The 288358-nt window shown below is 37.4% G+C and overlaps 2 protein-coding genes and 2 long non-coding RNA genes across 6 annotated transcripts; all 4 read right to left on the bottom strand.

The window, feature by feature from the left end:
* Window positions 1-14252: 14252 nt before the first annotated feature.
* ccm2 (CCM2 scaffold protein) lies at window positions 14253-49328 on the bottom strand. Of its 3 annotated transcripts, none has more exons than XM_088624957.1 (10): window positions 48939-49328; window positions 29196-29372; window positions 25126-25209; window positions 24314-24497; window positions 23549-23685; window positions 23307-23442; window positions 22888-22945; window positions 22192-22330; window positions 21201-21339; window positions 14253-20924 (listed from the first exon to the last, which is right to left on the bottom strand). In XM_088624957.1, the coding sequence occupies exons 1-10, from the start codon at window positions 48966-48968 to the stop codon at window positions 20644-20646; spliced, it is 1365 nt and encodes a 454-aa protein (XP_088481083.1). In that variant the 5' UTR covers window positions 48969-49328; the 3' UTR covers window positions 14253-20643. The 3 variants fall into 3 exon arrangements, with proteins under 3 accessions (XP_088481083.1, XP_088481084.1, XP_088481085.1); XM_088624958.1 differs by lacking the exon at window positions 48939-49328 and adding an exon at window positions 30353-30558; XM_088624959.1 differs by lacking the exons at window positions 29196-29372; window positions 48939-49328 and adding an exon at window positions 26629-27287 and having other exon boundaries at window positions 25126-25244.
* A 33586-nt stretch (window positions 49329-82914) lies between these two features.
* Window positions 82915-246424, bottom strand: xkr6a (XK related 6a). The gene is made up of 3 exons (XM_088624956.1): window positions 245462-246424; window positions 94676-94872; window positions 82915-84546 (listed from the first exon to the last, which is right to left on the bottom strand). The coding sequence occupies exons 1-3, from the start codon at window positions 246034-246036 to the stop codon at window positions 83573-83575; spliced, it is 1746 nt and encodes a 581-aa protein (XP_088481082.1). The 5' UTR covers window positions 246037-246424; the 3' UTR covers window positions 82915-83572.
* LOC148674642 (uncharacterized) lies at window positions 199497-210471 on the bottom strand. The gene is made up of 2 exons (XR_015935359.1): window positions 208316-210471; window positions 199497-200037 (listed from the first exon to the last, which is right to left on the bottom strand). It is a non-coding gene; the product is annotated as an uncharacterized LOC148674642 (long non-coding RNA).
* LOC148674641 (uncharacterized) lies at window positions 210795-245455 on the bottom strand. The gene is made up of 2 exons (XR_015935360.1): window positions 244536-245455; window positions 210795-213036 (listed from the first exon to the last, which is right to left on the bottom strand). It is a non-coding gene; the product is annotated as an uncharacterized LOC148674641 (long non-coding RNA).
* Window positions 246425-288358: the final 41934 nt, after the last annotated feature.

Raw genomic sequence — 288358 nt, 5'->3', positions numbered from 1 at the left:
TGTGATGGGTTCAGTTTGGAATGAGATTGTGAAACAGTGGGTTTGGGAATGTAATGGCGTTTGCAAAGGAGAGTGCAGGGCGTGACAATACCTGAAGTATCTAATTCTCACCTTGACATATCAAAGAAACTCTGAACCTCTACCAAGGGTGAACGTGTCCTTCGTCTAAAAGGTTAAAAATTATTGAAGCAAAATGCAGCAACCTAAATGCTTAGGAGGTCTTTTCCACAGTTATTTCATATGACAGTGCTGGGAGTGAAACTACATGACCATGGTGAAGAAGTAAAAACACATTACCTTGTTCCTCCTGACTGATGTCCGTGTGCTTGTTTTGCACAGTAGCGCATTTTGTGTCTTCTCATCTGTGTACACAACAGCCCTCTTCCCTGGTATAGAACTAAATGATATATAGACGCATGTTAATTTTACTTCTCCATTGCTCACATTGACATGGATACATAGTGCTGTTATTATTGCACTTTAATGTTTGTTACACTTTTGCTTAGGAAAAAGATTGTAGTAGACGTGGCTTCTTTTACCTCTATTCCAAACAATTGGACTACCTTCAGAATACACTGACAATGACCTGTGTAACACTTCCTAGGAAAATTATGTTATTTCCTTGAATAATGCGCATTTGAACTCTCAACTGCTATGCATCTCATTTAAACATCTCATTTCTATCTGTAATTGCAAAAGGTTTGTCTGCTGAGAGCAACATTTCAAGTACTGTACGTTCTTACACACACCTAAACTATTTGCCGAGAAACTTCTCACATTTACTTTACTTAACTGGTTCTTTTCTTTATCCCTTTGCTCCTACTGTATTTAGTACCACCATCTACAGTACTGTCTCCCATAACTGTGTATTGTCATCATGCATATGTTGTGTATTATTTATTGTTGTTGTTTTTGTAATTCTGTAAAGTTCAGGTGGGTAGCTGCATCAGCATGCATAGGCTGCAAAGGAACAAGTAATAGGTTTATTACAGAGAAGAAAGAATACACAACGTTTCAGCCATGGAGCCTTCTTCAGGTGTTCTTCACCTTTAAAGGTGCTATATAAAATAAAGTTTATTATTATTATTTACATTTTTAAGTTGTCTTTCTCAACAAACAGTGACAATGTCCTTGAAAGGTTCTGCAAAACTTTAGCTGTGTCTTTAAAGCCATCCTCATCTTTATCAGGCACAAAGTAAATAAGGTAGGCCGGCTTCTGTTTGGAATGTTCTATACTACATACAGTAGCTGAAACTGCAGTGAGGCTGCAATAATATTTTCAAAGTTATGGCTGCGACGCTTTGAACCAAGGTCCTCTTAATACAATATCACTTCATCGTTAAATCTGGCGAAGATTCTTAAGGGAACATCAAAGAACACGTTGCTCTTACCTTGCCATTCCAAGAAATGCCCTCAGCTCGGATTGCAGAGATTCACCTGTCTCAAATTCTGAGAAACAAAGACACTATTGAATAATTACCATTTACTAAGATTCACATGACATCAGCAGTCAACATTTGCCACTTTGCATCAATAGAATCCATCGGCTACAATGAAATTTCCAATCATTTTTCTTTCAAGGTACAATACCAATCACCTTGCCAGAAAAGTTATACTGCGGAAGATATCTATTACAATAATAGACGAGGTTGTTAACCTGTGTTGTAGCCAGTGTAGGGGAAAGTATGTTGAAATAATTGTTTATTAGTGTCTTCTACGTCAGTAAACTATGCAATCTGTGTACTTTTAACTGTTAGTATTATCATTCTCATAATATTATTCTTGCATTCTCGTAACAGTATACAGGTACTGTATGGCTTTCATTGCTATTATTTCTTTCCTGAGTAGAAAATCCGTGTGCTTACTTTGTTACTTCCCTGATCAATAACGTTTGAAAAACAAAATTGTAATACAAACCCTATGCTTATTACATCCATTATAGCATTGTATTGAGCTGGAAGCTGGAAGGGGATGAATAGAGATAGCAATGTACTGAGTGATGCGCATTATCATTGAACTGCCCTGCCTCTGTGTGGAGGTCATCACAAAGTGGGAAGGAGCATCTTCTCCTAGACAATAAGTGCTGCTGTGCTTACAACACATCCATCAGGGAGAAAAAGGCTCATTTGCTTTGGTGAGGGAGGCTGAGTAATGAATAGAATCCACCACTACGAAGCCTCTCATACCCCTTCACGTAGCACTGAGAGTGGTGAGAAATACCTTTGTCTGTGGTGTGACATGTCTCATGTCTCTGCCAATACCCAGTCCTGACACAATGCAGTACTTTGAAAATGAGTAAAATCCTCTACCCTGGATACAGCATGATTAAGGAGCTCACAGAGCAGGTTCACCCTTTTTCTACACTCTGCACTCCAGAGTGAGGAATCGGTCTTGGGTTATGTTTGAGAAGAGTTCAGTGGCCTCATCATTAGCAGTTTGTGTCCAGTATATAGGAATGCCATGGATAAAAATAATACTATTCAGCATGCTTATTCATTCTAATGTAACTCATCTGGGCTTAACATGAAATGACAAGAGAGGGAGAGAAACAGAATATATACATGACATATAGTACAAGGAAAACATAGATTTTGTCATGTGGACTTGAAAGGTATTTTTAGACTAGAGGGTTAGGTTTAAGGGTTATCCACCTTCCAAAGGCACTTGGAATATTTAAACCGTGATCTTCCAGTTACAGATGCAGCCATTCAAAGTGCGCGGTACAGACACGTACCGGAGGTAATTGGCTACGGCGTCCTGCATCGTGACGCGCGATGACGCAAAATACCGCGGTGCGTGATTGGTTGACCGACAGGGGCACTCGTGGTCCGTTGGTCTGTCGTAGAAAGACTTACTGTAAACGTCTTTACTGTGCCCGTTGTAGATATTGAATTTTACCACTGAAGGGAAATCTTAGTAGCTGAGCATAAAAAGAATAGGAGCATACTGTAACGCGTGTGAAGGCCATAAATGATATTAATTTTGGAACATAAACATACAGTATATAGCTGGTCTTGGTACTTTAAAGAAAAAAATACACACCAGTATTCCATTTCTCCCTAAACATTGTAAGCTTCGAAGTCTTTAACTAACGTGATACCGGAGTCAACAAGCATACTTTTAGAATTTGATTAAAAGGGAATATAATATGGAATCGCGTATCTCAAGAATTTAATAACGGAATGATTATATCCGTGTACTGCGACAGGGCTGTGTAGGGCTGTTTCGCCTGCCTGTTCATGCAAGCTGTCTTGTAGCCTACTGGTCTAGGTGCGTGACTACCAACTGGCAGGTTGTGTGTTCGAATCCAGCTGGTGCTGGACTTTTCTTTTAACAAACATTTCTTCGAAAAAATAGGTAAGCGATATTATGGACAATCAATTGACTTTTATATTTCAAAATATCGCAACATGATCGATATTTGCGATATTTTGAAAATATCTTCCCTTCTGACAGCGGTTCCTGCTTCTATTGTGTGTGTGTGCAACAGAGTAAATTTTTATAGAGAAATGGAGGCTGGACAGTATCCGTTACAATATAAACATTTATATTGATTTAAATCGTGTTCTGATTTAAATCGCAAACGCGTGTTTAATTATGTGTTTTTTAATCATAATCAGGCTAATGCATTTCTACATTTTCTGTATGAACCAGCTTAGAGGTTCATACAGAAAGACAGCTTGTGTATAAATTGAGTGTAAGGTAATTTATGCTTCTAAAGTCATGATCAGCATTTATTATTGTACTGTGCTGTAAACTTTTTCTGTGCCTAGTCACATTATTTTATAGCGTTTTTATTGCGTTATTAAATCCGGTGGCGCTGTGTGTTAGTTTCCTGTCTCCCATTATTTAAACTGCGACACTGATCATTCATCTCTAAATAAACTTTATTTTATATAGCGTTTTAAGCGAATAGGTAATTAGATTGCTCATAAACCTAATCGCTTTTTCTACATAAACACAGCGTGATTGCTCTCTGAAAATGCTTTTCCTTTATTTTTAAAGTAGGCTCAGATTTCAACTATAGATCGTATTATTATAAACTTTCTTGGAAAAATGTATTTTATGTAAACCATGTTTGCTATTAATTCATTTAGGGCTAAAATACGTTCATTGTCTTCCAATCGAGTCGAGCTGACATTGGAAGCCTGCCACACCCGGACTGTTAAACCAACGCATTAGCACGTCAAAGCCCATTGAGCCAGTATTGGCTTTAGTATTCCCCCCCTCTCCCCTCAATTCGATTCAATTCAAGGTGTTTTATTTGCATGACAGATGGGTACAAGCAGTGTTGGGTATGTATATTGTAACGCTTACGGCAGACAGGCACTGTGTAAGAGCCGGCGCACCAGAGCAGCGCACCGAGGGAGCGTCTGCATTTATAACTTAGTTTTTAAAATTAGTCAAGCAATATGAAGCATCTCCTTTTACTTAGTGCCTGAGCATAAAAAGAATAGGACCATACTGCAACGCGTGTGATTAATTTTGGAACTTAAACATACAGTATATGGCTGGTCTCGGTACTTTAAAGAAAACATACACACCAGTATTCCATTTCTCCCTAAACATTTTAAGCATCGAAGTCTTTAACTAACGCGATACCGGAGTCAACAAGCATACTTTTAGAATTTGATTAAAAGGGAATATAATATGGAATCGCGTATCTCAAGAAATTAATAACGCTATAATAATATTCATGTTGCAAAAGAACTGCAACGGACATAAAAACTCCCTTGCTTTTAACAGAGCGTTCCATAATTTCTAACTACGAAAATGCCAGGTGAAAGGATTTGTAAACATATTTTGTTAAAGCAAGTCAGTTTTTTCCGCAACACATAAAATACATTTTTCCAAGAAAGTTTAGCCTTTGTCACTAATGAAACCACTAAATAAAGACATAAATATAGAAATCTTAAGATTTGTTTTATTTAATGTTGGTAGCAGGATGAACTGTCAGAGTGTATATTTTGTCGCAGAGTTGCTGCAAGATGTTAACAGTGAAAAAGGTATTTAGAAATGAGTTATTTCAAGATGAAAATTTTCAGAATAATTGCAAATCTAGCAGGATAGAGAAAGCACAGAAAACTGGCAGTTAGATTGATCAAATTAGTATGAAAAGTCATTTAGCAAAGGGAATGAGAAGAGTGACAAACTAGTATACTTTAGATCTTTTTTTCTGAACCAGGGAAAATCTGATCATGTTTCCCTATAACAATAATAAAAAACTTTATTTGATATATCACCATTAAAGGTGGCATCTCAAAGCAATACAGTAGATGTAAAAACAGATAAAAGGACCACAGATTACAAAGTAAATGCATATAAGAAAGACAAGCAGTTAGAGGTGCTACCAAAATTAGAAAATGAAGCAGATACAGAAAAGGTTCTGAGGTTAGATTTAAACTGGCCCTGGTGTGTGTGTGTTTGTGTCTGTCTGTCCTGTGATGGACTGGCGTTATGTCCAGGGTGTATTCTGCCTTGTGTCCGTCGCTTACTGGGATAGGCTCCAAATCCTCTGTACTGGATAAAGAGATTAGAAATGGATGGAAGTAAAGGCACTGTGTGGATGGAACTATACACAGTGTTAGAAACCCACTATGAAATGGCAGCATCTCACTGAGAATAAAACATTTTATATTGCTGGCTTAAGGAAACAGCCTTTCCACCTCTCTTGCACATCAGTATCCATACCTAGTTATTTAAACAAATTGCCTCTAATTATAAACATCTTAATATGCTGGCTCTGTGGATCCGCATCAGCTATGTTTGCCCATTCCTTCAATTCATGTGCAGAAACTAAGAACTAGAGAAATCAAGAAAGGCTTTTTTCAATAAACCACAGTGGTAAATGGAATACCGGTGTGTATTTTTCCTTTAAAGTGCCGATTCCTGGAATCTGACTGGCTGACACCCCTCTGAAGTGGTTCCATAAAATCTGGTATACGGAAAAGAAAGCGTTGATAAATACAAGTGTCTTTTAATACACTCTTTGCTGTGCTCTTGAGGATCCTTGTGATATTTTAAGCTCTAGTTGAATGATAGGTGTCGCATTTTAAATCATTTTCGTAGTTAGAAATTATGAAACGCCCTGTTAAAAGCAAGGAAGTTTTTATGCCCGTTGAAGTAAAACAAAATGCCTGACAAAGTATGGCTTGGACAGATTCCAAGTGCTTGTACAAATGTGCTAAAGAAATTATACTTTGAGTATACAGCTTGTCCAAAGTCATCCATTATTAATACTATTAGTAATATCTTCAGTAAAGGCTTTGATGCATAAATATTTCTGATAAAGGTAGGTTGTGTACTTTTGTCCAACTGAGCAATCTTGCTTTCATAAAATATACCAACATTTTAATGACTGATGATTAACATGCTGTAATACACAGTTCAAAATTAAAGGCTCAAATGCATTAAAGTACATGAGAGGTTAAGCTCCCCCTGGCGGTTTTACAAGGCGACGCCGGATAGTTAGCCACGTGACACACGTCAACTGCGTGATACCGCGACACGCCCACCGGGGTATGCCGCGAAATACCTCACCCATTTTGAATGGCTGCATCTGTACTTCTATCTTCTGGTTACTGTAACACACTTTCTTGATCTTTTATTTTCCCACTGCCTGGATGGATCCTAGTGCTCAGATCTGATGCTGGGCATCCATGTCCTCATGGCCTGTGCCATCAGAATCTGTAGAGCCAGGCCCAGCATTCGATATAGCTGGAAAACTGAGGAAAGCTTGACTTATTACAACTCATAACAACCTATTTCCCTTGGATAACCATAATAACAGACCCATCAAGATTATCAGCCCTGATTTTTGCAGACAGTGCTTATGATCCGTTATAATTGACATATCTCAAACCTTGAGGAGGGCCAACTGTTAGGTCTAGAACCCCAAAGTTTATTTTCTCCCACTGGGAGATCTTTTTCCCTTTCCTTTGTGCCCAGTGGTCAGCTGTTCTTACATTAACTGCTATAGAAATCTATGAAGTGCTCTCTGACAAGTGTTGTGAAGGGTGCTAGAGCAAATAAATGATTGATTGATTACAATACAGATGGCTCATAAAGAGTCTATACTCAGGGGCTAACACCTGTCTAAACTGATCAGAGCCAGGCTCACATACAGTATAAAGAGCCTTGACAATGTTATGTAAATAAGTATATATGAATTACATGGTTCAGTCATTTTAAGAGAGAGATACGTAGAAGAGGCAGAAGTGTCAATAATACAACTCAGTATATCGCTATCCACTGAGCAGAACGGATATAGTTCTGTCTGTCTGAGGTTTAAAGATTAGAAAAAAAAGCTAAAAAATAAGGTTGATGCAAAAATATGAAATGCAGGAAAACAAAAGAAAGAAAAGTTCAGCTGCAGAGCCGTGTTCAGGTGTGTTTTTCAATAGGTTCTCAGCCTACACAAAAAGACTGTCTGAAAATGGAATTCTCTTCATTGACCAAAGGCAGAAGGTATAGAACTGTTCTATTTACAGTGTATTATTACTATTATCATTGGGTGCTGTAAAGAATGGCATGATTTCAAGAACAAATTAGTGAGGGAAAATATGCACCAGAGTTATTTATTACTAATTCTTGGCTATCTGTATGTTGAGTGTAAAATATTTGGAATTGTTCTGACTTACAATGTGATTTACAGTATTTGAAATCTTACTAAGGAGGGAAAATAACAGAAACTTTTAAATTAAGGCTCTGCTTGGCTTTGCACTTCAGTACCTGTCTGACTTACTATCTTCCTAGTCCCACCTCATAACCTTCATTGTCTAATTCTGGTCTCCTGTGTGTCCCCCAGACCTGTTTACATACTGTACTGTATGTGACAGGGCCTTCTCCTGTTTTGTCCCAGAGCTCCTGAATTTCTATCCCTACGGGGATAGACTATCAGTTAGTCACCTACGGTACCCTGAGCACTTTCAAATCAAGACTCAAAATCTTCTTGCTTAGAAGGGCTTTTATTCAACTGCTTTTACTGTATGTCTGCCCCTTTGCTTTCCTCCTATTTTACAAACCCTTAACATAACTGTGTAATTCGCCGTCTCCTCTCATTGTGTGCTTTTTTTCACTGTAAAGTGCTTTGAGAAGCCACTTTTAAATGTGCTGTATATATAATAAAGTTGATGTATTATTTATATTTATGCAATAAACATTTATAAAGAAGCTGTTCAACTAGGCATCCGGCTGCTGGTTCTTTTAAAAAGAAGAGTACAGAGTGAGGGAGTGATAAGGGGAGTTGTTAAAGATCAAGTGTTTACATAACAACCTGTAACAAGAGGATTAAAATGTCAGAGTTTTGTAACATGAAGTGCTGCCATCACTTACAGAAAAAATGGTAACTATATACAGAAAGCTTGTTGAGGAAGAATTCCTAATTGCACTTAATTACTCAGAAGCCATGCAATAAAAAAAAAATGAAATCCCCTTTGTGCTCTACCAAAAAGACCTCTACATATGTTCTGCATGAATTCCTGGGCTGCACTTGTGCAGTGCATTCTTCCGTTTTCAATTACCGATGATGCACACGAAACACATGATGAGGGCGTTGAAGCTAATGGTGGTGCCTTGCCTGCGTCAGCTGAGTCCTCTGGAGAATACGAGGCTCTGACCCTGAGCTAATCTCCCAGAGAAAGATAACAATGTAGAATTATTGGGCATCTGGGTCAGGCCATCACATTGGAGAGTTTTTCACACCTAATGCTGTTTATCCTTTAACAGTAATCCAATCTGGAAATAAGCACTTGTAGTAAAGAGGGTTATTTTGACTCCAACGGCAAAGACAGATCCATCCTTGTAATCCCAACAGTATGCTCTAAAATGTGTTCTGCTGAATTTAGACAAACTTTCTTGACACACACTTCCCATATTAAAAAAAAAACATTCTCTTTTAATTGCTTTCACAATTCAGAGTCAGTTTTGTTGACATCGTACTATGCCCTAGCATATGGGAATGCTGTACTGCAGTTCCTTGCTATATAATAAATATAAACATATAAGAATTAAAAAGTTGAATGTCATCTGAAACTTGTCAAAAGAACCCTTTTATGGTGTATCACGGTAAAAGCATGGTAAAGGATAGAGGGGAATAGTGAAGCATGATAAGCACATGAAATCATGGTGAAAGGAAAGTGAAACCCTGGTATAGACACTGAGGAGGAAAATGAATATGCCTCCCAAATCTACCATGGGAAGCTTTCATAAGGAGATATTAAGCATTAGTGCTAGAAAGCACATTTTAATACAAATGCTTGCTATAGAAATGGTAGGTAGGAATGACCAGCCCATGCTGTAATAGCTGATAGATCTTTAAAAACCTCGCATGACACCAAGTATTATTGAGAGGTTATTATTTATTATTGATTTAAAAATTGACTTTTCTGTGCTAAAAACACAGAAGCTTTCAGCATCCTGTTATGCTTCTTACTCCATTTTCAAATCAAGTTTAGTACCTGTCCAATTAAGGTTTTCTAGGGATAATTTAACATGAGCATATTTTTAGTGCTTCCAATTTCATACGCAAGTGTAGTAAATGTTGGCTGTTTAATGTGTACAGTTTGGTTATTACACGGCTCATGTACAGTACTATATACTGTATATTCTTTAAACTATCTTCTGTTTTGAAATTTCACTTCTATTTTCTGTTTTGAAAGGTCCAAAACAGTATAATGACAAAATGTTGGATGCAACCTTTTGGATTAGTGTTGTATCTCAGACTATATTGTAGGGCAAAGTGCCCATTGTACATAAAGCTATGAATAGATTTTGCTGCCGGGCTCTAGGCATTTAGTGTGCAGTGTTTTTTTTTTTTTAAACAAAGCTACAGTATGATACAGATTTCAAGGATTAACAGGATTAGGGATTAAGCAAAGTAAGAACATGCTAATTTAATTAAAAGCCAAGATGAATTACTGTATTTATGAGGTGTTTTATCAGATAAGGATCAAAAACAGAACTCAACTCCTAAATTTGTAATGTCTTTCGGATTCAATGCCCTGATATATATTTTAGTTTGACAGTACATAAATTCCAGATACTCTAAATAATCTAAATCTATATATAATAAGCTTAGTCATCAAGTGGTACATGCATTATATTCTGTTTTACCTGTAGAGTATATTATCCATTAGGAAGCATTAAAACAGTCCTTCCGCCAAAAAGCATTTATACTTTTAAACGGAAGTGCAAAGTTAGCAATTTCTTTAAAGAAGAAGATAAGTGCAAAGGAACAAGTAATAGGTTTATTCTATGCTGAAAAAAAGAAGAAAGAAAACAACGTTTTGGCCGTGGAGCCTTCTTCAGGTGTGGTGGTATCAGAGTCAAAAGAAAAGGTATTAAATTTCAGGCGAAATACTTTAGGGATGATATTATGTCAACGACATCTGTAAAGGAATAGAAGGTGGTTAGAAAGCCTGGTCTTGGAACAGATAGCTGTGAAGAGACGGAATTCTGGTTTAGTGAGATAAACGGGCAAGTGCCCCAGAGAGGAAGAAAAGGTATGACGAAGAGATCTAGAAAAAGATTTGGAAGAAGGCATAGTGGGTCGCAGCAGGTGTAGGCTGTACTTTTTGATCAGGTGGGTAGCTGCGTCAGCATGCGTAGGCTGCAAAGCAACAAGTAATAGGTTTATTCCATGCTGAAAAAAAGAAGAAAGAAAACACATTTTGGCCATGGAGCCTTCTTCAGTATATGTGCTGCAGGGAAAAAAAAAGATTCAATCCAACACTGCATGTTCACATCCAATCCAATGCGAGATCTAATCAATTCTTGAAGAAACCCAAATTATTAGATTCAAGCAGGTGTTCTTGTATCAGCCCAGATACTCTAAATTTTGATTATGGCACTGCTTTAAGTTGAATGATCTTAAATAATCCCTTTGGGCAAACACTGTGTGTTCCTTGTAAAATACTGAAGACCACAATTCTGTCAGCTGAGGTTTAAAAGGTTGAGATTGTTCATTACTCTTACACAGACCTTCCAAAAGGCATGTACAGTATAAGCTATCTGATGGCGTACACTTCAAGAGATGCAGCACTACAAATGAAGCAATTATAACAATGGATTACCCTGCTAACGTCTCCCTCCCTGATTCAAACAGCCATCACAAAATTCACAGGTGATTTAAGGCTTTCCTTACAGTTTGTTATCCAAAAAATGACTAAAAGCTGACAATTAAAACACAGGGGTTGAAGTGTATGTTGGCAAAAGCTCAGAATTGCTCTTTTTTTCATTTGCTTCATTTTTACAAACTGGTGATGTGATGAAGGAAGAGTAACAGCACCCGGCTCCATCAATGTCAGAAATGCAGTCCTTTTTATCATTCTCCTCCTCTGGTGCTCTCAGAGTGCAACAAGTGCTTTCTTCTCATGGCTACCCAGCTTCAAATTCTATTCCCATTTGGTTCTTCTACTAATTAAGCCCTCTGACAAATTAAATGATTGAGGATTTTCCTAGAAAAAGGCTCTGAGAAGGTAAAGTTCCAAGAAAAACAGGATTAACTCTAGATCTTCCAGGAACCACTTTGGGAATGCTTTTACAAAGCAACTACGTGTGTTTGAGCAAAAAAAACATTTTGATAACCTATTATTTTTCATCACAAAATACAAAATGAAGAATCCCCATGATTATGGGCCTTTCAGATTTCACATTCTCGTCTTTTTCCTTGGAAACCTGTGTATGTTTTTCAATTTTAGCATATTCCTGAAAAGTCCTGATCAAGTTAATTAAAAGCTTGTACGAGTTCAGCAAAGTGCATTGCACTATAATTACACGTGGTCAAAGGGAACATGCCTGTAGCTACTGTACTTTTTGCTGTTTTCTTCTGTTTTTATTGTTACACGTCTACGGAGCAACAATACAAATAATTCTTGAAAGATGTTTTCAGTGCTCCTTGCAAAGTTCTGCTTTTAACATTGAGTCATCCTTTAGGCACTACCACAAAATGAACACTGAGGACATTTCAACATGCTCAAGTGTGGTCTTGCCAAGATGATGGTTTATGAAAGAAGGTATGCAAATACTATCGTGACTGATGCTTATTAGTGTGTTTCTCATTGAAATCTGGCATTATCCCACAATGCTTTTTTTTACTGGAGCTGGATAAAAAAATGCCTAGTCTGTAAATCGGTAATAATTCAGAAGCAGAAACTTTACAGTCTGAAACCTGGGGCACTAGCACCATCTGGAGACCAAGCAGAAAGTTAATCTTATTCTGACATCATCAAGTAAAAAAAAGATATGAGTAGCTGAATATCATGTTGATGCACTAATCCTAAGGTAATTTGTTAAATATACTGGGTATAAAAAAGACAAAAACATACAAAAGGTTAGAAGTGCGTGGAGCCCATCTAACTCATTTAAAAGGTTGCTAACAGGTTATTGATCGTACCAAGTTTATTTTTGAAAAAGCCAGGATATCGCATTCGACAAGATGGCCACATGCAGGTGTTCCAGACACCCATGAGCCAGTGTGTAATAATACCTAGCATTTTACATTTTAAATGCTCTTGCCCCTTGTTTTTCACTTGTGTCATCTGGTTGACGTTTTAATGTTCTTAAGTTTTAATGTTCTTGGTTTTGTGAATTGTGGATTTTTAATACTTGAATCATGTCCCCTTGTAGTTTTGTCTGCTCAAGAGAAAGTGAAAGAATTAAAACACGAGTTTGATATTTTGGGGTTAGAAAGAATCAGAATTGATGAGTGCATTTCAAATCACAATAAAAGTTTCCAGGTATGTGCAGCGTCATATTCTTTTGTGGCAGCAAAATGTCTAGTGACATTAACTGGTCCTATGACATTGTAATCAAGCAGGCTTGTAAAAACATCACTTTTAATCCAATAAAAATATTGCTCTCGGCTTTGAGACAATTTTGCTGAAAAAACGCTACTACATGCAAATTACGTTGAAACATTTCTGCGGTGAAATGTCTGCTTGACCAACCTGTACTTATTCACTCAAATTCACATTACATTAGTCATTACAGTGACTAGTGAGCAGGGAGGGCCCCCTCACGTCATAATTCTCGCAAACTTTGAGACAACAATGGCAACCATACAGTACTTACACAAACCTCACAATTTAGTGCTTAATTCGAAGTTTGTCAAAGTTTTCTTTACCGTCAATGAATTTATTTTGTTGCTTAGATTTCAAAACCTGTCTGAGAAATTGGGACTGCAGTTCCCCTTTCATTTCTTTGGTAATATCAGTGTAGGTGACTACTGTATGCCTGTACTTATTCCAGAGCAGCATTTAGTGTTTTGCAATGTGGTGACCAACCTACACAATATTATAATATGTCCTACTAGCACATTGTGCAATTTTAACACCCACACATCCATTTCTGAGTGCATCATTATACATTATAGAGGGTTTGGGGGAAGCCAGAGCCTATCCCAGAAAGCAAAGGGCAGAAGGCAGGGTAAACTGTCCATCGCAGGGCAGACACACAGACAGGCACACCGGACCAATTTTCCCAGCAGCCAATTAACTTATCAGTCTTTGAAATGTCAGAGGAACCCAGAGGACACCCATGCAAACGTGGAGAGAACATATGAACTGCACACAGGTATCACGGCAGGTTGAACCCAGTCAGCACCCCAAATCCGAAAAGGAACCCAGGGATAAGCACTGCAAGGCAGCAATGCTAACCACTGTGCCACTTTGTTGCCCCAGTTTTACCAAAATTAAGTTCCCCGTTATGTGAATTCTGCACTTTTAACTACAGATCCTAATATTCTGTTTTCTAAAAACTGTACGCATAGCAACTCTGGAGCTACGGTGACGGTTCATTTTGCAATGATGCCAGTAGAGAAAAAAAAAGCCAGCAATGAATATTAAAAAGTAGTATTTATACATAGAACTTGATTTTGTCATTTTAATTCAGGTGCAAGGATCAACTCTGGTAAAAAGGAGACTTGAAGAATGCTTTTCAAACTGCTTATACTCTGCCATCTGGGTGGAGATGTTGACAAAGCAATTTTATCTGGTGGCGAAACTGAGATCCTGTTGTCTTCCTCAGAAGCAGATGTTGATGTAGTTTAGACTGGTTCAGGTAAAAGCACCAGATAAATAATAAAAGACAAGATACTATTTAATGTCTGACCCTTCAACAGCTGAGTGTCCAGTGTCACTTGACCCACATCATTAGAGTACAAAGGAAGACCACTCCACTTAAAAAGCCAAGTTTAGCATCAGAATTTGTTGGCCGCTATTTCACTCCGTTAAGAATTAAAACACAAAACCCAATGAGTATTGTAACATTTTTATCTATTTAAAAAAAACTATACACAAAGCTGAAAGATACAAATAAAGCATACAACTGAAATGACATTTCATTATATACAGCCATATATAAATCCGCAAATATAAAATTAAGTGAAAGTTGTATGTAAGGCCTCTCCAAGCCTGCTACAAGTCGATGTCTTCTAACAAACGATACTGAGAAGAGGGTGGGCACATGATGGCACAATAGTTAGGTGTAATTGCTAAGAGCAGAAAGTTTCAACCACTTTTGCAGATGTTGCTCCTTGTGAAAACAAGGGATTCATGTTAGAGCACTAACACATGAGAACCATGTGCAAATAAATAGAAATGCTAAAGGAACAAAAAAATTATCTACTCAGGTTTGCACTCTGTTCCTTCCTTATTTATTATTGCTTGAACTGGAATGCAGGAAAAAAGTAAAGTCCTTCACTTTTACAGAAATCGGAGCACACACACATGCGATGGTCTTCATTTTCACATCACACAGGCACTCAAGGTGACCCTCCTCTTTGACAGCAAAGAAAAAAAAAACAGGACATTTTCTTCAGATTCATACACATAACTTTTATCCCTGTTATTCTATGGCAAGTAGCTCCAAATAGGAAAATACTTGCCTACCAACAAAGTCTCATGAAAACAGCCTACATTGAACAGTGGTGATTTAACAAACCAGCATGACCTAACTGTTCTGTTGCACCAAAATCAGCAGGGAAAGCCATACAAAGACAACCTTAGAAGCTGGTGGTATAAAAAAACAACACTCAAGCATAAGCAAGCAAAGAAACAATTATCAAAGGCACTCAAAGGTAACCCTGACACCATGAAAAAAGCAAACATTCTCAGATACTGTACAAAGCAAAGCATACCAAAGAACACCCATCTATCGTCAGAAAATTGCTTATCCTTGTGAGGGTTATAGAACACTTCAGGCATTTTTCATGCTGTGTAAAGAAATTATCTAAAACACTGGGGAAAAAATGATAACACTAAAACGCTGAAAAAATAATGTGCCAATTGGCAAGGATTACATAAGAAACTGTAATGAAGGTCCGTTTGAACATGTTTCCAACCTGTAGTGCACAAAACTACTACTGGGAGTATGTGGAAAAGTTAAATGTGGTGTGGAGTAGGATTTAAGGCCAAACTGTCATTACTCCAATCCAACATCCCACCTTTGAATACGGGGGAAAAAGCACCAGCCTTCTCATTTAGTTACTCAATACATGTTTAAAAACATGTTCTGCTTCACAAATATATTTGATGTAATTAATGAAGACAGCATTGAATTTAAGGTGTACACTGTACAGTATATTCTGAATATTTATGGAGTGTAGATCTCCATAGAGATCTATCTCTGTAGAATTGTTTTTATTATATCAAATTTCCATAGTTATTGGAGTGTAAAAAACAGCCAATAACATGTGGTGGTTGAAAACAGGTGTGGGAATTGAAAAGGAATTCAGCACTTGGAAAGGCTGGAAACCAATGTGTTAAAAGGAATAACAAGAACACCAAAAATTCCCAAACCATTACGTTTCTTCTGGGAATTCCTTTTCTGTTGAATGGCAAAGGAAATCTCTATTGCAACATTACATATTAATGAAATCATGGACCTTTAACTCCAACTCTTACACTTGTTTCTCTACGTGAAGCATTTGAAGGATTTTGTTTTATCCAAAGTTTATGAACAGAATTTACTGGCATTACAAAATAAAATATTAAGAGCCAAAGGATGCTCATAATTTGATTATTCACCCCAAAACAAATGCACACAAAAAATAAGATACAAACCAACCTGTCTTCAGGATTGTAAAGCTTATTGCTCTCTCTTTCCATCTTATTCAAATGATACATTGATTAAAATACTCCAATTTATTATTTCCATTGGGAAACACAGTAGGACAATCAAATGTCCTGATTTACTTTTTTTTAAAAGTGTCATAGCTTGTTCATGTAATCCAAAATGAGTCTTTGCTTTCTGCTTTGTGTAACTCAATTTCCTTTTCAGATTTTCAGCTATACAAACAAGACTTCAAAACTCCTCAGAGAGCATGTCGGCAGAAACAAAATGCCACCTACTGCAAAATAAAGGCTCCAAGGTGTGTCAGTACTGCCTATGTTAGACACGTTGGTATGAACTAATAAGTGATAACACAACATTAACATCTGATCTGGTGTTTGTTTTGCAATTGTGTCTTTTCCAAACAAAAAACAGATCATTCATATGGCGGGTACAATAATGCTCATAAAAACAAAATCAAATCTAGACCAATTGCTACTGCAGTGTCATAAAAGAAGAACCCTGAACCTTTGTACTTAGTAAGGTTGATTTGAAAATGATGTAACATTAATACTTCTCTATTACATTAATTTTAATAGATCTGAAGACATGCTGAGAGACTTTTGGAGTGAATATAATTTGCACAGCTGTAAAATTCCATTTAGATCTAAATCTGACAGCTTGGATTGCAGATGCATGTCAGAGTGCAATAGATTATGTAAACAAACTATGAAAACATTATGTATGCAGTGATTGCTATCTATCCCTGGTCATCTGACCTTTGAAAATTTGTAAGGTATGATGAAAGATATAAGTGGCTTATATTTATAAAGTTAATATTTAGAGCACCCCAGTAAATCTATTCTGAATCAATTCTCAAGTATGGAGTTTATTATACAACTACCTATACAGTTAACGATTCATTCTTTCAAGGCTGGTAGCGGAAATGCTTCAAGGTTACACAGACATCAACACCACCTTTTTAGCTACATGGTCAAAAATCAGGACCATGTTATAGTCCCATTAAAAGAAAAAAAATGTCACAGTCATAATTTGGAATAGCAGCCATCTATTAAAACCTTTGAAACTTCACAGTGGTTTTTGGTAAATTCTGGAGTCTTATACAAGACTGTATAAGTAACAAAACCATAGAGGGAAAGATTATGAGAAACAGAGTTTGTAAGATGGTTTAACCTAAGGCAGCTCACACTATGAAACTAAACATCCTGTAATCAGAAGTGAAAGAACCCAGCAGTTATTCTATATTTCCTTTTTGTACCAAGTGCAGCCATGTAGATGCCAGCGTTATTCTTTACAATTTAAATGACAAATTCTTAAGATTTTCCTTTCGTTTCAGCCATGATCAATAACACCAATTGAGATCAGCTTGCAGATGGGTATTTTGACTTCAAACACAGAGAATTAAAAACATTAGCTAGCTGTCTTATATCTGCTTAAAAGATATAAAGGTTTCATAGCTGCATTCTTGAATTCTTGCTGAAACCAAAATGATACTTAAGAATGATACGTTATAAAAAATCATGAGGAAAAATATCCCTTAACATAATTAATGCATGTGAGCTTGGATTTAAAATTATGATTTTTTTTTCTTTATGGTGACGTTGAATTTATTAGTGTTTAAAGAAAGAAAGAAGAAAGGGAACTCTAAAATGAAAACAAGAAGTATTTGCAAACAGCACAGATTTGGGATAATTACATTTCCCTTTTATAAGTTGTAATGCAGATACTGTAAACACAGCATCTAATTTTTCACTGAGGGAAGGTAAACATAAAAAATAACCCCTTAGGTTTAGGAAATATAAGAACTGAAGAATGAATTTCTTGAGACAAGTAAGTCCATCAGTCATTTTTAACAATGACGACTTAACCATACAGTCGAAAGGAAAATTACTGGCATGTCCTTAATTTGAAAGTCTTATTTCATATTTCTTTTATCTTAATATATTTTGTTACACAATGCATATTTATCCTTGATATATTTACAGAGATTACTTAATATCTGTACAAAGTTTAATCATTCATTCTAGCAGTAAATCTTGAGTCAATTTAACTTCAGACAGGATTTAAAAAACTTAACACCAGCAACTTCATATGTGTTTATAACACTGTTATTAAGTTTTAAAAATAACACTATCAAATGAAGAGTGCCAATAACTACATCTGCAACTGCAAATGACCAGAAATGGGCAAACAACCAGCACGTTTAGCTCAACAAATTACATTTAGCTGAACTGTCAGACAAATATAAAATCAATTTTTTACACTGCCTCAAAACATTTTTTATCAAAACATTTTTATAAAGACATTAATTCACAGTGCAATCAAACACATGGGCCTTTAAGAATTCACAGCCACTGTATGCTCAGACACAAAAATGGATACTTGCGGCACCTCTCATGATGATCAGATGAAAAAGCAGGGTCACCTGCATTAAGGGCACCACAAAAATCTTAAGTCTTGAATCTCAGAATTCCACAATTTAAAGAGAGCAAAATGGAAAAAGTGAAATGGCCTACGTATTTCCTGGCCCATTTGTCATGCTGTACCGTTCACATACATCTCCAATGATGATATACAGTTTTAGGACCCTAAATTCAGCTCCCTGTGGCAATGCATGTACTCAGCACTAAATACAAAGCAATTTGTAAGAAAACAAAAAATAATTTCCTTTTCAAAAGCTACAGATCACAGATGGTCAAAAAATACACTTCTTCAGCACAGATACTGAAGATAAAATCATCTGCTTTCCGTTTTGAAAATCAATGCCTTCTCATTGTATCTTAACACATAACTGCAACACTCCACAATTTAAGGGACAGAAATAAGACTCGCTTTGCGTAATAGGTAGATAAATTAGGTTGTACAACCCACAGATTGCTTACAAGCTTCACTGAATTAGTAAAGCAAATTGTTTTTTTGAAATTCTAAATATGCCATATTTGGTACATGTATTCAAAATAAGGTAGCATGCTCAAAACATCAAGACGCTGGTGTTTTCTTATTGTATGAGACTCCATAGCTTGTAAGTCTTGTAAGGGAAATTCAACTGTTAAGCAATGAGAGCTCTATTTTCATCCTATTAATGCAGGTTGTTAAAATCAAAACTTTTCATGATGCATAAATTTCCAGTGACAAGAACAGATCAGCATGGAGTACATTAAATCAGGTTTGTTTTTAAATCACTTTAAATAGTATCACTTTTGTTCGAGTGCCAAGTTACTTTCTCTTTGCCATGAAGAAGTTGGAAAGGCAAAAACTGAAGCTGAGCTAAAATTGAACAAAAAAAGCAAGAAGTGAGAAATGGTTTCATTCTTGGCAAGCAAATCCAAACTTCCTACCACCAAAAAAAACTGTTATTCATTACCCCTGAGACAAGCTGTTTAACATGGTTAGGCACCCTGTTATGGTAAAAACAATTAGATAAAAATAAACTATTATCTGACTAGTTTTGCAGATGCAAATAATCCTGCTTCATACTGTATTTTTTCCCAATGTTCTGAAACACTGTTGAGCAATGGGAAAACAATGGTCAAGGCAGCTTAAACAGTTAACACATGAATGCGCTATATTCATTCACTCTTGAATAATATTTAAAATTATTCAAATATTGCATGTTCTAGTTCAAAGAAGAGTGTTTTAGAAAAAGCAAAACTGTCTTAAAATGGTTCTGTCTGTGTGCACAGACTGCTGGGTAAAGGTGGTTTGTTAAAACTTATTTTACACTCATAATTTTTCCAGTCATTTAAGACTTGGAAATGCTGAATAAGCTTAATATCATAATAACAATGTTATTTTATCAACCACTGATTGGTCTTGTGTAAAGTGTATTTTTCTTTTAAAACTATGGACAGAAGCCTTATTTAAATGACATGCACCAACTAATGCTAATTCACGAAGAATGTTTTTAAAGATTAAATGTTAGGGTGGTGTCCTAGGTAGTGAAGAAAAAGGGTTGCTTTTATTAACTCTGAGATATCAAAGCATTGAATAAGTACTGTTTGAAGTGTATTCAAAAAATACTGTGCAGGGTAATGTCGTAACTTGTCTCTGTTTTACAATGGATACCAGAATTTAGGTATAAGATACAGCGTTAAGTGTGATGACTTTAATGCTAACAATAACAGAAGACTAGAAATGTTAAGAAACTACACTACAGATTAACTGAATAAAGTATGATTAACATGATTAAAAAGTATGAGGGGTTCAGACAAAGAGGAAAATATGACTTCAGTCTACATATAACACATGAAGATATAAATCTACAGTTTTGCTGCTACTTTTGTTTTCTACTACTACTATACATGGGCTCAGTCAGGGACATCTAGGCCATGATTTACTACATTTTTTGGAAGCTGTGTATACAGCTCATAGTGGAAAGCTTGCTCATCCATATAAAACTGTGGAAGCAGAAGCCACCTATCTGACCATTACAGGAGTAAACTGCAACAAGGAGTTACAGAAAAGAAGGCAGTGCAAAATGGTGGTACAATGAAGACCAAATGGTGTCCATACACAAAATCCATATCCATCCATACCCATGACCCTCACCGCCCCCCACCCCAGCCCCCTTCCTCAGGAGGAGTCTTGGTCCATGCTGCAGCCCAGTGCCTCAATGTCATTGCTGATGTCTGATATCATGCGGTCCCACTCATCGCCTTCAGAGGGCACTAAATGGTCATCGGAGCCACCAGCTGCACCATTGCCATTGGTAGTGGAGTTGGAGGCTGTGCTCATTGTCCGTCGGTACCTCCCAAAACTGTCAGTGATGATGCCCCTGCCATCCTTCACCCCAATTGTCTCCAAGAAATTTTCAAAATGTTGGCTGTCCTTCTCTGGGATAAATGGCCTGAGTCCTGGGAATGGAATGTAAAGGAGAAAGTTTAGTAAAGAACTGTCAGGAAACCTTGTAAGTAGATTGCTAAAGGAACAACCATGATAAAACAATGTCAGTACTGTATTGCATATTGATTTAAATAGCCTAAACATTTTTTAAATATGCATTTTGTAAAACTCAGACACCACTAAGTTATACAACAGATTATTATAGTGTATACGTTTACAAATGGAAATAAAGGAAAGAAAAAGCAGCCCAAAATTATGTCCCCCGATCCTACTCCCAGCATAGTCACCTAACAAGAGGAACTTCCTGCTGTCTCCATAAAGCTGGCGTAGGTTGATACAGAACTCATGGATGGAGGAGCCATTCCTGTACTCATGGAGCAGCATGGCAAACTGTTGGATCTCTTGGGATGACAGCTTTGTCCGCAGCTACAGGTGCCAGAAGAATAGCGTTATACCACTTGACAAACATTTTTTAATTTAAATCTTCTTCAAAATGTGGAGTTCTTGTGTTCTGACAAATGAAAGTGTTCATTTGAAAATGATAAAAATAATCTTCCTTAATATTCACAAAATCTACGTGTATGTCCAGTTAACCATAGTTTCATTCCCATATTTTCTAAAGTGAGCTAAATCAGTAAAACTCATTCACATGCAACACAAAACATAAAAATCAAAAAGAATGTAGAACAGGCCAGGTGATCAATAATCAAGAGAATTAATGAAATGCTTTAACAGTAAAGCATTTTTCTCCATTTAAACATTCAAGTCAATTTCTGTTTGTAGGGCATGATAAAAAATAAAATTCTTCTTTAGCTTGATGGCATTGGTGGGCTTTCCTACCCGTTTTCTGGAAGGTGAACGACTTAACAAAAAAGCAACTTGAGCTGAAAATGTCTCAGAGAAATGAACTGTCACTTGCTGAAAAAGTAAATAATGTAGAAGGTCTGCAGAACCCCACATCCCTCTTATCTCATATCTCTACAAGCCAGACAAAGAGAATTAGGAAAAAGCAGGATGCTGCTCTATAAATCCCAAACTGACAAAGAAATACACAAAGAAGAGGGTAGTCTAAGAGGATACATCTTTCGTTTGATTTTATGTGTCCATTATGAACAAACTGTTCAAAGTAGAAAGAGATTGAGAGATAATGACTGTTCACTCCACAAGGGTGTCTTAAGTGGTTTCTATTGTACCTATATGAAAATGGTAACCATTCCCTGTGCATCATTCATGCAATCATTTATGCTCCCTAACTGAGCAGGCCCAAGCCCCTCTTACCGTCATCATGTAGTCCTGCAGCAGCTCGGCGGCAGTGGTGCTCAGCTCACTCTCGCTAACTGTCTTTGGTTGGGGGGAGGCTGGGGTGGATGAGGATGAGGGTGAATTCCCCCCTGTATCTAGGGAGCCCTGGAAGGAGCTAAAGAAAGCAGGTTCAAACACTTTCGTCTGCAAACCTTACTGCCCAGTATAGATTGTATACAAATTAATATCTTCAGAAGGCTGAGTTCATGGTTTAAAAGCTGACTGGCCACAACAAAATATTCAGGAGTGGACATACTTTACAGCAAATTCAGAACTCAGAACAAATCAGCTGTAATAGAATAGCCAACTTACTGCTTTTTGTTTGACTTTATTGCACAAGATTACACAAGTCAAGGAGGATTAAAATTTCATTTTTTTCTGAAGTTACAACAAAGCATATATATATATATAAAGGATACCTGACAATTTATAAATGGATAAAACACCTCCTGAAAGGAAAAAAGTAACCTATTTATGTTAGAAAACATATTTATGTATCTAGCTGCATCTCACAAATCCAAAATTTAATAAAAGGGAGATGGAAAGGAAATCTACATCCATCCCAGGGAGTCTTGATCCATCCCACCTCACTTTGGAGGTATTGGTATAATTTGGTACAATTACAATGGAGATTTCTAAAGGATATTCTGAAAAGGCGATAAAAATACTTACAATGTACTTGCTTCTGTTTCAAAGGCCTCTTTAACATCGACTTTACTAGAGGAATCATCTACAAAATTCAAAGTAAAAAACATCAACCATTGTAATTTGACAAACAAAATGAAAGGAACACTGCTCAGCATTACAAAAAGGTCTATCAATTCACAGTAAACCCATAGTCTGAAAAGTTGTTTTCTTTGTGGTAGTATGGAAACCATGTTTGAAGTTCAACTCAAGGTCTTATTACCAAACCTGAAATGAGCTGATACATTTGTTCAAAAACCAAAGACTTTCTTTCCCACACTAGACCCCAAAATGCAGCCGTAACAGAGATGCACTAGAACAGCAACATGCAAGACATAGTTAAATGGAAATGTGGTTTTGCCGAAAGAGGCCACATTCAACACTGTTAAGAAGCAGCACGTACTCACCACTGTACAAAGAGAGATGTCTTGTAGGCGTAGAGGCCCCGTCGAATATTGCTCTGTCTAAAAAGTCTATAGTTGATTCTGTGTAAACAATCTGGAAGACTTGGCTGAGAAGTAAGCAGAGTTCCTCAGCTGCTGCCTAGAATAAATGTAATTGAAATCAGTTGTAATCACTATACTGTGCATAAGACATCAGCATACTCACCAAGGACATATCCCAGTCCCAGAAACAAGGGGACATTTACCTTATTCTCTGCAGCCAGGACAAGCAGACAGCAGACTTCAACCAGCACAGCACCACTCTCTGACAAGGATCCCAGCGTTTGAGATTTGGAAACCTCAGGACATGTACTGGAACAGGGTGAGCTTCCGGGTTCCTGAGCTAGTCAAAATAGAGTATAGGCCTTCAGACAGGGAATGGACTACAAAATAACAAAGAGCAATGCATTAAGGCTTCATTAGCTTGACCACCATTATTAATCATTAAGTTTGATGCACAAGATAAACCAGTACCATTTCAAACACACTGAATGATCTAATCTGAACGTGTGCTATGTAAAGTAGCACTATATCTATAACGGATATTAATATAGTTTTAGTAATGACAGCAATTTCATGCAGTTAACAAACTAAGCCTAATAAATAGGTCTAAGTTCTAATAAAAACTATCTAAGTTCAATATTATACTGCTTTTTCTTCCAAATTGACCTTTTGCAGTCCCTTTAATTCCACAGTTTAATGCATTTTTCTTATATTATTCTTGGGTTATAATATATAGGCTATAACCTGCATTAAAAATTAAATCAATCTGGATAAAATATTATAAAGAGAAACAGTACATTTTCCATTTATTTATGATTCTACAATTATCACTTTTAAAATATTTACAGTACTTCGCATTTGCCTGGGGCTTGTATAGTAAAAATTCTTCTGATAAGTGTTCTCACAACACTATATTAACTTGTTGTAATGCTCTGAATAGCGGTGTCATAACCAGCTAGTAGAATTACCTGTCTTTAGCACTACCAGATGCAGGGAGTCGTCTCTGATATAGGACACAGCAGCGATGTCGTGGATGGGAACCCTGAGTATGATATCCTCCCCATCCCGCCATACCAGTTTAACATTGTATGCAGACAGGCTGACCACAGCATCCTGCTCTGCTGTGAGCTGGCCAGGGAGCTGGTGAGCTTTCTAAACAAAACATACTGTTTCAGCTTCCTTTTCAGACCGAAAACCCATGCAGCCAATAAGCTTAGCTATCCAGGGGAAAAATAAGAGTTGTGCCCAAAATCTAATGATTATCCCAACGGAAAGGTCGTTATACATTGTAGAAACTCTGGTAAAATATACATCACACAAGTCAAGAAAAATGTATTTTATGAACAAGTCAGTAATTGCATTTACATGAAATGTTAATGCTCTATTGCTTCATGTTTTATTGCTAATTTATTTCAGTTTGTTGTAAATGTACCAGTAATATTTCACACATTCATCTGGTAAGCGCAAGTAAGACTGCTAATGTAATAAAAAAGTAGTGAACATAAATATTCCACATACTATGATGTACAAGAGTTTGCTAAAGTAATCAACAAAGGGAAGAGAGATTTTGGTTTCTCTTGTTAGAAAGATGATAAACATAAAAAAGTGTTTAACAATGAGAAGAGAGACAGATAAAGACAGTAGAATAACAAAACAAATGTGCCTGTATTAACTAATTTTACTTGCCTGTATACAACTACTCTTCACTTTAACATGGTTTAAGTTTTGTATAGCAAATCTTTGCCTGAAAAAGTTGACAGATATTAATCCAGTTTCTCACCCTTGCATTATCAATTAAATGCAATACTTCAGTCCGACTGGATGGATTCAGGTATCCTGGTACTGATGTGAGCTGCCCCAAATACTGTAAAAAAGGGTAAATTATCATAACTCAATCATCTCTGTGTAGCGGCAATGCTTGTTAATAAGACAGAATTAAGCGTTGGTATGCTCCTAAAAGAGGCCCCATCTCACCCTCCATCTCTGTGGTGCAGCCACAGAGAAAGAATTCATGCAAGCTGATTTAAGATGTTTTCTTGTGATAAGAAACCAGCTCCCAAAGGGGGGATGCACTTAGCTAAGCCTGGCTATCATGATCAATGGTCATGCATTGGCGCCTATCAGTCTAGGGAGTGCCGAATGGACATCTGGACTGCATTCCTAAGTGTCAAGAGTAAGTGACTTATATCTCACCTTGACCAACCAATCAGGGACTGGCAAGGCGTGGTAATACCACGTGGGTCTCCAATGCCCGCCAAACTCTCAACCAATCAGCACACATCTGGGTCTTGATCAAAAAGGGAGCGCAAGCTCAGTTCTGGGCTCTCCTTGGCCATTTTCGCGCATCCTCAGAGACAATCACGTGACAACTGCTGTTGTCTGCAAAAGGACTTGGACTTTGTTCAAAGCGCGAGGCCGAAGATCCCGTACGTACTCAGAATTCTGCCAACGTGAATGCTCCGCTTGATCAACGGCAGCCTACAGTTGGACCCTCGTCGACAACCTGAATAGCTTATTCAGAAGCAGCGCTGGACCGGGAACGAACCAGTTTCTTCCCAGGCAAAAGAGTGACTTGTGAGGACTCGCGGTCACACTCTGTGCATAGAGACTTTCTACTAGCCAGCCGGACTGCTGGTAGATCCCCTCGGAGCAACGACTGCCCTGCGCGCCGCAGTTAGATTCCTCCGCCCGTCCTACTCCGAGCTGCACCTCGACTGGTTGGCCGGTAGCCAGAGGACGCCGTCACAACGCCCATTGGACAACCGCTGCAACAGAGGCTGCAACAGAGCCTGTCAGCTGGTTTGGTGTTCGTGCCGGGAAACTCCAAATCCAAACACAGTGGATAAGTAAACCCCATGTTCTACATTGCGTCTCGAGAATTCAATTGTACCTCAACACAAGTTGTTATCAATTTAATTCATGAGTAATGTATTTACTTCCGAGTTTAGAGTAACAGTGGGTAATAACACTGATTAGCGATTTGGTAACCGAACGATATATATTGACATATATTCTCTGTTGTGTATCTCTTTGTGTTTGCATCTCTTCGAGATTATATACCTTGTATATTGATAACCCTCACCGTAAGGTCTGCCGCTCGTATCCAGGCAGACTAGTATATGTTTGTTGCACAGTTATATTAATAAATGTATCCCGTGTATTGAACCCGTGTGTGTGCGTTGTTAGTTGTTCTGACGATTGATTTTCTAAAAGCCCCAACGAACAACCTCGTGATTACTGCTACAATTAATAATTGTCTCAGTGAACCCATCAAAACCTCTACATCTGTAATCGGTGATCCTGCTGAATCATGAAGTGTTCTTGGGGAAAAAAAGGACAGGATTCATATCCTTCATGATCACATATCACACAGGCAGACACAATCTACCGATGCTGGACAGTATGCCCCTGTGTGTCACGAGAAAAACTTCCAAGATGTTACTGTAAGTAATGGGGAACCTAGAGGTTGGAAATTGATTAAACTACCAAATGATTTTAATTTAAATTAAGATTTGTGTTACTTAAATGGTGCCATTAATTGTACTGAATTATAAAAACAACTGAATTACATAAAAAGATTTCACTATGGTGAGCTGTTCCAAATATATAAAATTCTCAACTTGATGGGATCTTTGGATCAGTTAGCTACTAACTACCATATTGGCCAGAGATGGGCTGAAAGTCCTCATTTATAACTGTTCTTATGTTTTTATACAGTACTTAACTCCAACATTCAAATATTTGTCAAAGCTTAACTGTTATCTGGGCCAGTCCTGTTAAATGCTTTAGAGTCAGTATAGAAAGTATTTTTAGTATATTCAGCAAAAAGAATACAGTATATTTGCATAAAACTTGTAACCCTTGGGTGCAATATGAAGTTTAGAGACAGATTTCTCAGTTTTGTATTAGTTTTAGCATCAGAGAGCAGAGTGTACTGTGGAAGGTTTGTGTCTAGAAATTAGCATTACCTTGCTCATTTGCTCAGTTTTCATTCATGACTCTAATGGCTTTATCTTATATTTTAATCTGGTACAAGATTTTTGTTTACATTAATTTAACACCCTCCATAACGCACAATATTATCCAACTTAAAAGCTAACATTTCCTGTTTTCGCTCTCGGTTTCATATTTAAAAGAAGTTGTAGAGTTTTGCGGTTTATGACAGGGTAGTGAGGTTAGCACTAATGCCTCGCAACACCTAGGTTGTGCAATCGATTCCAGCTTTCGAATTTATGCAGAGTTTGCAAGCTGTCCTGAATTCTTGTTCCCCAGAATTCCAGTTTCTGAAGGAGACATGCTACCTAGATTTGATTGGGTATTGAAAATTGTTCACTTCTTCATGGCCTTGCGAATGGTCACTGCGTCCTGCTCAGGGTGACAGCTGCCATATGGTTTCAGTTCTGCCCTGCTACCCGCGTCTAGGGAACAGACACTTTCTCTGCCACAGCCTGCACCAGGATAAGCTGCTAACTGATAGTGAGTGAATGGAAGGGTTTTAGACATGTCTAAAGTTTCTGGCACTCCCTCTTTATTTCTGAGTGATAACTTGAAAGTTTCTAAGTAATTAGAAATACTTTTTTACTGTAAAGCTTTGTTTTCTAATTTAGTATTTAGAGATGCAATTTGTTGTGTATATTTTTTAAAAAATAAAAAAACTGGTATTTATATATACTATAAATACTATAAAAACTATAAATAAAACTTCAATAAAATATAATTATCCCTGAATGTTTTCTCTTTTCTTTTAACACTTATATCCCTCTACTACATGAAAACATAAAAAAGAGAACAATTTGAAGTCGGCTTCAACCACATGACTGGGCAGCCATACATCGATAATCTTTTGGGTAAGGAAGTGTCGACTGTTCTTGGTTTTAAAACAACTTTAACATAGTCTCCACTTGCGCCGTCTGGTTTGTGTTTCACTCTTTATTCCACTGGAATGACATTTTCTATGCCTTTGAGGATTTGAAATACGTATACCAAGTCCCATAGCAGTCTTCTTTGTTCAGGACTAAAAAGGTCCAGTTCTTTTAGCCTGTCAGTATAGGATATTCCTGGAATACATCTGATTACTATTCTCCACAATGTTCTTAGCAATATTTTTGGGATATTATGACCAAAATTGTGCACAATACTGTAAATAAGGACTTACTAAAGCACTGTGGAATTTTAACATCTCTTGATTTGAATTCTATACTTAACTACATAGACCGACAGTTTATCTGTAAGTGTAAGTGGTGACAATTTAACATCCAAGACTTTTTTACAAGTAGCCTCTTGTAGCTCGGTGGTTCTCATTTTATACTTATGGTTTACTACTTGCATGTTACACCCTGAACTTGACTATGTTAAATACCATCAGCCAAGTGTCTGCCCAGTATTGGGATTTAACTAAATCGTTTTGGAATTTATTTTTTCCTTCTATAGTATTAACTAAAACTCCTCATTTGATAGCTTATGCAAATCTGACTAGTATACTAACTGTACCAGAATCTAGATCTTTGATTTACATAAAGCCGTACAAAAATACTGATTATTTAAACATGAAGTAAAAACCTGCTATGGTATTTTAAAATGTAGGTGTACAGTACCTCTAGTAGTGGAGACAATGTAGTGCAACATTTATGGTAACTCTGCTAGATTAACAAACATTTTGAGATTATTGTGTGATTGAGCATTCTGCAATTAAACATCTTAAAATCCACTTGTAAGTTCCGTACTGAGCTAAATGCAACACTTTAAATCAGAAAGGTTTGATAAAAAAAAAGAGAAACTTAAACTAAATAAGAGGAGGCTAAGGAAGCAAACAACTCTCTTCCTCTTGCATAATGGTAAAAGAATGCAGACCTTGACCTCCTTTTCAATGTAGTCGTTGAGCAGTATGTCAGGGTCGACGCGGTGGTCTGGGAGGGACAGCGGGACGGTGTGCAGGGCCCTGCGCTCTGTCACTTTCTCCTGGGCCTTCTTGTCCCTCCCCTTTTCTCCCTTCAGGAAGACGCGCTTGAACGGCGACACGATACCAGGCTGCAGGAGAAAGCAGTAAGCAGGAGTGTTACACACACAAAAAAAACACTGCTCAGTGAATAACAGGCAAAGGAAGCAAGTGTGGTAATAGTCTGCAAAAAAAAAAGGAGACAATGCTACATAAATAACTTCAATCTGCTGCTTTTCTAAACATCTTATTTCAATTCAAGTCTAGTCATTTGGTCTTACATTATATCAAATTCAAAAATTACTCTGCAAATTGATTATGAGGAAGGCACCATTCCAATTTTCTCCTCGTTTAAAATTTCAAGAGCAGCAAATGTAAATAAATTTTTTTTTAAAGTAAATGAAATGTTTAGTACATAATTTTCTGTTGTTGGGTTAATAACAAAGAAGGTTTTCTTATAATTAAATTGGTATTAGACCAAAAAAAGTTTGTACAGCACTTTCAATGGCTTGCGAGATTCTGTAAAGACCATTTAAAACATTTTATTTAATTAACACAAGGGACCAATATTTCATTATACTGCCATCATTAACAGATTATGGGTTAAAGTGCAGCAAAAACTAACCATATATGCAGTTTCTCCTAAAGAAGAACACAAATGTTAAATTATTAACAATTTAACTCACAAATGCAAAGTGAAATAACAAAGCAAATGTAAAAAATACAAAAGGCTGGATACTAAACTGTTATGGAGATATAAAAGATGAGACAAACGAGCCCTTTATTGACTTCTTTACCTTTAGATACTTTGTTACTGCGGCAAGCTCAGAACATTTTCAAGTCAAGCCATCTGGCAATAAATCTGACATTTCTGGGAAGGAAAAATTAAGTTTTTCCTTCGTCTTAACATACAAGCAAATTCTGTGCCCAAGAATGCACAAAGTACAGTAAACCTTCCTTAACAGAATCAATAACCATTCCACGTGAATACTCTGTTTATACCATAACCAAGAAATAACTTTTTTGCTTCCCCCAGCAACTGTACCAAATGTATTGGTGTAGCACATCCTACCTCATTCTCCATGAAACTTCATATGTCGCTGGACACGTTCAGGAGACAACAGATCTACCACATCTGCATGTTATCACCATACCACTGTATGGTAAGTAGCATTCCCCCAAACTGAAGAAAATCAGGGCTTCTTTCCCCTCCACATTAGGAAAGCACCTGATAGTTGTTGATCAGCCCCATGGCAGATAAGCCGGAAACAAGAGCAACCGCCACTTCCTGCAATGACATACGTGGCTCACTTCCGCCCGCCATCCTACTGCAAAGGAACTTATTATGTAAACGCCTTCAAAACACATCTGAAAACCCAGTAACGGAACAATAACAGAAACGTGCTCCACCTTAATGGTTTCATACATCAAGCAGACATCACAAATTAGTCATGCAAATAATTACCCAACCATAATGCATTACAGTTGCTTTGTCCAGAAAAGGTACTTCTGTCATCCAAAACTCATTCATTAAATATAATGCAAGAAGGCAAAAGTTTAAAAATAAATATCGGGCATTTCAAAAAAAGAAAGCAGAAGTTGAAGTGAGCTAGGAGAGCATCAGATGCCCTACTGTTATAGCACACTGGGCTTTGAATCACTATAAAAGTGTGCATTTGCCTGTGCTCTAATGACAGAATCTCAAACTCTTATGTCACAAAACTCCTGACAATCTGAATCATACCGGTTACCTGGGATTTCAGGGACCATCTGTTTCCATGAAAGCATTAATTCTGCTTTGAAGTGCAGAGCCTCAGAGCTCCCAAGTCTGCTCAATGACACACAGTTCTCTTAACTAGACAAGCACCATGCAGCCCAATAGCACCACCGTGTGGCTTTATAACATAAAAGCTGTGCAATCAGTTTTGGATATCAGGCATTGCAGGATGTTAGGAGCTGAATCCAGGTGCTGGAAATTTCAAATATATTATTTGGAGTTAATCTGTATAGTAGTCATGAAATCAAAATACTCCTATAAAACTCTTCTAAAAAGATATACATTTCCACTATATATAAGTTATTTAATTGCAATATGTACACATATAATCCTTCAGTAATTTCTTGCACAATCAGTGGTCATATTAATGGCCACTATACTATTTCTGTCTAAAATATTAATTTTCTATACTACAAAAATGTTACTTGAGCCTACTAACATAATTGTGGTGTGTATCCTATTCAGAAACAAATTGTAATGTAATTGTCTCAGTTAAAACTTGACAGAGGCAACACTAGTCATCTAGCATCTCAAATATCTTCTTCTGCTGGTTAACTACTGAGCTGAATTGTCTCAGTTTACCTCAGATAAGTTAAAGCAGAATCATTCTTGAAGTTCTGCTTAGAAAAAGGCTTTCAATGTCACTCATCTATTCTCACACAACTCAGTAAAACATTTACACATTTTCAAGATATAAGCACTTTAAGTTAAGTGTCAATTTAAAAGTGGGTGTTCCCACCAAACATTCAACAAAACAGCTTATTAATTTTACTTCTTTATAATGAAATCTGTTCTCATTACTATATAACCTACTAGCTAACAGCTAAAAACTAGTTCCAGCTGTGCAGATCAAATTATATGACTAAGTTGTGCCAAAAACTTTATCAGTCCAGGTCTCAGCTTTTTAGATCAATCATTACACTACTGTAGGCCAGCAAAAGAGTGAAACAATCAAAACAGTAGTATCATGTTTACAAATGAAATCAAAGCAGTACAAAACCACAAACATAAATATTCTGAAGGGGAGCAGTTTTTGTGACTAGTTCTTTAATGGCAAAATAAACTAGCGAAGTCCTTTTTTTAAAAAAAACTTTAAAATCAAATCTGTAATATCACTTCATTTACACTCTGAACAGTTTTGAAGGAAGAGCTTTGTGCTTTAAATGTGCTGCCATTTGCTATTTTCTGTATGCATTAAGCCATCGTGTTCTTTTTGCTACAGAGGCACTGTTTATTATTTTGCGCTCATTGAGGTAACAAGCCTTTTACCACTTTGAAAAGTGGCAAGCTACAAGTACTTGTCTGTGACCCATTGATTCAGCTGCGAGGAAATCCTGCAGGGTTTTTATCTACGTCAATTACTAACATATCTCTCAAAGGTCCAACGCCCTAATGTGTGAGATTTTCTATTCAAAATTGGAAGTGCCTACCAGCCAGCAGCTATATCACCCTGCAACTCACCACCCACTAAAGCTAAGCAGGTGTGAGCCTGGTCAGTACCTGGATAGGAGACCTCCTGGGAAAACTAAGGTTGCTGCTGCAAGAGGTGTTAGTGGGACCAGTAAGGAGCGCTCACCCTGTGGTCTGTGTGTGTCCTAATGCCAGTATGGGACACTATACTGTAGAAAAATGGTACCGTACTTCAGATGAGACATAATACCTGCCTGACCTGTATACAACTACAAAACCATGCCTTTAATGTCCCACAATACTACACCCTCACTTAGTTTTTCATTTGGGAAATTTGCTGTTTCAATATTGTAGGACTAACTACCCAAAAGGCACATGAAAACATAAAATTAGGCAATAGAAATATTTTAATAAGCTAATGCACATTTAATCATCAAGATTTCTACAGAAATATCTTAGAAAAGGCTTTATTAGCATTGCATTATGCAAATGTAAATCATTCTTATTTATTCTAAAGTAGCTAATTGAATGCCACTAGCTGATTGTGCCATTTGCATTAGATTGTGGCATTTCCAGAATCTGGTGCATCATACAACTATATACTTTAACATTCTATTTTTCATTTTATTGCTTCTTGACTGCCTAGAACAGGGGTTCCCAGCCTTTTTTGGCAGCTGAACCCCTTCAACCTAAATTATTTGCCTCAAGTACCCTCTTGAGATTTTAACTAAATCAAACCTTTCAATAAATGTAAGGCTAATTCTATCAGCTAATTCTGTCGTTGGTTTTTTGTATACAAAGTCATGGTAAAGTGTTACACTTGATTGTTTTAATGTAATATATTTTACTTTAAAAAAATATATTTTTTAAAATTGAATTTAATTTGACAGACATTTCCAACACAATCACACAAACTCCCTGCAGTACCGTCACAAACCCCTAGGGGTTCATGAACCCCTGCACTAGAAGATGAAAGTGTCAACAACTAAATCTTTGCTTAGTTTCTTCGAGCTCAGTGTTTCTCCTTGTATTCATAGATTATGTTTTTGCTACCAGAATGTAACACACTGCACTTGTCTGCATTTGTTGCATACCCCTCAATTCAAAAAGTATTCAAATTCATGATCTCAATGCTCCATTAACATTCTGCCCCCTAAAATATTTATTCGACAGATAAACCTGCTTCTTTACCAAAGCTGAAAGATTTTGGTAAAACTTTCACCTTCATCTTCTACCCAATATGAAAAAAGCAACAATCCTGTTAACTATTGACGATTAAGAACTGTGATGAAACTAAACAAAATATGATAAAGCACTGTCAAGCAAATCTGCTGGGCTCTAGTACGCAGTCTTAACAACATACAGGGGTGAAAGTATAATGCCTTGACATGTTAGAAAGTCTCAAATCCTGAATACAAACTGCCCTGAAATATAATTTCATTAAATGTACAAGAAATCCAAGGACAGAAAATGTAAAAAAATAAGTGCTGCCTGTTCCTTCTGCAGCTTGTCCGCTGATGCAGTTTTACACTCTAGTGTCTTATTATACTATATAACGTATTAAGTAATTGAAAATCGTTACGTAATATTACAAAAAACAAACCACAAAAAGACAAATTGTTTTAGAAAACTAACAAGTACTAAGACAAGTTGTGAGCTTACATTATTTAAAATATTTATTCCAGTACTGTTCAATGTAAAATGTATTTCGACAAGGAACCATCTGAGCCTTAAGTATCTTGTATAATGTATAAAATGCTTTTGGATTTCTTAATATACATACAGAAAAATAAAGTAGTGTCTGGAGACCACAAAATAGCACTAATACAGTTTTTCCTATAGTATACTGTAATCTTACTATGTTGAATGAACAAGCATACATTTAATTGTGAGAGATAACATGGCTCACATCAATTTCTCTAGCTGGAAACCTTTGGGACTGCCTGATCAAACATTGTTGCTCAAATTTAATTCTCATCTGAAAATGCTGTAAGGGTAAATTCCCATGCACATCAAAGCTGCTCTGTGAGATGGGTGAACTGCCTGAGCCCTCTTTCACTTCTTGCATTTGTCTTATTCCACACTGTTTAGTTGGGCCGCAGGCAAAGTGACGCACCTTAACTTTGGCCGTCTGCAGCAGGCCTCCTACTGGACAGTTCTGCTAGTCTGTTTATTACAAAACTGCTGGGCTGCATTGGAACCCTGTTTTTTTATTTGAAAGTGTTTCTTTTTTTCTGCTTGCCCTGAACTCCCTTTTGGTTTTCCTCTCTATCTGCTGCAACACACTCTTGCTTTGATAGCTGTTCGCTAACAAACCTGCTCTCAAGAACTACTGCTGCTGCCTTTGTGCTTCTGTTGTGGATGGTGTTGATGGCCTTTCAGTCTGACCATGTCCGTGATCCAAGCTGCCAGTTTGGGAGCTATGGATATGGCATGTTCTCTGGACTTGAATGTTCAGAGTATTGGTGGTATATTACAGACTTCAGCTGTAATTTGTTTTGTCTTACACGGTATCAAGGTCACTGAGCTTTCAAAACCTCAAGTCTTTTGTTTCTGGGAATTTTGCACACATGCCCATATAAACAGGATAGCTCTGGTTTCATAATGGATCTAAAATAACTTTAATTACAACATTAGTGTTATTTGGTCACATTGGCATTACTATTCACCACAGGGCAGTGGCATTGATTATGACTGAGCAATCTTTTGAAAATTTCAGCATGTACCATTTCTAAATATAAACTTCCTCTAGTAATTATCTAAGATTTGAACTCTTAAACACCCAATCATTAACTAAGTAATAAGGCTGCAGTTCTCAAGAGTTTATAATTGATCAAAAGGTATATTTTTTTAAATGAAACCTATACCTACATAATGATTTTTTGCTAAAAAGGCAACTCTCTTTGCTAGAGAAGCTACTCTCCATGGATACAACTATGCTAAGGAAAACTGTGGTCAGGGTTGTGGTATAGCAAGACATTCATTATACATCTATATATATCTGGTTCTTGTGCTAAATGTTACATCTTTTGAATATATACAGTTTTTAATATGAATTTACCTTGACTTCTGTTACTAGTTCAAGTTTACCAAAGCAATAAACCTAATACAATGTTTCTACACTATTAATACTGACATGTCCAAACTCAATCAATTTTAAATGGTTTTAATTCAAATCGATTTCAGTGTATAGTACATCTGGATTTTCTTGACTGTTCATCTACTGCCAATTTCTTAGCTACTTCATATTCTTTCAGTTCTATTCTGAATGTCAACTGTAGTCACAGCCATGCATTAGTTAATTTTCGTGTAGTGGACATTTCAAAATTCCCACTTGAAATGGACATTTCTGTCCACAAGTCTGATACTAGAAATGCTGGTACACCGTTTCGCTCAATCTGCTTTTCTTGAGGATTCGGTTGCTTTTTAGAATGAGACTAACAAACTACTTATTGTCTAGCTCCTACTAAATCTCATTTCCTTAGCTTAGTCTTCATCCTGGTACATAAATGACCTGTGTTCTATGAAGGCAGCAGGGCAGCACCTTGCGCCTTTGTAGAGGAAGATCAATCAATCAATCACAGTTTATTGATCAAATAAAAGATATGAGTGACTGTTTCTATACAGGCTTAGGAAGAGCTTTTACGTTTGCCAGATTGTACTTCTATTTGGAACCTTATTGAGAAGGGTCTAACAGTAATCCTACAGTGTTATTTTTTCCTCACAATAAAATGCTTGAACCAGTTAATAAGTCTAACCCCACCACCACCCCTCTGTTGAACAGAGTAATACATTCATACTGTTCTTTTAAAAATTAAATGTACAATATTAATGATCAGCTGCTGCTGGTTTGAGTTTATTTCATTTTATTGTTCAGAATTAAATCCTGTACACGCTGGGATTTACTGCTCAGGATCCTGTCCTGGACAAAAAATGCTACAACTTGTAGCTGTTCCATGGTCTTAAATTCACCCCTGAATCCTGTTATTAACAGTAGGAAGAAACACACTGAACAACTAGTTTTCAAATGTAACATTTGAAGGGTGAGATGTAACAGTATTAGCATGCATTTCAGGTACAGAATTCAATCCTGAGTCCCACACATACTGTAGCAAATGTTAAAAAAATATTTTTTCTAAACTAGATTCAAATATAGCAACAGACCATCTATATTCCAAACTACATCTGGAAAGAAAATCACACCTTACTGAGATATAGAACTCACTCATGTTGAACAGAAAACTCTTCGAACCATTCAAACACAGATAGCAGCACAAAGTTATACTTGTAACATTTCAGTCTCAAAACGGTAGAACAGAAGTTAGAACTGTTTCCTTTGAGTTGAAACATATCTGTCACACCTGGTAACAGCAATGTTTCCTGTAAACACTGACAACAAGGAGCAAGTATTTTGAGGCCACATTAAAATACCCGGAGAAAACTGAAACCGAGGTCTCCGCATTAGAAAAAGAATAACTCTATAAATCATTGCTGTAGTAAAACATTCCTGCATATTTTGCATATACTGGTACAATAAAATTGTAATTGCCATTACATCAGGTCAACAAATTGCAGAAAAGCTGGAATTAGAAAACACCTACATAACAATCTTAATACAGAATGTACTGTAGGTATAAACTCATCACTCATAGTATTGGGAGGGAGACTATAAACAGAATACAATTAAACAGAGCGATGAGACAGATTGCTACTCTGGCAATACTCTTGCTCATTTTCCCCAATGGAAAGAAGTTCACCATATGAAACTAACAAAGAATCTGCACTGAAAGTCATGAAGGCTAAAATAGAAGGGTGTTGCATCCTGCTCAACATTTGTTTGCCCCGCCCTGCATTCTTCAGTTTTGATTAAGCTGGAAAAAACATTTAAGAGCAAGAAAAGGTCTCCTCTGAGATAAAAGCGATAAAAAGATTAAACAAATTAAATGGAAAATGTTTAAGATGTAATATTTTAAATCTTAAATCTTGACACAATTCGAAAGTAGAATATTATTTCCAAATTAAGTCATACATAATATTAAGAGAACTGCTGATAAATGTCTAAATATAACCTACAAACATGCATATATCTATATATATGCTGTATTTTATTTTTAATCACAGGACCATACAGTATACATACAGTATGCCAAAAAATGAATTACATTTATACAGTACACCATAGTTGGTGATTTTACCACTAATCCATAGTAAGGACAGTCATATGCTGGGGTCCAGAAATTTTTAACACAGCCATAAAGGCAACCATTTTATTGTGGAAGTTCTTTCCATATACAAGATACAATAATAGTTTTTCAGGATTAAATCTGTACTTGCAATCAGAGAACTTGATTATTTTATACAGCACAGTAGCATCCCAAATGGCTCTACAGATCCACATCACTGTGGCGCAAGGTTAGCACTGGGACCCATATTCACATGGGTTTCCTCTGGGTGATCCGGTTTCCTGCCACAGTCCAAAGACATGCAGGGAGGTTTATTGGCTTCTGTAAGAATAGGCCCTGGTATGAGTGTGTGCATGTCTGTGTCTGTGTGTGCCCTGTGCTTCCAGGGCCACAGTGACACTGAATTTGATAAGGTCTTATCAGAAGTGATGTCATTACAATGCAGGTTAGCGAAAAAATACAAAAATATATTTTTCTCAAAAATGTGTAGGGTAATGAAAGCACACTAGACTTCAAAACCATAAACACCCAAAAACAATGAGAGATGTCCTCAACAGAATAAGTCAGGCAGAAAGTCAGATATATTTACAAGCAAGGTAGCAGAAAGGAAAAGTAATTGAGAAGTGATAGCTTTTAATTTTGGAGCAAGGAACTTTTATCATTAAAACAGAGTTCCAGAGGTTTCAAATTCAAAGTACAGGATATGTTAAGTCCTAAACCAAATCAATATTTAAATAACTTCTATAGGAGCTGTGAAGTAGCCTACAGATCACACCCTCCATGTGTAGTTATGGAGAAGCTGCCAAGGAGTTTTATGGTCACAAACAGGAATGAGGGGGTCAGAAGCTCAGAGTATTTACAAGGCAGAAACGATGGAACACCAAGTGACAGCGCCACATGTTTTCCAGGCATGACTTTACTAGCTTTCTTAAAAGACAAAGCTTTTCCTCTTTGAGAGATAATTAAACTGAACCGTCACCACAGAAATCTGAGTGAAGTGTAAGTAGTAAAGTGTAGAGATTGTAGGAAAAAGCTGGAAAAAAATGATTTTAATAGAAGACAAGTTTCTTTAAAAACTACCTAACAAGAATGCTCTTTATAATTTACTAAATTCCCTGTAAAATTCCAAAAAAGATGTCACAATGAGCAACTAAAAGAAGATAAGCCCATGGTGGTGCAGTTTTATTTTTTAAATCCGTTCTGGTAACAATCCAAAAGGCCTCACTGTGTGTACATAATCTTGTAAACTGAAGGCTTATTCAAAAACATCTGACTTCCATGTATAAGATTTTGGCTATACTTTGTTTCATAAAACAGCTCTTAATAAAATATTTGGGAAAATTTTAGAATTCTAACAATCACCCAACTTACATCAAAATTAAGCTAAGACCCAAGTTATTCAAACATGTAAAACCTGGTTTGCTCTACTGCTCCAATTTAGCTCTGCCTGTGGTTTATCCTGTCTCTTTATGTAGTGGCAACTATAAAATTGCCTATTTACTGCATGTCTGTCTTCGACCAAGCTTCACTTCCTGTATATGACCTTTACTTTACCGTCTGTTATTACAGGCAATGTTTGTTTGCAGGTCTGAAAAGTTATCAAATGTATTAGACAGCATTCACAAATCATGCACATACTATAAGCCACAGAAATACGGTTTTCACAAAGAAAAAATGTTTTTTAGAAAATAAATATATTTTGGATTATGGATTTTATACTGAATGTTGAATTAAGCCGAAATGTCATTCTTTCCGGTAACCTTGCTATATAACCACTAAGCCCTAATATAACATACAGTAACTGATCAGGTGATATAACCCATTGTCTCCTAAATCTGCTGAAAATCCAGAAAGCAGCAAACATAGCAGTGCTTAGAGAAAATACTTGCAGAAGGGGTTAGGACTTTCTAAGCTTTCTAAGATTTGATGAAGACTGCTCCGATGGATGCATGGAGCAGACATTATGTGAGAATCCTTGTGTGTGACAGATCAATCTGGGAATCTGGAGGTCCGAGCGTGACGGTCCATGCTTAGTCGCTTCAGAACTTCACTTGAAGTGATGGCAACCTGACTAGACAGCACTATACTGCTCATGTTTTCAGATCTTAGCTTTATGTGATAGCATTACAGCAGGATCTATGCAAATATTAGGGATGCCATATACTACAGATTTCAGCCTTTTGAACAGCTGTGGGATGAGCCAAGAAAATGTGGCATCTAGGGCTGTATGAAAGGAATCCTGCCGATCACCCATGTTGATGAAGTTACTAAGTAAAAACTGTCAAGTCTATTAAATGAAACACCTGTGTACTTGCCAGAAGGAGATTGTATCATCTTCCTGCAGTTGGAGGCAACATCCTTCTTTTTATGTTCTGCAAATATCGCCAATTAATCACTATACAAATAATCACTATAAAAAAAATGACACACACAAGGGTATTCCTTGCTTCCTGCAAGTAGTGACTAGGTGATCCCAGCCATGCTCTGGCACCAATGCTACCTAACGAGACAAGTAATAGGTTTATTCCATGCTGAAAAAAAGAAGAAAGAGAACACAACATTTCTTTCTTCTTTTTTTCAGCATGGAATAAACCTATTACTTGTTCCTTTGGAGCCTACGCATGCTGACGCAGCTACCCACCTGAACTACTACCTAACGAGACGTCTTGCGAGATGTCAGCAGCCATATCACCCTGCAACTCACAACTGGCAACCCACTGAAGCTAAGCAGGTGTGAGCCTGGTCAGTACCTGGATGGGAGACCTCCTGGGAAAAACTAAGGTTGCTGTTGGAAGAGGTGTTAGTGGGGCTCCCCCTGCGGTCTGTGTGGGTCCTAATGCCATACCTAATGCCATAAATAACATACCATAATGTAAACAGGCGCCGTCCTTCAGATGAGACGTAAAACCGAGGTCCTGACTCTCTCTGTGGTCATTAAAAATCCCAGGGCGTTTCTTGAAAAGAGTAGGGGCGTAACCCCTGCGTCCTGGCCGAATTTCCAATTGGCCCTTACCAATCATGGCCTCCTAATTATCCCCCTCTATGAATTGGCTTCATCACTCTGCTCTCCTCCCCACTTATGGCTGATGTGTGGTGAGTGTTCTGGAGCACTATGGCTGCCGTCGCATCATCTAGGTGGATGCTGCACATTGCTGGTGGTGGAGGGGAGTCCCCATTACCTGTAAAGCGCTTTGGGTGGAGTCCAGAAAAGCGCTATATAACTGTAAGCAATTATTATTATGTCTTGTAACGTGCCTTATGTGCTGTATACAGCAGTGCAGATCATGTATTGTCTTAATCCATCACCTTCACATGATTCACGGGAGGCAATCATCCCTGACCTTAAGAAACTTTTGTACTTCAGTCTCGCATTAAGACATGCATTCATGTATTGCCTCCCTTCCTGATGTGACAGTGTGGTGGGGGAGGCGCCGCGGCGGGCACTGGTAAAACGTCAAGGCCCCAGTGGAGGGGGCGGGAGCACCGGTGGGAGGTTAGCAGGGATCAAAAATAATCTAAAAAGAGTGAAAAATAAACAAAAAGCAAAAAGAAAGCGTACCACTTTTCCATTTATTTTTCTGGGACAGATATGGTATTTATCTTCAGTGTTAGTGTTAAAATCTGTTCTGAAGCACTTACTTGCATCTCTACTGTAAACAAATCCTCTTTAGTTGTTGCAAGTCTTCATTTTAGTAATTTTGTTTTTTTACATTTATCAGATGTCACATTTTTGGGCTTACAATCTAAAAAACCTTTTCTTGTCATGCGCTGACAGAAAACCACTCTTGTTTTCTTTACCCTTTATGTGTATCTTCTTCTCCAGGAAGGAAAAGGCATATATCATTTGTAACCGCAATTACATGAAATACCTGCTCACTCATATCTAAACAGAACATACCTATAAATGTAAATCCAGGCATTTTATCATTTGAAGTTTGTCAGTTACTCAGAGGCTTTCTACTAAACTGGTGTTGGAAAGTAAAACGGAACCCCCCCCCAGCATAGAGCAAACAATAATGAATTATAGTATCCTGCCCTGTAGCTGTCATTATCAGTGAAACACCTTTCATTAGAGTAACAGAAAATCTGATCTCCTCAGGATGCTCCTAGCCTCCTAAAGCAAAGCCTAGACTTAGACCACAGTTCCTAAAAATCACTAGCATTGAGCTTTGAGTTAAATCCAGTATTACTTACTTAAAAAATAAGAACACAAAATGTGAAAGTCTCTTGCTATCACAAATTAATATCCTGAGCTTTTATAGTAACTCACCATTAAATGCATCATTGTATGTTTATAAATAGCCTCAGGTGGGGGTGGTGTATAAATGTTAATGGGAAGTCTTTATTACCCATTATTACTCTTGAAATTTATTTTTCCCCTCTAAAGAAGATGAGCACTGTGCATGCAACAGCCTCTTATTGTTTGCCAATAATATCCAAATATGTTGACATTTTCAATGAATACTAAATAGGAATTCTGACTTACATTTCAGAACTGTGGTTTATACAATCAGCATAATTCAAGTTATTCATTCCGCTTGCTGATACTGCCCCCCACTGGTGGTAGTGGATGGTACAGACAGAATACAGTATACATTCAAGTGGTACTTAGCATTCATCTTTCTGTGTTGTCTACTGGAATGATCTGGAGGATATAGTTTTCGTTATATATCTAAGCAGCATGCAAGGTTGGATCACGAACAGCAGCAATGTACCTTCCAGATATATACTGCTTAATCATGTCTGCTGTATTACAGACTGACACCTGTAGGATGTTTAACGATCAACATAACATCCTAAGCTCCCAGTGCATAGCAGGACTCCGTGATGATGAAACAAACAGACTCAGATTTTTGCAAAAACTAATTTTCAAAACAATGAAGATATAACCCCATGTGGCGATCCATTTAATTAACATGGTCCACACAAAGTTTTATTTTAATGTATTTCATGGGAATTCTTAGCTGAAACAGTAGTTCCTAAGCGTGTACAAAACTGGTGTGTTCAACATATTTGTACCTATTAAAACAAGGAGAGAATAATCACTCTTGTTTTTTCCACAAGTCCTTTGAATCCTCATCAATAGGCCCATCAAATGGCAGTTTGTTAACTCTTGTCCCAGAAACGGTTTCAGATTTGAAGATTATGAACACTGAAGATTATTATGTTTTTATTATTATTATTTATTTTTAGGGGTAACTAAATCAGATAGTAAAGCACTGTAGCAGAGCAGCATATAGAAAGTCAGCTAAATTATGAGCTCACCTGCACACCAGAAACTTGTGTTTTCTCTTACTTCACAAAGCACAAAAAACCTTATATATCCATGTAACTAATTACCTTTTTCCTAGTTATTTCATCAAGTGAAAAGAAAATTAAATTAAATTAGTAGGCTAGTAATTATTTATGTTATTACTAGAAGAATTATTCCTTTTGATATATTCCTATTAATAACTGCACAATTGGGATTAATAGAGCTCTTAGGATCCTTATAGAATATTGCAAAAGTTAACATTTGGTGTATTTATTTGGAAAAAGCCTGAAGACTAATTAGCCAATTTCAGTAATTAATAAGTGAAAATGTTCTATTTTAAGGCTCCCAGCTATATAAAATATAAAGTGGTCATATCTTGCATTCATTCTACAGATCTACCTGGCTATCTGTACAGAAGCATTCAAAGGATAGTAACTTATATATAATTTTAAATCATCAAAACCACTCCAAAATGAGTCATTGTTAAGTCTGCCCCTCTTCTTAACACCCTTGTTAATACTTGACATCTATCTTCCACCAAACTGTACTTGAAAATGCTACAAATATTTTGTTGAAAAGAAGATCTCACACAGGATATTCTGTACTTGGCGTTGCAACCAAGACAACATACAATTAATGCATCAACACATGCTGGTCTGGGAAGGTGAATCGGTGCTTAAAAAGCAAAAGAGCATCAAATGCTGAAAAGTACGGTGTATATGAGCATTTAGAAATGATGAGAATAAGCAGGTTAAAAAAGCAGTAAATGTAATATGTGTTCCAAGGTTACTGTTTGAGTCCCTCCAGTCAATAAACATACTATAGGGAGGCATTTGAAAAATGAAACGGAATTCCTAGAATTATAATACAATGAATTTCACATTACATAAAGCTACAGCTCTTGGATCTGTTCAGTCACATGGTGGTCTGGAATTAAATTTTACATTTTGGAGACAAACTACAAAACGAAAGGCTTTATCTTGAGTTCTCAAACAGCTTTCTAAAGACAGTATAATTATCATTCCTGTGTCCTATCTCTTACAAAACAATATACAGTAAGTGTTCCCTTTGTGGCTATTTTCCCTTCCCCCACTTTTTAGAGGAGTTATCTACATACTGCTTAACACCAAAACATAAAGGAATTTCCATATGGAATTGCATGCAACCTTTTGTCTGGGAATGCAACAAAATGTCTGGGAATGCAGATTTTTCCCCAGTGAGAACAGTCACTAGCACAATTTGAGAGCAAACTGACTATAATACAGGGCGCATATCATATTAAAACTAGCTCCACAGAATAAGATGGAATTTGTGAGCATTACTGTGATTTCACAGGATCTTGATTGCCAAAAGGATGTTTAGCATGCTGTTCCAACAATTTACAAAGGAAGTCAATTCTTTAAAGGGAAATTCCCTGATTAATCAAAAAATCTGATGGAATTAATAAATCATTTTAAAATACAGTTACAAAATTGTAGTTCACGACATCACAAGATATTTTCCCGATTCATATGGATTACATTTTTTAGGAATTTGGGGGGGGGGGGGGGGGGGTGTTTAAACTTCTAAAACCTATCTGAATGTTCCCTTTATTAAAATAGAACTTCTATACTGACTTGCACATTCTGCCTACTTTGACTCTGGAAGTAAACCAGCTGAAACGATTTATATTCAATCTAAGTCCACGTCAATATAAAGTCACAGAGCAAAATAAAATGTGTTTATTGAGCCAAATAACTTTGATGTGGAGAAATATATTACTAATAAAGAAAGCTGTGATTAAACTTGAGTTTGAAAAACAGAACACTACAAAATAATGTTTTTCACGTAGTTTAAATGATAGTTTAATGATTTTTTCATACTTTAGAACCTCTAGGAATAAACACTCACAACAACAGCCACGGAATTTTCCAAAAACCACAAAGTGTTTTCAGCAGAGGGAACATTTTCTTAACAGCTGTAACCAGGCCTTTGTCTGAAAAATCCTGTAGCAAATGACTTTTTAATCATGGGTGCTTCACACAATCTTACTTTTGCTATCTCTCCCTTTCTATATAAGGGCTTCTCTAAGGATGTCCATCCCAGTCCGACATTAATGTTTCTAAGCCTGCTCTGCCTCAAACAAACAGGACTTTGACATTCATCCAGAAATAAATCTTTGATTGTCTCAAATAAGGACTTTGTACAGTACAGGATGGTGTGGGAGTCATGGTTTCAAAATGCTGTGGTTCAAAGACACTGATCCCAAAAACGTGTATAAGCTGCCACTCAAAATATTTTCAGCCCATACAGTTTATAAACTCTGAAGGTACAAAAAAATTGTGTATTTAGCATTGTTTAAACTGTGCAAGAAAAAAAAAACTATCAGACTTCAGTCAAGATTATTGCTTCATGCTCATCTCCTATTAGTTGCAATAACAAAATAGCATTGCAAAATACAAAATATAGTGAAGATTATATGACTATAAACCTCTCCAGGCAGAAAATGTGATCAAATACACATTGAGCATAGTTTCTTTTCTTGTTATACAATAGAGGTATATCAAACACACATTGCCAGGACATCGGAAGTTAGAGCAGGTATTTTAATTCTGGCTAGTGTTCTGACTGAATGCAAAGCTTATTACATTTTCTTCTAATGGTAATAATTATAACCAATAATTCAATACTAAAAATCAGCAAAAGATTAAGTACAATCCCCAACAACAGCACAGAGCTGCACTGTGTGAAAGAAAAACACCTTCCTAAAGGAGAAATATACATGATCTGAGTGTGACACAGCAAGTTCTGAAAATTGAAACATCAGGCTTAACAGACTTTGAATGGTCTGAACATATTCATAGAGGACTACATATTTTTCCAGTTTGGTTTAAAGGGATTTCTCACACATATTTGTGCCTTTAAAGCACAATCTATGAGCTCTTATGGGTAATAATATAAAGGAGACAGAACCATCTCACAGATTCTAATTTCTCCTTTATATGTTAATAAAGTCTAGGTTAACAGTCACAAATGGACTTTCAACAAACTTTAATTTCATACAGTATATGCATTAAGTTATGCAGAATTATATGTAGTAAAAAACATAAGGCTAATAAACATTCATATCTACTCATAACTTTTATTCCTTGCAATAGGAATGGGTGACACCCATTGTCACTTACTTCAGCAAAAATGTTCAATGAAATTGTGTTTTTCTACTTCTATATGTAGTATTTTTAGCATTTAGGCAGACTATTTTTGGGGTTATGTGGGCGACTACACATAACACTCTTTGGTGAGTAACAAAGCAAGTTAGCAGCTACACAGGGTGAATAAAAGCCAAACGTATATAAAGATAAAAAGCTGAAAATACAAAATTATAGAACACATTTGAAAACAGGCTAAAACAAGACTGGCGTGGCTAGAAGTATCCACTATTTAGCCATAAAGTCTAAGGAAAATATTTGGCTAAAGGAAGTACAATATTAACTTGAACTGGACGGAATCGAGCATAGAGAGTAGAGCACAAATCTTAAACGGGTCAATTTCTTTAACCAGATTCTGTTCCTTCTAAATTGTTGTACAAAATGCTTTCTTTCCTCTTATATTTTCCTAATAGGTTTATTAAACCATTAGAACCACTGCTCTGCTCCCTTTAATTCACTCCTGGGATGAATATATTCTACATTTCAGGCAAAATATCTGGCCTAACTGCTGCCATCTATTTTCTCCAATTCTATCTTATTCCATTGTACTGCTGTCTCATTTGCTCATCGTATGCCTGAAATTATAGACCTTTGTTTTGGACTCTGCCTATTATTCTATTACACATTAAGTTACAATGTCTCATAAAAATAAATGGATCTTCAAACTGGAACTAATTAGTCAATGGACAATCTTAACAGACATATGGCTATGCGAGGGGGCAATAGGAGAGGTACATACAATCCATGAAAGAAAAGGCATATAACTTATTATTACTTCCAAAAGTAGTCACATAGTTTCCCCCATGTTCACGCGGGCTTCATCCCACAGTCCCAAACCATACTGGTAGCTTAACTGGCTTTTAGGCCGGTTCAAACACAAAAGTCAGTTTTAAGCAGGAAATTTCAGTACTAGCAACTGCTCTGAGATACCAGAGATATTGTCCACGAGGAAACATATCCTTGCAAGTCTGAATCCTTCCTAAAGGTCACCTTACAGTCATAAGATCCATCAAATCTGTAACATTTTTCAACTTAACTTTGCAAGCTTTGAACTCAAACAAGTTAAAACCCTTCAAGACACACATGCATCCTTGGAAGGATCAAATGCTACAGAGAAACATTGCATCCCAGCAGATAAAAGCCTAAGGTTTTGATATCGCCTGAATTTACAAAGCATTGGTATTATGCCAGCAGCCATATCACCCTGCAACTCACAACTGGCAACCCACTGAAGCTAAGCAGGTGTGAGCCTGGTCAGTACCTGGATGGGAGACCTCCTGGGAAAAACTAAGGTTGCTGCTGGAAGAGGTGTTAGTGGGGCCAGCAGGGGGTGCTCACCCTGTGGTCCATGTGGGTCCTAATGCCCCAGTATAGTGATGGGGACACTATACTGTAAACAGGCGCCGTCCTTCGGATGAGACGTAAAACCGAGGTCCTGACTCTCTGTGGTCATTAAAAATCCCAGGGCGCTTCTCGAAAAAGAGTAGGGGTGTAACCCCGGTGTCCTGGCCAAATTTCCAATTGGCCCTTACCAATCATGGCCTCCTAATAATCCCCTTCTATGAATTGGCTACATTACTCTGCTCTCCTCCCCACTGATAGCTGATGTGTGGTGAGCGTTCTGGCGCACTATGGCTGCCGTCGCATCATCCAGGTGGATGCTGCACATTGGTGGTGGTGGAGAGGAGTCCCCATTACCTGTAAAGCGCTTTGAGTGGAGTGTCCAGAAAAGCGCTATATAAGTGTAAGCAATTATTATTATTATTATTATTATTAAGAACTCTACAAATTGTGGGCATAAAACTAGGTTTACAGGGGCTAAATCATTTAATTTCTTATTGAAATTAATAACTGACTAAGCACAAACTACCTAGATAAATAAATTTTTTTGTGTGCCATTATTTTTCTCAGGTGACACAGCTTGAGCCCTGAGTAGAGTTCCTGGGGTGCTACCTGTGTGGAGCTTGCATGTTCACATAGGTTTCCTCAAGCTATCCGAAAACACGATGGTAACTTAACTGGTCTTCTTTTAAAAATGGAGCCGATGTGACACTGTGCGCGTCTAAGTGTGCCCTGCGATGGACTGGCGTCCAATGCTTCCCGGGATAAATCTCCGGATCACCTTGAGCCTGAATTGGATAAGCGCTTAACGGAACTGATGCTATGCTTGATTCAATTATATTCGCTAAAATCCTGAAACAAAAAATACAGAAGTGATTACTTATGGGCCAGGCTTATCGATACTTAACTACGAAACCTTTACTGTCGAAACTTTAGTGACATGTATTAATATGAACAGAGGTAATTTTGCAACAGCGAGCTACGCGACCACCTTGGGCTGTATCTTTGGAGCACAACGGTAAGGTTCATCGACCAAAATCCACTTGGAGGAGTAACACGGTTCACCAACAACAGTTACACCGGCCCAACGATCCGCAGGCACGCAAAGGAAATAGAGAAGACGTTCAATGCAAGTTTACAATAACGTTCGCCAAAGATAAAACGAGACAAAATAAAAACATCCAGTTACTTTGCAGAGAATATCCTTCTAATTAGAAAGTCAAACAACCGGGTGGGAACCTGAAGATTCTAGTTACTGTCACAGCCCAGTTGAAACTGCTGGAGTGTGAAGTAAACACTGAAGAATTCCTCAAATAGTGGTCTATGTGACCAATATTTCAAAATAACGCACACATACAAACCTCTGGCGCACTAAACGCAGACCCTGCAGGAAGAATATTAGCATTTTTTCTAAGACAGAAAAGCGATATCAGTGCATTACCGGCTGCGTTCAAATTGCATATCAAAAGTCTTGTGAACTTGTGTACTGTTTAGAACAAAGTTACCTTTTTTGCTTTCTTTCCATCTTCCTCCATTTCTATCTGCAGATCATTGTATTCATTATTGCCGTAGTGGAAGAGTTCTTGGAGACCCTAATGACATCACTGCTGCCACAACAACATTTACCATCCAGCAGCGGCACTTTTCCCCCAATGCACAAAAACACTCAGAAACAGGACCCCCCTGGTCGCACGCAGGGCGCTACTTAACAGGCATCTGTCATCGTCTCCCGTTGTCTCATCCTCCTTTCCCGAGAGTACTTCCCTTCAACAACCAGTGCGGTCCCTAACGGAGGTCAGAAAACCAACATATCCAGAAATACAGTGCTTGAAAACCAGAGCAAAAACACCGTCAACTTTTCAATCCTGCCGCCATCTTGGGCGTAGAAAGGATTCCCAGCATGCCCCTCGATGCAGGCTTATCGGCGGCTCCTCCAGCATTAGGCAGCCAAACTCATAGTTGACAGTGGACGGGGCTGTTTGTTTGATTCCTGTTCTCCGGCTGCAAGGCTTTAAAACATGGGAAATGGGTGTGCTGGCATGTTAACACGTCCACATGAAGAGTTTTCAAAGTCAAGACAGTTCTCTTTTAAAAGCCAATTGTATGCTAATGTTTTTGATAAAAAAATAAATGGGACAGAGGTGAGTTAGAACTGATTAAGTAAATGAATCGTTTCCTCCAACCTTAAGGAATCGAAATTTAGAAGTCACTAAAAAAAATAATGTTTTACCTTCTCTCTCCCTAAATAATTTATGTTTATTATGAAAATATAGAACTACCGTTACAGTACAATCCTTTCCCCGTGTTCATACTTTTTAATAACAGTTCCTTAGTTTGCTGAGAAACAAGATTAAGTGTCCGGGAGTACACTTAATCTTCCATGTCAACAGGATTTATCTTCATGTTGTAGTTATTTCAGGAAATTAATGGTATGTTTTCACCTTTCAGAAGATGTCATTTGAAAGTAGTCTTCTTTTTAATAGCATTTGAGTAGTTTGTAAACTTAGCTGTAACCTAACATATAAAACAATGGTAAAATGTTTTTGGTTGTTGTCAACAGAAATGAACTTCTCAATACTTTCAAAATAATCCAAAGACATTATAGATATTTAACACATTTCCACAAAACACTGTCCTCAGGAACAGGCAAGTCAGGAATCTTATACCCAAGGAAGGGTTAAATGTAAATAAGTAAATGTTTTGTCTAATATCACAATAATCATAAGATTTTCTAATAGCTGTAATCATAATGCATCAATGAATGTTTCTAAATAAATTATTTTTACAAAAATATCGTACTGAATATATTGTGTCATGCAGATGCTTTTTTTTTTGCTTAGAACAACTGTGGGTGTTAGGGTATTTTTCTTGCTTGTTTTTGTCCTGGAAGAAAACGGCGCAAGACGACAGGACTACACCCTGGACAGGACACCAGGCAATTTCAGAGCACAAAGGGATGATTAAGACATCACAACTAAAATAACCACTATATTTTGGAATGTAGCTGAAAACCACACTATGCTGAGAACACAGCAAAACCCCAAGCAACCTTGGAGAAAAAATGCAAACTATGGACACAACCCAAGCATGATGAGGAAGCAAAACAAACTAATTAGACTCCAGTAAAATAAAACATTTTGACTGACATGATTTTTCTAGTGCATAATGGTAGTGCAGTGGATTAGCATTTCTGTCTTGCAGTGAAGGGGATCTGGGTTCAATTTTTGGGGTGCTATCTGTGTGTAGTTGGCATGTTCTCCCTGTGTTCATTTGGGTTTCTTTCAGGTGCTCCAGTTTCCTCCCACTGTCCAAAGTCATGCTGGTAGGGTAATTAGTTTCTGTAAAAATTGGCCATGGTGTGAGTGTATCTGTGTGTGGGCTACCTTGTGCCCAATGCTTCCCAGCACAGGTTCTGGGCCACTGCGACCCTGATTTGGATAAAGCAGTTATTGAAAGTCATGTGATGTGTTAACTATTTTTCTACTCTTAAAACATTTTACAGTAACTTTTTATGTTTGAAAAAAGATCATTGTTCTCAAAAATAACAAAATAAATCCCAAACTACAAAATGTATGAATGTTGTATGAGTATTCACCTCCATGAGTCAACATTTGTTGGCAGCAAGCTGCGTGTCTTTTCGGTTACGTCTGTACCAACCCTGCACACCAGAATGGTGTAAGTTTTGCTCATTCATCTATGAAAACTTTCTCAAGATCTGTCAGGGTGGTTGGGCGGGGTTTGTTGATGGACAGCAATTTTTTAGTCCTGCCATAAATTTCAGTGCTGTGTGTTTTTGTTTCCTCTTCATACAGGCAGGTTTTGTGGAAGGACTAGATTATTGACTTCTGGACATTTTCTCTTTTCTCAGCCATTGAACTCTGTGACTCTTTCAAAGTCACCATTGGCCTCACAGTGCCATCCCTAACTAATTCGCTCCCTGTTTCTCAGTTTGGATTGATATCCAGATCTGGGTGATACAGTACAGCTTCCACCTCTTAATAGTCAACTTTGCTGTGCTCCTAGGGATAATCGTCCATCATCCATCATCCAAGGATCCAAAGATCCAGTGTATTTATATCTTTCCTGCCAACTAACCATTGAAGATTCCCCCCCCCACCCAACAAAAAAGAAATTGCTTGGCCTCCTGAGTGGCTCAACTTGTAAAGGCACTTACCCAAAGTGCTAGATGAGCACTATGATCAAGGCTGTATCATGTCATGAGTTGACAATGACTGTGTTTTTCCAAGTAGTGGATCACACAGTCTGCTGATAGGCAGGGTGAGACAAGTAGGCCAGAGCTCTCTTGGCTTTCATTGAAACAGTGACCTTTGACCTGCCATATACTTGCATGCATGAAGTGTCTTGAGGAATATGCCTCTTGTCCAAACAGTGCTGGACCTCTGGTATGGGACTGTATTGCCTGTGATGTATTAAAAGGCGAGTGGCTCAGAGGTACCAGTTCCCCAATTCACTTAGGTTGAGGAAGTTGCAGAGATCATGACTGAGAGCTAAATGTGAAAAAAACAAAAAACAAACAGTTGGCATTGTGAATAAGGTGCGAAAAGAAAATAATTGGAGGTTGTAAATTTACATTACAAATACATCTTTAGATTGATTGCTAGGAGGTTTGCAGAGTAAATATCTATAAAGAAAAATGCTAATGCTTTATGGGCCTTAGTTCAAGTTCAAACATTATCAGTTTTAAGCTGCATTGTACTTCCTTAAGAAAGCTATATGAGATTGACTTATCCATCCATTTTGTATCCGGTTTGTCCAGTACAGGGCTGCGGGGGGCAGGCTGGAGCCCATCCCAGCAACAATGGGCTAAAAGCAGGATGGAACACAGTGAGCTTGGTATATGTCTCTACAAAAGGGTGTGATTCATTTATAGGTTCAGTGGTCATATTGTTGGAAAAAAAAGAAAATGTTCTTATGCAGGGGAGTCCAATCCTGGTTTTGGACGGCTACCATGTATGCAAGTCTCTAGGTCTCTATAAATGACCACTACCTGAACAGCTGGAAGAGATTGTTAAATTGGCAAAGGAAAGACTTTTCAACAAAAGCAAAGGAAAAGGCAAACTTGTCAGACATGGAAATAATTTACTAGGATCAACATTTATCATAATTTTGATATACAGTATATACTTATATTTTTAATTTCTTTCTTATCCATATTCCCCTTTGTATCCTGAGTAATTTCTCGTTCACTGTTTACAGCTTTATTGTTCATAAGAAAGCAGATTTTTATTTCCATTAAAAACAAATCAATTTTTCCGTACATAAAGCAAAGTAGTTGCTTGATCATGTCTGTTTCTGTGTGTGCCAGGAAATGAACTAGCGTCCTGTCCAGGGTGTATCACTTTGTGCCTGTTGCTGGCTGGGATAGGCTCCGGCTCCCCAGCAACCCTGACTTGGTTAAAATGGTAAGAAAATGGATAAGTGGATGGATAGATGGATTGACCATATTACATGAGTCAATATTCCCTAGGACTGCAGTCACAAGAATTGTGAATGTGTTCAAGAATTGTGATGAGAGAAAAAACATGTATATATTGTAGGTTGGTGTATTTCAGACATAATTTAATAAATAGATTTTAAACATTTACAGTAAATCACTTTACAAGAGTTTTGTGTGTATAGAATGCTATTCATTATCTGATATCAAGTATCCCCTCCAAAGGGTATTCCCTCCAAAGCGATAGGCTCCTGTCTTCTAAGGCCCAGCTACAGGAACCATTTCAGACGATGATGTTTGCACTGTAGAATGTAAAGCCAGGATTAATTAAATAAAGACACCACACAGACTTCTTATAATAAAATGAACTGTTTATATATATATTTTTTTTCATTTCAGTCACAACATTATAATGTATTAAAATGGAAAGATACAAAATTGAAATAAATACTTTCTGGTTCATGTATAAATCGTATCTCTTTTATCCAGATGATCTGAGTCTGTACATGTTTTTATTATTTTCATATATTTTTGTATAATAAAACCTCTGACATGGCAACATAATCATCATTTAAAATGGATCTTGCAGAAATAAAGATTAGATAACAAAAATAAAATAAAAGTACTACCAATAATAATGAAACAGTTTTGGCATGATAATCTTGTCAAGTTCCCCCCAAACCATATGACCTGGCAACTATAAAATATAAATTCTGTACTTAAACTTCTCTATATTTGTAAATAAAGAAAAAAATCACAAAAGGTACAGTTTAATAGTTTTATATTCCAATCAGCCATTCCATTTGTTATCTTGTGCATTAGTTACATTCATAATTGTCTCAAGGGAAGACAGCCTCAGATGGTTGTAGATACTAGTAGAAACTCTCTGAAGGAATAGTCTGGAGTAAACAGAAGCAGTGTGTGGCTGACAACAAGTTCGACAGGAAAACAGAATTAAAAAAGAACAGAGAATAGAATATTGGAGTTAGGGGGAGATGAGAGGGGGGGTCTTCAGATGACTTTAAGAAATTCTTAGTCATTTTGTTGTCTTTTCCATAAGCCCAGAAGTGAAACATGTCTGTGTTTTAAATCCTAAGCAAAAAAGCACGGGCTAGAAACATGAATTGAAATACTACAATTGAACTCTAACATATTTTGGGTCTTACTTACGTCTTACCTTGTGGAATTATTGATTTTTAAAATCTTGCTTGAGATCACTTTTGTGGCCATGCTCGAGAAAAGAGTTGTTAAATGTTTAGAAATATTGACAAGACTTTTTCACACATTATTACAAGCATTATTTTTAAGTACTGTATATTTATTTCCTGTCAGATTTCCCCAAGCAGTTTCAAGAATCTATTTTTTTTTTTTGTGATGCAGGTAACCCTATGTATAAAAGAAGACAGCCAATTTTAGGGGTTTAGGTTTGGGTCATTATTGGCCAAAACTTGTTATTACAAAGACGTGTATTATGTCCTACAAGAAGTGATATTCAGCTCAACGGAATTACATATCTATTCGTAAGATATCAAGATATCACTGCACTTTCAATGGAAATGTTGCCTTGGAATTATTAAAAATCAATGGCATCACTGTTTAAGGGAATTTCAAGGCTGTGTATTGAAATTGAAACTGCCATTTATAAAACTGAAAAGTTTAGCACTTTTATTTATAATTGTCATTTTTAAAAATCTGGGGGAATGTAATTCCATTTTCATTAAATGGATCAACTTAGATCTTTTGTCACGGACGTCCAAAGGGACTAACCGTGGGGAGCAGGAGAGTGGAAAAAGACCCATATGCGTAGCGGCGAGACGGGGAAAAAGGCCCGGGCTCATAGTGCAAAGAGTTCAGGAATGCCGTATAGAAACCTATGCCCTCAGGGAGCGGACGTGGGGCGCCCTGGTGCTAGGCGGGTCTCAGGACATCCGAACGTCAATGCTGAGCCAGGACAGAGTGCAAGACCCGGAAATATATAGCCCAAGGAAGAGAGGGACAGGAAGGACAGCAGACCGGAAAATAGGGACAGGACAGAGAAGGAGCGCCCTCTGGCTGCAGAGGGCGTGACATCTTTAGAGTTCTTTAATTATGATGAATGTCAGTAATCTTGAATGAAGGTGACCAAAACCCAATTATGAATAAATAATTATAGTATATGTTATAAAAATTAATATTACATAATCGAATAATGGGTTGATTCGGGATGTTGCCATTTCACAAGTTGGGTGGAAGGTATTTTGCTTTGCCTTGTTTTCACATCCCATAATGCCCGTGTCATGTCCAGGTGCTGTGTTTTTCAATTGAACCACTACAGAAAAGTCAAGCCCTTTACTTCAGCCTATTCTGCTACAGAATGTAGAGCTGGGCTTCTGGATAGCTCTAATCCAGAAGGTTTTATAGACTGCCACTACATCAGACATTTTTGAAGACTTGAATTTTTTTAATTGTGATTCATTAAATTCAGAAATATCTAAATAACTTCAGGCCATAATCTCAGCACTCTTCTGTCCTCAAGGGTTATCTTAATTGGACTCTATTACTTGCTTAAGTGATCAGTAATTTACAAGGTGATCCTGACCTTTAGAAACAGGTTCTTCACTAAGAATAACTGGGCTCTCTGGAACCAGAGTTGGATACCTGTGATGTATACTGCAGATAAAAAACATTGCCCCAAGGCAAAATGAGGTATCATCAGTTCTCCCTTGGTCTCGTGTGGTTGAAAACAGTAGGACTAAGTCCCAATTCAGCCTTCCCTATTGGTACTGAAAGAACATTGCTTCCACACTAGAGGGTGTCACTGCAGAACATAATAAAAGCTGTGGTTTGAGTCATTATTCATATACCTCCACAGTACTTTCAAATCAAATTTTTATTCTCATTGTTATAAAAATATAAGTATTAAGATTTTAATCACCAGCATAGGTGCAATCCAAGTTTGCATAACCAGGCCTTGGGTGATATTTAGTTCTCTGTGTTAAAAATGTTAAATGTATTATGTCCACCTACAGTACTGTAAAACCAATTATAAAATCCTAAGCTCTCATATTCTTTATTCTCTTCACCTATTTGTGTTTTGCAGATTAATGTTTCCTCTTTTCTACACTTCAGTTTTAAAATCTTTATAAATGTGTAAGAATAGATGTCTGGTGTGATAATGGTAAACTTATCAAACATTATTTTTTTCTCAAAGGATCACTTTGCTGAGGCTAACAGTAGGCTAACTACTGTAAACCAGGAGCTGGAATTTAGCCAGGACAGATGTCTCATCCCTAGTCTTTTAAAAAGCCACCATGGGATATTAAGTGACCACAGGAAGTACATAGATGGAACCTTTGACAACAATGTTTTCCCTGTCTCAATATTTGGTTTCACTAAACAGTGTGTCCAGTCCATACTAACGTATAAATCAATGGCATTTCAAAGTCACAGCTGTCTTCAGTCAAATGAAGCCAATATTTATATATATATTACCTGCCTTTACACCTTAACAGAAAAGTCTCAAATGACAATGGAAAACATTTGTCGGATATATTTCTTTTTTTAAAGACTGAGAGAAGTTTAATACATTTGTGTTTGTTTTCTTCCTTAATTCTGAATTTAATAAAACATTAGTCCAGTTGATTGTAAATTAATGTGCCAGGTTTGAAGAGAAATTCACTTGTTTTTCAAATGTTTGTTTCTACATAAAACTAAGTTTAGCAAAGTGCTTATCGTAAATAATGTTTATTAAAATAAACCCACTACCACATACTATCACAGATGTAACCTACCTCTTGACATCTTCTCTTTAGATCTTAGATTTAAACTACAGCCAGTAAATACATACAGGGGCACAACATTAAAGTAGATAATTCTTATATTTGCAACAAGATAAAGTGTTTTTACCCTGAATTATTAACTTTGCTCAGGTTTTGTCATAGCTTTGGGCAATGTTTATCTATTTTAGAATCATATTTATGGAAATAGTTATGGGAATGATTTGTATTAATTCAGCATACAGATGTAGGCAAACGAAAAGCTCATGTAATTCTCATGTAATGTATTATTATTATGTAATAATAATAATAGTGATTGGAGTTTCTTATTCTTATTTGCTGTATTTTATGACTGTCATTGGTCCCTTAGGGCTTTCTAATTAGGAATAATTTAAGGGAGCAATTTACCTGTTGTGCTTTAAAACAGTAATGCAAAATTATGTACAGTATTGCACATACTGTACTTTGTATTGTTAGATATTGCTTCATATACTGTATGTGACTGTATGTGAAAGGATGTGTACTGTATGTGACTGTCAAAAAAGCTAAAATGGCAGAAAATTAAGTTTGTTACAGCAGTACGTATAAGACTGATCATCTCACAACCCGCTCAAGAAAGGTTAGTGATATTATTATTATGTTTATTAATTACATAACCCAATCTAGTTAAAAACAATGTCTTCTTTTTGTTCCTTTTTACATGCTGTCTTTGATGTCTCCTAAACCAGCGTAATTGGTCACTGAGGAATTTGATCTAATTAAGTGGTTTTTTTTTTTCATGTTAGTCCCTTAAGTTTCACAACAGAATCACGGTTCAGACAGAGTGGGAACATGAGGGAATGCCATTTCCCTTGCTGAAACACTAAGCATTTCCTTGTTCCAAGATGCGGTCTAGATTATAGATGGATGTCTGTATTATCTTCTTAAAATGTATGATTTTTTTATCTTTAGGGTAGACAATGATAATCTTCTGTCACTAGACAAAGAATACCTTCAATGCTTACACCCTCTCCGTACTCTCATTGAACCAGATTACATTTGCCTTTTTTTGGCAACTCCTAACAGAACAATCATTACTGTGGAGATGTAGTTGATTATCACACACCGCCACCTTAGAAGCCAGATATCTCAAGCCAGATATATCCAAGATTTGTTAAATATACTTGTAAGATAAACATTTAAATTGAATAATTCATCCTCTGATTTCATGATCTTTAGATCTTTAGATATTACACCTGTAGGGACATTTATTTGAAAATTGTTGCCCAATATTTGCTCATAGCACAAAAAGGACCCTCCAAGAAAAACATGAAATGAAAAAAGGATTTACATTACCTGTTATTAAAATTATTTTTTCCTTATGGAATTATATTAACAATAGCTTGTTAATATTATTACTATTAGTAGTAGTAAGCATTACTATAGTACTAAGAATTTTTTGTCATGACAAACTCACGGTTTCTGACATATTATTTTTTAAGAGATATGTATATATATAAATGTTGTACAAATTATAGTTTTCCACACATTTAGAATACAGAGATGTTCCATTTCTGGGCTTTTAACTTAGCAAAGGGTATTGATGACACTGATGTATCAATGAATATTGATGAATATAGCACTGGGTGTGGTAGTGACGTCTCAAACTTTTGTTGTGATTTTGTGAGATATTAAGGAACAACGTTCCCCACATAATATGAAGCAAAATATCCATTAGCAAATAACAAAATTGAAAAGAATGATGGTTTGAATGTCAGGTAACCTACAAAAAAGGGGGACATATTGTGGTCAACATAACTGACCTGTTTAATTTAAGGAAGGAAGAAAAGAACAAAATGAAACATCCCTTTCACTGAAGACCTCAACAACATTTCTCAATGCACTAAGTACATCTTCACCATGCAAGATTACACAAACATCTTAACTATAATTTTTTTTAGTTTTTTAAAAGATTTTTTAACTTTTAAAACACTGACATTATGCATTTTTGTTACTTACTGTATATCAGATAAAGACACAGCCATCTTTTGACTGTCAGATATCAGATACATCATATACATTTCTTTTGTTTTATACAGGATCTGGACAACACAACATTACACAATCCTAGAAAACAGTTTATTGTTATTTTTTCATTTTTCTTCATTTTGCATTTGAAATACTAAATCAATAAAAGTAAAATAAAAAATAAAATAATATTACTACGACCCAAAACTCAAAATTGACAACAAAAGATTTCCAATCACAGTACTCATCATTTATAAAATGGCCCCAACTTAGCTTCACATTTAAACTCTAGTATTTTTTTTTAAAGCTGGAGAACATCAAGACAACAAACACAGTAGGGTATAAATGTATTATAAAAACACCAACAAAAACTCTGTTACATCATAATTTCTACTTTCTCTTGTGTATTCTGATGGTTAATAATATTAGTTAGGGAACATTTTAATAACTTGAATGACATGATGCTTTGCTTCCTGACTAAATATTGCCTGAGAGAAAGCGAACAAGAATACAAAGTTTTGCTCAAATGTAAAGAGGACATTTGAATTTCTCTTTAAAACTTAAAGTAAAAATCTTTACAGCTATATTACTCCTCACTGTAAAAATTGTTAGCTTTGCTTACTGTTGTCTTTGTCTGTTTCACCATTTCATGAAAAGCACTACTGATTTTATTTTCACAAGTTTTCATACATGGTGCCTTTTTTAATTGTGCAGAGAAAAAAAACTTGATATACCCTCTGGAAAATAAGGAAACTTTACTTAAACAGTATTTTAAAACTGTGGAGGGGTGGGGTTGGGGGGGGGGGGGATTTGGCCTGAGTGACATTTTGCTTTAGAAGCTTTATCAGTGAAATCATGTTTATAATTCTGAGCAAAACTCCCATTGCAGCCTTTTAGTATTCATTAAATAAAACTCCTAAAACTCCTTCACTGAGCACAAATTGGTATTTATATAACATAAATACATTGAAAATAATAGTATCTCTCAACTTCAAAACCTGTAATTATTTACAGCAATTTACAGCAATTACTTAAGTATAGCAGGTCTTGTTTACTAATTTCAAAATAAAACGGTTTGTTGTGAGTACTGAGCACAAAACACGATAAATAAAGGGCTGCAATTTTTTTTAGTTCGATAATATCATTTAAGGAATTAACTCTAGCCTGTATCACTTTCAAAAACTGGACACTTCAAGGCAAACCAGTTTATGTTAAGCACAATGTATTCACAAATGCAAAAAACTCTCACATGCAATACATTTTGGGGAAATACAAACAACATGGTGTTTAATAAACAATAATGATCACAGAAACACAGTGTGAAAGATTCAGACATTACAATCATTGTGCTGGATTTCACATTAACAGTAAATGACTAGTGAACTGAGGTCCATGACTGTGAAGTGCTACACCAGATTAGAATGACAAATCCAGCAAAAAAGGGGGGATAAAGTTGATTATCACTATGATTTTGGTGAGGTTTGGTATTATTTTGTGTCACTGCAGAGACAGATATTAAAATTGTGACAAAGTTTCTAACAAAGCTTGAACGCGGAACTAGATCTAATTTTTTGGGGGATTTGGGATTATTACTTTGTTGTGCCTCTGAATCTGTGTTTTAACTAGCAAAGAGTATACCTGTCAAACCAGACATAACTAATAAAAGTTCAGTTGGGTAGCTGCATCAGCATGCGTAGGCTGCAAAGGAACAAGTAATAGGTTTATTCCATGCTAAAAAAAAAAAGAAAGCACTCACTGTACTCGCCCTGGACTTCTCGCTGGATTTCTGGATTTTGCGAGCACTGAGCATATTTCATTATTGTCCACGGGGTCCATGAAGATGGCTCAGTATTCGGTTAGGCTGGTCACCAGCCTAGTAAGCATGAAATGGACCCTATGTGGGAATCAAGATCAAAAAAGAATCCCAAACCAGTAAAATTAGGGAAATCCAGTCTTTTAGGCAAGCGAAAGTCCAAGAAACCAGGAGATAGTTAAAGCATCAAACACACTATCCATAAATCAAGGTCAAGAGACAGGCCAATATCCAGAAATCCAGCAAGACGTTCAGGGCGAGTACAGTGAAGGATAAAGTGAAGAGCTCGAGATGTTGAGAACAATACTGAGTGGGGTTTGGGTTCAGAGCAGTGTTTAAGTAGGCTTGGAGAAGGGAGTGTGGTGATGTAATGACACTAGGCAAACCAGCATTGGCTAATGATGTCTGTTTGATTCTACACCTACTCTAAATGGAAGAGGCAGGCACCAGAGGTTGAGATGCCCTCTGGTGTTGGGATGCTGGAACTGTCACATAATGAATATGTTTACCAGTATCTTCTCTTATTAATATTTATAATCTTTTATCATATCTTTTGAAATTAATTCCGATTTATTCAGGGACATTGGTAGTTAGTACACAAATCCGCATCTTAATTACAATGCTAATGAAGACCTAGAAAGCTTTAAAACTGAAGTATATTGGTACAGCATGTATAACCCACACTGTAGCACTCCTGGATCGTGGTCTTGATTACATTTGTACAATTGCTTGGTAACGTTGCTACACATGATGTTTTATCCTTGAGTTAGTCTCTTAGTAATTGACTTTTACTACACTTTCAAGAAGAGAGAGACAATACACCAACACATTTTAGAAAGCTGATTTTTACCCATAGTGATAAATCAAACAACCAATTGTTGCTGATAAACCTATTTGAGCAGGATGTTATTAGAGGCTGAGATATACTTTCTGGAAATTTGAGAGTTCATTCTCTTTACACACTCCTCATTACCTATCCAGCGCCACCTGACAAAAGTGTGAAAATCCACGTAGTAATGCCACAGCTTGGTAAAAGAGCATGGATATTCTATGGGAAGACTACTGACAGGACCACTGTTATTTTAAAATTGCTAGTGCACTCCTCTTCATACACAATTACTCATGAACTGCAACGCTTGAAACAACATGATCATTAGATTCAGCTGAGAAATTGTTTCTACACAGCGACAAACTTGTATCCTAGGAGACACATCCATCCATTTTCAGAAAGGATCTTATCCTGCAGAGGGCCATGGCTAGGCAGGGTCTATTCTGGAAGCACAGTGTGAGAGGTAAGAGTGAAAGAAACCACTCCTGTCCTCCTGGGAGATATACAGTACCAGTCCATATCAGGGCCACAGAGAAAACCTCAATTTAGAAGATTCAGTCAAACGCAGCCTGCATGTCTTGGGGTGGTGGGAGGAAACTTTACATATTAAGTCTGAGACCTATGTTAATTGGGGAAGCACACGAAATCTCCACATACAGTAGACAAAATGGCCTCCTTAGAATCCCCATCTATGAATTGGCTTCGTCACTCTGTTCTCCTCCCCACTGATAGCTGGTGTGTGGTGGTGAGCATACTGGCACACTATGGCTGCCATCGCATCATCCAGGTGGGTAAGGAATTATTATTATTATTATTATTATTATTATTATTATTATTATTATTATTATTATTAAAATATCTGAAGTTTGGATCCATTTGTGCAGACCAATGGAGGAAATTAGAAAAGAGTGGCCTCCTTTAATCTTACAATTTGTCTTACAAATCTTACAATTTATTCCTTTTTGTTTAAAGGAACCACATGATTTTTGGTAGTGAAGGAGTAGCATAATGGTGTAGGGGTCCATTATTTCTAACTTTAGAAGTAGTTTCATTTTTTGGTGTTAAGCGTACTCTGCAGCATTAAGTTGCACATATTAAGAAGAATTACTCCAACTTTTGTTACAACAATCCCAATGAAATTTCATCATCTTCAATGCATAATTCTTTAGCTCTAAAGTATATGGAAATGGTAACTCAAAACCTTTAACTCTATATTAATCTGGGATCTACTCCATGTATTGACCCTCTTGATTTTTTATTTTTTAACCTATTTCAGGATTTAGAACTCAACATCAATCAGTTGCTGATTAGGTATTTGTTTTAAAGATTACATTGAGGTACATCACTGTCCACATCATATCATCAGCAATGCATACAGTAATGTTTGCACTGTTTTCTTCCAAGCTTATCGTTGACATTGTGTACATATAGTAGGTGTACTTCAATTGAATCCAACCTATATCACATATGACTACCAAAAGTTCTTGACAGAAGGTTTTTAACATATGGAATAATATTACAGCCAAAACCAACAAATAAACCCTAACCTGATACTTGCTAATATGAATCTTGAAATATACAATTTTTTCTTTTAAATTTTATTTAATCTGATATAATGCATAATTAATAAATGTATAAAGGTTGAAATGCTGAGATCACATTTCCATGGTTATTTAAACATACACAGTAACTTGCAACAAGGAAAACATGGCCAGCGTATGCAGTAGCATTTGTTTTACTTAACTTTCCAAAATCTGTGCAAAATTAAAGCATAGATTTAGCTGTAGCTGTGTGAAAATGTGAAAATGAAATGTGAAAATTGTCATGGCCATATTTACTTTCTCTATGTGAAATTCAGTAATAGAAGCACAAGCTTAAATTTCCAGCTAATTCCACCTGTTGTTAACAAGCAACCACCTCTTGACTTCAAAACTCACTCTAAGGAACCCACAACGAAGAGACAGCCCTTTCCACTGTCTCTCATTTAGTGAAGAGACACTGAATAGAGGGTGAATGAATTGGCAGACATTCTGAGCCTGAAGACACTTCCTGACAGAGTGGGTGTGTTATTAATTAATTTCCATAGCAAGCTATGGCTTCATTTTGTATCTAATCCTTCAAGATTTACCACAACCTTTATTGAGTAATCAATACCATACTGTATGTCCCAGTGGATCAAATGTCCTTCTCCTCATCGTGCCGTCGTATTCATATCCTTAATATCCCCTTGCTGCCTTCAATTAAATTCATATGGTGTTATGAATTAAATCATCTTCCAACAACTAGCGACATAGAAATATATGGAATCTCATTTAAACATGATTCACATGTGTGGTCATGTGAGAGGGTCACACATCTTTTCTAAAATTTCTTCTATTATTTAATTTTAAAATATTTGATAAAATATGTTATATGCTGTATATCATACATGCTGTACATACATATACACAGAGCTAGCTAACTACAGAGAATAACTACAGAGAATTACAGAGTGAATTGCTATTTTCTCCTTTTATCAGCTGCTGTAGTACTGCATTCCTTATAGATATACAGTAATACAGTACTTAAAAAATACAAATGAGAGAAGACCATTTGGATAATTGAAACTGGAATATTTCTAAGCAATTTAGTGGGGATGCACAACAGTTTTATTCCTGAGCAGGATGTTTTTATCTGGTGAGTGGAAAATCAAAGGAAAGGACTCAGTGCACAACAAAGTGGCATGTATAGCTACCATTTGAAATGAAATAAAAGAAATAGCACCACTTGAACCCCCATCATTAGCTGGATGTCTTTTCAATCAGTCTGGTGTCTGCTCAGCTCAATGTGCCATTAAAAGTACATCGTTCTGAGCTCAGTAAAATATATTGACCAAATCCACTGAAAAGCACAAGATATGAAGGTCACATAGAAAGAGCATGGGAACACTTATGAAACCACAAAAAATAACTTAATTACATTACCTGGGATCATGTTAAATGACCTAGCAATCACTAATACTTTCACAAAAATGGTATTGTTGTTTAAAATCCAGTCTTAATACTATTCAATTGAAATATGACATTATAAGCACTTATATTTATTTTATACTTATTTGCAACTAGCAATTTATTTTTGTTTAGGGACTGCGTGATTGCAGTGCAAGAGTGATTGGAAATTCTTCTCTGTACAATAAAAGAAAAGCAATGGAATTTAAAAAAAACTGAATTATTTTCTGTGATGGTAGGATCATCTGAGAATCGTGTAGGAGAAGGAAGGAGGTTCAGAAATAGCATTAGATGATTTCTTTATCTCAGATTATATATTAGCAGAATCATATAAAATTTGTTTTCTTAATAGTTGGACTTTCCTGATAGGGTCTTAATTGTAAGGACTGTTTACAGATTCCAATGACATCTTCTCAGATTTTAATAGACCAGGAAATGATAAAAAAGTTTGTAATTCCTCCAAGGGTTAGACATGAAAACATAAGACTAATTATGACCATGAGATTGACAGGACTAGGGTTCAAATATTTAAGTATGGACCATTTTCTAGTTTCCTCTTCATTATCTGGAGACTTACACAATACACTATTGTAAAAACATTGTATTGGTACAGTACTGGAACAGGTTTAGAATTTTCAGATCGGTGCTGTGCTATGCGATTTATTCAGGAAAATATTCTGTGCTTTTCAGGGCCAATGAAACATCCATGCTGTGATGATTGTTGTCAGAGGATCTCTGCCTATTATGACGGAGGTAATATGCTCAATTATTGTGCTGAGAACTACTGTACGTAATACTTAAGGACTGGCCTGGTAATTCCTGGATATTTTAAGACTAATCAGATTATTAAATTCAACTCCAAATTAAAAAATAATATCTAAAGTAAGCATGAATTCTACAAAATGCATAACATTCCTTAATTATTGAGAGGCAGGTCTTCTGTGCAATTTAAAAAAAATAATCATGATGATTATATTGCATATTACTGATCTATAAAGCTGTAAATCTCTGAATCTTTTATAGATTATAGTTCAATACATGTGTCGTAGTGGAGCAGATTAGATGGCTTGTAGGTTGAGTTAAATTGTTATAGGCAATGTGAAGTAAAAGGCAAAAAAGATATTAGGATATATACTTAAAACTTTTGAGTTTAAATCAGGGCATGTTATGTTAAGAATGTACATCTAGTAAGACCTAATTTAGATTATTTTGTTATTTGTGGTCACTACAATGTTAAAAAGGGTACTACAGATGTGGAATCAGTGCAGACACGAGCCACTATGTACTGTACGTTTGCACCTGGGCTTAATGGAATATCCTACATAAAAATACTCAAATCACTTAATTTACAAAAACCAAATGGGCTGAAAGCCCCCTGCTTGTTAGCTGAGTTTTAACAAAACAAATATCATCTTTAAATGTGTGTAACAGAAAGAGAAAGATGTGGAAAAAAGTTAAGTTCTATATAGACATTATAGAACTGATTATAAAATAATTCGCCTTTTCCTTGTCCTCATGCATAAACTAACATTCAGAACATTCAGTGGCTTCAGACTGTTTTTTAATGACAGAATTGACAATTCTGTTAATTCTGTCTTCAAAATGCTTTTTCATATTTTACAGTCTCCTAATTACACTCATCCTTTTGCATCCTTTTTATGTTCTCATGTTCTTTTTCTTTCTAGTATTCTTAGAAGTGATGCCTTTCCCTGAACCGAGTTCAGTATTGTCCAGTTACATCTCATTCATCAAAGTTTAGCTCCAGAGGACTTAATGAGTTAATGAGTTTTGTCTTTCAGTCAAGTAACACCATGTTGAAATACTGTACATGGTTGGGCGCTGCTTTTGTCTCATGTGAAAGACAAGAAAAGCATCCAAACCTACAGTTCTAAAAAAATGAAAGCACTATTACTGGAAATAAATGACTTAATGCAGTGTAAATTTTCAAGTCATACAGTATTAAAACCAGTTTTGCCTGTGTTTAGTGATTGCTGGCAAAAGAAAATGCTGAATGAACTTCATGGGCAAGATTATCAAGGATCTCGTACCTTAATATTTTAAACTGCTTTTTCTTGAAGCATAATCCATTTGTCTCTATGTGGTATCCAATATCTGTTCAATATCAATGGCATTCAAATACTGTACTGCAATGAGGGCTTTGCATTAACATTGTAGTTCATAACCTTAAGAATAAATACTCAAAGTATCCTTTTCTATTAACAATGCATATCCTTATGGAACATTCTTTTGGAATAAACATGTTCTAGACAGGATTTTAAAATGTCATATTGAAGGACAATTGTAATACAACATCTCTCTGAGTACTCTGTAGTCATTTACTGTAGGAATAGTAGACATTTCTTTGATGTTAAGACCTTGATAATCTATCCTTGTGCATTTCAGTTACAGTTCACCTACTAATATAAACACGCTTTATACTTTTATATCACATCAATGTTGAAAACAAGATAAAGAACAAACCTAGTGGCTATTTGTGTCAGACTAACTCACTTTTCACTAAGCAAGCAGTTGACACTAACATTACATTCTTCATAAGGGTCATAGCTATGAATCTGTAGGGCATTCAAAGGTACTTGGATAATTCAGCAAACAAAATAAAATATAAAAAATAGCCCATTTCACATGTAACAGCATATAACAGCATTTACAAGTAATCTTAGATATTACATATTTTAACACAAAACTTTAATAGGACAAGAAGACCATATGTAAGTGGGATGAGGTAGGACCACATTGACTGGGGCAGGAGAAGGTAAAGCCCATTGGCTGACCTAACCCAAGCATGGCTTCCCATCTAGGGAAAGTATTCAGGTATTAGAGCAAAAGCAAATTTTCTGAAAGGAGTCACAAAAGTTTTGAAAATTAGAACTTAATGGAAACAAAACAGCAATTTATATTGTGTTCATCACTGTGCAATGCCATTCCCTTTTTTTTTCTCAGGAGAAAATTTGCATTTGCCCTTCCTTATATGATAAATAGAAAAGTCCATCCATCTTTTGTTGGAGACATCTGCTTACACTCGACTGGAAGGAAACTGCTGACTTTGCAAAGGAATGTGTTAAATGTACATGCATAAGAGTTGGTCAAGAAGTCTTCGTTGCTGTACTGTACATGTATTTCCCAATATTGCAAACTTTTAGAATACCTTCACAAAAACGTTCAAATCTATCATGCAATTTATCCTTTATTAAGTCTGATTAAACTAAAAGTTAAACAGGATTAGGGTAGGTGTCATGATCTCCATGGCAACTGTGGAAGCAGACAGCAAAGGCCTTGAATCCTTGAATTCTAAGCAAACCTCAATGTCCTCAGTATGACTTCTTCTGATGGAGCAATGGTAGATTTGAGCAGAGAAGTGACCTTGTAATGACAGCCATGGACTGTTGTACACTTCCTAAGGTATCCTTTCATTTTCAGACACATTGTGCTACCTTATATGTTGTATATTCTGAGTTCTTTTTCAAATGAGGAAACAAACTTGGCTTTCTTCTTTCATCAATAAGCCTTCAATCTCCTTTAGTGAAGGTATTGTGATAAGGAAAATGTTTTACTCTTTTGTTATGAAGATTCTTAAAGACCAAAATGATGAGCTAGAGGGAGCCCTGTTAGCAGTTCTTTTCTGTGATGATGGCGGTGGTAGAGTACAGTCATTTTTGTTGGAGGTTTGATCACTTCGGGAGAAGAGCAAGGTAGGAAAGAGCTGATGAGGAAGCATTAAAAAGTTCATGTCAAGAAGAATCAGAGGAAATCATTTGAACAGTTCTAAAGTTCTGGAGTTGTGCACTGGTTGAATTGGTCAGCCAACAAAAGTCACAAATGCTTCCTCATGAACTGCAGTAGTTTTTCAGACCAGACTTCATTTCATTCCTCTCAGTTGGGTATTACAGTATATCAAAAGTATGAAGTTTCCCACTCCATGTATTGGAAACTGCTGTACTAAAGGATATTACAAACAACAGATTAAACCAGGAGTTACATTACAGGGACTCCTCTTACATCATACAATGAGTGTCCTTTTGGGAAAAATTTTCTTTCATCAAAAGTCAACCTTGCACAATCAGTACAGCTGAAAGTTGTCAACACTAGGGAACCCAGAGCTGTTTCCAGTATTAGGCTTAACCAGTTTGGGATGGGATTTTTTATTCCATCGCCTCAGCAGCTATGATGCATATAATAGTAATAATGGGAATTAAAATTGACAAGATAGACAGGATAACAATAAAAATAATGTTTTACTTCTGATGGCAATACACATAAAGGGCCTTTTCTTGTCAATTTATACCACAGATTTCGACCTGTTTAGAGATATGAAGCTGTTTTGAAAAAAAAGTCTTTGTACCATTAATAGAAAAGAGAAGTTCTGAAAGATCAATTTTTCAGATGAAAGCAATCATGAAACTATTTATGACTGAAAAGCAATTAGGACATTCTCTGACTGTTTTTATGTCTTGAAGGCAGTCAGTAATCATTTCACATGCAAAGTCAGGAACTCTAAACAGATAACAGGCAGCTTCAAGGATATAAAGATATTTAGATGGTTGGTCCCCAAAGACTAACCTCTGCCATTTTAATTTATCTTCTAAAAATGTGTATATGTGTTCGCAGACATATACTGACTTTTGCTTTGGGAAGGCATATTTTACAAGGCTGAATATCACAGTGCATTTTTATTCTCAAGGACAATACTAGGCTGTTATTAGCATCTATTATATTAACTGTAAAATACATACATTACTAGAATTTTATTTAAACTGTGATTGTTGTTCATATGGTGGAAGTAATATTTGGCAAAGCAAAGCTGCCTATTTGGTGAATCATCTGTCTTTAACATTCCTGCACCAGTAATATCTTAATAAACTGGATGTCTGCTTTGTTAAAATGTGATCATTTGTTTTACAAAGACCTTTTTTTCAAAGTTTTTCCCCCCATTAAGATTTGAAAGAAGTTTAAACAAAATATCAATATATTACTTTTCAACAAGGAAAAAGAATACTCACTAAAGCACACATGTAAAGGACATTGTATCTTTAACAAAGATTGACAGAAAAATAACAATAAAAAACACATCAAGTTGCCACTTTGAAATTAAATATATTTGTGTATAGTAAAAGTTCAAGGAAAGTCTTCTGTTACCATTTTATTGTTTGTTTTTGTCTTTTTGTACTTATCATTTTGTGTTTGAGCTGTTTAAGCACTCTCACCTTGAACCAGATATCTGAAACAAGTTAACTTATAAAATCTTTTTTCTTTTTTGGAATATGGAAAAAAGTTCTCAAATCTGGTGATCTGAGAACAACAGATAGACTGGAAGATTGCATAGCTTTGAGTTGTGGCTTTGCATCAAGGTGAAAAAGTGCAATTTGCTTCCTTTTAAAATGATCTATTTTGATGCTTAAAATTTATTTTCAATGTTAGTTTCAGTTGTCAGCTGTAAAACCTTAAAGAAGGTAGCTATATATACAGTACACACGCACATGCTAACATTAAACTCCCCATTTTAACAGCCATTTTAACTGAGAATCCAACCATAGGTTTCATGCACTTTCATAACAACATTTTTCCCCATTTTATTTCAGATTTATTTGTGTTTCTTTATTTCCTCCAGAAGACAAATGGGGTGAAAGCACCTAGCAGTAACTGACTCTTACACCAGCTACTGCTATACAATAATTTGTATGTTTTCAAAATTAACATATTTCCATTTGTTTATTTTTTTTCTCAGAGTGTTCGGCTATTTTTTGAGGTAAGAGAAGTTTACTAATATGCCCCAAAAAGGCAGCAAGAATTAAAAATAGTTAAAAGTCAAGCTTAAAATCACAAGCAATATACAGCCTGCAATAGCTGTCAAAAGTTTTCTCCTTAGTGTTGTTGTTTCCAAGAGAAAGCAAAAAAAATAATTTCTAATTGTTGTTATTTTTTGTTCCAAACCAATAGATAGTTCCAGTATAAAAGACTTACGTGACAGAAAGTCTTTTACAACTGCTGGGTCTGCTGAAAAATAAATGCTATTGCAAGCATCAGTGTTAACAAATAACTTGTTAATAAGGGAATATCACCAATTACAATGTATGTACAATACTGTACACACACTCACACACGCATATATATATATATAAGTTATATATATCATATACATATAACATATATATAGCTGTAACTGAAAGTAGTTTTTTATTGAATTAAGGTCTCATTAATCTTATACTTGGGATTTTAACTTTCTGGTTAAAAAAAACTACTCTGAGTTAGACCAATTCTTATAAGAAGAACCTACAACCTCATGAATGACATTAGTATGTATGTTTGTATATAATATATACACATACAGTATTTTTCATTTTTGCTGTCTCCCATAGGCAAAAAACAGACATACTATTGAATGTATACAGTAATATAGGAAACTGTCATTATTTTCACACATTATGTACATTTTCTCTGTGATTTCTTTCTATCTTGTTTTTTTGGGATGAACAGTCTGATATATCAATCTGCAGTAAGGCTTCACAGGAAGTTCTCTGTGTAATATTTCTGTTTAAATTTAAAAACCAAAGTATATAAAATGAGGTTCGACTTAGCACCTTGTGTTATTAATATTGTTCCCAGAAATAAGAGGGGAGGGCAATACTGGACATCTTTATATACAATAAAGGAGGAGTATTAACTGTGACATTTTATAGGAATTTTTTAACAATACAATAGAACAATCGCTTAATCTCATTTAAATGAATCTATTGTAATACTCTAGAGTGCAGACAAAATGGTCACTCTGCATTTTGCAGTTTAAATCATAGAAACACTAGGTTCAGCATTTAGAAAGGATTATCAATAAGTGATTTTACAGTTTTTCAAATTTTCATATAATAAAATAATGAATCCAGCTCAATAAAATTAGATTAATAAATTCACAGAAGACGTATCTGTAACTTAAAAATGAACTCACAGGATTAAAAAAGGTCTTGCTTTTTTTCCAAAAAAGATCATCAGCTGCAACGAAGACAACTGTAACCATTACCAATAGCAATAATTATTTTAAAAAGATTTTGCAAAGCCTTTTTAGATAACCTTCCTTTCCATTGATAACTTAAATCAAATAAGAGGACCAAGCAGTGTACAGTAAAAGTCATACAACAAAAGGAAAAATAACCAGGTAAATAACATTATCATGACTATCATCAATACAGCAGTATCATTAATGATCTAAAATAAAGTTCTTTTTTAAATTAAAAGAGATTAAAATGAAAAAAATGAACAGATATACACACCCATGCGATTATCTCTGTAGAACCACAGGCACAAAGAGGTGCACTGCTGTAAACGTAGTTGGAAAAGATATACAGTTTGAGGTGCATGTTCTTCAGGGGCTTAACAATTCTGCAGGTTCCTGTGGCAGACCCTTCTGAGATGGTATGTCAAAATGTGAACAGTCACAATGAGCTCGTGCTGTTCACATTGTTGTAGCACCTTTGAGTGTGTAAGTCAGCACCAAATATCAGAAAAGTAAAACACACATTCTCGAGGAATATGGTTTAAATTTAAAATGGGACAACATGAGATGGTACAGTATGCCTCACTGTCTCTTTAAACAAGACAATTTGACATTCCTAAATGCATTTGAAAAAACACAGGACATCAAAAAGGGGAGGCCTATTGAAAAACAAAAATCTGAAACCTGAAATCTCATGCTGAAGATTAACTAGATGTTGCTCTCTAGTATCATTCTAAATGACAACAGGCAGCAGGATGACCTGCTTGTTGTGACAAAACAAAAACAAGTTTGAGAACTGCATGCCTTAGGTGTCTTTCTTAATTAAAGCAGGAGAAAGAAATTCCTGAAATTCTTTTTCCTACATGCAAGCCAGAGGTTTCATCCCAGGTTCTAGAGAGCCACAGCCCTGTAGATTTTATTGTGAGCTCAAACTCCTGAATGACTAAAGTAGAATGAGTAGAAGTAGAAAGCTCAAGTAGAATGAAACCCAGACGTTCCATGAATAGCTGTAAGGAACACTGTTACAGGCTGCTGTTGGATCTTTTCTGTTTTGTACCTCATTTCTAAATTTTCTTAAAGTGTTATTTATTTTGTACATTTAGCCAAGATCACTGTCTATTATTAAAACAAATCAAACCACTGTGAAGCTGTGATTTTCGGCAATTTTGTAATATTAGCACTAAATATTAAATATTTTTTCAAGACTGAAGAAGCATTAATGTTCCAATCAGTAGGTCGGATTAAACCTTATTATTTCACGGAACCTAGTTATTACCCTGCAGCAGTTTTCTTTCAATGGAAAGTCTAAAAACAGCATTATCTTCCATGCTGATTGTTTTTTTAAAAATTAGCAAACGCTTGAATTTACCATAATGTGACATTTCTATTTTTATAAAAACCCTTTTAACATCAGGTGTTAACTCTTGAAACATGACCATCAATCAGCTACGTGTTTCTCACAAACCTAAGGGAGGAAACACAAGCACTCAGTAGCATTGTGCATTTCACCTTTGTTTTGCACAAACCTTCTTGAAAAGGAGGACAGACAGAAACCAAAATTGTCCCACAGATGTCCAGTATTGCCTTGATTTTACAAAAGAGCTGTCTGTCACATTGAGAACAGTACTGTATGTAGGGTCCTGCAGAGGAACGGTCTATTCCCTGTGCAGTTACATCAGAACCTCACATCTATTAGAATATTATAACTATAATAAGAACAACATTAGAATATATATAATATATATGTACATTAAACTCTGTTACTGCACTGGCACATAATACAGAAAAAAGATACTGGCATTGTTGTTTGCTGATAGTGGCTGCCTTGACAGGGTTTGTAAGCACCAAAGTAAAGGCACCACAAGGTGTGAGAAGCAGAAATTTGTTTTATTGTTTTTGCTGCGTTTGTCTAGGAAGGAAATGGTCAAATAAGAAACCTGAATACACTTAGTGACTTTCAGTGTTAAAGATGTTATTCCCCAACGAAAGGTTTTCTATCCATATCATGACAGTGGCTTGATTAGGAAACAAGCCAAACAGAAAATTAGAACAAACCAAACAGATACTTTTCTGAATTTTCATTCTATTAATCTAAAAAGATTTTACAATTAAATGGTCGGTAAGATCACACCCATGTAACCATATTATAAATATTGCCTAAAGCTCTGAGATGTGACATTTGTATGGAAGGTTCTGATCCTCTAACTAAACTTTAACTCATCACTAATTTGAAAGCATTTTATTTTCTTAAGGAGGGCCTTTTTTTAATATTAGTCTACACCCAATTTTAAAAACATGAAACACACTCCCTAGAGAGTCCAATCATTGTTCAATAAATTTGAGTCAGTACCCCTTTGTGTTATAAATGAATAAGTTGAAAGCACTTATTGGTAGTGTAAATCCATAATTGAACAAAACAGAAATTTAGGACTGACTGTGTGCCTGTTATGATTTTTTTACATAATCATGTGATGGTGTGCAATAAGAAAGATGTCAAAATCGATTGTTTCCTGTTTATATAAATATCAGAATCAACACTAATGTCTGTGTGCCTGAGGAAACAATTTTTCCAACTGGTACCTTGAAGGTTTCAGTGCTCTTTTATTTGTGCATATTTGGATATCCAATTTGATTGAGGGCACATCTTAATTATACCACCACCTTCATGTTTCCTGTTTTTATTATTGTGGCTCTCTGGGAAAGAGGAGAAATCCAGAATTTACTTTGCAGTTACACTAAAGTTATTCTTTTGATGACCAGTTTCCTAGTTTATTTTTATTTTTCACAATTTAAGAGAGCCGTGTTGATTTAAAAATACTCTAAAACTGGGGTGTAAATCTTGATTATTTAAACTATTGTTTACACCTTGTGTAAGACATTTGTGCAGATGAGTGAATGTGACAGGGATTTAACTTATTCTCCAACACTGAAAGTCCTTGGTTGTAAAAGGATAATAAATTAATTGAGAAGGATGCCACTGTGGAGGTCCTTTATGGCCACAGCATTTTGATTGCTGCAGCTTACAGTAATATTTCATGTATTGTTTTGTCATTGTGCATTGATAAAGCTAATGAAAATATGCCTTGGTGGCGTGTACAGTGAAGATCAAATAAAAACTAGTCAATGGAAATCTCATTTTTGAATGGTTCACTTAATTTAGCAGTAAAGGTTTTTGTCTTAAAAAATAATGTGCTTATCATATAATGCCTTTTTTCGAAGATTCAAAGGCTTAGAAAAGCTGAGAAATTCCCAGGCTGCAAATTACCAAAATAAGCGCATGTTTGACTTGTTAAGTTTAGATAATGATACCTTTCAACAAAATGCACCAGTAATGCCCACCTCCATCTTAAGAATCACAAGTATTAAAATAAAAAGAAAAAAAGGAGCAGTCTATCAATTAATTTGAAATGATATAGATGCACTGGATGCACTTTAAGAACTCAAAGAGGTGGGTAAGGTTAAAAGAAAGATTTTCTATATTAAGAATGTACTATATTTGTAACAAAAGTGTGGAATTTGTAAACAACCATTTCCTAGGCTAAAAAGGCATAATATAATAACCAATCAGCCACAAGACAAAAGACCCTCTGGTTACTAAGACTATAGTATCTGCATATTAGGCAAGTGCACTGAGAACAGTTATTGTGGTAACATATGGAGTGAGCAACCTCACTTATTACAAAGCACACTTGATGCGGTGAAGGAAAATAATCACAGTGTTTTAGCACCCAGAGGAATCCTCTCTCTCCCTCTCTTTGAATATACATTATATATGAATGAAGATGCACCATGTAGATTTGTCTGCACAAGATAGTCCAGGAACTTATAAGTGCAAACACCTCTTTGTTCAAATAAATAGAATGACGACGTCTCAAATGCAAACACTAAAGATTGAAGATTCCCCAGCAAACAACAGTGTACCAGAAAGTCTAAAGTAAAACAGAAATCCCTGAAGAATGCAGACAAGCACTTCAACATGCCCAATTGAGACTGCCTGCTTCTGTCTTTCAGAAATCAGCTGGTGGACGACTGGGGACATCCAGAAATGTATACTCACACATATGAACCTGCTTTAAAATGTCCTACAATTATTTTGCCATCGTTTCACTTCAGAATGTGTTGCGTGTAATTCAGAGAGGGGCTTCTTGGAGAGTTGATTCTAACTCCAAAGCAGGCCCTGCATTTCACATGAATTACTCTTCCCCCTCCATCAATAACAACGTGACAAAAGAATGAAATGCTTACGAAGATTTGGAACGGTCAAAGTAGTTTTTAGGCAGACTTTGAAAGGGAGGAACTTGCGGGAAATTCACAAGTGTACACTGACACCAGAACAAGAAGGGCACCGGGTGCAGTAATTAATATCCAGGGCCTTTCAATGTAGAGCGACGCAACGGGTCTCCAAGATGCCTTTCCCCTGAGCTAAGAAGTGCTTGTTCAACGTTCCTGTGAAGGATTTCCAGTAGTTCCACTTTAAATCCCTAAAGTGGGAATCTCTGCACCAGAATACACCTGATCCCCACACTGATTGGGGAAAGAGGGAAAAGCAGCAACCAAGGATGGAGCTGAACCAGGCCTACAGGCACCACCCAGTGAAAGACACGACCTACTGATGCCATCTTACAGAACACCCGGGAAAGAAAGAAAACACACAACATACAAGCGTGTCTGGGTAATGGTTGTGCTAGAGGCAATTAAACGAATAGCTGCACTGACTGACTATCCAAATGATTCCACTCAGTCTGTAGAATGGAGCTGATTCGGACAAAATGTTAATACTGGAGAAAAATGTCTTGTATTTCTGTTTTTCCCTTTTGTGGGAAATAGTAAACCAACCCTAATCACCATGTTATTACCAGGCTTTTTCAATGCCAACCCAATTATCGATACTTTTTACAATGTTTCTATTATTAATTTACATGTAACCATCTCATAGGAAAGCAAATTTACCTCCTGATCAAATTAATGCTCATCTTCATATATTGGTAATAGTTTTTACTGCATACTATACGTCATTGAAATGAAATTTATACCTTTTCCCTTTCATTGAACAAGAACAGAAACACGTGTGCACTTCAGAAAACACAAGACAAAACTGAAGCACTGCCTCTGTAGCTGAAAGGCCACATTCCCCTAAATCAAAGCCATTCTGAGCCTTGTCAGAAAGTACCGATCTAACACATCTTATACCGTGAAAAGGAGAGGCAAACACAAAGCAAAATAGAAGTTTACATCAGTGCAACATTATGATGGCATCAGGGGTGCCTAACATCTGAACTTCTCACATTATTACTAGGTTCTCATCCATCCCTGGCAAGACCCCTTACCCCATGATCTCACCCACACAACAGCTGCTTGCAAAGATCTAAGCAGGCACAAAAGGGTTATAGAAAGCAGTGTCTTCCTTTTCATGGTGCACCTATGCAGCTCCTTAAGCAGTTTTGGACTGTAATGTTTGCATGTGTACATGTACATACAGGTCATTTCGCTATGTTCATCTACAATTCTCTTCTAAAACACAGGCATTCACACAGGTAAGGGAATCTGGAAACTCTCCTTTCAATAATATTGTGTGGGAAATTGTTCCGTTTCATGAAAACAGTCTCTTACAAGTTCAAAATGGAGTTGTACTTAAAGGCTCTGGAGCTGTTTAAATACCTTTTAATCTGAAACCATAAGCAGTTCTTTTAAGGTGAAGAAATCAGGTGCAAGCAGACAGTAATAATCTTATTAAAACCCGACATACATTTCTACTAATGTTCTGTCCTTTATCGTTCTTACCTGTCAAATAGGGTTGGGGTAATTATATGGATTTCAGAAAGAATACAAGTGTAGCATAAGATCCTGTTTAGAAGCAGCTAAAATAGAGAACCGAAACAGTCCCTATACATTTATAAGTCTTAATTTTTAAAGAGACAATTTCAAATGACTCAAGGTGATCTACTTTTGAAGATGGACATATTTCTAATTCAGTGAAAAACTTGGAGGGCAGAAGTAACTTCTTTGCAAAGCTCACAATTTCTTTATTTCAAAGAATTCAACGTTTTCCCACCATAATTCTTATATAATAGAATATTTTTTAAATTCTTATCTGGACTGATTTTTATGTGCTTGAACCAAATTTTGAGATTAATTTAAGGAGCTTTAATTAGACTTCAGATTGAAGATACCTATTAAAGTTTATTTATTAAGGTTCTGCAGGGCCAGCATTAGGAAAACAGCCTCATAAGGTTTTAATGTAGCTGAAATAGCTCACTACCCACATTAACGTACACTACACATTATCCATTTCTGCTTTGTTGTTTTGTGATTATCAAATTATACAATTTAGTGACATTTGAATATAGAGGTGTATTAAATAATCCATCTCTGCAAGGAGTGACCAGGGTGAGATGGATATAAAAAAGCTTGCTTCTGTGTTAAGCTAGTCATTAGCTCTCCTGGTGTTTCCATGCTTTGGTGATCCAAAATATGATAAGCAAGGCTTTTCTGTTAAATGTGATAAGTTATAAATAACTCTTATCAAAATAATTTAATAACTACATTTCCAGTCAGAGACTGCCTTAGCCTTAAGTCAGATTTTTCTTTATCATTATACTGGCACACTGCATGTCATGAATCTTTGATTCATTCTCACACCGCAATTTGTGTTTCCTACGTGCAGGAAACATTACTTTAGTGCACTGATGATGATTACATCATAATTTTAAACTCTATTCTCTGTCACCAAATGAGCCTAATTCATTGCTCATTGAAAAGTATTGGTGGTGATTTCAAAACTAAACAATTCCTGATTAAAAGGTTACTGAACACAAATAAAAATAAGCTCTCGTGCTTTTAAATCTGCTGATTTATCATCTCAGGAAGCTGTGTTGTTCTTTCTGCTCTCCTGAATCCTACTGTGTTAGGTTTTCACTTGTGGTCTTCACTGAACAGTAGGATACAACTCTCTGAGAGTTACCTTACTGGGAGAGTTAGCTTTCCTCAGAATGCTAATTCACAACTGAGTTACTATGCTAAACTAAAACGAAGCACACAAATGGCTGCTACACTTAGAAATGAACTTATATGCCTTTTGAACACAAAGACCAGAAATCTCAGTAAGGTCTCACTTGAAATTAGAAAGCAAAGTCGAGTTGTGGTGTAGTTTTTGGACTCAAAAGTGGAAAGGTTCAAATCCTGTGTAGATGAGTATTGTTGGAAGTTGGAGAATGGTGCTTCACTTTACTTTCTTTTTTGGGTATCAGTGTCAGCAAAATCATTTTCTACAGTGTTCACTAAGGTCACATGTATTACAATGTACCTTACAGTACCGCTATTGTAGAGTACGTAGTTGAAATTACAATGTGTTTCAAAGAAAACGGCTTCACAATTTTTTTCCTGGGAAATGTACAGTATATAACGCGTTTACAATACATAAGAATTGCAGAAAGCTATGAAATCCAGTAATAAGAAAGTCTTTATTTGCATACTAATTATAAGTCATAAAACTGTAATCATTGCTCTAGATTTCTAGAAAATTCTATTACTATTTGAAATACCCAATTAATCACTATCTGCACATACGCATATGCAGTATATGCACATAAAATGCATATGTGGTAAAACGCTTTTATTCAGAAGTTGGAATTTAATATCACTTTGGTGTTTGCATTTATTTCTTAGGAATGGATGGTGCTTGAAGTGAAAGAATTTAATGCAGGGAAGTAGTTATATATGTTGTACTGTATATAACCAGTTATAAATAAATCAAATCTGGCATTCTGTTCATAAATATAATCATACAGTATCTATGTATTGTAAATATGTTACATATTAGTAATAGGATGAAATAATACATAGAAATAGAAATACTAATGAAATGACGAATCCCTGGTTTGTCTGCAAAAGCCCAGAGTATGTTATTTGCTTTTTTTTTTTATTTAAAGGGGATGTGGTATAAATATACACGACAGCTTGTTTAAAACTTGCTTAACTAGATTCTAATCAACTTGATCCTGTTCGGTGTAGCTTTTAGACCCTGTCACACAGACAAACACAACCTTCTAGGTACATGCAAACATGGCTTTCCACACACAGTCAACTTAACTGCAGGAGTCTAGGTGCACCTGAACTAGGGACAGAATTACAGTAAAAGGTGAGATTTGGCTTTAATTATCACTTTATGGCGGAAGCCACTAGCAGTAAGCCCTGTTTGCCGAGGGAGAGGAGCCTCTTATTAACATTTTTATGTGTATAAAAGTATTCTGTGGTAACACTGCAACGTGTTGTTAAATTGTGTAAAAATTCAGGTATATTCAGGCAAAGATAACATCTAGTTTCATCACCTTTAAAATCTAATATTTTTTTTTCTTGTTGTATCTAAGAAGTTAAAAAATAAAATAACAAAAAATGAAAAGATTAAGAATACAAATAAAAATAGATATGCATGTAGTAATTCGTTCTGGAATCACCCACATGCACTTGCACCCTCTAAATTTATTACTTGAATATAATTTGTTTAAAAAAACAGACGCAGAAGAAGACAGACAAAAGACAGTGAAGAAAGAAGGAGAAGAAGAATGAAAAGAAGAGTAAGAGGAACTAGCACAAAGAATGAAAACCACTTTTTGCCTAGCAGGGAATGATGAAGGTTGAAAAGAGCCTCCAGACTCTGCCTTAGTTTAATGTATATTTTGCTTTGGGATTACAGACATTTCACTTTTTCCTGTTTTTTTTTTGTTTTGTTTTCAGATCTGTGAAGTTGTTGCCTCAGGGCTGTGACTGTGCAGACATCTTCTGGGAATATCGTAATTATTAGGCAAGTGAACAATCTAACTCATCTCAACTGACTCCTTCTTGGTTTGTGCCTTTGTGTTGCGAATACCTGTCATGTTACAAAACATTGTGCTCTCATCTGAATCCACGTAAATCTTTACAAAAATACATTTTTCTAGTAAAAGTAAGGAATGCATATACAGTATCTTGATATTGTTTACAGAAAAACTGTTTCCTTTTAGGTTTTTAAGCCCACGTCTGCTGTACAATCATGGTTTGGACTTTCAGCCCTCACGTGATCAGTCAGCAATTAACAAGCAATATTTCACATTTAAATCTGGGTGGCTTATTAAGTGTTACAGTACATTAAACAGTCACAACTAAGACATATTGGTTTGCTCTTGTATTGGTAATGTGTTGATCCCTATATCTTCCATCCTATAAACTGGGCATTTATTTCACAAGTAAAAAGTAAGACAAATCAAAAAGGAAAGAAAACATTTTAAAGGGCTATTCATGCCCATGTTCATTCACTGTGATGTGTATGAATTCAGAGCGGAATGGCAAATGCTGTTGAACCCATACACCGAAAGTAAATTCACTTGTATGTAGAATGAATTTGTCAACTAGGACAGAATCACAGCACCATTGTGTCTAATTTTAGTTTTTGGTTTCTAATCAAAGTTTTGTGTTATAGTAACTACATTACAACCCAAAGAAAAAAAATAATTCTGCTCTGAGTTAAAAAAACCTGACATATTAAGTTACGGTGAAGAACAAGAGAAGCCTATTGCAGCCTCACCATTCTTATTTAGGGCAATACCCATATGCAGATTTTGTCCTCTCCAAGGGCTCCTGCTCTTAAGAGGGTATTAATGGTGTTTTTTATTTAAAAAAACAAGATGTTATTGTGAATCCCCCCACTTTAACAGACATGGTAAAGTTCATCCCTGTGTTTTCTGAGGGCTACGAAACATCATGAATAAATGTGATAGCCCTTTCAGGAGCATTTTAGCTTTCATGACCTCTAGATTATATTCAGTATTTCAATCTGTATTATTAGCATTTGCAACTGAAGCAGTCATTTGATGTTAATAAAACTGTTGGAACGTTTCAGAAATATAAAAACTGAAATGACCCTGCGACTCAGCCAGTTACACCTCTTCAGGGATTCTTTTTTTTTTAATCAGCAGGTTTGGTAGGTTTTAAAAGTAGGCTTTGCCTTTTCATTTGATATACAGTACTTACTGTTTTAAAAAAACAAAAACTATTTTACTACTTCTAGTCATAATAAACAATCCTCATTATTCCTGTACAATAGTGTCCACTCAGGCACAATGGAGATTACTGAAAGGCGCCTGAGGCCAACCAGCTTGATGTGTTTGCCGAAGCCTCCATATTGGTAAAAGAAAGAGCACCAGTGATATGTATTGCTTTCATTGCCATGCTGAAACAATACAAAATTTGATTTTATTTTTCTTCTGTATGAGTGCAGTAAATAGCCGGTGAGCAAAGGCAAATTTCTGTTTCTCAAAAGACTATTAAATTGTGCTGTACTCACAAGTTTGTATCTCTAGAGATGCGAGTAGCTTATCTATTTTTTCCCATGAGGCTTAAATATTTATTCGTTTACTTAATTTCATGTTAACTGCATAACATGAAATAAAAATTAACATATGTATGTTTTATAAAATATATTTTATTTTATACAGTGTTTTTTTATTCAATATACTGTATATTATTTATAAAATGTCATTTGGTATCTGTAGACTAATGTTTGAGTGACTACTTCATGTATTCTATTTATATTTTTGAACATAGAGTACTGTTGCAGTACAGTTGTACAGCATCTTATGTTCGACATACAGTGGTACAGTACTGTTGTTAAGGTCATATATAAATATGAATAAATAAACATAAAAGCATTTTTATGTTCTAGGTAATACAAAATTCTGGGCCATTTTGTAAATAACAGCTTGTTCAATAGCAAAATTACCACTGAATGACACTACTCACGACAGAAAGTGTAAATGAAAAATACAATTTAACATCGTGTCGGGAAAGAGCTCTTACCTTTAGAAACAAATATTTCTGTAAGCATTGCCTTTATATGTTTTAGTTGTAACATTTCTGTGTAGCTTATGCGATAAATGATGTACAGGCATGTGTTATTCCCTTGAATTAATCACTGCAAATATCATAATATTAATATCACTGCAAATTAAATTTTCCTTGAATTGCAAATGACTTTGAAAAAATATTTTAAGTGTTTTTAATGGATTTATTTGTATTACTAACCAAACAACCTACCAATCAATCATGCAATCACTCATTCAATCTTAGATTTAGAAAACATTTTCATAGAAATCAATGAAAAGAGCACTTCCAATTCTAAAGACTCTTTCAGAACAATGTGAACTAGAAGGGATGGTTTTTAGTGATTTTTATGGCAACCCTTGAAATGTCAAGGTACTACTGAACCCAATTGTGACAGTTTGTTAATGGCAAGAGACTTTATTTAAGGCAATAAGAAACATGTTTGACATTTAATGCCATTATAATGCTGTTAGCACCAATCTTGTTAGCTTTGGTGATTCTTTCGATGAATTACTACCTACTGTGACATCAGTAGGAAATCTAGGTAATCAAAAGTGAAGCTAAAATTTCAGGCAGGAGAAAGAGAAAGAGCAGAGGGCTTCCTCTACATGAAAGACTGCAGAAAAATGGGCTTAATAAATATCGTCAGGTTAAGGCTTCAGACAAATATTTCATGTGCAAGACTGTGCTCTTGTTCCCTTTTGGAACGTGGAACAAGAGTTTGTAACCACCTGCTATGACAGAATATAAACAATGCGCCATATAAAAAACTAAAGTGTAAACCTGTGCTTCCTTAACGCTCAGAGTGGATCAGCTTGCCAACAAATCTGCTTCATTGTCATTTTTGGCAGGATTTTGTAAATCCTGTTTTTTAAAACAGGTAAAACACTGTGTAATGTGCATTGTAAAAAAATAAGAGGGGGAGGGGGTAAAAACTGCATGTTACTGAGGTGTAGAACAAGGCTGCTGTTTTTCAGTCTTCATCATTCCCAAGATGCTTTGTGGCTGCTACGTTAGTAGATAAAATATCAGGGTGTGCAGAAACCGCTCTGCAACATATGGTGATGCTTTAAAATACCTCATGTATAGAAATGTATTTTTTTTCCTGTACATACAAAATATCTATAGAGTAGCCAGAAAAAAGAAAGCTTGTCTGCAATTTTTTTTAAATTGGTTGGGATGTTTTCACAGTTAAGTTTTTGTATGCTTTTTGTAGTGCATCATTTTTGTATTCCCGGTTTCCATGTGAGACTTTTGATGACTCAACACACACATTTAGGAACTCTTTCTTCTGTATTAAGAACTAGGGGGAAAACAAACAACTATGCAAAACAAACAAACAAAAAATCCCATAGAAATTACAAACCCAAGAGATAGACGATGAGAGACGGAAAGAGAGAATAGGACAGAAATAAAGAGAGAGAAGAAGAGAGCCTTCAAAGGGAAGACTCATACTGTAGAAGCTCATAGAGCAAGGGCCCGTCCCTGTACCTGATCCCTACTGCTGTGGGGGTAATGTACTGCAGGATGTTGATAGTCCTCCTCAGTCGGCGGTCCACAAAGTGGGCATCCCAGGCTGGATAGCGCTTCCTTGGCATATCGATCTTGATGAGAGGACCTTCGGGGTGATAAGGTCTTCCCATGGGGGTGGTTGGCACTGTCGGTCTCACCTGGAAAACGGGCAGGCAAGTGTCGGCAGTCAGGTCCTCTTGCTCCTGCTGTTGGTCTCCAGTGGAGCCCCGGGTAGGGGTGGCCTGAGATCCTCTGGGCCCTGGGGTGGGGGCCATGGGCTCAGCTTCAGGAGGCAGAGGCAGCCCCCACAGCAGCTCAGCGCAGCAGGAGCTCGCTAGGATCCGGACCCGGGGACCCATGGGGTGCAGCACACCGTAGTAGAGGAAGATACACACCACCCCTGAGGCGAAGCTGAGGAACACTCCGCAGAGAGCGGGGACGGCATAGGAGTCAGTGGTGGCGGGGTCCCTGTAGAAATACCACAGGATCGTCAAGAGGGCGTTCTCGGTAAGCACCACCGCATAGTAAGCCACCATGCGGTATCGGGTCCTGCCTTCCTTGACGTTGAACCAGCAGAAGATGTAGACAATGCCCACCACCATGTTGAAAAGCACCTCTTCCCACTTGGACATGCAGAAGTCGGTTCCCCCGTGGATGATCCAAAAGGCCATGGCACACCAGTGGACCACCACGAAGATACCGAAGTAGAGCTGGAAGATGGAGGCAAAAAGGGCAAAGGACAGCACCCGGGAAGAGATGGTGAAGAGCCGCCAGAAAATGTGAATCAGCGCACCCCGGTAGCTCATGCTTTTCTTGTCGTCTCTTGAGTCTCTCAAGAGTTTGTGGTAAGACGCCAGCACCCAGGCCAGGGAAAGAAGAGAGGCCACAGACGAGACACCTGGAGCAGAAGAGGAAAACACACAGAGAGAGACACCTAATTTACATGCAGAAGGATGAAACAAACTGGATACATCAAGAATGCCAACACATTAGACTGGGCTGTAAAGGCATGCAAGACATTTCCTATAATGCATTCTGAAATACGCATTTGAAATTGTAATAGAAAGAACAGAAAAAGAAGGTTCATGTATCAAAAGAAAAAGAAGACTGATTGTTTTACCATCAAGACCTATCTTACTACTAGATGTAACTACACAAAGAAGATAGGATATTGAAAATGACTAAAATGTGAAAATATATTCTACCAATCATGTTACGGACTGCAAGTTTTGCAATAACCAGTATGGGCAATGGACACAGTAGGCATCTAACAAAGTGCTCCTTCAGAATTACTCTTCTGTTCTTTCAGAATTTACACTCTAGAATTTCTACTCAAAATTAATTACTCTGTTCATCTGATCCTTCAGAATTACTCTTTTGAGCCTTACTGCTTTTACCAGTATTTTTAACATCCATTATTTCTAAAGAATTAGGTATGAATACAACATTCTCTCTCCATGTTCAAATCCACTCTTATTCAAGACTGCCATGTCATCCACAACATAAGTCAAAATTAATTCTGTAATCTACTTTATATTGTGTACATGAATGGTAACTCAGATCCTCTAAATTGGGTTTTGTCTATAATCCCAGTTGCTAAACAACCTCATTCTTAACCTATTTTATTGTCTCTTGACAAAACATTCCTACTAATTTCTGACAGCTATGTTAATTAACCATTTACACCACTTGTACCAAAACCTCAGCATGTCTCATGCCTTCTCCTATATGCCTATGCATTGCCTTCATCTACTGTAATACAACACAAAACTGTAATTGGAAAAAAAACCACATTACTCAACACACGTTTTGTCACTGTTTTTGCCTTTTCTTAAATGGGAGGTAACAAAGAGCCAAACAAAACACTTGAGCTTTACTTTTTTTCTGAGCAGATCACAATTTCTGTTGTATTGTATTCAATTCTGCTTATATGTTACAGTATTTTTGCTGAGTGATAATTACTGGTAGTTGTGATAATGCACATTGTGTTTCAAAATTATTTATGGTAATGGGTATGAGAAAGGCTACTATTATTAAGACCGCTAGTAGAATGCATTAGTCTTCAGTTTACACTCACACAAGGGAAAGGGAACAGTTCCATAGAGAGAATGGACATTTTCTGCAGGATCTGATGCTAAGTCAGTTTATTTGCCAGGAAAAGAAAGAATATATACTGATACAAAATGCAACAATGAGGCATGTGATTTTTGGCATTTCAGTTGTATATTTTTTTCCCACTACATGAGAGGCCTTGTGTTGATTCCTGTCCAATTATTGCTGCTTCAACAGAAATCATATAAGAGTTAAAAATGTATTTTGTGGTGAATAGTGAGGCATGAGAATAATTTATGGTGCTTAATTAATTAATGTTTTGCTAATGTTAAACTATTCTAAAAGCTATTCACTTTTTTCAGGAGCACCATCTTCTTCCTCACCCCTCATCCCCCATCCTCAGCCTAGTTCCACCTGTTGTTCTCTCCTCTTTCATGTCTTTTTCCACCTGAAACCTCTTCTCCCTGATCCAAGGACATAAAACTACCTCTTGTATTCAGGCCCATCTCCCTACTCACCTCTTCCAGGCAATTCCAAGCTTCAACTTCACCTCTTGCACCTCTCTTAAAAACCACCCTTTGTTCCTTCATCCCTTCAGAGGTTTCATCTTGTCATCCTTTGTCCTACATTAAAACTCTTAAATGTGCAGTACAAGGCCTGCTCTCCACTCTCTTTCTTGCAGTACTATCTGTGTGACCTTCTCTGGCCTGGCTTCTGTTCAGCACACTGAAGTGCTCCTAACTGAAACTGAAACTGTTACTAATTCTCTTCTCAGCTTGTGTGGCCACACTTTTCTCCGCCTTAATTCTTCTCGATTCCTCTGCTGCCTTTGACAATGTGGATCGCTCCATTCCTCTGTCGGCAGTCAACGACAAGGGAGTTTCTTGAGCACTGTGAAGTTGGCCCCCATTCAAACAGCACAAACAATGACTTCATGGAGCTGATTTCTCTTTCCACTGCTCATTCATGGATTTTCTCCAAACTTCCTGATCAAATTTATCAAGGTTCTGTTCTGGGTCACCTACTGTCCTCTCTCTATTCTCCTATCATCTTACCCCATGGCTTTTGGTATCAATTTTGTTCTGTTGTTCCAAACTTCTCAACCCTACTCGATGCTCATGTCTATTCTCGTATCAAGACAGCCATCTTTTTAAACTTTGTGTCTCAAAGTTTGACCTCTTTTTTTCCCTTAATCTTTTTTCACATACCTGGATCTCTCTATCTCATTTCCTCTCTTGTTTCTGTTTGCATTAGACTCAAAACGCTACTTTTCATGTACCATTGTCTCAACTATTCTTCTCCTGCCTGCCTATCTTTAATCTCTTGTCTCTCTCTACATCCCTTCTTGCCTTCTCCACTCCTTCTCGTCCATTACATTTTCTGTATCCCCTCTCCACTGTCCCACCTCCTCAACCCATTCACTCTACACCCTCAGTACTCAGTGATGGAATGAACTACTCGCAGAAATCATAACTGCACAGTCATTGACCACCTTTAAGCCACAGCTGAAAACTATTTAGACTGCCATACTGTATTGCAATCATGTTTTTTAAGAATGGAGTCTCTACATAACTGCATTGTATCAGTACTGTCTGGATACCTTTCTGTGGTTCTGCTTCTCACATCTGAATTGGTGTTGAGCAACATTTTCATGGGACTTCCATTTCTATGCCCGACTTACTGTAGTTTTATTCTTATTCTGTCCTACTTGCAAGTAAATATAGTGTATCTATATCTCCCTTTTGTACTGAGAAATTTCATTTAGAACTTTGTACATATTGTAAGTTAGCCTGAATAAGGGACTGTATATGGATTAGTGTGAGGCTGTTGTTTGTACTCAGCACCAGTGACATCACAATTTGTTGAGGCTAGAATAGTCTTTGAACAATAAATTCAGTCTTTATCAAAGATTTATACCACATTTAATCAAAGTCATATTCTAGTATAATAGAATTACTATTCTTTTAAATATGTAGACGTTTATTAAACTGTATTATGTATTCATTGTACTGTGTTGCTTTGCTTATAAAGTATTTAGTACAAATTTCCCGTCAATGTATGTTAAACAAAAGCTATTACTGTTTTAAACATCATGCTAATTAGGCTTAGATTTTAAATACTTGATGCTACAAAAATGTTAACCACTATGAAGCAAAAATAGCTAATGTGCCTGTTCAGTAGACAATAAAGCAACATAATGTGCGTTTGGTTAATGTAGTGATTACATTAAGAATTGAGGTTCAGAGATTGAAAACCAATGAAGAAGAAAGAGACATTTAGGTCATAATGATAGTACAAATTTCATTTGAATTAGTTCAAAGTCAGCATGCAAGGAAAACATGTCAAATATTGCCTTTCAAAGAAAAAAAAAATATTTCCTTTATAAACAGAATAAGAGATATGGAGACCATCTGTTGGAAAGCCTGTTTCTGTAGAATATGTATTTACATCATGTAGATCATTTGCTCCTCATATTATGCCTAGTTTATGCTGTAGGGTGAATATATTTTGTTTTGATTATACTGTATAAGATTATAATAAGACATTAAAGTGGCAAACTTTAAGGTAAATTGTCATAGTTCAGCAAGTATATTTCGAGTACTTACAATTTTTCAGTAGTGTGCATGTGCTTATATTTTTTAACTTATTATAGATCTACATCCTATTATACTTAACATGCTTGTATAAAATCAGGTTAGCATTCTGAAACACAAATCCATTTAGTAACAGATGAAAGTAGCAGTCTCTACAACTATTATTGAGCCACTCATAAGTTTTTTAGTAATTTAGTCACCTTTGGTATATAAATAAATCTGTACCGTATACATGCTTGAAGGCCATTTTAATGACCAATGTGTTTGCATATTTTTCTCGTAAGTACAGAAATGTATATATTTAGATACTGCTTATGAAGATATTTTGAAGAATAATGTTAAGACCTCAACAAAATTGTTAGAAAGAAGATCTTCAGCAATACATTCAACAAACCAAGTTTACTGTTATGAGCAATCTGAAAGTTTTCTTTCAGAATAATTAATTTAAGAAAAAAATAGGCAGCTGGATCCAAAAGTGCTTAGTAACAAACAACAAGGAATTTAAAGAGGAATACTTGCAGGTATATATTAAAGGTTCAGGAATCAGATCACTTTCAGGTGTTATTAATTATTTTCACACTACAGGACAAACAAATGTCATTGTCTTCTCACAATTAGGGCTTTATAGGGAATCAATTATGTTATTAATATTTAACATATTAACATATTTAAATATGTCTAAGTCTTGTAACTTGTTTGTTGTGTCCTACCCAGTGACTAAGATGTAAATTAGCCTTTTAGCTAACTCTTAGCTGATCTGCAGCTTCAGGTCAGTGCACTGTCCATGTTCAATAAACAAAAATTTGGCAAAACAGGACTCTTTTCATTCATTCAGTTCAAAAGTGCATACAGGTGCATACAGTAGGTATATGTACAGTAATTAGTAAATAAGGTGAAGTTCATACCAGAGTCAAAGAAACTCATTAGACCAAAGCTGTTTTTTGTAGTGTTAAGCAGACAAGAGAACACACGACTCACTGAGACTTCAGTCCATTGCAGCAATTACTCTCCAGCAATGTTAACCCCCACTTAAACAGCTTGGTGGTTGGAACCACTGGGGTAAATACCTCAATCAAGGTGCAACAGCATTGTCTATAGCAGGGACTTGATCCCACAACCTGTCATGGATGAGCTCAAAGATGTCCCCACTGTGCTATGTCATGCTACTGTATGTAACGCATATGTTAAGTAATTTTTAGGTTAGGCTGAATTTATACACTACGGTATATATATATTTGAAAAAAGAAATGTAAGTTTTAATTTTTAACCAAGGGTTAAATGATTATTTTAATAACAAGTTTTAATTATTTAAAGAGACAGTAGATAGTCCTTTATCTTCTTTGCCAGAGACATTGTTCTTACATACAATACTGTATCATTTAGATTGTATTCCATAGTTATTGTACAAAATGATGTTCTTTCCTTAAATGGAAATTAGATGGAATGCCATGGAAGTTAATTGGAAGGTATCATGGAAGTGTCTCCTTCTGATAAGCGATTACACAAGAATGAAATATAGGAGTAAAAATAGCAACTGTTTTAGCTTCAGGATGTTTTGTGGATAGTCATGACACATAAAAATAACATTTTATCTGTCAAAAAATCTATAAACTGCCTTCATTACTCTGCTTTCCTGTGTGGTGATGCATACTAGCGCACTTTGGCACATCATCCAGGTGGGGGCTACACATTGGTAATGGTAGAGGGGAGTCCCCATTATCTAGAAAGTGTCCAGAAAAGCGTTATATTGTACAGTATAAGTGTAAGGAATGATTTTTATATTGAAAAAGGAATCTCTAGTGTCAAGTGGCAGTACCGCTACTGGAGACTAAAACGTTTTAGGTAGGACCCAGAAATAAGCCCACAGCTCCTATATCTGCCTCCTGTTGAAGTGTTTTTGTTATTTGGTAAATATTTAGTGTTTAACAGTAACAGACCAAAAATAACTGATACTGAAGACAAAATACTGAAGACATGAAATAATTTATTTTGTGCTGCTTATAATTTTTTTCATATGATATTAAAATGGTGGCACAGTGGTTAGCACTGCTGCATCACAGAACTGGGGCCCTGGGTTCAATTCCAGACCTCGATGTTATCTGTGTGGAGTTTGTATGTTTTCCCTGTGTTTGTATGGCTTTCCTTTAGGTGCTACGATTTCTTCTCACAGTCCAAAAACACACTGTTGGGTTAATTGGATTCCGGGGAAATTGGCCTGTGATGAACTGTCTTCCCATCCAGGGTGTACCTTGCTTTGCACCTGTTATTTGCCCATTGCTTCCATTTGCTTCCCGAACTGGAAGAAGTGTTTAGAAAATGGATGGATATCTAATTGTTCAATGATACTAAGTAAAAAGTAATTTGAAAATATTAAATATCAGAAATTTGGCATATTCATACAACGTATACAGTAGCTTGGAACCTATGTACTATGAAGCAATGGCATTTGACACACATGCTGTACAGAGAGGACCATCTGATCCAAACAGAATCCAAGATGGTGTATATTCCTGGATTGACGTGGTACAAGCATGAAGCCATTCTGTGTCCTGTGCTGTTGTCCTACTAAAGGTGCCATTTTTATGTGGACCATACCTAACTGCTCCATGATGAACAGTTTTCATAGTTTAGTTATTTGAGTAACAATACTTATTTTATAAGTGAATAAATCATTGAATGCTCTGTAACATAAGTCTTATTCCTATGTTTTAAAATGGCAGTGGAATAATAATGAATGGATGATTGGCAGACACAACAATTCATAGCCTCTTGGTAATAATCACATTTGAACAATAACATACAGGCATTTTCAATACTGTGATGGTAATAGTGGTGGTGATCTTTTTTTCAGTGTGACAGTGTAGACAGCTGCATTTTAATTAGAAAATAAGAAGTATGAGCATATTATTTGTGATGCACAACAGTTTTCATCCGTTATCATTATCATAATAATGAATATATTAATATAGATAATATTTATCATTATATGATTCTTTTTTTATAATACCTAAATGTTATTGAAAAAATAACTGAAAATATGTGAATGCAGAAGAGGATAACCACATAGATGTACTGTAGAACATCCTTTTCTAGACATGCAGTAACAGAAAGGTACATATTGTATAGTTTAATAAAGTACATAACAACCTTTCCCTCTCATGAGAAAATCATCTACTTTGTTTAGAAGATCATGCATCAGCTAAAAACTCTGAGCTCTGAGCTTATGGACAGACAAAAAGAATAAATACCCGATATCCTGCATAATCGGGGAAGCACCATCATTTATGAATTGTGAGCATAATTTGTTGTCTCCTGTTACAGTAAAAAAGTAAAACAACTGAATTCTGTTTCTTCTAAGCCATGAAAGCCATGATCATGACTGAATGAAATTCAATATTTCTAATCCCCCTGGATCATTCAAACTCTAAATAGTGTATTAGAAAAGACTAAAACAGAAGTCTGGGTAAATTTATAGAGCACATGTGCTACTGTGCTTCAGTTTAAGTATTATTACTATCCTGATTTCTCTCCTTTCCCTGCATTAAACATGCTCTGCTGTACTATAATATATTGCACTACAATACTATCCTTACCATCTATCAGACTGATTGCTATTTGTTAAAGCATTCTTATGTGAATGTTAATAGAGATTAACTGATAATATCTTATCAGGAATTGGCACCTTTTCATTTGTATAAGATAACCTGAGCTGAATGAGAGAATGAGGTAATTTACAATTTACAATTGTGTCAATACTGATGTACAGTGAAGACACAGCCATCTTCAATTTTACATCAATAGCTCATTGGCCCTGATTGGCATCCCAAAGTAAGCTATACAGATACTGTATAGGAGAATATATACTGTAGGAGGACATATATAGGATATAAATAGGAGAAGACCAACTTTGTCCATCACTGAAGTGCCAGCACCCACCTGGGTGATGCACAACAGCCATTATGTGCCAGCAGCTCATATCTAGATCTATAGATTTGATCTGTAGAATTCTAGATAGATGGATAAGTGAGAATCCACTTCACAAATTACATTTAAGGGGAAATGAATGTACTGTAGGCCAGATTGTGTAAACCCAGAATAGAAGTTAGCCTGAACACTAAGGGGTTTTAAGCTATTACTGTTTTTAATGAAAATCTCTGGTTTTCCATGTCCTGGGAAGCAATTAAACCAGACACTGAAGTACGTAAGTGTTTCTGTACCCTCTAATTGCACCTCTGATATAAAATCCTGGATGATTCAAAATTTCCTTAATGTAAACTATGACAAGACTGAAGTCATGCTTCTCAGCACCTCAAATCAACTGTCTAAAGCCAGTGCAGTAACCTTATCTGTGTATGACACGGTACTTGAATTTCAATCAAAACTGAAAGAATATGGCAATGATATTTGTTCCAGGCTTGATCTTTGACCCACATGTGCAAAATATGGTAAAAACATAATTCTTCCATTATGTTTTTCCAAGGAAAAAAATGACAATATTTCTGTAAATACACAGAAATACTGCCATTCTATGTTGCCTTTGGCATCCTATGTTGTCTCAGAATATAGTAAAAAAGCTCATTAACAAATTATTCGTATTTCCCAGAATTGATTACTGCAATGCCCTACACATTGGGGTATCTAAATACACACTAAACAAACTTCAGTATGTCCAAACTTTGGCAGCAATAATACTGACCAGGTTGCTTGCAACTGATCATAATTTTACACAATATTCAAAATGAGATCTTACATTTATTATTTATATTCTAAGATTTTAATTTCAACTTCATCTGTTTGTCCTAATATTATGACATTCTGGTTTCCTTTTTATTGCTTAGATATTTTCTTTGCCTCACACAAATGAACAAGAATGGTGAGTCCTAAATACATATTTCATTTGAAAAGCTGACATAAAAAGATGTTTTCTTTACCACAGCGCAACATGAAACATTCTTAGTTTCACAGTTGCAACATCCTTAATAAATCAGACCTTTTAATTCTGCTTTGTTCATTTTCAAAAGCTCATTAACTCTTAGATTATGTTCATCTTGGTGTTTGATCTAATAGAGGGCAAAAGACTTTTAGATCTCTGTGACAGGCCATCAGCTAGTGTCCAGTTAGGAAGTTGAAGCTGTAGATAATTGATGGCTTTATGAGCTAAAATTGTGTGCAGTGCAATTTATATGGCCTTTGTTATAGTACCTCTCTAGAGAGACTGCATGGACTCTCTCAGAATGCTTTGAATGAGAATGAAACCTGATCCTGTTAAAAATGCCTGGTGGTAGAAAACTCTTCTGACCTCATGGTGTGTACTGTAGGTGTTTGTATTTGATGCAACCTGGCATGGAGAGACACCAGTAGCTGTGTTCGCCACAGCTGGAATTGCCTGAGAAGCAATATTGTAATGCAGAGCCCTTTGCTGAGTGCTGCCAATTGTGTTTGTGAAAGTGAACACAGAGGGAACACAGCCGGTGAGGAAGACTGACCAGTCTTCCCCACAAAGGCAAGAAGTTGTGAGATCTAGGAGTCTGTAGGGGTTCCAACAGAAAAGGGCTTTAAGAGTGCAGCAGGGTTTATCTTCTGTCTGTTCATATTTGAGAAAGAGTGAATTAAAATGTACTGTAGATTAAAGTGTGTGAGAAAAGGATAATGTTTTGTGAAAGACAGAACAGTGATTGCTCAGCTACAAGGACCACCTAAGGGGATAATAGTGAATGTGTAGTTGTGAGGCCATAGAGAAGGAGATTCAGATACTGTATATTTCCCCAACCCTGATGGAAGCAAGATTGGAGGGCTTAATATGGGAGGGATTATTAGTTGCTGGCTCTGGCAATGTACATTGGTGTAAAGACCATAGAGCATTAAGTGTAGCTGGAGTGACTCTGTGGAAGAAGAGTGATAGGGTCTGTCTGTCCAGAACGTGGCTCTCTGGCGGGATACTGTATTTGCGGGGGTGAGTACATGCCAGACTGAGACTCATGTTGTGTGAAAAAATAACATAGTGTTTTTATAAGTGTATTCCAGGGCTGTGTAGTATGAAAAGAAAGAAAAAAAGAAACAGTAGAACTGGTTTGTCAGGGAGAACATCATGTAAAGACAGATCTGCAACAGACTCACCTAGTAAGATGGGGCCTGTGCAGTACAATCACTTTGTACATGCTGCACAAAAACAGGCACATAAAAATGTCTGAATCACATCCTTGCTGCATCCTTTCCAAGACAAAATCAGTTTCCTTAAAGTACCCTTCAAGTACTAAAACAAAAACCTCCATATTTCTCCACAACAACTGTTCTCTAAATGTAGCCATTATACTCAATTCCTGCCACCCCCTGCCCTGCGCTTCTTCTACCCTGGGTGTGGAGCCCAGCAGCTCCCCTTACACTGTAGTGTCTCGGCCCGGTTCTTTTGGATCATTATGCAGAGCTGTAGCACCAGTTGGGGTGCGCTCTCCAGGAAGGTCTCCAGGAGGCGCAGCATGTTGACGTCTGCATATTCATACATCATGGCCCAGTAGAAGCGTCGCTGGTGCTCTTTCTGCCTCCGGCTCTGAATGCCCAGATACATGGTACGGATATACCTGCAAACCCAAACACAAACAGAGGAGCGGAAAGCTCTGTCAGACAGAACCATGTTGCCTAAGACATCAGAAGTGTAATGATGTTACGACAGAATTAAATCAAAATCTTAACATTTTATTTTTAACAGAAAAAACTACAAATAAATTCAAAAGCACTTTCGTGTGTATATAAGAGTATACTCACCCCTCCCCTATAAAAAAACAAAATAACAATCCTACCAATAAACGATCAAGTATAAGACCATGTGTATACTGCACCATCTCCAACAGGTTGTTTCTAGACTTCAGGAACATTCTCTGGTCATTTAAACAGCAGCTTTAGCAACGTGTATCCTAGAATCTGAAAAGTTAAGGAAGGCTGGGTCTGGTCAGTACTGGGATGGGAAACCTCTTCTGCTTGTGATGCAAATGGCATTGACAGACCAGCATGGTTTCTTCTCACCTAAACTAAGCTGTATTAAAAACACTGCATGCTTTGCGTAATTCACTGATGCTCCTAAAATAGACATCTTTAACTCCTGATTGTGAAGAAGATGTTTAAGACTTTTGTATAGCAGTGTATATCAAAATAAAAAGAGAGGTAAACTTATCTTTAGAAGCAGGGAGAGTTGTTCTGCTCTAATTTCTGGAGCAAGACGTTCTTTTATGAACCACCACAAGGCTCAATAAACTGTACAGACCATAAAAAGATTACATATTTGGATACTAATGTATGGAGAGATCAAGGAGTCTTTTGAGGATTTTCAGGTGTTACAGTATATTTATATAAATAGCTAATGGAACTAATGCTCTATGACTCAAATGACATATGGCCTCGTATAAGATAATTGGGACAAAGATTATAGTGAGTTAAACAAATAAAGGGCTTTGAACGGCAGTAGCTGGAAGAGCAATGATTATCTGACTGTGCAATATTTCTAAAGTTTTTAACATATTTTTATTATCAACTGAGACCAGCCAGATGGCAATGTAGTGACTCAGGCTATGTCGGACACAGGAAGGAAATTCAAACCCTTTACAAAAATGTTTTTTACTGGAAAGAATTGTAAGATATATACAGAGCAGCTCTGAGAGCCACTTCGGTCAGTCTCTACACAGATGTGGAACAGTAGTGGATTTATAATTACCAACTACTTCCATTTCCAAATGACAATAATGCATGATTAAACCGTAATTAGCCAAGATCATTCACATATGCCAAATGGTGTCCTCTTCCAGTTCTTACTTTAGATTCCCCCAAGTGCTGGAAAGCAGTTAGCCAAATTTATCAGAAAAGATCTATGATGTGAACAGCACTATTAATACATCTGTAATTAAAAACACTTGGCTGAGCAAAGTGCAATGATACATTTATAGCTAAAGCAACAAATATCTTTTGCTTACATTGGCTTTTTTCACAAAGATCCTGGGATTTTTTCACCTATGTACTACACTTAACAATACATGATTAAAAGTATTTTCCATCTTAATTCTTAAGAGAATATTTAAAGTCCCATCAAAATGCAAATATGTAAAACGAAATACCAGACTTACTGCTGACAAAAAGTGTTCCTTGAGTTACAGAACAGATTCCTTGAATTTACTGAATTATGTGCACCTGACTTACATTACATTCTAGACTTGATCTATAGTTTCCTATTCAACTGTTCAGGGTGTCACAAGAAAACCTTTTCTAACGGGCGGATATCTGGATGTGAAAGCTCAAAGTGATAATGGAATCATTATATTTGTCTGATGCACAGGTACAGGGTATTGGAATATTGGATACAAAACCTTGCTTTAATGCAAGGAAGATGTGCCTTAAAGGTCACACTGTTGTGTAGTTTCAACAGATTATTACAGCAGGGATAAAATCTGGCAACAAAATACTGCTGTTTCACCGGTAAGTGAGCAATATGTTTCCTTAAACCTCTTAAGAAATGATATTGTTGGCTGAGGCAAGGGAAAAACTAGTGATGTTTAAGTTTTTTTCCTTTGACAAATGTACTGTTCAGAACAGGGAGTGAAAGGAAGCAGACAGAAAGCAAACTGTAAAGTACTTTATGTTTATATCATTCAAGTTTTGAAAAACGTCATTTAAAATATTCAATGTTTAATATTCTTGATGTAATAATGAATTAATGAAACTGTACCACTGGCTGCTGTAGGTTTAACTTATTAAGAAATTTATCTGACAACTGATATAATTTGGCACCAACAGCATGTTTGTAAGACAACATTAAATTGACATTTGTAGAGCTTAACCTTAAATGGTAATACTCTTTAAAAGAGAGCAAGCAAAGAGTGTATCAGTGAAAACAATTCTGATAAAAGATCCATTCAGTGTGAGGGCAAAATAACCATTTAAGATAATACAATTTCAGATTTAATTTAGTTGCAGGATGAATTAAATTACAGTGAAGATTCAAAGGGTAAATACAGTCTGACATGAGAACCTTTCCCCCAAAAGAGTATTTCATTTCCAAACAAAGAAATCCAGCAATTCAACCATGCATAGACACATAAAACACTGAACCTGGAATACCCATTGTGTATTACAACGCAAAACTATCTCACGTAAAGGTGAGATACAAATTAGTCTGCAGTTTTTTGTTTTATTTTTTCTATTTTTTAGCAAACTCCCTTATTTATATAATTATATACAGTATATACAACAAGCTGATGAAATGACAAACGATAATTGTAATCAGTAGCACTGTCAAGACATTAGTTTCAATAACCATGGTTTTATTTTCACCACTGGTTTGGCTATTTATACATTAAATGAGGCTTAAAGCCTGTCTGCCCGACTGCTGTGCTTCACAGAGCAAATGCGATTAAACAAATCTTAACTACACACCCTGTTGTGCTACTAGACACTATTTAATGCCTTCAAATGTGAGAAAAAAATGTAACAGCAATTGATATGAGATCAGTTTTATGTACAGTACATGACCACACCCCGTGCTTGAATGTATGCGATTCCATAGATGTCAGTACACACAGGGTTAAATGCCATGCATGTGTATATACTGTATATGATAGTCAGTAGTGTTGCCACCTAACCTGATCTTATCAGATCTCAGAAACTAAGCAAAGCAGGGCCTTGCTGCAGTGGTGACTGTGGACACTATAGGAGGTGCTATCCCTTAGATGAGAAGTTCAGCTCAGCTCCTGAGTACTTGGTCATTTAAGACCTCATGGCACAGTTTACCTGAATTCAGTTGTTGAAACAATTTTTCATTTCTTCACTGGATCCGCTGTACAGTGGGGTGGCTGTGGCACATAATAGCAAGTGTGCATCACCCAGGCGCATATTTCAATGGTGGATAAAGTGGGCCACTGTGGCTAAGGATCTGCGCCTGTGACTGGAAGGTTGCTGGTTCAAATCCTGTGGCTGGCAGAGGAATCCTACTCTGTTGGGCCCCTGAGCAAGGCCCTTAACCCTAACTGCTCCAGGGGCGCCGTACAATGGCAGACCCTGCGCTCTGACTCCAAGCTTCTCTCCCTGTCTGTGTGTCTGTGTCTCCATGGAGAAAAGCTGGGGTATGCGAAAAGACGAATTCCTAATGCAAGAAATTGTATAGGGCTAATAAAGAAACATTATTATTACAAACAATAATGCAATTTATTATATTGTCTAAAATATATTTATACATGTCCATGTATTTTCATTGTTCTTATTTCATTGAGAATTATGGGAAGAGGACTAGCGCTCATGGAAAGAGAGTTAAGGAGAGAAATATTTGCGAAGCTGCCTTACTTTTTCCTTTTTTCTTCTAGACGTGCCTAGTTTTGTCCTCAGATGACTTTTCCTTGACTAGCCCCACCTGACTCCTATACTGCAGCAGAATCAGCTGGGGCTTGTTGACTGTGCGGCAGCACAGACAGACTCTTGCTTGAGTGTGCAAAACATCAAAGGCTGAGCTTGTATTGAACTGTGAGAAGGCTGTGATAACAAGACACATTCAAGAGTTAAGGTTTAGAAACAGGGACATCACCACTATTCATTATATTGTTAAGTAGAAAGATGATACATACAGTATATGCATACTGCATATTAGGCTTGAGTCTAGAAAATGAATACATGTACATATTTGACTAGAATGAAAGTTAGAAAGATATAGAGAAGAATTCAGATTGGTATTAGTGATAGCTGGGTAATTGATTGGTTAGGTTTAGGAATAGTGCTAAGCAAGAATAGGTTAAGAATGCTAGTAACAGATAAAACTGGCTTTAAAAAAGGTTTAGGGTTGGTATTCATTTTAGTTCTGATGAATGTAAGAGAAAGTTTTTAGTCTACAGCTGAAATGAATCTTAGGTTTAGCATTATATTTAAGGAAAGGGTAAGCCTGAGATCAGAATCTGATTAGACAGAAGGATTAAGTTCAGAGTTAAGGTTTGTCTTATGGTGATGGTTAGAATTAATAATGTTAGTTATAATTGGTTACTATAAAATACAGTAATCTACATGCAATAGTTAATGGAAATTGTTAAATTACTATACCACTTGGTGCTATACACTGGTTTTATGGATTTAGCACTAAAGCAAGGGAGGGATTCTTTACCCTGGAATCAATCCATATCAATATTTATAGTGCAGAGATTTATTGTATAATAAGGATGTTCAAGTGGAGAGCTTTGTTATGAACTAGCTGCAAAGGAACAAATACAGAATCATTCCATGTTGAAAAATAGAAATAACAGACACAACATTTAATCTTTAGTTCCATCTGAAAACATCTGAAGAAGTCTCTAAAGCTGAAATCTTGTGTTTCTCCTGTTTTTCAGTGTGGAATTTCTCTTCCCTTGATTATGTAACATTTCAAATTGCGATAATAATGATACAAAGGGATTGAACCCACATATATCCAAAGCAAAGACTACAGAGATTAGCAGGCAGACTACAATATGTACAAACATCTATTGCAGAGTCACTTATGATAGGACCTTCAGTTTACAATCTGTTTAAAACATGTGGTAAGTAACTTGGATAGGATAACATTCAGTTGGGGAGTTATACAATATAAAAACAATTATTAATTACCCAACTGCTAAATAATCTCTTCATTTAAAAGACACTTGTGAAATGCAATTAATAAAAATAGATGCATGCTGTTTTAAATTGTTTCAAAACACAGTAAATTGCAGAAGATGGCCCCAGGCGCCATGCAGTAACAGATAACACCGCTAGGTACTCCCTCGCTAAACTGTATACATGTAGTGTAGTGTCACATGACGTGAGTGGTTATTGAAATGTCAGTGGCCATCAAATTACTGCAAACATCTGGACTGTGAAATCAATGCAGTTAAGGTTTGATAAGTTTTGTCCTTAGTAAGAGATGCATACTGTATGGGTTTATATTTCACTAAAATATTGAACAGCTTAAAGGATTTGTCAGATTATGCCTTGTTATATTATTTATTTCTTCATAAGAAGCATTATATATTCTAAGCATTTTATGAATATGTGAACTGCAAAGAGTGTGAGAAATGAATACTTTGAAAGTTTAAGCTTAGATCCAACTTGGATATTTAGTTAAATTAGTTATGAATGTATATTAGTTTTACAGTATACTCATACGGTATGTATACGTATCAACAAATTATTCCCTTAATGAAGTATTGGAAAACTCAGCTTTTTGATTAAGATACTGTATGTCACACTTCATTGTCTGTGAGTTGCTGAGGATTCTTATGTCTCTAACACAACTGAACTTGTTTTTTGTTCTCCCTGTAGTGTTTAAAACACCCAAGTGCTTCTTTGAGCATAAGAATGCCTACAAATGAGAAGAGGCCCTATGCTTCATCTAAGCCCATTTGGCAAAGCAGGTTAAGCACAGATTGAAGGAAAAGTGTGTCCCTCACCAACAGCAAGTGCTTGAGATGCAGCAAGTGTCACTATGTCAATGTGATGGGATATGAGAATGCTTTAGTTGACAAATACCAGTCCTTCCTACAGTTCCTCAGTTTTGAAAAGGACAATTCACCCAGGACTGCTGAAGCATGTAGTCAAACCCTGCTTGAGTAAGCACCTTTATTAATCGACCACTCAGGAACACAGTCACTGAACAACTTTGCCATTAAGCCTGACACACACTGCATGCCTTTGAAATGAAACTGGATACTTCATTCGGTATAACCCATTGTCACAGAGTTTTAACAACTAAAGCTACAGTACTTCATGTTCAGGAACTGAACAGACATTCACTGGGAACATATAGACAGAATTCCAGCTCTACAAATTGTAAATTTGATTTGAAGTCTGAAGCAAACCTCTGTAGTGTTGGGGATTTGAAGGGATGTAAGTTGAGAGGACATAGTTTAGAGTTTCTGTTACATGTGATTTAAGTGATTTGTAAAAGTTTTTAATTAAACAAAAACACTTGAAATTATAATTATTTAATGAAACATTTTTAAATAAAAATAGCCACACCGTGTAATATTCATATATTATATACTGTATATCATACAGTATAATGCTTATGTTTAATACAATCACTGTACTTACAGTATATAGCTTCAGTTCTGATGCTGTGTTCATCAGGGTTCAATACTGGCCCCTCTGCTTATTCAGAATTTACATGTTCCCACTTGGTCAGTTATTAAAATCACATGGTCCGAATTACTGCTTCTATACCAATGAACCTCAACATCCATATTAAACCTGACACTGAAGCAGCTAGTGTAGTGTCAGTAGTGTTTCTGCTCTACTTGCATCTCTGACATAAAATCCTGAAAATGTCCTTCTTTTAAACTGTGACAATGTCACGATTACAAACCCCTCCTCTCAAGGGCGCTCCAGCCCTTCTTCGTTAGCCTCATTCACCGCACCTGTTCCTTGTTTCTACCGTTTCAGTTCACCTTTAAAAGTCAGGCGCTCACTTCACTCGAGGCTCTGTATTTGATCTCTGCATCGTATGAGCCTGAGTCCTGGTTGCGCCTGGCTCCGTTATGTTTTTAGCTTCCTGCGCCTGCGCCTGCGCCTGCGCCTGTTCCCCCTGCCGGTCCTGACTTGGCACCTGTTTTTAACCCCTGGTTTTTGGATGGATTACACAGACATGGACCATTGCTTTTGTTTTGGATTCTCCCTTTGGGTTTCTTCTGGATTGTTTACCTCGGCCACACCTCCCCCGTGCACCAGCGCACTTTGGACACGCCCCCCTGTTTTCATTCCCCTATTCCTGCATGACTTTTTTTTTTCCCTAGTGTTTCCTCACAATTTTGGACTATGTCGTCCGCATAGGGTCCGGAAAGAACTGTCCGTTACAGAATGCAGAGCCAACACCTGGACCCCACGAACTGGTGGCCTGGTAGCCCGGACTCCATCCTTTTTTGTTGTTTAGGGCTTCGGAGCCCCCCTGGAAAGGAGGGGGGTACTGTCACGATTGCAAACCCCTCCTCTTAAGGGCGATCCAGCCCTTTTTCGTTAGCTTCATTCCCCGCACCTGTTCCTTGTTTCTACCCTGTTTCAGTTCGCCTTTAAAAGTCAGGCGCTCACTTCACTCAAGGCTCTGCATCTGATCTCCGCATTGGGCGAGCCAGGGTCCTGGTTGCGCCTGGCTCCGTTATGTTTTTAGCTTCCTGCTCCTGTTCCTGTTCCTCCCGCCGGTCTCGACCCGACACCCGTTTTGAATCCCTGGTTTTTGGATGGATTACACGGCCATGGACCTTTTGCTTTCATTTTGGATTCTCCCTTTGGATTTCTTCTGGATTGTTTACCTCGGCCACACCTCCCCCGTGCACCAGCGCACTTTGGACATGCTCCCCTGTTTTCATTCCCATATTCCTGCATGACTTTTTCCCTAGTGTTTCCTTACAATTCTGGATTGTGTCATCCGCATAGGGTCCGGAAAGAACTGTCCGTTACAGACAAGACTGATGTCATGTTTCTCGGCACCTCCCATCATCTAATGCCAATGCAGTAACCTTATCTGTGTATGGCATTGTACTTGTAACTGTAGAAGCTGGGGGTAATATTTTTATCCATCATTGACCCACATGTGCAAAATATTTTAAAAACATCATTCTTCCACCTAGCTATTCTTGCCAGACTGTCATATGTTGTCTCTTATTGTAGCAGAAAAGCTAGTCAACACACTTGCTTTTTCCACAATTGATTACTGCAATGCCTTTCTCTCTGGGTTGTCTAAAATCCCAGTAATCAGCAATTGTGTCAGTAATCCCATCCAATCCTGGAGTCTTTGCACAGGCTTCCTATTAGGTTTTGTGTTGACTTCAAAAGGACTTCATGCTCACATTTAAGGCTCCCCATGCCTTGTCACCTCACTACCTATTTAATTTAATATCTTTCTGCTCCCCACTTCATAATCTACATAGTCTTATTCTGGTCTCCTGTTTGGCCTGCAAGCTTTCATACACTTTATGGTTGACAGGACTTTCTCTCATGATGCCCCAATGCTCCTGAATTGTATTATAATGTTTATATATTGTGACAATCAATAATGCAAAGCCCATATTACAACTTACAAGTGCAACACACAGAGGTATTTTCTCAAAACCACTGATGTGATTTTGAGGCGATCTCAAACGAACACAAACCACTGTTGACCAACATGTTCATTTACATTAATGATTTGGCAGGTACTTTTATCCAAATTTACAATCACATCCAGCCAATTTGCAACTGGTTCAATATAATTAAATTCACACAAAACCACACAAATGCATCATTAGTTTAGGTGTTAGAATGTTACACAGTGCTAAGAGATTCAGTGCAACTTGGCAGAAAGGAAGTAGGAACATAAGAGCATAGTCAGGAAGTGAGAGTTAGTCATGGCCATCTAGGGTTGGGTATGTCCCAAAGAAACTGTCAGGAAGAAGTTCTTTCCGGACCCTATGCAGACGACATGATCTGGGGTAGAGTGAGGAAACACGGGGAAAACAGCATGCGGGAGTCGGGAATTAAGACGGGGGGCGTGTCCATTGTGTGCTGGTGGTCGGGGGAGGTGTGGCCGAGGCAAACAGTGCGGAGCTGAGTCCAAAAGGGGAATCCAAAAACGGGGCAAAAGTCTAAAGCCAGGCGATCCATCCAAGACAGACAAGATAAAAACAAGAACCAGGTCGGAACCGGCACGGGAACAGGAACAAATACAGGAACTAAAACCTTAACGGGACCAGGCGCTGCCAGGTCCCGTGAGATGAGATGATAAAAAAACAAGGATCGGCTGGAGTGCCCTTAAGAGGAGGGGTTTACAATCGTGCCAGAAACGTCCAGAACATGTCAAGTGAGTCTGTATTTCTGATTGTAACTGGGGGACCAGCATAGAATAGGTGGTCAGGAATGGGCAGATCTTGTACAGGAATAACTTGCAGGTGGGAGTTATAGATGAGATGCAGTGTGCAAATATGAGTTTATTGTCAATAACAATGCCAGAGTTCTGACAGTCCAGATAGAGGACACTTTAACTGTGCTTTATCTCTCTTATAGAGAGATGAAATTAAGAATTGGGCAGTTGGAGAGGCTGACCTGGATGGTGGTCAGTCATCCAGGGAGAGATGTCTCATAGACATGCTGTGTGCTAGAGGGTAGGAAAGGCAGATCAAGCTGAGTTTCATCAGTGTACCAATGACGTGAGAAGCCATGTGAGGCTGGTATGCAGAGAGATAAAGTGAGGGCCCAGCAGAGAGCCCAGTGGGACACCTGTTGACAAGCTCTGTGATGCGAAACCGTACCTTTCCATGATACTTACTGGGACCTTACCAAGAGGAAAGATATGCACCAACTGAGGGCAGTGCCAAGGGCGACAAGAGTGTTAAGGAGGATCACAGTGTCAAAAGCCACAGAGAGATTGAAAATAGTCACAAGGTTGGAGAGAGGAACAGGTCTAACAGGTCTAAAGTTTCTGTTTAGAATAAGTATAAGTAATTACATTAGAACAGCTTGTATGCTGTGAGCTTGTTAAGCTGGTCAGTATACATTATATTAGTATTAAGACGCTTATAAGTTACTAATAAGATATGCAAAGTAATAGTTGATTTTGCTTTTATCCTTAACAGGGTAATTCAGGCAAAGAAATATGTTTAAGGTGATACAGTAATACCAAAATAAGAAAAAATAGTTTTTGTTTTCAACAGATAAGGTCGCTTCTTTTTGCAAGGTTTATAACTTATTAGTGAATTTGAAGATGCTGTTCACTAATATGCACCAACGAGAATATTTTGATTCTGATCTCAGTTAACATAATTGGAGAAGGTCTGTCTCTTGAAGGTCACATTACTACTCAATGGGAGTCATACTTGCATGTCAGTTTTCCATGTTGCCTTTATCTCCCTTTTGGTGTTTGCAAAATATTATGTTAATATAAGGCTTTATTTATCATTATTTGGGATAATACAAGATTCCAAATGCGTCGATCCTGAGAGTTATTATATGATTACTCAGGGACATCTGCAGGGTGTTATGTTTCTTCTACTGCTGCCTGCACTTTCTGACTGACTTTTTGGACATTTTGCAGTAACCCATCATTTGACCAGAGCAGAGTTATAAAGTCTCCTATGTGTGATTTTAGTTCTTAAAATAGGTGTTTTTACATATTTATACATACATCTTATTTTAGGAAAATGGCACCTATTTTGCAAAAGCAGTGAAGTATATGAAAATGCACTTAAAAGCAGACATGAAAGGAAAAACTGAGATACAAATGTTCTCCATAGTGTGGACAACTGACCTTTAACTTCATCATGTCCATGATAAAAATGAAAATATTACAGATATTTAATCTAAATTCAAATTCTAAATTCAAACAAAACAAAAATGTATTAATAATTAGCCCTAAACATCCTTTCAGATTTCAGATTCAAATCATCAAAGAAAAGCACGTTTTCCATAATATTAATATATGTTTATAAAATAATGTACTGTCAATAAGGGTAATGCATGAATATTGTTTATCATAGCCTTATTATTCATATAATTGTATTATAGTGTACCTGTGTTTTTCCTGGCATTGAAATGTGAAAATGAGCAATGTGAGTATAATTGTAATTCATTTTGAATGGATTAGTAAACTTTTGATACCTTTTAAAATAATAAACTCCACAGGAGTTTTGTGACCAATCCACTTTGCTTCTAACTGCTCTTGAGACAAATATTTGACTGTTGTACCAGGGCTTCACTTTCAGTTATAGGGATCCAACAGTGGAAATATAAAACATTCTCCTCAATAATTAACACAAACAATTCCATGGCAGATATAAGAATAATCAAAATTTACAAGAACAAATAATAAGTTAATAAAAATCAATACTCCTGTTTATATACATACTATATATATATATTATGTAGGAAAATGTATGAAGAGTAAAATATTAAGGAAACCTTAAAGACAAGATTTCAATGTAATAGTATATTCTGGTCATGGTTCCCAACCTGACATCTGTTAGTAAATCCCAGGAGTTTCTCATTATTAGATTACTAGAGAAGACCATTTTGATATCCATTTTCTCACACCCATATTCTTCTTTTTATTTCATTTGTTCACCAAAAAAAAAACCCTCTGGATTTACAATGTATTTTTGTAACTCTTTGTTTTAAAAAGCGTAAGTGATATAAGTGAGACATTACCAGATGTCTTTCAATGCCTGTAGCAAGGAAAAAAAACCCAAAGATTACCAGTTTTGGTTTTCAATCCTTGCCAGTTTTACCAGGATATTAGGAAGTACAACAGTATCAGTGTTTCAGGTAACAGCACCAGAACTAAAGAATAAGACATAGCATTTTGTTCTAGTGCAACATTTATTCTGCTATTTTTAATATTTTCACAGTAAAATCCCACACTAATTCAATAAAACAAAACTTATCTGACTTTCATTTTGTAATTTGTGTCACTTTCGTCAAAGCTATGTCCTCTTGTCATGTCGAAAATTGGTTGTACTTGAAAGAAACTATGGAGCAAATCTTTCTCAGGAGCACGTGGCCGTGACACCAATCAGCCAAAAAGTATTCCTTGAACCTTTTTTTGAATCCCTGTGTGTCCTCTGCTTTTGAGAAAAGGTTGGGAACCAGTTAAAGAGAAACATGATAAAAAGTGACAGATCAGGAACGCTGACGTTCTCTTGAAGTAATACAAAACACGGAATGCTTTAAGGATTCCTCTGAATTAAGCAAGTGTTCATTTAAAGCAGATACTGTATGCTTAATGAAGGAACCCTTACCTTCACTACAGAAATCGTACTCATTACTTTACAATTCTCTGGCATTTCCTTCAGCATTTGCTCCACTAGGAGACCTGTAAGAGTTAAGATTAAGAAACACTCAGCAGGTCTGTAATGTTGTAGGTATTGCATCATTAATTATATTAATATCACTGTCATTATTATTATAAGTATTATAGATTTATGTGAGCCTACATCTTTTGTTTAAAAATCCTAATTAAATTAATACCTGTAGCACAAGAAATAATTAAAAAAGAATAATTAAATTTTATAGTAAATAAAAAACATAATATAAACTGAGCCACTAGGCGGCACCCTTCACTACACTCGTTGCAGACTGCACTTCTCATGGAAACAAATTATAGTACACAAAAACATCTACAATTAAGCGCCCCATAAATTATTATAGTGTAGCTACCTCTGTTGTCTTTGCACTCTAGACTTCCTGTATATAAAGCATTGTGCAAATTATTTGACTGAAGCATGCCACAGACTATCACTGTTTTCAAAATAATTTAATTCGATTTATAAAGCATTTAATGACCAAACTACAAGGCTGAATTCACTTGATAGCACTCTATGACTTCTATGGAATTTCATCTTTGGTAGAATATTGGTTCAATTTAAAAATTATAATTACCCTTTAGGTAACAGACCTGTAGTAAAACATTTACTGTGTGAATTCTCTCTCAAAATCAAAAGCATTTGTGCATATTTAAATCAACAGGACTGGTATTAGTTTATAGTATAAGTAATTGCAGCAATAATATGTTACATATTGATGTCTCTGTAATTAATGGAATTCCCTTTAGTTTAAAAGATCAAGAGCTTAATGATGTTAGCTTTAATTCCAATCCTGTGGATTTTATAAAATGTTTTTTTCTTATTAAATAAATCATTATATAAATCATTTCTTATGCCATTAAATGTTTAACAACAATATAGAGAAGCTTTCCATAATGATCCCAAGGTAGGGAGGATTTGGAGGAAATTAAATGGGTTTACTAAATTTGTGAGAAGAAAACCAAAATTCTGCTCTACTGAAAAATCTATATTTAATTCTGCGATAATAGGCATTCATATTTTCCTTCTAAATCCAGCATTTTCCTTCTATGAACACTTATGAAAAACTGACCTCTTGAAAACCTAAAGGTGGCAATTGGCTTTTTTTTTATCAGATTTGCTCATTAATTCTGATACAATACAAATTACATATGTGTGCAGCCTACATGATTATCTCAAAGTGCTTCAATAAATCGATTTATACATAAAGCAGTCAATTTAAATGTGAGTGAAAATTAATTTTGTGCTTTTGAATGATATTCTCTACCTTTAGGTGGTACAGAAACATCATGTGTGACAAAAGAAAACATGCTTAATTCAAAACTTCCCAGATCCAAACCATTATATAAAGTTAAAATTCAAAAGCAGCCATTTTATGCATTCTTCTATGTAGAGTAATCTATTTTAACAACAGTAGCATGTAAATATAATACCAACCCTTATATTCACTAAGTATTTGTAATATATACATCTTTGTGTTCCACAGCTACTTTCTGTGCAATTTTATAGTATTTAAGGTACCTTTTACAGAAATTAAAATGAAAAATATTTTGTCTGCATCACTATCTAATTTGTAATACCCAGTATTACAGGGATAGCTGGACCTTTTCATTATGTTTGAGTAATTCAAACCATCAAAAGATCATCCGTTGAAATACAAAGCAAGTACACTCCTTACATAAAAAGCAAAAAAAAAAGATTCATAAAGGTATATGAATTAAGGGCAAAATGTCACACAGGATATGCAGAAAACAAACAGAAAGGCACAGTGGTATAAGCCAAGAATGGCTTCAAAACATATCCATGTGACTCATTAGTAGCACAGAGTACCAGTGTTTGCATAACTGAAAATTGACTAACTACCATGAAACAATATTGGATATGCTCTTCAAAAGCAATATGTCTCCGCTTGCAAGAGGAAAATTCAATGAAATAGTGATGCGTGGTTATTCCAGTTTGTCAACAGAGACAAGATAGTATATATCAGCTGTGTGAACAACAAAAAAGCCTAAATGGCATTATAAACATATCAAAGCAGATACTTGTCCACTCCCAGTAGGCAGAAAAGATCTATACGCTCCGTTTTCCCATTAACTATTAAAAAAGAAAAATCTCTTCTGAGAAAAAAAAAACCTTCTGAGATTAATCATCTTATTTTTAAGGGTGTCCTTGGGGAATGCACAATGCAGAAACTTGTACTGTACCTTCACTTGATACAGTAATAGACCACTGCTTTCTATGGTTAGTGACAGGTTCTAATGTAGCGTAAAACCCAGGTACTGTTTATACTGTACAAGTACATCCTTCATAAACTACAAAACAATGGTCCAAATACTATGCAGTGAAAGCAGCTGCTCGTGAATTTCTTTCTTAAGCCCTTTATCCTCTTAGGAATTAAAAGAGTAATTTATATTATAACCACTAAGATATTGAATTGCAGCACTGGGGACCTGGGCCCACTTTCTGGGGTGCTATCTGCATGTACTGTAGTCTTTCTTGTGTTTGTGTGTGTTTTCTCTGGGTGCTTCAGTTTCCTCCCACATTCCAAAGACATACTGGTAGGAAAAATTGGCTTCTGGGAAGACTGGCCCTGGTGTGACTGTGTGTGTGTCTGTGTCACTGTGTGCCCTGCGATGGATCAGTGTCCCATCCAGAGTGCATCCTGCCTTGTGCTATTTGCTTGCCATTACAGACGACAGCGCCCCCATGGCCCTGTATTGAATAAAGGGGTTAGAAAGTGGATGTATGGAAGATGTTGAATTATAGATATGACAAAACAAACTACAATTTTGTGAATGAAATTAGTTCACTCAAAGAGACATGAAAGGAAACAAAAAAAAAAACATTGGTTTATTCTGTCAGTTGCTTCCAGGTTCAGAGTGTTCACAGGACACCAGGGTAACACCCCTGCTCTTTTCAAGAAACACCTTTAAATAACCACAGAAAATCAGGGCCCCAGTTGTATGTCTCATCCAAAGGACGGGACCTTTTAACAATATTGTGCCCCCCATCACTATACTAAGGCATTAGGACCCACACTGGCTGCACTGTGAGCTCCCCCTACTGGCCTTGTAACACCTCTTCCAGCAGCAACCTCAGCTTTGACCAGAGGTCTCCTATCAAGGTATTGGCCTGGCTCATACCTGCTTAGCTTTGGTGGGTTGCCGGTTGTAAGCTGTAGGGTGATATAACTGCTAGCTGCTGTGTCTTTCCTGATAGCTTTTTTTATAATATGGTGACCAACAATTAGAGAAAAGATTGATGTTCTAGAACTACTTCACAGAAGAGCAACCAGATACATTCCAGCTTAAAGGAATGCTCTATACTGACAAGTTGAAGGAACTAAACCTTTTTAGTGTTGAACAGAGAAGACTACTAAATTTCCAAATCCCTTTTACTGTGTAGATTCCAGCAACTTCATATCGCCCATGTCTCTGTGTAATTGCACTATTTCTGTTTATCACTCCCCCAATTTGAAAAAAATACTAATTCACAAACTATATTGGAATCTAAATTGTCATTATAAATCAGAAAGAGCAGGAGGCTTCTTACATGTTATAATCCTTAAAACTATGTTGTTTCTTGTTTGTTAACTACTTCTCAGTCTGTGTTGGATTCCTATGGCTTTTAATTTGAGAATCAACCTTTTATGAGACATTTTGTCAAAAGCTTTCAAGAAGTCTAAATATAATATGAAATATATAATATGGTTTAGTGTCTAGTATCCACATTACTCATTGAAACAATTCTACTAAGTTGCTGAAAAATAAAATTTCTTAAATATTCTTAGAAACCATAATATAGAGCAACATGCTGGTACAGTAGTTAACCTTGATGCCTCACAGCACTGGACCCCTGGGTTCAATTTTCAGACATCCCAAGTCTCCCAGAAGTTCTGGGAGTCTCCTGGAAATCAGCGTCTCCTCCCTGACTCCTGCAAGTGATCCATAATCTCCCTGAAATCGACCCTCCTGCTCCCCAATTTTTCTGTTGGCGACACCCCCGGTCTGAAAAATCATCAGCGAATTATTTAGTTATATAATATGACCTTGAGGCATCTGAGAATCTGCTAAACAAGCTGCATCTCTGTAGAACGAAAGTTTGGCCTGGTGATTTTTAGGTTTTATTATAGCTCACACCTGAAAACGTGTTGTTTTGTCTCTTCACTTTTCAGCATGGAATAAACCTATTACTTGTTCCTTTGCAGACTACACATGCTGACGCAGTTACCCACCTGAAGTATTTGTAGTATATTGCGTAGATATAATAATAATAATTGCTTATACTTATATAGCACTTTTCTGGACACTCCACTCAAAGTGCTTTACAGGTAATGGGGACTACCCTCCACCACCACCAATGTGCAGCATCCACCTGGATGATGTGACGGCAGCCATAGTGCACCAGAACACTCACCACACATCAGCTATAGGAGATTCATACATGGGGATTATTAGGAGGCCATGATTGGTAAGGGCCAATGAGAAATTTAGCCAGGACGCGGAGGTTACCCCCCCTTTCTTTTCGAGACACGCCCTGGTCATTTTTGGTCTCCCATCCAGGTACTGACCAGGCTCACACCATCTTAGCTTCAGTGGGTTGGCAGTTGTGAGTTGCAGGGTGATATGGCTGCTGGCTCCATATTATAGTATCCATATTATAGATTATAGTATCTATTAGCAAATTATTTAATTATATAGCTGTGATTTTGTTTCAAGGGAGACCCCCCCCCCCCCCACCCCGAAATCAATTTTTCAAAGTTTCAAAACAAACCAAAATAGCACACCTTAAAATAATTTGAAATAATAAGAAGAACACTGTTGCAAGGGATTGGGTAATCTGATTTTATTGGTGTCACAGTTGTCATCCCTCCTCTAGAGGGCGCTCCTACCTTTTTTTTATTATGTTTAGTTTAAGTACCTTCACCTGCGTCTTGTCCCTCTTTGTGTTATTTAAGCCCAGGGCTCAGCTTTGGAAGACGAGCAGCCTGAGGGTAAGGCCTTATCCTCAGATGTCCTGACCTCTGAGTCTGGGGCTCGGAGCGCCCAGTCCCATTATGTTTTTATCTTCTGTGTTCCTGTTTTTAACCGTCTTGGATGGACTCCCCAGCATTGGGCATTGGACTGTGCCCGAACTACCCCATTGGACCTCCCTTGGATTTGTTACCTGCTCCCTTTCCCCGTGCACCACAACACCACTGTCACTTCCCCCTGTCTGTCGACCTTCCCTGATGTGCTTCTCCAGACACTTCCGGATTATACCGTCACACACAGGGTCTTTTACAGCACTTCAAGGGAGCCGGTTCTGACTCCCGTGAAGTGTTGTAAAAGACCCTGTGGATGACGGTATAATCCAGAAGTGTCTGGAGAAAAACCGGCTCCCATGACAGTTGGTTTAATACTATACAGTACTGTATATACAATTTTTTTTGTTCAATTAGATTTTATGGTCTCTTCATTGATACAAAATGTGATAACAACTATAGTTACTGTTTTCATTAAGAAAAAAAACATCCAAGCACCTGTTTGCTAAGAAACAGCATAATTAGACTTACTGGATTTAGGCTTTTTCTCTGTGTGAAGATCAAAAGGCATATCCCATGCACGCCAAGGGAGATATTGGCATATTTATTCATTCATACAGTAGCTTGGATTCTGCTTTCTGTGATGTAACTTGACATGCACCTGAAGAGCTTTGATTAAACATGTGAAGCTTCCTGTATGACAAAGGCTGGGATTGACAGACAGTTTACCATGATATACTGCAGACGACCAGGACAGGAGCATGATTGCTTAGCATTGGAAATGAAGCAGCCAAATGAGTGGATACTGTGATAGCATGAGCAATTCATTCTAAGGTACATCATTGAGCTCTAGAGCTACACAGGCCTAACTAATCTCAAGCTTTTTAGACCAAGACACCAGTCATTTGACAAACTAAGCACCACAGGAAACCCAAGGGCGCCATATCCATATCCGGTGATACTCACTTCATTTCTCACCTCTGTAACAGCTTAGGCATCAAATCTCTTGATCCGATTCCTGGTTCTACAATGGTTAATACAATCAAGCCTTGAATATGACCACATCTCAGAAACACTTTAGACAATCTGAGCCACACAGTCACACAAATGAAGTTCAACTACTTGGCCAAATGAACAGCCATGTCTATAGTACCTCTTCACTACTGAGAACCCAGGGGAATTATGTCAGGCTCACAAGGCCAGAACATGCATTCATCGACCAGAGAGCAAACACCATACAAGAGTGACAGAGATTAGAGGTTCAAAAGTGGTGATTTTTTTGTGGTTTTAGTAAACAACAATAGTGAAACTGTTCAGATCTAAGAATAGAAAGGTAAATTCCAAAACAAATGTCAAATATAAAATGACACCAGCGTTCCCTTTCTATGACCAAACACGTCACAACTTTTGTGCTTAGAAAATCAGTTTTTATTTTTTCATTTAATGCATATCTGACATTATTTAAGCAGATACTGTATGAAAATCCTCTGTCCATGCTATCAATTGGACATATAGCAGATGAATGAAATTGATCTAGTCATTCCTGCTCAGCTCTTATTTGACCTCACTCTTGGGTTGAGTGTGAAAGGGATATGGGAAAATACATCTGTATATGTATAAACACAACATTATGCTAAGAACATAAAACAGCTGGGAGGGATTCTTTCATCACCAGCTGAATGTAAGCAATAGTGGTATTAGAGATGTGAGGAAGTGGTGGGATCTGAATTTATTGGGAAGTTTAGGATGGAGAAAGTCACACAGTCTTAAAACTCATGCACACACAGCTGTCCCAAAGAGCTGTCAGCTCAATCACATCCTTCCTATTCCTCCTCTTGCACCATAGAGAATTCAAACCATCTGTCCTACTGTGTCACTCCTTTCAGCTCAGTATCACAGGGACATGGTTTCCCATGAATTATTTGTGTCAAAAATCATAGGAATAGTTTATGCATCATTAAACAGCATGAACGTGTCAGGATTGTGTCGTTGCTACACACCACCTGAGCACAAATGGAAACAGCCCAGGCTTTGCCTAGTTCAGCCAAAGTCAGCTCTTTGGAACAGCAGAAAAGAATTTGTCTTTGCCACTCAGAATTATTTTTGTCACACAGCAAAAGAAATAGTATGCTGTACGTCATGAACTGCAGAAGACTGCATGATAACTGTTGTGCTCAGCAACAACAAAAGAAAAGCTATCTGGTTGCTATTTTGTATGAGTCAGGATATTGTTAATGTTCCTCATCACTACAAAGGAGTTTGCAAACTTGCATTCACAGATTACTCTGATTCACTGGATCATCAATCCCTAGTAGCAGAGAAAGAGAAATAACTTGTGACTCCTTCTATTTTTAAAACAGAAATATAGAGTTATTATACAGTTTGATAAAATAAGAATCCATCAGTTGTCTGCTCATTCCCATAATTAAGTCTTCCTTCTCCCATGTTCTCTCCAATAGGAGTTTTATTTATGACAAGTGTAAAAATTAGCAGAGGTATTTTTTTCCTAAGGAATGACAAATTAAAACATGTTGTTTTCCTCTAATGTAATCTGATAAAGTGATCCAAATGACATCACATTGTGGGTTTCAGTATATTAGCCTTAGCGGGCATTAGGTCAGTACCTTCTTGCTTCCTAAACTCCAAACTGTCTGAGATGGGGGGTTTCTTGAGGAAAATTACTTGTACAATCAAAGGTCAGTGCAACTGAAAAATGTTTGTTTTTCATTTACAAGACATCTTTGCAGTTTCTGTAAAAAAATATACATATACTATACAGGTAATCAATTAAAATATGACTTAATTTCTTAATGATGCTCTTATTTTAAATCCAATAAATGCTTGAAATTTCTCTTAGAAAATGTGTTCCTTTGAACATACTACAAATGGGTCTGCAATCATTTACTCTACGTGCATATAGCCTCCCGCATTTTATATGAATGTAAGGAAAGCCTTTCACAGCTAGGGAGCATCCAAGTGCCAGTATATTCCTCTGCTGGAAATCCAAAGCACCAGGTGACGTCAAAAAATGCTGGTTTCTCCTAGTCACGCAGGACTGCTCCTCATGAAAATTATACCTTCCTGACACATGTTTCAGCCCAATCGAAGCACTGTTTTAAGGTGCCCTTGACAGCTGATGAATAGTTTCTTTATTGATTAAAAATATGTTGAAAAGAAAACAAAATATGGGAAGTAAACTAAAATATTCAGAGTGGGGTTTGACAAAACTGAACAACAGGACAGCTCAAAATGAGTAAGCAGTTGTTGACCTAAACAGCAACATTATTCATGAGAAATTAGCTCAACCAGGCACTTCTGAAGACAGGGACCGGGTTTAGACCGGTTTAAGCCACCCGTCATGTATTGATTGTTGTGCTTTAGTAGGTGAAGGACTTTTATAGACGGTATTGGTTATATTGTACAAGCTACATGTGCAACATCTATGAACTCTGTTTCATTGAAAACAGTAAAAAGTTTTGCCAAAAGCAGATAGATTCTGAACAAGAAACAACATTTTAGAAAGTGCAATGGGTTTGAGCTAAATCCTTTCATTAGAGGACCTGGTGCTGTACGCCATGAAATACTGGCTGGTCAATGAAGCCCAAAATGTAATTTTTCCATCACATACATTGAAATAAATAGAAGATGTTTATGATTTTCCTTCATGTAGTCTTAAAATTCAGAGGAAGTTTTAATTGCCAGCACAGGGTCTCCACATATTTCTTGTGCTCTTAATTGTAATTAGGAAAACAGAAGGAGATATTAATAAACTGCACATATAATGCTTACATCCACTGGATTTAGATCTAAATCCATTGAGTCAAAATGGATTTAGAAAAGGTAAGGTCTTGCTTAAATAACAGGTCTGAGCACTTTGAATAACCAACATCAGTAATGGATAGAAAAAGCATATGATATGGTATATTTAGATTTACAAAGGCCTTCCATGAAATTGCACATGAAAAATTAATGCTTAAAATTACAAGCTTAGGAATGCATTGTAATGTATGTTGTTGGATTGAGAATTGCTTAATGGATAGAACACAGAGTACAGATAAGGGGTGAGGTAATTAGTGGAGAACTACAGGGATCTGTATTATCACCATTGCTCTTCCTCATTATAAAATGATCTAGATCAGAGGTTTTCAACTCTGGTTCTCTTGGTCATGAATCCAACAGGTTTTCTGTGTCTTCTTAAGTTTTAAATGGTTCCTCACATGGGAGCAGTGTTAAATTGATCCAATTAAGATTTAACTTGAGCAATTTATCCATTCTAAACAGCTTTAGGATATTAAAGATTTAAAGAGACACAGAAAACCTCATGGATTTCTCTGGCATTTTGGAAGTCTTGATTTAGAAATTATGTATTATAGATTCTGGTCTGTAATAAAAAAATCTAATAAAATTTTCTTAGCTGTAACCAAAAAAGGAGGATTATTAAATACTGTAGAAACTGCAGTATTTTTAAAAAATCAAGACTGGGCAAACACCTGAAAAATGACATTTAATGTAGAGATGTTCAGAGATTACAGTATGTGCAGGTAAGAGAAACATAGATATAGATGGGGAAAAATCTTAAAGAAGCTGCCTGTGGAAAATAAGGTGTTTTGTTGGTATATTATTTCCATTTTATAAACAATCTAGAGGAACAATAAGAAACAAATGGAATGTTAGGATGTATAGCTAGCATTGTCTTTCTTTTTAAATCAAAAGGGTGTTATACAAAGAATGCACAACGTATTAGTAAGACCTCATTTGGATTATTGTGCACAATTTTGTTGCTACATTACAAAATGATATTGCTGATCTAGACTCAGCCTAGAGGAGATTGATCAGATTCATTCCCCTAGCACAGATAAATTAATAATGTATTCTGGGTATATATATTAAGAAACTCGACATCTAATCACGATGTTAGGGGAGAAGGAACACCTTTACCATTTCACCTTCTGTCTGTAGAAAGATGAAATGAGGAGTGCAAGACAGTTTTGTGTCCTGTAATGTTGTGATTGCAGAAAGATCAAATTAATATTCATGCCATAATTCATTGCAACTGCTGCTTGCAACTCCCATCCTAACCTGCAAGGGTGTTCATTCTGATAGGCAGATAATCCAAGAACCTGGAATAATTTATTGCTGAAAAAATGACATGTATGATTGTATTTTTAATAAAATCATAATTCAACCTCAGGCTGTTCAGCTGGGTGCCTTCAATAATGAAAGAGTCACTGCTAAGAGTGCAAAACATGGATAACAAAATAAGGAATTAATAACCACTGAATTTAGAAAAGACACTATCTAAGCTTCAACATCCATTAAAAATACAACTTCTCTTTGTGTTTTGTCTAAAGTGGACTGTGCAAACCAGTTCTCAGAAGTACATGACTCAATAATGTCACTTTTTGTTATAACATTGTGTACTTTTTAATAGTGGATTAGTGTATGAATGTGGTTAAAAATATGCAAGCTTTGAATAGGACTACATGTGTTCAATAATTTATTCATGAGCTACAGTGTATTACACATCAGTCAGTCACTATTTAGCTATTACACATAAAGCTCTCAGTACTTAATGTTCTAGTTAGAAATGATAAGGTTGTATGTACACGCAGGTTTGTTTTGGGATTGGCCAATCGGGAAATTGTGTTTGAAAAGCAGAGCATGTGTGGAGCAGAGCAAAGTCGTCCCATTCTCATGACTCATCTTCAGAATAACAAGGAGAAATCTGAAGTCAGGAATAACATGCATGGGACTCTTACACAGAGCTTTGCAGCTTGAAGGTTACTGCTCCACTTCACTGTGATTATTATTCACATTAAGAATAATATTATTAACAATAATCATGAAAATTATCTTGATCATTCAAATAGAAATAGTTAAAGGGAGCTTCAGTTCATAATACCTTTTCATGTGAGCCAATGGTAGACACACTACACTACACTACACTCACAAGACAGGAGCTCAAATGTATTTATTTTATTAGCTGAGCACAGGCTTGCAAAAGAGGGCAGAAGGCAGTTTGACCTTCTGTGGGCTGTGTCCTGGCTTACTTAATTGCCCAGACTGATCAGCACCTACACAGAAACATGCTATACTGTTGTTCTTTCCCACACCCGATGGATGAAACTCTCTCTCTCATAACCCACTCCTGATCTCTCCTGCTGTGCTGCCTCCAATCTTGTGATTACTCAGTTCAATAAAGCAAGAGCTAAGGGAGGCTGTGGGCAGTAATGGTTACGACTCTGGACTCCTAACTGGGTTGTGAGTTCCAGTTTCATCTAGGGACTCTTTAACTATCTATGAACACTATCAAAACACTATATCACAAAGGCCCAAAACCAGGTGAACAGTCATTACAGCCTACAGCAACATCAAGCTTTTTTAAAGAATTCTGTCTCTACTCATTTGTCATTTTCTTCTGTCAACACATTGATAAGAATTGATCTTGTCATCTTTATGAGTCCAAAATAGTACTTTATTTCGTCTGACACCATAGACTTAAAACAAGGAGGATACACGCTAAATAATGGTATGACTCCTAAATGACAACTACAGTAATAAAAAAGAGAAAAACGAATGTAGCAAATTGAGATTGTGTTCCTTCCAAGCAATGACGCTTTGCTGGCCTCGAATATCTATACATTCCTGATTTAAAAAAAAAAAGTAACACATGTTTCTAATACTCCTTAAGTAAAAAAAAAGTGTACTTTCCAAAGCTTCATTCCATCCAAAAGATTTGTGACAACTGCTTTTACCTTAAAACATTGCAATCTACCTCATTCAATTATCAAGACCTCTCTCTCATGGACTGTGTTTTCATGACACTATGCACCTACTGTATGTTATTCCTCTTGGCCTTTTCCAGAAATCTAGTGAAAAAAGTATTTTAACTTTCAGGTACACTATGACATCCTTGGTCTACCTTTGCAGTACTAACTAACGTATATATACTGTACAGTACATACAGTATACAGTATGGCCAAATGAGACTATCAAATAGTCTTGTTGATGTCTTTCTTCTTGAGCAGGGTCACAACAGAGTGTTATGACAAAACAGTGCAGGAGAAAAGATACCCTGCAGTTTGAGTCAGATAACCTTTTTACTACTTCAAGAAGAAAAAATAAATTATCAATAAGTTTTGGAAGGAAAAATCCAGGTTGGTTATTTAAACAAACCTGGAAAAAGCTGCACTATATTTTGTGGAACCTGGATTTTCGCTGTTTTAGTTTCTGTGCTTCAGAATTGTTCAGTTTTCACTGTTCATATCCATGTGGTGCATCTCCAACAATCCACAATTTAAATGCCACATATAATTCAGATGGAAAATGCCTACAGGTGACAAAATCAGCCATTTCACAGGTTCGTCCATCAATCGGTGTCCATTATTCCATTTCAGTTCAGTTTAATTTGTTGACTTGTCCTTCATGCAATAGATGTAGTAGAATATAGTAAATGTACTACAATATAGTAAATATTACACATTCAAATATACTTATTTTTCAATGATATATCTCTTCTAAGGCTGAATTCTCATTAATCCTTACAAGTAACCTTGTTCATCCAGTTTTCTGTACTGGTTTATCAATAGACCTTTAGCCTAACGTATCAAAGCACAGGACTTTACCCCCACACACTTTTCACACACAGCCTCATTCCCCCCTGGGGGAACTGCTTGAATTCAATTTCCACTGTCAGAGAAACCTCCTTGGGATTTTTACATATTAATTTATGTAAAACGGAGGAGAGATAAAGGAGAGGTATGATTACAGAAAATGGAGAATTAAGCAGCTGTGGATGATCAACACCAGCGAGCTGTGCTCCTCTTCTCCATCACAGTCAAGATTCTCATTATTCTAAGCAGTAGGTCTCTCATTGGGAACAACAGGGCCTTTTCACTTTCCACAGCAGGAATGCCTCTAGACGAGGGAATGGGATGGTTCCCCAATGCTCTCTCGAGCTGTGCATGTGAGCCGTACAGTTTATAAAAATAATAAGGAAGGGCATCTCTGCCTGGCGCACTGTTGTATACCCTCAAACTGCTGTGCAGCCATTGCTCCTTCTTCACCAGGACGGACTGCTGGAATTGGTTTGAAATCTTCCTCTTTTTTTACGATCAACAATTTATTCTCTTTTGATAAGCCACAAAGATGACCAGGCACTCTAGAAACTATAAAGACAGAATTCATCCACACAGTGAATTAATAAGGTAGAAATAAAACTGCTGTTAACTAATAACTCACTACAACAGCCGTTTGACGAGGAAAGCAAAGGCCACATCCCATATCTCTAAAGTGCATGAATCTGCACTATTCAATTTGGCAGCTGATCGCTTGCAATTAACATAACCCTAAACATAATTAGCCAGTAGTGTGGGTTCAGTGCAATTTTAAGAATAATTTCATTAGAACTGTTCAGTGCATCTTCATTAAATAGAAATAGACAGGGACTGGGTTACAGCTCACACTATAATAAATCAGATAGTACATTAGTTAATTATTACCAAAATGTTGCAATGATACAACATATATTGAGGAAAAGTACCAGGCACATCTACTGTATATTACAGATACTACAAGAAAAGTGTAGATGGTAAAATCTTTTTAAGCATTAATATTTGATGTAGGAAGCTCTAAAAATAAATAACTGCTAAAGATAAATTTAAACATCCCCAGGTCTAGAGTATCACATGATTAGAAAGGTGGACAAAACCTGTGTCTCATTTGAAGATGCCATGAAGTTCATATATATTTATAAACCTGCTCCTCAAAAAGAAGAGGCAAAGCTATAGAAGCAAAGTCGTTTATATGACTATGAAATCTGTTGTTAATTAGACTGTAAAAGAACGAATGAAAGGGGGCAAACAGAGGAAGCCAGGTCATTTAAACCACTTCAACTCTGAATATCTGATGCAGCTACTGTATAATGCTATTACAAATTCAGTAATTATTCACCCCCCCTAAAATATTGTTGCCTGGCATTTTTAGTATATCAAAATGTTCCCCAACTTGATTCACACAAATTAAATTAACCAAAATATTTCTTTGTGTAAACAAAATTTATGAAAACTGAAAAAAAATGCAATATAATTTTCATTGAAGTACTTTCCCCCTTAAGTCAATACTTTGTAGAAGCACTCTTTGCAGGAATTACAGTTTTGAGTCTTTACGGGTCTATATCATCTTAGCACATGGATTTGGAGATTTTTGCTCTTTGGAGCATTTGAGATTTAATCTTCCTTAGAAATTTGCTTAAACTCTTTCAAGATAGATGGAAATCATCACTGAAGTCAAGGCTTTCCCCTCATTTACCTTCTTGTTCTGAAGTCAACCACTGTCTATTTGGCTGTATGCATGGAACATGAATCTTTGCACCAGTCTAAGATATTTTGCTGAATGAACCTACAGTAGTAGACAAATTTGCCTGTATTGGGCTCCTTTGTGTCCTTTATCCTGACAAGTGACCCAGTACCTGCTGCTTAAAAGCATCCCCATAAGATGATGTTGCTACCATCATACTTCATGATAGTGTTAAATACAGTAGGTGATGAGATGTGTTCACTTTGTGTTGGGCATAGTGCTTTGCATTCAGGCAAAAGAGTACAATTTTAGTTTCATCAGAGCAGAGAATCTTTTGCCACATGGTCTCAGGGTCTGCCACCTGCCTTCTCGCAAACTCTGGGTGTGCTATTAGATTCTGTCTAGCCATTCTCCCATAGAAGTTAAATCTGTAGAATTCTACAGAGATTGTTTTCCTTAGTAAAGTTTTCTGATCTCAGCCTTGGAACTCTATAGATCTGGCAGGGTTGTGGGTTCTTAGTCACTTCACTGACCAAAGTCTTCTTTCCTGGTTTCTCAGGGAGGATGATCTGCTCTAGGAACAGTCTGGTAGTTTGTGTATTCTTTCCATTTCCTAATGATAGACCTACAGTAAGTGTGCTCCTAGTAACTTGAGCTGTATGGACAGCTCCTTAATCTTCATGGTAGAATTTCTGCCCTGACATGTACTAACAACTGAGGGATCTTATATAGCCGGCTGCATTTCTTGTGAAACTGCCAGCAGCCATATAACCCTGCAACTCACAACTGGCAACCCACTGAAGCAAAGCTGGTGTGAGCGTGAGCAGTACCTGGATGGGAGACCTCCAAGGAAATACTAAGGTTGCTGCTGGAAGAGGTGTTAGTGGGGCCAGCAGGGGGCGCTCACCCTGAGGTCTATGTGGTTCTTAATGCCCCAGTATACTGAAGGGGACACTATACTGCAAAAAGGTGCTGTCCTTCGGATGAGACGTAAAACTGAGGTCCTGACTATCTATCGCCATTAAAAATACCAGGGCGTTTCTTGAAAAGAGTAGGGGTGTAACCCAGGTGCCCTGGCCAAATTTCCCATTGGCCCTTACCAATAATGGCTGCCTAATAATCCCCATCTATGAATTGGCTTCATTACCTTGTTCTCTGATATGTGGTGTGCATTCTGGTGCACTATGGCTGCTGTTGCATCATCCAGGTGGATGCTGCACAATTGGTGGTGGTGGAGGGGAGTCCCCATTACCTGTAAAGCGCTTTGAGTGAGGTGTCCAGAAAAGCTCTATATAAGTGTAAGCAATTATCATTTTTAACTATCTTTGCACTTTGGCACTATTTTGTGTAGATAAGTGACAAAAAGTTCAATATCAATGCATTTCTATTTAAGTTTACAACACAGCTAATTGTGAAAACCAGTGTGGTGAATACTATCTTATAGCACTAAATCTCCACATTGAATTAAATTGCTTTAATCATTTATCAATCCCAAGCTATTTAAAATATCAATATACATATGTTTCAAAAGCAATTCATGTTTCATATGTCACAGGTGTGGAGTTTCAAATGGACGTGATCGTTAAAGGTATGCAATAATGTATTCATTTCTTGTAATTGTAAACCCACTTGAGGTGTACAAACATTTTGAAGAACAATGCAATTAGCCACACTTAATCAAAGACTTACTGCAATTAGCAAAGACCAAAACATCCAATTAATTTGGAGAAAATCCAGCTAGTGGACAGGAGGTAAGCAACAGACAGTCTGACTAGTGAATCTGTTCCTTCAAGCAACCTGTTCTAACAGCTGTAAAACTCCTGTTCATTGAGAAGACGGGATTTGTGTTGAAGACTTCACTCACGGGGATAAATTATTTCCATCTCTTTCATGCACAGTAAACACCGCCAACCAGCACCAGATTGAGAAACGCATTGCAAAGCAACCTCTCACTTACAATCATCAGAGCTTAATTAGTTTCACTTCTGCTCATATCTGACAAGTCTACTGTTGTCTTTTTTTCAAAGGAAAGCTGTATTTAGGGAAATTTTGTAATATCCAGTGTTCTACAGTATCTTCCAAAGCAAAAAAAAAAACATACATCTTTCTCACTGTTATATTTAGTTTTTATTTGACCTGACTAACTGTAAGTTTATTCCTGACCTGACCTGTGTGCATTCTACTGTAAACTTACTCTTTGCAGAGGGAGGCCGACACCTGTTGCATGTGACATTTCAGGAATAACCTAAAGGAACTGGAGAACCTTATTAGAAATAGCCATTGTGCCTTGTGTAGAAATATTTTGTATAAGCTCTAATGCATTTGCACATCCAAATACCAATTCATGGTTGTAATAAAAAGTGATTGGAGCTTTATTCAGACTATAAAACCTTCCCAAAAAGTAGTAGGATTCAGAGCTTTTTTAGGATTTTTACCACTGGGGATACATGGTGCTCTGAATGTGTATGTCTTTGGGTATTCTCTGAAAAATGTCTTTTGTTGTAACATATTGTTACAAATGATGAGTTACGAAAATGGCGAAAATCAGGAATTGTCCAAGCAGTTCAGTCAATAAGTAAAATCATTATTCATAACCCACAACTTGTAAGTGATTTCTTCAGAATATACCGGAGCGGCTGGTATAATTAAAAGCGTGTGAATTCTTTATTCTCTGGCACAGCTTTGTTGAGAGGAGTAATAATCCATGCACACTTGATTAAACAAATATTTATTACAATTACAAGACCCAACTAAACTACTCACAACAAAACATACAACACACAAGTTACTCTATGTACAGTATTTACAAATAATACTGTTTCAGAAGCCTAACATTCTGGTCACCCAGAAAACGCTAGACTGCGACTAAGCATTAAATTCTTAATGCCTACAGAGGCCACATACTGTACAAGATAAGCTGCCTTCTTACTAAACGCAATACAGCCTGCAGTTAAATCTCTCCCTGCACTCTCTCTCTCTGCATGTCACAAAATAAATGGGAGCCTATCTCCCTATTCTAGAAATGCTCCCACAAGTAGGAAAGATATTTCTTACTGAGGTATCTTTGCTCAGGAATCCCAAGTTCCCTAAAAACACAGAATAGCACGCTCGGGTTTTGTTTGAATGATCATGAAGTAGGAGCTCTCACCTGGCGCAAGCTTCAAGTTTTTACTCCTCTGCACTCTTCTGTCCTTCCTTTTTCTTCTTTTTTCTCTGTGCTCTTAATGTGATTTTATGATATTATATGTGTACTGTGTGTTTCTGTACTGCTCATCGACAAACATTAACCCACAACTTATCTAGGTATATCAAGGTAAACAATTTTTTTTTGCTTAAGGGACCCCCCCAGACCTCAGCATACATCCTTTCTGCTTTGAAGCTAGAAGTGTTTACTCCTCTAAGTGTCACAAATCTAAAATCTAAGAGGCACTTCTCAGTCACCTAAAGCTGAAACAATATTAAAGCCCATTACAAACTTAGCTGAACTGCACTGTGATTTCTACCAATTGTACTGTGAGAGGGTTAGGGTCTATATGCTAAATACAGGGAGAACATAGAAACATCACACAGATAGCACCCCAGGTGTAGAATTGAACCAAGGGCCAAAGAAGAGAGAAACAGAAATGCTAACTACCAAATTACTGTGCCACCGAAATAAAATTTCTACAGCCTTAATTTAACTCTGGTTTAGTAGTAAAAGACAAATACCAATTAAGGTTCCTTGAAAGGCTAAGTATTGATAAGATAACAACAACATTTGAGGGTTAGCTACCTGGCCTAGGATTAAGGGCAAAATAACTGAATGAGCCCTACACACCATTATGCAGAATGCAAAACTTACACAGTAATTAGGGTTTTGTTGCTTAGGGAGCAGTCTCACACTTTATTTTCAGTAATTCACATTTTTTTTGTTTTATACCAACATGGTCACCTAATTTACAATTGCTTTAGAAATGTAAACAATTTTGATTGAGTTGTAAAAAAACAACAACAACAGTTATTGTTGTTTCTCTACTGTACTGCTATACAGTTGTTTTTTTTTTTTTAAAAAAGGTTTTTCTGTGGAATCTTTATATGCATTTGTCCTTCCCTGAAAACCAGAAACAATTGATGAAAGTGGAAAAGTATATTCTCAATTATTAGAAATGTACACTTACAAAAGACCTGCATATTATTATTGTTATTAAGGAGAGGAGATGTGTAAATGCAATAAGTGAAAGCTGCTTTTGCTCTTGATTAGTAAGTGGAATATATTACATACTGTACACATCCGGCTAATGGGCAGTATCGAACAAATATGTACTAAACAGCAAAGTTAATTGATTAATCATCTACACAGGCTGTTTAATCAATTAAAAGAAAATGTTATGATTAGAAGCCTTACCATTAGCACACAAGATAACAGAATTGAAGTGGAGAGGTGACTGTTGATTTTAAAAGGCATCCTGAGTAAAAGTCCTTCAGAAGTGCACTTTGCATAATTAAGTCTATTAATTCACAATAATCAAAGTGTTAAGGCACATGTGAACACATTCAACATATTTTCATAATATTGCTCCTTCATGGTTAAACAGATTTTAAACCAATGTTCACCAAAGAGGGTTAAGACCTTGCAGGATACAACACATGACAAAAAGACTTTATTTAAAGAATACATGAACATTTTAGTTCTATAAGATGTCAGAATTTAACTTAAATCTTAATAAATTTTATTTGTGGAGTAGGGTTAAGTGTGCACCCAGCTGACTTTGCAAGGTCTAGGGTAATTACCAACCCAGTGGTGTTAATAACAATCATGATATGAGACTCTAAGATATGGCATAGCATAGCATTGTGGGTAACTCTTTAGACTTAGGATGCCTGTTCAAACACTGCTGTTGTAGACTTGAACAAGGTACTTTAGCCTGGTTTTTCCAGTCTACTTAGCTGTATAAATGGGCTCCAGCATTGCTAAAGAGATCTCTGCAATATTATACCATCCAGTGGGGAATTAATGTGAATTCTAGTCTGCTTAACAATATGGAAACCACAATAAGCTCCAGCACAATAAGCTGATGATGCTCTGGTGTGGACTTTACCTTTTTACTTCTCCTATGACTCTGAGCCAAGGCAACAAAATTAAATCACAAACGTGGAGGGTGATGGGTCTACCCTTTCAACTGGACAATAAGCTCCCCTTTTAATTTGCTGGTGGTGAATAAGATCTACATTTATACATCCATTTGTCATCTCATTAATGATTCATTATGGTTTGAATCATTAATTTAACATTTAAAACAATACTGAAATAACAAACTGGTTCATTTTCATTCATTTGGGATTAATGACCAAAAACACAACTTAATAATGTGGCTCACAGAGTCTGAGCATGTTAAAAACTCACAATCACTAGAAGCATGATGAAAGAGTCTGTAATATACTGTAGCAAACACTATACTTGTTCAAACAAAGACTTTAGTATTGCAAAACCACCACCAATACCATCATGAAGCCCTTTATGGTGACTCTGTACCTTTCATCAATTATCCAGTAATTGCCTAATAATTACTAAATTCTACAATTAGTCTATTTACAAGTACAGTACAGATCCAAACCAGCCTTTAGTGGCAGGTCAGCTGAAATATCAGTCTTTTCCTGACATTGGCCTGTCACACATTGGCCTGTCACACATGAAACTCAATAGAATTCACTTACTTTGGAAAAATTAGCATCAAGATTTAAATTGATGCACTGGTTTCCAATATTCCTTGGCCTTAATGCAATTGAAATGTAAAGAAATGAACTTCTTAAGAGAATGAAAAAGAAGACTGTTATCATCCTAAATATCATCTGTGAGATGATCTAGACAAAATGGACAAAAATAGTAAGACACCACTTAAAGCCTAACGCGGAATGCCTTTACTTTATACAGCTGTTGTTTTCATCAAGGTGAGATATTTTATAGTAATTTTAAATATAGTAATAAATAAATAAATCATATCATCTGCTGTGTTTTCTTTTGGGACATTAATACAATTTTACTACCATCAATAGTTTATCCATATTTTTATTTAATTGGATTTCCATGATCATCTAGTGTCTACTCATATCAGATACCTACAGTGAATTTTGCTACACTACTTTTCTTTACACCTCATATTATCAAACAGGAAATACATTCTGGAACCTAAGCCCTTTTAAATAAGTTTATGACTTTCTGTGCATACTGTACACAAGCAGAAATGTTTAACAAATGAAATTCTTATGGGATAACGTTACTGTCACTTGCACTTCGCTTATTTAATATAAAATGTTCACCATCAGATGAGTCAGGCAGTGAGTCATTTAGCCTCACTGCAGACACAGTCAAGGTGAGAGAAAACTCTTTCTGCAATCGTTTATATACAAGACAGGTCCGCCAAACTGAATTATTTTGGATCCCATTTACCCTGAATAATACTCCAGGTTCTATTATGTTAAAACGTTTCTCATTCTGCTTAGTTCCTTCTGTTTTGTCTGAAAACAAAGTCAAAGGGAAAGCTTCATTATTTCTGCTCAGGATTATAGTCAAGACAAGGTGAATTTGGCAAAAAAAAAGTAGAAACTGCATGTGTTCTTATGCTGCATTCTTTGCTTATTCTAAAGTTATTTATTTGTGAAACTGTACTGAAACAAATAAGAAAAAGCTCCTTGGTTCTCTAAATACTCAACACAAGCCAAAACTCCACTGCTGCTGGCTCTAGTTATATTTGTCACACATTCTTAATGAGGATCTGTTTCACTATGTACAGCTAACTGCAACCTGATAATGAGCTACAGACAGTAATGATGTGTTAGCCAAAGACAATGGATTGTGCTACCATTGCACACTGAGACCGTCAACATATTTGCAGAAGGTGTGGACTGTAGGTGCCTAATTCACTTCGCCCACTGTGATGTTACTACGTCTTCTGCACATTAACTAGGAACTTCTTGTTTCCTGAAAACATTTCCTTATGTACTGTAATTCCCTGACCAGATTCTTCAGCCTGATTATTGCCTGGTATACTTCTCCATGGATGTTCCGACTGTACAATTCCTAACTCATAAAAAAACACTTTTCAGTTTTTCCTCCTTTTTTAAAGATTTCTGGTTTCTTTTCTGAATTTATGAAAGCATCACAGTTACACTTTAGAAAAGTACAGAACTGTTAAAAGCTGCAGATGAATTGTTTTGAAAATCTTGCCAAGGCTAACTTTTTATGCAGAAAATACGTAATAAATAAAGGTATAATTAACACAAATATTTATTGGGTGTTCTGTTTCCACGAAGATTCAATATTGGACAAACAAGTGCAACTCCAGTTGCAGAGGCACATGGCACCACTTCCCAGACAATAAAGGGTTTCTGCAGAACTAAAAGGGTGGGCCTCCCCTCCAAAGAGAATTTAACGCTGTCCAAGTTGCAAAGGACTGACATCTTCTGCAATACTGATACTTAATACATTTCCCTCTCTAAACTCCTTCTCTTCTCAATAATGGGGCAAATGCAACTCTTCCCTGACTGGGATTCAGTTACTGCTACACAGTTCCACACACATGCCAGAGTAGAATTTTGCTTATTCAGTAGACTGGCTCTAGGAGTTCTTCTGCATGTACAGTAATTGACATACATGTTTATACGTTTGTGCACAGAAATCACAATTAAATTGTACCCAGTTGTGACTTTTGTTTCCATTAATCCATTAAATGTTGCACTCTTAATGAAAAGGACTAGTTAGGATGATTTTCATGACTAATTATTATGAAGCTCAAAAATCAAGTTCAGCCTCAAAAACTAAGCTCATACCTGTCTTTTTGAGTTGTAATTGAAGTGTCTTCAACTGAAAGAAATTAGATTCTTAAAAGAAATTGCAAAAAGCTGCATAACTAAATGAACATGATGTAAAAAACACAAACCCTCAGTACCAATAATGTGCATCAGAGTTGGCAACGCCAAAATCCAACCCTACCAACATCTGTGGACTGATACTTTATTACCAGTACAGTGTGTAGGCTAATTCTTGATGGGCAGCACCACTAAGAAGTCAATAGAAATCTCTGTATTGGACTACTGTAGGTTCCCCATAAACTGTGTCTGTGAAATACCTACTGTATAGCTTAAGTGTAATTTGTTATCGTACAGTTCAGTGGCTATCTATCTTCTATCATTTTAAACTATAATTATTAAACTGTTTAACATGAACTTGCTTATTTTGACAATTAAGTCTCTTATACTGACTTCTTAGAACATAAGAATGCTTACAAACGATAGAAGGCCATTTGGTCCATCTAACCTACCAAGAAGTTAGAAGCTTGTTGATCCAAGGATCGTGTCCAGCTTCCAGTCCAGTTCAACAACATGGCTGGATAGCTTGTTACATTCTCCCATTACACTGTGTAAAGTAGTGATCCTGAATGCATTGTTCAATTCCACTTCTTGGAATGCTTCTGGTTGCTCTTCTCTGGATTGGTTCAATTCCACTTTGGACAAGGAGACCAAAATTGTACACAATATTCTAAATGGGGTTTTACTAGCTCAGTACACAATTTGTATCATAAATACCTTGGTTTTTAATTCTACACCTTGTAATTTATATCCTTATATTTTGTTTGCTATTTTTATTGCTTCCCCATCTTGTCTTTGAAGATGGAAAAAAGTGTTAACATAAACACTAAGTGTTTTTCATAAGTAGTCTCTTCTGTCTCAGTGTTTCCATTTTTGCTACAGCATATACAGTATAGCTAATGTTTTTTTATTACATGATGCAAAACCCTGCACTCACCTACATTAAACAACATCTTCCAGGTGTTTGACCAGACTTAAATTTGATCTAAATGTTTTTGGATTTCATTTGAACATTGTTATAAGTTAGCGGTTCCTGTACATATTGTTGTGTTACTCTAATTACACCACTTCAATTTGATCATTAGCCCCTTATCTGTCCTCTCTGTTTTTCAATTGCCTAATACCCATAATTTGATAATTAATCTTTTATTAAGAACTTTATCAAAAGTCTTCCGAAAATATAAATATACCATATTATCTGCTCTGCGCCTTTCCATTACTGTTGTCACTCGTTCAAAGAATCTGAAACGCTGGTCAGGCAAGACGTACCTTTTATAAATTCACGTTGACTATTCCGTAGGATATTATTTTAGTGTAGGTGATCCTCTAAATTAGTTCTAATAACCGTTTCCATAACTTTACAAGTAATAGAAGTCAGAGTTATCGCTCTGTAATGGGTTTGGTTTTGTCAGCCTTCTTGTAGATGGGTATTACATCAACAGTTGCGTTCAGGTGTCTTGAGGAAGAATTGCATCAATGGCCTTTGAATAACATCTCTTGTTTCCTTACAAGAGGTACAATTGCTAAGATACCATCAGGCCCAGTGGAGTTATTAAACTTGAGTGCTACTAGTAGCCAAAACACTTCTGCCTCACCTAACAAGAAATATTTTTTAATAAAGAACTCTGTTCTTTCACTGCCTAAGGCATGTTGCTGACTTCTCTTTTAGTGAACACCTGAGAGAAATACTCATATAGTTTGTCAGGAATTTTCATTGTCTTTTTTCCATTCATTTTCTTTTGCTATTGTAGTACTGAAAGAGCTTTTTTAAAATTATTTTAATCTTTTCCATCTCTCTCTTGACCTGTCTGATATACTTTTTCTTCATTCTACTCCTTTTCTTGACCTGGACCCTGTTGCTTGGAAATTATTTCGTAAAGTATTTTTTCTCTTATGTTTTTCCTAATTGATTTGTTGAAGTGGGAGGTGCAATGGCATACAGTAGTAGTTAGCTTTGCTGCCTCACAGTTCTGGGCCACGAGATTCAGTTCCTGTGGTGCTGTCTGCATGAAGTTTGTATGTTCTCCCATGGAGTTTGTCTGTTATCCAGTTTTCTTTTCTTTTATTCTGGTGCCTGTTGCTCCAGGTCGCTTTTGACCTTGTTTTGGAATAAAATGGTTAGAAAATGGATGGATTTGTTGAACCATATGTGATACTATGTTTTTCTGTTTTACTCACTCTTATAAACTGTTTTCTGGTCTTTGTGGTTGACAAGAGATTGTTTTCGGGACCTGTTACATTATTTGATGAACAGGTGTATATATTTGTGCGTAGGTTTATATTTTCAAGCATACTAGACATTTCTCTAATTGTTGTTACAGTTAAACTGAAGAGCATTAGAGCCTATCCTTTTTTTGAGTTTAGATACATTTTACCAGCCTTCAAGGTTATTATTGCTTTTTACTTTTCATATTTTCATCTTTCTGTATTATGATAAATGTACAGATATGACATGTAGTGCGATGGTTAAAAATTGTGAAAATTTGAGTCTGTGCAATGGAATTTGGAAAATAACCTCCTTGTAGTAATGATTTTATTTATTAAACAGAGTTGCAGAAAAGAAATTGCTAGTGGTTTAATAAAATGATGATGATGATGTTATCCGGTCAGTCGGATCCGACTCTGGGCGATTCTATGGGACATCTCTCGCCACGCTTTCCGGTCTTGGACTTTCCCTTTCAGCTGTTTTATGCCTAAGCCAGTGTCTGTTTTGATGGCGTCGAACCACCGCATTCTTTGGCGGCCTCGTCTTCTTGTTCCACTGACCATTCCAAGCATCATTGCTTTCTCCAATGAATCGGATCACATCACGTGACCAAAATAAGTGAGCCGGAGTCTGGTGATCTTTCCCTCAAGCGAAATTTCTGGCTTGATGCGCTCCAGAACCTCTTTATTGGTGACCCTTTGATGTCCATGGTATCCGTAACAGTCTTCTCCAGCACCATAGCTCGAAAGCATCCATCCTCTTTCCGTCAGCTTTTTTCAGGGTCCAGCTTTCACACCCATACATTGATATGGGGAACACAATAGCATGGACCATTTTGCATTTGGTTGTGAGGCTGATGTCTTTGCTCTTTCAGATTTGGTGCATGCTCAGCATCGCACTACAGCCTAACGCAATTCGTCGCCTGATTTCAGGGCCGCAGTCCCCAGTTCGGTAGATCATGGATCCCAGGAAGCAGAAAACCTTGACGCATTTGATCTCTTCACTATTGATGGTTATTTTGACTGCTCCATTTCCAGCTGTTGTCATGATCTTCGTCTTTTTGATGTTGAGGTGGAGATCCATCTTTTCACTTTCCTTTTTGATTCTTAAAATGAGGTATTTCAGGCCATCTTCCGTTTCCGCCAGTAATGTTGTATCATCAGCATAGCAGAGATTATTAATATTTCTGCCTCCAATCTTCACACCGATTTCCGATTCTTCCAGATCTAATTTCCTCATGATCATTTCTGCGTAAAGATTGAAAAGAAAAGGGGACAGAATACAGCCTTGTCGCACACCTTTCTCGATTTTGAACCATTCGGTGTCTCCATGTTGTGTTCAAACAGTTGCTTCTTGATCTTTATAAAAGGATCTTATCAGCTGGATTAGGTGTGCTGGCTCACCCAGTTCTTGCAGGGCCTTCCATAGCTTATCGTGTTAGATGCAGTCGAATGCCTTACTGTAAGAAACTCTAATTCAGAAATTTACGATACCTCTAGTTTATACCATAGATTCCAACAAAATGTCACTCACTGAACCAGTCACCAGATCCAAGAAAATTGAGTATAAAGCCTGCTGCCCAGCAGGGGCATGCTGGAAATAACAGAAATGGGAGTTTGCAATTTGTCACTAAGTAAATAATTAGTGTCCATAGTTTTGAATATGCTTTTCAGAGTTGTCTTAAGTCTTGAGTTGTTTCATCTTAGTTATGTAATAGTGACACTTGTTGTATGGATGCATTGTATATCAATGGATGGAGGATGAATAGGAATAGCTGTCCATGATGCATTTCTTGCAATCCTGCATTATACAGTAGTTACTTTTTTTCTAGATCTTGTGAATTCCTCTAGGCTCCTGCACGAGCAGATATGTTGAGATGGAAAGAAACAGGAGATATGAGCTCAAAGAGCTCTTTAATATATGTAATATATGTAATATATGTAAAGTGTACATATATTAAATATATTTGTGTGTCACTCCTCAGCAAACATACTGAACCTGTTCTGCGCCACATTTCCCGGAAACCTCTCAGAAAATGAGCTGCGGCTCTCAATTACCTGACCAGTTGCTGGAAGACAATTGGCAAGGAGAATGTTTCAAAAGAAAAAATGAGAGATTTTCTGGGTTGGTCAGTTGGTGAGTCTGCTATTTGGAAGCCAGAAGGCAGATACTCTGTACTCTACTTGCTAGAGGAAGAAGGACTGACCATAGACCTGAAGACGTTGTGACCTTTGTGGATTAAGTCTTTATGATTTTTGAAAGTTATGAGAAGAGTCTCAGGAGAGACTGTGGTTTAAAAAAAAAAATCCTTACTGTTTTTTTTACCTTATAGCTGTGTTTGGTGTGTCTGTTCCTCTGGACCTGACTATTTAAAAGACTCTGTTATGAAGCACCCATTCTTGTGTCACAGGGTCTATGGACCACTATTTATGGAGATGTGTTGAATTGGGACATAGATTTGTACTGAACTTTGGAAAGGCTGGTCAAAAATTCAACTTGCCATGTAATAGACAAGTATCAGTATCAGAGCCAGGAGAGCCAGAGCAAAACATAATGTCAATAAATGATAAGGCATCCAGAAGCTTGCAATAGACAGAAAAGATAATATCACCAACACAATGACTTTTGTTTCTGAACATTGCAGAAAATTGTGCATTTATACATACTCAAAGTGTGCATGACACATACTGTAGGTAAAGCTTGTAAAACTTCTCACCCAGCTTTGAAATATAGGTGTTAGTGGCACCTAAAATTGGAGCAGCAGTCTCATAAGCAGAACACAACCAAAATGTGATATAACAATGTGTTTTCCACAGAGCATAATGGATGTTCTAGAAGCTTCTTTAGCCACAAGACACACACTCCCAGGAATGAGAAAACTACTACACACTCTTTGTAGTAGCTTTGAAAGGAAGAAAATTGTAATGCAATTCCATCTTTGCGAGAAAAGAAGACTCAATGTACTTAAGTTCCAGGTCTCTTGTAAGAGCATTACAGTATGTACTTTAAATAAAAGAGGTACTATGCACTTTTGCCAATGGTGAAAATATGTCAAACCTAATCACCTGTATGTGAGAAAAAATTGAGGTAGTTATGACCTTAATTTCTGAGAAATTGTATTGAAATAAATTAAAGTTTTGGATTGAAACACACTGATGTTACTTTACAACCATAAAGTACTGAGGTCGTAGAAATATCTTTGGATAAACTGACAGTGAAGAGTAAACAGTTACAGTTAATGTTACTTGTACTACAGGAAAGGAACAAAGACTGTGGGAAGTAGAAACAGGTTTACCAAGACTGGGCTACATTAACCAGACATTAATTAAATTTGAGATCCTATTTACAGTCTGTAACAGAAATGTGGGACAATCTTTGATGAAAAAACAAGGTTCTGTAAATGACATAAATATTAAACTGATTGTAAAGGGAAAGCTTTGCAAGAGTACACTAGTACTGTAGCTCCTGTATCATTTTCAGAATGGGTAGTGCCTACTATATGTGTGCCAAAATTTATTGCAGTGTGAGACTTTGTAGATATTAAAAGGTAACCATTAAGGTAAAGTTAACCAGCTGAGTGATGGGAATTCCAGTACTCAATCTCCAGAGTTCAGGATTTGTTTGTCAAGTTAGCAAATGGGAAACAATTCCTGAAACTGGATTTGGCACACCCATACCAGCAGAACTGAATGAAGAAAGTAAAGCATACTGGACTATTAACAGACAGAAGGGCTTGATTATTAGTGATAGGAAAAGAGGACAGAGGCAGAGTTTGAAAGACTGGATGAGTGTGGGATTTTAATATAAACATAGACCATTGGCAGGATAATTTATTTCAATAAAATGTAATTTATATGGGTGAAGTCATTTATGCTGAATGAGCTGATCCCATGAATGGAAAAACAGACACTATAGAGAAAGCTTTGGTTCTCTCTAATGTTATGGAGTTGAACACTTTGATGGCACTTTTAAACTACTGTGGCAATTGTATTCTAACCTCTATACTGGACCTTTATCAAACCTATGCTGGGGTTACTCTGTAAAGGTACCACCAACAAAAGCCAAAAGCAAGAAGCAAGAAGCTTCTGACAAGACTAGAGCACAACTATAGTACACCTGGGTCATAATGCATTTCAGTCCTTTGTTGCAATTAACACTGGCCTGTGATGCCTTTTTCACACATCTAGTTGATGGAAGTGAGTGACCAATCACCTACAGTATGTACCTCAAATAATAATAATAATAAAAATTGCTTACACTTATAAAGCACTTTTCTGGACTACACTCAAAGCGCTTTACAGGTAATGGGGACTCCCCTCCACCACCACCAATGTGCAGCATCCACCTGGATGATGCAACGGCAGCCATAGTGCACCAGAACGCTCACCACACATCATCTAGTGGGAAGGAGAGCAGAGTAATGAAGCCAATTCATAGATGGGGATTATTAGGAGGCCATGATTGGCAAGGGCCAATGGGAAATTTGGCCAGGGCACCTGGGTTACACCCCTACTGTTTTAGAGAAACGCCCTGGTATTTTTAATGACCACAGAAAGTCAGGACCTCAGTAGCCTTAGAAATTACAGTATGTCTGGCTTAATGACGTTTGGTGACTGATGATGGTGCCATATGGGGTCTGAGAGTGTTAACCCCTCAAGAGCTACCACCTAGAATACTTACGTAATTAACTTAATTAATTTGTTAATGAATTAACAAAGTATTACTTAAGTGTTGTAAAGTCTGCATAAGAAGTAGTTCTCAGTACTCATGTGATGTATCAGAAAAGATGGAATCTGGTGGAGAAATCCGTCTCCTTCCCTGGAGGTGGACTAAAAGGCTATGACATTTGTTCACTTTGATTTCTGTGAAAAAAGGAAGATATGTTCATAGTGGTGCTTAATGCTTACTCATGCTGGGTAGATGTGATTAAAAGTGGCTAGCATGACAAGGGTGAAAAATACTTGGGAGTAAAGGAACATGTTCACCTCTTATGGGCTGCTGGAGGACCTCTTATGAGGACTTTAGTCATCATAGCAGCTTGGGGAAATCTGGGAATTTTTTAACCTAAATGATGTTAAACACTAAAGGAGCTGAAGAATGCTGCAGAAGATTGATAAACAAACTTTTAAAATTGCTGTGAAAAGTATAAGGTTTGTAATGTATTCTAGCTAGCTTGTATTCCAGCTTGCTTGTTTTCTCTTTGTATATCACTGCTTTTGAAACTTGTTCACAAAGAAAATGCTGGCTAATTTTTTTTTATATATATACATACAGATGACCACTAAATGCTCCTTGTTACGGCAAGATGTCTTATGCAAAATGAGAGAAAACCAAATTTCTAACATGATGTGTTACACAACAGATTTGGAATGTAATGTCAACCATGTTGGAGAAAATAAGCAATACACAAGCAAGAAAAATGGATTAAAAATTAAAAAGACAGTAATTTTTTAAACAAAAGGAGATTTTACTGGGAAGGAATGTGGTATCAAGATCCCTCAATTGATAAAAAAAGCTCTAATTGAAGTTTTATCCTTTTTGATAGAAGAGCACCAAATATAAAAGATGTAATCACTCTGCACCAAAGGGGAAAAAGCAATAGTCGATATAGTTCTGTACTGTTATTCTAAGGTTTGGCGTAAGTACCAAGCAAAAAAAATGGTTCTGATCAGTTTAAAAGGACCTGTTCTGCAAAATTTACAGTATAACTTTTTTGTGACTCAACTTCCAGTTAACCAGGATTCACAATAAGGATGGAGTTTTAAAATACCTTAAAATATAATTAATCCATTTTACATACATAAATGAATTAGAAGGGTTCAAGGCACTGTAGAAGCTCATAAAGAACTATTTTATTGGTATACGGTTAAAAAGATTCTATGACTCCGTTGAAAAAGGACTGTATGTTTCTATCTTTTATTGTACGTTTAAATAACATCACACTTACACCTATGGAAAAGTGCTGTGGTGAGACATAAGGAAGAATCTGCTCCAGAGTTAAAGAGAAGACACAGGAATGTGCCAAACATTTTGCTGCTGCCTTTGAGGCACCTGTCCTTTCCAAGAGATCTCTAACATAACAAAATAGACTGGTTTCATTTCATTAGGGCAATTAAGAGACGTCCCTGGGGTTACATTAGATGGCAATACGTGTACTCCTCTCATAGCTGATAACCTTCATTTAGCACAAATTAATAAAACATTTATTCAGGCTCTTGTTCTACTATATTAAATGTGAAGAGGTCACCACAGGATCACACAGTTCAATGTACATCTCCTGCCACTTAGGTTTCAAGTGTGGAAAAAGAGAACAAAGGGGATGAGATGAATTACCCACAGAGGGAGAAGAATGCCCCTTTTCATGTTCTTTACCTTTTCTCGTGAAGATATGACAAATTATAAGACGGTAAGAGAGTCTTGAGCACAATGGGCTCAGTTATTAATTAGATGTTAAAGAAGATAGATACAGTAGCATCTAGAATTTTTAAAAATGATACACAGAGTCAAGAAAATATATTTTCACTGATAAAAAATCACCTCCCGCTCTTGGGTTTAAATAGTCTTTATTATCTTCTTTTGAGCTTGCCATGATTCTGTTGATAATATTGGAAGCTATACTGTCCAGTTGCATTGCCTTTTTAAAAAAAGATATTCACTGTTTCTTACTAATGGTGTCCTATGACTGTTTGACTGAAGTTTCTTGTGAGTGTGACCAAGTTCCAAAATAAAGAATGACTTCATGAACAAATGCAGAGACATAAAATGAAAAAGGAAAAGAAGCAAAAGAAACATATTTGCTAGAGTGCCAGTGCTATACATAGCTAGAAGAATATTAAAAATGACTGAATGGGGGGGAGATGATTTTCTATTTAAAATAGGACACAGAATCTTTGCTTTCTTAGATGTGAATTTAAAACATACCATCTTGGTTGTGGAGTTTGCTTATCGAGCTCAATTAAGCACCAGTTAATGAGCTACTGAAATATCTTCAGATCTGTGTTTCCATACTACTGTAGTGTGCTCTCTGAAGGCACCAGTTCTGTAGGGTTTGGGCATTTACGGGGACAATTATTAATTGTAGTCATAAATCACAAAATGATTCTTTTGATGGCCTTAGAATCCAACCATGCGATATAACTCAAACAACGCACACACACACGGGTACTAATACACAAGAATACATTTATTAATACATAAAATATGCATATAAACCTAACAGATCTTATCGTGAGGGTTATCAGAATACAAAAGGTATATATATTCAGTCAGTTACGAAGTGTTACACATATCAAGAGGACATACGTTCAGTATATCATTCATTTAGACCGTTTCATAAAGTGAACTTGGTTACAACTTCTACATTAGATACTCAAAACAAGTACATAACTCTTAGGAATTAAATTGATATCAACTGGTTGGGATAACAATTGAATTCTCGAGCTGTAATGCATTGAAGTTGAATACTCATCCAATCTCTGGGGATTCAGATCTCCTGCGGGCTCTCTGGCTCCGTGCCAGGCTGTGCTGTGCGGCTTGTGACGGTGCACTGCTGATGCTCACTGACCGGCTAGTTAGTTTTGGCTTTAACTAGCGAAGTTTGTGCACAGGAGAAAAGATGACTGTGGGTCCCAGCAGGTCAGGAAGAGGACCGGTTCGTTCCTGATGAAGCGCTAGTTCTGAATAGTGATTCAGCTGTCCACAGTTCCAACCTGTTCACGAGGCTTGCTGCTGATGTTAACCTTGGGTGGATCCTCTGGTTACTCTCTGGCAACCTCCGCTCTAGACTTAGAACAGAGGAAAGTTCTGGCACTCGGACACACTGGCCGTTCCGTGGTTGTCCAAGCTGAGTCTCAGGATGGTCAGGAGGCGCGCTGCGAGAATGTCCTGCCCTTGGGAGCCTTCTGCTCCTTGGCCGTCCTGCCCTGGAATTCTCGCACCCCTGGAATTCTCCTTAGAATTCTCCTACTGGAAAAGTCCTTTGAATAGTTATCCTTCTCCAGGCTCTCTGTTGCCTGTTTTTACCTGGAGGAACTTCAGCTCGTTCATTGGCTGAAAGTTTCCTGGGCATCAGAGTCCCACGTGGGTTACTCGGCCCTACCAGTCCCTGATTGGTTGATCAAGGTGAGATATGAGTCACTTACTCCTGACACCTAGGAATGCAGTCCAGATGTCCATCTGGCACTCCCTAGACAGATAGGCGCCAATGGATGACCATTGATCATGATAGCCAGGCTTAGCTAACTGCATCCCCCTTTGGGAGCTGTCCCTTATCAAAGGAAACCTTAAATCAGCCTGCATGAACAGAGAGATGGGGCCTCATTTGGGAAAGCACAGCAACACTTAATTCTGTCTTATTAACAAGCATTGCCGCTACACTACAGTATTTTAACTTTATGGTGTGGTAAAAAAAATAATTTAGGAGAAAATATTTTATCAGAGAGCTTGTTGCATGCATGGAGAATTCCTTTCTAACTTCTATCGCAGGGGTATCATTTAATCTGTATTTATGTATTGACATGAAATGTATTTGTAACTGGTAAGTGTCTGGCATTCATATTAAATGAGCCCATACTCTGAGTGGAAACGTGTTCTTGTGAAATGAGCTACACACATTACAAATCAATGTTCAGTGGTTTTCCTCTATGAAATTATGCAGACTTCACTGATTTACAACTGCTGACATTAGACTGACAAAATTATACCAGTGGTGAAGATCAGTGGAAAGCATCAGTGGAAAGGTCACATTTTTGTCAGTGCTGACATCATCAAAAGACATTCACTCCATCATTCAAGAGAAGGCTTTTTCTGCTCCTTTCCCTTCAGAAAACAATCAATGAAGGCTGATTTTAAAATATTTTAAAAATAAAGATTTTCAGAGCAATTGGTATTCATTACAGCTGACAAAGAAAACCAGAACATTTATGAAATGTGTTATCTCATGCTATGATATAAAAAGTAATGTTAACAGAAAACAACACATTTGAAGAAAAATAATCATATATGGTCGAGGTTCATATTTAATCTTTCAGAGGAATCATGTGAAAAAACATAATTCTGCCTGAAAGAATTAAATTTGAGTTACAGAACTTGTTATCAATAGCTTCTTATCCCCTTAAAGTTGTATTATTTCATTCAGTTAAAAGATAATCCACCCATCCCTCCATTTCTTATTGCTTGGTCCAATACAGTGTTGTGGAGAAACTAGAACCTTTCCCTCCAAGCAACAGTCACAAAGCAGGTAACATCCTGGGACAGCAGTCCATTGCAGGGCACACACATACAAACATGTACACACTCACACCAAACCAGCTTTCCCAGAAACCAATAAACTACCATGATGCCTGTAGAAAGAAACCAGAGCACCAATGTTTTGGTATTTGTTATTTTTTAACTTGAGAATAAGGGAGGCATTTAATGCCATATTATTTCATCTATGATATACAGCAGTATCTCATAAATATAATGACACGTGGTATTCCCTCTTATTTGTGTCCTGTTGCTGGTTAATACTGTACATGCTGAAAATGTAAAAAAATCATGAATTCATGTGAACGTTATCTAAGATTTTCACATACAGTACTGGCAAAATTTCAGTTTGTATTCTTTCAAGGAATGTATTATTAAATTAACAATATGAAAAGGATATTACTGGCTACATTTATACACAGGATTGGCTTTGGTACTTTTCTCCATTTTTGAGAAAAAACTTTTGTTTTTCTGTTGATTGAAATTACACCTCAGTGCTAAAGCTCAGACATTTGCAAAGAGCTCTGAAAAATAAAGAGTGCTCCGTCAAGTGACTTGATCAGTCTTCTTTTAACCTGATTAAACAGCAATTTAACTGTAATATATGGACCAAAAAAGGTGTCTGGCATTTTGATTTATTTTACTCTTCTCTTCCCCTCCTGAAGTGCAGCATGCCATGAGTGGCAGACAGAAATTATTTTTCACAGGCTGCTGACTAAGGAGCAGATGAAGTGTGGATATCAGTTAATTATTCAGCCAATTAAAACAGAGGAGAACATTGTTGTTGGCCACACTGAATCCCAAAACAGAACTGTGATGACATGTCGGTAAAATGTCTGTCGGACAGACTGATAAATCCAGGAGAACAGCCCAGCGAAGACTGATGAGGACTAAAGGGCATTCCTGAAGCAGGGCCGGGAGTTATGACTGAAAGAGACTGCTGGGGCAAAAGTGGCTGTAGATAGAACTGAGCTGAGAAAGATGGAAAACGCAGCTTCAGGGCTAGTCGTGCCACTAGTCCAGTGCTTGGTGAAAGGAAGAGGCTGCAGACAGTCAGAACAGGCTCAGGACAGACGGGAAATCTTTCGGGCAGGATTCAGGCTGAGTATCCTTCTGAAGCGCAGGTTAGTAATGCTGAGAGTAGTACTTGGTGTGGAAGGAACTCAGTGACAGAGCACTAGATCAGTGCCAGATCAGGATTTATATATCATGGACTTGATGGAATTAGCACCCGTTATTTGGAGGAAAGTGGTTGAGACAATCAGACAGAGCAGGCTGAATAGCCCCAGGAAGCATTCAATTCTTCATGCAAATGCGCTATGTTACTGAGGAGATCGAGGGCTATGAGCTCTGGCACACCCAGGCATCTTTAAAACAGCACTGTAAGATCTTTAACAACCACAAGGGCTGCCTACAACACTTTTACCTCTTTTGACTTTGCAGTCTGGAGCGTCACCTTCTGTTCCATCTACAGTATATCTAAACTCCAGTATAAGTCCTGATCAGGCCCAGCCTTGCTTAGCTTCGCATATCTAAGTCCAGTTTTGAAAGTGACGTAGCTGCTGGTTTCAAGGATGTCTTGTACTCCACAGAACCTCATCAGGCACCTGTTTAGGTCAGGGCATCTTGGTACAAGATTCCCAGCCACGGGAGCTCTTTTGAGGAAACACTTTACAAGAAGACCACCTTAATTAAACAGACACTCAAATAGAGGTCTGTAGTTAATATATACCATGTATTTATACTGTACCATGCTACCAACAAACTCTAAGTGAAACTGGTATACAGGTCTTCTGTAAGAGAGCAGATTTGGTTTTGGGGTGATGGAACCAACCATGTTAGTGAACACAATCCTCTGGTTTCTTTCAAGAATCAGACCCTTTGGTGAGTTAGCTAAACTTGTTTCTTATTTTCTGCAGGAGAATGTGAGTTTTACACACACTACTAGACTACAGTTAACAGTTAACAGTTTTCTGTTGTTTCTGCAGACTCCTTGAACAATGCCTGCAAATTCTTGCCTCCCTCCTATACTGAAAAACTACCACAGCTTATTTTCCTCCCACGTGCCTACAGTAGCATCACCCAACACAGATGACAAGATCAATTTCAAAAGGAACAGCTACTGTACATCTAGAAAAGAAAAAAAAAATTCTGAGAGAAACTTCATCAACACATGTGAGAAGAGATAATGATAGTACATTAGGTTAAGAATAAAGATATCTGAACACCTGAATTGCAACTTTTAGCACTTATTTGGAACACAAAGATATTGAAACTTCTTTTCTTTTTAAATTTTCCAAATTATACCTACAATAACTCCTAACCAAGGGTTCTTATCTAAGTATGTGATAGAGTATATCTTGAAGTATTTTTAATTAAGTTTTCACAGGAATAAAAATATATGAAATATCCTATTGATCTTAAAATGGCATGGTTGATGCAGATATGTGCATTGCTTTTTATGCTTGAGAAGCAACTGCCCTTTAAATTCTGATACACTCTAAGGAATAGAGTGAAAGCAAGCCCAACACATAGTGTTGTTCTTTAGTGAAGACATGCAGAAGAAAAATGTTTTGAAAGGCAAGATAAAAAGTTGAATTAATTATGCAATGAATAGAATAATCACATTAGCTGGCTGTCCAAACATGGAACAAGAAACCATGCAGAGCACTCAAACATCCCTCAAAAGCTTTTATCATAAACAGCTACCTCTTCAACGAGTAGGAACTCCGAGGTAGGCCAATGAGATTAACAGAGGTAAAGGAGGCTATTTGTGGGGAAATGCAATTAATTTCACCAGAAAGTGTTTGTAAAGAGCTGCTGGGATGGCACAGGGGCCTTTTTAACTTTATTATATGGAGGCTGAAAGGGAATCGAACCTGGATCATGAGGTCCCAAGGCAAACAGGCTGTCTGCACTGCTAAATGAGCCTGCTCTATGTTACACTACCAATAGACATGCTAATGGTATTACTGGACTGCCACGACATTTATTCACTACATTCTCACCTCCACAAGAGAATATAGGCTTAGGCGTAGCCTTAGTGTCTTCAGCATTAGACAAACTATTGCAGCTACTGTCTATCTGCCAGCTCACTGATGGCTCAGGCCAGTCCTTGAGGGCTACAGTCTGCAGTCAGAATTTATAAGAATCATTTTCAGCTTCTAGACAATCTGGGAAAGTGATAAAATGCAATCATAATGGTAGAATAGAGTTACTCTTAAAAGTGTTGATATTAAATCAAGTCAAATGTTAAGGTTGTATGATGCACTTGTAAGTCCTTATTTAAAAATACTGTTTACAATTTTGGGCACCACATCACAAAAAAGATATTGCTACTCCAGAGTCAGTCTAGAGAAGAGCAAAAAGATAGTTTCAAAGATAAAAATGTTCTGCACTGACAGACTAAAATAACTAAATCATGAGGGGACATGGTTTAAGTATTCAAAAACCTTAAGGGCATCAACAAAGTCAATTTCAAACTCAACACAAATTTAAACTGAAGGGATTTCCAAGATTTCCAGTTTTCCAAGGGTTGTGGAAATCTGGAAAAAGTTACCTATTAATGCTGTCAAAGACGATGTGTCTTTCAAGCAGAAGCCTGTTGAGATTCTCAGTTCATTTAGCTACTCGCAATCAAATGATTGATGGTCAAATGGGCTCTTCGTTCTTATTCATCCATTTATTATGATAAAGTTGTTGTCATCCTTGAGCCTAGGCCACAATCAGAGGGTACAAGGCAGGACTACACTCAGTCCACACACACAGATTGACAATTTTGAGGCAGCAGAATACAAAAACTATGAGGAAGCAGCTGTGCTGTTTTTTACGTTTTCATGCCAGTTTATGAGTCCTCCAAAACTTGCACTCTTTGAACATCCACTTTTTTATATATTAAACCCTCACAGTGCCCACAGCAGAGCTGATGATGGACAGATGCTGCCCTCACTGATAACACTGTAAGCTGAAAAGCACCATATGGTTGCTGTTGCTAGGGAAGGTTTGGCCACTTGTGTGTACCAGCCCTCTGGGAATCCACATGATAGTTGGCTTATAAGATACCCCAGTTTCCCACAAATAAATGATGGACCGTAAAGTACATCCAGTACTGTGAATAGGCCCCAAGTCTCCTACAATTATCATCTTCTTAAGACCTGGGAGAATTCTTAAACTGGTGTAATTAAGCAAGTAATTGGTAATTAAGAGCCCAGAAAAAAAAAACAGAAGATCCCATGTCCCTCAAGGACACCTTCTTCCTCCACTACCTCCACTACCCTACGTTGCAGTGACAGCAATGGGAGGCTCATGTATCACTTGGCAATACACATCATACAGTTCACCATCTGCAAAACGTAGAGGCACACAGAACAACTTGTGTAGCATTCTTAATCAGCTAGAAGACAAGATTCCTAAGAAAAGGCTTTGCAATACGAAGCTGTTGGGAAGGCACATCAGAATCCTCATCTTTATTTTGCATCAAAGTAATTAGAAGACACCTGAGTATCTCTACCAAGAAAATGCTTTTACTCAGAGTTCAGACTCAGCTCTATGATCCAGAGATGACTGGCTTGATCCTGGAGGTCACTGTCGACTGTGTTTTGCGAGGAGCAGTGCACAACTAGATGAACGCCTCAGGGGTAGGACAGGGGTACTGTAAATTGGCCAGAGTCCTCTTGGCTTTTGATGACAAAAAGGCTTTTGTGACTATCTGGGTACCTGCAGGCTTGCAGTCAGTGTGCCTGACACCCTCCAACCAGGATTTACTGTCACGTAAGGCAATCTGGAGCTTATATTATGTCAGAAGATGAATAACTCTGAATGAAGGGTGTGTTAAAGGAGTTTTTGCCAGACAGCCCAGGTCTTAAACAACTGGCAATGTCCTATTGGGTGGGTATATAATTACAATTTATTTAGTAACTCAAAATGATTACAAACATCAAACAAGCATTGGGAATCATTTTGTATCTTGTTACTCTTTATAAATATGATCATTATTACTAATATCAAAAAACCCTAAGGTTTATAGCTTCATTAAAATGCTACCACCCTTCACAAGACACAAATAATTTTTAAATATTACAAATAAGAGCTGAATCAATCCAAATTGAAAGCAGATACTACTGCTCTACTCTTTGACCAAAAAGTGAAATAATAAATGAAAATGATCAGACATTTCAAAAACGTTGCTCTGTGAGTTTGAAAGTATAAGCAAAAAATAAGTGATCAAATAATGAGTCAATTGTAGCTACAGTATGTGTTACATCCCACTGATGAATGTCAGAGGCTCACTTATAAGAAGCATAAGGACCCTTAACTTCAGACTAGGCTCGCAGTCAGAGCCTGGTCATGTGATTGTGAGGGGAAAGAGAGCTGGGTACTAAGAAGAACAGTCCCCAACCTCCAGCATCATCATGTCACTATTACAGTAAGACAAGTGAATAATATCAGACTGCAGAAAACAACCGCATGCTGACAATAGAAAGGGAGAGAGAGAGAAGTGTTTTACAGGTCAGAGAGACAGTCTCTTCCTGTGAAGAGAGGTGCACCATATGACTTATCTAGAAAGACTGCAATCCTGAGAAAGTAACACCAGATATTATCATTACTGTAAGTAAATGTTTAATAAAGTGGTTTAAAATATGTTCTCAGATAATGGGTCATGGTGAATTTTCCATTGAGCACGTTGAGGTATTTAAGTACTTGAACATTACCTTGACTCTTAATGACTTTTTACTGTTTCAGAAAGAGGAAGGCATACAAACACAAAAGTGCTGTATCTTGAAGGACTCCTACAAAGAAATTGCCCAGGAAATATTGCTGTAAATAGGGGATTATAGGTCTCATGTGTACCACATATCGTAATATACAATGTCAAAGATATGGTAACGTAGGGTAAAATATGTCACATTGTTCTATTGTAAATTCATCATCCATATAATTATAATTAGTACAATCAATTAAGCTGGTCATCTTTGAATGGGCACAGACTTCTTTTTAGAACATTTTATTTATAAGAATTTAAACACATTTTAAATTCTGACTTTTCTCTAATGTCTAAGTGTTTTATCAAACAATGAGGTGCACTGAGATGTATAAACTCTATCATCTTGGAAACTTGTGCAGTTCAGCCTGAGTGGGGAAAATATTTTTTCTATACACTTGGGGCTTGGATACATGCTCCACTATGAGTTTTTTAATCAAGTGGTTTTGCTCAAAAGAAAATTTGAAAGCTGGTATTTAACTTAAGTTTTCCTAACAAATCAAGTCATTTTAAGACATTGTATTTTGCTTTTGATTATGTCTTACTTTGAATAATATTTAAATCTGTTAATAATATACAGTATAAGTACATATACTTATATATTTATGTCTTCTTGTAGCATTTTATCCTGCAATGAATACAGCAGTTGCATAATAGGGCTATATTGCTTAATAGCTCATTAAATGAATGAGTTATCTGTTTTGAAATGCAATAACACTGGTGTTATGGTGAAGGAGAATGAATAACCTTGTTCTCTCTCTCTCAAACACTCTAATGTTTCTCTCTCTCCATCATGTTTCAAACCATTTAATGTATTTTGTTAAAATTCTTTTAGTTTCCACTCTTTTAAATGAGCAGGATATTGCATGGTAAAGACATCACTTTGTCCTACATATACAGTACTACTTTGTATAGTCTAGTCATTAGAAAAACCAACAAATATTCTCTTCCAGATAAAAGATTACATATAAAGAATACATTTAAAGTGGCACCCAGCCATGGCACTCTACTGCAAGAGAATCTAGAGTCCATAAAGACATTAGAGCAGGAATTGTGTCCCAGCCATGAAAAGATAATGCAAACTCAATGAGACAAATGGTCCTGAATGCTGATATACAACATTGAAATTAATTACAGAATTGGTCTGTGTCTATGTCGGTCAAGTAGATAGATTTCATTCTGCAGCAAATAAAACTTAATATATGAGTAGGAAATAACTCCTATAACCCCCGTCTACAAGCTTGTGGTATATAACAATTGCCCACACAAAGCACAGCCCCTACTCATGAGACAAAGAGCACAGATTTGCTGATATTGTTGCAGAGGTGTCAGAAGGTCTGTTTCTGATTCTTCAAGCAGCTCTGGACTGAATTTTCAGAGGGTGACATCTCTTTCTTGCAGAACAGCAATACATGGGTAATACAAGGTTTCTATAGCTTTTTTGGCCAGGTGACCTTCCAAGAAGTCAGCCTTAATAAAGGCTTTCACTCACGTTGTATTTAGATGCATAATTGTAAAAACATTACTATTACTTCTAAATTAATAGAAAGCAAAACAGCATGTCCATCTTTGAAGCATTTTAAGAGCAGGTTCACTTTGTAAGAATGCTGATTCTACCCACAACTAGACTGGATGAAATGTTGCCTTTTTTTTCTAGAGAATCCCCTGCCTCAGAGAACAAACTTCTATATTGAATGCTTAAAGGGGATGAGGTAATATCACTTCTCTTCCCAAAAGATGTTGTCACATATTTGTTGTGTAATTTGAAACCTATTACAAGGTTAAAGCTGCTTACGCTAAGTCTGAGTAGCAACTGATGGGTTAAAACTATCATCTTCTGGCTGAGTAGTTCAGGACCCTGTGCAAATGGTATAATCTGGAAGTAAGTGGAGAAGGACAATGGGGAGGAGATGACGATGGGGGCGTGGCCAAGGCAGACAACTCCAAGGAGTCCAGGGGGGAAATCCGGGGCGAAGTCCAAGGTCCAAAACGGGGTGATCCATTCGAGATTAAACAAAACAAGATTAAAACCCGGAACGGGATCCGGGACAGGGAATAAGAACAGGATGACGAGGCCAGGCACTCTGAGCCTCGGACTAAGATGGTCAGGACGCCGTGATGAAGCCTATGCCGTCAAGCCACGGACGTAGGGCGACTTGATGATAGGTGGGCCCCCGGGTGTCCTTCTCCCATTGCTGAGCCTGGAATAGCGAGAGCGCCACGCTTAAATAAAGAGGGGCAGGACTGGGGGCAGGTGCATGTAATCAGGTAAAATATGAAAGAGCCGGAGCACCCTTAAGAGAAGGGATTACGATCATCACAAGTAGTCTCTGATGCCAAAAATGGAATTATTCCAATATATATCGTCAATATACTGAATATATGTGTAAATACTTATTTTATGTGTTCACACAGTGTTGTAAATAGAGGCTTTGGCTAGGAGATAGTGAGATTTAACAAATTTAACATTTTTGGCCAATTGTCCAAACGCATGACCTCACACAATCTACTCAGTAAGTATAATTACATATGCCCAGAATCAATTTTTACATCGACACCTCGGCAATCTGCAAAGAGAACATTTAATCACGGGCTGTCCTTAGATCACAGGCAACAGACTGTGGAAACTCATGAAAGGAATGACATTTTCCAAAACACCCTTTAGTGTGCTTAAGTCAGTTGAGGTGTGTTTGCAAACATTCCTTCTGTGAAGACAATGTTTTTGGTGATAGTAGCTGGGACCAAGATGGAAAAGAAATAGTACAAATCAAGACAATGCAGGGGAAAACAGAGAGGGATGGTTCTATTTTTGCTTTGAAGTCTGAACATGACAATCTTACCACCTTCTTACTTTGGAGATTGCCAACAAGTCCCCCAAAATATAGACTGCTAGAATGAGAAGAGTTAACACAGAAAAAAAACAAGACCCAGGAGGTAAACTAATCACAAGCCACACAATGCAATTTTCTGGCTCTCTGCCCCTGTTTCTTTTTCTTCCTAGTAAGTGTGTAGTTCGGGGGTTTTTACTATTCCACTCACACCTTCCATCTCTTACTGATCTATCTATCTTAATCAGAATCTACCATTCCACCACTTTCCCTTCTGGCTGAGACCAGAAAAGCACATTCCAGAAGGGGAGGAAGAAGGCTGTAACCCTTACAGCACTATAGGAGCACAAAAGCTCTGTGTTCAGCAAAACCGGAGAGGCAAAAATTGGTGTGGCACATCACTGCTCCACTTAGATCAGGCTCAGTGATGTATTTTTCAAACATCAGATTAGAAAGATATGCCCTGTAATGTTTAGCTGTGAAAATCTACATACATAAACGTATAAAAAGGCTTCTGCATTTCACCAATGCATCACAGGCTGCCAGAATTCATACCATTAACTAAGTTTCATAATATAAACGATGGTTATTATATTAAGTTATTAAGTTATATTAAGTTATACTTGTGTTTAGTGACAGTGTCAATACATACAATGGTAAATCAATAAATGAGGTTTTATTGTCTCCAAAAAGCATATGTAGAATACAAAGGAACAAGTAATAGGTTTATTCGATGCTGAAAAAAAGAAGAAAGAAAACACAACGTTTCGGCCGTGGAGCCTTCTTCAGGTGTGAGCTGGCTCCACGGCCCAAACGTTGTGTTTTCTTTCTTCTTTTTTCCAGCATGGAATAAACCTATTACTTGTTCCTTTGCAGCCTACACATGCTGACGCAGCTACCCACCTGAACTACATATTTAGAATACAGCTGAGTCTTGTATCTCCAGAATCCGCTGCTCATTTGCTGACTACTTAGGACTCAACTTCCTGATGTTTATCCATATTGTAAAGATGACTACTACACCACTTGATTTCACTAAAACAGTCAATTTAAAACATGCTTTGCACCAGGTTGCAGATACTGTCATGAAGCCTGGACAAGAATGAGGATGTACTGTACATTGTCCTGTTGGAATAATGTAGGATGAACCCAGAGGAAAGGCAGCAAGTGAAGAGTTGATAAAGGTAGCACCATGCAGTGAGGTTGATATCAATCATTAAAGGTGTACCTCTGGCAGTTACAAGACACTTCCACCTGGTCCACCATACTTTGAGCTTCCTGTAAACTAATCAGTTGTTCTGAACAATTAGTGTATCATTCTGCTTGTCTGCACCACACTCGCTGACATGCATCAGGGTAGTCTACACAAAGCATTGATTCAACATTGAGGAAGACTTGGCTGTAATATTGTTGAGTCCACCTGGGAAAACTTAGTCTAACCTCAAACATACCAATAGAACAAAGGTATTATGCTCTTGATAATCAGGACTTATCAACTCCTTTCTGTGTGTTATTCTTGATTTTCACATGACTTCACATTCAATGGGTTAAATGAAGTCGTTCATAAAATCTGTGCCAAATCAACTTTTCCACTAGTGATTTCATTCTTTAGTTTTGAATGATGAGTTGATCAAAATGATTAAAAAAATAATCAGTACCTAAAATAAATATACAGTTCTTTATATTCCTAAACATATTCATGCAAAAATAAAGCATTATGATTCTTCTGATGCAGTATGTACCAGTGTATAATTAATGTATAAAAGAGCATTCATCTAGCACAACATACAAATACTGAGAAAAACATTATGATATGCATTTGTACTTGTGAGTATACTGTATGAAATAAAAGTATTTCTCAACAATACTTAAATTTTATTTAAACATTAATATTTTAAAAGGCTTTTTAGTATTCTTTGGTATTTAGATACTATGTAGCTAACTTCCCTCCAACATAATCCATACAGTACCTAGGGAAAAGATTCTGTATACCCTTAATCCCAGTCTCTGTACCCCAGTGCTTTCCTCCCACAGCCACCTTGTCAAGTGCAATACCTGCCACTTACCCAGCCCACTCACTTGGGTTTCTCGCACAGGGATAACGATGGAAATAGATTCCAGCCCCCACATTATTATTCCATTATGTACCAACACCACAGGTGCATGGATATGCATCGACAACCTCACATAAATGCGCACGTAATTGCTTTTTTTTTACATGTGAGGGGCTGCCATAGAAACCTATGTGAATGTAAGATCCCTAATATATTTTCATACAGTAAACAAAAGCCAGGCAGTGCACGATTTATTACATTTAAATTGGCACCATTAAGAAAGAGGATGCTTTATGGAGGAAAGCAATCGAGTTTCTGACTGAGACGTACAGTATAATATGATTAAGAAACAGAAAGAAAGGAGCAGATTTTCCTGTGGACACCGGTTGGACCCATAATATCACATACAACTAATTTCACTTAAGACCTGATTCTAATTTAAAAGCATTCAGAGGTGAAAAGCTTGAAAAGTAAGTGAATTAACCCTCTCTGTAGGCTAGAGCCAGTATCATCAATGAAACCAGCAGGATCTTTAATCTACAGTAAGTGTACAACTTCAACCTTTTCAATTATCTACAGGTTTACCTCAAAATAGCTGCAATACCAACCTAACATATACATAATTACAAAACAAAATATTAACTTAACATCTCACAATTAAAGGCTCTTAAATCCTTAGTGCGCCGTTTCACACTTTATTAAACAGAAACTGCTACAAATAGCTCAGGTAAACAGGGAAGAGCTGGATCTGCGGTAATTGATGCAGAGTCCACTTTTACAATGTTCAGAAAATGTTTGGCAACGAATAGTTTTTTTCTGCAAATTGAAAACAATAATAAAAGCATTACCAAACTTGTGCATCCGTATAAAATCTGCGTACCAACTTTGAAGTTCCATTTCATCCAACAGACTTATTCCCTTCTGCTTGTCCATGTGTACCCAAACACAAGACACAAGACTAGATCTTTTGGAGTCTAAAATGCTAACCAGTTTTGCTGAGATCTAGTTGTGCTCATGTCATTTTATGTGACACTGTCAAGCATTTGGCATCAATTTACCATTATCTGTGATTAAAACTTTTCAGATCTGTGGGTTGTTAGAACTGCTGATGTATAATTTTGCTTTACCCAGTGATGCATTTCAGTGATGGATTGAGTGTTTACCTTCCAACGTTTACAGCACTATGTAATCCTATGGTATGAAAACAATACAGAGATGCAATTAGATATTTTACCATTATTGAAGTTAACATTGCTGCCTCGCAGCACAGGGGCATTGGGTTCAAATCCTGGAGTGCTCACTGAGTGAAGTTTGTATGTTCTTGTGTTCTTGTACATTTCCTCAGAGTGCTCCTGGTTCCTCCCACAGTCCAAAGAAATGCTGTTAGATTAATTGGCTACTGGGATAAAACGGCCCCGGTATGAGTGTGTGTGTGTTTGAGTCTCGAGCCCTGTGATGCACTTGCGTCCTTTCCTGCTTTGCTCTCAATGCTTCCTGGGATAGGCTCCAGGCCGGCATGATCTTGAATTGGATAAGTGGTTATTGCAAGTGATGGGATTAAAATAATGATTAATGATAAGAAGAAGAAATTCAAAAGACATATTGTAGGCTTGTCTGTTAATCTACAGAATATGAGCTATTTTCATCTGATTAACAGCTTCAACTACCACAAACCTATAGCCCATGGTTTAAAGATGGTTACACTCTTCTTGAACACTTGCTGCTCCATGTTAATCTTCAAGTCTGACAGAAAGAGACAGAAAGTCCTCTTGTCTCGATGCTTACAAACATGCCAGTTCAGAGTGCTGCCCAGTCATGTGGAATCATAGCAATCCTCACTCATTCAGAAGCTCTCTGAGCTGAGCTGTCCTACTCTTTCGGGGCCAGGTTAGGTTTATGAGAGGTCAATGTCTGCCTACATCCAGCAGGGGAAAATACTTGCAGCAGGTTCATTAAATTTTTATGAACTTAGTAGCTCGGTTACAGTCTATCAGATGAGTGAGTGTGAACAGAGAATGAAAGACCATAGCCACCCAACAAAATTCACACATGACAAAAAAAACACAACTTAATAATTCTTACTTACATTAAATTGTAGACTGTGTATTTGTTTATAAATGAAAAACAATATTGTTGATTCCTAAGTCCTTTTTACTTTTTACTTTATTAAAACAGAAATTTAAAGCTCACTCAAAAAAGTACAGAACACCAGACACAACATAAAGCATTTTCTTAAGGTTCCAGCCACTAACATTCAAGTCCAGAGGGCAGTATTAAACAGTATTTTTGTGACTCATTAGTCACAGTCAACTGATAGGCCCAAACTACAACAGATCGTCATGCTTCTTGTGGACAACATTTAATCATTAATCTGCACCTTTGCCTCTTTTACTGATAGTTTTGCAGCAATGTGGGAGTCTTTTCCTTTGTGAATTTGACTTCATATAATAATTTTCTTCATCAGTATCAGACAAGATGATAAATGCCATTTTACTGTTATAACAGCCATTTAAAATGTTTTCGTATTCATTTTAGTGACCAGGTGTTTTCCTGAAACAGAAAGAAAAATCAGTGGGCCCAGTGGGAAAAGGAAAAGTCTTCCTTTGTTCTCCACCGCCACCTCTGCAGGAAACTTGCAGATTATTGACTCCACAATCCACCTGCTCACAGTTAGAGTGTGATCAATAGCCTTACTGAGAATCAGCAACTAATCCATACAAGGAATGCATCACATTTCTGGCATTAAAATATTCATCGGAGTAATAACTGTTATGTCAATTATCCTCTTTCCCACTGCCACCAGGTCATTAGAACAACAAATAGGAACAAGCTGGAACTCTCATAAAGTAGCAGACATTCACTTCCACATTTCTGAGACAGCAAATTCTGGATCTATCCTCAATGTCTCATTCACAGCTTCCTGTTCAGTAGATTAAAAACAGCATACTCCATACACTTCATTAGTATATTTAAGTATTTCTTATACAGACACTCCTTTTCATTGCTAAAAAATAAACATTCTTAATGTTTTTAATTAATAGATGTCAATCTTTGTGCATACAGCATTCCATTGTGGTCTGTAAATGTTACCTTTGTCTATTGCATTCATTAACTGATACGTATTGATTAACTGATTAACTTAACCAAGCAGTTAAAGGGGCTGGGATAGCTGAGTTCTGTTTCAGCAGACTTTTAATGCTGTTATCCTTAAAAACCTGCCTTGCAGACTCATCAACATGCAAGAGACTTTGGGATTGTATTCTATGAGAGCAGACATTCAAGTACAAGTTTACTTTTTTATGAGCTGAGATAAAATGACATTTCACAAAACCCATGTGCTGTTGTGTTTGTTGCACGCCTGCTTCCAATTCATAAACAATACTGGCAAAATGTATGTACACTGCAATATGTACACTGAAACATATTTTAAGACTTCATTATGTATAATTAATTCAGATTGGCAACAACTGTAACAAAGGATTTATTTTATTATTTCCCTGAAGAGGATTTTTTGTTTCATTTTTTTGCCTCTAAGTATGTGTGACACTCATACAGTACATACATGCATAATTGTTGACCTCTCCAAACATTATGGCTTAGAGATTGATGAGTATTTATTTTGATTAAACCAAAGTGACTTAAATTTCCACTCATTTATACAGCTGAGAACCGTACAGATACAAGATGAGGGAAGCACAATGTTTAAAGGTACAACAGCACTAACCCACCCTGGATTTTTATTACCACAATATTCCAGTTAGAAGAGCCCTAAACACCACTACACTGCTTACTTTAATTTCCTTGGAAAGACAAGAAAGTCACCTCTCTGATGATGCCTTTTGTAGTTATATATATATACTGTACATAAGACAGAGTAATTATAAATTGGCAAAAAACAGAAATAACACAATGTCATTCTAAAATATATTGTCACAACATTAAGGCTAGGAAATAACTGCTGGCACCATCTGTAATTAAAATAGGAGGATGTGGAAATCATAACATAAGTGTCATGCCCTCTGCAGCCAGAGGGCGCTCCATCTCTGTCCTGTCTCTCATTTCCGGTTATTTGCTGTCCTTCCGGTGTTTCTCTCTCTGGGGCTATATATTTCTGGGTCTTGCACTCTGCCCTGGCTCAGCATTGACATTCGGATGTCCTGAGACCCGCCTAGCACCTTCCGCTACCGCTACATACCGTTATGTAGCTTCCGCTACATAACGTCCGCTACCTGAGGGCATAGGTTTTCATACGGCGCTCCGGAACTCTTTGCACTAACGAGCCCGGGCCTTTTTCCCATCTCACCGCTACGCATATGGGTCTTTTTCCGCTCTCCTGCTCTCCACAGTTAGTCCCTTTGGACGTCCGTGACAATAAGGAGATCATTAAATCAGTAATAAGAATCAGATCCTGACACCAACCTACTATGCAAGAAAATTATAAAGATGAACAATTCCAGTCAGAAGAACATGTGTCTATTCTCCAGCAAAGTCTGGTAATAGAGTAACAATCAGGCCCAAACTTAGACAGGACAAACACATATTTATAAATTATAAATAACACTAACATACAACAGTCACACTATAAACATGTATGTACCCAATACTTACTGTAAGACACAAATTTGCTATCCTTAACAAAGTCATCACTAAACCAGATGTTTTATCCCTGGATGATACAATAAAGAATTTCTAAATAAATAATACAGCAAGGTCATTTATATTATATTATATTATATTATATTATATTATATTATATTATATTTCACAGTTAAATACTGTTTCAGTATTTAGATTAGCTGTACGGAATCTTGATTCAAATCAGATTGGAAAAAGGCATTCTCTCACATACTAAGCTCCTGGTGATAAAATTAAGGAATAATTATGATGTACTTTTCCCTGTGTGTTTTTTTCTCTCTGTATGTCTGTTCCTGTATTTCTGCTCTGGTCCATTCCTATGGAGCCTGTTTTAAAGACCCGACTAGGTAGAGTATGGTCTAGTCAAGATTATCAATTTCTTTAGCCATGTTTACTTGTTACATAACCGAAGGACAAAAAAACAATACTTATTGTTTCAAACCTTCTCACCTTAGGTCAATCAAGATGGAATCTGCAAACAAACTAGTTCCAGCTGAAACTCAGCAGCTTTTCTTTCCATAACAATATGTTATCATATAACAATATACTGTAAAATACATATATTGCATCATATAATCATTTGATTAATAATTCTAATATTGAATATTTTAATAAATTAATCTCAAATATATTCATTCAGTTGTTCAAAGGGGTTTAACAGAATAAAAGGCTTTGTGAGTCGTGTCGAGATGAAATGGTTGAAAGGTGTCAGGAGAAACAGAGGACAGAAATAATCTTTAGAAAACATTAAGAGGCCGTAATCAGATCAGCAAGTGACTCATCTCTTGACCCGGAAAAAGCTTGTGATTTCATTGATAAAAAAAATGAAACCATTGGGTGTAGTGGCACTGAGCCAAAGCTTTAATTTCATTCACAAAACCCAGAGCCTTCCTCCCTTTCTCTTTGCTCTGCTTACCTCCCCCTCAAGCTCAACCAGGCACAAGGCCAGGCTCAGACATAGGATCTGGGCATCAAATATTCATCAACAGCCAGGAAAAGAGAAGACCCTGAATTTCCATTGATCCACATTCAGCTTGGAACTCAAGCTCCAAGACATTGTCAAAAAAAGTAATAGACAGAAGACTGAAAAGGAGAGAGAGAGCAAAAGAGGGACAGATAGCAGATCAAATACAGACAGCGCTGACGATATTTCCTGGTTGAAAGATGGAACAAGCTTCTTTCATTGGTGTCAGATTCCATATATTGTGAAGATCTCTACAGCAAAGTCTGAGAGTCATAGCACCCCACTATAAAATGTAAACAGTCATGCTGGTCTCTTCTAATGCATTTATTAACCTCAACAAATTATAAATTGTTCAGGAAATTATAACCAAACAAGCAATCAGGGGAACATGCAGCCATACCCGACTCTGTGTTAAAATTCTTGCTATTATTGTTTCCAAGGATCGTAAGGCATGGGGATTTACCCCTAATTGAAAAAATGGATGAGTATCAATAATGGGGAGGTTACAAACTAATTCCTTATCAACAGTGTTGTTTGTCATACCACTGTTGCTTCATATTAATTCCTTTATCTCAGAAAGCATGAATAAATACAGTATAAGAACAGCTCCTTAACAAAGATCTGCATGTACGCTATTCAGTAATGAAATACTCCAAAATGCAGCATATGATTTTCAGAATCACATGATCAACTATAGCTATATTACAACAGCTATACAATATTACCGGGTCGTTTTCAGACACAGCAACAGCACAGAACCATCTTATTTACCACTTACTAGGAAAAGTGAGTGCCCAATAAACAGAACATGCATCAGTTACGGATAATTACAGCCAAAGAAACACAATTTATTACAGTTAATGAAGCAATGAATATGTTTGCTTTAAGATACATTTATGTTTAAAAAATCTTTAAAGACATTTTTTCTGGAGAAATATAACACTTTTTTACTAGGGACATATTACACTTTTAGACCATGCTTAGTCTTAGTCTTCCCCTCTATTGGATACATACTGGATTGATAGGGATTTTTAACTATAAAACTATTTTATTATAATGTTTTGTGAGTACGGCAGCAGGATGGCACAGTGGTTAGTAGTTTCTGTCTCAAGTTCAAATCTTGGGTTGGTGTCTACATGGAATTTGAATGTTCTCCCTGTGTTTGCATGGTTTTCTCTAGGTGCTCTGGTTTCCACAGTCTATAAACATACTGGTAGGTTCATTGTTCTGGGAAAATCAGCCCTGGTGTGAGTGTGTGCTTGTTTGTGTCTGTGTGTCTGTGATGAACTGGCATCCCACCCAGGGTGTAACGTGCCTTGCGCCTGTTGCTTGGCTGGAAAAGCTCAGGCTCCTCCATGACCCTTTGTTGGACAAAGCATTTAGAAAATGGATGGATGGATTTTGTGGGGATGGTGATATTTTCCTTCAGGATCCTGTATTACTGTGATATAATATTTTTTAAATATGAATTCTGATCAGTCAATGTATATGAATCAGCACTTTTGTTAAGTTCAACGAGGTGTTTTGTCAGACCATTCAAGAGGCATTTCAACAGTGCACATATACCTACTTAAGGCCAGTTCTGCACAGCTATCACTATTTATTGTCATTTTCTGAACAAGTCCTACCATAAGTAAACTGAAGTTAAATTCTGCTGAACTGTGGAAAAAACATTCCATGAACAAATGTAATTTCGCCTCTATCAGGATCACAGTAAACCACTATTATGCGAGCCCTACCTGTGTTTAACAGTGGTCGCTGAGCATGCCCCCAGATGAAGGGCAGATAGTCAGTCATGGCTGGAGGACAGACTAAGCAGCTGACAGCAAATCAGCTCCAATAGTTTATCAGTTTACTGACATTTCTATCAGAAAACATTCTTAGATGTTTGTGGGCACTGTATGAGAAGGCCCATTTATCATCTACATCAGGACCAGAAACATCATACTACTGTACACGATGAACCAGTGAAAAATGAAATCAAAAAGTAAGACTGAATTTACAGTCAAAAAACGTTTTTGAATCTGATATCTCCTTGTTCCAGTCTTAAAACTGCTTATGTATCCTGTCTTAACCAATATTATGGTTAAGCTGACAATCTCAACAATATTTGATCTTAATTATAATACTGACAAGGTTAATGATCCTAGAAGAGAGCCAACATGGATTTAGAACACAGAATGCACATCTTAACCAAGTGCATCTCCTACATGTGCAGGTGAGGCCAATTACACATTAAACCTGAAGCAAGAGGAGGTCTGTAATGCCAACAACACACAAGACTCAAGCACACTTCTCAACAGGATCTTAGAGGTAAGACAAAGCATGACAACTACATAATTTACAATGGATGATGATTATGTTAATGTACAAATGGATGTTTCAGTTTTCATTATCTGTGACTACAGTCTGTTGCTAATTGTATCCCCCTCCTTTATCCATATGCTTCATCTACTGGCAATGAACTATACAATGGTGATGTGGGAGTTGGGATTCAGGCGGATAACTTTCTGTGTATCTGTCTTATTTGTATGGTGTCTTTGAGTCTGATGTCACATTAGAGTTCTTTGAACAAGAAATAACAGTAATGGGCACACACATAGCTTTTGATATGGTGTATGAATATTTTCATAAGCCTTCTGATAAATGCTTAATTTAAAAGATTAATCCTCAAATTACAGGCAGTAGGCATTTGAGTGTGTGTAGATGTGGAACTGGTTAATGGATAGAAACAGGGTACAGAAAATAGGATGTACTGTAATTCCACAGCAGCAATATCTCTTTTGAATTATAGTGATCAAAATAGTGCATAATATTCTAAATGAGGCTTCACTAGTGCATCATACATTTTTCAACATGGCATCACTTGATTTTAATTCTAGACAATTGACTATATATCCTAAAATTTACTTTGGCTTTTTATTGCTTCCCAATATTGTGTAGAAGTTGTAAATGTTTAGATGTAAATGTGTCAACATAAACACTTAAGTCTTTTTTAATACTGTAAGTAGTCTATTGTCTCTGTGTTTTTCTTTTGTATGTAAAGTGCATATTTTTATTACCTGGTACATAACTCTGCAGTTTGCCTAGAATATGTAAAATATATGTCAACATAAACACCCACATGTACTTAACAAGTAGCCTCTTCAACCTCAGCGTTTCCAATTTTGTATTTTATAGTTCATGTTTTTACTACGTGAATGTAAAAGCTCACACTAATCTACATTAAACATCATCTGCTAGATGTTAATCTTGAATTCTATCTAAATCTTTTGAATTTCATTTGCTGCTTCTATAGTTTTTGCCAGCTTTGTGGTACTCCACTAACTACACTGCATCCCACCAAATTGAGCTTTCACTGCTCATCTGTACTCAATCCAAACTAATTTGTATAATCATTTACCTGAATACTCACTGGCTGTAACTTGAGAATTAATATTTTATAAGGAACTTCATCAAAAGCCTTCTGAAATTCTAAATACAACATATCATATACTCTATATGCATTACTACTGTTGTTTGATCAAGGAATATAGCAGGGTGGTCAGGCAAAACTTATCTTTTATAAATCCATGGTGATTGTTCCCTAGGATATTATTCCCTTAACGGGTGATCCTCTAGTTTTGCTCTGATAACTATTACCATAATTTTATGGGCCAGTTTTATCACCCTCCTTTTAGATGGGTATTATATTGACAAGTCACTACTTGAGCATAGGTGACGTCTTTCTGGCCTAAATGTACATTATCAGGCTTGGAGAGATTACTTGTCTGAATATAAAGTTACTATAGAGTCTGCTAAATCCACCTACTTCTCTTGCATCATTGAAAATCGCCAAAACAACCCCAGACATCTTTTCTCCACCATCAACTGACTGCTCAAGCCAAACTGCCCCACCACATCGCCTGCCTGATCACAACTTTGCAACACATTCTTAGATTTCTTTAGTTCTAAGATCAACAATATCTGGCATCACATTCTCTCCACTACACATATCATTTCCATACCTCCTCCCTCCTCATCCAACCTTTCTGGTTCCCTTCTCTCCAGCTTCTCTCTTCTTGACTCAGCATCCCTCAACAAACTAATTACACATATGAAACCCACCAAATCTATTTTAGATCCCATTCCCACCACTTTATTTCCTCAAAACTGCTGCCATTACCCCATGCCAAAAAGGCCTAACATGGCTCTCGACAACCTTAACAATTTTCGCTCCATCTCCAACTTACCCTTACTTGCAAAAATTCTAGAACGTGCTGTCACACTTCAGTTGCATAACCACCTCATGACAACCTTTTTGAACCCCTCCAATCTGGCTTCCGTCAACTTCACAGCACAGAAACTGCCCTGGTCAAAGTCACTAACAATCTTCTAATAGCTTCTGGTTCTCTTTCTATACTCATCCTTCTTGATCTCAATGCTGCTTTTGACACTGTTGACCATAACATCTTACTTTCTCGTCTTGAGACTGTGTTTGGAGTTTCTGACACTGCATTTAAATGGTTCAAATCTTACCTCACTGATCGCTGTAAATTTGTCTCTCTTACTGGGTATAGGTCTGAAATTGGACTTGTTAAGTCTGGTATTCCTCAGGGCTCAGTACTGGGCCCCTTGCTCTTCAGCATTTACGTGTTTCCACTTGGTCAGCATTTAAGATCACATTGCCTCAGCTATCTATGCTGACGATGTTCAAATATACATCCATACCAAACCTGATACTGATATGGCTGTCTCTATTCTATCTAATTGCACCTCTGACATAAAATGTTTGATAACTCAAAATTTCGTTCATCTTAACTGCGACAAGACTGAAGTCATGCTAATTGGCACCCCTCATCAACTTCGTAAAGCCAATCCTATTACCCTATCTGTAGATGGTTCTGTACCTTAGCTTCAATCTAAATTGAAAAACCTAGGGGTTATATTCAATTCTGGCTTAACATTCGACCCACATGTGCAGCATATTGCATGTGACCTACATGACCCACATGTCAAAACATCTTTTTTTCACCTCAGAAATATCACTAGAATACGCCCTATGCTATCACTAACTGTGGCTGAAAAGCTGATCAACACGTTTGTGTTCTCTCGAATAGACTACTGTAATGCTCTACTCTCTGGGGTATCTAAATCTACTTTGAACAAACGGCAGTATGTCCAAAATTCAGCAGCCAGAATCCTGACTAGGTGTAGCGCAAATGATCACATTACTCCTATCCTGGAGTCCTTGCACTGGCTTCCTTTCAACTTCTGTGTGGACTTTAAAATCCTCATGCTCACCTACAAGGCTCTGCATGGCTTGGCACCTCAGTACCTGTCTGAACTATTATCGCCCTACTCCCCACCTCGCAACCTTTGCTCTTCTAATTCTGGTCTCCTTTCTGTCCCCCAAGCCCGTCTACATTGTATGGGTGACAGGGCCTTCTCCTGTTATTCCCCCAAGCTCTGGAACTCTATCCAAGGATATCAGAGTCACCTTCTCTAAACTCCTTCAAATCCAGACTCAAAACCTTCTTCTTTAGAAAAGCCTTTTCTTAGTACCACCATCCACTGTCTCCTCTGTATATTGTAATTGTGTTTTATCTTGTGTATTATTTTTATTTATTGTTGTTGTCATTCTGTAAAGTGCTTTGAGAAGCCAACTTTAAAGATGCTATATAAAATAAAGTTTATTATTATTATTATTATTATTATTATTATTATTATTATTATTATTATTATTATTATTATTATTATTATTATTATTATTAAGTCCCTGGGTACTACCCCTGCCTTGAGCAACTGTTGGGAGATTTGCATCAATGTCTTCTAAATTACAGTTCTGATTTCCTTCAGTACAACTTGTAAGATACTGTCGGTCCCTGGAGATTTGTTCATTTTAAATGCTTCTAGTATCCAAAACACTTCTGCCTTTTCTTATACTTATACTACTATTTTACTGAAATAATCCAAAATTTAAACCATTTCCCTTTGAAGAGCAAATGGCTTCCTCTCATTTCTTGCTGTCTTGCAGTATGTATTGTTTTTACTGCTTTCTGTTCTGACACCATCATCATGTTTTTACGTTTCCCTGTTCATTTTCATAGTCACTATCATTACTTTTAGTTTTTATTTCTAGGAAGGACTATCATTACAACTTTATTTATGGGTACGGGCCTGAATACCTCAACTCTCATTAGGCTCAACTTGTTACAAAGTGTCTTTCAGGACCCTATGTCAACAGCACAATCTGGAAGGGAGTGAACAGATATGGGGAGAAGATGAGGAACTGGGCTGGTAGACAAACAGGGGGCGTGACGAAGGTGCTTGGAGGGCATGGTCCAGGCAAACAGTCCAAAGAGAGTCCGAAGGGAAATCCAGTACAGGCAAAAGTCCAGAGTCGGGTGACGAACAAAACAAAGCGGGATCCGTCGAAGGGTCATGGAGAAAAAGGGGGAATGGGACCAGACGCTCCAAATCCCGGACCCAGCTGGTTCGGAACATCGATAGGAGGCCAATGTCCCCAAGCCACGGCCTCCGGGCGTCCGTGTTCCAATGCAAAGCTCGGAACAGAGTGAGCGTCTGGCTTTTTTAGGGAGGCTGGAACAGGGAGCAGGTGCACAAAATCAACTAAAATGTGAACGAGCTGGAGTGTCCTTAAGGGGGAGGGATTACAATTGTGACACAACTATTAACACAATCCTTATATAACGCAATATGGTCAATTTCTGGTTTCACTTCTACCTTTTACCGGCTTTCATAATATTATAAATGGTGAACTGAATCCTGAACTTAGACTTTTGGGGAAAACCAGAGCACCAGGAGAAAACCCAGCTGTACACGAGGAGAACATTCATATTTCATATGCAGATAGGACCTTGGCCCAGAATAGTGAGACAGCAAAAACAACCACCTTGTTACAGTGTCGCCTTGATTTTGAAAGTGAGAGGTGGGATTAGAACCTCTGGAAGCATATGGCCATAAAAAGACAGCGTTTTAGCCGACTGAGCAATGTTGGCTCTGTTTGGAACATTATACTTAAAATTACAAACGCTATCAACGCGTTTATACTGTAAAAATGGTATAATATTTTCTTTAAAAAAAAACATTCCTCTTCAAAAACAAAATATTGGAGAAACATAAAAAATCCGCAGCAAACTTTTGACAATTTTACATAAGTACTCCTCCAAATAAACTTGATGAAATTAAACATTTTTCATGAATAAAGACATTTTTATTTTTAAATCCTCACATACCTTATTTATTTTTTTAACCCAGAATTACTGGTGACAACTGACAACTGTGCCCTTATGTGTTAGTATGTCATCACTAAGAATTTGTTCTGCAAATTACACCATCTTACAGTACATGTGAAACACAACTATTTCCTTCATAGCTATTTCTATCAGTTAGTAGCATTCAATTTCAAACCTTCAGAAAACAAATTCCTACATTTACATTTCACTAGATTGGCAAAAAATGAAGCCAAGCTCTAGAAGAGAAGCAGGATTGATGTAGACATCTGCTGTATTCCAGATATTTTTATAACTCCCTAATTTACCTGTAAGGTGAAGTAAAGGCATGAGCTGTACAAGTTTGATATTTTGGCCAATTAGAATGACAACTGGTCTATGCGGAAGAAGCTGTTGGAACCAACAATAAGAAGAGAGAGATACCATAACGTTGAAACAGAAATCTTGTGAGGGCTAAAAATATAAATAATTATACAGCTACCAGATCTAACAAATAAACAAATATAAAAGGTCCAATGGAAGCCTTATGAAAATTTCAAGTAAACCAGTGAGAGTGAAGAGCTCAGGACATGATACTCTGAAGAAAATTGTTTCAGAAGAGGGTGAAGCAGTAGTTATTGAAATATCTGGAATACAGCATAAGTCTGTATCAGTCCTGCTTCAATTCCAGGGCTTGGCTTCATGTAGGGCCCCCCAAAACATGCTGCAAAGGGACATACTGTACACCAGCACGAAAGGGAGGAAAGAACTTATTGCCAACCTTTGCCTGGCAACCAGAGTACTCAAAGAAGCAGAAGTGGAGTGTGAGCACTGGGTATGGAAAAGTTTGTGAAAGATGAGCGGAGTGATACAGAAGATGCAGAGTGAGATGTACTTTCAAGCCCAAATGACGGGCAATCAAGCACGTAGCTCTTGAGGGATGGCTTAAAGAAATTAATAGGGGAAGAAATAGCCTCATCTGGTTGGGCACTATGCCTGCTAATTAAGCAGAAAAAGAACAAAAGAGGAAGATAGACTAGACCCGACATAGAACTGAATGAGAAAGGATGAGTATAGAGGATGGGACAAAGGGCATCCCTGGGACATGGTTACTCGCTAGTTCTGACATCATTAAGACGGGTTGGGAAAGAAGGGAGGGCTGCAGAACAGCTAATCCGAGGAGGTCCAGAGATTGTTCTCCATAACATGTGGAAATGAAAAGGGCAGGTCGACGATGGATTCAGCTTCTATGACAGGGACAGCGATGGTCGGCAGGGAGACTTGTGTAAATTTGGTTAGGAGAAACAGTAGATCGCAGTTGGAGTTCAAGGGTTTGCTGAGTTCTGGGAGAAATTTTGTTTTCTAAATTGAACTGGAGTCCTGTGGCTTACCACATTGAAGGGGATGCTAGGGTTGGAGTTCCCTCAAGCTGGTAGAAGAAGAGAGAAAGCCAGTTGCAAAGAGTTGCACAGTAAGATCCAACTCTAGGAAACTAGAATCAGCTCTGGATGGACATTTGTAATCTTACTCATGCAATACCAAACAACATCTTTCACATAGTTTTTCAACATATAATTATTTTTTCTAGTGCACCACCAGCACAATTACAGGACTCTCATTTGTATAGTTAGAAACATAAAATGATCAACTGACACTAGGGCCCAATATGCTTAATTCCACAGTCTAAAATGTCAGAATATGTAAATGAAACTAACATTAAAGAATGGAGTTACTATTTATTTTCACACTCACCAAAAAAAAAGTTATTGGTTGATTACACAAGAATTTATTTATCAGAAAGGAAAATTATAGTGAACACTGTAGAATTAAAATGCAAATCAAATGTCCCACAGCTTAATAATCATGTTTAAGCTAAGATGATAGAATAAAAAATATTAGATGTATAGCATTCTCCCTGTATAACAATTTATTTCAAAAACTGGTAATAAACAAGAAATAAAATTGTGTTGAACTGAGGGATTCTGAAAGTGTCTAGGAAGTGGTCTTACTTTTTGAAAAGACAATCTGATATTTAAAACAAAAGAAAATCTAGCTCTCTTATGAAAGATTGTTTTGTGTATAGTTCACAAATACCTATATTCTAGACGTTTAACACTAAAGTGATTAAAAGCATGTTATTACAGGCTAGGTTCTTACAAACCTTCAATAGGAATCGTACATTTAATGCTGATTTGCTAAATAACACTCACCCTGACCCTAAAAACAAAGTAAGGTGGCTATCAAATATTTTACAGCTTTACATACTGTATGTACTACTGTGATAATTTTTTAAACACTAGATTTGGCTGAATGAGCTTATCTGTCAGTTAATAGTATTAGAGATAAAATAAAGCATCTATTGGACATTAATGCAATCCTAAAAAACTTGAAATGTTGAATCAGAAAATTGTCTGAACAGTGCAGTGTTATCTCACACCAAACTAATACATTGAGTTTAACTTTATTCTGATTCCTGCAATCATGAGTGTGCATAATGTGCTGTTTTCATTTTAAGGTTAAGTGTCACCACCACTAAATAGCCACTAAAAAGTGTAGGGCACTGATTTAAATATAATAGACAAACTAAAATGATTAAATAGTCCATTTTGTGTTTGTAATGATGAGTAGCATAATGTGTTTCACAGACCTAGTGATCTGCTTTTAACATTTATACTGTATTTTATTTCCATAACAAGTTGAAGGCATACAGTGCATACAGTGCCTTGCGAAAGTAACTTTTCAACCTTTTGCCACATTTCAGGCTTCAAACATAAAGATATACATTTTTTATTTTATGTGAAGAATCACCAACAAGTGGGACACAATTGTGAAGTGGAACGAAATCTATTGGATTTTTGAAACTTTTTTAACTAATAAAAAAATGAAAAGTGGGGCGTGCAAAATTATTCGGCCCCCTTGCGTTAATACTTTGTAGAGCCACCTTTTGCTGCGATTACAGCTGCAAGTCGCTTGGGGTATGTCTCTATCAGTTTTGCACATCGAGAGACTGAAATTCTTGCCCATTCTTCCTTGCAAAACAGCTCGAGCTCAGTGAGGTTGGATGGAGAGCGTTTGTGAACAGCAGTTTTCAGCTCTTTCCACAGATTCTCGATTGGATTCAGGTCTGGACTTTGACTTGGCCATTCAAACACCTGGATACGTTTATTTGTGAACCATTCCTTTGTAGATTTTGCTGTATGTTTGGGATCATTGTCTTGTTGGAAGATAAATCTCCGTCCCAGTTTCAGGTCTTTTGCAGACTCCAACAGGTTTTCATCCAGAATGGTCCTGTATTTGGCTGCATCCATCTTCCCCTCAATTTTAACCATCTTCCCTGTCCCTGCTGAAGAAAAGCAGGCCCAAACCATGATGCTGCCACCACCATGTTTGACAGTGGGGATGGTGTGTTGAGGGTGATGAGCTGTGTTGCTTTTACGCCAAACATATCGTTTTGCATTGTGGCCAAAAAGTTCGATTTTGGTTTCATCTGACCAGAGCACCTTCTTCCACATGTTTGGGGTGTCTCCCAGGTGGCTTGTGGCAAACTTTAGACGAGACGTTTTATGGATATCTTTGAGAAATGGCTTTCTTCTTGCCACTCTTCCATAAAGGCCAGATTTGTGCAGTGTAAGACTGATTGTTGTCCTATGGACAGACTCTCCCACCTCAGCTGTAGTTCTCTGCAGTTCATCCAGAGTGATCATGGGCCTCTTGGCTGCATCTCTGATCAGTCTTCTCCTTGTCTGAGCTGAAAGTTTAGAGGGACGGCCAGGTCTTGGTAGATTTGCAGTGGTCTGATACTCCTTCCATTTCAAGATGATCGCTTGCACAGTGCTCCTTGGGATGTTTGAAGCTTGGGAAATCTTTTTGTATCCAAATCCGGCTTTAAACTTCTCCACAACAGTATTACAGACCTGCCTGGTGTGTTCCTTGGTCTTCATGATGCTCTCTGCGCTTTCAACAGAACCTTGAGACTATCACAGAGCAGGTGCATTTATACAGAGACTTGATTACACACAGGTGGATTCTATTTATCACCATCAGTCATTTAGGACAACATTGGATCATTCAGAGATCCTCGCTGAACTTCTGGAGTGAGTTTGCTGCACTGAAAGTAAAGGGGCCGAATAATTTTGCACGCCCCACTTTTCATTTTTTTATTAGTTAAAAAAGTTTCAAAAATCCAATAGATTTCGTTCCACTTCACAATTGTGTCCCACTTGTTGGTGATTCTTCACATAAAATAAAAAATGTATATCTTTATGTTTGAAGCCTGAAATGTGGCAAAAGGTTGAAAAGTTCAAGGGGGCCGAATACTTTCGCAAGGCACTGTATTAGCACTGATTCATCAAGGACAAGTCAGTAATAGGAACACATAACCAAATAGGTATGAAAAGAAATATGATGCATCATTAACACAATCATAACATTGTGATTTTTTTGTCCCATGTGTATTTTTATTATAAGTTCACTTTTTTTCCATTAACAGTTTTAACCAAAGAGATCTTGCAAATAACAGGACTAAATATTACCATTTTTAACTAAGCCTTTTCAGGTAAACAGAGAAAGAGGCTGTACTAATATAATGTGTACTCATTTCTCTTGAATTATTGAAGAGTCATATGCATAAAACAGTTTCAGTTCCCTTGGCTATGAAGGCAGCCCTATATTTTTCCCAATTTACTCAAATCTCTTTGAATTGCAAACATCTAAACAAATGTGTACCACAAAGAAAGCACTGAGTCACCATATTCCAATAGTCAGTGATACTCCACAGCCAAGTAGGAGGAACAGAAATGGACTGTTATAAACTAAATGTGAGGCACATTGCAGACTCCAACTTGATAAAACTCATATCTTTAACTTTTATCCAACTGCTTTTTCCTGGCACAGACCATGGCAATCTAGATCCTATCGTAGATGCACAGGGCAGGGTTAAATTCAATACAGGATGCCAAATCGTTACACGGCACACACAATCAAACTAAGACAATTTTATAGATACCAATTGTACTAGTTAATATGTCATTGGGAAGTCTGATCACCTAATGAAAGCAAGAAAAAACACAAACATATTTTGGGAATTTAAGTTTAAACTATTACAGTTTTCATACGTTAGAATAGCATTGCCCCACATAATTTTATTTTCATAAAATATTCATGTTTGGTATTGACAAAGGCAATCTCTGGCCTTGATACAAGAGGAAGCTGTACATTTAGGTTTTCTACAAACATTATGATGGATATAAATGCTTATAAATAGCTGCAACTGAAATAAAGTCCTGACAGGTAATCTTGAACGTTTATGATTGCAATAAACTAAAAGGATTATAGAAAGGTTAAGAAGCTCAATTCCTAGCACAAAAAGCAGCCATTTATCTTTATTGATGGGTATAGAGAAACAAATGATGTTAATGATGAGGAACAATGAGTCAATTAATTGACACATCTGATTGAGCAACTTAAAGCTCATGTGTATTTTATCTTAATTGTGATCACATTTTAGAAGATTCTGCGCAATGTGAGTTTAAGATGGCTAAATGGCAGACATGTTTTAACTTTCCTTAAACTAAGGTGCATTAACTGTCAAAGCTGTTATAAGAGTGCAAAACACTAAATGAAGGCTGTGTGTGATACTTAGAATAAATTACAGTATGTTGGAAATATGTGTTTAATATGTTATTCTTGCAAAAAAATGTATTTTTGGCTTTATTGAGTTACTTTAACTTTTACTCAGTCCTTGTACATACAGTATAGGCTATGAATTGAGCCATTGACACCACCACAATTCCCAAAATAATCATTTAGTGTTTTTGGACAATTGCTTTGAGTTTGAATTAAACAGACCTAGCTCAAAGAAAATTTAATCAGTTTTATAATATACTGTAAGCATTTTCAAATCTGGACATGATCTGTCTTTAGCCAGCTTACTGTACATCAGTACCTCTACCACCACTGCAAGCACACCCTGTGAATAGCGTTTGAACATACCTGTATAGCACATGAAATCTGGGTTATTCAATCTATTGCTTCCATTTCCAGTTGTAATCAAGCTGATCTGTATGCTTTTACCTTTTCTTTCTGTGCCCTCAGACTGTTTCGATTGGCACTCACTTGCTTTAAGTCTGCCTGCAAGTGCGTGCTTAGGGAAAATGTTGCAGGGAGCACTTCTCTTTCAAAATGTATTTTTCTTGTAAAAAAAAGGAGCCTCTTAATATGATTGGTATAATGACTCATAGTTTACTGTGTGTAACATGAGTCAGACAATGCTGCGCATTTATTTAAGGCCAAGGTTACTGATCAGCTATATCACAAGTTCAATGTCAGTTGCAACAGTGTTGAATCCTGACAGTGAAAACTGGCAGTACTTCCTTACTCTGTACTTACTCTGTGGCTAAAGCAGGCTCACCGGCTGGACATCTGAGTCACTGCACCATAGGGGAGGTCGGGGGTGGGGCTGCCTGCTTTCTGAAGCTTGATGAAATTGCCTTTGCAATAAATTATCGCACTGGTGAGTGAGCTAGAGGGCAACTTTGTTAAATCTGCATGTGATGAATTCCCTGGCAGCTGAGTTAAATATACACGGCCAAACTCTGTCCTCAATTCAGAACTAAGGCCAATGATGTCATTGCGTTCCTTAAGACCTCCCCACCGAGGTAATTCTCTTACTGTACCTGTGTGTGGTGCATGTGAGTGGGTGTGCATGTCGGTTGCAGTGATAAATGAGAGATGGAGCAAGAAGACAGGGAGAAGTACTCCAGGTTTATGGATGAGGGCTGCAGAGGAAGTGAGAGACGGATGGAGCAGGAGGAATAGAGTGGAGCCCCTGTCGCCTGGATTGTCAGCCCGGCTCCACAGAGACAAAAAAGGAGGAGGCTGGCAGGAAGTGAGTCCAATCTGCGACACCTCCAATGACAAATAGGTGCGAAGGCAGCAGGAGAGTGGCTTGTAGCACGGTTTAGAAGAGAATAACACTGAACAGAAGAAAAATCATCTTCATTTTGCATTGTCTAAGAAGGGTATGTGGAAACAGAACAGAGAGGGAATGAAGTAGGACAGCAATGTGTGTGTGTGCTTCAGTCGGGATGCCATTATTAATAATGAATGAACGTTTGCTATTACACCACTTCCCCGAGGGGAGGACGGCCTGGACAGCCAGCGCTGCGTCTCACAGCTTTGCTTTCCCTCCTCTCTCCCTGAGTGCCGGCTGCACTGAACCACAGGAGGGTCAACGCATTACACAGGGGCAAGGAGGGGGGATTTCTGCAGAGGCGTCAAGACTTGCCTGTAATGTATCAGGGAGCAGTATTATAGCACTGGATTAAGAAGAAACCCCTTTGGTGTGTTTTGATTATAAGGTTATTTTTGTTGTAGTCAACCATTAACAAGAAACTTGTTAAGTCTCTCACCATCACAGATGACTTTCCACTCATCTTTAAATGCATTCTCAGACAACGACCACCTAAACATAGTATGAGTCCAAAATATAGACAGCACCACCAACTTTGGTAAAAAAAAAAAATATATATATAAAAAAATGGAAAATGAAAAAAAAACCTCCCCTCCCTCCTCCAAGGTCTAAAGACAATAAAGTACAGTTTTTGGTAAAACAATAAACGCCATCATGATAAGTGAACTAAATGTAGTAAAAGAGTAATGCAATGTCCCCTATTTTCAAAAACAAATGAGAAAACTGAAAAGGAGACATCCCAGGGTAAAGTATTACACAGGGCTTGACCAGCTAAAGAACATGAAAAACAAAATCCATGATATTCACCACTCTAAACAAAATAGAAAATAAGATACTGTCGTCAATAGGATCAACTGTGGGAGTGCAGGCTGGTTGTTTTCAGGTTTCTCATTTCAGGTCTTGTTCTGTTTCTGTTTTCTCAGACCATTAAGGGTGTCTTATTCATTTATCTTTTAGAATTTGCTTTCATTCAGGCTGTTTTTACTCAGGACTTTAAAAAATAAGTGAATGAAATATGATTTACCAGCCCCCAAGATCCACTAGATTTCAAATCTCTGAAAATAACCTCTTCTTGAAATGAATGGCTTCTATAACCTGTCTTTCAAAACTACCAAGGAATCCCAGATACCACCTCTCTCAGTTTTCTATTTCTCTCCTATTCATAGAACTCTTGTTCCAGTCAGCCTGGTAGCCCTTCCTCCCTCCTCCTTTCCTATGCTTTCCCCATCTCTGTGCCAATATCTATAGTACACACCTGGCAGTTCATTTAACACTGTATTATAAATGATAGCCTTGGAGCCTGATCACTCACTTCTGCCGCTTATGAGCAGCTGAAGATAAATTTTGTGAATCACATGTTTGCCCCCTATTCTAATTTCTCCACTTTTATAATATTTCTTTGAGACCAGCAAAAAGCAGTGGATAGCCTGCTTTTCTCTTTATTTAAGGCAATTACCAAGGAAGCAAACTCATCTCAATTAACATGGAAAAATTCATATCTTCAAGAAATTCAATAGTCTTTATGCATTGCACATAGTTACCACTGTCAGTGGGTCTCAAATGTCAGATTATGAAAATTGTTAAATGTATATCTTTTTTGTTTGTATCAGTATCTCTTTAAATCTATCAATTAAGCAATCCTCAAAGGGCATTTTTGTTTTGACAAATTAAATATAAATCCTAGATTAGTGGGAGATCAATCCATTCATTTTCAAACCATAATATCCAATTTAGGGTCGTGGGCAAGCTGGAGCCTTTCCTTGCAAGCATCAGGAGCAAGCTGGGATACATCCTGGACAAGACCCCAGTCCATTGCAGGGGAGATACAGACACAAACACAGACATGCACACACTCACAGCAGGGCCAATTTTCCCAGAATATAATTAAGCTAACAGCATATCTTTGGACTGTGGCAGAAAACTGAAGCACCCGGAGGAAACTCACACAAACATAGGAAGAACATACAAACTTCATACAGATAGCACCCCAGTTCCAGAGCTGAACCCCAGAACTATTGTTTTAAGGTAAGGCATAAGACTGGTAGATCAGTTGGCTTGTGGGAAAATACCCTTGGTGTGAGTGTCTGCATGTGTGTGCACTATGATGGACTGGCATCATGTTCAGGGTGTATTCCGCCTTGTGCCCATTGCTTGCTGGGATAGGCTCTGGTTCCCCCTTGACCTTGAACTGGAAGAAATGGTTAGAAAACGGATGTTTCCCTTTCAATTCAAATTTATGAATTACTGATTGCAACTTCATCTGATAACCCTTGGGAGGAAAAACTGGTGGAACTGTAAAACGTCACCTTACACCACATTCATTTTTATAATGAAAATGCAGCCTGTAAAACAGTTGGGAAGCTACATCCATTTGTTTGGGGCTGTCTCAGTTTCTTTGAGTGTAACAGCTAATTTTTCCAATAGGCAATTTTCAACCCTAAGATACACTTATTGGTATAGTTATATGTAAAATCATATTTTATGGGATGGCATTCACTGAAAGCAGGGCCAACTGAGGACAATTAATTTTGTACCATGCACCAAGATCATTGAAAATAGCAAGCAAGGAAAGGAGTTAGTGGAAGATTCAAAAACACAGGATATTATCAGCACAAAGTTAGATGCAATCTTGCATGTTTTTAAATGTGGATATGTATAGAAGTGGTAGACTGGTAGTGTGCTTGTGTTAGGGATTCCAGAGAGAGGGCAAACAGCAATGGGGTCAGACAATAACCCTGATGTTTGTCTCAGGACATACAGTAGCAAAGTGGGGGGAACACCTGGAACTTCGTCAAAGAAATTCAATATAATGGCTTCATCATTCTAATGAATTCAAGTTCTAACCACAGGTGATATAAAACAGAGATAATCCCACTCCAAATGTATGAATACATTCTCAGCTTCCAGAGAAAGAACTACAGACACAGATGTCAGGGTGAATAACATGCTGTTTACCCTCACCACGACTGCGAATATTTGGTGATACACTATCCCTCCCTAAACAAGAAGCTTTACAAATGTTTGGTCCTATGAAACCCGAACAGAATTTACACTAAAAAAGCACAATTTTTGCACTACGAGGCTTGTGCTCGTAATGACTCTTCCATGATTACAAGTAGTTGTGTGTACTGGTGTTTCCTAGTCTCTCCTCTGAATTATCTTCCGTGCAGCTGTGTCATTCTTTGTGCTCACATGATCTTTACTCACTTCTGTCTTTATTAAAAGCTAAATTTAAGAATTATCTACATTTTAAAATGTCTCTTATACATTGTCATATGGCAAGAGAAAATTAATATTTAAACTGACAACCCGTAACTCCGTTCACAAATCTGCTTTAATCTCAATCGGCATAGCCGGGCTTGTAATATACCATACAAATAAGATATACATATATAGCACTGAGTGGTGGAGGGTATATTAGTTTTATCAATATGGTTTATGACATATAGTACAGTGGATATAAAAAGTCTACACACCCTTATTGAAATTGCAGGTTTTTGTGATGTAAAGCCAGAAATCAAGATAAATCATGTCAGACATTTTGCCACCTTCAATGTGACCTTGCAACCAACAAAATTCAAGAGAAAAACAAAAAGATATTTATGAAAAATAATTTAAATTAAAAAACCTACAACACTCTGGTTGCATAAATGTGCACAACCACCCCCCACCCCCTTTGATCTTTGGTCCATTTCTTGGTTGACTTGGATGTGTGCTTTGGGTCATTATCATGTTGGAAGGTGAAATTCCTCTTCATCTTCAGCTTTCTGACAGAGGCCAGCAGGTTTTGTGCCAAAATATCTTGATATTTGAAACTAGTCATTATCTCATCTATCTTGACTAGAGCCCCTCTCCCAGCTGAAGAGAAGTAGTCCCAAAGCATGATGCTGCCACCACCATGCTTCACCGTAGGTGTGGTGTTCTTTGGATGATGAGCTGTGTTGTCTTTGCACCAAACTCATCTTTTAGAATTAAGGCCAAAAGGTTCACTCTTTGTCTCATCAGACCATAATACATTTTCCCACATGCTTTAGGGTGATTGAATGTATTTTTTTGCAAAATTTAGACGGGTTTGGATGTTCTTTTCTGTGAGAAATGGCTTCCGTCTTGCCAACCTACTCCATAGCCCAGATATGTGCAGAATATGGGAGATTGTTGTCACATGCAAGGAGTTACCAATACCTACCAGAAATTCCTGCAGTTCCTTTAATGTTGCTGTAGGCCTCTTGGTAGCCTTCCTGATTCGTTTTCTCCTTGTCCTGTCATCAACTTTGGAGGGTTGTCCTGATCTCGTCAATGTCCCTGTGGTGCCACATTTTCTCCACTTATTGATACAAGTCTTCACAGTGCTCAATGGTACATCCAATGCCTTTGATATTATTTTTTACCCATCTCCTTATCGGTATCTTTCAACAATAAGATCCTGTAGATTTTTGTCTGCTCCTTGTGGACCATGGCTATCCCAGTAGGTTGCAACCACGAACGTTTCAAGGAAATCCTACAGGAACAGCTGATTTTTATTTGGGGTTAATCAGAATCACTTTCATTGATGGCAGGTGTATGATACTTATCTTTGGATATGGTTTTGAATGTGATTGGTAACTGAACACAGCCAAAGCCCCCATTATAAAAGGATGTGCACACTTCTGCAACCAGGGTGTTGTAGGTTTTTTAATTTCAATTATTTTCCCTATTAATTATCTATTTGTTTTTCTCTTGAATCTTGTTGGTTGCAAGGTCACATTAAAGATGGAAACATATCTGACATGATTTATCTTGATTTCTGGCTTTACATCACAAAAACCTGCAATTTCAATAAGGGTGTGTAGACATTTTATATCTACTGTAGCCATTAAACATCCTATACCTGTTATCTTACAGACCAGTAACCAGGGTTAAACAATGAGGCATTGAGCAGGTCACCTGTTGATTGGGCACTATGTGGTTAAAGAATGGAAAACGGCAGGTCAGTCTGGGACTTGTTTAGTGTGTTCTCTGCAATAACCCACCAATATGAAGTTTTTCACTCAGGCAGAACTGGAACAGAGTCAGCTGTAGTATGGTGTTATGACCTCAAGTGTCTAGGGGAAAAGGGGTGTAACATTTAGGATTATTTTTGGATGCAGCTGGGTTCTGGTGAGGGAATAGGAAGCGTGTCAACAAGGGTTAATGCAAAAGTGATTATTTTAGGCTGAATAAGTGACTGGTACGTAATAGGACACAATAACACACAGGGTAAGGACCTAGAGTGGTGCCAAAGAAAAAAAAACAACAAACAAAATAGAACTGGCTAAGAAAGTGAGGGAAGCTGTCCTAACTACAAAAGAAAACCCGAAACACACGGTCTTCGGCGTCTTCAAACGCCCTAGCTTACCTTCACTGACTACCCAAAACCATACAAGACAAACGGCACTCACCCGTACTAAACTAGTGTTACTATTACAAAATGAACTAAGTGTGTAGAATGTACCCAACAACTTAAACTAACCTTATACACAAAAGTTCACACAAAAACAAAGGTGAACTAGGAATACAAATAAGGGAAAACGAGAGTAATCAACAGGAACAGGGTACAAATGAACACAGAGGTTGATACAATAGGTCTGGGCAAGGTAAAGGCTAAACAAGGATAAACACAAACAAAAGAAAGTACAAGACGAACACAATCCAACAAACCAACAAAGCCGAAGCCAAAACTTTACGAATACACACGAAGCGAAATGAAGCCATAGCAAAAACCAAAAGCGAAACAAAATGAAGAGGAAACCAAAGCTGAGCGGGACTGAAGTCAAATGAAAGGCCCCTTCCTTCTGAAAACCTCCAACTAATATACTGAATAATCTGCGTTCTGATTGGCTGAGAGTTAATTGATGATGATGTCACACAGAAACAATGATGTAATGATGGACCAATGGGGGAGGGAGAACAATCAAAGTCAGAAGTGTGGAACATAGCAACAAAACACACATGGACCAAACACTGGGATGTCACATATGGTATGAACAGAAACTTGGGTCCTGACAATCACCACAACACATAAACTGAAACCTCTTTCCTTGGAGTATGAGGTATAATTAGGCCTCAGTAAAAAATACCCAAATGAGAAAACAGATTAGCAAGATGAGAGTTGAGTGGCCAGTCGAGCAAAACCACTTTCCTTAGTATATCAAATTAAAAGCTAGCCATATCCATCTTTCCAAGACCAAGAAGCAAGGTACCATGAGTAAGCTTCACCTTTCTGCAAACCTAAGAGTCAGCAAATCAGGCCTATTCTTTGAGGACTCAATCCTACAAGGTATTTCTGAATCCTGAAGAGACTACTATTGAAAAAATATCTGTCTTTTTTATATTTTAGCAAACATTTGTCTCCTTTTAGTACCCACCAGGCAGAACTTGTACCATTTGAATCCATCTGGTTTAGAGAAACAGTTCTCCTATTTTAGCATTAGTTGTTGAAAGTACTGTGCTGTGAAGGGTTATTATTGACTAGAAACCAGCTCCATTACCTCTCTATTCTACTAAACTTAGATTCAAAGTCAGTCAAATATTATAACTATTATAATTTGCTTATAATATTTGTAAATAATTGGATTATAATATTTGTTTATAAGTACAGTATGTGTTAAGTGTTGTCAATAAGTATTCATTTGTCTTTTATGTTTGTGCCTCCTCATTGCATTGTTGTCACATTGTGCCGGGGAAATAAAGAAACAATGTGATACTTTTGTTCCAATTTTAATTCCGATTATAGGGTCCAGTTCATCTTGAATTTTATTTTGCTTCATAAGCACTTAAATAAAAGAGAATGAAGAATCAGTGTGGAAAATGTGTATGGAATTGGCTTTTCCTGGCTGGTATTGATAGAGAATTATGAAAAGATGGAAGTGTGCTTTCACAAATCATCACAAATCTACTTTAAAAGATTTTATCGGATTTGGTTAGTTCAGCTTAGTGTATAAAATAATAGTCTTACACATGCTCCGGTTTTAAAAAAAAGTCCCTTGAGAGCTACTATGATATGCCCACTGGAGGCAGTGTGATGATTATATTACAAAAAAGAACATCAACTTTTTGTATTCATCATCAGACCTTAGCATGGGAAGGCTGCTCTATGAAGTACAAAAGCTGAAGAAAAGCTTAAATCAGTCTGACTACTATGATGAAAGCAAGGATGAATAGCCTCCAGAAAGCACAGTACAACTAAAGGTAATGTTTTATCATTCGACAAAGAGCATTATATCAGAACTAAAAAGACCAGCACAAAACACACAGACAACAGAAATGTAGGAAAGACAAGCCTCAGACTGAAACATATAATCTTTATAGCTTTGGTAATGACTCCAGAAACTGTAATTTAAAAATCTGTTCCATCAGATACAAAAAAAAAATTGTTGAGCCCTTGGAGGAAAAAATATTGGACTATGAGTGACAATGGAACAGGATCAATATTAACTTCAAACATTTCAGGAAATTCCTATGTTGCAGCCTCTGAATGTAAGCAATAATCTTTCCAATCAAGGATCAGATTGGCCATCTCCTGAAACCGATGAAGAAATCAGAGTTAGTCAAAGCCCTAAGCAACATAAAAAAGTACTTCATTTTGCTGAAGATATAATGTATGATAATATAATATACTATATATATATAAAAACAAAAATGTATTAGTAAAACCCCCAAAACGACTTGGAAACAGCGACAGCAATCAAGTACTTTAGGGATAAGTGCTCACATTGACAATGGCTGTTGATAATCAAGTCTCTCAAGACAGAATCTTCATAGTAACTTTGATGCCAGGTAGTTTTACATGATTTGCTAATGACAACTTAGATTTTCCTGAATGCTCAACAAATGGCAAATCTATGCACAGCCCCAGATGTAATATTTCAAGTAGGTAGCTGCGGCAGCATGCATAGGCTGCCAAGGAACAAGTTAAAGGTTTATTCCAAGCTGAAAAGAGAAGAAAGAAAACACAACGTTTTGGCTGTGGAGCACGCACCCGAAGAAGGAATAAACCTTTAACCAGATGTAATATACAAGTATACATCAGAAGACAGAGATACTGTACAACATGTAGCTTTCTTTGCTCCTATCCATGGTGAATGTCAAGATTCTTTGATCTTCTTGGACCATTTATCCTATAGCCACCTACCAAACTGGATGTAGTTAAACAGTAAGATCAATGTTGTCTCAAAACCCGGGCCATGAATTTACCATTGTGATGCCATCTGTGATGCTAGTGTAGAATTGATTTAGATTTTCTTAATGTTAAAAAAACACTTAGATAAAGCAGGCAGCACACCTGTTGTTTGACTCTGGCAGTGAATAGTTCTTATTGAGCTACCTAGACAGAGTGTACAACATTCTTGGACAACTGGTCAGTTGAATATGACCAGTGCTCCAAGAATGTTGCAATTGTACTTTTATATTCTGTGCTATGTGAGTCTTTGTCATAAAGTACATTTATTGTAACACAAGGGGTTGATCAGAGCTGTGCCTGGTTTATAAAATGCTATCGAAAGTGATTGTGTTTCACAGCAGAAAAGGCAAAGATGGTCTGCTTTGCTCTTCTAGGGCCTTCATAAAATTTTCAAAAGTTTCAAAACTTTACTGACATGCACTGTGATATCTTGCATCCCCCACATGGTGTAGTGGTTTAGATGTATGTTCAGACAACCCAGATAAACACCAATAAAGAAATTACACAAACAATCCTTATTAATTTTTTTTACTTTATCCAATGCTAAAGTAATTATGGTAAATGCGAGCATACTTATTTATAATTTCTTATAATCAAAGAGCTCTGAATGAGATGTCTAAGGCATCTCTGAGGGTCTAAGCTTAAAAAAACAGAGGTCTGTAAATTGTACAGTCCTAAGAAAAGGTCTGTGAATCCGCTAGGTTGGTGCACATTTAATGGATTAAAATGTTCAATCCGTCCATCCATACATTTTCTAACCGCTTCATCCAATTCAGGCTCACAAGGGGCTGAAGCCTATCTCTGCAAGCAATAGGCACAAGGCAGGGGTACACCATGAATGGGACACCAATCAAATGTAGGAAAGACACACAGACAAAGACACACACTCACACCAGGGCCAGAAGACAACCTAAACAAACAAGCATGTCTCTGGACTGTAGGGAGAAACTGGAGCATCCAGAGGAAACCCACACAAACATGGAAAAGAACATACAAACTCCATATAATTGCTTGAAACGTTTCTAGGAAGTCACAAAGGACCCCAGAGTAATGCCTTGGGATCTGCAGGCCTTTCTTCCTCTTGGGGAGATCTTGGCAAACCCACCAGCTCTAGGTAAAGTCACCATGAACATTTGTAGAATATCTGACAGTGGACTGATGGAGCCCCAAATGTTTAGAAGTGGTTTTGTAACCCCTTCCAGACTGATGAAGATTTAGATGCTTTATGAGGTCCTCTGAAATCTCTTTTGATCGTGGAATGACTTGTTTCCACTAACCTATTTGGTAAAGACCAAGCTCACAAATGTTCTAACCTTTATATACTGTAGGGTAGATATCCTAAACTCTGTCCTTGGTTACTTATTATTTATAAATATATAATCACCTGATTTTAATTACCCCCTTTAATGTACTATTTAAACTAAGGCTTTAATTATTATTTCACAATAAGTAAAGTGATTCTTAATTATTCATTTTTACTACTTCATATACTATCTCAAAAAATGTTAAATTGGTGAATATGAATCCTTTTAAGAAAGGATTGATTTCAATTAAACAAGGACATCACGGAATGAAATTGTAATTTCCATAATTCAGTATATCGGGGGTTCACAAACTTTAACTCTGCACTGTAGCACAGAATAACATTGTCGGCCCTCTTTGGGCAATCCATTTATCAAACTGAAAGCCCAACCTAGAAATCATCAGTGTATTGTACCTTGACTGCCTTACCCCTAAAACCAATTTTGCACATTCAAGCCTGCTTAACCAATGCAGCAATCACATTAGGAAGATTACTACTGTGAGAAATCTTATTGATACTATAGCTGAACTTTTTTAAGAAGCACTCTTCTGGTTTAAATAGAATTAAATGTTTGTTGTGCAATTATATAACTATTATGGTTAACTACAAAGCTGTGATTAGAGTCAATTAGTTCACAATATGAGCACTGCAAACAATTGTAAAAAAGCAACAAAAAAAACTAAAATGATATAAAGCAGATAATTGTTTTCAAGGAGTCCTCCTTTTTCAAACTAAGGAAAAGCACTTTCTAGCATGTTTCTACTAACATACCCCAGTGAGCAATGTTTGCTGGACTGATTTGCTTTCCTGGTTCAAGCGCACGTGAAGGACAGTAAAGTAGCTCTCCTTAAATGACAAATGAAAACGCACTGTAACTCCCCCCTCGTCATGATGAATTACTGGGTGGCCTAATTTCCTTCCCTGGCCCCACCTACCCTGCATTAGCTCCTCTCCTCCTCCAGCTGGCCTCATTCTTCATCAGCTAGTTGACAAGGCGGTGCTGACTTAGTGTTGAGACAGCCATCTATCATGCTTGCTGTCTGAGAGAAGATCGCTTGTGCCGACTCAAAGCAAGAGACTGCAGAGCCCTACTGGATTATCACTAGACAATCACCCTTGTAAGCAAGTGTAGGAAAAAGAACACACAGCGTACTACTGAAGAGCCTGCTTTACCTCCAGCTGTGCTGCCCACTTTCATGATACTTGCCTGCCTATCACTTTATCTTTCTTTAAAGCTAACAGGCTGCTGTTTTTTTAATGAGGACATCCCACTGCAGTGTGTAAGTTTCTCAGCATTGCTGGAGTCTTATAGTTGACACTACAGATGATAACATTTGTGCTTTATCATTTTCATACACATATGCAATTATAAAATCTATGGGGCTTTAAACAAATTCATTGAAATGTAGAGATACCATTCGTGAGATAACACATACTGCTTAGTCAGGCAGGTAAAAGATTAAATTATCTTCTAAGACTGGAAAATGGAGGGTACAGCGTTGTAATATGGACCTCTTATTACACACCATATATTAGATTTTATCTCCGTTTATTGCTTGATTTTATTGCAGTGAAGTTGGCAATATCTCAATACATTTTATTTAAACATATATAAAATGTATATTGCAAAGATACCTTTAACAGAAACAATCATTAGTGGGCAGTAATTGTCTAAATTACATTAATACATTTATCATGTAATGAGAGGTTTTGTGTAATACATTAACTTAGTTGATGAAAAAAACTTCTTGATACACAAAGCAAAGTGAACATTTTCTAACAAACGCTAATGTTAGTTGATTTACTGCCAGGTTAAGAATACAAGACTTTAGAATATTCTATATTAAGAATATTCTTAAGGCTACATTAGGTATAATATTTGTTTTTCTATGGTCTTGGCTTTCCAATGATTAAACTGACTTGATTAAACTGAAAACTACAGTATTTAAATTTGTTTCAGGAGATACTGCTATCAAAAAGGTTGTAAGATTTTGGTTTTAATCAAATTTAAGGGAATTTAAATTCCCCTTTCATCGATTGTTTATATTTTTGAAAACAGAAACCAAGTATCTCTGCATGACAATTAAGGTTACAAGGTTAAAGTGAGTGTATGTGTCAATATATTACTAAGACAAAATGTTTATGTAAAGATAAACAAATATTACTAATGCCATTAAGATATTTTAATTTATTAGTAAATAAATCCCCTATTTTAACTGAATTAATACATCTACTAATGCTCCTATAGACATAATCAGTGATGTTTCTCGGTTCATCGGGTGTTTCGGGTCTTTCAGAATCATACACCCTCTTCCAGGTGACCCAGTTGATGCTGGTCAGATCTCAGCTTTGTGTCTACATGACACTAAAACAATCCCCATGGATCTCCTGTCTTAAGCCAGAGGCATCATGAGGCTCTTTCTGCTGCTTCAGTTGTTTTGCAGATACCTCATCTCCTCCTCTCCCACACAATGCCCCGCGCACAGAGACTCCTAAACTGTGATCGAGCTGTAAAACCTCGGCATTTGACCTGGACCGCCATGCCCCTGCTGCGACAGTCACTGACTAGTCCCTTGTACTTGGCAAGCTTCCTTTCAAAGGCCTCCACCAGATGATCTTCCCAGGGATTTTACCATGTGAGCTCTAGCAAGGTAACTTGTTTGGTGATCTCCAAGACCAGTACAAGATCTGGTCTCAAGGTGGTGGTTATAATATGTTGGAGAAATATTAATTATTAATATTAAATCTACAATACGAAGGACCCCTTTAGGTACAGTGAAAATATAAATTTGCATTTAAAGGAAGCAACGTAATGGATACATTACTTCTACACACAATGTAAAGCCAACTTAATTTTGTCAGATTGTATATATACTGTTTATACTACTCTTTATAAAATATACAGTATTCTTTTAATTATTCATAGTGATTTTGTCAAAACCACGTCTACCAATTGTACATTTAGTCTACAGAAGAAAATGAAATTGTTGTGGAAATATAAGAAGAACAATATATAGTGTCAAACATTGCACATTGACCAGCAGCCATATCACCCTGCAACTCACAACTGGCAACCCACTGAAGCTAAGCCCATGTGAGCCTGGTCAGTACCTGGATGGAAGACCTCCTGGGAAAAACTAAGGATGCTGCTGGAAGAGGCGTTAGTGGGGCCAGCAGGGGGTGCTAACCCTGCTGCTCATGTGGGTCCTAATGCCCCAGTGTAGTGACGGGGACACTATACTTTAAACAGGCGCCGTCCTTCGGATGAGATGTAAAACTGAGGTCCTGACTCTCTGAGGTCATTGAAAATCCCAGGGTGTTTCTCGAAAAAAGTAGGGGTGTACCCTGGCGTCCTGGCCAAATTTCCCATCGGCCTTTATCAATCATGGCCTCCTAACAATCCCCCTCTATAAATTGGCTTAATTACTCTGCTCTCCTCCCCACTGATCGCTGATGTGTGGTGAGCGTTCTGGCGCACTATGGCTGCCGTCGCATCATCCAGGTGGATGCTGCACATTGGTGGTGGTGGAGGGGAGTCTCCATTGCCTGTAAAGCGCTTTGAGTGGAGTGTCCAGAAAAGTGCTATATAAATGTAAGCAATTATTATTATTATTAAACATTGCACATTGATGTAGAACCGTTCATGAAAAATGCCGGCAATGTGTGATGCTATGGCTATAAAAAAGAAGCAGTGAAAAATGTTGAGTTGTTTTACAGGTGAACATATACCACTGATAAATCTCTGAAAATGTTCACATATTTTACAATTCATAAAACTTAAACAGAAGATTTAACTCTTTGCAGTGTATGGAGAACATTATAGCAGATAGAATTTCTTTACCAGAGTAATAACTGGCTTCTGGTTGCAGAAAGCACAAGAAGGCTTCAGATTCCCAAGTTACTAGAATCCAGAAGATTGGATTTGAATTTCAAGGAGGACAAGTAAGCCTCTCATTCAAACTCTGTGGACCAAGGATTTACAGCAATGTCCAGAATTATTTAAATATAATGAAAGGACAGCGAAACAACCAATACATTTGCAAGAGATACAAAGGACCTAAGAAATAGACTACATATTTGGCTGGAAGATTGCCAGTTCATATCCCATGGCCGGCAGAGAAATCCTACTCCATTGGGCCCCTGAGCAAGGTCCTTAACCCCAACTGCTCCAGGGGTGCTGTTTAAATGGCTGACATTGCGCTCCGACCCCAGGCTTCTCTCCCTGTCTGTGAGTCTCATGGAGAGCAAGTTGGGGTATGTTGGGGCCAATAAAGTGTGATCTTACAATGCTTAAAAACAGAGAGAGAATATATGAACAGTGCTCAGAGTATTAATAGAAGCTAGAATTGAAACTTTAGAATTTAAAATAGAAGGAATTTTTTCAGATAAACTTTTGTGGGTTGGTGAAGCCAATTCCCTGGGATTCTTCAAGAAACGATTGGATAAGAACCTCAGGTCGTTACTGATTGGTCAAGATGGATCATTGATTTCCTTTTGTTTATAATTGTTCTAATCTTATGTTTTGACCTTGTTGAAGGCTTTGTACTATAGTGTGTTGTGATGTATTAGCTGTTTCAGTATACAAATTCAAGCCTAGCTCTGTTCTTAATTTCATTCAGTCAAGGAAAAACGTTTGTGAATCATCCCACCCATTTCTTTTGCATATTCTATTACTATTTTTTTAAAGAGGCCATCCAAAGATGGATGTGCCGTTACCTACATTTTTTTAAGATAAAAAGTGATCATGGGATACTTCCTTTCAGTTTGGAAATGTCAGTTTATGAAAAGTGCTACTGTAACCAGATAGTGGTAAAAAAACTGAAAATAATTTACTAAGGAGCTGAGTCACGATGTGTAGTCAGGAGGTCTAAATGCAGACTGGCACAGAGTCATTCAAGCGTCTGGAGTCCTGCAGGAGGGATATGTTACCATTCTTCCACAAGATAACTGGTTGTACCAAGGTTGAGAAGCTTGCTCAACGGAGGTGCAAACGCTTTCTTAGGTACAATATCATTCCAGAATATGCCATAAATTCTAGATTGGGTTTGTGATCTGGTGACTGAGAAGGCCATGCTATTCTATATGGATAACATTAATGTCCTACCCATCAAACTACTGCGTGAACACATGTACTCTGTGGGTGGGGGCATTGTTGTCCTGGAAGACAAGGTGCTTGGAGATCGATCATAACCAACATTTTTCATGTCTGTTCTGATTCTCAATAGTATTCAAGTCAGGACTTTGACTGGGTCATTCAAGGACATTTAATTTCTTATTCTAAAGCCTCTGCAATCTAGCTTTGACCCAGTGTTATTAATCTTTGTCCTGCCGAAAGGTGAATTTTCACCCCAGTATTAAGTCTTTAGCTTACTGAAACAGGGTTTTCTCTACTGTTTGCCTGTACTTTGCTCTGTCTCTTCAATCCTTACAAGCCTTCCAGTCCCTTCTGAGAAGAAACATCCCCATAGCATGATGCTCTTTCTATCATGCTTGACTGTAGGGGTGGTATTGATTTGGAAATGTGATGGGTTGGGTCTGTGCCAAACACTCAGCATTTAGACCAAAAGTTCTATCTGATGTCATTTGAACACAACAACCTTTTCGGACATTTTTTTAGGATTACTCATGTGCTTTTGTGCAAACTCCATGTGAGATATGAGATGATTTTTCCACTCTGCCACAAGCCAGCTTTGTGGAGCAACTGGAACATCATTGACTGATGCAAATTTAATCCCATCTCTACTACTGAACTCTGTAGCTCTTTCAAAGTTATCATTGACTTCATAATGCCATCCCTCACCAGTTTCCTTCTTGCCAAGCTGCTCAGTTTGGAGACATGGCTTGATGTAGGCAGTGTCTGGGTGGTACAATTTATCTTTAATTTGTTGATGACTGAGTAGATTATGCTCATAGGGTTTTTCAGAGGCCTCGATATTTTTATATCCTTTAAATTAATTAAGGCTTCCCACAGCAAAGGTTTTACACACAACAATATTGTGGGTTTCCAGATTAGTAATTTAAAAATGATTGGACTCTGTGGTCCATCTACTATATGTTGACCTTTTAATGCACATTTTAGGATTTGGCATCTGATTTATCACTCACTGACAGATGAGCATAACACAGAGACAGAACAAAAATAGAACCCTTTTCACCAGAAGTTCCTTCCATTATGGCTGGCAGCCAATAGCTCAGCTCATCAATTACCCCCTAATTACATCTTTAAAACACATTGCAAAGACTGGAGATTAACTCTTTTAAGCAAACCTTGCATTTGCATATAAAAAGATGAATGCTTTTAACCGATAAAGTTACAAAATGGAAGCACACCACTTATTATGTTTAAGAAAACTAAAATTAAAAAGCCAGAGAGTTTGCCTTCACAGTCACTACTCACAAGCATGAAAAACATCTCTGTGTTCAGCATTTCCTGAGCAACATGAATCCTCTTTTTTCTGTTTTCCTTCTATTACTATATTTTCGCCTCGGTAAAGAAATGTCAATTCTAATCAAATTCTTGTTTCGACTTAAATATTTCAAAGCAATATCTTTCAGACTTTCATAAACTAACACTATTAACTTTACAATAGGCAGCACACATATTTATACGAGCAGTAGCACATTTCACTTTATATAAACATAGGAGTACTTTTTTATAAAAGTTTTTTTTTTATATTCGTCATATATTCATGAAATTCCTAACTACCAAAATAAAAAATAATTTGCTGCACGGTGGTGCAGTAGTTAGCATTGCTGCCTCGCAGCACTGAGGCCCTGGTTTCAATTACTGGGGTGGTACTTTATCTGCGTGGAGTTCTCCCCGTGTTCTCAAGGAGTACACTCGATGGCTAAGGCAGAAAGAATATTACTCTATTAATATATTAGTTCAAAATTTAACACCTGGAAATTCTGAAGAAACCACATTTCAATATTAAAGGAAAAGATCCTTACTAGTGTTATCCTTGAGGCTTTCATCTTTAAAAAACAATTAGAGTTCATGTGAAGTTTGTGCACTTTGTTTTGCTGCATTGTGTATATAAGACTCACCTTTTAAAACTATGTTAAAACTACATAAAACTAGTTGATAGTTCACAGTTTTTTTCAATTATATGCATCCCCCTTAATAATGTTGTTATGAAGGCAATTCGTCTTTTAACCAATCATTTCTAAAAAAACCCCAAAATGATCAAAGCTGTGACCTGATTATACACTGACATATTACTTTAATCATGACAGAAGCCTTTCATTTACACTTGGACATCCAGAAGACTGAAAATCAATTATAACTACTTCTTTGCCATTTCAGGACCTGGAAACCTAGATGAATATCAGTACTTTTGGCACCCATGTATATGACTGTAAATAATCAGTTTCAGCCTGGATTGTAAGCATTAGTCAATCGGTTTTAAGGAGACTATAATGATATCTGGCATTGGCAATTCTTTGATGAACCAGCATAGTGTTGAAAAATGTTTCCAATGGGGTATGCCCTAGGCATATTCTAGGCATAGGAAATTAAGAAAAGAGCTAGGCTTGAATTTGTATACTGGAACAGCTAATGCATCACAACACACTATAGTACAAAGCCTTCAACAAGGTCAAAACATACGATTAGAGCAATTATAAACAAAAGGAAATCGATGATCCATCTTGACCAATCAATAACGACCTGAGGATCTTATCCAATCAATTCTTGAAGAATCCCAGGGAATTGGCTTCACCAACCCACAGAATTTTGTCTGAAGAAATTCCTTCTATTTTCAATTCTAAAGTTTCAATTCTAGCTTCTTTAACACTCTGAGCACTGTTCATATGTTCTCTCTCTGTTTTTAAGCATTATAAGATCACACTTTATTGGCCCCAACATACCCCAACTTGCTCTCCATGAAACTCACAGACAGGGAGAGAAGCTTGGGGTCAGAGCGCAGTGTCAGCCATTTTACAGCACCCCTGGAGCAGTTGGGGTTAAGGACCTTGCTCAGGGGCCCAATGGAGTAGGATTTCTCTGCCAGCCGTGGGATATGAACTGGCAATCTTCCAGCCACTGGCGCATATCCTTAGCCACAGAGCCACTCCACCACCCGTAGTACTGGGGTTGTGGGAGGTGGTGTGCATTGTTTTGCTATAGAAGGGAAATTATAAGTACCCTAAATCATATTAATGTCTTAATGTGTTTTTATGATCTCACTTGTATAATCTCACTCCTTGAGTTTTTTTAATTAGTGCAACTTACATTAGATTTGGATTACTTTGCATATTTTCTCTGACTCTTGAAGTTATCTTTAATATTTGTAGCTAATTTGAATTTCCTCTCCTAGTGTATATGTTGTGTATACTGTCCTAACAAGTACGTTAGTTTCCTAGATTTTCACACAAAAAGAAAACAGATGTTGCCTTCATAAAGGAGTCTCACTTTAAACCACATGATGTCCCTAGATTTGCTAACACAATATTATGTTGTTGTTATATTAGTAGTTCTATTAATCAACTAATGAAATACAGGGTATTTCAATTATATAGCACTGATATTCTCTGCTTTCTCTTCTGTGTGTAAGGGGTGTTGGAGAACAGAGGATAGCATTTTTTTTATTTTGCATTTAAAAAGTTTAATGAGTAAAAACAGCACTTTTATTTTCAGATCATTCTCCATTGTTTTTTTAATCCAGATTTCTTTACTTCAATGAGCAAACTGTTGTCAGAACACTGAATAGTTTATGTTGATTGTGTGCACAACACGGTAGCCACAAATCTGTTGCTATATACACAGATTTGGATCTGACCTAGGGCTAGCTGATACTTGGCAAGTATTTTATCCATCTTTTAAAGAGTTAGTGACTGCCAAACAAATCATTTTATAGGCCTGATTTCATTTTTATAGTTCAAATGTGGACAATTCAATGAGTAGTTTTTTTAGATCACAACACAAAGTACTGTAAGATAATACTTGTAACAAGTGCATTACTTGTTTTACCATATAAAGGCACACAATGATACTTCTGCACAACTTTAATACAGACTGAATTATTTCAGCTCCCACTTCAAACCAAACTTGATTAATTTCATCTTGCATTTTCCAGAATGCAGTGAAGGGCTTCAAAAGTTGTTTCTCTGAAACAGCTTCACTTGAATGGGGTATCACTAGGACAGAGGTCAATGTTTTGCTTAGACAACTTGTAATTTGTTTTATAAACTAGGCTATGCATAATTATTTTCATAATAGCCGATTGAGCCATCATCTCACGTTCAGATTCTGCAACAAATCAATCAGTTAATTTATCTTTTATTTGCTATAATTTCCTTTACAACAAAACTGTATATTGTAAGAAAGCAATGTTGGTGAACTTTCACTGTATTAATTAATGAATTCAAATGGAAAAATTTGCTGACATTCAAACACAGATTCCTTCTTCTGTGCCTAATAAAACTGGATCCTAACCCATATGCCAAACTACTCATACTGTATATAGACCTGAGAATTACATGGGTAAATTGATTCATTATGATCAAGATATTTTTTAGAGACTTGCTGGCTACAGATACAGTAGTTTGCTGTGTTTTTTGTATAATTCACAGCAATATTAATACCAGAACGTCGTGCACAATTTTTCTCTAGATAATAAAAAGGCCTTTGATTGTCTGGAATGGGAATATCGCTATATAGGAACTAAATTAATTTGTTATATTTTTATAAACCCTTTGTCTCTCAGACACCCAGTGTTTTCCAAGTCTCTATTTCTAGGGGTTCTCATCAGGCTACTCTGTGTGGTATTTTATTGGAGCCCCTATATGCTGATGACGTTGCAACATTTCATGGGTTTATTAGGGTTACCTTTGTACATCAGTATAAAACCACTTTCATATATTATTGGACATGTGTAACAAACACTCTAATATGGTGACAATATCAAGAGCCAGAGATAATAGACCGGTCCAGGAGACCCACTCAATATATTAAGTGGATACTTCATTTTTATCTAGTTTGTCTGAATGACAAAAAAGCATCATATTGAGTGGGTACTGTGTTTTACAGAGCAGAATTAGAGTGCTATGGGCATTCTCTCTGATATTTAGAAAACTATCTGGTATTTGACTATAGAAGATACTGTACATTTTCAGAAAAGGGACTATGTCTACAGTTCCGAAAATATTTATTTCATTTCTTGTGGTACCTGTTACATAAAAAAACATTTTTGGTGAATAATAGTAGGTAGAAATGTTCCATTTTCCAAATCTATTTAGAATAAGGTTTGAGAGCAATTTTGTCCACCTTAGTAAGATATTTTATTGAATACAAAATGGTTTTACCTTCCTTTAACTGTATGTATCTCGTTTGAACAGTGCCTGGGTTTGTTCATATTTGAGAAACTAGATGATTTATTTTTAGTTTTGTAAAATACTGGAGTCAGGTACTCACATTTTTGACAAAGGATTGACAAGATACCTTTTATTAATTTGTTTGCTAAGCAGCTTGGTGTCAGGATTGACCTTCTGGCTCTAATTGTTCCTAATGTTATTACTATATTTATGTACAAAATGGGTGACAAGGTGGCACAGTGGTTAACATGGCCTCCTTGCAACCCTGGGTTCAGCTCCTATATGTGTGAAGTTTGTGTGTTCTCCCTGTGCTCACATGGGTTTCCTCTGGGTGCTTTGGAGTACAAAGACATACCAGACAAGGTAGGTTAATTGGCTTCTGGGAAAACTGGCCCTGGAGTGAGTTTGTGTTTTTATGGTCTCATCCAGGGTGTGCCTTGCACCTGTTGTTGCCAAGATAGGTTCTAGCTCCCCCATGACTCTGTATTGGATAAAGTGGTCAGAAAACAGATGGATGGATATTTATACAATTCCCATGTTTACAACAATATTCTTTCCTTTTTGAGGATATTGCCCAACAACTCCTTCCTAGATCATTAGGTCATAGATCCTAGGTCATTTATTTGATATTTGATAATAATAATTAATAATTGCTTACACTCATATAGTGCTTTTCTGGATACTCTACTCAAAGCACTTTACAGGTAATGGGGATCCCCTCCACCACCACCAAGGTGCAGCATCCACCTGGATGATGCGACGGCAGCCATAGTGCGCCAGAACGCTCACCACACATCAGCTATCAGTGGGGAGGAGAGCAGAGTACTGAAGCCAATTCAGAGATGGGGACTATTAGGAGGCCATGATTGGTAAGGGCCAATTGGAAATTTGGCAAAGATGCCAGGGTAACACCCTTACTCTTTACGAGAAACGCCCTGGGATTTTTAATGACCACAGAGAGTCAGGACCTCGGTTTTACATCTCATCCGAAGGGCAGCATCTTTATTTTATAGTTGCCCCATCACTATGGGAATTGCAGCGCTTCAGACCGCAAGACCCTGCAACAAATTGTGGAAACAGCTGAAAAGATCATTGGAGCCTCAATCCCTTCCATTTCCGGCACCTATCACAAATGCTGCTGACACAAGGCCGCCAGTATAGTAGATGACCCCTCCCACAAACTCTTTGCCCTCCTACCATTTGGGAAAATATATCAGGTGTACAGGCTAGCTCAACCAGACTCTGTAACAGCTTCTTCCCACAGGCTGTCAACCTCCTCAACACCCTGGAATCTACTTGCACCCACCCCAATTCCAAAAACAGGGTTTAATTCCCCCCAGTGTGTTGTGAATATTGTATTATGTAGTTACCTTGTGATTTGCACTATCTGCACTTTGCACTATGTGTACTCTGTCTACAATGTCTATGTCAGTGTCCTGTCTGTCCTGCCTGTATTTGCACCGTGGACGAGGAGGAACGATATTTTGTTCCACTGTATACTTGTATATGGCTGGAATGACAAATTAACGTGAACTTGAACTTGAACTATACTTGGGCATTAGGACCCACACAGACCGCAGGGTAAGCGCCCCCTAGTGGCCGTAGTAACTCCACTTCTAGCAGCAACCTTGTTTGAACCTTGTTTTTCCCAGAATGTCTCTCATCCAGGTACTGGCCAGGTTCACACCTGCTTAGTTTTAGTGGGCTGCCAGAGCTGTAGGGTGATATGGCTTCTGGCTGAGAATTCGATCCATCTATCTATCCTGTTCTTGGCAGAACTAATCACCTTCAACTATTAGTTCTGTTGCAGCCTGGAAAATGCTACACATTTTCCAGGCTGCAACCTTCTGTGAAAAGTAGTGCTTCCTGATATATATATACAGCTTTATGGACAAGAAATCCATAGTCATATTCCACTTTGTCAATGACGTAGATTTACTTTTTTTGGTCAGCCAGTGTTGGGCATTACTATGAGCCAAGAAAGTATATGGTTGCTGCTCTCTGGTTGATTCCAGAGAAACAATTTATTTTTTACGTGGTGACCTGTTGTACGCAGCATTCTAAATGAAGTCTTACTAGTGTATTGTACAATTTTAATTTAACATGCCTTGATTTAAATACTATAAACATGATAACATTGTTTTACTATTTTATTGCTTTGGCACATTGCTTAGAAAGTATAGAACTCACTGTACTAGAATCTAGATTATAGATATACAGTACAGTAAAACAGAGCAGTGGTCTTATATATTTGCCCGTGGTAAATCTGATATTTAAAATACTTTTAGTTGCTAGATTTTAATTTTCTGTTCATTAATCAGTTCTTAATCCATGCATGCATTTTCTTGAACACCTGACACCTGTATTTTGAGAAACGTTTATGACTGTTTCTTAAAATCTATATATATACCATATCATTTGCTCAGTTTGTATGCATTACTGCTGTTCAAAGAGACCCCTAAAAAATTAAACAAGATCCACATTGTCTAAATCCATTCTAGACTCACCCTGTTAATCCTATTGCCATATAGATTATCCTGGATTCTACCTCTAATTATTGTTTCTACAATCTTATATATATGTAACAGAAGGTTTATTGGTCTCAAATTTTTCAATTCAGTTTTGTCACCATATGGAAGGTATATTAGCCCAGTCTTGTGTATTTAAATAATTTTACTAACAGCCTTTGAAGACCATATCTTCATTATTTCTTAACCATTGGTAGAATAATAACATCATGCCCTTGAAATGTATCTTATGTGCTTCTAGTCCTCGTAAACTTGTCTCTTCTATGCCACTGTTACTTACAGTAGGCTTTGCTTTAACTTAACCAGAGCAAACTGTCAATTTTGTATTTACTGAACACCTAAACGAAAAGTAATTTAATACATTAGCCATTTCCTTTTTATCTTCATAAAAATTTCCCTTATGACCTCTGAGACTCTATACAACCACCTTTTTCTTCAGCTGTTATATTCTGAAAAACACCTTTCATTTCCGTATTCACGGCAATATTAAATCTCTTGAGCAAACCCTTTTAAACTCTCATTTGTAGTTTCCTAAATGCCATTCCCTTAAAAAACATGGATCCTGTTTTTTAATCACCTAACTGTATGTAGTGTTTTGTTTCTCCTTGTATTTTTTTAATTGGCATATTAAGCCATTTAGGCTGTTGCTTTCTGTCTTTTAATGTCCCTAATCTTGTGATGAACCTCTTCTGGGCTTCAAGCAGAAACATTCATTTTGCTGCTATTCAATCTCTGCCAATTCATTATCTACCCTATGACATTTTTTAAAATTCACTTTTCTTCATAGTCTGCTTTCCTGAAATTGTAAACCTTTCAGACTATCTGTACAATTCCAAAATATACTCCAAACATACCATACTATAACCACAACTGTATCTCATCCTTTTAATGTATTCTAACTTGCTGAACACATTATAATAAGGCAGACATATCCTCTGATATGTGCTTTGATTAAATGAGGAAAAAAGCAGCCATTAACATTATCTACCATTTCAGTTTCATCTGCTTTAAGAGTTAAGAGTGTTAAGAGTTAAAAACTCCCACCATAACCACTCCTACCTTTATCCATTCTTTGTTGATTTCATGAATTTCGTGTAGTATAGCACACTATGCCTTTTGGATGTTACTTTACCCTTGATCCTTTTAGGTTATGTTCCTGTGCCTGAAAGCTCTATACCTCTTCCATCTTTACCTCACTTAAATGTTGCACAACCAAACTGCTGTATATGTTAACATAACTCTTAGCTCCATTTCAGTGATTCTAAATCTATCACGATTACCCATAACTCCTATTTTATTTTGATCCTAATATTCCAGGCATTTAGGTATATGCATTTAATCACGTGATCATTAACATTTTGTTTTGCTGGGAGTCTTTTTGTTTCCACTCGGTGTATCCATTCTGAATATTTTCTTTGGATTATAACCTGTTACATTTTAGTTTACATTTTCACATTTCCTGTAGATCTTTTTACTCAACAGGTGCCCATCTCATTCACAGCATCTTTACAGATAGTCACATATAGTTTTTGATATAGAAACGATTCCAATGTGTAACAATGCTGAAGCCTTCTTAAGAACACCATACATTCAGCCATATATTATATTGGTTATATATGTAGAGTGTGGCCTACACTACTGTTAAAAGCCCCTATATCATCATTAACAACTACAACAACGACAATGTTGCGAGTGCCTCAGCTCCAGGGAAGCTGCATACTGTTGTTGAGTCTTCAAGGTATAGCAAAGTTGTATTGTTCTAGAGAATGAAGTCGTTATGACTGGTGTCTGAACTTCAGTTTCAGCAACGGTGTCATTTTGGCAGCTGCTGGTTTGAGCTTAAATGTCTTAGTTGTCTGTTCTCAGGTCCTGAAGTGGACAAAAGAATGTTATAATATAATAATGAAATAAGAGTATTTAATAACGTAATGTTATGTGTTATGTTTAATCTCCTTCTTTCTCATTTCCCAACACCAGCTTCTCTTGGTTGTTTCAAAAATTTGGGAGTGGGATTTACAAAGTCCTCCCTGTTGCATATATTAATCTGAAGGCAACTCAGATCCCCCATGTGAGCATATGTTCAATATGTCCAATTTAACAATCCTAACAACAACATGGAATAGACAACTATCCTATTCCAAGTTCCAGGCAATATACTATTCGGGCAGTCCTAGTGCAAAGGTATTCATCTCCTTCCAATGATGCCCCCTTTGGACAGAACGGTGGAGCAGTGGTCAGTAGTGCTTCCTTGGAGTGCAGAGGCCCGAGGTTCAATTTCAGACCTAGGATGCACTGTGGATTTTGTATTTTCTGAACATGTTCATCTGGGTCTCCTCCAGTTGCTCCAATTTCCTCTCACGTTCCAAAGACATTCTGGTAGGTTAAGTGCTTCTGGAAAAACTGGCCCTAGGTGTCAGTGTGTGCACGCCTGTTTGTGTGTGAGTCTGCCCTGTGGTGGGCTAGTTTCCCGTCCAAGGTGTACCCTGCCTTGCGTGCATTGCTTGCCAAAATAGGCTCTGGCTTCCCCACGACCCTGAATTGGAAGAAATGGTTAGAAAATTGATGGATGTTCCCACCTTACTCCAAAACAAGAGCTGCCACAGCCAAATGTAATTTTTCAGGCTACACATCAAATGGTAGAATAATGTAGTTTGAAGTCGTTCAGGTGGGTAGCTGCATCAGCATGCGTAGGCTGCAAAAGAACAAGTAATAGGTTTATTCCATGCTGAAAAGAGAAGACAGAAAACACGTTTCGGCCGTGGAGCCTTCTTCAGGTAGTTTTCACTTATACCACTGCAAGTTCGTAATAACTGCCAAGTCATGGGCATTCCGTTTCAGTTTTAACAGTGCTGTTGCTCATTCTGTCGTTCATTTGGAAGAATCCATCACATTAACTTTGTTAATACATTTAAATATTCTGTTCAAAGACCACAAAGGTTCAGTTCCTTCAGCCTGTCAGTGTAGGACATTCCATTAAGTCCCAGAATGCATCTGGGTGCTCTTTTCTGGACTGATTCCAGAGCAGTAGTATTTTTTGTAATGTGGTGACCAAAACAGTATGCAATATTGTAAATGAGGCCTACGTAGTGCATACTTCAATTTTAACATCCTTTGATTTGAATTTTACTCTTCTGACTGTTTTTTCACTTTGTAAGATGAAAATGATGTCAACAAACACCTGAGTCTCTTTCATAAATTACCTTTTGTATATTGTTTCCTGTTTTGTATTTATAGTTTATGGATTTGCATGCAGACAGCAACTGCATTTATCCATAGTAAATGTCATTTGCTATGCATCCTGAATTTTATCTAAACCTTTCAATTTCAATTTCAGTTGCAGTTTCAACAGTGTTGGCTAATATTTTGGTATAATCTGCACTCTATGTTACTAACTGTAACAGAATTTAGATCATTGTTACAAATTAGGAAGAGCAGTGGTCCTCATACAGATACTAGTAATTTAATTATCCCAACACATTTTCTTTAATGCAAATTACATTTATTATAACTCTGCAAAATGCACTTGTGCCTTTTTTTTAAATTAATTCATGTCTTTGCATTCTAGGAGTTAATGACAGCTTTTAATTTAATATTTTCCTGCCTACTTCTTTCCTTTCTTTATTTGGAGACCACAGATCAATGATATTTAGCTCCTGCAGCTCAAGGCTTTATTCTGCTAGCTAGAATGTTAGTTTCACAAAAGGAACTGCATAAACTGATGGAAAATACATTGTATCAGTAATAGAATTTTACTAAATAAAGCACCAGGGACTGCAACAGGATAACTGATGACAAGCAGCCACACCACCAATTGACAAGAGATTAAAAGAGACAAAGATACTCTCATTTTGCATTTACAATCCATTGTATGTTTTATTTTTTAAATACAAACTGCATTTAAACATGTGAAATAGGAGTCTCCAAAGATATAAATGGATACACAGGCCCTTTAAATGGAACATATGAGAATGCTTACAATTTTATGACTTTGTGTACCATTTCCATACACTTTTTACTTAAAATTGCTTCATCTATAGTAAAGACTAGAGAAATGTGTGCCTTGTGTTTCTCCACACACAATCTACGGACTACAGAAAAGACAGTGGAACAGAGGGACTGATACACAAAGCAAACACACCTATTTTTTAAGGATAACCTTTTCTTTGTGTACCATCTTACACAAATCATCTTAGATTAGACCTCTGGGATCGTCCTTTGTATAGTAGCTCCTAGCAGTGACAGCTTTGCACTGTAGCAAATATTAAAAACAAACAATTCAAAAGCCTGTGGGAACCAATGGATTTTCCATTAAAATTTTCCAGGAAAGGATTATCAAATGGGATATTCCTTCCTGTCTTTGAAATAAAAAAAGAAACTGAACGAAATGAATTTCATTAAACAAAATAATGTTTATTTACAGATTACCAAGACTGCAAGAGAAGAAAAAAGAAGAATCCATAGAGTAAAAGAGTTATGCAGTAAATAATTCAATGTATTACAGACCAATTCAATCATGGAATTCAAATTTAAATGTGGTTAATCTGAGCTCAGTTACAGAAATGCACAAGTGTTATGAAACAGTTTTCTGAAAAAGCAGAAAAACTGCAGGGGGCTCATTGCATAGTTTTGAATGGGATGTTTTTAATGATGTGATTTCTTTAATATTCAAAAGTAAATTCAAATAAGACTGAGTAATCACAATGTAAATTTGTATTTTTAACAGTGAGCAATATGTGCTATTTGAAATGTCTTTTAAGTCTAGCTCTAAACGTATATGTGATATAGGCTCTGTGTTACGATCAGCTGAATGTGAAACAAAGAAAAAAGGAAAAATAAGTCATTATTAGCTGTGAGTTTGGAGATTCCATATAATTTTTCAGAAAATCATCTAATATTCCTTTCCACTCTGCTCCTATGTTTGCTTATATAGACAATATTCCAGTGATATCCAAGGTTGCACAAGAGTCTGCAATTTGAAAATAGCAGGATGGGTTTACTTCTAAATGAACAAACAAGGGTGGAGCCAGGTATTCTTGAAACCTTAAAATAAAGAAAAAAAAACTTAGATATGAGGCACGACCAAATCATAAGGTATCATAAGAGTATTTTCTACTTGTGAACAAATTAAACAAGTAGTTGAGCGGTTTTTTTCATGAAATGGATGCAATGTACTGCGGATATTAAACATCTTTGTTTCAAAGGCTCCTACTGTATATACTGTACTGCAGTAATTTATTTGAAGAGTGTTTTAAGTGGAATCTAATGCAATGCAAAAACAATAATATTCTAACTATCTTCGCTGATCATCCTATCACCAGAACGCCAAAAGGTTCAGAGATTTATTCAGGGTAACACACTTCCTGGTAGGGGAGTCTTTTCCTATTTCCTAATCTGAAACATTTATTCCACATGAGTTCTTTAAAATGCAAACACAGATGTGTATGCAGAAAGAAATAATTATGTACATCACAACTTGTGTATTTTTTATTGGATGTTAAGATATATCAGCTGAATAAGATTTCATGTTAGTCAAAATTGCCCAAGATGTATGAGAAAAAAGCATTGTACTTCTTGCACCTTAAATTGGCCAGACAGGCACATAGAGTAAATCCACATTCCAGTTCCTTTTTTGGGAAACTTATCACTCATCTAGTTTACTGAAATAATATCTCTACATATAATAATGGTTTCACTGTCTGCAGGTCATTTTCTTTAAACTTAGCAGGGCTCAAGAATGAAATCTCTTACTAATGCCATGGTGTCATTGCTCCTAAGATACTCTCTGCAGAAGTTTATCTGAAAATAAATCCTGTGCATTTGTTTTGCTCTCTATAAAGAAAGAAATGAATAAATCCCTGTATTGGCCAATATCTCTACCACTGAAGTGTTATGTACATGTCTACTATACTAAAAATAAAGTGTAGTATTTCACTGACAGCAGGATGAGAAATCTTAGCCTAGATGCTGAAGGATTTGATAAAGTATTTTAAATGAAAAATAAGACCTGAAAGAACTTAATAAACATTTGGTGAAATCCACCATTTCAACTGATTTCCATAAAACAAAGCTTCAAAACTTTCACTTTAAACTTTAAACTTCATGATGCTTGTTAGACAGAATAACACATACATACAAAGAATGTCTGAAAATGTGTGTTACAATTTTCTCCATTTAGCTTACAAACAAAAATATTAACCAGTATCATACAGATATGCATAGGCAGAAATGTTATATTATTACAACAACTCTGCATATTCACACTTACCGTGGTAAAAAATAAAATGTTTGTATATTAAAAGACAAATATCTAGTTTTCCCTGACCTCATTGAGAGCTAAAATACAACTCTTCACACAGGAAAAAATCCTGAGTGTACAATCGCATTGAAGGCACTGTTCCCAGACACTTACAAGCAGCTTGCCCATGTCCAGGGTGGCATAATGGTCTGGAACTTTCTCCATTAGGGCTCTTTTCATTGTGACACCTTTGCTCTCTCCCTAGATAATATACTTCACACTATGGAGGAGTCCGCCAGGCTCTGTGTGACAATCCTGCTGGGCCACTAAAGCAAACAAACAGAAAATAATGGATTTAAACAATGAAAACAGAAACTCAAAATAGTCCAAGCACTTAAATACAAATGAAATGTCAAATTAATACAGGGTGAATAAACATGCTACAATAAACAAAATAAAGTGTTTAAATAATGATGAAAACACAATTAAAAAGCAATAGGATTCTGATGTATAAGATTAAGAGATGCAATGTAGCAATTGCCAAAAAAATAATGTCCTGATTATTAACTCTCCTGCAATTTGGAACCTTGGACATTTGCAATTTTATGTCAGCCTCTGGTCTGCAGTTTTCAACTGGGTTTCCTTTCCTGCTATATTCTATTCTTCTCTGAGCAAAATGAAGAAATGGACAGCCTAGGTCATAGAAATAACAACCCTCAGTTGAAACTAGTTCTTTTAGTTAAATAATTTCAATATTAACTATTTCATAGGACATAATACAGTAGCTATGTTTACTGAATACAAATACAGGCTAAGATATCCAACAGAAATGCAGATGTAAGTTTGTAATGGATTCTTCTTGAATCTTTATTTCCCTTTGCTGACATGAATCAATGTTCAATGAGTTTTTTAAAAGATATTACTAGTTTAATAGTTTAATACTTTAATTCGTTTTCTAACTAAATAATATTCAGCTAACTAAATGTTAAATTTTTGAGTTTACAGTTATATTTGAAATTAATGACACTAAAGTTCAATGAAGTATTAATTTTGTCAGCAGCTGTATATTGTCTGAAATAGATTAATTTCTTCTACAATAAATGAAGACAATAAAGAGAAAAAATTGTCCTGGTTTGTTTGATCAGACAATAAACAATCTAGTTTAAAAAAAAGTTTTTCTTTCATTCAAGACATGTCTTGAGCTGGTTAGTCTAAGTACTGTAACGACAGAAGGTTTGTGATATTATGACAACATTAACAAGATTTTTAGTACCTTTTAAAGTATATTTACAGTATATTTTAGTTTGATAATACAATATAAACAACAGGCTCTCTGTTCAACACTGTACTCAAAGCGAGGAGTTTGTATTACAGAAGAGCAGTTGGGATTTATAAGAATTTTCGATTAAACATCTTAATTTTATTGTGGATTAATGTGTGACACTTCAAGCACTGGAACACAAAGTGTTTCATTGCAAGTGAGTTAATACAAAATAACAATAATTAACAGAAACATTGTAGAAAATAAAGGGTTAAAATACTGAAATATCAGAGCTTACATATGAGGCATGCATTCAAAAGAAAAATAAATGAAAATGTTTCTAAGGACAAAGTCTTCATTTTGCAGTTACAGAAACCTGTGAGGGAATAGTACTTTGTACTGTAATAAACATCTGCCTGTTGCTCATCAGTCTTATGCACCTTCTCCACAGAACTATTCCATCCAAATGGATTTCAAGAAGAGCTTCAAGAAGAGAATCCAGAACCCACTGTTAAAATGTCTATCACAGATAAACACCCACAGGACTCCCATATCTGTTCAACAGATTCAAGCTTAACACAAAACCAACCCAAAAATAACAAGTTCTAAGTACTAATGCTTTATTTCAATTAACATCAACACCACTATCAAAGAAAACCTGAAAACAAATAACCAAACAAATACATAATGTCTGAGAAGGTACTGTAAGATGATATTTTCAGAGGAAATTAAAAAATGCGAAATTGCAAGGAAAGTTTGCAGAAAAAGTATATTGCCTGTAAAAGCACAGCACTCTGTACTCATGATTTCTTAAAAGCAGCTTTAAAACATACTGTGCACTCTATTATACTCTGTAAAAGTCATTAAATGAAATAATTTGGTGTAAAATCCACTGAATATAACAAAGCCAAAGCACACACACTTTGAGAATTAGTACTATATGTCACACAAATATAAATAGAACTCACCCTTTAAAAGTAATCCTGAATCCATTTATAACAAATGCAAGCTTGATTCCACAACTCTTTAGAATTAGCTCTGACTTTCTGGAGCAGATACGGTACCACCGCATATATTCAAATAGCTTAATTTTTGTTTTTGAGGAAATGTATTATTTCTGCCACAAACCCTCAAATAAGCACAAAGACCAACCAAAGGTGAATTTTTTTAATTTCAGCTTTGAAAGAATGACATTTTTTTGTTTTTGGAATTGTACTTAAAGCAATGGCTTTTCAAATTCAAGTTACCCTGTCAATTTTGTGCTGTGCAAGCATTTTTATTTCCGCTATTCAGTATGTGTTACATGCTGGGGGGTACACTACTGACTATGAGGCAGGTTATAAAGGTAAGGTACAGCTACTAAGTAGTACTTGTTTAAGCGTACTCTGTAAATACCACTTAGAGGCAAGACTCCGCCTGAAGGGAAGGGGGAGATAAGAAAGCCTGAGGGTGTTCGGGATTCTGCAGCAAGACAGTGGAGGTCCACGCTAAGTAGATCCATTAGTTGCACCTTGCCGTGCCTCACTGAGGACATAGAAGGTTATACTACTAGTAAACCGTCTCAGGATTATGTAAAACATATGTTGCCACTGTTACTCACGCAGAAACAAATGAAACTAGCTGATTTTGTCTGCAGCACATCTCTGTAACAAGATCCCTGGTGTATTGACAGTGACACAGCCAACCTAACTGTGCGCGGCAAGCTTGGGCCATTAAAAATACATCAAGGTACATGCATATATTATATTTACACAGAGCATGATATGCAGTTTGAGTTTAAGAGTGGAAATTGGTTGAGAAATGGGCAAGTGGGAAATAACTGTATTTCCTATGAATCACAGGTAGGAACAGATAAAAAGAAAATCCCAATTTCTGGCAGTCTAGTACAGTGTTATGACAGTAGGAGCCTTTGCTACTGTGCCAAGCTGAAATAGGTATAAACAGTGGAACAGAGACATATGGTAACAGCATGGAAGGACGCTGATGGGTTAGAGTACAGACTGTACGTTCTTACAGATTTCAAATGGAGCTTTAGAGCGTTACCCTACGCACAAAACCACCAAATAACTAAGTTAATTATTGGCCTTAGATTTTATGAACCATGCTAGTTATAAAGATATATTGCAGGGGAAAAAGAGGCACTGCTGTCACATAACAGCACACATTTTGTTGCGTAATTGTTACCAATCTCTCATTATTCAAAGAACAACCTTTTCTATAACATTAGCATAATGAATGGAAATGGACCACCAACCACATCAAATAAAACAAAGCATACCACTCACCGCTCAGTGACAGATGACATCTGTGTTATAATCTTTTTAGAATTTCATGGAACATTTGAACACCTGTCTGATGTAGCCATCTGGGATAACCCCAGAAAAGGAAACCCAATCCAATAGCCTCAGGCCTGCAAAATTTCTCTGTTCCCATTCCAATAGTATTTAAGTCACTGAACAATATAATCAGAACTGTCACAGCCACTGAAAGCATGTGAATTCATTGCCTCTCACTGCTTACTGCTTTTAGCACAGAGTGGTTCTAATCCCTTATTAAATAACAACAACCAACACTTTCCCCAGCCCTCTGCCATTGTTGGTACCCATTTCAGAGATCCTACTAAATGACCTCCAAACATTCTTAACAGAACACTACATCGCGCAATAAGAATTGTAGAGCAGCAATCCAAACCTTTACCACCCATCTGCACTCCCAACCACAGTACAATGGTGTTTTAATGGAATTTTATGGAATTTTGGTTGTGGTGACACCAGCCGTTTGGTTTGTATCAGTTTCTGCAGCAAAACATAAAAGAGCTATCATTGAGGAAGAGTACTAGGCTAGACAAAGGGATCTATTTGTGTAGTAGTGCACAAGGATGAGAAAACATATTAACATAAGAAAACATAAAACAAAACCACATCTGGACCTTTGACATGTTGAGATTATCTGTTGATTACAACAGAACTGAGGTTGAATAGATCATTTTGATAGTTACAAATCATATTTGCTATGCTGACATCAAGGGTGTGTCCATGGGACTCACTGGTAACACCATCTTTAACTGTCTTCAGGCGAGATACCACTGTGAATGAAGCATGGTAGATGGGAAAATACCCTCCCTGCAAGAACAACTTGGGTCTGCCTACGAGCCTCTCCTTTGCTCCAGTGTTGAGAGACCAGACACAAGAGAGGAAGGCTGGATCCTCAGGGCTGTCCCTGTGGGTCAGTAAAAGCTGTAGAGAGCATTTCAGAACACAGAATGCAAAACATGCAGAATCCTGTAACCCAGAAAACATTTGGTTCTTATGCCTTGCTCTGAGTTGGATGGTAAATTTCCAAAGGCAACTTCAAGCAAAGATGTATAAAATGCTTGAAAAGGGCAGATTTGTGTATAGACTTTGAAACTGATATAATGCTGTCCTTAAAAAGCAAAACATAAACATTGATGAGAGCATACTGTAGGCTAGTTCTGTAAACAGATGGGACAAAAATGTTTCTTGAATTTGGTTACCACAAACATGAGAAATAGCACAGGTTTCCTTTCTTGGCCTTACCCAAATTATTACAACAGAAGGTACTTAAAAAAAAGGTTCCACACTGGAATTCCATTCAGTGAGCTCATACAATTAAAGACATATCATAAAAATATACAACATAAATAACAGAATGCACCCAGACTCCCACAGTTCTTTCTGTTCACAAAATGTCACTTGGTCTCACCTAAATTAATTTCTTACAGGTTCTGCACATATCCCCTTGTCATGTTTCATTGTTGGGTCTGAAGATGTCTAATGGATTGATTTATCAATTCCTTTCAGGATTCTGAATACTTTTTTTCTGCTCAGGTCAGAAAAGATTACGTTTTGTCTTTTGTTTCCATACTAGGACATTCCTTTGAGCACAGCAGTGTATCTCTAAGCAGTCCAGAGAGAAGAAATAAGAGCAGCAATATAGTTTTTGTACTTACCAAAATTGCACACAACATTCTAAATGAGGTCTTACAAGTACATTGTACAATTTCAATATAACTGGATTTAAATGTTACATTTTTATATATATATCCTACCATTTTGGTTATCAGATGCTAATAGATTTGTCAACATGAACACACAATACTTTTTTATAGATAAGGTCAAAACGTTGTGTTTTCTTTCTTCTTTATTTCAGCATGGAATAAACCTATTACTTGTTCCTTTGCAGCCTATGCATGCTGACGCAGCTACCCACCTGAACTACTACAACATATATAGTTATGCACATATCAACTATACAGATAGTCTAACACTATATGGGATGCATTGTTAACATTATATGTTAAGTATTTGTGTTAAATGCATGTAATTGTGTGTTACCTCTTAAATTAAACCATCACTTCCAATTAGGGAATATTACATTCCTATAAAAGATTTAGAAGCAGATAAAACAAATCTCCATCAATAACCTTTGTAATAGTTTAACCTCTTATATGGGTATTGAACAAGACTTGATAAGAAGATTGACATACTGAAAATATGCTGTCAAAACTCACTTAAATTGGACCCTTAATGGACCCCTTAATACTATCCATTTTCTTTATAGAAAAAACGACTATTAATCTGAAGCATTGCTTTCATTGCTTTTTTCCTCTGACGCCTACACCACTCTATTTCCTCATCTGACACAAAGGGAATATCAGGTCAGCGACAAACTAAAAAACCGTAACACAAGCTGTAAAAAAAACCTCAAAGCTCTCTGTTCACAGTCTGTAGAAGACGAAGGGAAATCTTAAATAAAGAAACAAATACAATCTGTTATGAAGGTCTATTTTTTGTTCTTCCTTGGCATCAAGCACTCCCAACTGTGTTATTACTCACAGTGCACGTTTGCCAAAGGCAATAAAAAAAAGAAAAAAACAAACCCTGTGGTCCCTATTAACTTCACAAAACAGTCTGGAATGAATACACTATGTGTGGATGGATAGGACAGAGCTACAGTATAGTGTAGGAAAATAAAGAAAAGATAATAATTACTAAGCTAATAATGTCAAAAGGGCTGTGTGGAACTGCCAGGGATCTGAAGTAGAAGCCTGAGGAAAATGACCTGCTGCAGGCAAAAAAAGACTGTAACCCCAGAATACCCTCCCCAGCACGAAGCACAAGTCTCCTGATTTCTGACGGAGTTACTTTCTCTCTCTCCCTTTTCTCTTTCTTCTGCTTGGTCTCTGTGGAACCAAAAGAGCACAGCCTTGCAATCAACTGCTAATACAACTGTCATCGCTCCTGAGGACCTGTGAGCGACAAGCGAGGAGGAGAAGGAGAAACAGGAGAGAGAGCGAGAAATGGAAAGAAACGAGCAGGAGGAGGGGGGAATCCCTAAAACAGCCTATGGAAATAAAATGATTATTCAAGAAAAAATACACAGAGAAGACGCTTCTTGCACCAAGGAAGGAAATACTATACACGGGGACACAAATTTAAAAAATCAACAGATGTCCAGATAAAATTACAGTTAATCGTTATGCAGTGCCTTGCAAAAGCATTCAGACTCTTACTATGGCGTCTCATTGTGTAAAGTTACAAAACGTCTCTCCATTTTTCAAATCTAATATTTTATTCTTTTCTATTCTATAATGGCCAGCAGCCATATCACTCTGCAACGCACAACTGGCAACCCACTGAAGCTCAGCAGGTGTGAGCCTGGTCAGTACCTGGATGGGAGACCTCCTGGGAAAAACTAAGGTTGCTGCTGGGCGCTCACCCTGCAGTCTGTGTGGATCCTAATGCCCCAGTATAGTGACGGGGACACTATACTGTAAACAGGCGCCGTCCTTTGGATGAGACGTAAAACCGAGGTCCTGACTCTCTGTGGTCATTAAAAATCCCTGGGCGTTTCTCGAAAAGAGTAGGGGTGTAACCCCGGCATCCTGGCCAAATTTCCCATTGGCCCTTACCAATCATGGCCTAATAATCCCCATCTAAAAATTGGCTTCATCACTCTGTTCTCCTCCCCACTAATAGCTGATGTGTGATGAGCATTCTGGCACACTATGGCTGGCGTCGCATCATCCAGGTGGGTGCTGCACATTGGTGGTGGTGGAGGGGAGTCCCCATTACCTGTAAAGCGCTTTGAGTGGAGTGTCTAGAAAAGCGCTATATAAGTGTAAGCAATTATTAATTATTATTATTATTATTCTAACACCTAAGCTCAAACTAAAGACTTATGTATAAGTTACAGTAAAATGTCAGAATGAAAAAAAAACTGAAGAATGTTGATTGCATAAGTATTCAGACCTGTGAATTCACTATTTGGTAAAGCGCTTTTAACATCAATTACAGCTGCAGGTCTTGAAGGAATACACCGTCTCATTGCAATTATTGCCCATTCTTCTTCATATTCAGTGAATAGCATCTTGTTGATAGTGATATGGTAATGATGCAGGGGAATATTAATGGTAGTTTTAGGGTTTATCTTCTGGTCAGTTATGATGTAGTGTTATTTTAACCATATTTTGAGATCTCGTGTATATTACTAAAATAGCTTAAGTGTAATCATTTAACATGATCATGTTCATCCCCACATGGCAATAGATTTGCAATGATTTTTTGCTACAACCTGGGATTGAGTTCTCATGCTGGACAGTTGCATTATCAGACCTTAGTTTTATTACACACATGTGGGACAGGTTTGGAACACAATCAGAAGCAAATAACCTGCTAACAGATGGGATTGTAGAACATTCTTCAGATTTTCATGCAATTTCTATGCTAGTCTGTCCTATGCCATTTGTAAACTGAGATAACGGTGGGTACACTAGGTATTGACCTCTTCCACACAGGTTTTATTATGATCCACACCTCGATATTTGAGCATCTTGTAAAATACTGCAACTATATCTTAGTTGTCAATGTTTTAAAACTTAAAATTCAGTGTACTGCAACAGCTACTGCTTACCAAATATAACCAATATAGCCATATGAAAATATATTGTGTACTAACCTTTATTCTTGATAAACATCATACTTAAGCTTAATTCTTTAAACGGCACACTGAACTGACAGAAAATGCATGAATTTGCAAGCTGTAAGGCAATTTTTCATATTGTTTAGTGAATTGCATGCTTTACTTATGATAAGAAAAGAGCTATAGTATTTTGCTTTAAGGCTATGTCTATATTTTCTTCTCCGGAACATCACTTTTTCAGTCCAACGCTGTAATACACAGAGAGGCACAGAGGATTTGAAAAATGTAGGCAGATTATGTTCTCATCTTATGAGCCCAGTCAGCAGATGATGCTGAAGTTCAAAGTTCAGCTCTGACTGCGGCTGCCTGTCCTCACGGGGTGCCCACTCAATTAGTCTCACCGTAGCAGTCAGGTGAATCAACCTCAGCCAATTTGCTCTGTTCTGACTTGCAGGGAGCCTGGACCAGTGTGATTTTCTCTATGGATACAAATACAAAAATTGGAAACTAGCTTACTGGGACTTGAGCAGGCAGTCTGAGTTTTTAGTTCACCTTCCTAATCCTGCAATGTGCTGGTTCAGCAAGGTGCATCACAGGGGACCCCAGCTCAGCCTTGGCCTTTCCCCAGTCAGACAACTGCTGCACAGCCTGGTGTTTGCCTATGGAAACAAGCTTCTGCATAAATACTGGACATCCGTTAGGACTCATAGTGCATTGTGATTTCCTTCTCTTGCACATCTTATTATGAGAAAAACTTTACTGCCTCACTGAACTTGGTTTGGTGTGGGTCAGAGAGGAGGAATCCTGGCTACCAAATGAGAAAAAGAACACTTGTAAAACGACTGGAAGTCAGCAAGGAAATGCAAAATTTGTCCTGTACATGTAACACTTGTTTCTTCTAGTACCCCAACAAAAACGCTTTGAAAGATTCTGGTGTTGGTCTGTTATTATATGCACAAAACTAATGATATGACTAAGGATTAGGATGCTGTGTTTTCATATTTACAAAGTCTCAAAGGGATAAGCATGCAAATTGATAGTGGAGCATCCACTTGATAATCTTATAAAGATTAATCTACAGTATGCACATTTTGCAAAATACTGACATTAAATTATGTTAAACTGAACTGGCTAACGAATCAATGCCATCTTATTTAGTACAAAGTCTCAGGTGTGACTGAAATCTCAGCTAAGCAACAGCATTTTTAAAAATCGTGTTAGAGAAGAATGGAGACAGCCCTGGAAATGGCTTCAGATCTCAAGGGTATTACCACAGTCTATATTAGTGGGTACATAATCAGAGCTGATTGACACAGTTGAAAAAGACAAAAACCTAGAATACTTTCGAATGAGTACGAAATACAAACAAATACTGTATTTACCACACACTGAATTATGACAAATTCAAATTCAGCTCAGCCTTCTAAGAAAAACTAAAAAACTATAATGGATCTGACAGCCAAAGTCTAATTTCAAACCAGAGGCTGCTCTCCTTTAAGACAGGGTTCTGTAAGCAAAAATGAGCGACACACTCCAGACAGGCAATTAATCAGTGGAAAAGCATACAAAAGTGATCGGAATGAGGCAGTGATCCACAGTGGAGTCATAAAGCCACTTTACTGAGTAAAAGGAATCTGTCTGCTGAACTGGTTTCTCATCAGACTAGAAAGCACCAGCAGCTGACACATGACAATATAGCCGTTCTGCTAAGAAAGGTGTTGGTAGTGATGGGGAGGGTCATTACCTATCAATGCACACATGTAAGATTGATTAGATTAGATGTGTATGTATGTTTCCTTGGGAAAATTCAACCATTTCCATCTGAAAGAAAAAGTATGACTCTCTACCGTTTGTAGATGAGCTTCCTAAAAATGTAAATCAAAAGGACTGAAGTCCTAACAGGAAATTAGAAAATAGATATAACAGTTACAATGTATAACAATGATGGCACAGCATAACATGGTATAGGAATGTACAGAGAACAAATTATTAACTGTGTTGGCAATATAGAATATTCATTCAAGCAGTGCTTATACTGATATATTTGCGCTTTGAAAATATCTCTATATTCATCAAAAATTTACAGATGAAACAGATGTGAATTACTTATTATAATGACAACTTCGCCATCTTGACAGAGGGATAGATATATGAGGAAGAAAGGGCAAGATGTGCTTGAATGTTTAACACAAATCCCATACATATCTAGCACCCTGATTGAGAAAAGCTAGTGATTCCTTTTTTCTTAAATTTGCAATTCAAAGAAATGTCCATACTGTACAAATTTCTTTATTGAACATCTCAATGTGGAAAGGGATTGTTATAGATCTACAACAAAGCATTTTTAAAATGATACAGAATAAAACACGGTATGTTTTTCCTTTGCATTTCTTATGAAATAATTCAATACTTTACAACACTAAAATTACAACTATTGAGTAACACAGTTAAATGTTAAAAAGGAAAAGCTGAATCCTTACAAGGCAAGGACAATCAAAATGTTGTAAAACTGAAAGTGTGTAATTTTACTGATATAGGCTAATGTACTAAAAACTGTATATTGCAAACAGCAAATAACTTCCTGCTGACTTTGACTCATTGACCTACAATGAATGTGATCCAGAATAAAAGCTTTGTAAATAAATTCGAGTAAAGGAGTCTATCGCACATACTGTACTAGCAGATACTCTGCAATCCACATGTGTAACTACTGTTCTCAGTGTAACCTTTAAAATTCTAATTCATTGATTTTTTTTTTTGGGGGGGGAAACCATACATTTGTTTGTGATTTGTTTTTGCCCAAGTCTTAGTACTTTCTAAACTGAAAGCAACACCTAAGCAGTTGATTTCATGGTAAGCCTTTGAAAAATTACTTAATGATCTTTTTTACTTCACATTTATTAAACAATCATAAGAAATACATACAACAGAGAACAGAGTTCTTTTAGCTTGTAAGCAGAATTGATCCCAGTGCCAGGGGCTCTATTTCTCTCCAAAGGAACCCCACAGAATGCTTCATGTTGGGGATATTAGAGCAATGCCTTAAATGCCAGTGCCAGCAATGACCTAGTTTTCATGGAGAGCCCTTCAGAATGCAGTCTGGCGATCTGTACAGTAGTTTAGTGCCCTACTCCAGCACACACTTTCTTCCAGTGATGTGCTTTAATTGGTGCCAGCAGCCATCTCACTCCCCAACTTCAGCTAATCTGCACCCTAGCCCAGTGATGTCTTCATCCTAAAATGTAGTTTCACATCCTGAGCATCAGTGCTGTTACTTTTTGCATGAAGTATTGTTCTGGTCTATTACACATTTTACTTTGCAGGCTTCTTGCTTTATTAACACGAACCACCTCACAAACAGTACGGCACAAGGTCTGAATGCTTTTCTAATTCAACTGACAAATAAGATTGGTGCACACCCTACAAAACATAGAGTCAATCCGTTTCTTCCCCCTAAGTTGTATTTCAAGTACAAAGTATGTGAATAAATAAGATTTATGATCACTTTATTTGCCATATACAATTTGTTGTATTAGGAATTTGTCTTTTCACATAACCCAACTTGCTCTCCATGAGACACACAGACAAGGAGAGAAGCTTGGGGTCAGAGCACAGGGTCACCCATTGTACAGCACCCCTGGAGCAGTTGGGGTTAAAGGCCTTTCTCAGTGGCCCAACGGAGTAGGATTCCTCTGCTGACCGTGGGATACGAACCGGCAACCTTCCAGCCACAGGGGCAGATCCTTACCCATAGAGCTACCACACCGCACAAAGCTTTGTCAGGTGGGGGATTCGAACCCATGCCTCCAGGGAAGACCGCCACCTGAACACAGCGCCTTAGATTTCCCTCACGGGATCAATAAAGTATCTATCTATCTAGACCACTCAGCCATTCTGACTAAAATGCTGTACTACTGTATAACTACCTTTAAGACACAACATTAAGCTATCTTAATGTCATATTTGAAGAATAAGTATGTGGACAAGGTAGTGTAAAATCTGAAAATGTTAAAGTACAGTAAGGCACAGAATCCACAAGTAAAGTCTGAAGAGGAGTTTTCAAGGTGCAAGAAGAACTTCTGCAGGTACATCAAGGAAACCTGAATATTCAACATGTTGGTTGCTGATGACAATCACAAGCAATGAACGAGCATTCAGATGTCTCACGAAGAATCGGTACTTCCTTCAGCTTTTTTGAAAGAAGGTGATCTGAAGAACAGCCAGTGCAATATATGCTTAAAAGCAGAGAGAAAAGCAGTAAGTTTATGCATGTAAGTCCTTGCCATGGAAATGTTGGAACAGTATGAAATAGTATATTCACAATAGGTAACAATCACCTATTTCAGTAGTCTGCCATTAGTACCATTTTCCCCCGACTTCAAGCTCACACCCCTCTCTACTTCTCTAATGTAGTCCAGTCCCCTAACTAACACGCTGACCTACATTGAAGCCTGAGCCACAGTCTAAAATCTAACCTCCAAGCTGAAAGAAGCCTGCCACCAATCTTTCTTCCTTCACCTTCTACAGTAAAATGAGGAACCAGGAATTTTCCCATTAGCTCTTCACTGCAGGCAAAGCTGGAAGGGCTGTGAGAAAAGTATCAACTGAGTGATACTGCCACTGGCACACAGACCTTAACTCACCCCACACAGTTCTTAAAACACGTTCAGTAGACCTGTGCATCTGTACATACTTCAACTCAATTCAATTCAGTTTTATTTGTATATCACTTTTAATAATGGACATTGTCACAAAGCAGCTTTACAGATTTCCCAGCCTAAACCCCCAGTGAGCAAGCCTAAGGCGACAGAGGCAAGGAAAAAGTCCCTAGACTAAAGTGGGAAGAGACCTTGAGAGGAATCAAGGCCCGAAAGGGGGGAGCCTATCCTCCTCTGGCCGGCACCAGGTTAAATTAGAATGAACACATATGAGAGTCGTCTGTATTCTATTACATGGTGGGAAAAGCACAATATTGTATGGTAATGTCCAACAGTGTCCAGAATGTTCAATTGATTTCCTTCAGTTGAGATTTCTCTGGAAAGGGCTTTGTAGAGGATCGGCTGTTGATTTTACGCCCGGTAAAAGGAGCTGGATTCTGGACCTGGGCCTCCAAACAGTCCACCTCAGAATGGATGGATAGAAAAGAGATAAAGTGTTAGTGAATGACAATGAAAACAGAAATTGGTAGTTTGCATGTCTTGCTATTTACCTGAAAGCTTGACTAAACAAATATGTTTTTAGCCTAGATTTGAGCATTGAGAGTGTCTGAATCCAACACATCTTTGGGGAGGCAATTCCATAATTGGGGAGCTCTATAAGAAAATGTTTTGTTGCCCACTGTGACTTTTTTAAATTCTAGGAACAACTTGGCAACCTGCTCCTTGTGATCAAAGTATACAAGAAGGATTATAAGGGACTAAAAGATCACTCAAATATTGTGGGCTAAAACCATGCAGAATTTTCTAAGTGAGCAACGACAACATATAATCAATGCAGAATTTAATGGGAAGCCAATGCAGAGATGACAGAACAGGAGTAATATGTTAATATTTTCTAGTTCTTGAGAGTACTCTAGCTGCCGCATTTTGAATTAACTGGAGTTAATTTAGGGACAACGAAGACCAACCAGAGATCACAGCATTACAGTAATCCAATCTTGAAGTAATAAATGCATGGACTAATTTTTCAGTTCCATGGAGAGATAGCAGCCTCCTAAGCTTGGCAATGTTTCTTAAGTGGAAGAAGGCTACTCTAGAAATATTTTTAATGTGAATACCAGATGAAAGATCAGAATCTACAGCAATACCTAGGTCTTTAATAACTATACTGGGAGAAACAGAGAAGCCTTCGACAGTCAAGGTGCATTCAGCTAGCCTAGTTTTAGCAGCCTTAGGACGAAGCTCCAGCATTTCTGTTGTGTCAGAATTAAGCAGAAGGAAGTCGCAAGCCACCCAGCATCTAATATCTTTCAGACAGTTTTCTATCTTGGAAAATTGAGATACGTCATCTGGTTCGACTGATACGTACAGCTGAGTATCATCTGCATAACAGAGGAAGTTAATGTCATGCTTACAAATTATATGGCCAAGGGGTAACATATACAAGGAAACATACCATCCTTCAGACTACAGGCTACTCTAACACTGCTGGGGCTCTGCTAATGATACAAAAAGACCTGCACACCAAAGTTAAAGCATGTGGAGGCTAACATGAAGTGAGGTTAAGAGCTAGCTGTGCCAAGCCAAGAGACCTGATGTTTCCGAGGAGTTTTTATTTTGTAACTCAGCTGCCTCCGCTTGCAGAAAATCTGCGCCCAAATGTTTTAAAATGATCTAAACTGGTTAACGTGTCAAAGCAGTATACCAGCCTTGATGTGCAATACATTTCTTTCTAATCTATTCTTTCTTTCTAAAGCTCTATAATTATTTATATGAAATAATGTGGCCTACTGCTGGAAACAGAAAAGCTTGCTTTCAATATATTGGGTGCAATATAGAAATACAACTGTGGAGACCCTTTAAATGATCATATTGTAAAACAAAACTTCTTTTTAGATCTTAGAAGCAACTCAAAGCTTGGTCTGGTATGTACACAGGAACTGTGTAGTAGTACCATGTTGCTGCTCAAAGTGGTACACCGGTACACTGATAGAAGCAGTGAGTTCCTGATCTGTAAAGCACTGAATGAAACTTTGAAATGAAAAGTTCTGCATAAATGTAAGGCATAAGGCAGGATTTTCCACAGGAATAAGCTCAGGCCAGGTGTTAATCTCCATTCTCCTATCCCCCACCTAGCTAACAAGCAACTAGATTACTGACCCAGCATGCAAACCAGCTATCCAATAAGGTCTTTCACCACAACAGCCCGTTTGATTATACAGGATTCATCAATGACATAGGCAAACCATGATGCTGCCCAAGTAAGAGCGTTATGCTTAAAACGCATTACTATTTGCTATTTTCTGTGTCATCAAGCCATCATTATGTTCTTTTTGCTATAAAAGTGCTGTTTACTATTTTGCACTCATTGAGGTAATGTCTTTTTTCACATTAAAAATTAAATGGTAAGCAACAAAGGGACAGTATTTGTCTTTGTGAGAGTAAACCCTGCGTCTTACTAACGTAGGTCTCAAAGGTCCATGCTATTTGTATGGATGATTTCTTTTATTCACATATAAAAATCACATTAAGTAAAAGAATCACAAGTTTCTACAACAATTTCAAAATTTTTCCTTCATTATCTCACTTTTTTAAATCAACCAGACTCAAAGATTTTGCGAGGATCTTAGATTTTGCATAAAAAGTTTGATCCATTAGGTTTTAAGACCAATGTGGGAGGCTTGAGAGCTAGGAGATTATGTTCCAGTGTGTCTGCTGCCAGGCAAACGATCTTGTGCTGCATTACATTGAAACAGTATTTCAACATGGATTTTTGTGTACATTTTGTCAGCATCCATGCACTTCTTTGGTCAGGTAGCACCAATTTTTGGTCAGGCAGCCCACCTAGCCTGTATACAACTGCTGGAAACTGTATTAGGTCTATTATTAAATATCAAATTGAATTTGTCACTTTAGCTCAAGATATTCTTACTGATAAAATTGTCCAAATGTTTAAATAAGATTTAGTGCATACCTTTAAACTATGTTTCACTTCTTCTGCGCAAGAGGAGGTTATTTCCTTAATCAGTCATGAGTGACCTTGAAAGAAAATGGTCTATCTTTCTCTCATCCCATATCTCTATTGACTCTGTAACACTGATGGTATTACAAGTTAAATCCAAAGACTAACCCCCACTCTCTGCAGTTGTACGTTTAACTAAGCAAGGGACTGTTCATCTGTTATGAGATCACACCGGATCGCAATGGAATTGTCATTTGAATAAGCTATACATTTTTTCTGCAAGACAAAAACAATCTCTACTTCCAAATCCGATGCATTGGCCTTCATGTCCAGAGTGTAGAGATGTCAGACTGATGTGAACACTTGCCACAGAAACAATGTATTTGAAGCATCACTTTTTACTGAAACAAAATACAAGGTAGATAAAAAATCACTCCTCTACATAATGCATATCACGCCATTACTGTATATAAACAAAGCTCCAGTCAGTGTGTTGTTTGTCCTGGTTCATAGCAGCATGTAGAAAAATGCACGTTTGATTAGTGAGTACTCTAATCAGCTGCTACATCACATGGAGCACAGATCAGAGAATCCAGAGCACATATGACAACAGCTGGACTGGTAGCTATTATGGTGTGCCAATCACAAAGGCATGCCTGACTGGAGACATAAGCTATAATTATCTAAGTGGAAGATGGAACTGGGAGTGATTGCAGGACACGAGCAGAGATACTAGAAGGAATAGTGCTTTCTGAAAGCAAGGCTACATCTTATCATAGTTCAAATTGCTGCAAACTGTATTTGAAATCTACCACATGAGCAATACCCCATATATTCACTGGACAGACAAACGGAGGGATAAAATCTGGTAATAAACATAACTCTTCAGATAGGTTTCAATTAGTGCTGGGAATTTGGAAAAAAAGTTTTATTTATTTCACTGATTTTTATATTCAAATAAAAAAGGTATTCTTGAAAATTATTATATTACTTAAATTGCACAAAATAAACACCCATGTTATCATTTCTTTCATAATGTTTATTGATATAGCTGCTTAAATAAAAAATACTACTTAGTTTTAAAATCTGACTGTTATGACTAACCCAAGAGGTTAGAAATGAATTAACTTTATTAAAAATAAAACAAAAGTTGTGCATATTAATGTTAATTCCATGAAAAAGTATTACTGTTCCAAGTGAGCCCAGGCTTTTGCTTCAGTGTCCCAATATTTTTGGTGTTTACAGCAATTCTAAGGAACTGTTATTAATTATAAATAGTTCCCTTGGGGCTGATTAGATTAAATCTAGTCAAAGCAAAAACAAGCACATTTTATGTTCTTCAGCAAGAAACAGGACAAAAAGCAGCACTGGATCTTTTTTCAGCATATGACAAAGAAAGGAATATTTCTAGGATAAAACACTTTTTTCTCAATGGTACTCTGGTTTACAGTAACGGGAGATTTTTCTTGTTCTTCCACATTTTCTGAACACATCTCTGATCACAACCTGTTCACATATATTAATCAAAAGAACTGAACAGTTCGATCATGGTAATCAAGGACTGAACAAATTCTGAACTTTGCTTTGAGTAAAACATTTTCATGCATTCAAGTATGATATTCAAGGCTTATTGTCATTTGTGATGTCAACAATATTAATTTTTCTACATAATCTGGTTTGTGGGGGTCCTGTAAATATACAGCAGAAAATGCTGCTTAGACAGTATTCAGGGCTGAGAAATGAAAAATCTGAGTACATTGCCAAGCCACATTATGTGGATCCCAGTTCACAGTTCACAGTTTAAGTCAGCTTGACTGCACAGGGTTTAGCAGCAAATGCAAATGTAGCAAGTAGACCCCTATTGTTTGTTACATTTTCAGGTATGTATGATCTTGCATCTTCAAACTAGACAAAGATTACAAATAAGCTGTATGTATATCTACTGAAAAAGTACAGAACACTTTTCATCTAGTAAAGCAACAGCTGAACAATTCCCTGTGTCTGATTCTGTAATGGCACAAGCTGTTTAACTGGAGTCTTTTCACATACTCTGTGAAAGCACATCCAAGAGAATACTATAAAGCTTTATTCCTGTTTAAATTCCCAAGGCCATATCCCTTTTACTTGGAGAGGGTTTCCAGATGGTATTTTTTTGGCTCAAAGATAAATGTTAAGCTTGTCAAAGACCCTAGATTAAACATTCTACTAATCTTAGAATACTCTACAGAAAATTCCTATTACACGCTTTTTACATAGATCTTTTTCTATGAAAAAGGGAAAAAAAATCATGAGATATTAATGACTGAGAACATGAAAAACTGGGCACCTCATTAGACTTTTACTTTAGAATTATGCAAATTAGCCTGCAATTATTAAGTGGCAAGAGCAAAATTTTCAGTAAAAGTTAGCAGGACCTGACGGACTGGGAAGACCAAGAACGACTGAGGAGTCAAACTTCCTTTTATTTGCAATTTACTGTGGACTGACATAAAACATGTTTATTTCAAAACTAATATTAAACATGGCAGCTTCATATGCATATGTGAACTTAAACATTCATCTGACTTAGCTATTTTTTTCTTTCCAGTCCTCCTTCAGTAGTTTTAAAAGCAACAAGACACTAGGCATTCATTTCAGTATTCTATGCATTATTGTCCTCCCGGCTCGGTGTTAAGAACATCATTTGTATAATTCCCCAGAGAGTTCAATAAAACTGCTATGCTGCCGTATACCACAGTGAAGTCTAATATTTTCTTCTTAAAAAGTTTTCTAATGATGCAGACACTTTGGTTTTATCTCCAAAATACTCCAGCTCTGGAATAGTGAGGCAATCCTGGACATACAGTACATACAAGACACCAAAGGTGATTGAGCACTAGACATTAAGCTGACCTCAACTAAAGTGTGTGTATAAAACTGCTTCATGTCAAGGAATTTGCGTTTCAGGCTCCTTACAAAGAATAATGCACTTTCAAGTTATGTCCATCTTGCAAATTATAAGTATTTTTTAAATCTACAACATACATATCAGGGCCACACAGTAAGCAGTATTGGGGCCCCGGGTCCAATTCCAGACCATGTTCGTGTGGGATTTTTTGCTTGGTGCTCCAGTTTCCTCCCGCAGTCCAAAGTCATAAAGGTAAGTTAAGTGTAAGTCAGTGTGATTGTGTGTGTGTGTCTGTGTATGACCCTGCAATGGTTTTAGTGCAACTCACAACTGGCAGGTGTGAGCCTGGCCAGTATCTGGATGGGAGACCTCCTGGGAAAGCTAAGTTTGCTGTTGGAAGAGGTGTTAGTGAGGCCAGCAGCCTGTGTGGGTCCTAATGCCCCAGTATAGTGACGGGGACACTATACTGTTAAAAAGCGCCATCCTTCGGATGAGATATAAAACCGAGGTCCTGACTCTCTGATAGCTGATATGTGGTGAGCGTTCTGGCGTACTATGGCTGCCGTCGCATCATCCAGGTGGATGCTGCACACTGGTGGTGGTGGTGGAGGGGAGTCCCCATTACTTGTCCAGAAAAAGGTTATATAAGCGTAAGGAATTTTATTATTATCATCCCGCCTCACACCTGTTACTTGCCAGGAGAGGTTCTGGCTCCCCCTTGAACCTGTATGGAATAAATGCTTCCACAAAACGAAAGATACATTTTCATTTTCTATTGTCAAAATGTCTTTTGGAGTCAGCAGTTTAGGTTTGTGTACAATAAGAAAGGACAACATTTGCGGACAGACACAAATGTAGTACAAATACCAGACAGGTGTGTTTTTTGGTTCCATTCTCTGAAATGGTTCATTCTCTGCCTACTGTCCCTCCTCGAAAAGAGGGATGTACTCTAGTAAAGGTTTATTATTATTAAGCCTGCCAAAGGCAGCATATGTGCATATCTGAAGAGCTTAAGCAGGGCTGACAGGGAGCGTTTTTCCTCAATAGCCTGCCAGCACTGTGGGTGCTCACGTGCTGAACCTGCCAACACTACTTCATCACAGCAGGTACTTAATTGCCTCTATGCTCCCCCATATGCAGAGAAATCAAAGGCAAAGGAACAGAAAGATGCCCACCTACCCATCCCCTGCCCTGAGCTACTTCACACCTAGCACACCAGCCGCTCAAGAATCACAGGGATCACACAATAGCGTGTCATATTCTGCACGAAAGGTACCTACAGTAGCCTTCCATTTTCTTAGGAAATAATCTACCACAACATAAAGGCCTGAGTGGAATTCTTTTCAATTAAGTTTATTGTAAGAATATGTGCTTCTGAAACAGATGGACTGATACCAAATCTGTTTTTATGATATAACCTTGGAACTCGTTAAATACCACAAAAGAGGATGTATTCTGTAGCTTGAATTATTTCCCTGTCCAAAGAGGTAAAGAAAAAAAGGGAGGCTCCTGAGTGTCTGTCCTACCAAATAGATACCATTTGAGCCACTCTGCAGGTCTAAATACAGGTTATATCATCAAAACCTAGAACTGGAGTTCCCCCATGTGTACAACAAGCACAAATAGTAGATGCAAGTTAAACACAGTATCGTTCGAATGTCACAGAACAGCTACCACTGGCACTAGCCAGTAACCAGGTGGATGCTGCCCATTGGTGGTTGTAGAGGGGTGTCCCCATTACCTGTGAAGCGCTTTGAGTGGAGTGTCCAGAAAAAGCGCTATATAAGTGTAAGCAATTATAATTATTATTATTAACCTTGCACATGCGATTTGATTAGTCCCTTATTGACAATGTGGACCTACAATGTCAAAAAACAGATGCTAGGAATTATTAATAAACTTAAGAAAATACATAGTTAATTATTTTAGAGTTTATAGATGATATATGATGTATATCATGAAGTTGTACTATTTGATTTGAAGGTTTATTTATTTGTACTTACAATATTATTGTAACTAGCTGCATTTAACAGAGGATAACCATAACCCTTGATGTCATTTTAAGCACTTTTCCTAGAGGTGGGTAATATAGAAAGTATTCTTAACGTAATGTGGGATAATATAAGCTGCAGGTCTCTTTTAGAAATCAATCAAATCTGGGAAAGGCATTGACCTTGGCTGTGAGCTAGCATTGTGCTATAAAGATACAGATGCAGAGTTATAGATTGGAATAAACCATCCCAAAAGAAACACAGTGAGCACAGCATTATGAAGGGCATGAAATACTTGCTTCTATTTTAGGGTTCTAACCTCCAGATGAACATTTTATTTTATAAAAGCTGATATAATAAAAAAAGAAGAATGATCCAATATCACAGAGGTAATATCACTCCAAATAAATGTTTTTGTAACTCAATAGACAATGACACAATACAATTCAAAACACAAAATCCTAAGATCTTAAGAATTGCAATTAGTATTTCAAGATACTGCAAACTTCAATCTGGGTCTGGCTTAGAAATATGTGAACCAATATAAAACATGTGGTTTTAATAAAAACTAATGGATTGGATTATCATTTTACAGATCAGTTATTATTTTGGAATAAAAAACAAAAGTAGAAATCTCAAAATGTTTACAGGGAATTAGCAATCAAAAATCTTGAGAAACGGTCTGCCTGCTGCTAATTCACATTGTGAGTTTCATTATGTATGGTAGGATTATCTAAATTATTAAATATTAGATAATTACTGTGATTGGTCAACAAAAAGATGCAGAGATGACTGGTGCAAACAGGGAGCAGGTGATGTAACACGAGGGAGAAAGGCATCAAAGCAGTCTGGTGGATGAAAAGTGACCAAAATGACAGTGTGTCCGAGCACAATAGTTGCAGCTCGTGCCTCCTTATTTCAGCATTGTATTAAACGAATATACTAATACCTTCTATTAAAATCGGTTTTGTTTGTCAGAAAAATGAAACTGAACTACAGGAATCAATTCTAAAAGTAAGGAAAAATTCTAAAAAATTCTCAAATTCTCAGAAAATATATTTCGTCAATCAATGTTTATATTTTTCTTGCAGATTCAGTGCCGGTTTAGCAAATGATTTGGCTAATGTTTTAAGAGGAAGAGACTTCGCACTGATAGCAACATTAAATGCATAATTATTAATACATGTTTGTAAAAATTATTTTTTGATAATGAGAAGAACAAAGAACTCTTGAACCACTATTCTTCAAGTTCACACATCTTTGAAACACTGGTTGAATGCAATAATTAATCAAAGTCAATGATGCCAAGGCTTTAAAATTCCTTTGCCATTCATCCAGATAAATGTAATTCAAGTCCATTGCTGTGCAAATCAACACACATGGACTGAGGCCACAGCTTACTGTACAGAGCATGTATCTGAGCTCTGTGTGCTGTCCAAAGTTATGTAGCACCATCTGGTTCAAATTGAGAAATCAAACAAGAGCAAGGAAGCCTCTTGGCCTCCTTCAAAGAGGCCCCCCTGCAGCCCGTCATTACAAAAACTAATCAGCAAGACACACAATAACATAGCAGATGGATTCAAGAGGCGGTTTAAAATGTAGTAAACTCACACCCACTAAGACAGTGGACACAAAGGTGAGCTGCTACAACATGAGGTCACAGTGTTGTTTATTCAGATAATACTGTTTTTGAGATCCTCTAAAGGTTCAGCCTTCCCTGAATCAAAGGTCAACGAAGGGAAGCAGGAATTGCTCTGGCTCCACGCTCCAGTCATTAACCTTTAGTAGCTCCTGAAACACAGAGCACTCGGTTTCTTATATTAATGTTTTCTTTCACTGAAAGAATGCCAGGCTCTCAGGAGGGGGGTCTGGTCTGTCAAGTGATAATTTAATTGACTGACTGCCGCCACGGAGACAATTTGATCAAACTTAATTAGAACACTTTAAAACCAACCAAGCCTGTGCAGAACATGTAAATACAAAGACAGGCAGCCTAACATACACAAATTAATTTAGATTTAGAATGAATAAATAAGACATCATCCAGACATGTAATGTACATGAATGGTACAATGTTATTTAATGATTGGAGCTTCTTTGTCTGCTCACTTCTAAGCAAGCTTCAATTTTTCTTGTTGTTAAAATCAATACAGTAGTATTCTTGTAACTATCCTGAATGTAGAATAATATATGAGAAGTCTGTGCTCATTATATTTGCTAGTATTATGCAATATGTATTTGTTTCATCAGTTTATGGGCCATCATAATTATAACAATAAAGGCACATGAATTATGCTGCCCAGATTTAACAAATAAAAAAATACTGGAAACAAAATGGTTAACTTTGCTGTTTCATTATTAATTGCTGTTTCATCACAAATTCTAAACAGAAAACATATTTGATACTCCAGCTCATTCACATTATAATTTGTCATGTAATATTGTGCACGTTTGTTTTAGTCCTAAAACAAAGATTGGAACAAAAGTAATTACTCCATTTAATGTGTTATTACAGAAATTGCAACAAAAAAGTAAACTATAACCATTCGCATCCAAAGTGTCAGATTCTTTTTATTAACAGAAATATTTCTATGTAAATGGAATTATGTTTACACTCGTACAACAATACTGGAGAGGACAAAAACATATTCCGCTATACAAGTTTAGTGTAATAAAAATTGCTTACAGTTATATAGCACTTTTCTGGACACTCCACTCAAAGCGCTTTACGGGTAATGGGGATCCCCTCCACCACCACCAATGTGCAACATCCACCTGGATGATGTGACGGCAGCCATAGTGAGCCAGAACGCTCACCACACATCAGCTATCAGTGGGGAGGAGAGCAGAGTAATGAAGCCAATTCATAGGTGGGGATGATTAGGAGTGTAAACTATTAAATGTATTATGTGTATGTATCGTCTTCTCTCTTCCAAAGATAAGGTCATGGTTAGAATACTTACCCCTAAACTGTACTGTAAATGAGATGGAACACCAAGGAACAAGTGGTGAAAATCCCCAGTAGCCACCTACTGGCAAACAGCAAAACCACATTGCTGCCTACCAGTAATTCATTCTGGTCTTTGCATTTGAAGAAAAAAGTTTTGACCTGAAGTTGTTCTGTCACAATTTTCAACTGTTATTAATATTTGTGCAATTCTTGTTACATTTGATGGAAACCAGTTTAACACGATCAGAATCGCTGGGGCAGATTTGCACACACTCAGAATGTCAGGTCGGCACACCCTACTAAAGAAATTCTGCAGTGAACTAAAAGCTCTCCTATGGAATTATAACTTGAAAGATATGTTTTTTTACCTCCATTTAAACACTTATAATTAAAACAAGTGCGGCTATTTGTATGTGGTAATCTGCAATAATATAACTCTCAGAGAAAAAAATATTTTTTTGGCTGAAAATTGTGTGTGTGTGTGAGATGGTTGTGGCTATAAAAGCAATAAAATGTCGAGCATCCTAGATGAATAGCCAATAAACGAAATGTGCTAATATAATTGACCTTATGAAATTCACAGCATATCCAGGCTTTTTCAGCCCTCTTCCTCAGACAGAGAAAGCCGCAAGGCATCCTCTAGCATTTGTGCATCACACAAGTGCAATCACAGCCTCGCATCCTTGCACAGTGAGAGAAGACACGCTTGTGAACGTGTATGTGTCCGCATGCATGTGAGAGCGAGCAAGAGTGTGCCCAAACACAGAACCATCACAGTATTTTATTAGCTTCGGGGCCCAAAAGTCTGCAGTCTTGCATGCAGTACAAGCGGATGCAGTAGCAATCATCAGCCATTAGCATGTAATTTACACTTGGCGGAGAGGAAAATAGCAAGGAGGGGTGGAAAGCACCTCTCGGGAATATAAGCCTGTTTACAGTATGCATAAACGAACGTGGTAGGGACGACTGGAGCCGGCATGCCTGGGGACTTGCGTGCAGTGGCTAATGGATGCCGGCGTGCTGACTCGATGGTCCTTTCTTGCCCTTAGCTCCACAGCTTCAGACGCCTGCTGTGAACAAGGAGCTCGGCAGTAGAAAGCCTGACCACACAGCTGTAGCACATCATAGAAAACCTCAAACAATTTCTTTTTCATCTTTTGCGGGGGTGCATCCCCCCCAAAAAAGGACATAATTATTTGACTCCATACCTCTCCCTTAGAGGCAACATTAAATCTGCTAAGTTGTAAAAGCATCCGTACATTTTAAAGCCTCTTTCAAGATCTCTATATTAGAGCCTTTTGAATACCCTACAGTCATCCACTTATGATATTAAAAACGATTTCTCTAATATCTGAAAATATTATCGTAAAAGGGCAAAATTCTAAGGGTTGCGAAGCCAGGTCTGACCCACCTGGTGCTCCCACCAAGCTTATAGTAATCAAATCTGACTTCCAACATTTTTCAGAAACTAACAACGTGGTTATTACAAAATATTGCACCGCAGTTTCTTGACATTTTGAGAGTTAAAAGGCAGCATGATGATTTGATGATGCTTGCTACTCAAAATGATCAAACCTCAAAAATATGCCTTTACTTATCTCTGAATAAACATATGAGGACTGTATCGATTTAATGACACCATTACACCATTCATTTGATATGCAAATGAATATCAAGCATATCAAACCTGGAGAGAAATAAGTTTGTTTTCTGCCTGATACTATTTTGTATGAGTTAAAAGTCTTTGTTACTTTTAAGACTTCATTTTTGTTGTTTGCATCTAACTTTTGCTCTTGAGTACAAAGAGATCAGTTACTGTACAGAAGCCTGCTCTTCTCCCATTTTTCACCCAGTAGTCACACCAGTAGAATAGCAGCATTGACCTTGAATAAGACTACTGTGTACCTCAGTCCCATCCCAACAGGTTCATTCCAGCCAGAAATGCATGATGGAAAGGATTTCTGGACCAGATTTTAGGGAACCCTGTGACATTTTCCCACTTTCCCAGTGGGGTAGGGAGCCAATGGAACTCTGTAAGGATCAAGCACATTAACTGTTATATACCTGATCTTTAAACAATTAACAATACTTCCAACACAAAATAACATTTCCAAATAATCACTTTATTTCATTATGAACAACACAATGACATGTTCCTGTAAAATGATCAGTTTGCAGATGGTTCCTAATTTCCACAAAACTGCTACACAGTTATTCAATCAAAAATCATTAATGATCACAAAATACTGGAATTCTTCGCTAAATTAATGGTGGAAATTGTAATGATATGGGCATGAGACTGAAATGTACACAAGTTTTTAAAAACTGTACTATACAAAACAGACAAAGCTCAATTAAATAAACTAAATTTTGTGATTAAAATCATGTTGTGACAAAATAACCATGTTGATAACAGTAGAAATTATAATTTTAACAAATGATTCAGACACACTGCGGCAACACATACACACCTGCCAAAAAAGCTGGAACATACTGTGAAAGCGAAGCTGTTAAAATGATTTTAGCATAAGTGAAATACTAGAAAAGCATCTGCCTGGAAAGAGAAAATGACCACAAACAACAGACTGGTTTTAATTTAATCGCAGAGTCTTCATTAGAGTGATCCTGAAAACAACTCTCCTACCAAATGCTTCATATTGTATACTGGGCTGTAAATGAACTGTTCCTTCAGCGCAGTGGTGGACAATATTTTTCAGGGGCATGACAACTGTTTAAGACAAAAAAAAGCTGCTGACAAGACCTGTCATCGACAAAGAGTAATGTAAGAAAAATGTTTAGGTAAACTATGTTGACCTACTATAGACACAATAGCTATAACTATGTCTATGGTGCTGAGAAATGGGCAATATAATATATATAATATAATTTCTTACCACTGTTTAATTGAAATATTTTCTTGCATAACAAAACAGGTTTATACTTACTGCTTTAATATACAGTATTTTGAGGTGAAATGGTCTATGAGGTAGGGGAAGGGCAAATAAAAATCAATGTACACTAAATAAGTGAACCCCTAGTTTACTTTTCAAGATTAAGGGGTATTTACAATCAGTTGTATATGAGGGAACAGATAAAAAAAAGGACTGAGTCTTGGGAGCTCTGTCTTGCATAACGTGAGAGTTTTCTTCACCACAGAGGAAATCATGTCAAAAAGAAATTTCAAAGGAAAAAGAATACTGATGTTCATCATTCTGGAAAGGCTTATAAAACCATTTTTTAGATAAACTTTTTATTTTGATTTCAATGAAGAACACTGGAGAAATAACACAATAACCAAGTAACACGTTTCTCCGTCCCTCTCTCCTTCCCAGCGGCCTCCCCACACCCCACAACAATCAGACCCGTGCCAGTTTTTCACGTATTCTAGTCGCAGCTTCCTTCCATATCTCCAAGGTAGTATTATTAACCTTATTTATTCTGGCAGTGAAATGCTCAAGTACTACTATAACCCTGAAATATGACCACTATTGCTATATCTGCCAGTTATGAGGATGGAACCAGTACTGTGCTATTAGTTTCTTTGCTGCTGGCAAAAAAACATTTCTAAACATTTGGACTCAATCCATTGCCAGATAGTCTACACATGCTCATGACCACAGTAACTCAACTAAGACCAAGACAATTCGTCCTGCCAGGATATCCCCAAGAGCAACACATAAAATCATCCAGGAAGTCACACAGAACAACGAGGAATCTGCAGGCTTTTCTTACTGCAGCTAGTGTCGGTGTTCATGCCTCAGCCGTCAGGAAAAGACAGAATGAGATCAGTTTTAAAGGGTGGGCAGCCAGGAAAAAAAACACTTCTATCTAAAACTATCAATGCTGTCTGTCTCATGTTCACCAAAGAGCACCTACATAACGGAGAATAAGTGATGAATGTTCTCTGAACAGACAAGTAAAAAGTTGAGCTTTTTTTGTTTTGTCTGGTGCCGCGAGAGTACAACGTATTGGGGCTGCTCTATTGCCTAAGGACCTGGAATACTTGCTGTCATGCTGTCATTGATGGAACAATAAATATTTGTATCATTATATTCCGGAGCAGAATATCAGGCCATCTATTTGTCAGGTGAAGCTGAACACAACTGCGTCACACAGCAAGACAGTGATCCTAAACATACAAGCTGATCTACAACAGAACAGCTGAAGTAAATTGATCCAAATATGTCACTTAGTTGTTTCTTGAAAGAAACCACTGTATCAGCTTCAAAAAATTGTTGGGATAACCTGTTCAATTCTCCCACAACAGTTTGGGTAAACGAGTACCTCCTGTTCTTGGGTCATATTTCTATGCTCGTTCTGAATGAGCCCAAGGGGGAGCCCGAGTCGGGATATTTCAGGATTTTGGATATTTTTGTTAGGTCCTCTCACAATCTTTTCTGTTTTAATCTAATCAGGTTCAGGCTGCTGGTGTAGGACATTCCCTTAAACTGAAATGCTCTTCTCTGGCTTCATGAATATCTAATTCTGTTTTAGGACTTAAATATGCAAGAATACAGAGCAACCTAGAGGGGTTCACAATTATTTTAGCACTGTATACACAACATTCACAGATATAGTTATATATAACACCAAAAAACAAACTATTCTATAATGCTGCTCTAGATATACGCATGTTCAAGGACGGTCAGTGGCCCTGAGCACAGCAGTAAATCTACACCCCACCAAATACTGGACAGGAAGGCAGTGGGGGAAATCGCTTAATATGGAGACTCTAAAACCTTAGGTTAAGAATAAGAGTTGCATTTTTTTTTGTAGATACTGCTTTCTTTCCTGCAAAAGACATAACTATATCCATCCTTCCATTTTCTAACCGCTTCATCCAATTCAGATTTGCAAGAGAGCTGAAGCCTTTACCAGAATGGGCGCAAGGCAGGGTACAGCCTGGACGAGCACACACAGACACGCACGCACTCACACCTGGACCCATTTTCTGAGAAGCTAATCAATCTACCAGAATGTCTTTGGTTTGCGGGAGAAAACCGGACCACTAAGAGGAAACCCATGCAAACATGGAGAGATACAAACACCACGCAGGCAGCACCCCAGATCTAGAACTGAACCCAGGGCCTAAGCACTGCCAGACAGCAATGCTAACCACAGTGCCACCTAGATGCCCACATAACTTTGTATCTGGCAAAAAAAAAACATACAAGAAAAAGGTTTATGACCAAATGAGACCCTGGCATCTTTCTGATAAAGCCCAAACATATGTGATTGTGTATAATAAAAGCTGCTTTAATTAAAGAGTAATGTAGTTACATGTGAGTGCTATACAAAATGATCTGTTGATAGGAACAATGATGCATATTTTTGTGTTTCACTGAAAAACATGTTGAATGGCCTTTGAGCTCCTAAATATAAAATCCTATGTCTCATTGTGGTTAGGTTTAAAAATAAAGATTACGGCTTAAAACCAGAAATCAAAACATTATAAAGTTTCTGCACAAAAATAATTAGCATTTCTCCAGGTTTCATTCTCAGATTTTGATTTCTAAGAACAGACCTTTAAAAAAGAACTAGATGGTACTACAGTATTATAAAACCCATATTATAATCTGCAAATTAACAGGTTCCCAAAACACCCTCTTTACCACTATACAAGTCTAATTCTTCCTTCAAAATATCACAAAGGACTGGGTTTCAAATATTTCACTTGGACTTTTATTAAATGCAGTAATTTTGTTACGTATAGTTTCTTCTTTAGTGCATTAACACTGAATGAGACATAATTCTCAAAGAAGCAGTGTGGTATCAGGTACTAAAATACTGTGAAACTGACTCCCAACAGCACTCTTGAGCAGATCTCCACTTAGGTTTCAAGATGTATCCTTTATCCTAGAGGATGGCAATTCAAATCCAGGCACTGCCACTCAATTACGGCCTTGATCTTCACAGAGGCCCATGGCTGATGCTGTGCTCTAAGGGCTGGTGGCATTCATGTAGACTGTTTGGTGTGCTGTTTTTTATTTTACAAAGTCTCCTCTGCCGAGTCAAGAACACTACTGTGTTTTGGAAAACATATTACAGTAGTAAATCCAGCCAAAACCAATCACAGCAACTGTCTTTACTAGTATTGGGATCGTTGTAATTGAATGTTCATTCATTACTTTGCAGCTCTGACTGTTATTCACTGCTCTGCCGTGACTGTTTTCTCACTTTCTCCCAAGTGCCCTCTTAAGTGTTCAAGTGCTTATTAATGTCACCTCTTTCAGGTTTGGTAGTGGTGTATATTTAGGCAAATGGTTGTAGCAGAACAAGATAAACCCAATGCCCAAAAGATTTTTTTAAAACATCTGTAACAAAAATACTTAATGAAGTGGACACCAACAGTGAACAAATCTGACATGTACACAGAGAATTGGATCTTAAGGGTACCGAATGACAACATGTGGGTAAGAAAAAAGGCTTTTCTAATAGATAGCAATAATCAAAGACAGGCATTCATTCCAACATTCTTTTATATTTGTCCATGGTATAATGTCCCTAAAACCATCGACTATCCAAGAAGCCTATGTAATCCATCAAGAGCTTCAAAACAAGCCAATGCACACTATTTGTCTAATATGGACATGGAAGGGAAGCTTTCTCAGTTTTTTCAATGTTTGTACTAATCTGTATTGAGCTCATGATTGACGAGAGAGGGGTTCACTTGAAAAATAATTAACCAACCTAAGCAAAAGTCAAGACACAGAAGCCATGCTTACCCATAATTACGAAAAAATTCTATGAGCACCAAAATTAATTTAATCAAATGTGTAAAAATCTAATTTCTCATATTAATTTCTACCAGTTTAGAATGAAACCTAAACTCACGCTCTGTAGCAGACATTAATGGGATCAATGCAGCAGAGCTCAGTGATAAAGTAATAATTCTTCTTTAAAAACCTGAGAAGAACGCAGACTATGTCGTGTTCAGACAGGAGGGAGGCCTGTTAATGGTGTGCAGGTGTGAGTGTGGTGAGGCCAAAAGGGGACCAAGGGCCTGAAAACACTGGAAGAAAGCAGTGGCTAATTGCAGGACAGAGTGCTGTCATCACAACACACAGCAATGACTATGAGACGATTACTACTGACCACTGTTGGAAATCTTCACCCTCAATCAGCATTGGCAGTGATAACCGAGTCCTGGAGCTTGGACAGGAATTCTACAGCTCTTTGCTTCATTAAGTAGATAGGAAAAGCAGAGCTTTGTTCAGCCTTGGTAGCTGTTACGGATTACATTTATAAAGCATTTATATAATTTCTTCATGTTCTTTTTCGTTTTCCATATAAGGCTCAAATTAAACTGTGTGCCAGCTGGAGTCGTGTGCAGCATGCTGTCTACATACTGTGTTCTTGGTTGCCTACAACCATTCAGAATGCTGGCCTACAATTTGTCTGGCCTTTGTGGAAATCCGTTTCTGATCACATCAATGATATGCAACTGCGAATAAACATCTTTTAACAAAGAAGCTGTTTAATCTTTCTGAAAAGATTTTTAAGAATGTTTTGTGATCAGGATCTAGAAAATGAATAAAACTTTTAAAGCAATGAAATATTTTGCTAGTTAGGAAAGTGCTTCATGAGAACCAATTGTAAAGATAGATTAAGGCCAAAAACACACAGCAATAATTTTTACATTTAACAAAATTTTATATACTAAAGTACACTGCCCTGAAAAGGTATGATGCCCCATTTTAATAAATTACTAAATATTTTTTTAAAACTTAATATTTTATCCTCAAACTGAAGACACCTAAGGGGAAAAAAGTTACAGTAAATACCAGCAAAACATAAAGAGAAAAACTGTAATATGTTGAAAGTATAAGTTTTCAGACACAATAGTTCAATGTTTGGTGGATGCAAGTCTTTCTGGGTAAGTCTAAATCTTCTTTAGTAAGACAAATCAATCAACTGGACCAGTGTAATTTTTGCCCATTCCTCTTGGCAGATCTGCTCAGACTGTCTCAACTTACTTGGGAATCACTTATCACTTATAAGTTTTCTAGTCTTTTCACAGATTCTCAATAGTACATTCTATTTATTTTTAAGCCCCTCCAGTGTAGTACTGACCCTGGGCTTTGGGTGACAGTCCTGCCCAAAGGTGAATTTTGTCTCCCTTCTAGTTCTGAAACAGGTTTTCCACTACGACTTGCCTGCCAGTACTTTGCTTAATGAATGTTTCTACTAGTCTTGATAAGCTTCCCAACTGATGAGAAGTAGAATTATACATAACACTGCCATCAATATGCTAGACAGTAGGGATGGTGTTGGCAGAGTTAATGAGTAGTACTTGTCTGCAAAACAGAATCAAAAGCATTATTTCTATAGGATTAAAAGAGATGTATTCACAGGTCTGCTTGTTTAAAATGTAATAAGGTCCCAACTCACTTCCAGGAAGCCTCATTTGTTGCCTCATTCTGAATCACACAAGATGGTGCTGGGCATACCTGGAAATTGTCGATTTTGTGATGTAAATTGGAGGTTTTACAAGTTATTGTGTACATTTTACTTTTATTGTGGTTTGAAATGCACTCATCAATGCTGATTATGTCTAACCCCGAAATATACAAACAGCATTGCACTTCCCCTATAAATGCTTTGTTGCAAACTCCATGTGGGATTTGAGATGGCTGCCACTCTGCCATAAAGGCCTGCTTTGTTGAGTGACAACTGGGATATTGCACACTTCCTCACATTTCAGCAACTGAACTCTGTAGCTCTTTCAAAGTCACTGTTGCCCACACTGTCGCATACCATTTCTTACCTGACTGTCAGTTTGGAGGGCCAGTCTGGTCTATGAGGTATCGAGGTGATTCCACTTCTTAATGACTTGCTCAAACAGACAGTAAGGGTCTTTGAAATTTGTATACACCCTTCTCCTGATCAGTACCTTTATAGGGGCTTATTCCAAAGCTGTTTTTAAAGCTCATTGCTCTTCAGGGTTGAATACTGCCATTCACTGCCATAGTGAATATTGACATTCACGATCTTTCTCAGAGAGACAAATGTATTCATGTGAAATCAAGGAAACTATTACTGCAGAAAGAAACCACCCAATTAACTGTGTGCATTTTAGTGATTTTGTGTCCCAAAATAAATTTTAAAAGTTTTTTTGTTTTTTGCTTTTAATGCATGGATTGGGTTTGTGTATAACAAATATTAATTTCTAAGTGTAATGACTGCAAGCTTTAAAGCAACACAATAAAAAACTGCAAAGCACTGCATGTGTCATGCATCATTTAAAAGTAAACAATTTCTTACTTCAAAAGGAGATACTGTATACAGTATAATGATGCCTGTATTCTAGCCTGTGACATACGTGGTACCCTGCAACATCTGAATTGTTAATTTATATAGCATAGAATTTGCAAATGATATAAAGGCACCGACTTGTGATCGTCCTTGTTAACACACCACTCATTTAAGAGGAATTTGATCTATTCTGAGCTGCCACCACTATGCATTACACATGCCTACACATCAACTTGCACGGTTGCTTCATTGCATCTGCAGGTAATGCTCACGAAACAATTAATGCTATCTGCTCACTGCTGCTTGCAGTGCTCAAGTGGGTTTGCTTGTGTGTTACAAGCCATTAGACCTTGGCTCAGAACATTTCAAGGATCTCTCCAGGGAAGAGATGATATTAAATTCATAGAGCAACAATAAAGTTGAAAATGCACAGCAGCAGATTCAAAAGGAAGACACCTGCAGCAGCAAAACCGCTTGAAGGTCCTGTGTGCTTTCGATACCAGGGAAGGGGGACTACCAATAAATGTGTTTAATAGGGTCCGCTTCCGATTTTTTGCAGGCAAAAGGTAAGAGTCACAGGAAAGCCATTTTTTATTCTTGCCCAAACAAAAAGACACCTGTGGTTTTGAGCTGAATGCTAAACTGCGAATCAGGACTCCAAGCAGAATCTGATACTAAATTCTGTCAGTGTTCCAGATCTTAGTTGTGCTATTTTCTGCCTGACAGCCTTTCACATTCGGCCCCTTGGAGGAAAGTGGGAAAGAGTTGGCACCAAATACCTTATTTGTATTAAGGATCAGCCCAAGGATTCTTCAGGGAACTGAGCTGGCACTTTGTTGACTCCTGTGAATTTACAGCTGACTCCCTTTTACACTTCAAATACATCTGGGAGAACATGGCTGTCTTGAAGGGAAACACCGCGGATTTCCACATTTATGGCAGCATGTATGTACACATTCAAAATTCGACTTACATCATCAAAGTGAATTTGCAATCAGGCAATGTAAATCAATTACAGTGGGTGCGGGATAATTTAGAGGATGCGATTTTCCTGCGGAGAACATTTAAGTTTCTTACCACTTGAGAATACAAAAACGGGAAATATATATATATATTCTTACATACACAGTACACATTCCTTCATGGAAACTGTTGGTTGTATCTTCTGCTTAAAGTTCTTGCAAGAAAGCTAAGTGAAGACGAAGGTGCTACTGTACATATGCCTATGGTCACCTCCAAATGCAGTAGAATGATGCAGAGTCCCAGGTTATTAGTAGGAGGCAACTATATGTCAGGTATTTTAAGTGCCATTTAACCAACTGCTCTCGGAACCTGACTTTGTTTTGTATTGGTTACATAAAGTGGTCGATTAAAGGTATGGCAGGAGAGTTGCTGCCCTGCCCTAACTTAGACATGGCTGAGTTGGAGCATGAGGCTCCTAGACTTAGCCCCTCTCTAGCATGGGAATGCCAACACATTCCCTGGTTCTCTCTGCATGGTCAGCCTGCCTTGAAACCCACCTTCAACTGCCTCCATGTCTTTTAGAATTTGCCATTGTCTCTGGAGCCAATACCCCATGCCTCTGTTTTTTATTTGTGAAGATCTTTTACTAAACTATTTGACCTCATCTCATCTTACCAGGTGCCAACCAGGATTAAGCCTGTCAGAAAAGACTACAGAAGAATCACCCCACTAAACATTTGCATTTCTCGCATGAAAATAAGTTCACAACACTTGCTGATAAAGAACAATAGAAACATGACGGGGTTTACTGTAGCCCTAAGGAAATAAAAAATCATTTCGTTGTCCCTAATGACTGGAAACTGCTTTCTAACAGAACTTCTAGAGGAATATGGGCAATTAGGTGCATACACCACTGACAGGAATTTTCACCTTTCCAGTGCAACACCACAGCCATCTCTTGAGAGCATCAGAGCCTGTAAACAAGGGCTTAGGTAAAAAAATCAATACTGTACGTCCACCTGACCTTGTCTGGCAAAGGTCTTTGACATATCTACATTAAAAAAACAATGGAGATCCTTATGTCACACTAGAAGAAAGCTAGAAGGTCAAGATATACTGTAGGTAATATGGAAATGACTGCAAAGGTCTGCAATGATTAGCTTAAATTCTTTCACACAATTGGCACAATTCTTGCAATACAAGAATACTTTTGAAATTCAAAAAAGCAACAATTCCACAGAATAATTATTTTATTTTTCCTACATCTACATCTAGTTTACGACCACATTTTAAATCTTACAAACTAAAGATCACACAAAACATTTATGGTCGTATTTTTGGGTTCATTTCAATGTAAATTACTGCTAAAACTGCTTAATAATCTGAAGTAGTTCACTGTGTTGGCTACTATTATTTGGAACAGACTGTCCTCACACTTATGTGTGTGGTTTTGCAAGGGATTTGCTCCATAAACTGTATGTGTTGTAAAACCAAGATGACAAAAGGGTCCCCTTAATTAACTTAGTTGTGTTGCCTCACTGGCAATGACTGAATTGTATCTTTCACAAAGCCCAACTGGCAAATATTTCTGAGACACATTTCGCTTTGTCAATTATAATTACATTTTTCTATGAAACGGTAGAGCCCCGAGTTCACAGGGCGCAGAGTTTATATGTTCTACCAGTCTTCTTGTCAGTTTCCTCCACGTGCTCTGGTTTTGTTCGAGTCCAAAGACATACTCCTAGGTTGATGACCTTCCGAGAAATCTGTCCCTGGTGTGTGTGCATTTTTGGGTCTCTGTGTGCCTTGCGATGGACTGGCATCCATGGTGTATCCTGCCTTGTGCCCATTGCTTGTCAGGATAAGCTCCGGCTCCCTTGTGATGTTGTACTGAATAAAGCAATTAGAAAATGGACGGAGAGATGAAGCAAATCATCAGTATTTGAAATACTTGTAAAAACTAAGGGTAAATAATATGCCCCGATATCCCATAGCACAATTTATTTTAACAGGTTTCATTTGCAATTAATATAGCACCACCCAGCTGCAGTACTGCATTGCACAGGATATTAAGTGTGTAGATACTTTCACTGATGAGTAAAATATTTTATTTACACAAATATTTGATTAGGGACTGCACAACCTTACCACGTGGTGTTGAGGCTGTGCAGTCCAAACTGTGTACTGTTTGTAATTTACAATACTGAAGACTTACTTTACTAGAACAGTTAGAAGTACAAGAAATATCCTAACAATTCTATAAACCCTTCCAAATACAGTGTACCACTGAAAATCCAAGGTTCTTGAGAGCAAGTTTGAAAGGAAGAAATATTTTATCAATTTCTACTGTACAGTACAAGAAATGGTTTTAGGGCTAAAATTCAGTCAACTCAAAACAGTTGTTTGGCTGATGGACAAACAGAATAACAATCAGCTTACATTTTTATAATACTTTTCATGCCAAATGATCCCACAGGACTTCACATACAGTAAATAGGATTGACCTTTACTTAGTGTATTCCTAGTGATTAGTGATAGCAATTCCTTCAATCACTTCACTAATGTCTACGGCAATAGCACACTACAGTTTGTGATGCAGGATCATCCACCCAAAAATAAATCCTGAGGAAATAAAGAAAAACTTCCAACTGGCACTACTGTGTCGCATTATCAAAGCTGCTGGGATGGTGGTCAATCTAATTACACGTGTTTTTCTTCATTACAGTTAGATAAACCAAACTGTAATCTTCTAATCTTCTAATTGCCACCTAGTAATCCGGAGTGAAGATAAAAACATATATTATAATGCATATTGTAGAAACGGTTTACAGAAAAAGAAGAGATCTTTATTTTTTTCAGTTCTTTGTGTTTATTTGCGACCAGGACACACAACCTTACATTAATGTGACTTCTTCCCACTTTGTAGCAGTTGGATCTATTTGCATGCTGGCATTTACAAAATACTGGCAAATGTGAGAAGTGAATTGGTGAGAAGAACTTCTAACTTAACATACACAACTTGGCAGATTTACTAATAAAAAGACAATTAGTACAAAACACAGAGAACCAAAAATGTCTCTAACTACTATGCAGTTGGAGTGATGCTAACATCTCAAATTTACTCTTGCATCTTTCAGAGGATTACAGTGCCAGGTGGGATTTTATTTTTAAGTGAGCTCACTGGGTTTCCTAAGGAATCATTTTATCTTTTTTCTTAAAAATAGACATGATGCTCTTTCAACAGAGAACAAAGAAAGAAGATAAGCATGAATATTTTAAATAGTTTGCATAATTGCATTGAAAGAGATATATTTACCCAAGTTAGAAAATACTATGCTGTAGATCATTTTCTTGCAACCAATATCCCATGAATGATTTTTCTTGCTCTGGAATGATAGCTTCCTGCTTCGTTTTATTTTGTTGGATGCATTACTGGCTAACATCTCAAATATAGCCAACCTTTGACTTTCTAAAGAATATACTCCAAAACTCCCCTCAGCGAGTTAACCATAAGAATGAAATGATCATGTGAAAAATTTCAGAATGGATTTTAAGGATTCACATATCGCAGTTTTTTTGCCCCTCTTTTTCTTTGAAATGCATTGATTGAAAAGAGCACCATTGTATTGAGTGCTTCTGGCACAACTTTTCTAGCCCATGATGTGAAATTCCTGTTCATTTTAGGCCACTTGATTTAGCTTTGTGGAAGACCAAACTGCCAAGAAAGTTGGAAGACATCTGTTCAACATAAATATTTTCAAAATAATATGATTAAGTTACTTTATGATTGTTCACAGACCACACAGTGGTGCAGTGGCAAGCTGCCTAGCAGGTTCAATTCCTGGGGTGCTACTTGTGTGGAGCTTCTATGATCTTCCCATGTTCATGTTGGTTTCTTCTAGGTGCTCCAATTTCCTCCCAAAACATACCAGTAAGTTAACTGGTTTCTGGGAAAACTGGATGTGTCTCTCTTTGAGATGGTCTGCCCTTTGATGGAGTGGCATTCTGTCCAAGGTGTATCCTGCCTTGCACCTGTTGTTTACCTGGATAGGCTTCGGCTCACCTATGACCCCGAACTGGAAGAAGCAGTTAGAAAATAGATGGGTGACTGTTCACCTTTCATTTCAAAGTAAACATCAGTTGAGAATGAATTACTCTTAACTCTCAGTGAGTCCTAAAAAAAGTTTATGATACAAACACTGGAATATTAATCTCAGAAATAAAACCTCTGAATTAATATTAAGGTTTACTGAAAGTTGTTTGATGAGTAAGGTAATATTATATGGTAAATTCAAAAATCCCAAAATTCCAAAAATAAATGCATAACTATCTGTTATATATTTGCAGGCATGTATGTATGTCACCCACGTGGATTGATGAAGTGGATACCCTCCTATCTGTAAAGCACTTTGGGATACTTTGGGATGAAAAGCACTAAATATATGAAAGGAATTAGTATTAAAAGGTCTGCGACAGAGAAGACCACAAGTATCACAAGTGAAGTGCCGTGGAATTCACTGAGTAAAATTGAGGCAGGTAGAGGCTTAGTGAAAGCTTGAAAAATTCCCTTATCTGTCATTGCGAAACTGCAAAATAATGGGGAGGCAGGCAGATGTTCCCGTTTTCCTTGACAGAAATGGAGGTCAAGTGCAGCTTTATGTGAAGCTAACAGATGATAGCTTTAACTAGCACAGGGAGAAGGAGATGGGGTAGGGAACACTTCAATGTGAAATGAAAAGGCTCTTGAGATCCCTCAAGGAACAGAGGTAGAATTTACTGGGTATTATTATTTTTGAATTGCATACTGTGGGAAGAAAAAAAAACAGGCAGCTATTTTATGTAGCAATTACAGGATAAAAGGCTGGGCCTCTGGATATCAGGTTGGAGGACATGGAAATGGGCAATGGATGATGGGCAGTAGGGGGTAGAGCTCTTCCAGTGGAACGAATAGTCTGTGTTGTATCCTAATACTTCAGAAATCCACTGGCCCCAGGGCTGATTAAATGATGCTTTTCTCAATCAGGAAAGCGCCTGGAGCATTTTAATTCGGGTGTTACTATTTTGTGTCACTTTCTCGTCATTGTTTTTGCATTTTAAAATCTGAACTCGATGAAGATTTGACAACAGGCTTTGGCTACAGTCGAAGAACGCTGGTATCCCAGGAAACCAAACCAGGAAACAAAAAGCAGCGACAGTGGTTTAGGACACGAGGGGAAAAAAAAGAAAAATCCCTTGATTTGTTTTCTTCATACTTATTCGTATTTTTTAAACAAGTGTCTAGTCAGCTGAATGCCATCATTTAAACGTGACAGGCTTCTTTGTATGGTAATTGTTGGCTTTCTTGGAGTGGCTGCCGAGAGGACTGGTGCTCCCCTTTATCAGTGTTAATGTGCAAATTAATACTATAATAAAGGAGGCCAGTCTTCTAAGCAGTAAACTGGTTTAAAAAAAATTCTTATTGAAAAACTTCGGTGAGAATGGGAAAACAAACATACCTCTTTTCCTCCTGCCAGTTTCATACACTCACACCTTGGATAGAGGAAGTAGGGAAAGATTACAGACAATATCTTACATAGCATTGGTTCATGCAAACCAATCAATACAACAAACTGGTGATTCCATGGTACTGCAAGCACTTTGAGCTGCGGTTGAAAGAAACACGCTATTAAAGTATGATCAATGAATATGTCTTGCCAGAAGCTTTTATGTTTGATTAGTCTAGATAAAACATTGACTTGTTTAACAGAATCTGCTGTTTGTGAACAGTGGTATCCTACTTGTCTAAGTAAAACAGTTTTGAATTTGAAGGTGAAATAATGTCATTTCTATTGCAAAAAAAAAAAATGTTCTAGAAAGTGTTACTAGGACACAAATTTCAGGAATTAAAGCCCTAGTGGGAAAAAAAATCACCACACAAAGAAGGCTTCGTCCTAATTTAAGAACATGTGTCCTTTCTTATTTTCAAAACTCTAGAAGGTGAAGACTTAAACCATTTATAATAGTGCATAAAAATAGACAAATCTTGTTCCTGGAATTCAAACATTGGCCCCAAGGATGAGAGAAAGCTTCACGAGAAATTTCTTCTATGGTGACACTCTTTACACTGCTTACAAGTAAAGACTTTATCAAATAAAACATTCCTGCCTGATTCTGAGTTGATGCTCTAGGAGAGAACTTCCTTGGCTGGAAAAGTCTTCAGCATATTTTTACCTTGGCACACAAAATCAATCTTATTCTGCCTTTGACACAGTTTACATTGTGTTCATGAGTTCAGTAACACCAAACAGATTGTAATATCAAGAAAAAACATATCCCCTCATGTCACATTGCTCTTAGCCTGCTTTATACTGGATTAAGACACAAGCCAGAGAACAGATTTAGAGGATTTATACAGTATACTACTTACAGAAGGTAACAGTCTTGCCATTGTAATTATGGAGTAGATTATTTGAAAATATTAAAAAGAACACTGCAATGATGGCAAATTGATTTATGTTTGCTGGTTTTTTTAATGGTCGTTTTTTAAAAGTATTAACAAAGTACAAAAACATCTGGCTGCCCCAAACAGCTGTTATCTTGTATTACCAGTCCACAAGTCTTTATCATGATTGCTTCTGTTCTGTACTGCTATAATCTTGCTATTTGCCAAGACTGCTATCAATTCAACAGCTTACAATAACAGTTTGTCTACTATCACTGTTAATCAAAAATAAGTTCAATTTATGATATTGAGGGTTGTCAATTTTTATAAGTACTAAGTAAAAGCCAAGTATGGTAACACTAGCAAACAAACTATAGGATTAACCTCTTCTGTGAGACAATGATCCTTCTTCATTTCACAGACTTTCAGAAAATTATTCTTTTTTTCTATTAAATCTATTTTGGTAATCCTTTAGTGGATTGTATGTTCACAGAACAGTGATTATATCCTGAAGAAATAATTAGACAAATATCAATTAAGAATGCCCTCCTGGTAGGTCATCAGCAAATAGCAATTCTACAACTGATATTCCCTGCTGGGAAGATTTACAGATACATGTTTATTATCACATTTTAGCAATAAAATTGTTTGAGGTGGGAAAAACACAGCAAGAGGTGTATTCACTCTGACCTTATTGTGCTAACATAGAGCTTCACTGTGTACTGAAGCAAAAACAGATTTCAAGAACATGGTTAAACATTGCAAGAATCTGAAAAGGAATAGGAAAGAATAAAGTTATTAAATAATAATAATTGCTTACACTTATGTAGCGCTTTTCTGGACACTCCACTCAAAGCACTTCACAGGTAACCACCAACCACCAATGTGCAGCATCCACCTGGATGATGCGACGGCAGCCATAATGCACCAGAAAGGTCACCACACATCAGCCATCAGTGGGGAGGAGAGCAGAGTAATGAAGCCAATTCATAGATTGGCTTTCATAAATTCATAAAATTCATAAATGTCTAGGATATGTGAAAAAACTTTTTAATGTATATACTGTACTACAGAATCTGAATGTTCCACATGCTATCCTCCCCCTTTAAAAATAAGTAATAATAATTAATACATTAATAAATTACTGTAAAAATGTGTTAGTAATTTTACCAACACAGAAACTTTTTTTTTTATTTTGAGGCTCTGATGCTGCATTGACTAAGGGATTTTTAATATAGAAAATAAAATTAATTGTGCCATTTTACGTAAAAAGAAATAACTGCTTTGAATTAATAGTCATATGGTGGAAGAACATGAAAGCCAAACAAAACTGTTCATACACTTTTGTGCATAACAATCTTTAAATTAATGTACAGCTTCTCTCTCCCAATCCAGAACATTGCCTTAATGTTACACCCTGACATCTAGCCTCATGTATCCTTATGATTTACCTTTCATTACTTAATACTTCACTATTAACAGTTCACAGTATACCTGTCGCATTATTCTGGAAGAACACTGATAGGAGCAGGAAGCAGGACTGGAACTCTGATTAGCAAGGACGGCTGGCTGATGCTAACTGGAGTTTTTCACTCCAGTGTTTGTATTTCTGCTTTGCCAGTGATATGCACTGTGCAATACAGTATACCATTACTGTACCTAGGATTTGTGTACATCCGTAAGTGTTCAATGATCACTAAAGATACACATGCTCATGTACAATGCAATGTTATTTTTTTTTAAATATGCAAACGCTTAAGTGTGCTTTTAGTATTTCTTTTTCTATGCACAAAAACCATGAACACTATGACCTAAAACGTCCATGCCACATTTACTATTTTAAATACTGCTTAAATGTTTCGGGCATCATTTTGGCTGATTGATCATTCCAGACAGTGAAACACTTGCAGTGAGTTTGTCGCATAAGAACTCAATCGCCTTATTAGTGAGAAAGCTGATTGGGCGCAGGCAAACCTGTTAAACATCCAGCTTGGTAAAAATCAATAACGAAAAACAAACAAAGGACCCAATATGTTCCACATATTAAGATGAAAATACCTTTAATGTCAATAGAGTGCTTGAAGCTGGGGTTAATTACCACAAGCAGACTTGCCAGCAGTAAAATTAATCAAGGTTTTTTTTTGGTCTTGACACCCCCATGGACATCAGTGACTCCAGCACAGACATGCAGAATAATACATTAACTACTGCATACGACAGATCATTCAGTGGGGAGATCCACATGTGATGAGTTGGCAGGTAGTGTCTAGTCACTACAGAGCTCCACTTCTATCAATGGTAATCTCACCCCATGGCTACATTCTAGGACCTCTAAGGCTACGAGACCAATTTCCAGGCTCTATAAGAGGAATGGGACAGAGTCCTACTAGACAGCACTAGCAACCTGGTGCAAACAATACGTTGGCAGATATAGAAATGTATTATTTGTAACACCAAATGATACTATCATCTGAGTTTCATAGCAGATTCCATGGTGATGAATTCTGCCGATGCCAAAAGCTAATCAGCATAATAAGTTTACGTAGGTAATGCCTATTCGATAAGTTATTCATACACATGCTACAAATATACTGCCATTTCACTTATAACAACTTTGCAATCTGTTGAGTTACAAGTTATTTTTGATAGTCAGCAGAGAAAGATGCTATGCTATTAAAAAAAACATTTTCTTATAGACTTGCATTTGGGAGTATTCCCTCCACAAGAAACAAGAGGACCTAACAGCACAATGAAGCAGTAACTGGAAGTCTTAGAAGGATTTAGACAATATTCAGTCTGCCAATCAGCACACTTTTCATTTCTCACTAATTCTAACAGCTTGGACAACCCTGATATCACAAGGAGGATTAAAAGCTCAAAACACTGTTTTTATACATTCTAGCATGCCATTCAAAATATGTGATTGTCATTATACAATCTGAAAGAAAATATACATCAGTAATAAAAGCACAGATATAAAGCATGTTTCAATTTCATGTGACTGCAACCGAGGTGGAGAGTGTCAGGATTCTAAAATCAGTTTTAAACACAAACTATAAGTAGATCTCTTGCTGCTGTCTTCCATCACGTAGCCCTCAATCAGACAAGGAGGGACCTTTAATAATGACAATTTGCTTGAACAATCTAATTCCAAAAGCTTTTTGCACACTATGTTCCAGGTGAAACCCAGACTCTTTCAGTGGCTTAATGAGTTTCTATCTCTTTATGATACCTTTCTTGGAAACAGTGTTATCAAGGAACTAGCCTAGTCAACAAATATATCCTGTAATATCTGAGTCTGAGCTTTTGTATAAATGCAGTAGCAGGGAAGTCAGCTAATTTACCTTTAGGTCAACATGCCAGTAGCTCTAATCCCACACTTAAAAGTGTCCAAAGATAAATCCATCAGGAACTCCTAGATTGTCAACACTGTAAATCAAATTCTCAAAAGCATTCATAAATCATCCATTCATAACCTAATATGGACCATAATGCAATCTAACCATCCAGATTCCAAGGCTAATTTGGCTTTGAACACATCACAATATCAAATTCGGTTTTTCATTTTTTTAACATTGGAAAAATAAGCTACATAATTCTATGCTTTTAAAGTAATAATGCAAACACGTAGAGACACGGCAAAGTTCTGAACCTTTGCCTTCCAACTGCTGGATAACGGCAGTGTGCTGTTGAACACCAGCGGCGTCCTGTTTTATTAAAGCCAAACCAGAGCTCCTTTCATGACGAATCCGACAACTAGTATGCGGAGCTTGCAAGCTGTCTGGATAGCTTGGCACAGTGCAGGGTGACAAAAATAAACAAGTGTTTATCTGATGGCAGACATACGGTGGCATAAAGCCAGGACAGAAGAGGGAAAAAAAACATCGAAACCACAGGGGGAAAAAAGGACTGGATCTCTACGTTTAAACAACACTGAAACATTTGCTCTAAGAGACAGCGCTGTGATCACCGTTTTATGAAAATGAATTAAGAGACTGAACCAAACGAAAGAATAGGTAGGATGTTTTTCGGAAGGATCTTGAGCTCTAATTATACCCTTTAAATATCAACAGATGGGTTATTCTTGAAAGCTTCATTTAGGACTACTATGCCACATTTACTGGGATTTAGTACAGGAGCCCCAAAGAAGAAGAAAAACATGTAGATAGGTAGGCACAGATGTTGGAAGCAGAGATGCATTAAGAATCAAGGCTTCACGTACACAATGCAGCGGTTCAATCTCGGCTACGCACCGCAAAGCGATTAATATCGGGTCTTCAAACCGCAAGCTTTCACCTTAAAAAGGAAGTACCGCCACCTTGCTCTCCCTCGTCCCTGACGCACTACCACCAAAAACGATATTTTTTTAAAAAATGCAAAGCCACTTTTATAAAAAAAAAAACCGAAAGTCCAGGGAAAATGACCAAACCCCTTGATCACACGCACGGAACCCTAATCATAAGACCCGGGTCTAGCGCTTCCGAAGAGCCCCCAGACAGAAGCTGTGAAACCCTCCCGGAATGCAGACGCGTACCGAGAAGATTTCAGGACGAAAGGGCGATCAGATTGCACATTTCGCATCGGACTGGAAACGCGGGCGCTCTACCGTCATAGTAGCGATGGGTCCGCATTTTGTCGGACCGCGCTCGGCTACCGACTGCCACACCGGTGGGCACGAACGTTGCACCCAGCAGACACGTACTTTCCAGGCTGGCATTTCAAAAGCTGTGCAAGGGCAAACGAAACGGGACAGCAGGTGCGAGTGAAGACCACAGCAGGCGCCCACGAATAATGGCCCTAACACCTTTTTTTAACATTTGTGCTAATACCAGCCTCCGGGGAAAAAAAATCACAGGATAACTGTCTAGTCTGGCTTGAGTAATGCCATGCAGAGAGAGAGGAGAGACTATACGCACTAGAGCACACCGAGCGCTCGGCTCGGCTGCGCGCTTCGCTACCCAGCACACACACACGCATATCAAGTTTTTTTTAGCTAAACAAGAGAAACTTTCCAACAACTTTATCGTGTGCAGAACTAAGCACAAACCCTCGACGCTAAAAAAAAAAGAGCAGCGCTGCAAAAAAAAAAATCAAACCCCGAGCAGGTTCTCCAGCAGACTGAGAGACACCCCCCCCAGATCACGTACCCGCTGCCGCGCTCAGACAGCGGCGGTGCAGACACCCAAAAAAAAGCAACCCCCTTCTCAAATGGAGGCAAGAGCAGAAGAAAAGCCACAACGAAGGACAGCGGGGGTGGGGGGAAGAAGCGTTAACCGCGTTGAGCCACACACAGAAACGCAGCTGTCTGTTCCTGCGTTTTCAAGCAAGCACCCCGGGTTAACTCAGGTGACACACACACACAGACAAGAGGGGGAAAGGGGGGCGTGGAGGGGAAGGGAGGACTGGTCTGCGTTTTAGGTTCAAGCGAAACACAAAAAACAATCCCAAAGCCACCCTTACCTCCATACTTGTCCCATCTGCAGGATGTGTATGACAGACTGCCAGATCCACACGGATATCCGACAGCACCTGTCCCTGCCATGGGCACCAGCGCCGAAGCCAGCCGCAGCTCGCCGGCTACTGAGCCCCTCCACCGCCCCCAAACCTCCCCCGGTGTAATCCTGCACGAACCACCTGAAGCTCAGGATCTGGACCAGCACCGACGGGACGAGCACGAAGAAGAGGGTCAACCCGAACCAAAGGTAGTCCCGCTTGGAGTAGTAATCGACGGCTAGCCACAGGTCCGTGCCCACGTCCCAAAAGAAGACCAACAGCGCCAGGACGATCCACAGGCAGTCCAGCCACAGGCGCTCCTCCTGCGGCGGCGGCCGCCTGGCTTCTTTCCCCTTCCCCAGGAGAGAACGAAGGCAGGCGCTCCGGCAGCCCCAATAACACGACGAGGTGTTGCAGCAATGACAGATGTGAATGGAGCTGCTCTCTCCGGGTTCCCCTTCGCCGTTCCCCACCGTTTCGTCCAGGTTGTGCAGTTGGGCGAAACCGGTAACGACCCCCACGCCATCAGATTTCGCTGCCATCTTGCTCTCTGAAGCTCCCCCCTCCGGCTTCCGGCGTTAGTGACGTCACTTCCTGGATACCTGTTCCCCGACTCTACCCTCAATATGGCTGCCATCTAGTGTCCAGATATTTTGGATAGGGGTTCTCTCACTTGTACCCAAAATTGATGCCCCCCGTTACAGCAGTCCAACATCTCCCAGCAAGGGAATCCATCAGCTTTGATTACAGCCCTATTGTGCAATGCATATTTTGGTCATATGTCAACTGATGAAAAGAGTACAAGTGATGAGTATTTTTGGATGCAGTTGAATCTCTCTCCGTGTAGCCTGTTTCAGTTGACTCTGCTGTGCACCGATGCAGCACAGTTTACAGCCGGTCTCTCTCACGAAACTGTGAAACTGCCAACACGTACACCCTTTACCTGCTTCCAAACGTCATTTCCTTTCCTCTTTTTTGTTCATATGGGTTCCCTATGGTTGCCATCTAGTGGCAAGTTTTGTAAAAGCAGTTGTTTTGTGTATTTGATATTTTACAGTATGTATTATATAGATACATTCAGATCATATTTCTACTTATCTTTTTTGATCTGCCTATACATTGTTATAATATTTTTAAATATTTAATTTTTTTGTTATAAATTCAGAAGGAACTGGAATAATATTGATGCACCAGAAATAAATCAATCAATGTAACACTGGATCTGCAATGTTCTTTGAATGTTTTATCATTTGATATTTTAGGGAAACAAATATGGGTATGTTAGGCTATAATACAAAAAATTAGGATACAAGACAAGTCTCAGCTAAACATCTGTCCACATCTAGCATAGTCTTACAGGAGAAAAAATAGTTTCACTTATGCTAAAAGAACCCAATTTATGAAGCAATCATTTCAATTTATGGCTTTTTCATTCTGAAGAGAAGCTGATTGCATATCAGATGATTAGTTTATATTTTATAAAAGGAATTTAAATTACTGAAAGTAAAAATAGGATTAAATTAGATCAACAGTGGGAATTAAATGACTATTGTCTGAAAATTTAATTTTCATAAAACAGAATGGACTGATTGACTGTGAAGAGAAAAAGTAACAAATATTGACATTTTTAAACTATAAAAAATCCTACTCCTAAATATGAAGTAAGCTTATTATAAACTTTAAGTGTCTGGTGGTTAACTCTGTGTTGTCAATTTACAGTAGTCAGTGTAAGATGCGTATCATGAATGGATGCTGCACATTGGTGATGATGGAGGGGAGTCCCCATTACCTGTAAAGCACTTTAAGTGGAGTGTCCAAAAAAGCGCTATATACAGTAAGTGTAAGCAATTATTATTAATTCACGTCTCAACCTTTTTCATTAATTACATTAAAAAATAAAGGCTAAAACTATAAAGAATACACAGATAAATATAAAGTTCTTCAGAAGAAGAAACACTTTTCAGGCTTATTGTTTTTTTAAGAACAAGAGGAAGTTACACCAAATTATGGGAATGTGAATATTAATTATTAATTCATTGATTTGTGCTGAACATGTTACAATTCTAGAAAGCAGAACTGTCTAAAATGACCTCTACTTGAGATTTGCTTTAGTATACATCTCTTTAGAATACATACATTACAATGTGTTTTACAACACAATTGAAAATGATCCAGTTTATTTCACCTTTTAAATTTATGTGAGGAGTGTATTCTCTGTGACGTTGAAACGAAATCCCTTTAATAATCAAGTGGTGTATCAGTACTTGTGTGGGTGGATCATATTTTTTATGTTTTAACCAAAATAATTTGTGCATTCGAGTTGGGAATTTCATGTATGCTTCCCGGTGCTCCCCTTTGGCCCTCATGACTATTGAAGTCTGTTACTGTTACTTAATATAAGTAGCTATTGGCCAAATTGCACTGAATTCTGTCATGAGAGTTTCCTTCGCTATTCATGAGCAACTTCATCAAAGCTGTACATGTGGAGTTGACCTTTTCTTTATTTTCATGTGTAAAAACAAGAAAAAGTCCTAATTGTGGTGATAATACCTTAAATAAATGCCAGTGTTTAACTGTTTTTGCTTCATTACATTTATTCTCAGTATACAGACATTATTTCTAATTTCTCCTCACCACATTCTCTTTTCCACTTCCTAATGATCATGCTCTTTATCTTTCTTTATTTAGAGATTCACTATCTTGTATGAAGCTGCTGCGCATCTTGTTGCGAGCTCCCCAAGGTAGTTTTCTTTATTCTTTCTTTAGACTTATACATCACTTGAGAACAAATTCTCATTTACAATGACAACCTAGTCAATACCTATTCATTTGGCTGTGCATTTAGTGGTGTAATCTGAGTAAAGCACCTTACTCAAAAGTCAAAAGTACAATAGCATCACCTCACCTGGGATTTGATCACACAACTCTCTTGTCCAGAGTCCTAACCACTAGTCAACACTGCTGCAGGTTTTCATTACACTTAAGACCACTCACCACAATAACATCACAGTTTAAAAAGGTAGAACAGAAAAGTGAACAGTGAATCTTACCATCTTGTAATGAGCTATTCCTTTATTTTTTTACTTGTCAAATTACAGTTTAATGAAAGGCACAAGAGGGGGAATCTTGAATCCTGCCTACGTTCTTGGTTAAAACTTAAGGGAAGACTAGCAGATACTACACAGTGCCTGTAATGAGTAATTTGTACATCGATTATTCATATAATTTTATTTAAGCCTCTATATGATATCTTAATACAAAGGAAACATTTTCAAAAATCAGTTAAGGTAAAGTTAAGTATAAAATACACAATGGACATTTTTGGTATTTTGTGATGTGCAAATGAGGTTTGTAAGGGTAAGTAAGGAGTGTCCAAATCCTGGACTTGGAGGGATGGTCCATCTACAGTACTTGTTTTGTAGAAAGTCTGAAGAAGCAAGCTAGAAGAGCTGGGAAAAGCTGTTTGGACCAATCAAACCAGTAAGTAGCTGATTCATCTCATTATAAGATCAGCTGCACTGAAAGCCTGCAGACACTCCAAAAGTCCAAGATCAGGATTGAATATCCTTACATTAAATCTTTAAAAAGAAAAAGATTACCCACCGCTGAAGGGGGCTTCATTTACTAAAAGGGAGTTACAGTACATGTTTAATCATGTGGACATCTTGGACATTATTTACTGTATCAAAATCTGTGGCCTTGACCACAATATTTTGTAAAACTAACCTGATACATTAAGCTCACAGAAATCAAATTCAATATTGAATTTTAAACTTTTAAGCTAGAGTAGTCATTTGACCAAGTTTTGCGTTAGCAAGAAACTCAAAGCTAGGGAGAAAAACCACGTTCTGTGTACGAGTGTCAGTGTGTAGGTTCAAAGTTACGTGCCCTGATGATGAGCAATACTAAATGGCATACTGCTTCAAAATTGGAAGACTGCATTGCAGCTAACCTCTATACCATTCACGATTTTCAATGAATCAGTGAGATCTCCAGAGTCTGCACAAAATACTGTATATAAGCTACTTCTTAGTGCTGAAATCACTGCTAAACCTGCCCTGAAGTGTAGCAATCATCCCATGATGAGAGGGCAGAGTGCAAGAGATCTGGTCTGGTATTGGCAGGCCAGTAATTAATGACTGGGGTCAGTAGTACTATGCTGGAGTTGTTCAGTAAATCCTGAATTATGTGATTTTCTGACTTTAAATCTTCACTCTAGACAGGTCAAGTACTGCTCTGTGGAGCAGTGAGTGAGACAAAGGTTAAAGAGGTTTGGATGTTTTAGCAAAGGTAATATCAGAGGTCTTTTGTCTGAAGTTTGAGGCTTTGAGTGAAGATGACCCTACTTTAGTAAATTATACAGCACTTTCTCCAATGTTGCTACAGCTTTGAAAGCACATACCTTTAACATTTTCTTTTAATAGCCTAAATACAAATTTTCTCTCAATAAAAAGTAACAGTCTTGCTCTCTGATTCCATCATCTTTTCTGGTGCATTGTAGTTTTGGTACATGGAGGCATTATGTACTGGCCTGGTGTTCCATTGCTTCTTTTTCAAACAAATGCTTTGAGAAATGTCCCATCTATTTATAATGATTATTACATCCCACATTTTAACTCTTTCTTTGTCAGAACTTGTTTCACGAAGAGCCACAATTAAAAATCACCTTGTACTTTGCAATTAGAGGCGGTTTACTGTAAATTTCTCATTTAATAAGAACCAGTTTTCCGAAATTTATAAACAAATAACCAAAGCAGCAGAAATCAATAAAATATGTCATTTTACTTTTAAGTAAAGAAAGATAAAATAATGTTGTTCCATCCATCCATTTTCTAACAGTTTCTTCCAATTCAAGGTCACTGGTGGAGCCGAAGCCTATCCTAGCAAGCAAGATATGCAAGGTATATACATCTTGGGTGGATGGGACACCTGTCCAAGTCATTTTATCTTTTTTAGAAAAAAATAAATGAAAGCTTTCTTCAAAACAATAAGTGACTGCATTTGAGCTAAGAATGATATCAGAAAATTTCAAATATAAAAGTTTTGAGTAGTTTCTTACTAAAGTTAGTACACCAAATAACATTTTGTTTTACAACATACTGGGGAAAATAAATGCAGCATGCTACTGGGAAATACTTCCAGAACACATGAAGCATCTGTTTTCCCTTCACAAAATCAGAAGCGTATTTCACAGATTCCACTGGGATTTGTTGATGCTAAATAATAAATTCCTCAATGGAATACCACTAGGGCTTGTGCCTCCTGGATGTACATGGTGTTCACACTTGTAGTTTCTTTTAGTGTTGTACCTTTAGAAAAAGAAGAGCAACATGATCAAGACATAACACAAACAAATCATTTCACATTTTTCACTTTATAGGAGTTAAGAATAGGAGAAAAATAAAGTAGCTTAATTTAGCTTAACCAGTTTTGTAGGATTTCTACTGGATCATACAAAAATGTATTTTAAATTAATCACAAAACATAGATAGCAGATGTTCAAAGTCATTAAGATGAGCTCAAGATGGATAGTGAACAATGTGCATGAATTTCAATCATTCACTCTACTGATGTACTGTACATTGTTCACCACCGCTGTTTTTGAAATTCATGATTAATTCAGAAGAATTCAGGTTTGCAGTAATTGTTAACTTAATTTTTCAGCACCTTGAAACCTTTTGTTATTAAGCTTTGCCTCTAAGGCTATTAGATATATCCTAAATAATATATGTACATATGTCTTTTTAAATGTGTATGATAATTTGTCTTCAATAACTTACCCCCTTGTCAATAAACAACACTTTAAGAAACAGGTTTTAAAATTACTAAATGTGACTAATGAATACAAGCTAACAGGTACTTCTATCATGATGTAGCTCTTGCCTCCTATATTGCTCTTGACGAGCTTGTGTACACCCCAATGGAAGGCAACACTTCAGTAGATGACAGTACATACAGTTTCCTGCTATGTATTCCCATCTCTTCTTTTTCCCCTCCCTTAGCACTGTAAATCCATAGCAGCTGCCACTTCCTTTGGAAAGGAATTACCCAGATTAGTACAACAAAAATACAACTGCCAGGCAAATGTCACAAAGACCTACCATGTCTGGGAGAGTTCCCCGGGGTAGAAGCAGGGCTAAATCCTTACACAAGGCAGAAGCAGGAGTTCAGCTTCTGAAAGTGATACAGTGAACTTCACCACACCTGCTGCTAATTATCACTTCAGCACACAGACTGCGCACAGTGGAGGGTGGCTCTGAAGAAGAGCTCAGAGAATCTGGTACTTCCCATGAAAAATATCCTCAATCAAGCCAGTGAATGTTTTATTTCTATTTTTCATGAAAAGGGTATTCAACCCAAATTGCTTTTTAATATACCCGGTTATCACCATTGCACAGCATATGATTTTTACAATAAAAGACAAACATACTGCATATAGACACCTTTGGTGGGTCCAAAATGACACACAGACCAAATTTGCTTACCTGTAATGCTTATCAGTTACAGACCCTCCTAAATGCATTCAAAGGTGATTTGTGACTGATGAGTAAAAACATTCTTAGTGGGTTTTATTTGGGTCACAGTAGAAGGCTGGTTCCTGGGTGAGTGGAATGAGAGCATTATCAGAAAGTGGTTAATAATAATAACAATAATAATAATAATAATAATAATAATAATAATAATAATAATAATAATAATAATAATTATTATTATTATTATTATTAATTTTTTTTTAAAATTATTATTATTATTATTATTATTATTATTTATACTTATATAGCGCTTTTCTGAACACTCCACTCAAAGCGCTTTACAGGTGATGGGGACTCCCCTCCACGACCACCAATATGCAGCATCCACCTGGATGACATGATGGCAGCCACAGTGCATCAGTAAACTCACCACACACCACACAACATGACTAGGGGAAGAACAGAGTAATGAAGCCAGTTCATAGATGGGGATTATAAGCCAAGAGAAATTTGGCCTTTAGAAAGGTCAATGGGAAATTTGGGGTAACAGTGGGGTAACACCCTTACTCTTTTTGAGAAACGCCATGGGATTTTTTATGACCACCAAGTCAGGACCTCAGTTTTACATCTCAGTTAACATTGAGAGTAAGACAACAGTATGTTATTAGAGCAGGCCAGTTTTATGTCAATAATTCAAAGGCAATAAACCATCTTTTCTATAAGTGAGGTCAAGAAAGGTCATTGGAGATTGCATGATGCTTCTTATTTATTCTATTTAAAACACCTTGTGGTTTGACTAGATAAACATACATATATGTTTAACAGCAGTTCAGAGATCACTGCCTCAAATCTAAACTATGCCACTAGCTGATCTTGAGTATTTCAATTTAAGCTTACAGATGGCCAACCTCCACTAGGAGCTGGATTTTTACTTAGTCAGTGTTATGCCTGGTTTGCCTCAAAATCTTTCAACAAACTCAAAAGGGATTTTAATGCTATCAGAATGAGCTTTGTCTGTCCTATCTCTGTTTCCTCTAATCTGACACTGTAATGTAAAAAAAAAACAGATTACTGAACAGCCCATTAAGGCTTCCAAATTTGGAAGGCATCGACAGAAATGTCGACTGAGATTCTGAAGAGAAGAAAAATGAGAAACACACCACTTTTATATCTATGTTTTTTTATATCTATGTGCAAATTTAATAAATACATTTTACTTTCTTTAAAACAGACATTTTAACTTATTCAGCTTTGTGCTTGTCATTTTTATTTTCTTTCTCTGTATTTGTCTCTTTAGGAGTCCCAATCCTTAGAACAGTTGTTGCTCTTAGTTTTCCCTAGTGCTAGCTGCACCTTTAATTTACTGTGAATTAATCTTACCCAATAACAGTAGGTTATACTTAAATACAAAAACACATGTGGGGTACCTTCACCAAAGTTTCAGAATTGAATATTAATGAAACCCCATTCTGAATTTGATGATGATACCAACACTAATACTAGGATTGAAATACGGTACAAAGTACGCCTCCTAAACAGGTAAGCACCTGGGAGGTGACTTAATATCTTTATCGAGTATGTGCTGGCATAACTTTTTTGGTGGTGACAAGCTGTTTATTTATTATGCTATGAAGTGTTTCATGCTCTATGCAATAATAATAATAATAATAATAATAATAATAATAATAATAATAATAATAATAATAATAATAATAGGAAAATAATTATATGATATGCAAGGTACAACAAAATTGGCAAAAGTACGTAAAGGAGCATATACTGTAGACCAAAGACGTCTATAGTAGAGAGAGTATTTTAAAGTCTTGGGATACCGTGGTGGTTGGATCACATTTAGCCCACTGTGTTCCGTTCAGGATGATCTTAAAAAAATAGGATTCCAAAACGGTTTACATCAGAATGACCAGCCTTATTCTTCAGTTGCATGGTATGAAAGTTGTCAAAAAACCTAAGATTAAGTCTTTTATAGACCTATAGACAAGATAAAAAGAGAAAGTATGCTTAGAGAGGCTGATGAAAATAAATAGATCTGATATATTGAAACTATTTTATACCAATACTGACACTGCTCTCGAATCATTTAATAATCTTATAAACTGTATGTTGTCTTAGGAACTGTGTAACATATACCAAAGATCAAATAGAAAAAAAAAATACTTGAGTAATCATCTGGAAAAAAGAATGTGATACAGAATTTCTTGAAACTGGTATTAATTAACCATTAAATAACCATTTAATCTCTGTTTAATGATCAGGTTTTGTCTTTACAGAATAAGTTCTAATGGTGAGCAGCATTTCAAACTGCCAAAGAATTTATGATTTTTAAAAAACGTACGATATTTTAAAGAGGATTCTGTATGTAAAAATCTCACTTACCTGTATGTCATTCCTCTATATTAAAATAGATTAAAATAATACTTCATTGGAATGGTATTAAATGCTTTTTCTTAAACTAAAGAATCAGTAGAAAGATTTAATGCTACAGTGAGAGTTATACATCTCTTAACCATTCAAAGAACATATTCTAGGGCAGCAAAATGCTTTTTTCCCCATACATGAAATTTTTATGAAAGCAAATACAGTATACGTATTCTCCTGAGGGTAAAGGGTTAAACACAGAGAACATGCAGTGTCTACTGAATAATGGAAGAGAGATAATTTGTGGCAGGTCTCAAGAGAAAGCCCTGTTGCTTTCATCTCAACAGCCAGAACAAACTCAGAGACTCGAGCGTTCAGGAGTTGTAGGCTGTGTGCAGCTGTAGCTCCTGTGATTGGATGTGGCAGCACTACACATACTGTATCCCTATGCATCTATATATGTGCAGTCATGTTAACATTTTGCAGCACAAGCAACTGGAACTGCTCAGTAACTGCATTTTCACATAACTAGATCCATTCTGTCATTTTTTCACTGTGACCCAGTGTGTTAACGTCAAACCACATAACAATTGTCTCAACAGATGTATTTTAGGCACCTTGATAGACTATAGAGTTTCATATTCCCTTATCTTATTTTATCTAAAAAAATTGATTAAAGAACAAATCATTTCTGAATTCCAAATGACAAAATATCAAGTTTCAGGTTCAGGGTAAAGACCACTGTCTGGTAAGACACTGCATGGCTCAGAGCTAGGAGGTTCCTGGACAGGGGAAAGAAAGGTCACAGTCAAGTCCAGACAGGCAGAGCTGCTCATGCCACAAAAAGAACATTAAGAAGACAATAAAAAATGGTTACTAACACATGGCAGTCATTTGGGTCATCTTAAGTATTTAATGGTATTTCCAATGTTGAAACCAAGAGATTCGAACCTGAAGTGTCTGTTCGTCAAGACAAGCTTTATTGTATGCATTCAAGGAACCACAATAAGGACCATAATAAGATAAGATAAGATAAGATAGATACTTTATTGATCCCGTGAGGGAAATTGCAGTGCAACAGCAGCTTAACACACACAACACAGCCACAGTGTAACGAATTATATAATAATAGTACAATACATACAATACAATACAAGAGTTACTCACAGTCCGGACACACAAGAGCAAACTAGAACAGAACAGTACACAGAAAAACGTATCACACATATGAATATAAATATAGATGTAATATAGATATAGATATAAATATAGATGTAAATGTATTGCACAGGTCCCTGGCATATATTGCACAAAAGTGGTTGTAAACGGGAAAAAGAAAAAGAAAGAGAACAGATGTAGCAGTAGATGTGTATATGCGTTTAGTCCAGAAACAGGTCACTGTCGATGTTGCCTCTGCCAAGACGCAAGGTGGATGCATTGTACAGTCTTATGGCAGACGGCAAGAATGACCTCCTGTAGCGCTCCCTGTCGCACCGTGGGTGAATCAGTCTATTGCTGAACGTGCTCTTCATTCCTGCAAGCCTGTCATAGAGGGGATGGGAGAAGTTGTCCATGATGGCCTCTAGTTTGGACATCATTCTTCTCTCAGCCACTACCTCCAAGGGGTCCAGGTCAGACCCAATGACAGAGCTTGCTCTCCTGATGAGCTTGCTCAGCCTTTTGGAATCTACTGCTCTAATCCCAGAGCCCCAGCACACCACTGCGTAGAAAATGGCACTCGCTACCACCGACTGATAAAACATGTGTAGCATCTTACTACACACATTGAAGGACCTGTGTCACGCCCGACATCCCTCCCTAGAGGGCGCTCCACTGCTCTCATTATCGTTCGTGTCATTTAGCTCTCCAGGTGTACCTTTTTAGTGTTATTATTTAAAGACCAGCTCCTCCAGTCCTCGGGGCTCATCATTAGGGTAAGATGTCGCGAGGCCCGCCTAGCACCAGGAAACCCTACGTCCGTCTCCTGAGGGCATAGGCCTCATCCCCGACACCTCCCGTTTCCTGAGCCCGGGGTCTGGAGGATCTCGCCCCGTCACCCTTGGACCTCCATGTTTCGTTCGTCTGTGTGCTCCCCTCTCCCGGGGATTTTAACTTTGTCGCGTTCCAGGATGGATTTCCAGTTGATGGACTTTCGGACTGTGCTTTGACCTGCCCTTGGACTCGTTTGGATTTGGATGCCGTTTTGTCTTCCCCGTACACTGTCTCACGGACTGTCACTATTATTTTGTGCACTATTAAACCCCTCTGTGTTCCTTTTACCACGCCTCCTGTTTTCTCCAGCTCTTACCGCATCGCATAGGGTCTTCTACAATATCTGACACGGATTCCAGTCCGTGTACGTTACAACCTGAGCCTCCTCAAGAAGTAAAGTCGGCTCTGTCCGTTCTTATAGATGGCCTCGATGTTCTTAGACCATTCCAGTCTATCGTCGATGTGCAATCCCAGGTACTTGTACGAGTCCACCATCTCCACGCCACTCCCATGGATGTAGACAGGAGTAGGTTTGACCTTTTTCCTCCTGAAATCTACCACCAGTTCCTTTGTCTTTGTAACATTCAGTTCCAAGTGGTTCACCCCACACCACTCCACAAAGCTGCTGACCAGTCCTCTGTTCTCCTCCTCCTGCTCACCCTTGATACATCCCACAATTGCAGAGTCATCTGAGAACTTCTGCAGGTGGCATGACTTTGAGTTGTACTTAAAGTCAGAAGTATAGAGGGTGAAGAGGAATGGAGAAAGAACTGTCCCTTGAGGTGCCCCTGTGTTACTCACTACCTGTTCAGACACACAGTTCTGAAGTCTCACAGACTGTGGTCTGCCTGTCAGGTAGTCAGTGATCCACGAGGTCGTGGAGGCATCGACTTGCATCTCCTCCAGCTTCCTCCTTAGAAGTAAGGGCTGGATGGTATTGAAGGCACTGGAGAAGTCGAAAAACATGATCCTTACAGTGTTGCCAGCCCTGTCCAGGTGTGAGTAGGCCCTTTGCAGCATGTAGATGATCGCATCCTCCACACCAACACTGGGCTGGTAGGCAAACTGTAGGGTGTCCAGTGATGAGCTGACCAGGGGTCTCAGGTGGGATAAGACCAGCCTCTCCAGTGTCTTCATGATGTGAGAAGTCAGTGCAACTGGTCTGTAGTCGTTGAGGACAGAGGGGCGCCCTTTCTTTGGTACCGGGACCAGGCATGATGTCTTCCAGAGCACCGGGACTCTCTCCAAGCGCAGGCTCAGGTTGAACAGCCGCTGGAGCACTCCGCTCAGCTGATCAGCACAGGCCCTCAGAACTCTGGGACAGATGTCATCTGGTCCTGTGGCCTTACCCTCGTGCAGCCTCTTCAGCTCCTTCTTCACCTGGTCAGCTGTGATGGTCAGCCTGGCCTGGGGGATGATGCTCATAGTGCTTTCAGTGCTGGAGGTGTTAAGGTGTTATAGTTATAGTATCAATAGCAGTTCAAAGGGGATATGGCTCTACACAGCTTATATATACTTTTCTCCACACCTTACCCCTTCTGTCTTTGAAACTCCAGGACTCAGAAAGCACTTAAAACATTCCTTTCTTATCAGGAGTTTAGTATAAACTTTCTTCATTAGGGAGATTAGTACAGGGAGAGAGAAGCATCTGTGCTAAAGCAAGCGTGAAGGTTAAAGTGTAGCATGTGCATTCAGCACAAGCTCACAGCTCCTACCACTATATGGGTACAGAGTAACATACAGATTCTCCAAGCAGGCTCCATCATCAATTAGATCTCTTTTTGAAATATCTTGTGGAATCAACTTTAACAACTCAGCTGCACAGTTTGTTCATGAAACCCATAACTCTCTGTGTATATAACTGGCTCCTGTTTTCAGCTGAGCCCCTGATTTTTAGTTGCCTAATGGAAAGAATGAAAAATCACACAGGAGATTGAAATGGCCTATCATGGCTGTAAAGCGGATTGTAGGATTGTGCAATAAAAAGGATGCTGACTGAAGTTTAAGAAATGCCATGTGATTGATCCACATCACTGTGTCTGGTTTCCAGCTATTATAAGGGAGGAAAAATCAGGTACAGGTAGGCATGATGAATCTGGTCATATATCAATGTCCAGTAATCTGGACAAGTAATCTGCAAAGGTTATAAAAGTTGACCTAAATTCTTCTCCATCTTAAAAGAAATCCTGCCCAATTTGCTGTTCAAACTGTCTAGTCCACTGCGAAAATTGTTGGTGACTGTCCTTCACTGTACAATTCTCGCTTCATTTGTTAAATCATTGTGAAATACTTTGAGACATTCTCTTATAAGAAAGAGGGCTATGTCTGATTTATGCTTTGTCTGAAATTACTGACCCCTTCAAACCAGGCAGGCCTCCTACAAACTCATTACTCTTCAGTAGCTTGGAAACCGATGAAATGAGCATCACCACAATGTGTGAATCCTTCAGTGTTCTACAACAATCCAACTGTCAAAGATGCAACCATTCCAGTTTGTTTGCTTACTTCAGGGAATGTGTAAAATTAAATAAATAAATTCATTGCACTGGAGCGTTGCCTGGCGGTCTATTGAATAAAACATAAATCATACAAATATTTGCTTTTAAGCAGTTTGCTGCATAAACATCTTTGTATACCAGACAGAAATGGCAGCTAAGCAATCTTCTTTCTGTTTGAAGGACAGGCTTTTACTATGTAACAAATCACCTAAATTTGCACAGATCAGTTATGCTGCACCTTTATAAAAAGAAAAAAAGGTTTTAAATGAGAGGAGGCCATGCAATCCATCTAGGTTGTTAGGTACTTAGGAGCTGGTTTAAACAAGGTTCACTTGAATCTGTTTCTTCAAAGTTATCTTTCAGTTTAAGCTTTAACAACATGGATGTGTAACTTGTTCTATACTCCCACAACACTTTGAGTAAGGAGGTGTGTCCTGGTTTCAGTTTTAGACGCACTTTTACATTGCTTTTACTTGTGTCCAATGTTCCCTCTAAATTTTAATGGCCTGTGTGCTCAAAAATTTCAAATTGTGCACATTTTTTCCCCAGTGACAAAAACGTATGCGCACTAATTTGAGTGTATGTCAAATTGTAAGCCTGAAATTGTTTTATGTTAATATAGTCATTCTCAGAGAAGCGTAGAGATCCAAAAGACCAGGACGGCGATTGAACCAGCCCAGTCATAGAGATGGAGTATGGAGCGAGCATGAGCAGTGAGGTACATACAAGACTACAAGAGCATAGATATCGATTATCGAGTAGCAATAATAATGCACACAGCCAGTCTCATATGGTCAATTTAGCACTTTTCAATTGACGACTGTGTTTGTTTTATTATTATCATATTTTTTTTTATTTAATTTTTTTGCCGCATTTCAATTTCCTATGTGCACTAATTTCATAACCTGTGTACGCGCACAGATGCGCACAGGTTAGAGGGAACATTGTTTGTGTTCTGGGTTCACTGTTTATTCTGAAGAAGTCCACTGGGTTGGTGCGTCAGTGTCTTTGCAGCTGACCAGGTGCTCTCGCTGTCTGCAGATGAGGTGAGAAGAACTCTGCTAAAAGTGAACACACGCAAGGCTGCAGGACCTGACGACATACCCAGTCGCGTCCTCAGAGCCTGCCCCAATCAACTGGCGGGTGTATTCACAGACATTTTCAACATGTCTCTGGCACAAGCTGTAGTCCCCACCTGCTTCAAGACAACCACCATCATCCCAATACTGAAGAAAACCACAGTGACATGCCTTAATGACTACAGCCCAGTGGCATTAACCCCTGTTGATGTATGATTTTGCACAACTGATGTTGTTTTGCACATTACCTGTTACCTGTTGTTGTTTTGCACATTGCCTGTTGTCTCTGTCTTTCTTTTCGCATAAATTTTGTATTGTTGTTGTTTTTTCGTACTGTTTACCATCTGAGAGCTAGCTAAATAGCATTTTGTTATACCATATACCTGTATATGAGTATAATGACAATAAATTTGACATATTCTTACTTCTGTTCAATGGTAAACAGTTTGTTTCCTGTAGTCTGTCAGTGTAGGACATTCCCCTTAACCTAAGAAAGCATCTATTCGCTTTTCTTTGGACTGATTCCAGAGCAGCAAAAATATCACATTGTGACCTGGATTGTACACAGTGTCTAAATGAGGTCTTACTAGTAAATTGTAAAAATTCTAACATCACCTGATTTAAATTCACAGCTTTTGACTACAGGGCCTTGCAAAACAATTCACCCTCTTTCAATGGTGTCCTGTTTTTTGAATGACAATTGAAATTAAGATCACTTTATTGGCCATATACAATTTTTTTGTATTAGGAATTTGTCTTTTTGCATACTCCAACTTGCTCTTCATGAGACACACAGAAAGGGAGAGAAGGAGAAGCTTGGGGTCAGAGCGCAGGGTCAGCCATTTATACAGCACCCCTGGAGCAGTTGGAGTTAAGGGCCTTGCTCAGGGGCCCAATGGAGTAGGAGTCCTCTGCTGGCCATGGGATACGAACTGGCAACCTTCCAGCCACAGAGCCAGCGCACCACCTCACAACTTAAATTATCTTCTTTGAACTCTAACTACACTTGTTCAAATGTCCCCCTCTATAAACAACCGAGCAGGTAAGATGCTTACCGGCTCCCCCAAAAAAGTCACACTTCAAATGTTGCCACAGGCTTGCTAGTCCTTCTGTTGCTTCCTTGTTTCCTTCTCCGCTTGGTAAAGTCCATAAAAGAGGCTCTAATGTCTTCTCTGAAAGCAAAAGATGATAGCCAACTGGTAGCCTCTGCTGCCTGGTTTTTAATCATCACCCAACCAATTATCTTCTTCCAACTGGTCAAGTGCCTGAGGATTAGGGTTGCCAACATTCCCTTATTAGCTGGTACAGCCCATATTTCAGCCAATAATCATTTGTCCCTTAAGGGCTTACTATTTGTTCCATATTTTCCTGTGTTTTGAAAAACACTAACAGCCATACCAAGTTATCAGCATAATGTAAAGTTTATACCAGAGCCATAGTGACTCATTGTGCCAAATCTTATCCTGGTTTCCATAGCATTAAGCAGATTAGAGAGTTTGTCACTCCCTGGACACTGGTTCTTCGCAGGGATTGCCTCCCAGTGGCCCTGGTGCACATTTTTACAGCTGGGTGGACTAGAGCTATCAGGGTAAATTACCTTGCTCAAAGCAGTGTCTGCAGTGGGAGCATGAGCCCACAACATATCAGTTATGAGTCTAAAGGCTTGTCCACAACACATTTGCCACCCCAACTCCATCACAAAAATAATGCAAGTGATTCTTCGCACTGTTACAACTAGATAGAATTCATGTGTGAAACCTAATATTACTTGCTAACAAGGTTTCTTTTTCTAGGAAACAAAACTATGTCACACCTAATTCAGCTAACCTTAGCCAGTGTGAATGGATCAATACCTTAGCAGTTCACTTCACAAGTTAATTCATCAGTGGTTGGAGACAAACGTGATAAAGCCTAAAAAGCCTAAAAAAGAAATTTAAGTAATTACTGCAGGCTAGTGTAATATAGTTGGATATAAACAAGACTTGCTGTATTAATTAATAATTAATAACCTTAATGGTGTTAATCCAAGGAATGATCAGTAAAGAAATATGTTCAATGGTTATATCAATAACGTGAACAGCACAGTTGGTATAGTAGTTAACACTGCTGCCTCCAAGCTCTGGGACCCTTGATTCAGTTCTTGACCTGTGGCCTCCTCTGTGAGGAGTTTGTATGTTCTCCCTGTGTTCATGTGGGTTTCCTCTGGGTGCTCTGGTTTTCTCTCAAAGTCCACAATTGGCCATGGTGTGAGTGTGTTTGCCTGCAATGGAATGGAGTCTCATCTTGGGTAATGTACTGTATACCCCACATTGTGCCCAATGCTTGCTCCAGGTCCCCCACGACCCTAAATTTGAGGAAGAGGTTATAAAATGGATGGATGTTATATCTATTATTTACAGGTGACAAAATCATAGCTGTAAACAGCATGAGTTTAAAATTAGTAGCACATAAACACTGCTACTGAAGCATCTGAGTACCCCCACATACCCCCTCCTCTTACTGAAGATGGCAGGTCATTTCCCACATCCTTCTGGGGAATGTGGTTAAGCCAAAAAAAACCACCTACCACTCTCTTACAATACCCTCAAATTGTTTGCCTTCCTATTGCTTTCCTATATTATGTAGAAGATGTAAATTATGTATGCCCTTCAGTATGCCCATCAATGAAGCTACCACGGGACTAGAAAAGGGTACATTCCAGCTTGGCAGAGTAGAGTGCCTTTCTGATCCCAATTCCAGACAAGCTGCTGATGGACCAACAAATCATCTGTGTTTGTATCACATCACAGAGATAGCAAATTAACCCAGATTAGAAAAAAAGTAATGTGTCTGTGAATTGGAGCCAGCCATCTGTTTGCATCTCTTCAAAAGCATTAGTTGGCAGACTGTGTCCTCTGTGAGAAGTACATATCGCTTGGGAAATGGCATTAAGTCTGTTGGGTAGGGGGAGCTGATGAGCCCTTCAGCAGAGCAGAGGAGATCCAAATTGTAAACATTAAAATGTATCCAGTAGAATTAAAGAATCTCACCAACCTTAATAATACCCATCTTGACTTTTTGGCAACCATCTGCTGCTTCAGCTTTTAACTAATCATGTCTTTAGTCTTTTTGGAAATTAAGACCATATGAAAGATTGTTATAAATTGTTAGTTTGTATGCTGAGCCCAGGGACCTCATCCAAGCATGTATTTAAATAAACCAGGGCAAAAGCTTAAATAACTAATCTGGGTAGGTTGACTCCCACGGCCCTCCCTCCCACAACACCCCCTTAGTTTCTACTTGTGTTGTGTGTTGCAAATCCTTTGATTTAGAGGAAATCCATTGAATTAACTTTGCTAGCGCTCTGTTCATAATTCTTTCTATTCAAAAATAAAGAGATTCACTCCTTTTGCTCATTCAGTGTAGGACATTTCTTTAAGCTCAGGAATATACCTGTGATGTAATATAGAACCTACTCAGTAACAGCTCCCATTATTTTTCTTTAAAATATTAAAAAAAGGTATGTAGCTTGCCTCTTAATGCTAACCTGACATGTGTTTTCCTGCACTTTTTAAGGTACATCTCCAAACATCTGAGCCACACAGCCCACTAAACCCATTATACCAAAACATAGTTTCTTCCCCGTAGGCAGTATGGGAGTCTGGGGAGTGACATAAACATAACAATTCTAGATTTCTCTCTGAGACCTGGTACACATCAGAGTCTCTCAACGTAGTGGAGTTGCTCATTTTGAGTGCAGACTAAACTCTGATTTAGACACTGCAAGTTCAAGCTCGGTTATGTCGTTTGCTGACTGTGACCAGAATACTCTTGATGAAACAGCCACTCAGACGTGCAGTGACATCAGTAAGGAAGATGCCATTCCTTCAGCCCACATCAACTCTCCCTTTGAAGTCTGTGGCATGTCCCCCCCCAAAAAATGGGTTGGTATATCTGAGGACCATGACAGCTCATTCTTATTCTCTCCCTTGAGTACAGGAGTCATTGCTGTGAGCTGAGATGTAAAAAGATATAACCGGAGTTTCCAAAATTGAGAAGGTATAGAATGCAAAACACTATTTTAAAAAATGATGTAACGCAGGAAAATTCCTAAATGATATGAAAGAGTCTATTTACTTCCTTTTCTTCCTTTTTCATGCTTGGTCTGTAAATTTTACCATGAAAAGTGACTGATTGTCTTGAAGCAGACGGTAAAATGGTATTGAGTTCTTTCAAATTTCCTTCAAGTACTTGGCTATAAAGGGACATTTATTTTCACTGTCACACTCAAGGCCCAAGGCTGCCGTTTCAAATGCAGGTATGACTTTCCTGGCCTTAGAGCTGTCAGCAAGGGTTCTCTTTATGTATATTTCACTCAGAAATATAAATTAAAGCTATGGTGAAAGCCCTAGTTCAAGAGCATTTTGTTTGCACTTCTGGGCAGCACCAGTGTTGAACCCTCTTGGAGTAGTAAAGGCCACTCATACGAGTGATGTGAATAATTTACTATTATTCAAACTGAAGCAAATACAGTACTGGTCCCTAAAGGACAGTGAAAATCAGAGACTGAAACCAAGGAAACATGACTCATGATTAAGGTAAGAAATCTACAGTATCTACTGTATACATCTACTGTATCTACTTACTGTGTACTTGTGCAATTCAAAAAAACATAACCTTAGACAATGCAGGCAGAAGCTGATAGAAACTTTTTTTTTCACTCTATATCTTTTAATTTTCAAAAGGATTTTGTCATTCTTCCTGTAACGTACAATGGGACTTAACTCTGTATAATACCAAAAGTAGCCAGCTCTTTATTATTTTTGCCTCTTCATTATCATCCATAAATTCGGCAAAACATTCTTATAAGTCAATCCACACATGACTTTCATGTACTTATGCAATTTTTATCTTGATTGTTTATAACAAGCAATAATCTTGTATTATCAATAAGATTTATTGTGAACATTCTAGTGAACTTTTTATTAAAGAGGTAGTGTTATAATTACTCTTATTATTACAGCTATGGCATGCTGAATTGGATACTTCAATAACATGAAGATAATGGTATTAAAAAAATTAAATATGTGAACCGAAATTAAACTTATCTAAGGCATGTAAGCATACACATAGAAATATCAAGATGTATGCGCACATAGATATTGTGATATACCCTGGAGCATGGTACCATAACAGGATGTTTGAATAGGTAGGTGACAGGGAAACAGATGCACAAAACACAACCATAATGTCAAAACAGCTCAGATAAGTTTGTACAGTAATGTACTGTAGATTACTGTGTGCAGCACTTGCTCAATAAGGAATATAAGAGAATAGTGTCCCTGCTTTCACATTGCTCTGTTCTATGTTATGCGAAGGTATGCAGTTTCTTTAGATAGATTTAAGACTACAGAATGAAGAAAACCTGTGGCAATGTGAGAAGCAACACAACATTTTTCTATACTGTTTTTCATGACAATCACCAATACCAATTCTCCTAGCCCAATTATCCATAGAATTAGAAGTTCCTTGATCACAGAAATATGAGATTCACACAATACTAGGATTACAATGACATGGCTTCAAGGCGACACTGACTAGATCATATCATTTTCCACATTTTGTTTAAACGTGAAACCAATAGAAGGTATTTGGCTCCAATAGAAGATAAATAGGGCCAACTCACCAATACTTTCAACAGATGACAAAACAGGTCTCAAAAACTACCAAACAACTGAATCTACACCTCTGTGACCCAGTCAGAACAAAAAAATGTACATTGTGAACTTCACAAAGCTGATATCTATGGTAGATAGCTGGCATTTGGAAACCACTTGTAATCAAGCCCAATGTGAACCAATGTACTGGTGTTATGAGCACAAAACCTGGACTTCTGAGCAGTGAAGGAAAGTAATATGATCTAATGAGCCATCTTTTACTCTTTTTCCTGCATCTGAATGGGTTTATGTTTGGAAGTCTTCAACTCACACTGCCTGTTAACTGTTAAACATGGTGGTGAATCTGTCATTTCTCAAAGAACCATTGGCTTTTCTTTCAGAATGCTCCAATATCCCACTAGAAACAGTTCAAAACTTGTAGTTGTATTTCAAGAAGGATTGAAGGTGTTTTGAATCCAAAGGGCAAAATCAACTTATTATTTAATAAATATATTAATACATAGCTTGTTGTTTCCATTATTTTGTCCAGCCCTTGTATGTTTCAAATATTGTCATAAATCAGTTATTACTGCCTGTGGGGTTTGTTTTGTGCATCAATATACAGTATGTGAGCATCAGATCTGATTTGTGTTGGATTACACCAGATTTCAGATCAGGTAACTTTTGATCTGACACACAAAGTTAAAAATGTTAGTAAATGACTAATATGGAGAAAGAAAAACATCTGGCAACAGCCAATTTTATTGGGTTAGCAATACTGAAATATCACTCTTGTTTTTATTAAGTCTTATTAATTGTCAGCTCATTCAAATGGCCAGATTCTGCTCAGAATTCACAAAGTAACCCTCAAAGTAATGTCTTCACACAGTGGTGCCATTCTGTGAATATCTGTTTAAAACACAGATTTGTGTTATAAACAATATGCATTTAGACAAGAAACAAAATCAATAACCATGTACAGTACATATATAAAAAAACATTTACTGGTGTTAAAAGGATAAAGTATATTCAAAATCAATAGGGTAATGGGAAATGTAACAAAACAAGCTACAATGAGGGAGAAATGGGTTCTGTATTAAAAAAAATGTGATTAAATACTAAAAGGAAGCAATAGGAATTTAAGCATAGTGTTTTGGAAATAATAAACTTTCCAGAAATATCAAGATCATTGTCAGTTGAGAAGGTATACCTTTTCGCTTCTCCATGAATTCCTTTTTTAAAAAAGAGAGATACAGACTCATGGAACAGATAAATGCACCATTGCGTCATGCACTGTAAGACAAAGAATACAAAGAAAATAATACAAAGTCTAGACTACTGTAACCTTTATAGTTTAGGGACCAAGAGTTTCGTTTTGAAATTGAGATGCAAATTGACGCCGTTGTGAAGCCTATGCTGTCGGGCCACTCCTGGACTCGTTGGTAAGTGGGTTTTTGGGCGTCCATCTTTCAAAGCTGAGCCTAGAATGGTAGGAGTGTCTGGCTTTTATAGGGAGGGGCTGGAACCGGAGGCAGATGCAAAAATAAACACAAACAAGGAAGAGCCGGAGGGCCCTTAAGAGGCAATATGGAGATGTTTTTTTTTCTCAAATTCATTCCACAAATTACACAATTCACAAAGGATCACAAATGTCCTTTGGATCAAGTTCCATTCTAGGAACTCATCCCAGAGAACCTAAACCACAGTAAGAGTATACCAGCTACAGGAGATAATATATAATATTGTATAGGAAAAAATCAAGCAATGTTAAAATTATTCAATGTATTAATATTCATTTAGAATACTGTTTACACTTTTGGTCACCAGGTTACAAAAAAGATCTGACTGCTCTGTAATCAGCAAAGATTAACTAGAAAAAATTCTGTTTAAAGGAATCTTGTACTCCAGGAGCCTGAAAGAACCTATGCCTTCCGGCTTTGAGTAAAACTAGAGAATTTGATGCAAGTACTGAAATCCTCCAAACAAACTCACAAGGTGACCAAAACAGCCTTGTGGATGTCTTTGGCCTCAGAAAAGTAACACAAACCACAGGAAACAAATGGAAGAAATTGGGAAGTAAATTTAAAAGAAGAGGAGAACAGGTGGCACTTTTTCACACAAAGCACTGGGGGGAATCTGCAACAAGTTTACCGCAATGTTGTTGAAGTTGATGCCCTGGCTTTAAGAAACAGGTGAATGGGATCCTTAGCTCAAATCACCCATAGTAATCAAACAAGGTTGATGTACTTAATCACTTCAGTAGATTTTCTTATGTACTTATGATCGTTATATTCTATGTTCTCCAAATCTTCTCCCAAATGCTTTATGTTTTTCGGTTATTTATTGAGTGTCAGTCACATAGAAATTCTTATTACTCATGCTGTTGTTAGTGTCAGAGAAATCCTTCTCTCATATTCGTACACACACATACTTCCTGCTGCATTTGAGTGTTTTTATTGCTTCCTTTTAGCATTTAAATCTTAAATAAAAACTGAATATAAATCAATGACTTCTCAGCTTCTTTAACCAATCCATCAGAACTCCTTAGGGATAATGCTTGAAACCCAACAGGTTAATGTTCATCTTGTCATTTGTCTTCTGTCACAAATTGTGATCAAATACCTGTTTCATTTCTTATATTTTAAAATTTGAACTTTTTTCTCTGGGCATGGTTCAGATTCTTCCATTTATTGACAGTGATATATTAAATATGTGATCCAACGCTGTTAAACGTGGCCAGAGAATCACCAATTTCCCTTTACAATCTGGACATTTCTAACGATGTTTAAGTTGGGTGGCTTGGTGGCACAGTGGTTAGCACTGCTACCTCACTACACTGGAACCCTTGGTTCAATTTGTGGGTTACTATCTGAGTGGAGTTTGTATGTTATCTCTGTATTTCCTCAGGGTGTTCTGGTTTTCTCCCCCAGTCCAAAGGCATACTGATAGGTTAATTGCCTTCTGAGAATATTGGTCCTGGTGTGTACAGTATGTGCTAGTTTTTGTCTGTGTGGGCCCTGCGTCCCAGTCCAGGGTATATTCTGCCTTGCATCAGTGCTTCCCAGGATAGTCTCAGGGTTCTAAGAGGTTCTTGAAAGTGATGTGGTGTTTAAACTGTATTTAATTCATTAATTTCAATTAAATAACCAAGAAGAAGGTAAACCAACACGGAGTGCTTTCATACAGCTACCTACATTTCTAGGAAAATGTGTTTATGTTCATTACATGTTAATTAATATAGAACAAACTAATTAATTAAGAAAATCCATATTACTGCATATTGCAGGGAAAGTGAAGTGGTTATGACCAGAAGGATTTAACCTTAATTAGCAATGCCTCAGAAAAAATGTAAAGGCCAATACAGACCTATATTTTGACTGGAGTACATAAAAAGATTTTTTTCCATGAGGAAAATATTTAACGTCATAGGGTTGCAGTTCCATTGAAACCTGAAGTAGTCCCATGTGTAGGCACTCTCAATAATGTTTGCAATTTTCAATACATCTATTGAGTCCCCCTGTAGTCTTCCTGGTTCAAGACTTAAGAGGCTCCTTTAACATTTGTTTCTTTAAGACTGGAGTTAACCTTCTTGGAGGGTGTTTCCTGAAGAGCAATGTATTTTTTTTGGTAATGTGATTACAAAAATTAGCCACAGAGTACCGTAGTGGGTAATTGAAAAATGTGAAGTTGCTCAAATAAAAAAGAATAAGGTCCTGGCACCAGATTGCTATGCAAGCAAATGATAATATCACCCCCGATGTTAGTGAAACACTGAGTGTTACACGAGGACATGTTTTTTATCGTTTGGCACTGCTTGATAATAGATTCATGGCTTTGCAGCAAATTGGACATGCAAATATATATTACTAAATATCTATTATTAAAGAACATAAATACACCACACAATGTTTACTATTAAAAAGAGATATTTACAAGTCTGTGAGTTCCAGGGCCTTTTATAGACATTGACCATACTTGTACAGAATTCAATCTCTGTAATTTAAACATTAAACACCTCAAACAGCAAAAAGAAACCTACAGTATGTCTTGTTAAACAAAACTGCCCAGAACGAAATCTTCCTCTCTAAATAGATGCTAACCAAAGAATGTGACCCAATTTCCCTATTCTAGAAAATAAAAAAATCACTAACGAAGCAGTCCCTAGTCTAAGGATTCCATAATATGACAAATCAGAATTTCCCTAAATATGACAGTAGAAGAGTATGACCTTAACCTTAACAGAATCTAAATTCACGTCTGACGGCAGATTCAAGTCAATTCAAGTCTCTTTCATGGTCTGTTTTTTTTCTACTACCTCTGATGTTGATTCCTTCTTTCTTCCCCTCATTTCATACTTTCTGTGCTAACTGTTCCACGGCTTTTATCCCTCCTTGAGACCGAATATTGGCCCATGATCTACAGTATCCCCATGAAGCGCACCTAATTACCTCACTAGGAAAGGTCCAGTCAATGTCAACTGTGAAGGCAAAAAGTACGGCTGACTTCATTTAACATTGGATTCATTTGACTATCTGTCCCACTCTTTTCTCCTTCTGTATCTTCTGACATGTTTGCTTGCCTCAGGGTCCATGCATAGCTACATAAATACTTAAGATAATTGTATTGTATTGAACCTACAGAATAAGGTAAGTCTGCTGAGATGTACAAACACTTTGATAACCCCGTTAGCTGTAACACTATCTAAATAAGGACATTTAAATGCATTGCAAAATTTACAATACTTTTCACAATATAGCCTAACATTTTGATTTTATTTCACCACATTATTTCAGTAACAACATTGAGGAGACCATATTAACAGCAAAAACTTTTTCATGTCACTTTTTCAAGTTCAGTCTCATACATCTCATGAATAATGTATTTTTGTACTAGTAGCACATTATTCGCATGTCTCTCAATAGACTTCATTTGTGAGGTGCATGTCTGGTCTCGTCGTTTATAATACCATTACAGGCTGAATTAAAAATAAGATAATAGTGCAATGCAGCAGAAAGTCACTTGGGCTCCAGGTCTCTTATTTTATGAATAAATTCATAGGGGATTCAACAAAACTTACAGTACTTGTGGTTTGCACATCTCTGCAGCTCTTTTCCTTTCTCTCAGCCATCAACTGTCTTGGCTTACTTGCAGAGTTCCAGTCAGTACCTTGCTTCTAGCATGACCTTCACACACCTATTAAAGAGAGCAACAGTCGATACAGAGAGGCCGACAGTTGTTGAAGCACTAACTACCAGGGGCTGCGGTCTCTCAGACGAGCATCAGTGTAAGATACAGGAGGTCTCAGCAAAGGGGATTGGACCCTATGCGGTAATTAGTACAAGATGTTAGAGAGAGAGATAATAAGCAGAGAGTGGAAGCCAGGTTTACTTAGCCAAGTCGCGTAGGCAATATCCGTGGTCAAGAGGAAGCGTGGGTCTAATAGCCGAGATATGTCCAAACGAAGCGTTTGTCAGGCAAAGAAGGTTAGCAAAGTGAGCTCTATGAAGATTAACTCAATACTGAGCAAGGAGGAGCAGGTGAGGAGCTCGTAAGTAGTGGGTTGCCTGGAGGTGTGGTGCAGGACAAGGGACGCAGTTGGGTAATTAAGATGTACGTCGGCGTTTGTGGGAAGTAGCAGGGGCTTGTGTCTGATTAGTGGAGGCCGTGACAATCAGCAGCTGGTCTGCCACAAAAGCCTTTGCTTCTTCTAAAGTTATTGTTTCTTGTAAAGGTTGTTATATAAATAAGAAAGAAAAGCAAATGTAAAACACAGTGGTACTCTTAATCCAAATGAAAGCCCATAAAGGTTGATACAATTTTCTTAAAAACCTGTCTGGAAGAAGGTGTCACCTGTAGATCCCAAGGGTGTCTCATTTTTAGTATCGGTGTAAGACTCACCCGTGAAGTATTATTTTACGAAAATTGGCTTATTTTCCTTTATTTATATATTTCTCTCCAATTTTGCTTGTATTAGGGTGGTCAACGTGAAGGATTTGGAAGGGAAGGGCAGAACTTAACGTTTTGAGCTCACTACAACAACATATATTAGCTTATGTATTTTGTAACTTGTTTGTAGTGTGGCATTACGCTGGTGGAGTGCCCAATCTGGAGGCAGAGCCCTTAAGGAAGGACAACACCTCGCCCTTGAAGTCCCAGCTGTCCCGGCTCCTAGAAGATGAGCCACAGCTGGGCAGGTCCTATAAAGGCACACTGGACGCCCCCCGAAGGGATGAGCAGGGCCACCCCCGGAAGGGGAGTATCTTTTCACTGGTAGTCCCAGAGGGGATTGCACCCGCATTCTTTTTCAGTTTGTCATGTCTCTTCACCAGGGCAGGCACACCTTTTTCACATACTGTACTGAGTTTTGTTTTGTTTTGTTTTTTTGGCCTTACGTGCCCTGCTCTACCAGACTGGACCCTGCTTAACAGGGTAAACCCAGCCTGGAGGTCTTGATGCACAGCAGTACACCTTTCTTTTTGCCTTTTTGTTCTATTTTTCACCCTTATTGTGTTATTTTTGGTCCCTGCTAACCTCACACCAGTGCTAGATTCCTTCAGTTGACTTTTTACCGGTGCTCGCAACGGCTAGTCCCACTCATACACTGTTACAGTAGGTTGTGCTTAAATTTCTGTATTTTCTGTCTATTTTTCAAAAGCCAAAATGGTTTATATATATCCTCCCGATGGTACTGTATATATTGTACCATTCTAGTTATTTTTATGTTTTTTCCTCCGTGTTATGATTATCCAAGGTCCTCAGCCTAATATACTGACTCTAGTTAACACTTGTCAGAAGTATTATTCAATGATTTACTTTACAATTAACCCATTGCTATCCTAAATGTACTTTGTACTGCCTTCACTATTCACTAGAATCCATTATAATTAGCCAAAATTGCTGTTTTAATTTAAAATAGTTTCGAGAATGATTTGTACTGATAAAGTTCCTCTGGGAGTATCCTTGTAGAAATCTGTTTTGCCAGGAAAATCTGTATCTTGCATTTATTCTCTGTTCCACCAGAGTTCTGAATAATCAATTTCTGCAATTTCTTGCAGATGTTCTTTAAATGTAAGTGTTTATCGCCTCAGTCAGAGTTTTTGTTATAGAAAGGCAACTCAATGATCTTTTCATGGATCTGTCCTAGTTTTAAGCTATTGGAGTTAATTTTTTCACACTGACAGGGCCTTGCATACATCTCTGAGTCTTATCTACCTCTGTGTGGTGCAAAATGCAGCCGCATGCAGTCCAAGGAAACATGTTGTCCTGGTACCATATGGTCTGGTACTGGCGTTTCTTTAGGGTTGCAGCTAATAGGATCCTGTTTCTCCTAAACAAGCACCCCACAATCTCTTCCTCGTGGGAAAACACTCCGCCTCAGTTGATCTCAATCTCTGAACTCCAACATCAAGTCGGTACTAGGTGCAGCTCCATCTGTGTTTGTGTGATGCTTCCAGGGATTCCTTTACTGATTTTCAGACACATTCAGTAAACAATCTGGCAGCAAATCATTATGCATAATTGCACCTACTTTATTTCTACTTCGTTTCTTTTCCTACTTTATTAATTCATTAGTGTCTGTTTTTTTTATTTGTTTCATCGCATGGAGAGTTTAAGTTAATTTTATTAAATGTGTAAATTCTGAATCTATAAGTTCAAAATGTATATTTTGTGGTCAATAAAATTCATTTTCCTGGGTTTTGACATTTTAGTCCTGTGGCAGCATTTATTGAGAACATTTAACAGGTAAAATGAAAGCTTCCTGGAATCAAAAGACATTTCTTCACATATTATACAATTAGCATCACAATCGGACTTGAATATTTTTTCATTTTTTTTGCATAAGTAAAGTGCTGGTGTTCTCCCGCTGACAATCATAATATGGGTAAAAATGTCAGCAAACCAGACTTTTTCAAGGACAATGTCCCTCGTGGCATCGCAATATATGTAAATTTTTGTGTTATTCAGGCTGTATCTAGTCATGATTCTGCTTTTGTTATGTACCCATTCTTCTGCAGGTTTGTGAAAGATGGTTGAAACCAAGTAGATGTTTTCTTCCCTGAACAGGTCTATAACCAAACTAAACCATTCTTTTTCTGTTATTCAGTCTTTATTGGTTTCCCCATTATCACCTGCTTTATCTTTTTTTTGTCTTCACCAGCTTCTGATTTAGTTTAATCAGTGACTTAATTGAAGGGAGTTATAAAGCCTAGAGTAATCTATTAATTATGTCTATTAATCTTATCAATTTTTAAGTTTATGTAAACTAATCTAATAATTTAGTTTATTTGCTAAATAGTCCAACAAGGCTTAATGGGTTAAGGTAATAAGACGTTCTGTTGGAATAATAAATAAAGCAGACCAATACTTCAGGACCAGGGATGAGGACAGATTTTTCAGAGGAACCTGTCTATTTTTCACCTGATTTTGTACCAAATTTACACCTTCAGGGGTTTTCACCCTGGTTGGGTCAAACTGTCAAGTACAGTAGATTATCTTTTCATATTGTTTATAACAAAGCATGTTTAGGCTAGGGTAGCAAACTCCAGCCCTGGTCCTGGAGAGCCCCTTTCCAATTTCCCTTGTACATTATGCCACTGTAAATCATCTGTGTCTACTTGGTATTCACTGAAAATTGGAACTGTGTTTTTTGTAACATTTAGAATTTTATGTACAAGTATTTGTATTTTTGTATTTGAATTTTAACCTACTTTAAAACTCAATTGATACATGCTGGAAAGTCTTCCCAAGCATGTAACAGCAGCCATATCACCCTGCAACTCACAACTGGCAACCCACTGAAGCTAAGCAGGTGTGAGCCTGGTCAGTACCTGGATGGGAGACCTCCTGGGAAAAACTAAGGTTGGTGCTGGAAGAAATGTTAGTGGGGCCAGCAGGGGGCGCTCACCCTGTGGTCCATGTGGGTCCTAATGCCCCAGTATAGTGATGGGGACACTATACTGTAAACAGGTGCCGTCCTTCGGATGAGATGTAAAACCGAGGTCCTGACTCTCTGTGGTCATTAAAAATCCCAGGGCGCTTCTCGAAAAGAGTAGGGGTGTAACCCCGGTGTCCTGGCCAAATTTCCAATTGGCCCTTACCAATCATGGCCTCCTAATACTCCCCCTCTATGAATTGGCTACATTACTCTGCTCTCCTCCCCACTGATAGCTGATGTGTGGTGAGCGTTCTGGCGCACTATGGCTGCCGTCGCATCATCCAGGTGAATGCTACACATTGGTGGTGGTGGAGGGGAGTCCCCATTACCTGTAAAAGTGCTTTGAGTGGAGTGTCCAGAAAAGCGCTATATAAGTGTAAGCATTATGTATCAGTTGAGTACAAATATATATTATAATTGTAATTCATATATATCTCATTATCACAAATATATACAGTACATTGACTGTAAAGCTAGAATAAGTTTTCACTTTGCTGTCCCAATACTAAGAGGATTTTAACCATGACACAGGCATGATTGCTTTGTAGTGCCTTGCTTACAAATGCCCATAATCCCCACTTATTTCAGTTAAAGTGTGTTAGCCCACATTCCTATTACCACAGTTTTAGCCCATGTAGACTGGCAATCTCTGTCTTCTTTTGGACTGCGAAAACAGAGGGTAGAGTTCTAACCTGTACAGTCCAGCTAAGAAACACCGAATGAAATGCTTAGAGGCTCATGCTCATGTTATAGGAGTCATGGGGTAGTATATTAACATTTAAATTGAATAGCCAGATGAGCAGATTAGATAAACTAAAGGAAATAAAGTAAGCATCTACATGTCCCCCAGCAGCTGTCATTGAAAGAGTTAAGTCCAGCACAAAACTAGATAAATGATGTTGTCTCTAATTACAGCAGTTCCCTATCTCACTCCCGGCTTCATGATAGATTAAAAGTCAGAAGCATGACAGCACCATCTGTCTGGAGCTTCCGTCATCACTAACTGCTATATGTAGTGAAAAAGACTTCAGCTTTGTGTCAAAACGTTATTTCATGGGAGACTTGATATTATGCAGAAGAAAAAATATTGCTAGTAATTACACACTCTGTAACTTATTAATCTATACAGTCAGAATATGTATTACTTTGTCACAAGACACATTTTCATAAGACTTGTGTGATAGACAAAATGTATTCTTTTTAGATCTTCTTCAGTTAGAACCACTTCATTTCTCCTGATGTTTTTCATAGATACAAATGGTTATGTATTTCTGCTAGTGTTCTGCTCTTTATGATCAGAATACTGGATTATATGGTTATGGTTATTTTTAAAATTTACTGTATTCTTTTTTTACAGATTCTGAATAGAATACTTTCCGACCTTATAAAAAATGATGATTTTATGAAGGCTTTATTAGATAGTTACTGTACCTTGCAGAGATATTCAGATCCTTCCTATGGTGTCCCATTTTGTAAAGTTATAAAATGATGCATTCATGTTATTTATACTTAATATTGTATTTCAACCCTGAATGCTCAGACTGACAACTTCTAATGGTAAGATACGTTACAGTAAAAGCAAAAACTAAAGCAAAAAAAAAAAGAAATACGTTGATTGCAGAAGTATTCAGGCCAATCAGTTCAATATTTGGTGAAACTACCTTTGGCAGCAATGATAGCCGGCAAAAGTCTTTCTGGATAAGTCTCTGCCAACTTTGCACACTGGCTTTGAGCACTTTTTTCATATTCTTCTTGACAAATTTGCTTACATTCTCTCAAGATTTTTAGAGATGAACAGTAGTCTTGAAGACTTTTGACAGATTCTCATCAAGATTAAATTTAGAACCAGTCAAGGATATTCACTTAATTATTTTCAAGCTTTCAGTTACATAAAAAACTTCTTTGTGGAGTGACCTGGATATACTGTATTTGACTCATGGACATTTTCTCCCATCCCTGCCATGGGACTCACAGTGGCATCCCTAACCAGTTTCCTCTTGGCCTGGCTGCCTAGTTTAGAGGTATAGCCCAATCTAGGCAGTGTCAGGGTGCCTTTTACTTCTTAATGATTGACTTCACCATGACAATAGAACACCCATACAGGAGAGAGCTTGAAGGCCTGAATTTCTAACCGCACTCCAGGACAGAGTGGAACAGATGTCAGAGGATCCCTTCCTCGTAGAGGTCTAACCACTGGAATAGAGTAGACCATCAAAAGATGTATCAAACTTTCCCTGCTGTTATAACTATCAAAAGGTTCAGACATTACGTGAAATATTGTTCCATGTAGAGCGAGAAACCCATGGGTGAATGTTATAATTTTAATTATAAAATTAATTTTATGAATAAATTAATTTGATTTTTTTTGATGGAACAGAAGGTCTGAAGTCCACGTAAATACTTAGCATAAAAATTGAAGAGTATATTGTAAAAACCCTCTTACATTCAGGGAGCAAGATAATGCTAGAAGCCTTCTGAGTGGTGCCAAAGAGACTGAAATTATAGACTGATAAAACTATTGTAGTCACATATGCACGGGTGACACAGAGTCTTGCACCATAGTCCAATTAAAGTTTAAGACTCCTAAAGACAAATACCAAGCCACTATGGGAGTTATCTCTTAGTTATCCAACCTTGTTTTGTTGGACAGAGATGGAGTCCATAATTTCAAGAGTGGTGGCAAATATCAACGTAAAGTAAGCTTGATCCTTTCATTTGTCTAGCAGATGAAAAATGAACAGACTCAGGACAAGAACTTACCAACGAATTCAGGAGGATGAAGAGGTTGGACTGACTACTGACACTGGAACACCAGTGGATGAGATGGAAGATACCAAGGTGCCAGTGTTTGCTACTCTTGAAGGTTTATTCCAATATTGGTCACTACCGTTTGGGTTACATGGAGCGCAACCCATTTTTCAAAGGTTAATGGATTGACTGTTAAGTCCTCACAGGAGATTTGTAATGGCCTAATTCGATGATGTGATTATTCTTGGTTTTTCTTGGCCGGCACATCTTCACCACCTAAAGGCGGTGACCAGGACCACTAACCTGAAGAAATGTCACCTTGGAGTTAGTGAGGTGAATTATCTGGGATATGCCATCAGAAAGATCTAATAATGTCCAAAGAGAAAAAGGTACAGGCTATTAAAGATTGACCTGGACCATTACAGTGTGAGTTTTCCTCAGGATGGCATGATACATTAGCCTTAAGTTTTTACAGGATGAAACTCAATAATTGTGAAAGAATGTTTAGAATGCTTACAGATGAAATGAGCACTGGAAACCAAGATGGTGGAACAGGAGATCTGTGACCTGAAGCATCCAGAAGGTAGGTGTGCTACCTTTCTTAGGCAATATATGTTGAGTCCTGAGTGCCAGATGTCATTCTGTCCTGCAACTGAGAAAATGAAAGACAGCAACTACTTCACTAACTCCGGCTGCTTGTGAGTACGAACTTAAAAGCTTTGTCAATTAAGTCTGAAAGACTTGGTGGTACAGTAGTTAGCTTTGTTGCTTTGTAGTGCTAAGACCTGTTCAATTCCTGGGGTACTGTCTCTGTGGAGTTTGTATGTTCTCTCCGTATTCATGTGGGTTTCCCTTCAGCTGCTCTGATTTCCCCCAAGTTAAATTAGCAGATGGAGACAACCATGCTAAGCCTAAAATAAGAAATTAAAGTAATTAAATCTAGCTAGTTTAATATAGTTGGAGATAAACACAACAGTTACTGCATTCATTGATAATAAGTTCAAGTTAAAGTTTATTGTCATTATACTCATATACAGGTGTATGATATAACAAAATGCTATTTAGCTAGCTCTCAGACGATAAGTAGTACAAAAAACAACAATACAATTGTAGAAGAAAAGAAAGACAGAGACAACAGGAGGTGTGCAAAACAACAACAGGCAATGTGCAAAACAACAACAGGTAACAGGTAATGTGCAAAACAACATCAGATGTGCAAAATCATACATCAACAGAATGAAATAAAGAATAGAAAATTATGGGGAGTGAGCTTCTTGACATGTGAGGTAGAGATAGATTTCAATGTGTGTTTGAGTTTTTGGTAAGAGAGAAGGCACTGTGAGGTCCAGATCGTAGGTGAGAGAGGCTGGGAGTTTAATAGTTTGATAGTGCGGGGGTAAAAACTGTCTCTGAGTCTGGTAGTCCGGGCCCGAATGCTCTGGTACCGTTTTCCAGATGGTAGAGAGTCAAACAGTCTATAGCTGGGGTGTGTGCGGTCTTTGATGATGCTTAGAGCTTTCCTCAAGCACCGTCTGTCATAAATGTCCTGTATGGATGAGAGGGCAACCCCAGAAATGGACTGGGCAGTTTTCACCACCCACTGTAGGGCTTTGCGGTCAGCAATGCTGCAGTTGCCATACCACACTGTGATGCAACCTGTCAGTGTGCTTTCTGTAGTGCATTTGTAAAAGTTAGTGAGGATCTGGGGACATATCTTAGCCTTCTTCAACCGTCTTAAGACAGGTGGCGTTGAGAGACCATGTGAGGTCCTCGGTGATATGGACGCCAAGGAATTTGAAGTTACTGACCCTTTCCACTTCAGTCCCGTTGATGTGGATAGGGGTATGTCCTATCCACATAATAAATAACCTTAATGGTGTCAATCCAGGGAATGAGTCTTTCCAAGCTTTATGATTGGTAAGGAAATATGTTCAATGGTTAGATCAATAACATGAACAGCTTAGTGGGCACAGTGGTTAACACTGCTGCCTCACAGCTCTGTGGCCCTGGGTTCAATTCTTGACCTATTTTGTCCTCTGTGAGGAGTTTGTACTGTATGTTCTCCCTGTGTTCATGTGGGTGCTATGGTTTCCTCCCACAATCCAAAAACAGGCTGGTAGGTTAGAGAAAATTAGCCCTGGTGTGAGTGTGTGTGTCTATGTGTGCTCTGTGATAGGCTGGAATCCTGTCCATGTTGTATCCTGTGTTGTGCCTGATGCTTGCCAGAATACATTCTGGTTCCCTGTGATCCTGTATTAAATAAAATGATTAAAAAATGGATGGATGTAAGCATTTTGTTTCAGTCAAGTAATATGTTTAACCTGTCTTGTGATTTTACGAGGATGTTCTCCTTTGTTTTACAGCTCATTCACTGTAATAGCAATAGCATCCTACGTGAATTTAAAAGAACTTATAAAGGACTATGTGCAAAGGCATTTGTTATATTTGGAGACCACTAAAAATAAATGAAGTATAAGAAATTGTTGTGTCAGTCTCACAATGGTCAGTAAGACAGAAAATAGATATCACCTGCAAATTTTCTACAAAATCTTACAAAGCATCTATTAATGTTGGGCATTCTATTACTACTGGAAATTCTATAACTGTGTGCTGGGTATTCTATTATTGCTGGATATTCCATTACTGTGAATTCTAGAGTTATACAAAACAATAGCTGGAAAATATGTGAAAAAAGTTCAAAATGATTATAGACAAAGAGAATAATGTGAAAAGAAGTAATCTTCTATCTTGTCTAGCACTACTATTGTATATCTTCACAGAGGGCAGCATGTCATTGTTTTTGTGAAAATGGAACTTACATTGGAATAAGCTGGCCATTTTCTTATTTAATAGTTGTCTATACTTGGCAGATGATGTTGTGTGTTTGCTACGAGGATCTATAAAATATTCATAGATAAAATAAAATATTTATTACTGACAAGTCTTTGAGCCAAATTACTGAGGAGATGAGAATCTGAACTCAATATTGTCCAAAGATGTGGAAACAATTTTTTCTTACATGTACATAAATTTTGAGTAGGCTACTCAACATGGGAAAAGGAACCAGAGCAAATTCCACCTGTTTATAAGATCATCCAAATATTAATTGCAGATCTGACCAGAAAGAAGACATTAATAGCTCAAAAGTGAGCTCTTCTTTTCCTCTTAAGCTGAGGGGGAAGTATTTAAAAAGAGATTACACATCATTTACCTGCAATTTGCTAGATAAATTGCTTTCATAAATGATTTAATCTTTCTTTTTCCAAAAAAAGAAAATGCTTTTATTATATTTCAAATGGAGATAAACTGTTCCATTATTAAGCTTTCAACCATACTACTGTCATTTATCTTTTTTTTGTCCTTTTTGAATAATACTCAATCTGCAGGTACATTATCAACATTTACATTTAATTAAAAATGAGCAGGAAGAGTTGCTGTGATTTATTATTCCTTTTCTTAGCACGGAAAAGCAAATAAATAAAACAGTTAATAAAATCCATGCATAGATTTTGCATGTTCTGCATGTCATTATAAAACCCATTTGCTGTCTGTCATTAAGATAAAAAATGATTCTGTCATTGGGTAGACAAGCATTGGTTTGAATAACTCATCCTGCAGTTATCTGTCGTTCTTGCTTAATTGAAACAGATCCAAAGTGTGTCTTATGGACTCTTGAATGCAATTCAGAGCTATGTTGTGATTTTTGTCGCACTCTGTGTCCACCAGCTTATCAAGGCTGAGCTCTGCGGTTTCCATGGCTACTATTGTGCTGTGCCCGTCAGCCTTCTTCTGCTGGTATTTTAGCATCAGAGCTGCTTTTGCTGCAGTTGCTTTAGATGTGAATGAACAGTGTTTGCCAATTAACAGAATATAAACTTGGGGAAATTAAACTTAAAATAGGATTTAGCCATCTCAAGCACTATGATATTTCCTAAAATATCATTTTAAAATGTATGTGAGGTCACAAGAAACAAATTTGGATATTTTAACACTAAATGTGAAACACTGCATTTAAGATAGATTTTTGTATTGTAAACAACATTAAGTTAGCCAACAGCAATCATAGAAATATATTTTTGTGCCTTTCCTATTTGAAATCTTACTGTAATGAATAAAGTTAAACTTAAACTATTCTTAAATTTGACATCTGATTATCTTTTTGCATTCCTGGTGAATGCCCAAGCCATTTTGATGTTATCTTAAACACTTCGATGTGCTGTATGAAACAGCAGTGACAGTCTCCCCAGGGAAAGAGAAAAAAAAAAGATTTTGAATATCTGAACAATGGGGTAATTATAAATGAGTTTTATATAGTTAAGTTGTATCAAAGTGACGTACAAAGGTTGTCCATTAAAGGCTTCAGTACACAATTGTATCTTGCTGTAGATTTCTTCTTAGAAGTGTTGTAAAGGTAGAGGTAAGCTCATCCAACATGATCTGTTTATAATATACATGGTTATGTGGATCACACATAAAGTCTGTAGATTTTATGTGCATTATCTTTTTCAAAACTACAGCACTTTGATTCCTGTTGTACTTATTACTGGCTTCTTTCCTACTAGCTGGTGGTGATATCAGCCAGGCTTTATCTGTGTGAGATTAAAATGAGTTAAATGTGCATTGCTGTGCTTTTTCACAGCAGTCAACATGTCATATGGCAGCCAAAGCCCACAAGGTTCCTTGTGTGCGAGCTGCTTATTGATTAAAGTCTAGCAGCTTATGCATTGAAAATGAGGTGATCAATCACTCCGCTCTCGAGACTCTTCATTCTAGTCTCGCCACCTACACTTTTTTTTTCTCTTCATCACTGCAGCCATTTTCTGGCAGTCCCTCTGTCTACACCCTGTTCCTGCAGGTTCTCTATGATAAACTCCTCTTTCCCCTCCCCCTTTTCATTGTTTCATTGTGGATCAGCGACAGGACATTTGTTCGGATTAACCCTTGATCGTTTTCTCACTGTGGTTCTGTGGTACTTCTGAATAGCAAAGGAGATATGGCACAAATAAGAAATCTGACAATATAAAAGATAAAATAGTTACTCCTTACGAGTGCTGTAGGACATCTGCTCTGTGTTATACCGCATACTTTTCTAGTTAGAAAGCTTTGTTCAAGTCACAGCAAACCTGTGTACCGTAAAATCTGTTTGTGTAACAGGATGTGAAGTCTGGAAAAGTAAGCTGTAAATTAACCAGTAGAAACTATTGCCAGGGACACTATACTGTAAAAAAGGAACCTTCCTTCGGATGAGACGTAAAACCGAGGTCCTGACTCTCATTAAATATTCCAGGGCGTTTCTTGACAAGAGTAGGTGTGTGACCCTGGCGTCCTGGCCAAATTTCCCATTGGCCCTTACCAATCATGGCCTCCTAATAATTCCCATCTACAAATTAGGTTCATAACTCTGTTCTCCTCCGCACTGATAGCTGGTGTGTGGTGAGCAAACTGGTGCACTACTGTTGCATCATCCAGGTGGATGCTGTTCATTGGTAGAGGTGGAGGGGAGTCTCCATTATCTGTAAAGTGCTTTGAGTGGAGTGTCCAGAAACGTGTTACAGTATACTGTATACTGTAAGTGTAAGAAATTATTATTGTTTATAGGTACATATAGATATTTAAACAGTCATGTCAAATTATTATTCAGCAGCCAGAATCCTGACCAGGTCTAGTGCAAGTGTTCACATTACTCCTATCCTGGAGTCCTTGCACTGGCTTCCGGTCAAATTCTGCATAGACTTTAAAATCCTCATGCTCACCTATAAGGGTTTACATGGCTTGGCACCTCAATACCTGTCTGAACTTTTATCGCCCTACTCCCCACCTCGGAACCTCTGCTCTTCAAATTCTGCCCTCCTTACTGTCCCCCAAGCCCGTCTACATTGTATGGGCGACAGGGCCTTCTCCTGCTATGCCCCCAAGCTCTGGAACTCTTTACCCAAGGATATCCGAGAGTCACCTTCTCTAAACTCCTTCAAATCCAGACTCAAAACCTTCTTCTTCAGAAAAGCCTTTACTTAACTGGTTCTTCACCCCTCTGCTCTTCTTAGTACCACTTCCACGGTCTCCTCTATTGTTATTGTTGTAATTGTAATTGTGTCTTATCTTGTGAAATCTTCTTATTTATTGTTGTAGTCTTCTTATTTATTGTTATTGTCATCCTGTAAAGTGCTTTGAGAAGCCACCTTTAAAGGCGCTATATAAAATAAAGTTTATTATTATTATTATTATTATTATTATTATTATTATTATTATTATAGAGCATTTTTAATTACGAGTGATGTGAGGGTGGAAGGTAAAGTTAAAGAAAGCAAGATCTGAGTCATCATCATATGTTTTAATGTTAGTGAGCAAATTCCTTTCACATCTTTCTCTGTAGTAGAGTAGTGTAAATGGATGGTATAGCTGCTAGATGCCTGTTAATGAAGCTACAGAAAATCAAAGAGGTGGAAACAGACAATGAGAGTACCTCAACCTTCTTTTATTGGAAAAATAAAGTACAAATAGTGAAATCTGTGGACTTCTAGATCAGTTGTATTGGACACAGGTGTTATAGTTTTGTAATTAAGGGACAAAAACATGCTAACAAAAGAATAATAAAATACAAAATAAATTCATGAAGCATATACACAAACTGCATGTTGGCCAAAGTACCCAACACTCTCCATCTGCACTGGCAAATGACCCATGTTGAAATTTTCAGTAGTATGAAAGCAGCTACACAGATCGGCAGCAACATATTTCAGGTTGTAAGTCAATATGCGGTGACGTACAGTAGGTCAAGCCAGAGAAAATTCAAGCAGTGCAGTGCTTAATGGATGTGGAATAAATAGCCAGACAAGTTTTACAAGTTGTAAATATAATTTTTACAAGTTTAAAGGATGTTCACTTTAAATAGTAATAAAACTTCAATATTAATAGTAACAAACCTAAATGTACTCACCTTTTAATGCTTTTGGTGATGATTTCCATTTCAGTAAAGATATTTTAGTTGCTTTCGATAAAAAGCTTGTTAGCTTTACTTGCATAATGACACAAATAGAAGTAAACCGATAACATTGTTCAAATTGGGAAATAATAGTAATTTGTTTGAAAATTGAACTTTTAACATTTAATTATTTGATGCTTTATCCCAAAGTTCCCAGAGTTGTATCTCCATCAACTACCTGGGACTATCACCCTCTTTGCAGTACAAGCCCATTGAGTCACATTTACAGGCTCCTTTACAGCTCCTTGCATCCCAGACACTTTCACCCTTTTGCACAGTTCCTCATACTTTGTTTAATATCCAGCAATTATACATATTTTTCATAATTCAGCCCTTAAAATGTGTAATTTTTCACTTAACTTCTTACTGTACTGATAGGAGCCACTCCAGAGAAAAAAAAAGAGCCCTTGGAACATCAAACCAACAACTACTATCCTACTATCCCAACACCTTTTCTATTCCCATGAACATTAAAAAAACTTAGTTGTATAAGATGACCCCTCAACTGGAACCTTTTCAAAGACTCACTTATCATCTCATACCATTGACCACCTAATGTGCACAACATTCTTGTTATACATTTCTCTTAGCTATCCTTGCATGCCAGACACCTTTCACTCTAACTCTGTCATGATCCTCATCCTTCCTCTTAAGGGCTCTTTTGTATTTTAGTTCATTACATGCACCTGCCCCTATTTGTCCATCATTATTTAAGGTGGGCGCTCCATCTGTGCCTTGCTCAGCATTGGAAAATGGATGCCACAAGGCTTGCCTTTTCCCCGGGCTCATGGGTAGCCCGAGGGCAGGCCTTATTCCCCGGTGTCCTGACCGTCTGAGTCCGGGCCTCTTTATTCTGTTTTAACACCTTGTTCCTGTTCCGGATTCCATTCCACATTTTAACCCTGTCTGTCTCAAATGGATCCCCCAGTTCCTGGACTCTGGACTGTGACCCGGTTTCCCCTTTTGGACTGTCTGAATTGTTTGCCTTCACCATGCCCCCCTAGCACCGGATCAACGCCGTCACCGCCCTCTTTCTGTCAACCCATCCTAATCCTGCTGTACTTTTTCCTGATGTCCTTCTCCACTTACTTCCGGATTATACCGTCTTCATAGGGTCCTGAACAACGCTTCACAGGAGCCTGGACCAGCTCCTGTTACAAACTGAAACTCCTGCAAATATGTATCACTTGCAAAGATGTGCCCAGCATCATGTTCTTACTTGGTGCCTGAGACATTTTTTAAATCACCTAGAGAACATCATGTGTATAGAGTAATCTCATTAACTGCAAGTCTTGCTGAATTGCCCTGCCATTTACATTGGTTGGACAAGGAAGAAGACTGGTTGACGAAACAGTGAGGATTAAAAGTCTTTCCTTTGATAAGTTGATAGTCCCCCATTTCACCTCCCCCAGTGTCATAGTTGTCGGGAGGGACGAACCGTGGAGAGGCAGGAGAGCGGAAAAGACCCATATGCGTAGCGGCGGAACAGGAGATTAGCCCGGGCTCAGCAGTTCAGGAGTCGTATAGAAACCAGTGCCATCAGGCAGCGGACGTTGGGTGACCTGGTGCTAGACGGGGCTCAGGACATCCGAACGTAAATGCTGAGTGAAGGCGAATGAGTGACCTGGAAATATATAGCCCCAGAGAGAGAGACACCGGAAGGACAGCAAAGCAGAGGAAGCTAGGGACAGGACAGAGTAGGAGCGCCCTCTGGCTGCAGAGGGCATGACACCCGGCCATGATTTCACTAACCTTTCTGTCTATGTGCTTTCACAGGGATTTCAGAAGTCGATCTTATCTTTAAATTTGGATCACACTTTCCCCATTCTCCCAATGATAATCTAATTTCTCTTTACAACCTCTTCATCCATTGATAGATTTAGACTTTTCACATCTCTTCCTCAGATTTCCCTTTCTTGGACATCACCTAAACAAAACCTAGAGTGGAATTACCCTATAATTTTTTCCTATGTACAAATTTAAACAGCAAACAGTTTTCTGGAGAAAAGTAAATGCAGTACCTTGTTTCAAGGTTGTAATGGGGTGTCAAGGGTACAATCATCCAGGATTTAAAACTCACAACTTTCCAGTTACTCTTCCAGAACAATAACTTCTACAACACACTGCTTATATCTTGGTTTATCAGTTAAATATTCTGGCATAATAACTACATTGTATTAGGGAACTGCAGGATCAGTAAAGCTAATGTCTATTCAGCTGTTTAGAACCCTGTACTACAAATATACAACATTTTGAATACAAAATTCAAGTGAACTTGTTAGACTTCATTCTGATCATTGTGGCTTTTATCATGGACCTATTTTTCAAATAGGTCCAAGTCAAATATGAAGTATGTCAGACATTCTGCACACCTAGTGTTCAATTGCCTTTGAGTCATGGGGTGACTTTTCACAAAAAAAATTAAAGTAGCTAAAATAATGTACAATATAAAAGGCTTCACGGGCTGAGGATTTCATATATGAAAACCAAGTAATTTCTCATCATTCTCTAAGAATATCACAAAATGCAGATGTTTGTGAGTTGCTTAAGGTATTGCCTCTGGCCCACTGGAGCTACAGCTGCTTTGTTTTTCAACTCTGGAACTGCTTTACATTTAACTGAAACAGTTTAGCTGATAAATGTAAACTGGAAATCTGACTTTTAAAATGGGGCTTTATAATTAATTCAAACTGCAGCATACAGTATTTATAAGCTTTAATTTGTTTTTAATTTTGTACACAGAGACATCTTGGGATGAAGGTTGTTGTTTTTTTTTACCGAAAGCATTTGAATGTTTTGCATTGAACATACAGCTCTAGGAGCACTTGGGCTGCTCAGCCAGTAATAACTCCTGTTTTTAGACCAAGATGGCAGCTATTGTCCTGAGGCTGTTGGCTGAAATAAAAGTTGCAACATTAGTTCACTGAGACAAGTTATTCAAGTGAAAGCACACAATTAGGTGCCTTTGAGCTATCAGTGAGCATCATTCCAACATTTAAAACCAAGCAAAAGAGGCACTTTTTTAAACAAATGGAATAAGTAACTCAGTAATGTTGTTGAAGCCAATACCCAGGTTTCTTTCAAGAAACTCTAGATGGTCGGCTCTTGTTTGTGTTCTTAATTACAAAAATACCCACACCAAAAAGCATTTTCTAGCTGAGAAAAAGGTAGCAGATTTCCACAACAGCATCTACAGTATAAAAGTATCCTTTAAGCACAGCGTAAGAAAAAAATGACCCCTGGGTACAAGTCAGTACAGTTGATAGGGTTCATCCTTTATTCTAATGTAACTAATTGAAGGCAATTTCAAGCCAACTAGACACAAATCAACTACAAAAATACAATATAAAAGCAATGCATCTCCTAAGACTGAAAAAGGTACTTTTACATTAAAACAATAGAAAGGGACAGCTAATCTTCCCCTTTAATTCTGCAGGTTTTGGTTTGGCAATTTCCACTGTTACCTCACCATAGCTTAGTAAAAATGAACAGGTACTGTATTACCATCCACCCAGACATTGGGCAAATGTGTACAGTGCATTTACTAAATAAATTCTGTGGATTCTTTTTGACACCTCAGAGTTTTAAAGGCACTTGATATTTAAGAGAGGATGCTGGAGCACCTTACAGGAGGTGAAAAAAAGCTTCTAGACAAACCTGACTGTACTTGTGCAATTTAAGGTGACACAGCTGAGGCAAAACTAGTAAGCTGCAGGCCATCATTCTCTATTTTTTTCTCTCAGAGCTCCATTACACTGAAAACTGCATTTTGAGTTCTCTTTTGCATTTGTGCATTTGCATGTTTTATAGTAATGATGCCTAAATAGTTAATATTGATACAAATCTTATGGCTAACATGCCTTTACACTTTAACCTAACAAAACAGACTTTATCATCATAAGTGTTCCTTTAACAACTTTATAGAACATAGAAGGGGGATTTGCACATTTTATTGTGGCCTTTTTTCTACAGAAACAAATTTTTGTTTGAACATCTTAATTAACTCCAGTCACACAATCTCAAACTATGTTTAGGTCATAATCTCAGCACTTTCTCAGTAAATCAATCAGTCTTTTATTTACATAGATATGGCAGCTAAGAACAAATTCTCATTTGCAATGAGATCCAAGTCCATTGAGAGGTAA

The sequence above is a fragment of the Lepisosteus platostomus genome, chromosome 3 (assembly GCF_059453375.1).
Source record: "Lepisosteus platostomus isolate fLepPlt1 chromosome 3, fLepPlt1.hap1, whole genome shotgun sequence".
In the NCBI taxonomy this organism is placed as follows: Eukaryota; Metazoa; Chordata; class Actinopteri; order Semionotiformes; family Lepisosteidae; genus Lepisosteus; species Lepisosteus platostomus.
This window is presented reverse-complemented; position numbering and strand designations above follow the sequence as displayed.

Excerpts from the sequence above, each read along its gene's own strand:
- xkr6a (XM_088624956.1), bottom strand. The coding sequence starts at position 246,036 with ATGGCAGCGAAATCTGATGGCGTGGGGGTCGTTACCGGTTTCGCCCAA. Across the intron at positions 94,873-245,461 it reads CAGATGGGACAAGTATGGAG|GTATATCCGTACCATGTATC; the intron begins GTAAGGGTGGCT and ends TTGGGTTTGCAG. Across the intron at positions 84,547-94,675 it reads CCGGGCCGAGACACTACAGT|GTGTCTCGTCTGTGGCCTCT; the intron begins GTAAGGGGAGCT and ends CTTCTGCTCCAG.
- ccm2 (XM_088624957.1), bottom strand. The coding sequence starts at position 48,968 with ATGGAGGAAGATGGAAAGAAAGCAAAAAAG. Across the intron at positions 24,498-25,125 it reads ATTTAATTGATAATGCAAGG|AAAGCTCACCAGCTCCCTGG; the intron begins GTGAGAAACTGG and ends TGTTTTGTTTAG. Across the intron at positions 23,686-24,313 it reads TCTGGTAGTGCTAAAGACAG|CTCAGGAACCCGGAAGCTCA; the intron begins GTAATTCTACTA and ends TATTTTGACTAG.